This window comes from Schistocerca piceifrons, chromosome 8 (genome assembly GCF_021461385.2).
Source record: "Schistocerca piceifrons isolate TAMUIC-IGC-003096 chromosome 8, iqSchPice1.1, whole genome shotgun sequence".
Taxonomy (NCBI): Eukaryota; Metazoa; Arthropoda; class Insecta; order Orthoptera; family Acrididae; genus Schistocerca; species Schistocerca piceifrons.
In genome coordinates, this window is record NC_060145.1 from 3,495,795 (window position 1) to 3,770,340 (window position 274,546).

A 274,546-nucleotide genomic window follows, 5' to 3' on the forward strand; every position below is an offset into this window, starting at 1 on the left:
GGTAAATCAATCCATTGTTGGAGTAACCACTAACACAATACCACAATTGGGGCAAAGTCAGTCACAAGCATTGAATGGACTGGTAGTATTTTGTTCATCTTCAGCAGCTGTAGTCGTTTATAATGAAATAATAAACAACTAGTTGCATGTAAATTCGGGGGCCACACGCTAGTATGTGCAGCGCCCATTTCACGTGTAATACGACGAGTACTTGTAATGGTGTCCGCTGCAACACGTTCCAGAACCTCCTCTTTAAAATAGGGTGTGCGAGTGGTCCACATGTTGCGAGGTCGCCCGTTTCTTCTTTTCAGTGAACCAGCCTCCCGCATTCGTCGATCGAGAGAAATAAACACTCGTCGTGCCAGGTGATGCCTGTTACGAAATCGTTCCCTGTACAGCCTTTCTGCAGCGCGAGCACTGCAACGTACCTCCCCAGCCACAAGGTGCTTGTCAGAGAGTTCTGCTGAATATCACTGACTAATGAATAAGTCTGTCGTTGATTCATAGCACTTTCTGTCACGGGCAAGTGAATATGACACAACAGAGCAAGAGCAACGTTAGGAACAAGGAAAGTAAACAAAACCTGCATCACACTTCCTAGCAATCAGGGTAGTCGTCCTTGTTTCCTTGCAGAAAATATAGACTGGACATGTAAATAAACAGCACAGTACGTGAAAACTTGTACGCATGTTAATCGTAAATAAGCTGCAACACAGTAACTCTAGACAAATAGGTACACAAGTTTACTTCCATACCTCCTTAAGCCGGCTTCTCCGACCCCAGGTTCCCTAACTCAAACTGTTAAGTGGAGCATTCCCTATGTCCTGTTACATTTTTGCACGCTCTGACGGAAACACCAACCGTAATGAAACAGCAATTCTCCAGACGGCTGCCTACACTAACAACCTAATGACACTAAGAAGATTGACCCCCACGAACGGCGGAAACTGTCGTTGAGATTTGAACGCGGAGCGTGCTCTTTACCTTTCTGCTATATGAAAAATTTATCTTAAAGCCATTCCAACCGCTACAGATGACGTGGAGACATTTAATCGGAACGCGAGACATATTTAATCGGAACGCGGAACAGCTATTTAATCTCATCTGCACACCATTTTCTTTTCTAAAGTATGTAATGCAAAGCATATGCTGGCGAGCTATCAGCCGCCTGAAGGTAGTGGAATGATTGGTTCGTCTTGGCCAGTGAGTTAGGGGTACGGAAGCTGTGTTTTATCAGGATCCGATGGTGTGAGAAGAAGACGGTACGCTTCAGTACTAGCGCGTGGATGAGCGTGCTAGCTCCACAGAGGCTGGCGTTCGCAATGAAACAGAATATGGCTGCTTTAAAATACACTCATCAAAAAAGTTTTTCACCACCCCGGTTCCCAGAACTCCTGAAGTGAGACGTTGACTGTGGATATTGTGCCACAGACACAGTTCAGAGATGTCACTAAACCGGCCCAAAGATGTAAACAACCGTGCACGAGCAGCGCCTATTAAACGGAGGGGGTCCGACAGCCGATCAGTTCGAGTCATTCTACCAGGAAGGAGGTACACGGCTCGTGTTGTCTGTAGACGGTCAGTACCGCGGTTGCATCACGTCCGCACTGTTACTTTGTGCCAGGAAGAGCTCTCAACAACTGAAGTGTCCAGGAGTCTCGGAGTGAACCAAGGTCATGTTGTTCGGACATGGAGGAGATACAGAGAGACAGGAACTGTCGATGACATGTCTCGGTCAGGCCGGCCACGGCCTACTACTGCAGTGGATGACCGCTACATACGGATTATGTCTCCGAGGAAGCCAGCAGCAGCAGGACGTCGTGTTACGACTCAAACTGTGCCCAATAGGCTGCATGATGCGCAACTTCACACCCGACGTCCATGGCGAGGTCTGTCTTTGCAACCACGACACCATGCAGCGCGGTACAGATGGGCCCAACAACATGCGGAATGGACCGCCCAAGATTGGCATCGCGTTCTCTTCACCAATGAGTGTTGCAAATGCCTTCAACCACACAATCGTCGGAGACATGTTCGGAGGCAACCCGGTCAGGCTGACCGCCTTAGACACAGCATCGAGCGAGTGCAGGAAGCTGGAGATTCCCTGCTGTTTTGGGGTGGCATTATGTGGAGCCGACAAACGCCGCTGGTGCTCATGAAAGGCGCCGTAGCGGCTACGCGATACGTGAATGCCATCCTCCGATCGATAGTGCAACCACACCGCAGCATATTGGCGAGACATTCGTCTTCATGGGCGACAATTCGCACCCCCATCGTGCACATATTGTGAATGACTTCCTTCAGGATAACGAAATCGCTCGACTAGAGTGGCTAGCATGTTCTCCAGACATGAACCCTATCGACCATGCCTGGGATAATTGGAAAGGGCTGTTTCTGGAAGATGCGACCCACCAACCACTATGAGGGATCTATGCCGAATTGCCGTTGAGGAGTGGGACAATCTGAACCAACAGTGCCTTGATGAAGTTGTGGATGGTTGCCACGACGAATACAGGAATGTATCAATGCAAGAGGACGTGCTGCTGGGTATTACAGGTACCGGTGTGTACAGCAATCTGAACCACCACCTGTGACGGTCTCGCTGTATGGTTGTACAACAGGCAATGTGTGGTTTTCATGAGCAATAAAAAGGGCGGAAATGATGTTTATGTTGATCTATATTCCAATTTTCTGTACAAGTTCCGGAACTCTCGGAACCGAGATGATACGAAACTTTTTTTGATGCGTGTAGATTATTTTCAATAGTAATTCCATGTTTCATTGCAGCGCAAATCCAATCAGATCAGCATACCTACGGCTCTGATGTGTATTTATTAATTTACAATTATGTTACGAACTACGGAAGTTAGGCGATCACAGTACACAAATGCTCTTAGAAAAATAGTTTGAACATTATTAACTATTGAACGGTTTATACGACCGTGACACACAGCGTGTGGGGTGACAGCCTAGCCACCACGGACGAACTTCACATATTGCAGTGTTACGTGCCAGTTGTGCCCCGCTGTGCTACCCGCGTATGCCACATCAGAAAAGTTGTCTGTTGGAGGTACTGAGGCAGCCCAGCAATTGGGAAAGACCACCCAATCCTGAGATTACGGGAGCAGCCGACAGAACGCATGTCTTTCACAACTCACTCGTTAACTTAAGGAAAAACGTTTTGCGTGACCCAGTAGCGAATTACAAAATGTGCCAGAAAAGGAAGCAAATAAATTCGTGACTGTTCGCGACATGCCTAGCATGGGAAAGATCATAATTGTCTTGGTGTGTGCGGAGAGCCACAAATGTGTTGTAAAGCGTCTCTGAACAACATTCCGAGAATTTTCGTTCTCTACCTGTACATGTGGAGATTTCCGCTCTCGGTACATGTGAGCAGCCCACATAGAGATGTCTGTGAGAAAAAGATGGTGTGCCCAGATGAATACCTGCCACTTTTAATGTTTGTCCTTGACTAACCAAATAATATCACAATCCAGTATACTGCCACCATAAGCTGCGAAATATTTTCATGTGCATACATTACATTATTACGGAGTTTAGTGATGATTTTATCCTACAGGAACCTTTCTGCTGTCCTAGATTTGTGTACATAGTTATTTCATTTGTGAAAACAGTTAAAAAGAATCTCTAGGCTAAACTTAATGAATTAATTTGACAGTTCACTTTGATGGATGACTTTCTAGTCACATTACCCATCCAACAGTAACAGTAGTAGCCATGTTGGCCATCCAACGAGAATAGTTCTTTTAATAAAAGGTGGCATAAGTGTTAAGTGTTAATTCATGGTATAGGATATCCCCATTCAAAAGTTCATCCAGGTCTGTCTAGCTGCTTCAGCGCGAAGAAGTAACGTACACTCTCACACAAACTACTGCATTTATAATCTATATGGGATTTTAAATATTTTAATTGTGCTAATCTGTTAGATCGTCGCCGCAGTCTCCACATAACACAACAAATGAAAGCAGTATTAAATTTCCCATATCTCCCCATACGTAACCACATAATATTTGTCTAGATTATTGTTTTCTGATTTATTAAACTAAAAATTAATTCGGTCGGTGTTGGTGAGTCGCAAGTACGAATATAGTCGCCGTCAGTTGCCTCCTTCAGCCCAGTTGTGGTACCTTCTCCAGCAGTAACCTGACGATGTAGTTTAAGGAGGGAACTTGTTACTGAGAGCTACAATCACAAGGGAGTCTCTTTTCTAACTTCACCTTATCTGCTTCATTGATAAGTTCAGGTTTCCGTTCTATACACCCACTGGGCTCTCTCTTCAGCAATGTGGTCGATATTCTGTCGGCTTCTACAGAGGATGGTGACAAATCGTGGAAGTAATTTGTGATGCTGGGCTCGAACGCCGTTTGCTCACGTCGTATCACTCTGCCTGGATGCGCCGTGAGAAGCTGATCCTGCTGCTTATGCTGTCTGTATAATCCCGTGGCAGTCTGGATGCAGAAAATACCATTACTTCTGTAATGGCCGATTTTGCGGGTTCATTCGTATTTTATGCCTGTGTGAGAGTTCTTCGAGTAACACGGCAACAAGTACTTTTTTAAAACATTTAAACGAAACTAGCATTTAAGATCCTACCAGCACTATAAAAAAGACACGACAGGATTACAAGTGACGGCTTTGTAAAGGAAATATTATAATGAAAGAGTAACCTCTGGGGAAAAAGATTTTTTTAAATTTAAACCGAACGAATCTTATCGTGCAAAGTAGGATAAAGTGAGAGACGAATGCTTTTACGTCACAACTTGTTGCACGCTTCAAGGTAGATGGTTCAAATGGCTCTAAGCACTATGGGACTTAACATCTGAGGTCATCAGTCCGCTAGACTTAGAACTACTTAAACCTAACTAACCTAAGGACATCACACACATCCATGCCCGAGGCAGGATTCGAACCTGCGACCGTACAGCAGAGCAGTTCCAGACTCAAGCGTCTAGGATCGCTCGGTCACAGCGGCTGGCTCAAGGTAGATGAACGATAGCGATTGCATTGTGGCCTTGATACATGGTATTCGAGAAAAGTTGTTCGCAGATCCTGCGTTACCCTCATAACATCATGCCGAGTTTATACTCTTAGATTACGATAGCAGAAGATTTCTATCGATAGTCCATCTAAGGAATATGAGTAATAAAGCCCTCGATTTTATTTTCAATGTAACTTGAACTTTATCTTTCACATTTCACTGTAATAGAAATAGAACTCATGAACATTCTATATTAATGAAATATTTGAAAAAAAAAAAAGAAGAAACACGTGTCATCGGCCCAACGAAGGCGAGTGGTTTGCTTCAGTGGGCCAGGCAGTTTCCGTGAATGGACTATAATGTAAGAGCTCTGAAATACTACACACCTCGAAGTAAGCGTCAATATATTTCATATTTTTTATGTTTTGTTGGCATCTCAAACTGAATAACATGTAATCGAAGCCAAGGAGACTAGAAGTAGAAATGTCGCATTCATAGGTTGGAAAAATTGACTGTTTACAAAAACACTTTAAAAAAAACATACAATGAAAACAATTACTTAAATTTTGCTGATAGTGACCTACTGAAGCCTAAGATTATACAAAATTCGGGAGGCTCATTTGAGGTAAATCGCACTGCCTCGCATAGCAATACCTAGTCTCCGCCCACAGCGGGTTTTATGTATTGTGAATATGACAAAATGATGTGAACTGCTCATACTTTCCAATGACGGTTGCAAAAATTTAATCACTATCACCATATCACTACGACCTTTCAATCATTAATATTAGTCAATTATGGGAACACAATGCGAACCTTATCGTTTTTCCCCTTTTGCTTTGTGTCTTCGTGGAACACCTCACCACTAAGATGGCGAATCTTTGGCAAGACGGTGCATATTTAATGACCGCTAGCGCCTGCCAATTCGCGGAACCACAGAGAAATCGAGCTGGGCCATCGATCGAGCCAGCCCATCAACAGCAGCCTTAGCCTGCTGGTAGATTACCACTCTATTCGTGTCACATTCCGTAGAACCAGCTTATCATTCAAATCACCAGCTGCGTTCTGTACCAATGAGACGTTCCCTTTGTCCTGCCTCGGAGCTTCCATGGCGCCGCGTGAATTTGTTCTCGCGATTACAATGAGAGTGGATACATTCTTCGGCGATGTAGGGCGCGCGTGATAAATTTTACGACGCATTGCTCGGTAGATTTATTCCGAACCAATTAATTTTGGATTCTGATTAATATTCGGCATTGCCGAACTGTCAAAACCAGTCTAAAATACGAGCACCAGCCTCGGTTTGACCCGCACGACTACAGTTTCAACTGGCCATTGTTCCAAAACCGATGGTCAATGCCCAGCTGCTGTCTACTTTCAGGAAGTTTTCGAGTTCCAATTACTGTACTGGAAAACATACACAGCCAATGGTTCTCCAGTTGGCTCCTAACAAGTTTCACCGATAGCATAAGGTGTTACTTTTACTTTTTTCTTAACTGACGTTTAAAAGGATACAATATGCGAAACAGCCTGCTTGTTCTTAAATCTAAATGATGAAATATTTTGCTGGAGTGCTACTTGTCAAGAAACCAGTTTAAACCCGTACGGTCATACTGAACATTCATACATAACGAAATTTCTAGAACTGTCTGGGATGGGAGATTTATGTCTCTGAGAACAAATAATAAATGCAATTGTATGTGTGGTGTCTGTTTTTTCCGGCATGTTCGAAAGAACAGACAGCAACGACTGATTTAATCAGCCTTTCTTTATATTGATGACTAAAGACAAATTTGTATGACTTAGTTGCCCAGGGTGCTCGAATAACTCATCAGTTGCAATTCAAAAGTGAGGCTGCGAGCAGTGGGGAAAATAAACGGGGCACAAAATCAGTGGTGAGCTGGACTTGGGAATCTGACTCGTAGAAGAGAAGCGAAGAATCCCGTTATATATATTTCTGGTTAGGTCTTATGGGACCAAACTGCTGAGGTCAACGGTCCCTAACCCTACACACTACTTAATCTAAAATAAACTAACTTACGCTAAGGACGACACACACACTGATGCCCGAGGGAGGACTCGAACCTCCGACCGGGGGAGCCGCACGGACCGTGACCAGGCGCCCTAGACGGCGCGGCGAAGAATCCGGGTTCGGGTCCTTGTCGGGTCACAAATTTTCAAGTGCAGCTGTTTTTATTTCAACGTCAAAAGCAGCTAAGTCAGACACATTTCCCTTTCGCTACGAATGATAAATGTTACTTTGCTTGTCTTCGGCCAGCGTTCTTACTCTTTCCGCTGTATGTGCTTGTACTGACAACATGTAAGTAAAAACAATATGCATTTTCTGGCTTAATAATTACTTTATGTACTATTTTAGCCATATTAATTATTTAAATTTGACTACCGTCCTATCTCCTTTTCATGCAAATAACCTTAATGGTGTTTTTAACGTCTTTCAGCAAGCAGCTAAGAGAAGTTGGAGGCGAATTGTTGGAAGGTGCACAGCCGATTACTGTTCGTATTCTTTCGTTAAAAGCTTCCCCCACAGATACCTCTTACTGATCATTTTCTTTACCTTACGTAAAATATTTTCGTAATAACTGTAGAGATTCAACGGTCTCTCGCCACTGAACAATGGCGTTAACCATCCTATTCAATGGCTTGATACAGGCCAACTTATACGAAATTAGATGATTTACCAATGCAGATATAAAGTCAGTCTAACTACAGATAAACCAATGTGCTGCATCGCACGGTACCCTTTGAAAGGAAATTGTTCTCCAGCACCTACGTGACCTGTTTTCTTGTCGCGACAGTTGTTGTTATTGTTGTTGTTGCTGCTGTGGTCTTCAGTCCAGAGACTGGTTTCATGCAGCTCTCCATGCTACTCTATTCTGTGCAAGCTTGTTCATCTCCCAGTACCTACTGCAACCTACATCATCCTGAATCTGCTTACTGTATTCATCTCTTGGTCTCCCTCTATGATTTTTACCCTTCACGCTTCCATCCAATACTAAATTGGTGAGCCCTTCATGCCTCAGAACATGTCCTACCAAACGACCCCTTCTCCTCAATCCTATTCAACACCTCCTCATTAGTTATGTGATCTACCCATCTGATCTTCAGCATTCTTCTGTAGCACCACATTTCAAAAACTTCTATTTTCGTCTTGTCTGAACTGTTTGTCATCCATGTTTCACTTCCATACATCGCTACACTCCACGGAAATACTTTGAGAAATGACTTCCTACACTTAAATTCCGTTCAACTGCTCTTCCAAGTGTCTGATAGCATTACAATGTCAACAGCAAACTCATGGTTTTTATTTCTTCTCCCTGGATTTTAATTCCTACTTCAAATTTTTTTTTTGTTTCCTTTACTGCTTGCTCAATATACAGATTAAATAACATGGGGGATAGGCTACAACCCTGTCTCACCCCCTTCCCAACCACTGCTTCCCTTTCATGCCCCTGCGATCTGGTTATTGTACGAATTGTAAATAGTCTTTCGCTCCCTATATTTTACCTCGGCCACCTTCAGAATTTGAAAGAGAATATTCCAGCCAACACTGTCAAGAGCTTTCTCTAAGTCTATAAATGCTAGAAACGTAGGTTTGCCTTTCCTTAGTCTATCTTCTGAGGTATGTCGTAGGGTCAACATTGTCTGGCGTACTCCTACATTTCTCCAGAATCCTTCTTCTAGTTTTTCCATTCGTCTATAAAGAATTCGTCTTAATATTTTGCTGTCGTGACTTATTAAACTGATATTTCGGTAATTTTCACACCTGTCAGCACTTTCTTTCTTTGGAATTGGAATTATCTTATTCTTAGTGACATCTGGGAGTATTTCGTCTGTCGCATACATCTTGCTGGCCAGATCGAAGAGTTTTGTCATGGCTGACTCTCCCAAGGCCATCAATAGTTCTAACGGAATGTTGCCGACTCCCAGGGCCGCGTTTCCACTTAGGTCTTTCAGCACTCCGTAAAATTCTTCACACAATATCGGATCTCCCATCTCATCTTCATCTACATCCTCTTTCATTTTCATAATACTGCCCTGAAGTACGCCGTCCTTTTATAGACTAAATATACTCCTTCCACCTTCTCGCTTTCCCTTCTTTGATTAGGACTGGTTTTCCGTCTAAGCTCTTGATATTCAAACAGGCGGTTCTCTTTTCTTCATAGGTCTCTTTAATTTTCCTGTAGGCAGTATCTATGTTACCCCTAGTGACATGTGCCTCTACATCCTTACATTTGTCCTTTAGCCATCCCTGCTTAGCCAGTTTGCACTTCCTGTCGGTCTCACAAAAATGGTTCAAATGGCTATGAGCACAATGGGACTTAACATATTAGGTCATCAGTCCGATAGAACTAAGAACTACTTAAACCTAACTAACCTAAGGACATCACACACATCCATGCCCAAGTCAGGATTCGAACCTGCGACGGTAGCGGTCGCGTGGTTCCAGACTGAAGCGCCTAGAACCGCTCGGCCACATCGGCCGGATGTTGGTCTCATTTTTAAGACGTTTGTACTGTTTTTCTTCTGCTTTATTTACTGAATTTTTATATCTTCTCCTTTCATCACTTAAATTCAGTATCTCTTGTGTTACCCAAGTATTTCTACCAGCCCTTGTCTTTTTACCAACTTGATTCTCCGCTGCCTTCACTATTTCATTTCTCAGAGCTACCCATTCTTCTTCCACTGTATTCCTTTGCCATCTTCCTTTCAGTCGTTCCCTAATGCTCCCTCTGAATCAACAACCTCTGTTTTTTTTCTGTTTATCCTGGTCCCATCCCCTTAAATCGCCACCATTTTGCAGTTTGTTAAGTTTTAATTTACATTTCATAAATTGTGGCCAGAGTCCAGATCTGCCCCTGGATATATGTTAAAATTTCAAACCTGGTTCCTAAATCTCTGTCTTACCATATAATCAATCCGAAACTTCCGGTGTCTCCAGGTCTCTTCCATGTGTACAGTCTTCTTTCACGATTCTTAAACCAAGCGTTATTTATGATTAAGTTACGCTCTCTGTAAAATTCTACTAGGCAGCTTCCTCTTTCATTCATTATCCCCACACATTCATCCTACGGCTTTTCCTTCTCTTCCTTTTCCTGCTACCGAATTCCAGTTCCACATGATTATTAAATTTTCGTCTCCTTTAACTATGTGAACAATTTCTTTTATCTCATCTTACATGTCTTCAGTCTGTTCATCACGTGTGGGGCTAGTTGGCACATAAACTTGTACCACTGTGGTGGGTGTGGGCTTAATGTCTATCTTGGCTACAATAATGCGTTCACAATGCTGTTCGTACTAGCTTATCTGCGTTCCTACTTTTTATTCATTATTAAACCTACTTATGCATTAACCCTTTTTCATTTTGTATTTGTAACACTGGATTCACCTGACCAGAAGTCTTGTTCCTCCTGCCACCGAACTTCACTAATTTCCACTATATATAACTTTAACCTATCCATTTCCCTTTTTAAATGTGCTAAATTACCTGCCCGATTAAGGGACCCGACATTCCACGCTCCGATCCGTAGAATTTCAGTTTTGTTTCTCCTGATAACGATGTCCTCCTTGAGTAGTCCCCGCCCGACAATTAAATTACGTAATATTTCATTTTGATGTCGGCCTTTGGGAAACTCTTACTTAAATGTCTCACTATGTGACAGAACACAACGCTGAAAGTCTCCACAAATTAACTCGCCCAAAGTCAACTTGTTGAAAGAAACACAAAATCATCAAACCTCAAGTTTCCACGGTAACAAATGTAATTTATTGCCCTGAATTACACCTCGCCCAGTCCGCCGCGTTCACTACTTACCCCCTCCCGTTATCAAGTAGCACCACACTTTGGCTGAATCCATCTTTCTACCGAACAACTGCGCGGTCACTAAGCCGCAATACTCGCCTAGAAAACTGGAAAAGGACTAAACAGAACTGTATATCTGCACATGGCGACGCACATCCAATTCTTGTAGTCTTTCCATGATTAGGAAGTGGTTTTATTTTGTAGCTCACTGAGAGTTACTAACTCCATCTTCAAGAAGTTAAATACTTTAGAACCTCAACTCCGCCCCAAAGGGCTCATTTGATTTCGCGAACTCCAACGAACTAAACGAAACAATCCTCTCGGAGGAGCATCCGAAACTGAGCATTACAGCACAGGTTCAAAATACCGCTTCAGTTGCAAGTTCTTTTTATGTGCATCATCAGGTGTTGTACAGAAAATAAACAAGAGACCGGAACTGACAATAGTTTTTACACGCAGTAGTACATATTAAAAAGCAATACAGAAGTACTATGTAACATTTTAGAAACCAGCGATCGCGCTAGCTGCGGTAAAACCTAAGTCAGTGGCAAAGTGACACCAGGCACTACTGCGGACGACTGCCTGGATCAAGAAATGCGCAGCGAACACCAGGACGGGTACACTCCGTGCCGTGACACCGGCCACACACCGGTGTATCGCCAGCGATCGCAGAGCACGGAGTAGCGTAGTCTGAGGGAGCAAACCAGAGTCGCAAAAGTACTGCCATCGGATATGTTGACCGGAAGAACAACTGGTATACTAGTTTTGAAAGTTTGGACTGTAAGGTTTTGGTACCTTTCTTTTTGTACAGTAGCGAGAAGCTGTTTAATAGGAGTGGCACATGTGTATGTTCTTTTAACTCAGTACTGTGGCGCGTTGTTCCACGTCACCATTTATGTCCCACTACACTAAAAAGTTGCCTGCCACCCATGGAAAGGGAAAAATTTTCGTTGTGTTTTACGGTTTATACATTAATTTTATGCGTCGACTTCCAGTGAGTCTTACTACAGTTCTGTACTGCCCTGTTTAATATGTTCCTTCACCACTCACAATGTACCTTTAACGTTTTTCATGTTTTTCTTTTTCATTTTGAACGTAATTCACTAATTAAAATTGTGAATGCTCGGGCTAGTTGGCCCAGAGTTGTTCTTTCCGTCAACAGATGGCAGTATTTTTGCGATTACGGTGTAACATTTTTATTCTCCCTTCGGGTACGCTCACTCCGTGCTCTGCGATCGCTGGTGGTACAGCGCCTCCTTTACTCGTCCACCGCGGCACTCGGGGTCACAGCTAGGAGTGTCCCGGTGTTCACTGCACATCTCTTTACCCAGGCAGTCATCCGCAGTAGTGTCTGGTGCCACTTTGCCATTGACTTAGTTTTTACCGCAGCTAGCCCGACCGCTGGTTTCTAAAATGTTACATAGTACTTCTGTATTGCTTTTTAATATGTACTACTGCGTGTAAAAACTATTGTCAGTTCCGGTCTCTTGTTTATTTTCACTACAGCACCTGATGATGGGCATATAATAGCCCGAAACCGGTCGTGTTTTAAATAGAAAGAACCTTACAACTGAAGGTGAATTTTCAACCTCTGCGAACTCAACGAAATTATTTTTCATATCTAGTCCTTTCAGCCAACCAGCTTTAGGGATAGAACTTAGGTATATTCATTGAAAGTTTCCTCTTCAGCAAAGAGCTTCTCCTTGCCAGAGCTTTTCAAAGTTCGGTTCCAATAGGTGACAGAAAACACCTGACCATCTTGAGATAGTCATTCGCTGCTGAAATACGCATAGTAGGCCCCATTCACAATCCTTTTAGGAAGATCACGGAAAGACCGATCAAGCGTCTCGCAGCTGGACAAAAAGCCCCTACCCCTGGACACTGGAGACCAGCTCTGACGACCAGAATTAGCCACAGGATAAACAAACGGGCGCGAACATGAACGATGTGTCACCCCAGTTATCACAAATAAACTGTTCCTATATTGTAAAAAAAAATGGCTCTAAGCACTGTGGGACTTAACATCCGAGGTCATCAGTCCCCTAGAATTAGAACTACTTAAACGTAACTAACCTAAGGACATCACAAACATCCATGCCCGAGGCAGTATTCGAACCTGCGACTGTAGCAGCAGCGCGATTCCGGACTGAAGCGCCTAGAACCGCTCGGCCGCAGCAGCCAGCATTCCTGTATTGTAAAAAAAAAGCCGACGTTCTTAACTGCTTGTCTATTATTTTTTCTGTCACAGTTTAGAATGGCTCATACTGAAATCAACAGATCGTAAACGGCACCCAGCGTGTGTACATTTTCGTTTTATGGCACCAAACTCAGGTTTTATTGGGACGATGCAATCCCCTTCTCGGAACAACACTTGCACAGTTTAACGATCACAGTTACTGAAAAACTATTTTATAGACTTGACTGATTAACGCCCCTTTACGTGTTGCCAGAGGACCCACGGGAAACTTAGGAAAATCTAGTATAAAAAACGCTATCGTGCTTCATAATTGTAATAAACCGGAGGAACGTACTGGACTGACTTGATTACCAGAGCGTTACAATTGAAGCGCTGAGAACCATACGGGCCTGAAGCACACTGTCATCGCTTTTGAGATTTTAGCCCGAATGGATACTCTTGTCATATGTTGATCTTATAGTGAACCAGTTTTAGATACATAGCGTTTGGAAATTTCCGTTACAGACTTCTAGGACTTGTAGAGGATAGTGTGCACACTGTATTTCGAATAGCAACCCATGTACGGAAAACTGCCGTTTCCGATCTACCATGGTTTCACTTCAGATGTCTAACGCATCCACGTCTGCTGAGGGAAAGTGAAAAGTCTCTACACAAGATGACGTCTACTACGTCATACTGTCAGCTGACGCCACTTAAAGTATGCATTGCTGTCAGACTTAACCAATGCCAGTGCATCTTCTATACAGTAAACACAGTTCGCCACACATTTTCATAATACACAGACACGTTCCCTGTGTATGGCAAAGCTCGAGGTGACGGAAGAGCTACTGGTTGGCTGTGTCACGAACGTTTTCTGCAACGTAGGACGCCATCGCAGAAACGTTTTGCCCAAGTTGCGCAGATACTTTCACCCTCAGAAGGCGAAACACTGATGCTCCACGGCCATGTGCACGCCAGAATTTGGAGAAGATGGACTACAAAACGTTGAAGTGAACCCGTCAACGAGTACTCGAACAATTGCGCGTGCAATGGTGTCAGTCGCAGTATCGCCTGGGACGTTCTGCGTGACCAACAGTTACATCCGTACCACATTAAAAGGGCACACGCTACGGATCCAGCCGATTTTCCACAAGGCGTTGCCTACTGCACGTGGTTGCTGCGCCGCTGCATCGACACACCCCTGCTTCCACGCCGAGTCCTGTTCACAGATGAATCTAGGTTTACTAGGGACGGCGTTCTGAATTCGCGAAAGAGTCGCGTCTGGGCGGACGAAAACACTGCATGTTGCGGGATTTTAGCACCGGTGCGGTACTAATGCGCAGTCAGGTTTTCTGGAGGGTCATGTGACTGGGTGGTACCTCCTTCCTCTCATGCCAACTGGTCCTGCATATTTGATCTTCCTACAAAACGTACTGCACCTGTTCTTGGAAGCTGTGGAACTGAACGTCCGTCAGGAAAAACGGTTTCATCATAGTGGTGCACCACTTCAAAATCTCACGTGTGTTTCGGAGACATCTCAACAGACGATATGGTGAAAGATGAGCAGGCCGAGGTGGTCCAAGCGCGTGGTCGCCGCCGTCGCCCCGTTTAACTAGTACCGACTACTTCCTGTGGGACCGCATGCAAAGTTTAATTTACGGAACCCCTTGAGATATAGAGTAAGATGCGCTAGCACGGGTTCTGACCGCTTCACTAGAAACTGGAGAGACACAAGATGGGATGGAGAGTGTGTACCAGTAGGTACAATGTCTGTAACAACGCTAGTGGTCGCCACACCGAGCCACTGTTGTAATGCATCATCAGTACTGTTCTGTAAGTACAGTATGCTGGCTTCTATTTTGTTCTGTTTGTTCTGGAATTATGTAAACACTTAGTGTTTAATATTAATATTAACATCTGTGCTTAAGTAAGAAATGGATGTCTGATTATGTTGCCTTTCGAATCGTTACCATTAATTGTACTGCGTCACAGATACTTCAGTTCCTCGGTCAGAACAGGATGGATTAAACATGCGATCTGAAACCACCGTTTCCGGACGTTGGTTCCATTCAAAATATTACGTACTCACTTCCCTCTACAAGTCTTAGAAGTATGTAATGTGAATTTCCTAACATCCTGTATTCCGTAGGCCCACACTGCATACACGCTGAAGCATCACAGAAAAATTCTGTATTCAAATACAGAGATATGAAAACAGGCAGACTATGGCACTGCGCTCGCCAACGCCTGTATAAGACAACAAGCATCTGGCACAGTTGTTCGATCGGTTACTGCTGCGACACTGGCAGGTTATCAAGATTTAAGTGAGTTTGTAGGTGTTGTTACAGTCGGCGCACGAGCGACGTGACACAGCGTCTCCGAGTTAGTGATGAAGTGTATTTCACGAGTGTACCGTGGATATCAGGAATCCGATAAAACATCAAATGTCCGACATAGCTGTGGCTGCAAAAAGGTCCTGGAAGAACGGGACCAACAACGACTGAGGAGAATCGTTCAAAATGACAGAAGTGCAACCCTTCCGTAAATTACTGCAGATTTCAACGCTGGACCAGTATCAAGTGTCAGCGTACGAACCGTTCAACGAAACAACATCGATATGAGCTTTCGAAGCCGAAGGCCGACTCGTGTACCCTTGATGACTGCACGACACAAAGCTTTACGCCTCCCCTGGCCCGTCAACACCGACGTTGGACTGATGATGGCTGTAAACATGTTGCCTGGTCGGACGAGTCTCGTTTCAAAATGTATCGAGTAAATGGACGTGTACATGTATGGAGACAACCTCATGAATCCATGGAACCTGCAGGACGCTGATCAAGCTGGTGGAGACTCTGTAATTGTGTGGGGCGTGTGCAGTTGGAGTGATATGGGACCTGTGATACGTCTAGATACGACTCTGACAGGTGACACGTACGTAAGCATCCTGCCTGATCACCTGCATCCATTCATGTCCATTGTGGGTTCCCACGGACTTGGCAATTCCATCAGGACAATGCGATACTCCACACTTCCAGAATTGCTAAAGAGTGGCTCCAGGTACACTCTTCTGAGTTTAGACAATTCCGCTGGCCACCAGACTCCAGAGGCATGAACATTATTGAGCATATCTGGAATGCCTTGCAAAGTGCTGTTCAGGAAGGTCTCAGCCCTCTCGTACTCCTACGGATTTATGGTTTCAGTTACCTCCAGCACTACTCCAGACATTAGTCGAGTCCATACCATTTCGTTTTGCGACACTTCTGCGCGCTCGCTGGGGCCCTACATGATATTAGACAGATGCACCAGTTTCTTTGGCTCTTCAGTGTATGAACATTCTCGAAAAGCTGTCTCACCGATTTCTCAGATATTCTTTTCCAGTAGTATCTGTTCATTATGTACTTATTTAGTTTCACATTAATCACAAATTTTACACTGTAAAAAGACACTATTGCCACTATCCTATACACGTAAATTTTGTGAATTAAAATGAGTAATCAATATAACTTTAAATATTAATTAATATTTCATGCAATAAAGTGGGTACATTAGTTTTTCATAGGAAGTACAGGGTGTTGAGGCCTAGTTAAAAAAACAATTCAGTCCTATGACACAGGTAGTTTGTCTATAAATTTTATTTTCATAAACATCTGTTTTTCTCAAAACTCTGTTTCTACGCTTTGGGCCCTTACGGTTCTCAGTGCCTCAAGTAAAGGAGGAAACTTAAGAAAGTGGTAAGACGTGAAAAAATAAGTCAGCCAGAAAAAAATCTCCGATATTTCACATTAATTTGTACACCACCTCTAAACGTAATACACGAACTTCTGAAAATATTTTCCTCGTTATGGGACGTTATAACAATGATTCGTCTTAACACCGAAAACTGCGACGGTCAACTTACATGCACAAAACTGAATCTTGGCTTGTCTTCAATAGCACCTTCTACCTGACAGCGGCAGTCATTAGGTGGGTAGAATTCTATCACGATAGTTGATGAAAAACTTTTATGTCGTTCACGAGCTGTGGAACATAACTAAGCAAATAAACAACTAGCTATCATGCAATGTTCTTCCGCAACGGTGGACAGACTGTGCATTCCGACCGAGAATGACCAAGCTCAAGAGACTATCACAGTTTTTTTCAATATGTAACTCGGCGAGTAAGAGAGTTCTCACCAGCAAATGGAGAGTTTTTCTCTGTCGTTTATTTGATCCCACGTAATTAGTAGAGGGCAGCAAGTCAAAGTGTGGAAATTACGCGACGCCATAGCAATGACTGAGGAAACCTGTTCCGTTTGTTGGTGTGATCTCTTTTACCCGCCGAGTTGCATATTGAAAAAACGTGACAACCTCTTGAGCTTGGTCATTCGAAGCGGAATACTGTTTCAATGAAACTCGGCCAATGGAAATACCGTTTCTACACTTATGTATAGCTTTCTAGAACCTTAACCTCAGACCTGATGAATCACAAACTGTCTCAGGAAAGTTACAGTAGTTTTGATATTGCTCCATAGTTTTCATTGGGCTTCCTTGCTTGACCGTACGGTCGTACGTTCAGTTTCCACGACGAGAACAGCAGTCGTGTTGCACCGTCCAGCTGTCGTGGGGGAAACAGTTCGACAGTCTGCACCAACAGAAGGGAAACGAACAGCCAGAGGGTAAACCGACAAAACACGACCAGCGAGCGGCACAACCGGAGTGTGGCCGGAAGAGAACAGCGGGGCTTACACCGCACCACAGCCAACATCGAGGGGTCATGTGACGCCGAGTCACCAGGACGCAGCAGCGCATAACAGGGGCCTAAAAAGAACATTTTTTCCACGTGGCCACAAACACACACAGCCAGGTTGGAGTGCAGACATCTAACACAAATTTGAATGATAGATACTCTGTTCTGAAATTACTTGTCGGGAGTGTAGGTCTACATGGAAGTGAACTGGAGGAGATGAGCAGTACAGACCAGAAGAGGATAGTAACTTCTGAAATGTAGTTTTACGACCGCGTCGCAGAAGCTGAGTCAACGTGTAGTGAGTGGGGCAGCAGACTGGGCGCACGCCAGATAAGGAGGACCGGATTCTACAGGATATTCAGACGAACCCTAGTGTAAGCTCCATCCAGATCTGGTGTACGCACAGTCCCGCTGTTTCCCTGCATGGTCATCTGTCTGAAAGGACCCACAACCACACAAACGCCAAAGAAGCTCTCGAAATGTTGTGTAACGCGGTTGGTGTCTGTGAGGGAACTTGGTTTGGTACAGCGGTGCTGCCTCTCGACCGTTTCCATCTGGTTGGCCGTACACGAACACAATCTCGGCTTGTTCCCGACATGAAGAACGGACCATTCTGTTGCTTACAGAGCGCTGCATCAACCGTGCATCCTGAAACACACAAGAAACGCACGGCACGTGGTCAGAGGAACCGTCATTCGTCAGCGCCATCTATCGTGGCAACGATGCATTTCGGAACCATGTTCATAGGACCTTTTTTCCTCCATTGCCATTCAAGAAACAGTCCCTGCAATTTGTCGGTCTTATTAACGTTCACCCTGCGTAAGGGGCGTACCAGCAATCCACTAGCAGTCATTGCACCTGACAATGGCCATGGAGTGCTTGCCAGAAAGCTCGTTTAATTTTAATCACTTGACGCGGCTGGGAACCCGAGAACTTTTTATTCAATGTTACCCCCGCTAGTCTTTGCATTCGTACATTAGTTTTACGGAAGACTGCTGAAGATTACAATGCAGAGGTACTGAATGAAGTTGGGAAGAAAAAGAGCTTGATTGCAGAACTTAATTAAAAATTGGGTAGCCGTCAGTGAATAGTTAATTTGGTAACGGGTGGAAAGTATGCGTGGGCGGAGGGGGGGGGGGGGATATTGTGGGAGAAGACCACGGTTTGAATACAGTAAGCAGAGTGAAATGAGTTTAGGCTGCAGTGGCTGTACAGAAATGCAGAGACCTACACAAGATAGATTAGTGTAGAGCGCTGCATCAACCAACTCTGCGGCCTGAAGACTACACCATCAACACACACAGCGGAGTAACTGGATTCTTACAGCTTGCACATTTTGTACATCGAACGCTACCATAAGCTGCGTGAAAGCCACGTTTCGTCTGTCAGTTCACTGCAAACCTGAAGCAGTGTCGGTATTAAGAAGAGAGAAGGGATAGCCACAGAGCCCCCCTGATCTGCTGCCAGCCGGTAATTGGTCAGTCCGGTCGCGTCCTGTACCTTGGAACCCTTGACACAGTACTGGCCAGGCCTCACCGTTTGGTGAAGCGACATTGATCATCAATTAGCAGTTGGAGGCTAAGCCTCTTTGATAATGCTGCTCATCTCAAAACATGTAAATGTACGCCTCACTGACAAACACGAGCCAGTGTTCACACACAACATACCGTAATCCGGCCACTGCCAGCAATGAACAGTAGAGATGCAGAAATCAGCATTACGTGTACACAGCTTTTAACGTTATTGTGCTGTTTGAACTAAAAGTGATCCAAAATGACCACAACTTTTTTATTAACTGAAGCAGCTAGTTTCAGCTGCAAGTGTAATCGGAGTGACCCTTCTTCTGCAGAAGCTGCTACGTGAAAGGATATTTCAAATGACTCGTAAAGCTGTATAAATTTGTATTATAAATGCAATTAGCAATATGTAAGTGAATGACCCTTTATACGCATGGTCAGAGAACGCAAACATAATATTTATCAGGAATTCCGTTAAAAATAAAATAAAAAATTATTTCTGAAATTTGTTCTTCAAAAATTCTTTTTTTCTTCTATTTCAAATAGCCTACTCTCTCCTGCCTTGGTCACTGCTTGTGTAAGCATAAGTAATTCTGCTGCTTCATTAACTGGAAATGTTTTTGAGGGTGATGACCATCATTTTCACAGATGAGGAACCACAGCTTCCAGTGACTTTTATTACTTGTAACGCTTTCCGGAACAACGGCTTAGCGACGAACCATTATCAACCATTTTTTACATCTCCTGCAGATCGCCACTAACGGTAGCAGACTTTTTCAGAGCGTCCAGATATTATTTCACTGCGAAGTTCGATGTCCAAGCGCGAAGAAAATTAGTGCGCCTGTTATAATTGACATTCACGCAGTCGTGAATAAGAAATTGCGAGCTTTTTATCCTTGCAGCGGAGAATGGGTCTGCGTATCTTCATTCTGAAAATATTTCCTTTACCAATAACAGGCGTCCGGCCATCCAGATTTAGGTTTTCCGTGATTTCCCTAAATGGCACGGCCGAGTTCCTTCCTAATGACATTAAAGCCAACGTTTCTTCCTTCCTTCCTTCACTAACGTAACTCTTTCTCGGCTAGGGACACAGAGATATATACTGGACACAGAATCCGTTCTTAAACTTCCTTTGAAAATATCACATAAGCTTAGTCTCTTCCACTTTATTTGTGTGAACCAAATTATTGTTACTCAAGACTGTGTTTCGCAGACCCATCAGAGAGAAACAATTGAGCGCCAGGTACAGTACAAGGATGTGGTGTGGTCGACAACTCCAGTTTTCCCATCACCTATCACGATGACCAAATGGGCATTGTCATGGTGGATTTGTATCGCATTCAGACTGTTCTGCGGTCTCTTCTTCCTAATGGATTCTTCAAACTTTTGGTGTGCTAATATGCCAGTCGCTACTGACAGTTCGTCTGCGATCCAGGATCGATGGAGAGTGAAGTCCTCGCAAACCGAAAACCAGCTACCGTGGATTTCTGCGATAATCGCTCGCTCTTACTCTTCTTGAGCATTTGAGAAGCGGTGCGACTCTATTCCCTCGACTGAATTATTGATTCTGCATCTTATAAGTATTTCTGCGTTAAACTACACACTACGTTTTTTTTCAAATCGGGAGTGGACTGTCGGAGTATCACGTTAACACTCTGCCATAGTTCCAGGTTACTGAATTGCATAGTATCCAAATCTCAGCTGTTGCGCAAGCATGTTCATGACTCTCCTGAAACATTCACCATCTGCAACAGAACCCCCGTCCCAGAGGTGACATGACTTCCAACAACTAAGGAGGTTTTCGCCCAGCTTCTACATTATGTGAGCTCCAAATTGCTCCATGAAATTGTTTCAACATTCAAGACTTTCATCCATCAGCCTGCCGGAGCAGAATACAGGCGATTTCATCGCCATTTCATGTTCCCACAAATACCATTCCGCGGCGAAATGCCGTTCCTGTCAAGATTCTTGCATGTTTCCAACAGGTTCAGGAAAGCTTGTGCCTCCATGAGAAACGCACAAACTCTTGTAACGGAACGACCCTCCCCAGTTCGCTGCGGGTCGGCCCGCGCCAGGCCTAAAAGAGAGAGACACTTCTGTAATATGTATGGATTATATGTGATGATACCGTTTGGCAGTCCTACAATTTGTTATACCCACGTATTTGTATGAGTTGACCTATTCCATTTGTGACTGACTAATATTGGAAGCACTGAATACTATATTTCTGCATTTTCTGAAATGCACGATTTTACATTTCTGAACATTTAAAACAAGTTCCCAATGTTTGCACCACCTTGAAATTTAGTCACAATCTGAGCGAATACCTGTGCAGTTTCATTTTCCTTTTCTTTTTTTCTCAGGTGGTGCTTAAATGTAGATAAGTACATCAACTGCAACAATCCACAGGTTACATTGTCTACCTCGCCACAAGTACATTCTGAGACAAAATAAGAATTAACCACGAAGGAAATGAGTAGATGTCATGCACATATATAGACAAACAAATGATTACAATTTCAGAAAAATTGGACGATTTATTCAAGCGGAGGCGCTTCACAAACTCAACAAGTCAGTTACGAGTTGGTCCACCTCTGGCCCTTATGCAAGCAATTATTCGGCGTGGTATCGATTGACAGATCGATGGATGTCATCCTGAAGGACGCTGTGCCAAACTCTGTCCAATTGGCGCCTATGATCGTCAGAATCTCGAGGTGATTGGATGGCCCTGCGCATAATGCTCAAACATTCTCAACTGGCGGGAGGTACGGCGATCTTGTTGGCCAAGGTACGGTCTGGCAAGCAGTAGAAACTCTCGCCATGTGCGGGAGGGCTTTATCTTGCTGAAATAAGAGCCCAGGGTGGCTCGCCACGAAGGGTGACAAAACGGGGCGTAGAACATCGCCGGCGTACCGCTGCACTGTAAGGGTGCCGCGCATGACAACCAAAGGAGTCCTATTTTGAACAGTTCTCGGGTATCCGACCGAGTAGCGTCGTAATTTCTCCACAATATTTCGGCAGACGTACACGCTGCCATTTTCAGGTGGTTTCTGACGAATGCCGTGCTGTTCCTCACGGCACCCTATATATACTAGCCGTTACCCCTCCACCGTTCCTCTCCTGGTCTCTTTGGTGCGGCCGGCGCGGCGGCTACTGGAGGTGGTGGGGGAAGCGGCGCCTGGGTGTGATCTGGGGTCTGTAGTCTCCCTGCCGCCGCCGTCGGGGGCGGTCCTCGATCTCAGGGATCGCATCTTTCTCTCCAGGCTGAGTGCAGGGTTCCAAGCCTGACTAAGTTGAAGGCCACTGTCTTTATTAATTGGATCGTTTTGTAGTCTGATTTCGATGGCCTCTTTAGTAACGCAGTCATAGAAGTAGGAGGATTGACAGAGTATTTTTGTTTTTTATTAGTCCACAGTATGGTCAGTCTTTAAACAATGGTCAGCCACGGCTGATTTAGTGGCCTGGCGTAATTCGGTATGGCGCTTGTGTTCGCGGCACCATATTTCGGAAAAGTGGCTACAACCAGAAGCAAATAAGACACGCATTCAGACAGACTGCGCCAAGAGAACAAGAAGAAGAAACAGAAGAACACAAGTCATTGGCGTGCATTCCGTTTGTCGGAAACACCTCAAGAGAAATCGGTGCCGGCCGCGGTGGCCGTGCGGTTCTAGGCGCTTCAGTCTGGAACCGCGCGATGGCTACGGTCGCAGATTCGAATCCTGCCTCGGGCATGGATGTTTGTGATGTCCTTCGGTTAGTTAGGTTTCAGTAGTTCTAAGTTCTAGGGGACTGACGACCTCAGATGTTGTCCGATAGTGCTCAGAGCGATTTGAACCATTTTTTGAGAAATAGGTAGAATCCTGGGGAAATACAATGTGAAATGTGTATTCAGATCCCCTGCAAAAACCTTGACTCTAGTGGGTTAAGTGAAAGATGACCCAGGCCTTCGAAAACCAGGCGTTTATCAAATTCCCTGTCAGTGCCGAAAATCATACATTGGGGAGACAGTCCGCACTGTAGAAGAGAGGTGCCGCGAACACAAGCGCCATGCCGAATTACGCCAGGCCACTAATCAGCCGTGGCTGACCATTGTATAAAGACTGGCCATACTGTGGACTATGAAAAAACAAAAATACTCTGTCAATCCTCCTACTTCTGGGACTGCGTTACTAAAGAGGCCATCGAAATCCGACTACAGGGCGATCTAATTAATAATAAAGACAGGGGCCTTCAACTCAGTCAGGCTTGGAACCCTGTACTCAGCCTGGAGAGAAAGATGCGATCCCTGAGATCGAGGACCGCCCTCGACGGCGGCGGCAGGGAGACTACAGACCCCAGTTCACACCCAGGCGCCGCTTCCCCCACCACCTCCAGTAGCCGCCGCGCCGGCCGCACCAAAGAGACCAGGAGAGGAACGGTGGAGGGGTAACGGCTAGTATACATAGGGTGCCGTGAGGAACAGCACGGCATTCGTCAGAAACCACCTGAAGATGGCAGCGTGTACGTCTGCCGAAATATTGTGGAGAAATTACGACGCTACTCGGTCGGACACCCGAGAATTGTTCACATTGGAAATAAGCCGGGAGAACTTCAGATCGCATACAAAGGAGTGCTGCTATGAAATAAAATGGCATCCCAGAGCATGAGACCTGGTTGTAGGGCCGCACGGTAGGCGACAATCAGGCTGGTGTTCCACGGCTGTCTGAGGCGTCGCGAGGTGCGTCTTCGCTGTTCACGGGGGCTCAACACGCAGGGGGAACCGTCACTGAAGACACTCTGTTCCAGCCAATGAGGTTCCAGGCCGAACTGGACTGTCGCCAGGCGTACGGCGCCAGAGGCAAGGTTGCATATCTTTTCATAGCAGGATCCCTTTGGTTGTCGTCCGCGGGACGCTTACAGCACAACGGTACGTCGATGATATTCTGCCCCCCCCCCCCCCCCCCCCCCCCCCCGGCTTGTTGCTCTTCATGGGCTTACATTTCAGCGAGACACGCTCGCACATAGCGAAAGTTTTATGCGGCTCGTCTTCTCGCTTGCTAAACTCTACCTTGGCAGCAGGGTCGCAGGATCTCTCACCGTTGGAGAGCATTATAGGCAGGGCCCTCCAAACAGTTCGGGATTTTCACGCTTTAACGCGCCAACTGGACAGAATTTGGCACGATATCCCTCAGTAAGACATCCAACAACTCCGTCAATCAGTATCAAACAGAATAATGCTCCCATGCGGACCAAAGGTGGATCAACGAATTACTGATTCGCTCAGTTTGCGAAGATATTCCTCTTGAATAAATAACGCAATTTTGCTGAAAATGTATCACTTTTTCGTCTGTACATGTACGGCACATCATCACATCTACCGATTTAGGACCCATTCGGACAATTCCATCGTAGTGCGCCTTTTTTAAAACACGAACAGTAAGGGTCCCAAGAACGTTTCTTGGTGTGCGCCTCAAGTTACCCTCACATCAGTCGATAACTATCTATCTATGTTTTGCTTTGTTTGCGGTACAGTCCCCGTCGTGTTGGAGAAGAGAAAAATCCTTCCCCGGCAAGATGCCACGTTCTGCCGCTTCCAGCGTTGACAGCAGTGAAAGAGCCGCAGGTGCGGGCGTCTACCTGCGGTCACCTCGCCGTGCCCTCCACGTGGGCCACCGGAACGGCAGAGGCGCCCACACGTGATGCGTGGCGGCCGGCACGTACCTGCAACACACAGAGAGAGAGAGTCCACCTCCATTCGCCGTTCCGCTTGTAGCTGCGACAAGTGTCTAGGCTATCACGAGAAGCAGGCGTCGTAAAGGCTGTTTCATTACATCACTGTTTCGCATGGCTGAGCAGGTTGTGTGGCAGACTCAGGAGACCGCACCCTTCTTGGCAAACGCCATGTCCCTCTCAATGGAGGAACGTCGCCAGAAAGGTCAGTTGCAGGAATTGGTATGACAAGCACGACAAATACCGCCACGATTCAACAAACGTACAGGGGCCCGGCTCGCGTCGAAGAGAAACTGTTCTTGTACGGCACTGATGTCTACAGGGATGCTCTACCTTTAGAAAAGTGTCTGAAAACATGGAGATATTTGTAACTGATGAGTATTATGTGGAGACAGTGGTGGCTAAACATCAACATGACCCAATGGCAGGGCCTCCAGGCCTAGAGCGACAGTCACACCCAACATCAGAATATAGGAATTACTGCCCTCTCCCACGTGAGAACTGCTGCCTGAAGATGTCGTCACTCGGTAATGACTCTCACTAACGTCACATCCAGTCGTGTCGCTGTTGACCCGTGTTTTTACACTACTGTCAAAAACATGTAATTTAGTACGTGTAAATAGGCGAAAAGACTAGATAGTTTTTAACAGCATCTTCGTTGAATCGTAACTGGAATCGTTCATAACCATAAAATATATACAGATATCGTTGCAATGCAAATGTGACAATATATTAGATCCGAAAGAAGAATCTTAAGAAAGTATAATTCATCTAAGGATGATGATGCTTGCAAAACATTTCAACCGCCTCTCCAGTGTTTTTGATCGTAGTAAGGTCCTTGCCAACTAAGAAAAGGAGAAAAGTCATAAGAGTCGCGATGTTTGTCATGGGATTATGTAACCAATGTCAAATCGATATGGCACTGAAAAAAGAAATCTGTTGGGAGTGGCCTCCAGAAATTAAGTAGCTCAATGGCCATGACAATGATGTCAGCGCATTCTCTGTAAATGTAATATGTATTAGGGTGAGAGCAATTAAACTGCTACATTATTGCCCTCCACCATTCAAAGTTCGGTGACTTACAAGAAATTTACATTAGAAATCCGTTCTTCGATCCCGAAATGTTGCAACAATATTCAACGCACACTGTATTTCAAATACTATGAGCATGTCACATTGTAGAACCACTGAGAAGCTTAAATGAATGCATGAAAGAATACGCCTCTATTCATATAATCTTGTGTTCTTATGAACTCGGTTCCGAGTTACCAAGGCGCTACTTGCAAGAATATAGCGCGAATATGTTACAGTTGATGTAAATTAACTCAAGTTTCTCAAAGGAATACTAATAAAATAATGTCAGCTATATTTCAAATACATACGGCCAGTGTTTCTGCTAAGATACTGCAATAGTTTTCGGATCACTTATTTGACGACTTCCGTCACTGACCTCGACAGGTGTGACCAGCCCACAATGGCTTGTCTTTTATATTTTCTATTTTAAAATTCTGTGACTAAAGCTTTATCGCTTGCTATTTGTTTTATACGTGATGTGTAAGTCCCACGCCTTTCCTTTTTATACTGCTAGTCAGTACTTATAAAAAAAATGTTTCCTAAAACTTTGTACTTATGCTATAGGCCAGTATAAATGTTTTATTTCTTATGAAGGCACTCTTAGTAGTGGCCGAAACCTAGGTCAAAAAGACTTCATTTTGCGACCGAGGGCTGTTTATTGCTTTAATTTTAACAGAAACAGTTTGAGGCCTCAAATGAGTGACAGTGAAATGGGCGAAGATGAGAAGATGGGGGGGGGGGGGGGAGGGAGAGAGAGAGAGAGAGAGAGAGAGAGAGAGAGAGAGAAGAAAGAAAGTACGGAGGGTGGGCATCGGGGCCGAGAATGATAGGGGGCTAGCAGAGTAGAAAGGTGAAAGAATTAGTTAGCAAGGCATGAAGAAAGATTGCTTGTATGGTAAAAAGTGGCTGAGTTATTATTATTATTATTATTATTGCAGGATTAATCAACACAAAGATTAATTAATAACAATATCTTGGCGGCCGCTGTGGCCGAGTGGTTCTAGGCGCTTCAGTCCGGAACCGCGCTGCCGCTACGGTCGCAGGTTCGAATCCTGCCTCAGGCTTGGATGTGTGTGATGTCCTTAGATTAGTTAGGCTTAGGTAGTTCTAAGTCTAGGAGACTGATGACATCAGATGTTGAGTCCCATAGTGCTCGGAGCCATTTTGTTAAGTCCCATAGTGCTTAGAGCCATTTGAACAACATCATCTTGTATTCCTGTTATCCTCCGCCAAGCCTCTTTATGCAGCGCATCTTCCTTGTCGATGCTGCGATGTTCCGTCACTCCGTTTATGTGGACTGTCCAAGAACGTCGTGGTCTTCCGCGCTTACGTCTGCCGGTGGTTTCCATTCATAATCCTTCTCTGGCCACCGATGATCTGGCATTCTCATCATGTGTCCGTACCATTTTAATGATTTTATTTCAATTCTGTGTGTCACTGTATCATTTGCCTTCATTCTAGCTGTTACTTCCATCATAAATTTCTCTTTCGGTTCTTGATATTCTGGCACTCCTTCCACAGCTATTAGTCTTCTTTTGAGATCCGCATTTAACATCCACAAGTCTGATCCATAGCATACCACTGATTCAACCATTATCTTATCTACTCTCTTCTTATTGCTGTTGGAAATATTATCCCACCAAAAAGAATTCATAGACCCTAACATATTTCTGCTTTGCTGTATTCTATACTTTACTTCTGTATGTCCACATCCATTTTTATCAATACGTGCCCCGAGAGTTAAAGAGACAAATAAGCTTGCACCACGAAGCTGGGATATACTCGAGAAAACTTGGCAACATTGACCTGCCATCTCACCAAATTTGTTTTCACGAACACATATTGTTCTCTTCACTGGTGGGCTGTTACCGATGGACAGTCTATTTCTCCGTTAGCGCGGAATGCTCAACTTGATACAGTTTATACGCTACAGTTCATTACCAGAGACTGACTGTAGTTTGCATAGCCAACGAAGCACGAGATGAGATCTTTACGTGCTACTTCTCAACGATAATGTTTGAGGAAGCAGCCCTCAGAACAAACCGAGCCCACTGAACTAAGCATCTCGACTTTTATCTTTGTTAACAATCGACGGAAGTAATCTTTGTTAACAAGCGACGGAAATAGTCGACAGAGGTTCTACTAGACTAATTACGAGGGTGTTCAATAAATGCAACACATATTTTTTTCTGAAAGCCAGATGCTTTTATTCACGATTCCAATACACCACATTAGTGCCCATTTTTTGGCTACAAAACTCTATTTTTCCAAATACCCTTCAATGCGACGCCACCAAACTGGGATACACTGTGTGTCCGCGTGGTATCACCGTATTGGGCGACATTGGAGCCAACGTCTTGCTGCACCGACAACCTCCCCATCACCCACGCGCTGCTTCCCACGGAGAGCAGTCTTCATTGAGCCAAGTAGATGAAGTCGGAAGCTGCAAGACCCGAGTTGTAGGGTGGATGAGGTAGAACAGTTCTGTGAAATTTTCTGAGCTCCTCTCGGGTGCATAGATTTGGGTGAAACCTTGCATTGTCATGGAGAAAGACAAGTTCGTTTGCATTTTTGAGGCGACAAACACGCAGAACTCGTGTCTTCAATTTCCTAAGGGTAGCACAGTACGTTTCGGAGTTGATCGTTCCACCATGAAGGAGGACATCAAACAAAATAACGCAACGATGCCAGCTGGCGCCAGTGCCATAGAGACGCGCCAGTTGCGCGAGTTCCAACAGCGCCACGCGCGGCGGTGACGATGAAGACATCGACTTCGCCCCTGCCAATTGCCGGCCGAGTACAATCCTCGAATGACCGGACGACAACGGACTAAAGCCTACTCGGAAGAGAGAAGAGCAGCTCCCGGCCAGTTGGTTACAGATCATCGTACAGTGCTGTCTTAGTCAGGGAACTTTTAGAAGTGAACACACCATTGTTGTAAAATTGCATTTCCTATATCATGTGAAGTTTACTTACGATTATTTCCTCTTAACCATTGGGGGCATTTTTGTGTTGAATTACAAGTCATGTTTCTCACTTCATTATTCAACAAGTCACAAAGATAAGTGAACCTTTTAACATTTTTGTAACTTTGTTCCTAATTTGTTGGAGTGTAGCAGTAGTTTCGTCCTCCTATCCTGTTACCTGACCCCGAGGCATAGCTGTGTAATAGTGGCAGGGAGAAATTGTCTTAGCGGTGTACTGCACTAGAAATCATTTCACAAACTCACAAACTCGGCGTATCGTAACAACAGTGGCAACTCGGCCTCCACAGCAGTGGCGACGATGCCAGTGGTAGCTTTACAAAACTGGCGAGGAGTGTTCACAAACCGAAGCGTTTGATTGCGACCCGTCGATCACCTGGAATGTAAAAAGTGTCCGTCCGTTCCAGTACTGCGGGAGTCACGGCTGGCTGCAGGCGCGCGGCAGGTCGACGGGTTTCCGCGACCTTGTTGCGATGACGACGAGGAAAAAATGGGGAATTTGTTGTGACACATCGTGGAATATTTCCGCTTCGGCGCCTACAGTTTCATAAAGTTCAGATACGTGGCGGCGCTATACGTAGCTTACAAAATGGCGTCTGTAACGAAAGTGCGTTCCAGGCACAGAGGTGTGCTTGAGTTTGTATTGGCGGAGATTCACAGGAGCTTGCACAATATCTACGGACACCTCGCAGTGAACAAAGGCACCGTGAGTCGTTGGTCGACACGCCTGTTACCATCACAACAAGATCACGCAGACCTGTCCGATCCCTTGTTTGCCGGCCTGCCGCACACAACTGCGACTCCTGCAGTATTGCAACGAAGGGACACTTACATTCGAGGTGATCGACCAATCATAATCGGACAGCCTGTTACATATGGCACCTGTCATTCATCATTCACAGACGTCTCCGACAAGAAAATCACTCGACTACTACAGTACAAACACATATGGAAATAATCAGATTCAGTAACAAAAAATGGCTCTGAGCACTATGGGACTTAACATCTGAGGTCATCAGTCCCCTAGAACTTAGAACTACTTAAACCTAACTAACCTAAGGACATCACACACATCCATGCCCGAGGCAGGATTCGAACCTGCGACCGTAGCGGTCGCGCTGTTCCAGACTGAAGCGCCTAGAACCGCTCGGCCACACCGGCCGGCGATTCAGTAACAAGAACATTTCCTAATACTACATGAAGATTTCCAAATTCGAGGGGCAATCACACAAGTGAAGCACATACTAAACGACCGTACCAACATTCAAAACCAAACGCTATTTAGGCTAGCAACACGTTTGTGCTTGTGCTTGATCAAAGCAAAGTTCCCAGATTACAGAAACTGCATGTGGATGTATAGCGACGTAGTAACTAGAAAACATGGCGTTTGAGTGTGACGAAGTGAGCTAATAACTGAACGCCAATATGTAGAACGGAGTGTGGAAATAATGAAGGAACCAAAAACCATGAGGAATAACAGTAATTTCAAACAAGGGAACTGTAACGAGCAGGTAAATAAGTCTGTGGTGCTTTGTGTTACGCAAGTTGCGTTTCAAACAGGATTGGTCATATTCTACGAAAAAACGGTTTGAAGTGTGTTTTCGACTTTCAATTAAGCTGGACCTACCCAGATATGACGAGACGTGGTAGCACGTAATTTACGCAGTAACATTGCCGAACAGGATCTTTTTGGTGGTGCAGGTGTTATGGTGTGGGCAGGCAGAATGCTGCGTGGATGTACTGGCCTGCAAATCTTTAAACACAGGACTCTCACCAGTCAACGATGTTCTTTCATTGTACTGCTTCCCCTAGTTTGTCTTTTCGCGGGCACATTCGGCCCCGACTTCATTTTTATATAATACCTTTTTGCCCCATGTTTGTCTTTCTCGATCTTCCACTTTCATTATTTCCGCTTGTTGTAACTTCTCTCGCTCATATTTTATCTTTTCCTTAATGTTCTCAGGATGGGAACCACCTTATTCCAATGCGCATTGTCGATTTCCTAACCCTCTACATTATCAGTAAGCGTACTTTACTCTTATTTCATTGTCCTCCTTTCTACTGCTAGGGGCAACGACCTAAATGCTTTTCGACTTCCTTTCGTAATGTTCTACTTCGTACGTCGAGCAGCTCTCTAACTTCTTTTCACCTGCTTTTCAAGTTGCTCACGAATCAACACTGAGAGCGATTTAGAACACACAATTTGCATTTTTAGTTGCGCGAGATATTAGTCGTTTCCTAGATACGCGTTGGTGTGAGTCCATAAACTAAATCGAAATAACGCCTCAGAGTTATCTGTAACATTGTGACAGCCGAAGTAACTCTGTCATCACATAAGATGTTTCAGCAGTGTTCGGTGCCAACGAGAGCTACCAAAGTGCACGAGATGCGCTTCTACTCTTAACGCTCTAATGATCGCCTGGGATCTCTCAGATAGAAAGCTACGTATTCTCGTAATAGGAGGCCCACGCGTTAACGGACCAAGCTCCCCCCTCTTCTATTCTTCTACGTAGTTGCCAGACCAGCGACAGTCGTGCGGTGGCCTTGCCCGCTTCAGGTTGATCGGTGTGAGACCATTTTGTATCTCAGAGATGCCACGCGACCATATTATCACGTACGTCCACTGTGTCTGCTTTCCGATTTTGATGCTTGATGTACGTCGTTCGCATAGTGATGTCTCTCACTTGTAGCTATTTACTCGCCGACAAAATACCGTTGGCAAAAACGTACGCATATCCCACATATAGAACGAGACTATACACGATGAGTTACTAACCACTGCCATCTAGAATAACTCAAAGTATGATAGTAGCATAAAACTTTGTGGGATAAATGTTGCATGGGACAACGGAGGCCATAATATGACGTTGGTTTCTTAGCTGCTAGGTGGCGTCGTATCAGAGATACGAAGGTCATCATTGTTTTTCTACATGGAATCATATAGTATGGCATTTTCTAATAGAGGCTATCGAGACGAATCCAATGATATGTAACAGTAAGGTCTTTGAAGGTCAACGAAGGTCACAAAGGTGGCATGAAAGTCAATTTACAGAAGGTGTTCGAGGTGATGACCATTGGTATCAGTGCAGTGCAGCGATCTTCTTATCATGGATTGAGTGGTATTCCATATGACTGCGGCACTTATCCAAGCGCATGCTCTGACGATTCTCTCTCGTATATCGTGCAAATAGTAAATGTTCGCCGAATACGGCATATCCATCTAACGAGCCATTGACATGTAAACACCATTCGACGGTTTCCCTACACAACACTAATTGGAACGGTAAGACTTGCATCGTAGAATCAAGCGAATGTCAGTGATGTATTCCTTCGAAAAACAAGTCGAAATGCTTCTCATTTATGGAGAATTCCAACAAAATTCAGCGACAGCTAGAGACTTATACGCTGAAAGATATCCTCAACGTACTCACCCTACACATCGTAAATTTAAATATGTGTGTGCGATAAATTGAGAACAACTGGATCTTTAACGCATCGGAAACATATCCGGCAAACGAAAGTTACTAATGACCAAACGGAAGTCGGTACCCTTGCACTGTGGTTCGAGATCCTTCCCGTCAAATCGAAAGGGAATCCGTCATGATCTAGAGTAGTGTTGTTCGTGTTCTGCATCGCCATAAATATCATCCTTACCCTCTCAGTCTCCACCAGGAAGTAACTGCTACGGATTGTATGCGTCGCACTGGAGTTCTGCCGATGGGCCCAACTTCAGATTCAGAGGAAAGACACATTCATTAATTCGACTTTATTTACTGACGAAACTACATTCACGATCCACGGAAATGTTAATTTGCATAACTTGCATTATTGGGCAACTGATAATCCATGCTGGCTGCGGCAAGTTGCACACCAAAAACCGTGGTCAGTGAATGTACCGTGTGGGATTCTGGAGGACAGAATAATAGAGCCCTATTTCATCGAAGGAAATCTCAATGGTAGGATGTACACCACATTCCTGCAAGAAACATTAGGTCTGTTACTGGAAGAAATACCTTTAGGGACAACGAACAGAATGTGGTATCAACACGATGAGTTTCCGGCACATTTTTCGCTGATGGCTTGAAATGAATTGCTGAGACAATTCCCAAATCGTTGAACTAGACGCGGAGGAGATGTGTCGTGGCCTGCTCGTTCGCCAGACTTGACGCCTCTGGATTTTGTCTTGTGGGGATTCGTAAAAGACATTGTTTATGAAGACGTTCCAGCTACACCTGAAGATATGGGAAAGAGAACTGTCAGCGCATGCGCCGATGTGATAAGGAAAACCACTCAATCCATGATGATATGAAGATTGCAGCACTGCATTGATACCAATACTCATCGCTTCGAACACCTTCTGTAAATGGACGTTTATGCCACCTTTGTGACCTTCGTTGACCTTCAAAATACTTACAGTTACACACCATTGGATTCATATCGATAGCCGCGATCAGAAAATAAGTACCACCCATCCCATTTAAAAATAAAAACAAAGTTGACCTTCATATCTCTGAAGCGACCCCACCTAACAACAAAAAAAACCAACGTCATATTATGGCCCCTGTTGTCTCATAAAACTTTTGTCCTACAAACTTTTAAGCTCCTATCATACTGTCGGAGTTATTCTTGGTGGCAATAGTTAGTGACTCACCCAGTATATGTTACACCTGACATGGGTATTGTCTTCACCACTAATATGAATGTGTGTGGAAAATAAAATACTATCATGTTCTTGTTAGGTTCAATACGGACACAAGAAAGAAATATGATTCCAGTGATCCTGCTGACATCGAAAAAATGCACGAGCTCCTGTTTGCTATTCGGTTGGGAAGGGTGTATCCAGACGTTGTACCCTCTCCCGAGGTAAGTTGGGCCACAACTGTTGGAACTGCTCCTGACAGCCTGGGACGAAGTTGACGTTCCAATTGGTCCCTTACAGGGTCTACTGCGGACAGGTCTGGAGTTCTTGCTTGCGCAGTACTTCAGCATCACGCAGGTAGTTCATAGAGATACGTGCCATTTGTGGAGGGGCATTATCATGTTGAAAATTAGTACCACCGTACTCTCGTATGTAAGATAACACCAAGAGAGAGGATGTCTTGACGTATCGTTAGGCCGTCGGAGTTCATTAAACCACTGAAGTCATAACCGATGGCTCCTCACAGCATGAATGCAGGAGTATCACCGCTGTGCCTCTGCAGATTATTGGAACAACGAGACCTCTCTCATGTTCGCCGCCATACTCGCCGAGGATAGTCATTCGGGACAGTGCAGAGTGATTTTGAACGCACTCTACGCATGGGACGGTAACTCCCTATGCGGCTGCTGCGAGATATCACAGAATGTTACAGGGAGTGCATTACTTGTTGGAAGATGGCAGGCGCAGCCGTTGCTGTGAGCTTTGGTGGAGAATACTGCGATACTCCAGTTCGGTGGCCAGATAAAGTCGACCAGAACCTCGACGACGAGCAGGTCTGCCGTCGCGTGTCCCCATGCAGTCCAACATCGGGCAACAATCCCATTTGGATGCACCACAGATGTGGACACTGCACAGTTCAACCAGCCGGTCAAACGGAGGCCCTTAATGAGGCTGTCTTCCAAATGGTTCCAAGGTGCTGATAACGCTGTCTCAGAAGAGTATGCGATATTTCTGGTCATTCACAGTGATCCCTCAACATCTGATGCTGTTCAAGCCCATTATATGCCCTACCAGGCCAGGCTAGACAACTAAACACGACAACCAGTGATGCACTCTGGTGGCCACTGTGTTTGTCACAGACGACTGCAACTCTAATCATTTACATACCGTGTGTACGCGCGGCCTATGATAAATACAGCCCTAAGTGCACATCTGTGTGACGTCATGAATGTTTTGTTACTGTTGGTAGCCGCGGATAGCGAGAAGGGAAGCTGGAAGCGTTCATCAAAATTTCCTTCGTGAGCTACTGTGGGAGGTCATAAAGAACAAGGAAATTTTTTTAAGAATGGGTGAACAAACATTTCAGTTTGCCTTCATGGAACTGAGTTGTCACGTCTGCGTACACGATACTCATTTAAAGAACGCCATTTATTAATCTCATTCGTCATTATCGATGTTCCTGGAAGGCCTGCAGCTGCGTCATCCACGATTGAAATAATGGAAGATTGCATTACTTACCTATTTTGTCTTACTTAATATGACGCGTTTCGACAATTAATACACAGGTATCTTATGTGGTGTTTGTATGTGTCTTGTTCTGCCTCTGTTGCCCTGCAGTTATGTTTTACTGCAACGGACAGATTTATTCTGTCCGATTTTCCGAACCATCACATAAAACACCTGTGTAAATATCTGTACTTGATCATGAGAATAAACTCTCGCAAAACATCGTGCGGCCGGCCTCTGCAGCCGAGCGGTTCTAGGCGCTTCAGTCTGGAACCGTGCGACCGCTACGGTCGCAGGTTCGAATCCTTCCTCTTGCATGGATGTGTGTAATGTCCTTAGGTTAGTTAGGTTTAGGTAGTTCTAAGTTCTAGGGGACTGATGACGTCAGATGTTAAGTCCCATAGTGCTCAGAGCCATTTGAACCAATAGCGCAGCGAAATTTGAGGTTAATGAGATACGGCAACAGACACGGACGCTACTGCCTTTGCTGACAGCACGACATCTCGTGCAGCGGCTCTCCTAGGCTCGTGACCATATCGGTTGGACCCTAGACGGTTGGAAAACGGTGGCCTGGTCAGATGTGTCCCGATTGAAGTTGGTGAGAGCTGATGGTAGGAGTAGTGTGTGGCGCAGACTCTACGAAGCCATGGACCCAAGTTGTCAACAAGGTACTCTGCAAGCTGTTGGTAGTAACATTACGGTGTGGACTGTGTTTGCATGGAATGGACTACGTCCTCTTATCACACTGAACCGATCACTGACTGCTAATTTTTCGGGTACTTGGAGAGCATTTGCAACCGTTCATGGACGTCATGTTCCCACACAACGATGGAATTTTTATGGATGACATTACGCTATGTGACTGGATCACAATTGTTGGCGACTGGGTTGAAGAATGGTCTGGACAATTCGAGCGAATGATTTAGCCGCCGAAACCGGCCGACGCGAATACCATCGAATGTTTATGGTACATAATCTAAAGGTCAGTTTGTGGACAACATCCTGCACCAGCAAGACTTTCGCAGTTATGGACGACCGTAAAGGCAGCATTACTCGGCATTGCTGCAGGGGACTTCCAGCGACTCGTTGAGTCCATGACACGTCGAGATGTTGCACTATGCAGGGCAAAAGGGGGTCCGACACGGCACCAGGAGGTGTCCCATGACTTCTGTTTGTCCAGTGTATGGCACATTCATCTCATCGTACAAGCAACACTTGCTTCTCAATCAGAGTCAAATAATGTCTGCGCCGTGCGTGGCTCGCGCTCGTGCCATTTCTTATTTTACATCCTGTCTGTTTTTTCTTTTTTTTTGCGTGCTGTCACCTCGTTACGTTAGTTACAATTTCCGTTGTCACTGAGTTGCTGCTTTGTCTGCCCGCGACCGGCAGCAACAGCGCCTATCGATATAGCCCTCACGTCCTATCTTTACTGCAGTGCTATTACTTCCCGGTTGTAGTCTCTCATGGAGTCAGTTGTAACGTGCGAGGAGTGCAGTTGGGAGCTGCCAGTCGGGGACTTGCAACGCGGCACTAGTCCAGTCAGTCGGCTGGAGCAGCAGTGCGGCCCGGATGTCCGTTGCTCGCCCGACCACTGCCGCCACACACTGCTCGAGCCGGGGACGGTCTCCGTGGATGGTCGGTCGGTCGTCCTACCGGACGAAGTGAACTGGCTCGCCGATCGCTTATGGGTTGGCTGTGTATGTGTGTGTGAATCGACTCCCGATTTGTCTTCGTGATTGCACAGCTACTGCTTAGTGTCGTTCAAGTCTTCGTGCAAGTGTTTGGCAAACTGTGTGTGTACTGAGTGTCATTTCCACTGGCTACTTGTTTTAAATGTTGGTGGCGTACTGGTAGTGAGTCGGTCGGTCGGTCGGTCGGTCGGTCGGTCGGTCTGGATCAGCCAGGAAATCTCTGCGCCGCGCAGTGGGCCGGGCCCGCTGGCGGTCTCTACGCAGTGTCGGAGTGTGTGTGTGTGTGTGTGGGGGGGGGGGGGCTGTTCTTCCGATTGCTACGGGGTTTGTGGCTCACCGGTCCAGGACATCAGTGTTGAGTGGTGATTTAAGGGCATACGGAATGAGTTTTTCGATGAAGAAATCGATCTTTGGGTAAATGCATTTTCGAAAAATTTAGACTCTCCCGTTTAATACCATGTATAAAATATTTGGATGACATGAATAGAACTATTTTAAATAATTTTTAAAATAATTTCGATACACGATGTTCCGCACCTTGTATATGAGGCGCCTTGCCAGAGATATAATTGAGCACAAGACAGTTAGCTTTTCTGTTGGCTACACTGCTAGACAGCTGACAATAGATTCTGCACCATTTGTATTGTTTTCTTTTCGAGTACATCCATGTCATAGTTGTGAAAGTCGGAGTCGACAGAAGCGTCCGATCCCACGCGTCGGCTTTGACCCGTGACGTAAGGGTGTTGTCGTGTGTGACGTCATGACGGCGCGGAGTTTGGTTTGAGTGTGGCTGTCTCCAGTTCTGTTTTATCTTATTTTATTTACTTTTCTGATCTGTTCGTTCTATCCCGTGAGATTTTTTTTAAAAAAAGACAAAAAACACTAATCAGCTACTGAAACATCTTTATCTTCTAAGGGTTGCAGGGGTTACGACCCCTGGGGAGGTGGGTGGGTATTCATGCATGGCTGTCTTCACGTTGTAGCTACGCAACGCGTCTAAATTTGTTTATATTTAGTTTGACCCCCACCCAAAACACCCCATTTCCAGCGCTTGTCCCGTTAGTGTCATTAGGCTTCTTGTGGAAAGTGTGTGTGTTTGTTTTTTTTTTCGCCATATTTGTGACGTCATGGGTCAAAGCAGACGGGCGGGATCGGACGCTTCCGTATTTCCGAAAGTCGTATGTGGAGAAGTCATTGAGTTTTCTTTCCTTCAACATGCCAAGACCTAGTCTGAAGGTATTTAGAAAGCGTGTACATTGGCGCAAGAAAGTAAAGTGTACTAAAAATTCGTCTGATTCATCTTCATCAGCATCTGATGTCCCAGTAGCGACTAACCTCAACACTGAGTGATGCTGCTGCCACTACACCGGAAAGTGCTTCAAGAAGAAAACTAGCTGGAATTGAAGAAGAATACAAGAAACTAAATGCTGGGACTATTATTTTATTGCAGACGTTTTGGAGAGCAATGTGTGCTGCAAACAATGTGGAAAATGTGGTGTTTCATTGAAAACAAACTTACATGTAGGACTTGCTTGTGAATTAGAGTTGATGTGCAGTTATTGCAAACACAGTGTTACTTTCTTCAATTCCTCACATGTTACTGCAGATACAGGTAAACTATATGATATAAACATTAGACTGGTTTATGGATTACGGTGTACAGGAAAGGGCAGGGCTGCAGGTGCCATGTTGTGTGGTGTGATGAACCTCCCTCCTCCACCTTCAAAATTTAACAAACACATAATTGCAATAGGCTCTGCTGTAGAAGATGTGGCACAGGAAAACATGAAAGATGCTGTTGAGGAAGCAGTTGTTGAAAATAATAATGGCAGAGACTTGTCCATAGCTTTTGATGGAAGCTGGCAGAAGAGAGGCCTCACATCTCTGAATGGTGTAGTAACAGCTACAAGTGTGGACATTGGTAAGGTAGTTGATGTGGCAATACTTTCCAAGCATTGCAGATGCAAGGAGAAAATGAAAAATAAACATGAAGAGGAATGCATGGCAAATTACTATGGGTCAAGTGGTGGTATGGAAGTTGCTGGTGTAAGAAGTATTTATCAGCGCTCAGTAAAATGGTACAACGTTAGATACATAAATTATCTTGGAGATGGTGACTCAAAGGCTTTCAAAGAAGTTGAGTAACTGAGACCCTATGGTAACGATGTGAAAATTTCCAAACTGGAGTGTGTTGGCCATGTTCAGAAAATGATGGGATCAAGACTTCGACGGCTCAAGGCTAGCATGAAAGGCAAGAAATTGAGCGATGGAAAAACTTTAGATGGGAAAAATAGACTGACAGATGCTACAATAGATCATATTCAGAAGTGCTATGGTCTAACAATAAGACAGAATACAGCAGATTCAGAATTAATGAGCAGTCTGGGCTGTGTTTTTTCATACAGCTTCAAACAATGAGAATCCCCAACATGGGCTATGTCCAAAAGGAGACGATAGTTGGTGCAAGTACAACAGGGGCAAGGTAACTAAGAAACAATACAATCACCCTCATCACCTGCCACCTGCCATAATGGATGAAATAAAACCAATATTCCGAGACCTCGCAGATATTAGTCTACTAAAGAAATGTCTTCATGGCCGGACTCAAAATCCAAATGAGTGTGTGAACCATGTGATATGGAATAGACTACCTAAAACTGTGTTTGTAGGTATAAACACTTTTCACTTTGGCGTTTATGATGCTGCTTCATCATTCAATCAGGGCAATATAACAAAGTGCAAAGTTCTGCAGAAGTTGGGGCTCTGTGTAGGACTATGAACTGCCGCAGCTATGCTTTGTTTGGACAAGGAACGGCTCAGGTCTTCAGATAATGCCATAAAAGTATATTCAAAGATGGCTAGACAGCATAGCAGAGCCATCAAGAGGAAGCTGTTGGACGATTCTGATGATGCAAGCTATGGAGCAGGCTTGTACTGAAGTAAAAACTTTGAAGCTAATTTCCCGTAACTTTAGTTTTTTGTGTATAAGGTACATTTTCTCAGGGCCTATTTGTAGTAGAAAGATGAAATTTTCTGTAGTTGTTCCTTAAGACCTTCTAATATATCTGAATTAAAAGATATGTGGAATTATTTTGTATTAATGGATGTAAATTTTAAAATACTTGTTAAAATGTATAACTTTTTTTAACATTTACAAAAAATAAAATATCTGAAAAACTATACATTAATTTTTCAAAATTTATAATTCAGCATAAAAGCAGAACATATCTCTACGTTCTGTGAAAAAATCAAGAATATCGTCCAAATAACAGATGAGAAAATGTTCGTAACTTTTAGCTCAATTTAACATTGTAAGCATAGGGTGTTCCGTATACCCTTAATTACCCAAGCCAGCCTGTTCACATTGTGCTGCTGGTTTTCATGGTTGGCTCTTGGGGGTATTCCCGTGAGCAGCACCGAGTGTTCAGGCAGTGTCCTTTCCTCACCGTGTTGTCGCTGTCCAACACGTGTGTGTAGTTTTGACAGCTTATGTATGCTTGGTTGTGGGCGGCTACGCCTTTTACGTTTTGCCTTTAGAGCTCCTTGTGCACTGGTCGGGTGGAAAGCAAGTCGTCTTGTCGGTGGGTCCGTTGACTGTCTCTTGGTTGGGTTGCCAGCGGATCGGATATAGTTGGGCCCATTACCTGTCTCCCCTAAGCGACCGTTAATATTTCAAATGCAGACCAACCCCAGTAAACTTCTGAGCACCGCTGGCTGTACTGCCTTTTCTTATTGGTGTTTGACTGTGTATTTTAATGCCTCATAGACTACGGTTTGAATTTGTATGCTTTTAGTTGGGTTTTAAATAATGGGCCTTCAGCCGCTTTAAAATTGAAAGTTCCTTACTTGTCAAGTCTTGCATTGTTTGGGCCTTCAGCCTGATTTTAAATATTTTTTGGATAAAGTTTTGGGCCATCAGCCGCTTTAAAATTTAAATTCCTTACTTGTTAAATCTTAGATTGTTTTGGAAATCTTAGATTGTTTTGGCCTTCTACCTGTGTAAAATATTGTTTAAAGATAAAGGTTTTGTCCGCAGCTCGTGGTCGTGCGGTAGCGTTCTCGCTTCCCGCGCCCGGGTTCCCGGGTTCGCTTCCCGGCGGGGTCAGGGATTTTCTCTGCCTCGTGATGACTTGGTGTTGTGTGATGTCCTTAGGTTAGTTAGGTTTAAGTAGTTCTAAGTTGTAGGGGACTGATGAGCGTAGATGTTAAGTCCCATAGTGCTCAGAGCCATTTGAACCACTTGATAAAGGTTTGGGCCTTCTGCCTACTAAAAAATATTTTATTTGTTTTAAGTAATCGGCCTTCAGCTGTTATTAAATTAAAATTCTCGTCTTTCAAGTATCACACTGTGTGAGGCCTTCAGCCTAATTGAAGAGAAGGCCTTCTCCCTTGTGTTATTTTTTTAAATTGATTTTACCTGCAGTCTTAAACTAGCTTGCTTTTCAAGTCTTAGATTTGTTGGGCCTTCAGCCAAGTTATAGGACTTGCTTACGTGAGGCCTTCTGCCTTCTGAATATTCTGTTTTTAGACTGAATTTTAAGTTAATGGCTTTCAGCCGTTTTTAAATTTAAGTGGTTGTGCCCTTAAAGCATAAGACAGTGTGGCCTATTCAGCCGATAACTAAGTTCAAAAATTTTTGCTGTATTGTTTGGACAACTAAATAAAGTTATACGTGTTTGAGTGTAACTGACAGCCCCTTTTGGCCCCTTTCTACAATTCCCACAACCTGTTCTGTCCTGCGGACCTAAGCAGGGCGTCTGAATGTCAGTACGTATAATCAGTGTGCGCTAATCTACGTGTGATACAAAAATCGGCAATTTTCGTTGACTGTCGCCAGTGCCGAAAACTGCGTAAAAATCGTAGCCGTGAAAGACGCGTGGAAACTGGTGAAAACGATGTTACTCTATTCGTACTAATACGTAGTTTTGATGACACATGTTCTCTATCCGGTTTAGAACATTAATTTTCCACCATTGTCCGAACACTGTCAAGTTTTCACTTGTTGCTTATTCCCACGACCCAAAATTATTCATAGAATATGTAGTTTGTATGCAAATTTACATGACGGCGCTGCCGCTGGAGGAGCTGAGTTTAATGAGCAAATTGTCTGCACGTTACGAAACTCAGTTAATGCAACACTCTACTGCTTCCCCAAAGACGTAAAAAAAAAAAAAAAAAAAAAAAAAAAAATACCGTGGGCGCTAACACAAAAGCAATTGCAGACAAAATTCTGTAAATAAGTCCGCGATGATCATGCTATAGCATTTCATTTGTGAAAGTCAGTCTTGATCACACAAACTGTACAATTCATAATTACGGGTTTCGGCCACTGCTATCTTCAGATCATAAAAATAATCTGATATAAGCATTAGCGTCAATCTATGTATCTAGGTACATGTTAAGTGCTCCAATGAATAGTAGATATTTAGACTGATATTGATATTTACATGAAAATATTTTTATGACCTGAAGCGGGAGGTAGGCGAAACCCGTAATTGTGAACTGTACCATTTATGTCATCAAGGTGGACTTTTACAAATAAAGTAACACAAAAAGAAATAACTGAAACTCTGTACGAATCATTTGGTATAACTGGGAAAACATTGGTCCCAAATTCATATTTGATTTCTCATGGTTTCTGTGAGTAGCCTCAGGCAGCGCGACTGTGGAATACCTCAAACGGTGAATTCGCCGTTGGTCTCCCTCCATCCCCTTCCCAGCTAAAAACAATAATTCAGTAGATTTCGTGGTCTGTCTACAATCGCCTCAACGTCTGCAGAACGTTAACTCCTTAAAAATGGACGTTTCTTTAAATCGTAACAGGATCTACCTTTGGAATATTTTTCGTCAATCTCTTTTTCCACCTCTTTTTTCATATTAACGAAGCACTTTCGAAGCTGCACTGGTAGTTTTTTGAGTCACCAATTTTCTGACTGGTTTGATGCGGCCCACCACGAATTCCTCTCGTCTGGTAACTTCTTCATCTCAGAGTAGCACACTTGCAACCCACGTCCTCAATTATTTGTTGGCTGTATTCCAATCTCAGTCTTCCTCCACAGTTTTTACTCTCTACGGTTCCCCCTAGTACCACGGAAGTTATTCCGTGACGCCTTACCAGACATCCTACAATCCCATCCCTTGTTCTTGTCAGTGTTTTCCATTTATTCCTTTCCTCCCGATTCTCCTAAGAACCTCTTTATTCCTTACCTTATCAGTCCAACCAATTTCCAGCATTCTTCTGTATCAACATAGCTGAAATGTATTTCTGTTTCGATTTCCTCACAGTCCATGTTTCACTATCATACAATGCGGTGCTCCAAACGTACATTCTCAGAAACTTCTTCCTCAATTTAAGGCTTATGTTTGACACTAGTAGACTTCCCTTGGCCAGGAATGCCCTTTCTGGCAGTGCTTGTCTACATTTTGTGTCCTTCTTGCTCCGCCCGTCATGGGCTAATTTGCTGCCTAGCTAACAAATTCCTTAACTTCATCTACTTCATGATCACCAAGTGTGACGTTAAGTTTCTCGCAACATTTCTGCAACTTCTCATTAATTTCGTCTTTATTCGATTCGCTCTCAATCCACATTCTGTACTCACTAGACTGCTCATTCTATGATACACATCCCACAGTTCTTCACTTTCACTGAGGATAGCAATGTCATCAGCGAATCTTATCATTTATAGCCTTTCACCTTGAATTTTAATTACATTCTTGAACTTGAACCCTTCTTTTATTAACCTCATTGCTTCCTCAATGTATGGACTGAACAGTAGGAGCGAAACACTACATCCCTGTGCCACACCCTTTTTAATCCGAGCACTTCGTTCTCGGTCTTCCACTCTTATTATTTCCTCTTGGTTCTTGTACGTACTGTGTATTACCTGTCTCCACCTATTCTTCTCAGAATTTCGAACGTATCGCACCATCTGACATTGTCGAACGCTTTTCCACGTCGACACATCCTATGAATGTGTCTTGATTTTTCTTTAGTCTTGCTTCCATTTCAATCAGAACAGCATCTCCGGTACCTTTACTTTTCATAAAACTAAACTCATCGTCATCTAATGCACCCTCAATTTTTTTTTTTTGCACTCTTCTGTACATTACTCTTGTCAGCAACTTAAATCCGCAAGCTGTTAAGCTGATTGTGCTATAATTCTTGCAACTGTCGACTCTTGCAATCTTCGGAATTGTGCGGATGTTGTTTTCCTGAAAGTCAGATGATATATCGCCGAACTTGTATATTTTGCACACCAACTGGAACAGTCATTTTGTTATCACTTCCCCCAATGATTGTAGAAATTCTGGCAGACTGTTATCCATTACTACTGCCTTATTCGATTTCAGCTCTTCCAAACTCTTCAAAATTCTGATTCTAAACCATCAATCTCTATAACATGAGTCAGTCCTTCCGAAAGTCATTTCTTTTTCGATCTCTTCACATTTTTCATGCAGCTATTTCGCCTTAGCTACCCTGCATTTTCCATTTCTTTCATTCCTAAGTGACCTGTATTTCTGCATTCCTGAATTTCCATGAATATTTTTGTACTTCTTTCTTTCATCGATCAGCTGAAGTATTTCTCCTGTTACCAATGATTTTTTCGCAGTTACATTTTTTGTACGTATGTTTTTCGTTGCAACTTCTGTGATTGCCCATTTTAGAGATGTCCATTCCTCTGCAAGTGAATTGCCTGCTGAGGTACTTCTTATCGCACTATCTACTGCCTCAAACAACGTCAAACGTTATCCCTTGATTTCTTAGTAGTTCAGTATCCCACTTCTTTTGGTGTTGATTCTTTCTGACTAATCTCTTGAACTTCAGCGTACTCTTTATCACTACTAAATTGTGATCTAAGTCTATATCCGTTTCTGCGTACGAATAATTACTTACAATCCAGTATCGGTTTCAGAGACTTTCCCGTACCTCCAGGCTGTTTCCAAGTATACCGCCTCCCCTTATGATTCTTGAACAGAGTATTCGCTATAACTAGCTGAAATTAACTGCAGAGCTCAATTAGACTTTCTTCTCTCTCTTGCCTACTACCAAGCCTATATTTTCCCGTAACCTCTTCTTCTACTTCAGCCCCATTCCAGTCCCCCATGACGATTACATTTTCACCTGCCTTTACGTACTGAATTATCCGTTCAGTCTCCTCATATACTTTCTCCGTCTTCGGCTTGCGAGGTCGACATTTATTCTTGAACTATCGTTGTTAGTATTGGTTTGTTGTCGATTCTGATAACAACAACGCTATCACTGAACAGTTCACAAGAACTCTTTCCCTAGCCTACCTTTCTGTTCATAACGGATCCCACATCCGTTATACCATTTTCTGCTTACTCTATAGTCATCTGAACAGAAATCCTTCTCTTATTTCCGATACATTTCACTGACACCAACTGTATTTAGACTGAGCCGTAGCATTTTCCTTTCCAGGTTTTCTAGCTTCCCTAGCCAGTTCAGAATTCTGACGTTCCACAATCCGACGCACAGTATTTTATCCTGTCGTTAGTTATTTAATCTTTCTCTCACGGTCACCTCCACCTTGGCGGACTCCTCTCGTAGATCTGAATGGTGGACAAGTCCGGAATTTTTTGCCAATAGAGAGAGATCATCATGACACTTTTTCAGTTACCACGCCACCCATCCTGTAGATACGTATTATGTGTCTTTAATGGAGTGGTTTCTATTGCCTTCTGCATCCTCATGCCGTTGATCATTGCCGATTCTTCCGCCTTTAGAGGCAGTTTTCCACCCACAGGGCAAGAGAGTGCCCTGAAGCTCCCTCCGCTCCCCCGCCCTCTGACGAGGCCGCTGGCTGAGTGAGGGCGACTTCTTCTGCCGGAAGTCTCCGGCCGCCAGTGCTGATGATTTTTATTCAAAATTACTGATCACAGACGCTATCCCTAGACCACGCGTGCCACTCGTGGTAAGTACCGCGTTAAAGTGTAAGTCTCTCTGGGCAAGTCAGTTCAAAGGCAAGGGAATACTAGTTCACATGGGGCCACGCCTAATGAAACACCAAAGCATTCAAACCAACCTTCGCGTTGTTGACTGTTTCACCTTAACGTAGAAAGATAGCCGCCACTGTGCCCACAGCAGCACAAAAGTCATCACGAAATGTTCACCGGGCACATGGAGTTGCACGTGACAGACGAAAGCCACAGAATGACGCCATTGGCTGTCGGGTCACGTGGTACACTTCCGCTTACTACCGCGCATCCCCGCACCATGAGCCTTCGCATACGCACACCACTACAACGCTGGCTGACGTCATCGACAAGGCGTCTCACGAATCTTTTCCCCCACGTGTACAGTCGGCCGTTAGTAAAAGTGGTACAGACCACCAGCGAGCATTCCGCGCCCGCTTCCAGCCGAGGCAGTCGCGTTGTGAAATATGAAAGCGTTATTGCCTTCGCAGCTACGTGTGTCTTTTTTCCATCTCCGAAGCCGGTTTATAATGGCGAGGTGGGGTCGTTCACCTAATTCTTGACTGCACAGCCCGGAACGTAGTGTCTTGTCTCTCACATCAAACAAAATCGAAGATAACTACCCTTCTTGTCCAGTGAAAAGGTGAAGGTTTAGTAGGATCGTTTCACTCATTTCAACTGAATCTGAGCAAAAATGAGACAAAAGATATTACTCTTGGCAAGTACTCCAGTAACGCAAAAGTAACGTCGAGAAGCCATACGGAGCCATTAGTCATTAAGCTGATATCTGAAACTCTTCGGAGATGCCGCCACAACTACTTCTTCCTGGATAGTTACAACATCCAGTCGTCTAGCGAGCACTGTGCCTGGCATGCTCCCCACTAGAGTCAAGGTTCCGGGTTCGACTCCTGGTCCAACACACAGTTTCGATCCTCGATGGAATTTATAAACAGCGCACACTCCGCTGCGGAGTCAAAAGTTGTGGATATCAATTGGTTGATAAACATTTATTTGAGGCGTCTAAAATCAAAACCTGCCACTCAAAAAATTTACAAAAATGTGTCAAGTTATGAGTTTAAAGTAGATCACTTTCAACTGAAATAACACCAGGCATCAAACTCAGCTTTGTCTTCGTATTACGGAGTTACACAGCACTGAATTCTTCGTCGTGCAACTGAATCGGCCAGAACTTGCAGGCAGGAAATTAATAACCGGCCATGCCAAGCAAAGAGCAACAATCTTAATGTCGCAGCATTTTTCTCTCTAATCTTATGTTGTTACTGTGGTGTCACCGCCAGACACCACACTTGCTAGGTGGTAGCCTTTAAATCGGCCGCGGTCCATTAGTATACGCCGGACCCGCGTGTCGCCACTGTCAGTGATAGCAGACCGAGCGCCACCACACGGCAGGTCTAGAGAGACGTCCTGGCACTCGCCCCAGTTGTACAGCCGACGTTCATAGCAATGGTTCACTGACGAATACGCTCTCATTTGCCGAGACGATAGTTAGCATAGCCTTCAGCTAAGTCATTGGCTACGACCTAGCAAGGCGCCATAGCTTTGATAATTAATATTGTGAAGCATGTATCAACAAGAGCGATGTTCTACAAATGTGGATTAAAGTTAAGTATTACAGCAACTGCGTCCATTTTCTAAGTTCTCATTTCCTTTTAACTGTTCCAGACCTCACGGCAATCTGCGTGAGCTTAACGCGTGCCTTTCGGCTTCCTCTTGTTGTGACTTGGCTGTCGTGCTAAGTCACAACAGTTACATTATGCAACAATGTGACCATGTCAGTACGCAAAGTAATTCCTTATAATGCATATTCTTTGCAGTCATAATATTTGAGATCTAAGTTGACAAAACCAATTTTTTGCACTGATTTACGTATTCGCGGGCTTCTTACCGTAATTGGTACAAAAGCAATACTCTTTCCTGCCTGCAATTTGTCATTATTGTCCGCAGCTCGTGGTCGTGCGGTAGCGTTCTCGTTTCCCACGCCCGGGTTCCCGGGTTCGATTCCCGGCGGGGTCAGGGATTTTCTCTGCCTCGTGATGACTGGGTGTTGTGTGCTGTCCTTAGGTTAGTTAGGTTTAAGTAGTTCTAAGTTCTAGGGGACTGATGGCCATAGATGTTAAGTCCCATAGTGCTCAGAGCCATTTGAACCATTTTTGATTTGTCATTATTGAGCTGCTGCAGAAATACTTTGGGCCAAAGTGAAAAGACCTTTCAGTCATTGTAGTTTTCTAAAACAACAATATTAGCTAGTGAAACAGCTTGCATTGGGGATACGAGTTCTAGGCGCTACAGTCTGGAACCGCGCGACCGCTACGGTCGCAGGTTCGAATCCTGCCTCGGGCATGGATGTGTGTGATGTCCTTAGGTTAGTTAGGTTTCAGTAGTTCTAAGTTCTAGGGGACTTATGACCTCAGCAGTTGAGTCCCATAGTGCTCAGAGCCATTTTTTGATACGAGTTCCAAAATAAATACCAATGTCTGCGTCAATGATTCACGTGAAGGGCTTGCTATTGCAGTTCAAATAAGAGCAAACTGATCACTTGAAATAACAGTATTACTGAGTATGTGTGAACAGTTTCTATCATAAGAACGATTCCGTTACCACACTTTACTATTTGCAGATCATTTTCTTTCTACTGCGTTCAAGATCCAACTGAATGACGAACTTTTAGGGGGAGGAATCCTATTTCGTGTTCTCCTCAGCTTTCTAATGTTGTCCGAGCAGTCTGAGATGCTGCAGTATTGGACTGTGCGGCTGGTCCCGGCGGAGGTTCGAGTCCTCCCTCGGGCATGGGTGTGTGTGTTTGTCCTTAGGATAATTTAGGTTTAGTAGTTTGTAAGCTTAGGGACTGATGACCTTAGCAGTTAAGTCCCATAAGATTTCACACATACATACACTTCTGACGTTCTTGCTACGTTGTTATACACTTGATGTTGAAATGCTTTTTTTTATTGCTGTAAAAAAGTAAGGAGAATGTTACTTTGTCCTCCATTTCATTCATCTTTCACAAGATTTTGGAATTTAAATACACTCCAGGACGACAACGCGACGGCAGCGGCCTCAACGTGAAGAAGAGAACGTAAGCGCCGCGCCCGCGGACGAGAATAGCTTCAAGACTAGTCATTTCGCTTGTGCTACGTAGCATTGTCTATACTGAAGAAACTTACTTGCTTTTACATGTCGCCCTTTGCTTGCTACACATCTACGTATTTCTCAAAGTTCAATATTATTATTATTTACGTTTCGTAATAAAACCTGTTAATACGATTTGCTTGAACTGTTGTCTAGCGAGTAGAGAAAGCAGGTTTCCTAGACACCCCATATTCGACGACTAGGCAGGACTCAACAAAAATCATTTAAAATTGCAATAAAAGCGTCCAATTAAAAACTAAAATTAACACATAAATGGGTTCATTATAAGTCGGATTTCACAAAAGAAAAGAACCTACAGATTAAACCGTTAAGAATGTGACTACCAAAGAGAAGCGTTCGTGATTATCGCTGTTTTGTCTCTAGAGGTTTTTGAGTCACACTGAAAAAAACGTCTTCAGTGACTTGGCCAGTTTTAATACTACACGCCTCATTTATCGATTATTTAATGTGACACGATTAGGGCCATGAGGCTCTCCCTTATATGTAAACAGTCACTCTACATGTATCACAAAGTGCATTCATTACGACAAGCATGTTATATCTAATTATATTAGTATATTAATTACTTACTTGTCATTATATTAATTATTGGGTAGGTGCGTTAGTTCGTAGCGGTTTTTGGTAAGTATAACAAAAACAACAGACACATATAACAGAGACTTTATTCATCAACAATATATTCTCCTAAACTATTTACAACATTCTGCCGACGCTGGGGTAACTTTTCGATTCCGCGAGAAATCACACAGTTTTGAGGAGAACAAATCGTCGAGCCATGTTCGGTGAGTATTTTCATCCGGAAAGGAAGTTCCTTGGAAGTTGTTCGATAGAGAGCTGAAACGCGAAAATATGAGGACACTCGATCAGGCGAATAAGGTGGGTGCGCAATGACATCCCAATCCAATTCCGGTATAGTGTTTTCTGTTCCCAGCAGAATGCGGGTGGGCGTTGTTGTGGAGTGGCATGACTTCACGCAGTCTTCCTGGTCGTTGCTCTTGTACTGCGTCTTCAAGACGTCACAGCTGTTCACAATAACTGCCCGTGCAAGCAATTCGTAGTACACCACACCGTAGCTGTTTCACTAAATACGTAACCTTATCCTTTCTGAATGATTGCAGATCTTTGTATGGGGACTTGTTGCTTTGTCTGGGCTCAATGATTCCTTTCTTTTCCTCATGTTAGCATAAAGAGACCCTTTCACCATTAACGACGCAGAATAGAAGTGGTCGGTGTTGTTCACAGACAGCTGATAACGAGCAATCAGAGACTCACTTATGGCCATCCGCTAATTTTCGTGATATTGGCTTAGAGCGTGTGGTACCCATACACCACATTTTTGAACCTTCCCCATTGATGCGAACGTCACACGATGGTGGAATGATTACAGGTCATCACATTTGGAAGTTCTCGACTACGATATCATGGATTATCGTGGATTAATGCGTTTAACTATCTCCCTCACAACCTAAAGTTCTTCCTGAAAACGTGGAGAGTCAATACTGTTGAAACGATCCTCCATAGACGAGAAACCCATTTTTTGTCAAGCTCTGTCCAGTAGCATTATTCGCATACACGGCCCACATGTTTCTGGCTACCTTGCTGTTGTCACCATCTACTGAACCCAAACAGAAGAATACGTAGAAAATCTTCCGATTTCTCCACTTGGCGCTCCATTTTCCAACGTCCACAGCTCCACTCACTATCTCCAGATGACAATACGTAAACTCAAATCGCAACAATGAACTACAAATAAGAATGACAGTCGATAAATAAACCCATAGCAACCGGAATAGCAACACGCAAAACAAAAAAAAAGGTACGAACTCATGCACCATCATATAATTATGTCCTCCTGCGTAGCTCCGTGGTCACTGTGCATGATTGCTGTGCGGAGGACCTGAGTTCGACTGCCGGTAATTCCATGGACTTTTCCTCGGAGGGGGGACTGGACTGGAGCGGGCTGCTCTCACCGCATCCGATGACGTCATTGGCAGAGGATGACACGGCTGTCGGTCGGTCCCGATTCACCCATTAAGGCCAAAGCGCGGAGCTTTGCTTTTCTTGCTTTGCTTTAAATCAAATTACATTAGATGTAACATTTAAAAACTACTGCGACACAAATAGTGAAGCTGAAATTCGTTCATGACAAGTTCAACAGTACAGACATGTTCCAGGTAGGTAGATTCATACTATGAACGCTGGCAGCAAAGAACACGAGGTAAGGGATCGGGTGAGAAACAACGTGATGTGACGGATCGAGAAATGAAGAGAGAAAAGAAGCCTAAGTAGGGTAAGATGGGAGCATTTCCTTTACCGTTTGACAGAGGTACACAGGTCACATACCATACTTTTTGGGCAAAAGCTATGAGGCAAACAGAAGTAAAACAACAGGGCATTCAATGGTTCAAATGGCTCTGAGCACTATGGGACTTAACATCTACGGTCATCAGTCCCCTAGAACTTACAACTACTTAAACCTAACTAACCTAAGGACATCACACAACACCCAGCCATCACGAGGCAGAGAAAATCCCTGACCCCGCCGGGAATCGAACCCGGGAACCCGGGCGTGGGAAGCGAGAACGCTACCGCACGGGCATTCAACTGGGCGCAGAGTGAAGTGTAACTTGTCCCAGAGGCGGACAATAGCAAGAGAAGGATATTCCGTTACAATTCATTATGGCAGATGTAGCAACAGTAGCTGATTGACAAATCAGTGAAAGTATCTGTCGCAACTATGTAATTGTTTCCTTAATTCCAATTACTCGTTTCATGTGCTTAGCGCATTATCAGACTCTAACAATAAGGAAATAACTACTGGTCAGACCCGTGAACCTAGCGAATAGCGAATCAAATACTGCTAAAAGGTGAGTAAACAAACTTCAAAGACTTAGCTGGTTGATGGCTGAAAGCGGGAAGTGTGGGGCCCCGTTGGAAAACACGTTTTCATGAACTACAAGTTAACGCAGGGGAACTGTAAAAGAAGCGAAGAAAATAAATAGCAAAAACATTTAGGTATAATGGGATGGGTGGTGACGGTGGATAAAGGGTGAAAGTAACAATAAGGTGGTTTGATGGTAATTAAAATTCACTACAGCAGAAGGATGAGCCGGTACAGCGGCAGCTGCACGTTTACAACCACTAAGATGAATGAGGTGGAACTGCGGTGGCCTCGTCGATCGTAAACACAGTAGTGCTGCACCGAGCCTACGGAGTTCAGGACCAGTACAGTGGCGGCACTGGAGCAGCGGGAATGTAAGTACCGCTCACGGGAATGGCGCGGAAGGTGGTGGGGGTGGGGGAGGACGAAGAGGATTACGCTTAGGCGACAGAAGTCATGGGACGCCGATATGTACATACAAAGAGGGCGGTAGTATTCTGTACACAAAGTACAAAAGGGCAGTGCATTGGCGGAGCTGCCATTTCTACTCTGGTGATTCACGTGGAACTGTTTCCGACGTGATTACGGCCGCACGACCCGAATTGACATCCTTTGAACGCGCAGTGTTAGTCGGAGCTGGACGCACGGGACATTTCATATCGGAAATCGTTAAGGAATTCAATATTCTGCATTTGACAGTGTGCCAAGAATAGCACATTTCAGGCATAACCTCTCACCACGGACAACGCAGCGGCCTACGGTCTTGACTAAACGATCGACAGCATCGGCGTTTGCGTAATATTGTTAGTGCTTGACATAACCGCAGAAATCAATGTGGGACATGCGACGAACGTATCTGTCAGAACAGTCCAGCGAAATTTGGCGTTGACGGCCTATGGCAGCATATGAGTAAAGCAAGTGCCTTTGCTAACAACACGACATCGCCTGCAGCGATTCTCTTCGGCTCGTGACCATATGGATTAGACCGTATGCGAATGGAAAACCGTGACCTGGTCAAATGAGTCCAGAATTCAATTGGTAAGACCTCATGGTAGGGTTTGAATGTGGCGCAGACCCACGAATCCTTGGACCCTGGTCCAAGTGAACCGGTCATTGAATGGAAATGGTTATGTTCGGTTATTTGGAGACCATTTGAGGAACGTTCTGTTCGTTTAGAGCGAATGATTTGGCCACTCAGATCGCCCAATACGAATTACATCGAAAATTTATGGGACAAAATCGAGAGGTCTGCCGGTACATAGAATCTTGCACCGGCAACACTTTAGCATTTACGGACGGCTGTAGAGGCAGAATGGCTCAATATTTGTGCAGGGGACCTCAAACGACTTATCGGGTGCATGACGTGTCGAGCTGTTGCACTACGCTGGGCAAAAGGAGGTCCGACGCCGCATTGGGACATATCCCATGTCTCAGTGTATGTATTAATATGATGGAACAGAAAAAAACGGGTGGGGTAAAAGAGGACATGGTATGACATGAAGTTCGTGAAAGATAGATGGTTCAAATGGCTCTGAGCACTATGGGACATAACTTCTGAGGTCATCAGTCCCCCGTGAAAGATACGAGTAGAGTGTAATGTCATAACAAAGGAAAGTGCTACTGGAGGAAACTTTTAACCTGGTAAGAATGGAAAGAAAGGTGCCATAAGTCTTGAAAGAAAAGGGGAGGGGGACGGAGGATTTGGTTTCTATTAGGAAATGGGATAAGAGGGAGGGAAGGGGCGGGGCAGTAGTGGGGGAGGAGGGAGGAAGATATGGGACTTTATTGTTATTGTGATGACATTTAGGAAGGGCGGCGAGTCTGTCACACAGGTCTCCTACTAAAGCCAAGGAAGCATGTATGGACTCACAAGTATTGGCCTCGGAGATCGAGGGAGGTGCTGCTTTTAGGGTTTCTTTTTATTGTATAGTCAGTACACCAAGTGAAGGTAGATTTAAGATAAGGACAAAAATCGTTACTGTCATAACGAACGATTGTTGAAGGACCCGTAATCTCGCTCCAGGATCTAGAAGAGCGTTCGCTCACAGTGCCCCTCATCATATATTGGTCAAACTGGACGAGCCCTTAAGATTAAAGTACACCTCTTCAACAGGAGCAGCACCGTCGAAAACAAATGGGCCTTTTCCGATCATCTCAAAAGAAGCAAGTATTGCAAATCCTCTACTATGACTCCAAGAGAAAAAGGTATCACTTTTGGAAGAATTAGAAATTTAAGAATTAGAAATTTCCAAGTTCGTGAGACGGTCTGAAGAACAGCACCACAACGAGAAGTTGACTACAAAAAAAAAAAAGCTTTCTACGATACTACATTATCTACCATGTTTCCAAAATGAAATCTCCCTGCTCCTGCTCTTCCAACTACCACCCACGCTTACCCCTCCGTCTTATTCTATTTCCTTGCTAAACCCCGTTCCTTCCTCCTTTTCTTTCAACGACTACGCCACCTTTCTTTCCATTCGTACCAAGTCAAAAATTTCCTATAACAGCACAAGTATCCCTGTGCTTTGTTATAACATTACCGTCTGTCTTACACGAACTTCAAGTCGCACCATGGCCTGTTTTACCTCCCCCCCCCCCCCCCCCCCGTTTTCCCATTATTTCTTATTAATACACACACTGAGGTGGCGAGACTCATGAGGTACCTTCTAATGTCGTGTGGGAACTCATTTCGCCTGGCGTACTGCAGTAACTAGACGTGGTATGGACTCAACAAGTCGTCTGCTGTCTCCTGCAGAAATATTGAGCCATGCTACCTTTATAGCTCTCCATAATTGCGAAAGTGTTGCCGGTGCAGTATTTTGTGCACCAACTTTTCTCTCGATTATGTCCGATAAATGTTCGATGGGATTCATGTCGGGCGGTCTGGTTGGCCAAATCATTCGCTCCAGTTGACCGAAACGTTCTTCAGACCAATCGTGAATAACTGTGGACAGTGACAAGGCGCACTGTAATCCACAAAATTCCGTCGTCGTTTTGTAACAGGAATCCAATAACAGCTGCAAATGGTCTCAAAGGAGTCGAACGTAACAGTTTCCAGTCACTGATCGGTTCAGTGCGATTAGAGGACCCGGTCCATGCAAACACAGTCCACATCATCACGTACTCACCACCACCTTCCACAATGTCTTGTTGACAACTTGAGTCCATGGCTTCGTAGGGTCTGCGCCACACACTATTCCTATCATCGGCTCTTACTGAATTCTGGACTCATCTCGTCAGTCGTCCAGGGTCCAACCGACGTGGTCACGAGCCCAGGAGAGGGGCTGCAGGCGGCGTCGTGCCGTCAGCAGAGGCACTCACGTCGATCGCCTGCCGCCACAGCCCAGTAAAGCCAGATTTCGCGGTCATTTCACGCGGTGTTGCTTGCCTGATAGCACTGACAACTGCACGCAAACGCCGCTGTTCTCGGCCGCTAAGTGAAAGCCGCCAGTCTGTGGTGAGATGTTATGCCTGAAATCTGGTATTCCCTTCGCGCTCTTGACTCCGCGGATGTCGGAATATTTAATTCCCTTACGTCTTCCGAAATGGAATGTGCCATGCGTCTAGTTCCAATTACCATTCCGCGTACAAAGTCTGTAATTCCCGTCGTGTAACCGCAGACATATCGGAAACGTTTTCCCATGAAGCAACTGAGCACAAATGACAGATCCGCAAATGTACTTCCCTTTCATACCTTGTGTAAGGAATACTACCGCCGTCTCTAATGAGCATATCGCTATTCGGTGACTGTCCCGTCAGTGTAGCGTTTTCCGTATATTTAACTTCCTCCCTGTTTTTTACTCCCCCCTTTCCTCGACATTTCCCTGCACTGCTGTTACATTCCCGCCGCTCAAGCGCCACGACCTTGCCGACCTCAACTCACGCAGTTGCTGTCCGTAACCTTGCTACACCGCTTTTGTGTTTCAAGGTCGGCGAAGCCACTGCAGTCCACCTCACTACCTCGGTAGTTGTAAAGATGTAGATACCGCTGCACCGGCTCTTTCTTCTGCTACGGCGAATTTTAATTACCATGACACCTCTTTATTATTACCTTCATACAGGGTAACAATAAATGAACTATATGAAATAAAATCTTCATAACTTCTGTACTTCTGTACGGTTTGCATTAGGCCGTTCAAACTCCATGATTGGCCGTGGGGCGTGATGGGAATTAGTAAGCGGTGTATGGTTTGGTTTACCGACGAAGCCCATTTTTATCTGGATGGTTTCGTCAACAAGAAAAATTTGCTCATTTGGTGGACTGAGAATCTGCATTTCACGATCGAGAAGTATCTTCACCCTCAATGGGTGAGTGGTGTGCAATGTCCAGTCACGGAATAATCGGTGCGATACTCCTTGATGGCACGGAAACTACCGAACGGTACGTGAAGGGTTTGGGAGCTAATTTCATCCCCACTGTCCAAAGTAAGCCTGATTTCGATTAGATGTGGTTCTCTACCCCATCGAAGCAGAAGAGTGATGCCCTGAAGGAGCACTCTGGGGACCGCATTCTGGCTCTCAGGCACCCACAGGCCATTGGCATGGGGCTCCATTGGCCGCCATATTCTCCTTTCTACGGGGCTATTTTAAAAATGGTTCAAATGGCTCTGAGCACTATGGGACTTAACATCTGTGGTCATCAGTCCCCTAGAACTTAGAACTACTTAAACCTAACTAACCTGAGGACATCACACACATCCATGCCCGAGGCAGGATTCGAACCTACGACCGCAGCGGTCACGCGGTTCCAGACTGTAGAGTCTAGAACCGCCAGGCTACACCGGCCGGCGGCTATTTTAAAGATAAGGTGTACAGCAATAACAGGTTCTGAGCTAATAACAGGTTCTGAGCTGAAAACAGCCATTCAGGAGTTCATCGACAGCATCGATGTTCCGACACTTCAGCGGGCCGTGTAGAATGACGATATTCGTCTCCGCCACGTCATCGCCAATGATGGCAGGTATATCGAACATGTCATAACCTAAATCCGAATATCTGTACTGACGTTTACATGTTGAATGAAGTAGTTTGTAACTAATTTACTATTTTAGTGTAGTTCAGTAATTATCACCCATTATTTTACCCACCGCACCCTCACCCCCACTCTCAATTCACTGTACAGGCAAATGGCGGGATGGTTCCCTTTAAAAGAACAAGGCCGATTCACTTCCCCAACCTCGCCTAACCAGATGGGACCGATGACCTCGCTGTTTGGTCCCATCTCCCAAATGAACCAACCAACCAAGTAAATGTTTTTGCTATTTATCTTTCTCCCTCCTTTTAGTGGTCCCCTGCGTTAGATTGTAGTTCAAACATGAAAAGCGTGTTTTCCAACATTGTTTTACATGACGGCCTGGTCCCATACTTAACGCTTTCAGCGCTCAACCAAGTAAATTTTTAGCAATAACAGATCCACTATTCGGTATGATCATGTGCCTGACATGTAATTATTCCCTTATTGTTCCAGTCTGAAAACGCGCCTACAGCGTGAATCACCGTGTTGGGTCACATCGCACGAGTGGAGGTTCTTCCGAACGAATGACTGCACAAGTTTACGTTTCACACTGAAGGAAACGTGTTCCGAAACTTTTAGAGACCAAGCGAAACTCTTCCTGTGCCGACAGTATTTTCTACCCAATTAACGAGCTCATCCAGAGTTAAAACCAAGTTCTTTACTGTTGTATCAAGTGGCATTGGAATGTGATCGTCTTGTAGGGCACAGAAAATACGTGAGACCTTTTCTCGTTTATGTAGAACATAAAACCAAACAACAGGTGTATTTCAACCAGTTATTATTTATTTTTCTTTAAGCTACCAGTTTTGCCACTTCACTGGTGCCATCCTCAGGCTAGTATGCACACTGTAAACTGATTTACCACAAATGTTGCTGCAATACAACAGGAGCCATGAAATAAATCTGGATTCCGTGAATATTTTTCTGAAGTCTGACTTCCGAAAAATATTCACGCAATCCAGATTTATTTGATGGTTCCTGTTGTATTGCAGCAAGCTTTGTGGTAAATCCGTTCACAGTGTGCATACGGGCCTGATGATGGAAGCAATGAAGTGCCGGAACTAGTAGCTTACAGAAAGATAAGTAAGACCTGATTGACAGACGGCTGTTGTTTGGTTTTTGTTCTTGATACTATTTGGTCATGCGCTGTACAGAGTCCTCGATGAATCCGAGAAGATTTTTCACATTTAGTTCAAACCCCGGATTTTGCGTCCATTTCAACACTGAAGAAGATCGTTAGTCATCTGGACCGCTGGTTGTATTGACGTCTTCAGTCTTGCGTATAAATAAATCTGGAGGTCGTCGACATGGAAATGATATTTACAGGACGAAAAAATGAAAGAATTGCGTTACAAAAGGAACAGTGGTCGCATAACTGACCTTTGTGGCGTCTTTGAGATAACATGTTCCATGCGACTTTTTCAAGTAGCGTTCATACCACTTCAAAAAATTTTAGGTTTCGCAGTTTTCTGTGCAGTATGTCAAAGCTGATCATGTATTATGATTGGCTGAAGTCTTGTGTCAATCAGTTAGTTTGGTTAATAGAGTGCTTTTGGTACGGAGTTCGAGAGAGCCAGATTCATATTTGTCACATAAATTAATTTTACTTCATTGCGACGATATAATGAAGCGTTTTGTATACCAGCATGTTAGATACTAGAATGAGATTTTCACTCTGCAGCGGAGTGTATATGAAACTTCCTGGCTGATTAAAACTGTGTGCCGGACCGATACTCGAACACGGGACCTTTGCCTTTCGCGGGCAAGTGCTCTACCGACTGAGCTACCCAAGCACGACTCACGCCCCGTCCTCACAGCTTTACTTCTGCCAGTACCTCGTCTCCTACCTTCCAAACTTTACAGAAACTCAGTCGGTAGAGCACTTGCCCGCGAAAGGCAAAGGTCCCGAGTTCGAGTCTCGGTCTGGCACACAGTTTGAATCTGCCAGGAAGTTTCATGTTAGACACCGATTCGTCAGTATTCACAAGCTATTAAGGGTAGGTCAGGAATCGTTTGTTTTCCATCCACGGGAGAACAGGTACTAAGCCTACTTGGAACATGGTTATTCTAATATCTTCGTTGCCTGCAGCTCAAGAAGAGATTCTCACAATTGCTTTTCTTGTGTTTTAGGTGCACCGCGCTCAGAATAGTTATGTAGTCTGGAGATGCTTGAGAGCGACAGTTCTTTGTAGCGCGGATACTGACTAATGCTCAAAATAAGTTAAGTTAGTTCGTCAGCTAATAACTGAAAAACAGTTTCCAACTTTGTGTTTTCGACACCGAAGCTACGAAAATTCTTCCAGCATAACTGCAGGAGTCATACAGCGGTACACAGGAAACGGGCGTGCCTGATTCTAGCGCTGTTGCTGTACCGTGCTTCGTAGCTTTCTATATTCTTCACAGCGCTTCGGTTTCGGATTTGTTTTGAGACATCTGAAGCCAGCATCCGTGTCGTCCGTAATTTGAACGAAGGCGCTTGTCATCCCAGGAAGAGGCGTTTGTCTTACAGGGATAGGAGCGTGTTTACCGTAGAGAACCTTGAAATTATCAGTAAATTCACGTATTTTGCAATCAACTCTGGGTTCTCTGATTAACTGATGCCAATGAGTTTGCGAGGAGTTCGTTGGTGAATTGTTATGATTTATATGTTTGACGTTTCTGCAATCACAGCGATGCAATCTGAGTTTGGGAAGCTGCGAAGAGCAGACCACGAATATTGTGTCACAAGCTGAGAGGCCTAGAGGCGCAATGTGTCCGCTTCCTCTTATGTTGTCAACCTTCTCCGTCGCGATAAACTCTCTAACAGCCTTTTTTATGTGAAACAGCCACAAGCTGCTAAAGTTTTTATTATTTTGCAACTAGTTTAGACATTAATGTCATCGTCTGCCAGACCTGGACAAAATACGTAACAGGAACGTACATTATTATTTAAAAAATGGTTCAAATGGCTCTGAGCACTATGGGACTTAACTTCTGAGGTCATCAGTCCCCTAGAACTTAGAACTACTTAAACCTAACTAACCACTAACCTAATGATATCACACACATCCATGCCCGACGCAGGATTCGAATCTGCGACCGCAGCGGTCACGCGGTCCCAGACTGAAGCGCCAAGAACCGCACGGCCACAACGGCCGGCCATTATTATTAATAACGAGAAATAATGTAATATGACCATCAGCTGTATCAGTAAATACTGATTTTAAAAATGTTTACGTAAATCCAACATCGTGTTGGTGCTGGATTAGCAACTCTATATCTTTGCAATTTGCTAATTAAGTTTCCCGTATAAACTGCGTGTAATATTAGCGACTGGTTTGGAACATTTTTGTTCATTCTCAACCATTTCCTACATTAGAAGGTACAATACTTTTAACAAAACATGAAATACTGCATTTTCAAACATTTGTTGTGTACGTATTACAGTAGTGCAATGAATAATGTATGGCAGAGTTTCATTTGTAATGTTTCACTGTACATAATATTTCTGTTTTGACAACTGTTCAGTATAACGAAGGTTACTTGACTGCACTATGATTGTCTTGCTACATTCAAAATTCGATTGGTGTCTTAAGTTGTATGTATATAAACATTACTGCCAGGCGCTTACAGTTGTTTATGATGTATCCATATGTAACATCACTCAGAGATCATATCGTTACAACTAAATACATAGATGCTGTATTGGTAATGGACTCAGACAGTATCCCGCTATTTTCCAAATTACTGATATGTCATACGCTAACTGCTTTATTGAATCATGAATAATTTTTAAAAAGAGCAAAACATAATTGTATTTAAATTCGGACTATTCGTTCAACAGGCTATCCGGCTCTTTCATCTTCCCTTTGTATATATATTCCCTTCTTCAACAAAGCCTAACTTCATTGCCTTGACTGCCATGTGTAACTCATTACCGGTAATACTGAATGCTCTGTGCCTCGCAAGTGATGGCCGAAAACAGCCTCGTCGTCTGGACTGATATGTGTTCCTTACATCTAGTTATAAAATTCCGACCTTTTTAGCCTGTACAAAAATGACGACGTGTTCTGCAGTGTAATCTGTACTGATCAAATGCAAAATACTTTTTTTCATTTTTAACAATTTTCTATTTTAGTTTAAACCGTAATTGACCTGAAATTTGAAATGGAATTCTGTGCCCTTCAGTGAAAGCGAGCGCTAGCTTTTCCAAAATACGGCCGTAATAATCCAATGCAATAAACTTTTCTTCTTCTTCTTTACGCGGGTTTTTTACGCTTTGGTGTTTTTTGAGAGTTTGTGCAACTACACTTCTTTTAGAACGATTGATTAGTGCTACTTGTTTGAGGATGAATACATCCCGTTGTATTTGCGTCTCATGTAATGGAAGATAACATAGGCAAGTTACCATAGCAAAGAAATACGTCCTTTTATGTTGTGGTGGGTGGTTGTAGTGATCCCTTATTACCGCATGAGCGCTTTTTTACGATAATTGGAATGTTTCAGCTGATGTTATGCACTTGCTACTGTTAAATCTAAGAAGTTAATTCTCCTTTTGGATACTTTGTCTAAGGTGTATGAAATACTGTGATACTGTTGGATGAAAGTCATGCCTATATAAACTATCCACTATTCCAACGAGCTTAACACTCTGGATGTTAGGTGATCTTGTACATATATACACGTGTCGACATCCCCACCGCGGTGTCAGCTCCAAGAAATGTGTGTGTGTGCCGCGCTGGTCGCCGACGACAAATTGCGTCATCCATTAAGATTCGAGACACAATGACGATATATCCCTGAGACGGTGGTGGGTCAAAAGCGCAGTGCCTGGGTGACTTCGTATCTGGAGTGCCTCTCGTCCAGAGTCTGGTGGCGACAGCCGGCGCTGCCTGCGGCCGACTCAGTCGCGGTGACAGCCGGCGCTGCCTGCGGCCGACTCAGTCGCGGTGACAGCCAGTGCAATGTCTGGCGACAACGCCGCCCGCCACGCGGCTCGCCGACAGCAACGCTCTCTGTCCGGAACAACGGCTCTCCCAAAATGTGTTACTCTTCAAAAATGTCTTCTCACTCTCAAAAAATTACACATTCCAACTCGAATAACAATTTTTTTTTAAAGTCTCAAGCAGGCTCAGTTTTCGGTAACAACTACGGTGAAAAACTGTAGTATACACAATTGGTGGTGGTGGTGGTGGTGGTAGTGGTGGTGGTAGTAGTAGTAGTAAGAAAAATAATAGCAACAAATAATTAATTATAAAAAAGTGAGAAACTCGCTGAAAAAATAAAGGTTTCATTGTACATTTTCATCTCATAACAGTATAGCAACGTAAAACAAAAATCTTAAAAAGTCCAAACTACTTGCAGATGATAAACTGTGAAACAATACCATCTGAACACGACAGAGCTACATGAACAACCACGTTTTCTGTTAAGGTAGGTGTGTTGTGGGACTAGTGCTGTGAAGCTGATCACAATAATCCCAAACTTGCGTGCATATTTATCCTGCATTATTTGTGTCATACAGAAAACTAAGACAAAAGCGCTGATGGTTAACAGCACCGAAACAAGCTCGAGAAATATGATATTGCATTGTATGTGTTGTTCAGAATTACGATGCAATGTTTCTTCGGATATGTACAGGCACTGTGATATCGTATTTATCCGGTAACACCGGGCATGCGACTTTCAGTTACAGTGTCTCGCCTGTGCGGAATATAGTTAATGGATGTACGAGTGCAGGATGCAAGCGCACGGTTGGCAGCACTGGATACTTTGGGTGTGGCCGTGACACGTGCTCGAGCAGCCTAATGTCAACGCGACAGGTCCGGCACAAATTTCCATTGTCGTCATTCTGTTATACAGATGACGGTGGTCCACGTGTTATAGGAAATGGTGAACGAAAGAAACTGTTTTGCTTACTGTTCTCAAGACGTAGTTATTACATAAGGGATCACAAGTGAATTGGCGGTTACAACTGGTAAAAGAAAAATTTCTCTGTCCGACCTCGGTTCAGACTGGATGGTTCCTCATTTGGAAACAGGCTGCAGCAAACACGCAAGCTGCCATTGGACAAGGACAGACTGGCCGTGGCTCGTAAGTACGAATGCAAGGCCATGGCGAACCGCTCCACTGACATTTGTGCAGACTGGTTTGTTATATCATGCACTGAGCTCTTGCTGCGAACGCGACGTAATATTTCTTCCTTACTGCTGGTATTAATGGCAAAAGTTAGGATAGCATTTAATTCTTACAACTGGAAATTTCAACTACGACTGGTTCACATGTGAATTTTTCATCAATGCGATGTTGAAAATCAGTTCCGAGATACGACAGTTGATTTTAAACGTCAACGCTACTTAATGAGAAAGTAGAACACATTCCCACGCAGAGACAGTGGGCACGCCTTGGTCAAACTGAAGAGAGCCGAACTTCAAGACAAAACGCCCGTGCACGTCAGTGGTCTTGGAGAGCTGAAACTGCAGCCACTGCAGTTGGCTCCGTTGGAGACGTGCGTTATTGAACAGGTCACATCTGCAGACGGACAAGAACGCAACAGGTATTTCCATAGCAGACAGTTGTCTGGTAGTATCAAAGTAAATCACAAAGTGTGAACAACCTTATATGAGCCAGGAACCAGAGGGGAGTAGATGCCGGGCGAGTGGTGGTGGGAATACGAGCCCCACAAGCCGTTTGCACAGCACGAGGCTGCGCTCGGCGGTCCAACTAGCGACCGGGGTAGCAGGCAACCTTTCCCACTCCACGATACTAGAACGCGCCACCTGTTGCAAGATCGCGCTGCTGCCGTATACCGTAGCTTAACCCGAATAAGAAAACCAGTTCCTTGCGTCGCTAGGAGTTAGACCCCTCAACATTTAGTAGCGAGCGCCTCTATTTATACCCGATGCTTATGGAGTTCTACTCTGCACGTCTCTGTACCAAATAGTTACTTTTAATGAGAACTGATATTCCTTAAAAGATGCGCTACTTATCAAAACTGTCCAGACACCCCAACGTAATTCGGAATTGACTATTAGTTGTTGCGAAACGCGGACTGCCAGGACAAAAGCAGGCGGAGATTAGTGTGGTGTCAGCAGAGCAGCGGTAGCAGTGGAATTCGTCTTGCTGGAGGGCTCAGTGACTTCGAACGTGGACTAGTCATTACAGGTCAGCTGAGTAACAAATCCATGGAGGACATTTCAACCCTTCTGGGGCTGCCCACGTCGATTGTCGGTGATATGACTGGGAAGTGCAAACACGAAGAAACAACAACAGCCAAACCAAGACCACACAGACCTCATGTCCTAACGGAGAGGCACCGTCGAGCGTTGCGGAGGCACCCGACAATCCAGTGCTACGCAACGGAACCTACGTGCCACTGGAAGTAAATCCCGCAACCGTTGATACAGTCGAGACACTGCTGCAAGGTGTTTCCCGGTTCTTGTCGCACATTCCTAGAGGCTGTAGAGGGGACACAGTAGACCAAATTTTACACAGGAACCTGTATTAGGAAACATCATCCAGCGGCGCTACGGAGCGTCAAAGTTATGGGCGCCGGTGTCAATAAATGCATGTATGCACAGCGTGTTTCCGTGATGATGTTCCGAACTTTCTAGGATGATGGACAAAGATAAATGTAAAGAGTCCGTGGTTCGGAAACGTTCTGATACCTCTGACAAGGGATTACACTACTGGCCATTAAAATTGCTGCACCACGAAGACGACGTGCTACAGACGCGAAATTTAACAGACAGGAAGAAGATGCTGTGATATGCAAATGATTAGCTTTTCACAGCATTCGAACAAGGTTGGCACTGGTGGCGACACCTACAACGTGCTGACATGAGGAAACTTTCCAACCGATTTCTCATACACAAACAGCAGTTGACCGGCGTTGCCTGGTGAAACGTTATTGTGATGCCTCATGCAAGGAGGAGAAATGCGTACCATCATGTTTCCAACTTTCATAAAGGTCGGATTGTAGGCTATCGCGATTGCGGTTTATCGTATCGCGACATTGCTGCTCGCGTTGGTCGAGATCCAATGACTGTTAGGAGAATATGGAATCAGTGTGTTCAGGAGGGTAATACGGAACGCCGTGCTGGATCCCAACGGCCTCGTAAAACTAGCAGTCGAGATGACAGGCATCTTACCCGCATGGCTGTAACGGATCGTGCAACCACGTCTAGATCCCTGAGTCAACAGATGGGGACGTTTGCAAGACAACAACCATCTGCATAAACAGTTCGACGACGTTTGCAGCAGCATGGACTATCACCTCGGAGACCATGCTTGCGGTTACCCCTGACGCCTACGATGGTGTTCTCAACGACAAACCTAGGTGCACAAATGGCAAAACGTCATTTTTTCGGATGAATCCAGGTTCTGTTTATAGCTTCATGAGGGTCGCATCCGTGTGTGGCGACATCGCGGTAAACGCACATTGGAAGCGTGCATTCGTCATCGCCATACTGGCGTATCACCCGGCGTGGTGGTATGAGGTGCCATTGGTTACACGTCTCGGTCACCTCTTGTTCGCATGGACGGCACTTTGAACAGTGGACGTTACATTTCACATGTGTTACGACCCGTGGCTCTACCCTTCATTCGATCCCTGCGAAACCCTACATTTCAGCAGGATAATCACGACCGCATGTTGCAGGTCCTGTACGGGCCTTTCTGGATACAGAAAATGTTGGACTGCTGCCCTGGCCATCACATTCTCCAGATCTCTCACCAACTGAAAAGTCTGGTCAATGGTGGCCGAGCAACTGGCTCGTCACAATACGCCAGTCACTACTCTTGATAAGCTGCATGGGCAGCTGTACCTGTACACGCCATCCAAGCTCTGTTTGACTCAATGCCCAGGAGTATCAAGGGCGTTATTACTGCCAGAGGTGGTTGTTCTGGGTACTGATTTCACAGGATCTATGCACCAACATTGCGTGAAAATGTAATCACATGTCAGTTCTAGTATAATATGTTTGTCCAACGAATACCGGTTTATCATCTTTATTTCTTCTTGGTGTAGCAATTTTAATGGCCAGTAGTGTAGATGTACTGGTACTGTTCTTCCTTAGAATGTTGAGTATACAAGTTTCAGAGGCGGTTGTATGGACCAAGACGTGCTCTAGGGAACATACCTAAGAAGCTGTGACCACTTGTTCATCTTCGCTAGTGTGAAACACATCTCATGTACTGAACAAGGTATCATAGCACATAAGGCACGCGTCTTACAGCCGATGTTTACCATACTTTTTTTTTTTTTGGTCCATGGTACCACCTCTGAAAGTTGCCTTCCCTGCAGTCTTATCAACAACAGTACCGGTACTTATATTCCACGGTCAGAGATGTCAGAATGGTTTTCGCTTATAAATTTCTACTCGTGAGTTCGCGATACAGAAACCCTTAGTGAAATTGATACATTTATTCTTTTGCATCATCCTCGAAAGTTGGTAACATCATCACGGGATCACCCTGTACGTACCCTGTTGTGTGTCATCGTGTTGTGTGTCATGTGTGAAACGAAGGGTCGAGAAGGTAAATGTGGTTAATACGAGGGAAGTAGGTGCAATCGCGCTGGTTTTTATAAATGAGCTTTTCTGTTTCCTCCTTAGAAAGTTTTGTTATCCAAGGGCATGTCACACATGGAACTGATTCAACTACCCCCGCTGCCCCCCCCGCCTCCCCCCGCTGTCTCTCTCTCTCTCTCTCTCTCTCTCTCTCTCTCTCTCTCTCGAAGAGTTTCGGAACGGTGCATGAACTGCTACAGCTTAGGTACATCTCAAAATGGTAGGTGCAGTGTCAGGATATACCGTACGTCACGTTGTTCATTGTTTAAGACGTACGAAACAGATTAAATGAAAGTCTCGCTGGTTTGTTTTGTTTAAGAGTTAACGCAACCCTGTCGGTAATGTCGTCCCAGACGTAAGAACGAAAGAGAAATCCTCTCGGCTGTTGGAGCCGTCCCACTTAACTTGTTTGCACGAGAATTTTGTCAGCCTACTCGAAGCGGGGGCTGCCCGTATTGCCGCGGTGTTTGCAACAGCGCTCCTGCCATCGCACGGACCGCGTAACGTTTGCAAACAGTCTGAAAGTGCACGGAAACGGGACCACGACGTAGGAAGCCTTCAAGACTCGCTCTAGAGGTCCGTGCAGCTGAGGCGAGAGCGCCGGCGGGCGCAGCCGCAGCACTTGTGCCCTCAGCCTGCGGCGCTCCCTACGGTGTCGAGAGCCTCCGCTCAAATATTACGGCGTGGCGTAACGAGTCGCAGGCTGTTCCAGTAAGCAGCCGCTTTCAAAGAAAACGCTCCACGCGGGATTGGCGCTGTCGCTTTCAGAGCGTCGCGACAATGTACTGCCGTCGACAGACAATTGGCACCTCACGTCTTAGTCCAGTCAAATAGTAGATATACCTTGGAAAAGGTGGGGTAGAAGAGTTTATTTTTTCAACTCGTCCATATGATTGGAAAGATTAGAAAACAGAGTTTTTCCAACAAAATTTCGCTTGGGAAAACTTTCTGCAGTCAAAAAAACTTCGAAAATTTCGGACTTTTTTCAATTTTTTCAAAATATCTCAGTTTCATTTGCTCCTATCGCTTTAACGTCTATTTTCTTTTTTAAAGAGCACAAAATTCTCTACAAATCTGATTCTTGCCATTTTTTTCTTCTCCCAACATCTAAGGCGCTACAGCGCCTCAAAAAATACCAAGTTTTCAAATTTTGAGCATAGTGGCAAGATACCTTATTCTTGAACACTATTTTTTCAGTTTCTGTTTGTGTAGTATAAATACATCATACATCATGAAGTTCACTATGGGCCACCTCAGCCCTAGTATTTGTAAAACTATAAATATAAAAATACATCATTAAGAGACATGAACACACACACACACACACACACACACACACACACACACACGCACACAAAATAAATTGTCTCAGGAAACTGAACTATTATTAACTGCAATAGGCAACCTAATTAGGTAGGTAATTATTCTTGTGTATAAAAGCCACACAGTTGACATTAAAAATAAGTAGCTTTATTACAATTAGAATGCACTGTCAGTTACTAAAAAATGTTGACAGTTCTGGGTGTGTAATACTTGTAATATTGCACTTAAGCGCACTTGAGACAGATATGAGCATCACTTCCAACGTTTTGATGGGCCAGGTTCCTCAGTGTCACCAGAAACATCTTGAGTTACGGATTCAGGGTCTGTACATAGAGTTGATCCCAGATTGACCTCTTCTTTAAACAGCGAGTCAGCCTCAGCAAGTTCGTTGATTTCGTCAGCGGTTTCCTCAAAATCCTCCGTAACATCTTCTTCACTGTTTTCATATAAAAATTTTGGCACGTTTTCACACTTGACCCCAAAACATTTCTTCCAAATTGAAGAACATTTAAAACTCACTTTTCTGCAGGAGCAAGCTGCGCCACAGTTCAGCTTGCATGAGCATGAAACAATGTGAAAAAGTGCTTCAGGTGCTGGATCTTGGCTCATTATAACGGGTATTAGACCGTTGTCACTGTGACTCCAGCCCCATTTCTCAGGAGGTTCCCAGTTTCCCATCCAACTTTGGACTTGTTGGTAAGTCCGAAACGAATGATGTTGTGCAGAATCTTGTGTAGGTGGCAACCGTGCAAGATTCAGTTTGCTTTTTGTGGCAGACTTGGCAAATAGCTGGTACTGCAAATGGTCTAGTGTGTGGGAACTGCTGACACCTCCACTATAGAATGCGATAGTAACCTGTTCTCCTGCTGTTATTATTTCTTCACGGGTAGCATGTGGTTTATTGAACGTGCAAAGCGCTGAGGTTAGGTGTTCATTTTTCGCAACAATATTGCAGCACTTAATTTTTCCTTGACCGAAAGAAGCAGATGTTGTATCACATCCGCTAAAGGCGTGAGTGAACAGAATATATTCACTGTCAAACTTGTAAGATGCAGCGGAAAACCACTTGTCTTCTGCATTTCCTCTTCCTGGCTTTAACAAAAATAAGTTTTCAACGCCTTGCCCTAAACCGGTCATGAGCACAAGCAGGTCAACATCTTCTCCTACAATGACAACACTTCCAAAATCTTTGGTTCTTGAAATGGCAGATGTTACAATTATAACGTCAGCATCTTCTTGTGCCTGGTGCACTTCAATGCTACACTCCAGAAATTCCATTTTAAGAAGTGTGATCAAACGCATCTTGTTTCGTTCGTTGTACAAGAACTTGTCCTGAGGGACTTGGTTCACCATCTCTGATTCAACCACAACGTCAACCGAAGAATGTTGTTTGGACCTACGAATCCTCTCAGCACTCTTTGTGCTACATTTGTCTCCCTCACATGGATTCCCATCAAATACAATAGCAAATTGAGATCCAAAATGACGTTGCAGGTAAGAAACATAGCTTTTGGCTATTGACTTGAAGCAAACATTTCGAGTCCAAGTCACTTTGTGGATAAGGTAACCTCCATCAATGACAAAAAATTTGCTCGGTCCACATGACTTCACATCTTCCACTGGAACGAAGGCATTGTAGAATGAATATTTAGTTCCTTTTCGCATGCCTTTTTCTGAGAATAGGGACATTGGGTAAGGAGCAAGTTCATATTTCAGAAAGGCTGTTGACTCTTATTCACTTTGTTTCATTAAACAAGTCCTTTGGAGAGTTAAAGGGTCAACAGGAGTAATTTTAGTGCTCCCAGCTTTTACAGAATTGAACGCAGAAAGGAGAGTCACAACTTTATCTTTTCTACGGAACTTTACATCGTGGAAATTGTCACCAACTATTCTTTGCCCGAAATTTGAAAAATTGGTATTTTTTGACGCGCTGTAGCGCCTGAGATACTGGGAGTAGAAAAAAATGGTAAGAATCGAATTTGTAGATATTTTTGTGCTCTTTCAAAAAGAAAATGTCAAAGCGATAGGAGCAAATGAAACTGAGATATTTTGAGAAAAACTGAAAAAAGTCCGAAATTTTCGAAGTTTTTTGACTGCTGAAAGTTTTCCCAAGAGAAATTTTGTTGACAAAACTCGGTTTTCTAACCTTTCCAACCGTATGAACGAGTTAAAAAAATAAACTCTACTACCCCACCTTTTGCAATGTACAGGCTTTTTTTCTGACAGTTTCACTGGACTATCTTTCCCTGGCGAACATCTGCACGGCTAGCAGAACTGAGAGCCAGACACGATCGTGGCCACTGAATTCCTTGTTACGTGAATACTTGGCTGCCGAGCTAGCCAGTCTTTCACCAAAAATTTTGTTTTATTGCGTAGAAAGATTTCGTGTCTGAGTCATCACACCGGATGTCACGGAACGGTATAGAACGTAAAAACAGTATACAACGCAAATATTCACACTAAGGCAAATATTAGATAAGAACTGGGAGCACAGTAATGATACCTTTTGCCTGTTTATAGATTTCAACAAAGCATATGGAAACATAGTAAGAGAGGAAATGTAGAGGGCAATGGCAGAGTATGAGATACCTGACAAGCTGATAAAGGTAACTAAAATGTGTGTGACGGAATCAAAGCGTAGAGTGAAAGTACAGGGGCAGTTCTCAGAAGCATTTGAAGTAAAGACAAGAGTGAGACAGGGAGATGATATATCGCCAACCCTGTACAATTTGGCCCTCAACAACACCCTGAGGTGAGCAACATGTGAAAGTGCAGGAGTCACCATAGGAAGAAAGGTAAATGTCCTGGCTTTTGCGGATGATATTGTGCTGACAGGAAAGAACATGGAAGACCTGGAGAACATGGGGACTGTGCTAATGGAAGAAGCTATGTAAGTACGTCTAAGAACAAATGAAAGTAAAACGAAGTTCATACTAGTAGGAAGAAGAGGTCATTTAGGACCAAACCATCTAAAAATCGGAAATCTAACAACAAAAAAGACAGACACATTCACTTCGTTGTCAACATCAACCACCATAACCTTACAGAATAAGAGATAATAACAAGAATTCAAGCTGGGGGAAGATGTCTAGGTTCTATGCACAACATTATAAGATCGAAGTTACTATCTAGGCAGGCAAAAATAAAAATTTATCAGACCCAAGCAAATAGTGTGTTATGCAAGTGAGACATGGACCCTGACAAAGAAAACAGAGAAAAAACTCATAACTTTTGAAAATAAAGTACTGACAAAAATAGATGGACCAGTGAAAGAAAATGAACAGTGGAGAATAAGGAAAAAGCAGAGAACTCAGACAATTATACACATGGCTGACGTCGTAGCGAGTGTGAAAATTAAGAGACTAAGTTGGTACGGACATGTGACGAGGAGAGGGGAGAACACGGTAGTGAAGGCTGTAATGGATGGAGAAGCTGAAGGAAGGAGACCACTGGAACGGCCGAGCATGTGATGGAACGATAATACCATGGGAGACACGCAGATACTGAAGATGCAGGTGACAGGAAAGTGTAGGAGGCTGGGCTGAGTGAGGCTACGCACCGGCTGCGGTTTGTGTGACCAGTATAAGTAAGTACGTGCAACGCATTTAAAATGGCGGCATTCGCACAAGCGAGCAACGGAACCGAGTGTTAACGTCAAGGATTCTCGGTAAAGAAGTTTTGACGTTGACCATGGTGGCGTCGTCTGCTTGTCACGTTTATTCCACATCGCTGCCCTCGTTTTTTACGTTTTGTTGCTATGTTTTAATGCACAATGTAGGAAGATTTTGTTACAGGAGGTTAGACCGGTATTACACTATCAAATTTCTTTGTCAAAGATTTGATCAAAGATGTGATCCAATATTCCGTCCAATATATTTGACAAAGATCTTTGACGTAGCGCTACAAGGGGTATTACACTGTCATCAAATTTTTCGTCAAAGTTCAAGATGGCTGACAACAACTTGTTATTAACCGCAGCAGTTCTACGTACTCCAATTGCATTGTGTGCACATGCGGAAAAGAAGTGGGGGGAGAAAATGGAACCATACATACGAGGTTGACAGTCTTAAAAGTCCTGGGATTACAACTTGATAATAAATTCAGTTGGGAGGAGCACACCACAGAACTGCAGAAACGCCTTAACAAATCTGTATTTGCAATTCGAGTGTTAGCAGACATAGGCAACATAAAAATGAAAAAGCTTGCATACTTTCATTCCATAATGTCATATGGGATAATATTTTGGGGTAAATCTTGAAGTCAAACAAAAGTTTCAAGGTCCAAAAGCGTGTAATACGTATTATTTGTGGAGTAAATTTACGGACCTCCTGCAGAAACCTCTTCAAAGAACTGGTTACTTCAGATTCTTGCATTGGTACTGGGGGAAAATAAGAAAGAAAATGAAACTGTTGGCGGGCCAGAAGTACAGTGAGACTGTCGTTTGGACGTACGAGATTTGGAGGTTAGGTTTTTTTGTTTTGTATTTCATGCCTAGATACTTCCGTAGAGATATTGTTGCATGTGGATCATTATATGTAATGATTATTACAATACATGCAACGATATGTTTGTACAGTTATCTAGGCATGAGAAACAAACAAAAAAAAAAACTATAACTCTCGTAGGCCCAAATGACAGAGTCTCACTATACTTCCGGCTCGCAGGTTAACTACTGCCTCTCAGTATATTTACTTCTTAATGAAATTTGTCGTAAATAATATATCTCTTTTTCCAACAAACAACTCAGTTCATACATACAATACCAGGAACAAAAATGATCTGCACAAGGACTTAAAAACACTTACTTTAGTTCAAAAAGGGGTCCACTACTCAGGAACACTCATCTTCAATAATTTGCCAGGAAACATAAAAAATTTAGTTAGAAATAAAGATCAGTTTAAAAGGAGCCTGAAAGACTTACTACTGGCCAACTCCTTCTACTCCATTGGCGAAATTTTTAATAGAAACAAGTGATGTATTTATTTATACTATTAGTATTTTTATTTCAGCTTAAAAAAAATCGACATGTTCCACATCCACGAGGATCTCCTCAGCACGAATCTATGGAACGAAAAACTAATCTAATCTGGGTGAAGCCGTGGGTTTTACGACGACACGATAAAAGCATTCAACAAAACTTGTTACGTGAGCTTACAGTGAAAGACGTCAAGTCGTACATCAATTACTTAAGAATGGATGAGCATACATTTCTGTATGTGCTCAATGAAGTGTATCCTCATATCACAAAGCACAATTTTCACTTAAGAACTGCTACATCTTCAGAAGACAGGCTCACTATAACACTCCGATTCCTTGCTACAGGAGAGGGTTATGTTATGTTAGGTTAGGTTAGGTCTCCAATCTTCTTAATCTATTTTTTATTCAGGGTGCCTCACGTTGTAAAGCGCCTCATAAGCTTCAAACATCTCTATTAATTCTGTAGTTGTCGGCACACACCAATTGTATTTACCGGCAATGGTTATAAAAACACTACAGACGACAGAACGCTGCAGCGATGCTAGCGCTCCGCGTGATAACATATCGCATTGCAGTGAACAGAAGACAAGCGATTTCTTTGATCAAATATACGGCCTCGGCCTAGATTTGATCAAATATTGGACGACATTTGTCAAAGATCCCTATTACACTATCAAATATCTTTGACAAAGATATTGGACAAAGATATTGGACAAAGAAATTTGATAGTGTAATACCGGCCTTAGCGAGTAGGCAGGATCACAAGGCAAACACATCGAACGCCGCGCCAGATGGTCATATAGCGTGAGAACGGCCGGGGGATCAGGACGCGTATCGTACTGGAACAGAGAGTGGGTGTGAAGATTCACCTATAACGCTGGGCGCCAAAAAGCAAATCTGTTATTATTCACTGTTTAAATACTAATATACAGCTCCAACCGTGATGATGTGTCTTGCACTGAGAATTTGTTAACAATAATTTCGATATCACTTATTTCATCAGGAAATGCTAATTACACATTTTTCTTACTGTCAGTGACTACTGACGAAAATGATCGACCAATCGCAGGTGCGCCCTGAGAGGGCAGGCGCCAAACTGCGAAGAAAACTCACTCTCAGTCTACGAACAGTTTCCGAAGAGGCAATGCATGAATCTGCATATAAAATCTGACCTCGTGTAAAGACGGAACAGTTTGTTGGAAAATTGCCCCGGATGACGTACTTGTGCGGTGTTGTGTTAATCCAAGGCCGTCCACAGTCGGTTCTAGAGGCGGCGACACGGGAAGTGGTCTGTGAAGTGCAACATCGCAAAAAGACGGAATTAAATGTTCGAGTTGCCCCAGAAAACACATTTATGCGGTCTCGAGTTGATTCTAAGATCGTGACTTTCGCGGTGTTCGGGGACTAATGATTAATGACAGGGAAGATTGTTATGAATATAAACGATAGATTGATTGGGTCTAGAAATCGCTGTACTGATTTTGTGATTAACGAAATAAAACAAAATTAGTTGACATCCTAACATTTTACGACTCTCTTTATGCTTAGCACTTGAACCTATCCACTTGTCACATTATTATGCACTGTCAGATACTGTGCAATGCACAGGCGTTAAGAGCTCGTAACCGATGGAGAAGAAACCAACTGAGGCAATGTCTACGAGACGCGAGGTAAGCAGTTCGCTACAATTCACTTACGACAATTAGACGTCGGACGCACTAGACTTTCATCTGTAAATCACACGTTGCATCACCGTGCGTTCCCGTGCACATACTGTGGCAGACGATATTTCGAACACTAATTCCCCTCTCTGTTGTGATACTTTTACATGCTGACACGGGAAATCAACGAATTCTTGCCACATTCACTTACGTTACAGTTGTTTCTCATTTCTTAAGCTCTATATTATTGTCTGCTTTGTTTTAGTCACGCGATGCAAAGGTTGTATGGGGCCTTTAGTACTTTATTTTATTAATTTTATTACACAAAAGAGTCTAAATGACAGCAAAAAATTAATTACATTTTATAATACCGTGACCAAAAAAGCCTTAAACTGTGCTTAAACGTGAATATAAATAGTCTAAGCAACTCTCACTGAAATACCCTTTTTACACAGCGAAAAATCAGTTCTATTAAAGTAGGAAAACAGTTTTTACGTTTTTTCCACATAGGAGAGGAACAGACACAGGAGTAAAAAGGCGGTATGAGTTGCCTTCAGAATTTGGTTTGACGTCTTACTAAGAATGTACTTCATCTATGAAACAAAATTTGATATTTTAAACTTTTTGGATGCATTCCCGCGTAAATTTAGCTTTGGACATCAATAAATTCAACTATCAGAGGTGGTTTCTTAATTTTGATAGTGTGTGAGCCGGCCGGTGTGGCCGAGCGGTTCTAGGCGCTTCAGGGAGAACCGCGAGTCCACTACGGTCGCAGGTTCGCATCCTGCCTCGGGCATGGATGTGTGTGATGTCCTTAGGTTAGTCAGGTTTAAGTAGTTATAAGTTCTAGGGCACTGATGACCTCCGATGTTAAGTCTCATAGTTCTCAGAGCCATTTGAGCCATTTGATAGTGTGTGACGTCTTTGACCGTTTACTGGGCTTAAGCGAAGAGTTATTGTCGTTCCATCTAGTGTGAACACACGTCTATTTGACGGTGACGTTCCGTTAATTTCACTTCTAGAGTGAATCGATCTTAATACGAAATATACAGATGCACAGCTAATATTATCTACGAAAAAGATTTCCATAAGGTGCCTAGAAAAATTTTTTACTCGATTCCACCCCCTCTACTGAACGTCAGCTCTATACACCTATAGCTGTAAAACTTCCGTAACTTCATACCACTAGGCCCTTAAATGTCTTTAAAGTGTCAGTCTTCTCAATGGTCTCCAGAAAAACCGGTTATTCTTCAGTGAAAATACATAACCCAAATAAAAGACGTTGATACAATTCTGAATCAGGATTTCGTAGTTAACTTTAGGGAGATGATTTCGTCCCGTCACTGTGTATTCACTTGGCTTGCCTTAATCGTAACTTCGAGAGCAACAAATACTTGTTCTGCTATCTTCTGGCCTGTGTTTTCGATATAGATGGCGTTAGCGGTGATGACGGTTGAAACCTTTGTGGGATGACTGAGAAGAACGAATATAATAATTTGAGATAACGGTAACAACAGGGTCAGAAAGTATAAAATAAAAGACAAAAATTTCATACTTGTCGTTGGTCTGCTGATAATGACAAAAATCGAAGTGTTAATTTTGTCTACACTAGTTGAAGAAAATGCTGCATCCTGAACAGTGTTCGAAGTTTCGTCTACTAGCTTCTTTATAAGCAACACACCATAGGACAAAGCTCTGTCGTACTCGTTGCAACAGCCCATGCTGCGAATTTGAGCAAAAATGTTACAGTTGTTTATGTTGAGGGTCAGTCACCAATTCTAAATATTTGTAGTTTCTCGTATTCCACTACTAATATTATCCAATGTTGCGTCTGGCTTCATCACTTTCGACTCACAATCAGCCTTATCCGAAATTGATACATTTGGACTTTCCATTGCTCCTGAAAATTTGTGACATCATTATGGAACACCTTGTCTATTCTATTTGGAGCAGACTACTTTGTTTCTATTTTCATCTGCCTTCACCCAGGATTCCACAACAAATGTCATGCAGGCATTAACTAAGATTAATACAGTAACTTTTACAAAAAAACGCTAACAGTTACCCAAGGTGGAATCAAGAGCTTCTATGTTTCTATCGTATGTACACACATGGAATGCATTTTCTTTCGCTTTGCACAGTCTGGCATGTGACCCTATTCACAGTAATCTGTAAGATGGAAGGGGAAACTGCACTCAGACAAAACCAGGGTCCTATTGGAAAGGGACTAAGAACTGAGTCTGTAGTAGGTGCCATCCTCTGTTTCTCTTATTTCATTCAATACTCATCCACACGAATAACATGGTAACTTGATTCGATCGGTGACATTCATCGCAGTTACACATAGATGCTCAAACCCTATCAGCGAAAGGAAACAGCAAAACCCCTACGTTAACAACTTGTGGTGGACGATAATGTAGAATTCCTGCATTTTTTTTTCCCACATTCATTTACAGATAATGGAATTACGTCATACTATTGTGTCTAATTTAGCTTGTCTATTTGTCTAAGGAAATCTGTACAATTTGGTAAATTCGACGTACAGGCCTGACAGTCTGTTTTATGAAAGATTGTGAGTTTTTAACGTCGCTACTGTTCCACCTGACCAATGGGCGAGCACTAACCAGAAGGATCAGCGTGACTACGGGCAACATTAGAAACTAGGTATACTCTTCATACTGAGCAACGTTTCCGCCTTCGACGTGTTGTCTAACACACGCTTTGGTGGACAGTTACAGGCGCAGTACCTTCCTGCAGCTCTTTGCCATCAAGGGCTCCTGCCCAGCGAGAGGGCCTGAGGAGGGGGGAGGGCGCAGCGAAGGCTGCGGCCCAGCTGGACAGTCGCCTTGTCAGACGCCAAACAATCTCATGACTAACTTGCGTTAAATTGGATTTATATTCTGCAATAGGAGTACTTTGGCGTCTACGTACTTGTCAAAAAAACAAAAAGTGGAGGAGCCACTCGTTCGTTGCCAAATGGAAATTGACAAACTTCTAGTGTTATTTAAACACCAAACAAAGGGCTTAATATACCATCGCACTATTATCAGCTTGAAAGACATTTACTGGAACATTATTACCAACACTAGCCACAAAGAAGATACACACATCAAAAAATTTTTTGCGTCACTTCAGTTCCGAGAGATCCGGAGTATGTACAGAAAATCGGAATAGAGATCAACATAACATCGTTTCCGCCCTTTTTACTGCTCATGAAAACCACACGTTGCATGTTGTACCACCATACAGCTAGGCCTTAAGAGGTGGTGGTCCAAACTGCTGTATACACCGGTACCTCTAATACCCAGTAGCATGTCCTCTTGCTTGATGCATGTCCGTAATCGTCGTGGCGTACTATACACAAGTTGAGCGGTCTGAGCGAGGCATTTCATCAGCAGTTCCTGTCTCTCATTATCTCCTCCACGTCCGAACAACATCGCTTTGTTTCACTCCGAGACGCCTCGACACTTCCATTGTTGAGAGCCCTTCCTGGCACAAAGTAACAACGCGGACGCGATCGAACCGTGGTATTGACCGTCTAGGCATGGGTGAGCTACGGACAACACGAGCCGTGTACCTCCGTCCCGGTGGAATGACTGGAACTGATTGGCTGTCGGACCCCCTCCGTCTAATAGGCGGCGCTCATGCATGGTCGTTTACATCTTTGGGCAGGGTTAGTGACAACTCTGAATAGAAAAAAATGGTTCAAATGGCTCTGAGCACTATGGGACTTAACTTCTGAGGTCATCAGTCCCCTAGAACTTAGAACTAATTAAACCTAACTAACATAAGGACATCACATACATCCATGCCTGAGGCAGGATTCGAAGCTGCGAACGTAGCGGTCGCGTGGTTCCAGACTGTAGCGCCTAGAACCGCTCGGCCACTCCGACCGGCAAACAACTCTGAATAGTCAAAGGGACTGTGTCTGTGATAGAATATCCACAGTCAACGTGTGTCTTCAGGAGTTCTCGGAACTGGGGTGATGCATAACTTTTTTGATGTGTGTATGATGCACTTTTTTTCTTACGAACGACAGTGAATGCTGGCTGAGCTGAAGGCAGCCATTAGAGAATCTTTTACTGTTGATGTCACAAATTATTTGAATCCTTTAAGTGTCTTAAAGCAAAGGGAGAATCATTTGGTGACAGATGTGGCAGACGAGACTGATGCTATCAAACAAAAATTAATCCTCTGGAAAAATCAAAACCAAATTCATGACATGAAACGTTTCCCGTAATCCAAGGCAGTCATCTGTGGACCAGACATAACAGAATACATGTCAGTCTATGTATTATTTCATCACAAGTTCTCGAAGAAATTGGATTTTGAATTATTTGTCAGGCCTTTTTCGCTTTTCGCTGCTAGTGTACATCGACATCTACATCTACTGTACGGTGCGTGGCGGAGGGTGCCCTGTACCACTACTTGTCTTCCCCCCTCCTGTTCCGTACGCAAATAGAGCGAGGGAAAAACGACTATCTATACGCCTCCGTGTGGGCCCCGATTTCTCGTATCTCATGTTCCTGGTCGTTACGTGCAATGCTTGTTGGCGCCAGTAGAATCGTGGGACTGTCAGTTTCAAACACCGCTTCCCTAAATTTTCCGAATGTTGTTTCTCGAAAAGAACGTCGCCTTCCCTCCAAGGATTCCAACTTGACTTCCCCAAGCATTTCCGCAGCACCTGCGTGTTGTTCGAATCTACCAGCAACAAATGCAGCAGCCCGCCTCCGAACCGCTTCGATGTCTTCCTCTAACCCGACCTGGTGCGGATCCCAAACACTCGAACAGTACTCAAGAACCTGTCGCACCAGCGTCGTATATGCGGTCTCCTCCACATGTGAACCACACCTCCCTGTAATTCTCCCAGTAAACCGAAATCGACGATTCACTTTCCCCACCACAGTTCTCACGTGGTCGTTCCATTTGATATCGCCGTGCAACGTTACGCCCAGATATTTAAACGATTTGACTGTGACAAGTAGGAGACTAGTAACACTGTATCCGACCACTAAAGGTTTGTTTTCCTTACTCATCCACATTAACTCACATTTTTCCATATCTAGAGCTAGCCGCCATCCATCACACCAAATAAAAAGTTGGTCTAAATCATCTTATTTCTTCCTACAGTAACTCAAATTCGACACCTTACCGTATTCCATGACATCGTGAGCAAACAACGGCAGACTGCTGCTCACCCTGTCCGCCGAGAACCACAGTGATCCCCACTACGTTCGACTTGAGGTGATGGACGTACAGCGCAGCATCCATCTCAACGACCTGTTTGTCAAATCCAGGAATGTACAAGACTTTTACAAAATGTTACTCCAAGATCAATATCCTCGAAAGCAGAGACAAACCGCTGATGTTGTATCGGCGTTTGTTTCAACAATGTTTGTGAATATGTTCTGTTCCCTTATGAAATTGACGAAGTCTCGTCGACGTTTTGGTTTAATCAGTTATAATCTGCGTGCCTCAATGTGTTTGACTGTTTCACGAACCATAGTTTCAGAATTGTTGTGTATTATAAAAATTGAAATGTATAGAAGTTTACAACATAAACTTGAATGCCTCTATGTAATACTTTCTGTAGTTCTGTTCACAGCACTATACGATTATAATATATTTAATTAACAGAGTAATAAAAATAATTGCTTTGGCAGTAATACAAAAACTTGAAAACAGGCACACGTGATAGCCGGCCGAAGTGGCCGTGCGGTTCAAGGCGCTGGAGTCTGGAACCGCAAGACCGCTACGGTCGCAGGTTCGAATCCTGCCTCGGGCATGGATGTTTGTGATGTCCTTAGGTTAGTTAGGTTTAACTAGTTCTAAGTTCTAGGGGACTAATGACCTCAGCAGTTGAGTCCCGTAGTGCTCAGACACATTTGAACCATTTTTGAACCACACGTGATAAATGCCTGCTTATAAAAGTATGCTGCAATATTCGTCTCTTAGAAGTAACAGCAATGTGTTACATATACGTCTTCGTAAGTTTCCTTGCGTGTGTAGCATTCAGCACATAGCCCTCTCACTCACAGGGGAAGCCGAGGCGCACACCAGACTCTCACCGTCACCTCCTTCCTACACCTTGTAAAAAAGGACGCTCGGCCGAAGGTCAAAGATCAAGTCTCGGCGACAGCAAGCCAATTAGAGACGAGCGACAGTGCTGAAAAATTTCGTGGTCCTCCTGAAGAAACAGCTGCCGCAGTAGTCTGAGAAGGAGTCGATGAAACCTCGGAATACCCAATTCTCGACGCCTCCATGGGGGTCTGAAGTGTCTTCCCGAATGTTAATGGTGTTCTGATTAATGACACTCTTTGCTCGATACATTTCGAAAATCTCAAAGGTTTCCTCTTTATTTATAGCTGAATCTATCTATAGTGGTTCCACAGGCTGCTCAGTATTGGAGCTCCCAGTCAGTAACAAACCCGGCCTCCTCGATCGCTGCTGACGGAGCTTCCTTAGCCGGATAAGGCAATTTAAATGCCACGTGCGGCTCCAGTTGTACTTTCCGCCATCGACAGCAGCAAGCATATTTTCGTAACACTAAGGGGAAAGGCCACATGACCAGCTTCCACATTTGTTCCAAAAGCCTCACCGTGGACCAGAGGCTCCTTTCCGCGTGCTCCAGTAGCGTGAAACACCATCGTACTGCCGATGGCGACGTCACTCATTCCTGAGAAATCGGCACTGCCAACTGCCACCGTTGTTACTTAGCGCCTCCAACGTCAAGGACGCCGCTAACGACTACAAAGTTATGTTCAACCCGAGAAATTACTCCCATTACATTAATTTCTGTCAAAAAAGAAATTGATTAGCTCATTAAAATGTAAGGTAGTGATTATAACTACGGCAATCGGCAGATTTACTGATCGCGTGTCTATGTTCGTCTTTGAAGTTAACTTGTTATCCCTGATAGCGTGACGGGTTGCTACGGTGAAAGGAAATCCACCAGGCTCTAGTTCTTACCAGAATCGGTGAAATGCCTGAGTGATGAAGATGATGGGCATGGCACACAACATGAGTGGCGTGTTGTTAAGTTGGGAATTTAGGTCTGGCGGGAGGCGAGCTACGTTAGTCCTTGCGGTTGTGACGACCACTGTGTGCGGATGGCGCGATAGTCAGTGCATTTCCCCAGTAAGAAGAAGACCTGGGTTCGAATCCATGTCCGGCACAACTTTTCCACTCGCAGCCAATGTCTATACTTCTTTTGTGTCTTAATAAACTGTTTAACGGAATATGAAAAACATAGAAGTTTCGCAAAAAGCTAAAACTACGATTGGTGACTGGAAATGTGGAAACACATGTTGACTGATGTCTTATCGTACAACACAGCAGTTCAAGTTAACAAATGCAGTTCCAGTAGCATAAATTAATTGCCACTACAGTTAAATTACATTACAAAAAAATGGCTCTGAGCACTATGGGACTTAACATCTGAGGTCATCAGTCCACTAGGACTTAGAACTACTTAGACCTAACTAACCGAAGGCCATCACACACATCCATGCCCGAGGCAGGATTCGAACCTGCGACCGTAGAAGTCGTGCGGCTCCGGACTGAAGCTTCTAGCGCTCGGCCACCACGTCCGGCATTACATTGCAGTCAGTCACATAATAATGTAAAAACTGTATCTATCGCCCAAACCTGCGTTAAAATTACATACGTATCTTGGTGAATCGTAAAAAATTAATACTCTCTTAAGCAATAGCGAGATTACTCAAAGACAGCAGAATGGGATAATTCTAGGGCAGCTTCAGCTTCAGAAATGACCGTCCGTGTCATGCCCATCCATGTTTGCTAACACTAGGCGATTGATGTGTCCTTGTGTTCCGACAACAAACGAGGGGCTCGAGAAGTTGACTCACGTCTGGCAATAGCGAGGTTCAGATTCCCACCTAGCTATCGAGATCTGGATTATGAGTGGTGTTTTTAATGGCTTCAAGGGAATGCAATACCAGGATGGTGTCTTTCCAAAGCAACGGGTCATTTTCTCTCCACCCTCCTCGAAACGAATTTGTGCTCCGTCTCCAACGGCGTCATCATTTACGTTCTTGTATTATGTTGCTGTGTCCGACATAAGTAAATTGGTGTCGGACATAAGTAAATAAATATCCACATACCAAAAAAAGTTTTGCATCACCTCGGTTCCGCGAGTTCCAGAACCTGTACACAAAATTGGAACAGAAATCAACATAAACACCATTTTCGCCCTTTTTATTGCCCATAAAAACCACGCATTGCATGTTGTACCACCACGCAGCCAGACCTTCATAGATGGTGATCCAGATTGCTGTACACACCGGTACCTCTAATACCCAGTAGCACGTCGTCTTGCTTGATGCGTGCCTGTATTCGTCGCGGCATACTATACAAGAGTTCATCAAGACACTGTTGGTCCAGATTGTCCCACTCCTCAACGGCGATTCGGCGTAGATCCCTCAGTGTGGTTAGTGGTCACGTCGTCCATGAACGGCCCTTTTCAATCCATCCCAGGCATGTTCGATAGGGTTCACGTCAGGACAACATGCTGGCCAGTCTAGTCGAGCGATGTCGTTATCCTGAAGGAAGCCATTCACAAGATGTGCACGTTGGAAGCGCGATTTGTCGTCCATGAAGACGAATGTCTCGCCAACATGCTGCCGATATGGTTGCACTATCGGTCGTAGGATGGAATTCACGATCGTACATCCGTTACGGCGCTTTCCATGACCACCACCGGCGTACGTCGGCCCCACAAATGCCACCTGAAACATCAGGGAACCTCCACCTTGCTGCACTCACTGGACAGTGTGTCTAAGGCGTTCAGCCTGACTGGGTTGCCTCCAAACACGTCTCCGACGATTGTCTGGTTGAAGGCAAATGCGACACTCATCGGTGAAGAGAACGTGATGCCATTCCTGATAGGTCCATTCGGCATGTTGTTGGGCCCATTTGCATCGCGCTGCATGATGTCTTGGTTGCAAAGACGGACCTCGCCATGGACGTCGGGAGTGAAGTTGCGCATCAAGCAGCCTATTGCGCACAGTTTGAGTCCTAACACGACGTCCTGTGACTGCACCAAAAGCATTATTCAACATGGTGGCGTTGCTATCACGGTCCCTCCGAGCCTTAATCCGTATGTAGAAGTCATTCACTGGAGTAGTAGCCCCTGGGCGGCCTGAACGAGGCATGTCATCGACAGTTCCTGTCTCTCTGTATCTCCTCCACGTCCGAACAACATGGCTTTTGTTCACTCCGATACGCCTGGACACTTCCATTGTTGAGAGACCTTCCTGACAGAGAGTAACAATGCGGACGCGATCGAACCGCGGTATTGACCGTCTAGGCATGGTTGAACTACAGACAACACGAGCCGTGTACCTCCTTCCTGGTGGAATGACTGGAACTGATCGGCTGTCGGGCCTCCTCAGCCGGCCGGGGTGGCCGAGCGGTTCTAGGTGCTTCAGTCTGGAACCGCGCGACCGCTATGGTCGCAGGTTCGAATCCTGCCTCGGGCATGGATATGTGTGATGTCCTTCGGTTAGTTAGGTTTAAGTAGTTCTAAGTTCTAGGGGACTGATGGCCTCAGATGTTAAGTCCCATAGTACTCAGAGCCATTTTTTGGGCCCCCTCTGTCTAATAGGCACTGCTCATGTAGGGTTGTTTACGTCTTTGGGTTGATTTAGTGACATCTCTGAACTGCCAAAGGGACTATGTCTGTGATACAGTATCCACAGTCAACGTCTGTCTTCAGGAGTTCTGGGAACTGGGGTGATGCGAAACTTCTTTTGATGTGTGTACATTCTATATAAAAAGATGTAACGCACCATGAAGGATTTATCCATATGAGACGAAAATCGGTAGATGTGATATAGATGTACAAAAGAAAAAAAGGAAAGAGCACAGTTTCATGGAAACTTGATGGTTTATTTAAGAGAAAGAGCTTCACAAATTGAGCAATCCAGTGACACCTTGGTCCAATTCCTCGGGCTTTTATCCAAGCAGTTATTAGGCTTGGCGTTGGTCGAGAGTTGTTGGATCTCCTGCAGAAGGATATCGTGCCATATTCTGTCCAATCGGCACTTCAGATCGTCAACACGTCGAGCTGGTTGGAGGGCCTTGCCCGTAGTACTCCGAAAGTTTTCAGCTGGGTACGGATACCGCAGCATTGCTGGCCAACGTAAGGTTTGGCAAGCACGAAGACGAGCAATAGCAACTCTTGCTGTATGTGAGCGGGCATTATCTTGTAAGCCCAGGATAGCTCGGCACGAAGGGAAATAAAAGGTGGTGTAGAATCACGTCGACATACCGCTATGTTGTACGGGGTCCTGCTATGAAAACAAACGACAGCCTCGACCGTCACTCCCAGCTGCTGGATCCTGTGGTAGACAGCAGTCGGGCTGGAACCCTATCGCTGTCCCGGGCGACTCCAGTCACGTCTTCGCCGGCCGTCGGCGCTCAGATCGAAGCGGGACATCGCGGAAGACAAGTCGACGGCAGTCAATGAGATTGCAGGCCGATGCCTGCCTGGAGACAGCGGTGGGATAAGAACCCGACAATCAGGAGTGATGGTCTGGGAGGCCTTTCCTTTTCTTAGCAGGGCTCCTTTGGTTTTAATCCGTTGCACCCTAGAAGCACAGCGGTATGTCAACGGTATTCTACACCCCGCTTTGTTGCCCTTCCTGGGCTTACAGTTCACGAAGATGATGCCTGCCCGCAGACGGCGCATAATTACTACAGCTTGTCTGCATGCTTGCCAAACCCTACCTTGGCCCCACCAACGTCGCCGGATCTCTCCCCAATGGAGAACGTTTGGAGCATTGTGGGCAGGGCCCTCCACCCAGCTCGCGATTTTGACGACCTGACGCGCCAGTCGGACAGAATTTGACACGATAGCCCACAGGAGGACATCCAAAAACCCTACCAATCAGCGCCAAGCCGAGTAACATCTTGCATACGGGCCTGAGGTGGAGGAATGCCTCATTGACTTGCTCAATGTGCGAAGCTCTTTCTCTTGAATAAATCATCCAGCTTTTCTGCAATTGTAATCATTTGTTTTTCTGTACATGTACAGCACATCTACCGATTTCCTTCCGATTCGGTTAATTCCTTCGTGACGCGTCTTTTTTCTGTTAGAGTGAATATTCGTGTGGAATATTAACGCATTTGAATTTACTTTTACTAAGCCTCTCGACACGACGTACTGGGCGTCCACCACCTTCATTTACTTGCAGCAGATAAGAAGCAGTTCCTCCAGTCGCAGGTAACTTGTAATGCACAGTACTACGAATGGGCTCAGTACTGATTGTGGTTACTGGGGTTATTGTTCTTTAGTAACACGATTTTCGACGGTCGAGCTGAGTTACAGCTGGGAGGAAATTCTAGCTCCTGGACTGCAAATCTGGGAGTAGGTGCAGACATCAGTCAGTTCTTTACACAACTACGACCGCTACGAAAACTGTTGCCCACTACGGGCATCATTGGAAGCGGCGAGATGTTGAGGTGTGGTGACTACGTTCTGACTGAGTGTCTATGCAATGTGCTATAAGGTCCTTCAAGCAGCATTCCTTCTTGAAGGTGCACATTGATGTACACACCAAACAATGGGCTCTTGGGACATGTAGCTTTGAAAAAAAAAAAAAAATACGAGTTAATGAACAATTCAGTGTCCAGAAAAATGTTGGGAAATATTAGAGAATATTGCTAAATTCGTTTTGCTTACTAGTGGCATGAGTCTTATGTGCAACGGATCACATTGCCTAACCAAATTTCGAAGTCACCACTTCAATTATGTACTAGTCACTGTGGAGATGGCACGATTTCAGTGCAGTTAACGAAGCCTGTCTACGTCAGTATGTGTGTTCTGGACCTCTCCGCTCCTCATGTACTGATTGCACTACAAGTGTCCGAATCCAAACTTCACTGATTCCATGTTACTTCATTTGGATACTGACAGTTTCATCTACTGGATGAAAGGCTGCAATCTATATGAAGCTATCAGGCACGATTATGATGACTTAGTCGTGTCTCAATGTGCAGCTGATAAACCTTTTGCCGGCCGAAGTGGCCGTGCGGTTAAAGGCGCTGCAGTCTGGAACCGCAAGACCGCTACGGTCGCAGGTTCGAATCCTGCCTCGGACATGGATGTGTGTGATGTCCTTAGGTTAGTTAGGTTTAAGCAGTTTTAAGTCTAGGGGACTGATGGCTGAGAAGTTAAGTCCCATAGTGCTTAGAGCCATTTGAACCATTTTTAACTCCTCAAAACAAGAAGGTTATTGGCCTCATGAAAGATGAGACAAATGGTTCGAATATTGTGGGGTTTGTAGGGCTCAGCTCAAAGATATACGAGTATGCATACTGCATAGATGCAGGTGCCACCAGAGGTGGGGTAAGGGTTTGCATCATGCTGCTCTAAAAGCTATCTCGATGGAAGATCACAAGACATGACTGGTCGACGGTGTTGGTACTACTCGACATATAGCGTATCAAGTAGTATTTCTTTCGAGCGGACATGAGGTACATACTGCACTCTAGCTGAAAATAGGGTTGTCCTGTCATAATAACTATCAGTTCATTAATGTGGATGGGGTCAGCACACTTCCATACTCACACTATTGATGTTATTGTAAAGGAAAACACAGTACTTAAGTTCGTCTAGTTTTAATGTATCTAACGGTAATAAGTCGTCATAAAAATTACTTTGCACGTAAAATCAATATATCTACGTAATGAAAAAAATTGTGTAAAAACACCAACAAAAAATTACAAATTACTGTAGACAAGAAAAAATAAGCTTTGCGGAAAAAACGCTGTGTGTGTGTGTGTGTGTGTGTGTGTGTGTGTGTGTGTGTGTGTGTGTGTGTGTGGGTGGGTGGGTGGGTGGGTGGGTGAGTGAGTAACAAGTAAAACTGTAAATAAAAAGTTAATCATTTGTTTAATAAACAAAAAATTGTAAATAAATGTGTGCCAAAAAGGATTTTGTTTCTGTCAATGACGAATCATTAGTAAACTTGTTATATCATTGTTATTATTGCCAAACCCTACCAGTACCAGTATAGAGTTATTGTTCATAACAAACCTGAACCTCTCCCCATCATGCACAAAGCCTGAGTGAAGACGACTATACAGTTGAATTAGTTGTAAAGAATGCTGAGTGAGAGCAGGAGCTTGAATTCTATTGGTCCAAGGGTTTCCTGCAATTTTAATGTGCTTCCATTGATCCAGGGATTTCCAACAATTTCACATCATGTAACCGGTATCGAGTTTCGCCATGACCCGCTCCACTTCCATTATGTGCATAGTTAGCAATGGAGTTCCCTTGAGTTTAGGTTGAATGTAACTAGCACACTTACCTAAGATGAATGGTTCCCGTGGATGATCTTGAGAACTGTCGGTGATTCCTCAGGAAGTGGAGGGGGTGACCTTGAATTTAATTCGCCCAAATGTGTAACCTGACTCTGGAAGTCCCTACTTATCTCTCAAGGTCAAGGTCAGATAGTATGCCTACCTCTGAATCTGTTATGCTGTCATCACATCATCGGAACTGATGATTCGCCCGATGTTAACCTGTCATTGAACTGACCCTGCTATACTATTTGCAGCAACATGGCTGAAGTACAAGAGGCCATGATCAAAATCATGTCTCATCATTTTACAGCCAAAACGATATAAAATCGATAGACAGATGATCCTGAAGCCAAGCAAGGGGGCAGGAATGGTTGAAAACATCACAACTCTACGGAAGTCTGTTTCTGTTATGAGTAAAAAAAACCGGCAGTTGCCATCTTGGGTGTAGCATCGGCACAAAGTTTACTGAAGTGTACCACAGTCAACCGATTTTACAAGCTTCTAATGGCTATAAGGATACTAAAATACTACTATTTTCAGACATTTTCGATGTCACCTACGCCTTAAAAATAAAACGAACGTCCCAGCACTTGTTACGCTCTTATCTGAGAACAGCTATTTACTTGTTATGCTCTTTTCCCTGCATTCACATCTAACGAACACAAATTCCACCTTTGGATTTAGTAAAAGAACTGAAAAATTTGAAATTCAAAGAAATCCTATTCGAACTTTTAATTAATAATCGCTCATAACAAGACATGGCGCAGTTTATCATGAATAAACCCTTCCACATTAATCACGACATGTTCTATGAAAATTGGGTGAATATGGTACCATTAATCGAACAATTAACGAATAACAGAATTTTTAAGTCTTTCGTGGCCACTTGTTGCAAAATGCCTGTTGGCTTCTGTCTCGGGTTCTTCGGCCGACGTTTGATAATTTTTCTCACGTTTCGCCAGCAATGTATTCCAGACAATTATCAAGTGGCTCTTTAGTAAACAAAGGAACAATATGAAAGCTGACTAGGATGTCGGTTGGTCCATCTTTTCGTTTCTTCAGCTTCTCAATGATGATCTAACTTGTCACGAACATGAGGTCACAAATGATAAGATTGTTTAACATGTTTATCAAACTAGTTAACGAAGTTGAGTATTCAACATTGACATTTTAATTACAATGCTTGGGAACATGGAGTTTGTAAAAGGTTTCGTAAAGACTTGGATGGATGTTGGCACAAATAATACCCGTCGTTACATTGATGTTTCGCGTCTATACGAAGCAATCTGATTACCGTAGTATAATCTTAACTTCCTTTTAATGCTACGAACGGCTGCTAATACAATCACGCATTTTATTGCAAGGAAAAAAAGGACCACTGACCACGCTAAAAAATTATACACATTACCAAAACGCTTTCACAAGTTTAGGCAGATATACTCCTGATAGTGGGACTGTACTGAACGTCTTAGAAGATTTCACGGGCAGATTATACAAAGGACATAAAAATCAATTATATCGATTTGTTTAGATTAAACATTTTTAAAGAAACATATAAAAAGTGAACACTCTTCTACAACTCTAAATCTGGATATATCTAATTTTGATGCCAGTGATCTACTGATATACACTACTGGCCATTAAAATTGCTACACCACGAAGATGACGTGCTACAGACGCGAAATTTAACCGACAGGAAGAAGATGCTGTAATATGCAAATAATTAGCTTTTCAGAGCATTTACACAAGGTTGGCGCCGTTGGCGACACCTACAACGTGCTGACATGAGGAAAGTTTCCAACCGATTTCTCATACACAAACAGCAATTGACCGGCGTTGCCTGGTGAAACGTTGTTGTGATGCCTCGTGTAAGAAGGAGAAAGGCATGCCATCACGTTTCACGTTTTCGACTTTGATAAAGGCCGGATTGTAGCCTATCGCGATTGCGGTTTATCGTATCGCGACATTGCTGCTTGCGTTGGTTGAGATCCAATGACTGTTAGCAGAATATGGAATCAGTGGGTTAAGGAGGGTAATACGGAACGCCTTGCTGGATCCCAACGCCCCCGTATCACTAGCAGTCGAGATGACAGGCATCTTATCCGTATGCCTGTAACGGATCGTGCAGCCACGTCTAGATCCCTGAGTCAACAGATGGGGACCGTTGCAAGACAACAACCATCTGCACGAACAGTTCCACGACGGTTGCAGCAGCATGGACAATCAGCTCTGAGAGCATGGCTGCGGTTACCTTTCGTAACGCCGGAAATGCATATCCTCCTATTTCCATCTATTGTACTATAATTTTTTTCCTTGTTTTGTTACCTCAAGATGGTTCAAATGGCTCTGAGCACTATGGGACTCAACTGCTGAGGTCATTAGTCCCCTAGAACTTAGAACTAGTTAAACCTAACTAACCTAAGGACATCACAAACATCCATGCCCGAGGCAGGATTCGAACCTGCGACGGTAGCGGCCTTGAGGTTCCAGACTGCAGCGCCTTTAACCGCACGGCCACTTCGGCCGGCTTACCTCAAGATATGACATTTCGGTGTCTTTATATATTATTGTTTTACTATATATATATATATATATATATATATATATATATATATATATACTTATGCATTTATGTCGATGTATAATTGGTTTGTTTTGTAAATATTATTTGTATTTTACGCTGGGTCTTGCCTAGGGAAAACTACGCTACCGAACGAATATATCGATAGGTCGTGTGAAGAACGAAATTGTTTAGGATCTTTGGTAGTGTTAAATCTGTCGCGTCGAGCGCAGGCAGGGGGGCGTCTGGCTGGAGTAGTGCAGTGGAGCAGGTGTGTTGTGTGACGCTCCCGCGAGTTGCCGCGCCTTCGGGGTTTGGCAGCATGCAATTGCGCTCGACTTGCTATGATAGTTTCTGACACGGTGTCGCGGACGGGAAGCATTAGCTGGCGCACATCAAGAGCCCGTTTCGCCTGGTGACCATGTCGAGAAGAAGGCGCGCCAACATCCAGCTTCTGCAACAGCGACGGCCGACACTGAGTGACTGTCGCCACCTCCTCGATCGACGGCTTCAAACCTTCAATCAACCAACAAGGAAGACTAAAAGCACGTAAAGTTTCAGAACTGTATGGCAGACCTCAGCTTTTCAAACTGTTCCATTTTCATAACTAAATTACAGCAACTTAGCATGAACCTTTGTTGCTCATTGTCCCAATTGCATTGCCAAGCAGGGTCCCTTCCTTTTCCGAAATGAACCCGAGCGTCGTTGAAATTCAAACGCCAGCATTAAAATAATATAATTCGATTTCACTGCTTTAATTTCAAAGTTCAGTTAAAGTATTCATAGCTGGCCACAATATTTAGATTACACAAGCACAAATTAAGCGTGCGAGTTTTGTTAGCATATTTTAGGTTACCTGTGACTGCAGCTCAGCTTGGTACGTACTAAATTTTAGTATTTTTAATTGTTCAGAATCATTTAATTCAAGTTCAAAGTTAAATCTCTTATTTCTAAATTGCGTAGATTCAAGTAGCTTTTGAAATGATTGTTGAGGTAGCCCAAGACTAACCGTATTTTACTGAATTTCGATGTGCTTCAGAAAGAAAGCTCACTATCAACTTCAGTCACTAAATAAACTTTCGATTTTCCGGTTTTATTAATTCTTTTGCTAAAGTAAGTCAGAGTGTAGCGAAATTTATTACTTCTGACAAACTTTCAGTTTTCACACTACACGTGTCAACCTTCAGTTGCCACGCTTCTAGTGCTAATTATATGTGCAATAACCTTTCTTTTTCAGTTACTATAGTAATTGTCCATAGGACTGGCGACCGTAATTTCCCCAAATCTCAAATATCTAATTACCGCTAGTTAATTGTTGATGTAACGGGGGCCCATTTACTTTATTAACTTTACCACTTTTCAAAATTAATTTCCACCAGTTTCATTTGCATTTGTCCTTTCATTTAGATGTAACCCTTTCCTCCCTCTTTACCGACAAATTAACTTCGGTGACGATTGCTTTTCCAAATTTCCATTAGGTACACGCGGTTTAATTTTTCACTGTCATTAAGGTCGTTAAGTGAGGGGGAGGTTACACCTTGACGCTGCATCACAGACAGGAGCGCCTGTGATGGTGTACTCAACGACGAACCTGGGTGCATGAATGGCAAAACGTTATTTTTTCGTATGAATCCAGGTTCTGTTTACGGCATCATGACGGTCGCATCCATGTTTGGCGACATCGCGGTGAACGCATATTGGAAGCGTGTATTATCGCCATACTGGCCTATCACCCGGCGTGATGGTATGGGGTGCCATTGGTTACACGTCTTGGTCACCTCTTATTGGCACTAATGGCAATGTGAACAGTGGAAGTTCCATTACAGGCTGTATTACGACCCGTGGCTCTACCCTTCATTCGATACCTGCGAAACCCTACATTTCAGCAGGATAATGCACTACCGCATGTTGCAGGTCATGTACAGGCCTTTCTGGATACAGAAAATGTTCGACTGCTGCCCTGGCCAGCACATTCTCCAGCTCTCTCACCAATTGAAAACGTCTGGTCAATGGTGGCCGAGCAACTGGCTCGACACAATACGCCAGTCACTACTCTTGATGAACTGTGGTATCGTGTTGAAGCTGCATGGGCAGCTGTACTTGTACACGCCATCCAAGCTCTGTTTGACTCAATGCCCAGGCGTATCAAGGCCATTATTACGAGGTGATTGTTCTGGGTACTGATTTCTCAAGATCTATGCACCCAAATTGCGTGAAAATGTAATCACATGTCAGTTCTAGTATAATATATTTGCCCAATGAATACCCGTTTATCATCTGCATTTCTTCTTGGTGTAGCAATTTTAATGGCCAGTGGAGTATAAAATGGAATTGGGATCGCATTATTGAGAACAAAATGTATTTCGCAAACACGATGCAACCCTCATATGGAAAATATACTATACCTAAATTACACAGATTTCGGATGGCGTGACGAGGGACGTTACTGGTTTTCGTGATTCTCCATTAGCCAACTACCAAAAATAAGCGACGTTTTTTTAGGCAAGGATTCAACGTCCACAGAAGGTATAGCTACCATGATTTTTTCTCTAGGAATTTGTAAAAAAACGATTGACTTCGACTAATTCTCTTTGCTTTCCAGAAGTAGACACTGAAGAAATTGGTAATGGTCTGGAGAGTAATTTCATTGTGAAGATAATGTTGCTCAGCTGGACAGTGATTAAAAATGTTAGCATTTTCTCTTTAAATAAAGTGTATTTTTCGAACTTTATCCAACTTTCTTTTTGTGCGATTTATTTCGAAGTATATATAGTACGATTGTGTCGAGTAAGCACTTTATCAATACCAGAATTTAAGAATTGCAGCTTATTCACTGGCTCGCAACACGTACGTTCATACCATCTTGTTATGATTTTTGAGCATGGAAAAGTTGTTTGATTAATGAGATGCAGCACTAAATTTGTCTGGTAACTATTTCTTTCTGCATTTAGGCAGCCTTTTTTTTATCATGTCTAAGAGCTTTCAGACGTAATGCTTTGTTGCCGATCGGTAATTTTTTCATATATTTTCAAAACGGTCTCAAAATGGAAGGTGCTCAGAGTGTCTTCTGAAAAATGGTTTCTTCTCATTAACTGACCCAAATCTACTGATAAAACAGATTTTTAGAGGGTTGCTACCATTTCATTTTTTTTGTTTCTTTTTTTGTTTTGCAAATAGTTCCTCAGGTTTTCGCTACGCTACAGGCGTCAAACGCTTTTTGGTATTCCAAAAATCAGACATATTGCTGTCACAAAATTCGGTAAAATTTGTTGAGATTTTTGAATGTTCAGTAGGATTAGAAGTGACACAAAATATTTCTGAAAGCAGTCCTTTACTGTTCAGGATAATGGAATCTATCGATTTTATATGGTTTTGGCCGTATGGTTGTAAAGCAAATATTTTGGTCGTGAACGAAGCAGTGTTAACAGTCCTGCCTGCAGCAAACTGATGCCGCTGCCGCTCGGTTTCGACGTTTGATTTTATGCGTTAATACTGCATTTTATCCCCGTTTCACCAAAAAGTAATAACGCGGCGAGTCTGAAGGCCACAATGCGGTCCAACCGGACGGAGCTGCTACTGCGTTTCTAGCAGGACTGCTAGGAGGCCCGGCACCAATAACCAGGTCCGCCGACAGGTTGTACTCCCCCCACATACCATCGCACGACATCCGACCACTCTGCTTCTGTCTGCTGCCTCGTCCTGCCTCCGCTGGTGTTATTCCACCGAGAGAACGCCGCAGCCACCAAGCAGGCCGCCTCTGGGTTGCAAGAGAGGAATAGCGCAGCTCGGAGGAGCAACGCGTCGCAAGGCACCTGCCGCGCAACACCATCTTCCGTAACTTCCAACCTCCTGAACAGTGTGCCGTGGTTCCGGCAACTAGGCACAAACTAACTGGGTACTCTTAAGCCTAGTTTACACGACGTTGCGTGGAATGAGTTGCACGCAAATGGTTTCATGACTGTAGACACGGCGCAACCAGTATACACTTTAGTTTCGTCGTTTTGAGCGTCTATGAGTCGAGTCTGAAATGAAACTTTTGGCAGCTGCACGTCGCTCGAGTTGTGATGGAGTTACAACTAGTTGAGTGGAATCGCTGAATAAGAAAAAATAAGAAACGTGTTTCGATTCGTGACTGGATGAAGAACAGACGTCAGCTGGGTTGCTCAGCATGCTTGCTGAAATAATTTATAGTGGAAGACCCAAGAAGTTCTTTCAGCTATCTTAGAATGTCACCAGAACTGTTCACGTTTCTTCTAAGCAGAGTTAATTATGATAAGGAGTAAAGATACTGTAATGCACGAAGCACTGTTGCCAGAACTGAAATTACATATCATATTGCGTGCATTACAATCGAGAACACTCGGCATGTTGTAAGATGCGGGTTTAGTTGGTGATGACGCTTTTTCATTAACACCAATAATTATTAACATTAACAGTAATAATTATTAACATTCACAGCAACAATTATTCGAATTTTTTTAATGTGCTTTTTTTTAATTTTTTTAATGTGGTGCTACAAAAAAATGCTAAAACTCAAATGAGTGTCGTACGACGTGACGTCCAGTTATTTACATGACAGGTCAGAACACTGTTGCAAAGGCAACCAAAATAAAAAAAACGCTAAATTTAAAAGAACACAAAAAACCCCGAGACTGAGAAAGTTCTATAGAAGCTCGAAATTTAGCGCAAAGTTCAATCCGATATTATTTTAATAGTTTCCTCAAATAAACCCAGTTCGACATCTACCAGGAAACCCAAACACCTTTCCTCACAAGCGACTTCTCATCAAATTCCGTGCCTATGGAGCATCGTCTGAGTGGTGCGAGAGGTCAGGGTTCGCAGTAACTGACGGAAAGTCATCGAGTAGAACAGAAACAATACCTCGCGTTCCCCAAGGAAATGTTATAAGCACTATTCAGTTCCTGATCTTTGTAAATAGTTTAGGAAGAACAATCTGAACAGTCATTTACTGCCTTGTAAAGCGACCATATGATCAAAAGGAACTGCAAAATGGTTTAGACGAGATATCTTTATCGTGGGAAAAGCAGCTACGGACTATAAATATTGAAAAGAATGAAGTCATCCGCATGAGTACTAGAAGGAATCCGCTAAACTTTGGTTACACGATACATCACACAAGTCTAAAGGCTGTAAATTCCACAAAATACTTAGGGATTACAATTACGAATAACTTAAATTGGAAGTATCACTCAGATAATTTTCTGGGGAAAGCAAAACAGGCACTTACAAAATGCAACACGTCTACTAAAGAGGCTCTTTATACTACGCTTGTTCGTCCTTTTCTGGGGTATTGCTGCACGGTGTGGGATGACCATCGGATAGGACTGGCGGAGGACATTGAAAAAGTTCAAAGAATGGCAGTTCGTTTTGTATTATTGCGAAGTAGGGGAGAAACTACCACGGATACGGTAACGAGGCGGTTTCCGTCGTTGCAGAATCTTCTAATAAAATTTCAACCATCAACTTTGTCGTCAGAGTTGCTGGCGCCCACCTACACACGGAGGAATAATCATCATAACAAAATAAGAGAAACCAGAGCTCGTACGGGAATATTTAAGTGTTCATTTTTCCCGTGGACTGTTCGAGAGTGGAACGGTAGAGCAATAGGTTAAAGATGGTTCGATGAACCCTCTACCAGGCACTTGATTTTGGACTGCTGATGTACATTCCCGTATATGATGAAATAAGATTGACACTTGAGAAAATATTTACTTCGAACGCTTTGAAGATGATGAGGAATACCGCCAATTTTTCTCTTTCGTGTCTGTTTTGAAATTAGTTGGTCTTGAGGAAACCTTGAAAACTAGGATCAAAAACTGCTATCTCAAAAATAGTCTAAGGAGTGAAATAGACTGTAAAGTTATACATATTGGAACCGCGTTGCAGTATTTGAACTCTTTGCCCAATTTTGGCGACATAAACGTTTACCGCTCTATGTGTATGTCCACTGAAATCCAGCTAACGAGCATTCGCAGAGCGGATAGTACCGCAGCACTCCGCTGAAGCCTGTGTTCGGACGATCGTTCATTTGGCTGAGCCGGACCTGGACGAGACAGCGAATGATTCGCGCTCGACGGAGCAACATGGGGCTATTCAGTGTACCTTATTCCTGAGGATAGAATAGTGAATTAGAAATAAACGCTTGACAGGGAAGGTTACACGGGACGTCGGTGCAGAAATAAACGTGAGTGGATACTCAATGTCGGCTTATCTGCCATTAAGAGAACATCACAGCTCTTGGAACACACATATACCGGATACTGCGAATACAGAAAATCTCCAATCTTTATGGGTCAGTTTATGGACTGTAGTCGATTAAAAACTGAATACTTTGACAAAAGGTAAAGAATAGGCAGAACTGGATGCACAGCTTTGTTGTTGACTTTAACATATTACATCTTACAACAAAAACTTACACTGAAGTGACAAAAGTCATGCGATAGCTATATTCACATATAAAGATGACTGCAGTATCTCGAACACTGGGTGCAAAAGGGCAATGCATTGGCGGACACGCCGTTTGGACTCACGTGATTCATATCAATAGGTTTCCAACGTGATTATGGCTGCACGACGAGATTGGTGGTTGGAGTTAGACGCATGGTATACAGGATTTTGGAAATCGTTAGCGAATTTCCGTGATCCTCAGTCTCAAGAATGTGCTGAGAGTACACAATTCCAGGCTTTATGTCTGCCCCCGGTAGCTGAGTGGTCAGCGCGACAGACTGTCAATCCAACTGGCCCGGGTTCGATTCCCGGCTGGGTCGGAGGTTTTCTCCGCTCAGGGACTGGGTGTTGTGTTGTCCTAATCATCATCATTTCATCGCCATCGAAGCGCAGGTCGCCGAAGTGACGTCAAATCGAAAGACCTGCACCAGACGAACGGTCTACCCGACGGGAGGCCCTAGCCACACGACATTTCATTTCATTTACAGGCTTTATCTCTCACCACGGACAACGCAGCTGCCAACGACCCTCACTTAACGACCTAGAGCTGCACCTCACATAACGACCTAGAGCTGCAGCGTTTGAATAGACTTACCAGTGCTACCAGACATGCGACAATGCGTGAAATAACCGCAGAAATCAGTGTGGGACGGACGACGAACGAATCCGTTAGAACAGTGCGGCAAAATTTGGCGTTAACGGGCTATCGAAGCAGACAACCGACGTCGCCTGCAGTACGATTCCTGGGCCAGTGACCACATGGATTGGACCACAGACGACTGGAAAACCGTGGTCTGCTGAGATGAGTCCCGATTTCAGTAGGTAAGAACTGATGGTAGCTTTCGAGTGTGGTGCAGACCCGACGAAGCCATGGGCCCCTAGAGTCAACGAGGCACTGGCTCCATAATGGTGTGGCCTGTGTTTACATGTGTCCTCTGGTCCAACTGGATAGATCATTGACTCTAGACCATTTGCAGGAATCCGTGGACTTCGTGTCCCGAAACAACGATGGAATTTTTATGGATCACAATGCGCCCTGTCACCAGGCCACAATTGTTTGCAATTGGTTTCTTAAAGCAACGACTTCACGCAAACCTGCAGAAAATTGTGTGTTTTTGATGGCACCGACACCGATGCAGCAAAACGGTAAGTTTACAAACCCTGTATCAAGGCAGTACTCAATACTCAACTACTGATTTGCGGCCTCTCTCAAAATAGCCAGTTTAGGATCTCCTATCGTTAGTATAATTTTGGTCCCATTAGGTTGAGGTACCACGCACAGTCAAGAGGCCTATCCCTGCCGGACACGACACACAATTGTGAAACACTAGAATCTCTCCCTATGTACTATAGTATAAGACTACGCTCAACGTGGGACCTTCTCAATGAGCAAGGTATGACTACTGTCTCCGAAGCAACAGTTTCCCCCCTCCTGTGTCTAGTCTCTTACTACTTCTGAGTAATTAATCCAGCCATATTATTTCTTTATTTTCTTCAATACTAACAGAATTAACAAGAGTCATGTACACAGGTTAATGCTTTATCAGTCGTCGAACAATTAAGTTTGAAAGAGGAGAGCATATCTGTGGTCATTTATTTATTTTCCAAAACTTGCTGATTTAACTCTTGCTGACGTAAAACCGGTAGAGGCGAAGAGTTATAGAGCCATTCTGATCATTCTGATGAGCTCCCCCCCCCCCCCCCTCCTCCCCAAAAGAGACACACACACACACACACACACACACACACACACACTATGCCCTTGGATAATGGAGTTTTTCGCTGACACCCACAGAATGTCGGACTGCAGGGATAAAGCGCGCTATGAAAAGCTGGGTCTTTTACAGTATTGTTTCTCAACGGAGAAGCTACGACTATAATACAGGGTTATTACAAATGATTGAAGCGATTTCACAGCTCTACAATAACTCTATTTTTTGAGATAAGGCCGGCCGCGGTGGTCTAGCGGTTCTGGCGCTGCAGTCCGGAACCGCGGGACTGCTACGGTCGCAGGTTCGAATCCTGCCTCGGGCATGGATGTGTGTGATGTCCTTAGGTTAGTTAGGTTTAAGTAGTTCTAAGTTCTACGGGACTTATGACCTCAGATGTTGAGTCCCATAGTGCTCAGAGCCATTTTGAGATATTTTCACAATGCTTTGCACACACATACAAAAACTCAAAAAGTTTTTTTAGGCATTCACAAATGTTCGATATGTGCCCCTTTAGTGATTCGGCAGACATCAAGCCGATAATCAAGTTCTTCCCACACTCGGCGCAGCATGTCCCCGTCAATGAGTTCGAAAGCATCTTGATGCGAGCTCGCAGTTCTGGCACGTTTCTTGGTAGAGGAGGTTTAAACACTTCACCATTAAGAAAAAATGTTGCTTCATCACTGAAAACAAGTTTCGCACTGAACGCATCCTCTTCCATGAGCTGCTGCAACCGCGCCGAAAATTCAAAGCGTTTGACTTTGTCATCGGGTGTCAGGGCTTGTAGCAATTGTAAACGGTAAGGCTTCTGCTTTAGCCTTTTCCGTAAGATTTTCCAAACCGTCGGCTGTGGTACGTTTAGCTCCCTGCTTGCTTTATTCGTCGACTTCCGCGGGCTACGCGTGAAACATGCCCGCACGCGTTCAACCGTTTCTTCGCTCACTGCAGGCCGACCCGTTGATTTCCCCTTACAGAGGCATCCAGAAACTTTAAACTGCGCATACCATCGCCGAATGGAGTTATCAGTTGGTGGATCTTTGTTGAACTTCGTCCTGAAGTGCCGTTGCACTGTTATGACTGACTGATGTGAGTGCATTTCAAGCACGACATACGCTTTCTCGGCTCCTGTCGCCATTTTGTCTTACTGCGCTCTCGAGCGCTCTGGCAGCAGAAACCTGAAATGCGGCTTCAGCCGATCAAAACTTTATGAGTTTTTCTACGTATCTGTAGTGTGTCGTGACCATATGTCAATGAATGGAGCTACAGTGAATTTATGAAATCGCTTCAATCATTTGTAATAGCCCTGTATATACGATTTTCCTTCTTAAGCGACACTCACTTTGTATGGACAGTATTACGCAACTAGCTGTACTTGAAACACATGCAATTCGGACACGGAAAAGTTTCATGTCTAATTTTATGACGTAAATTTGCAACTTTTATGAAACAAATGAGGCAATATTTAAGAAAAAAATCAGAGAACGAGACTATTACATTCATAAATCAATAACTGCGAGCATGTACCGAAGGTATTACTAAGTGGAAGATCATTGTTGTATGTCATCCATGTTATTGCTTTTTTATCATGGGAAGCGCCCTATGTTGCTCAGTTTGTTCACTTCTTTTGTTTCAATAAAACCCTATGTCATTTCAAGCATGTGTGTCAATTTTTACCTCTCTACTTTCGTTGTTCCGTGAAGTACTGATATTTCAGATGTTATATTTTGGATCACCCTGTATTAAAAACAGTGGTCCAGGACTAGCTCAGCAGAAGAACATATCCAAAAAAAACCCGCTTTCGTGACAGAACATTTAGGAAAAAATCGTATGCCACATGTACGACATTTATGTCGCAGTTTTTGGTTCCCCGCCAAAATATTTATTTCAGATGTAACGAGAGGACGATGACGTTTTGAACTGTTGTTCAGTGATGTCAAATGGGCGGCATGTAGGATAAAACTATTTTATTAATAATTTTGGAAAAAAAACTATTCCTCAAGTAATCAGCAAGGAATGCCGGAGCCATCACCTAGGAATGCAATGGGCAGGTGACGTGAACGTGCCGGAAGCACCAAACAATGGCCCAAGCAGCACGGTCCCCGCAGTCCCGCTTTACCTCCAAAGGAGCAAGAAAATTATGAAACTGGATGAGAGTCGCTGTACTGTATTCGTTCCTGACTGACTGATTTATAGTTGCTCCAGAACTATTAATAGTCTAGTTATTTTTCGTTGATTTTCGAAGACTAGAAATTTATGATTACGCGCCGCAGTACCTGTGTCACTATTCACAGCATGTACCAAGATCGACAGAGAAGTGCAGCGAACAGTATGTTTAGAGTGAAAGCTGTAAGAATTTTAGACAGAAGCTTCGAAATACTTCGAAAAGCTGCTAACAGGTGGCGTTGTAATCGCAATACGCAGGCCCATAAATAGTGGCCCGCAGCACGGAGCGCGCAGTTCCACCGCTGAAACTGGGAAGGGTGTTGCCGTACCGAGGGAAGAGGTTGAAATCGTACAGTCCACTAAACACAGTTCTACGGCAACAAGGCGCACTTTTCAAACACGATTTAGTGTTCCAAACGGATTCGAAACCGTTGCAAGTTTTTCGCCTAATTCCAACGGACAGGCAGGGTGCTATCGATCTAGCGAGGAGTGTTGGCCCCAGGCAAACTGAAGTTAATCTTGGAAATGTCACCATGATTTCTGAAATTATTCAGAAAAATCGATGGAAATTCGCCCGTCGTACTGCAGCGAAGACTGGTTTGAAGCGTTCCAGCACTCAGAAAATACCGAGACAATCAAAATCCACAGCCACCACCTGTAGGAGCTGTGCGACGGAGGTCTGATTCCGTGAACCAGATTCGAACAATGACTAGTAAAGAAGGGTTTGATGTTGCCTGCATCTGGTTCACAGATGAAGCACACTTCTACCTCAATGGATTCGTCAAAAAACAAAACTGCCTGTTTTGGAAACCCAAAATTCCCCTTTTGTGTGAACCGAAGCCACTGTGGTCACCCAAAGTTACAGTTTGGCCTGCGATATGCAGCAGAGGCATTATTGGCTCTTTTTTAACACCAGAACCGACTACTAACCAACGTTACGTTCCAAGTTTGGAACAATCTGTCGACCAGGCACCGAGTGCTAATGCACCAAGACCGCGTCGCCCCTAATGAGTGTTTCGCTCCCTCGATGAATACTTGGATAATAGAGTCACTGCGTTGAATTATTGCAACTTTACTGGCGCAGGGATGGACTGGCCTCCATATTCACCCGATCTGAGTCCCTGTGACTACTTTTTGTGGGGGCAAATCGAACGATACTGGTTACCGGAACAATCCCATCACAATGGACGAGCTTGAATCGGCGATCTGTGTGGCACCTGAATACATTTCGTAGGAAATTTTGTATTTTGGGTGCCCACAGCTGTAGAACTGTACATTGATGAATAAGATCGCTTCAGCTGTCTAATAAATCTTTTTTTTATGATCCAACTATCTTCGCAGTGTTAAAGCCATATATTCAGGGACAGATATTTATTTCATAATTTATTCCAGACGACAGCCAGTAGATCACCCAAAATTTTTTGTCCAACGGTGACACAAATGTTTACCCATCAGTGGTCGGTAGTTCAATATAAAATAAACCAAGATCCAGTGACCATCATCCCTGCATTCTATTCTATTTTAAATTGTATTACCAACTCTTGACGGGTAAACACTTTTGTCGGAAGTGGACAAACAATGATGGGTAATTTATTGGTTATTGTTTAGAATAAATTATGAAATAAATATGTATTCTTGAAGATGTGGCTCTAACGCAGCGAAACTAGTTGGATCATAAATGCGGATTGATCACACAGATGAAGCGCTTTTTTTTCATCGTGGTGAATCCATTTTCGTTGAGACAGTACAGAATTTGACGGTAAATTCCACTGCTTCTTTGCCCCACCTCCGTACTACGGGTGGTGAACGTTTCTAAAAGATCGTGAAGTGATTGCAAAGAGTGCCTGCAGAAAGCGAATTTAACTACACACGCTCACATTGCACGAGCTGCACAGTGTACAGCACCATTTCTTGTGAAACTTACGGAACTATTTTGGACTTTTCTATAAGGCCTTGATAAAATTCGTATGGATTTCACAATTAACATATATTTTGTTGCAGTCGTCTATCGATATTAGTTTTCAAAATATTTAATTTTGAAATCAGGGACTCCTTCGCCGGCCACCCTATATGAAAGATTGTAAATAACTTTCTGCTACCAGTAACGATTTTCTTTTACTTATGTCAGCCGGCCGGAGTGGCCGTGCGGTTCTGGGCGCTGCAGTCTGGAGCCGAGCGACCGCTACGGTAGCTGGTTCGAATCCTGCCTCGGGCATGGATGTGTGTGATGTCCTTAGGTTAGTTAGGTTTCACTAGTTCTAAGTTCTAAGCGACTGATGTCCACAGAAGTTAAGTCGCATAGTGCTCAGAGCCATTTTGAGCGCGTTTCAGGAAATGATTCCTATTTTCAAGTGATTGATTCTTTGTACTATGCCAATTTTTCGTAATGTTTTGGATGTATGAGGCTCTGGCTTGTTTTGTTGACTTTTACGGCAGTATATATAAACAGGCAATTTTTAGTTCGTTATCGACCTTTATATGCAGTTAGTGGCGAATTTTTGGAACAACTTTTACTTCTAGTTTTCTTATGGTCGATTTGTCGAGAGTCTCTCACATGGATCATAGAAACTGAAAGTACAAGTTCCCCCAAATTTCGCCACTAAACTACACATAAAAATCGATAACTAACTAGTGTCTTTTATATACTGCAATTAAATCAACAAAACAAAGCAGAACCTCACACATCGAAAACATTACGAAAAAAATGACATAGTACAAAGAAATACACACTTGAAAATTGGCATCATTTCGCGAAACGCTTTATGTAAAACATAAATAAAAGAAAGTCGTGACTGGTAGCAGTACACAGTCGCAGGCTTTCAACAATACCAAAGAAGGTACAAAAATTTGACCGTATGAAAGTATTGTCGCCATTTTAGTTTCAGTAATTTTGTGCAGTGTGCAATTTTTTTTTTTTTTTGATTGCCGAGTGAAACTGAGATAAGTATTCAGTCCTTGTTTTAACGTGAGATATTCCTTAGTTTTGCGACAGGCGCTCGTAGCGGCGGATCATTTTAATGAAGCAACATGCGGATTCTACGACCCTAGTTACGACTTTTATACAGGTAACTTAAATTTTACAGGTGACTTTTATTTTAGACCACTTATTGCGGTGGTTCACCCGAGACAAACTATAAGAATTTAAATTTTACTGAACTCCTCTGTCGGATGGAAGGCAGAACTTATGAGGATGTGCTAAAAGGTAAGCAATGTCTCCGAATTTGTTTTTTTAAAATAAAACATATGTTATTAACATTTGACACCTTTATTCTTAATGTCTACATATTTGCAGCTCTCTGCGGCTAGAAGGCACCGAAATGTATCGTGTAATATGGCGATGTGTAACGTAACCATGTCGGCGAGTGAGAACCAGAGTGCTGTAATCGAGTTTCACAGTTTCGAAGTATTCGTCCTCTCTCCTTCAGCACGACAGTTCCAGACCACGCGCGACGTCTGCGACAGTCCGACGTCTTGGGTTCGATGTCATAGGTCGCCCTTCACAAAGTCCCGACCTGGCTCCTTCCGGTTTCCGTCTGTTTCCAAAATTTAAAGATCCCCCATCAGGACTAGCCTTTGATTGTGAGAAGCGGTGCAACCAGAGGGGAGGTTGTGACTCCGTCAACAGAGTCATACATCCCGCAGTGGCGCTATCAGCAACCTCTCATCTCTCGTTGCGGGAAATGTGTTTATCGCCAAGGTGACTAAGTTGATAAATGAATATGTAGACATGAAAAATAAAGATGTAGAATATTAATAATGTCTGTTTTATTTAAAAAGCTTTAGGAGTTAACTGAATCTTCCGTCGGTTCTTGGTGGAACAACATTATAATAAATGAAAAGCAAACTAGAGCTTTAGGTCTTCTTACATAAAAGATTCTGAGGTATTACTTTTCCGTACGCCCTCGTAGATACTTTTAAAGTAATTCAAACCTCATTTCTTTTTTAAGAAACGGAGCCGCTGCAGAACCGTGTGCTACTGCCCCTCGATATGTCGTTCTGCAATTGCCTTTGTGTATCAACGAATTTCTTTTGTAATACTTTTCAAGAATGTGTGATTATTCTTTCGTACTGTACTCTTCACTGTTGGAAGGTTCCTGCTATTATTACGCAAACATCCATCAGGATACAATAGCTGAACAACTTGCCTAATGGTATCACTTATCGACCTTAATGACAGTGAAAAATTAAACCGCGAGTACCTAATGGAAATTTGGGAAAAGCAATCGTCACCGAAGTTAATTTGTCGGTAAAGAGGGAGGAAAGGGTTACATCTAAATGAAAGGAAAAATGCAAATGAAATATGTGGAAATTAATTTAGAAAAGCGGTAAAGTTAATAAAGAAAGTAAATGTGCGGTCGTTACGTTAACAATTAACTGGCGTTAATTAGATATTTGAGATTTGGGGAAAATTCCGGTCGCCAATCCTATGGACAACTACTATAATAACTGAAAAAGAAAAGTTAATGCACATATAATTAGCACTAAAAGCGTGGCAACGGAAGGTTGACACGTGTTGTGTGAAAACTGAATGTTTGCCAGAAGTAATAAATTTCGCTACACTCTGACTTAATTTAGCAAAATAATTAATAAAACCGGAAAATTGAAAGCTAATTTAGTGACTGAAATTAATAGTGAACTTTGTTTCGGAAGCACTACGAAATTCAATAAAATAAGGTTAGTATTGGGCTACCTCAACAATCATTTCAAAAGCTACTTGAATGTACGCAATTTAGGAATAAGAGATTTAACTTTGAATTTGAATTCAATGATTCTGAACAATTAACAATAGCAAAATTTAGTACGTACCAAGCTGAGCTACAGTCACAGGTAAGCTAAAATATGGTAACAAAGCTCACTCTTAATTTGTGCTTGTGTAATCTAAATATTGTAACCAGCTATTAATACCTTAACCGAGCTTTGAAATTAAAGCATTGAAATCGAATTATATTACTTTAATGCTGGCGTTTGAATTTCAACGACACTCGGGTTCATTCCGGAAAAGGAAGGGACCCTGCTTGGTAATGCAATTGGGACAATGAGCAACAAAGGTTCATGCTAAGTTGCTGTAATTTTCTGATGCAACAATTTTAAAAGTTTGAAAAGCTGAGGTCTGCCATACAGTTCTAAAACTTTACGTGCTTCCAGTCTTCCTTGTTGGTTGATTGAAGGTTTGAAGCCGTCGGTCGAGGAAGTGGCGACAGTCACTCATTGTCGGCCGTTGCTGTTGCAGAAGCTGGATGTTGGCGCGCCTTCTTCTCGACACGGTCACCAGACGAAACGGGCTTTTGATGTGCGCCAGCTAATGCTTCCCGTCCGCGACACCGTGTCAGAAACTATCATAGCAAGTCGAGCGCAATTGCATGCTGCCAAACCACGAAGCCGCGGCAACTCGCGGGAGCGTCACACAACACACCTGCTGCACCGCCATACTCCAGCCAGACCCCCTCTGCCCGCGATCCACGCGGCAGAGTTAACACTACCAAAGATCCTAAACACTTTGGTTCTCCACACGACTTATCGATGTAATCGTTCGATAGCATAGTTTTCCCTAGGCAAGACCCAGCGTAAAGATACAGATAGTATTTACAAAACAAACGAATTATACATCGGCATAAATGCATAAATATACAGAGTGTTACAAAAAGGTACGGCCAAACTTTCAGGAAACATTCCTCACACACAAAGAAAGAAAAGATGTTATGTGGACATGTGTCCGGAAACGCTTAATTTCCATGTTAGAGCTCATTTTAGTTTCGTCACCTACGCTTCCACTTACGCTCAATGGAGCACGTTATCATGATTTCATACGGGATACTCTACCTGTGCTGCTAGAACATGTGCCTTTACAAGTACGACACAACATGTGGTTCATGCACGATGGAGCTCCTGCACATTTCAGTCGAAGTGTTCGTACGCTACTCAACAACAGATTCGGTGACCGATGGATTGGTAGAGGCGGACCAATTCCGTGGCCTCCACGCTCTCCTGACCTGAACCCTCTTGACTTTCATTTACGGGGGCATTTGAAAGCTCTTGTCTACGCAACCCCGGTACCAAATGTAGAGACTCTTCGTGCTCGTATTGTGGACGGCTGTGATACAATACGCCATTCTCCGGGGCTGCATCAGCACATCAGGGATTCCATGTGACGGAGGGTGGATGCATGTATCCTCACTACAGGAGGACATTTTCAACGTTTCCTGTAACAAAGTGTTTGAAGTCACGCTGGTACGTTCTGTTGCTCTGTGTTTCCATTCCATGATTAATGTGATTTGAAGAGAAGTAATAAAATGAGCTCTAACATGGAAAGTAAGTGTTTCCGGACACATGTCCACATAACATATTTTCTTTCTTTGTGTGTGAGGAATGTACCTTTTTGTAACACCCTGTATATACACAGAAATGTCATACCTTCAGGTAACAAAATAAGGAAAAAATTTGCAGTACAGTAGATGTAAATAGGAAGATATGCATTTCCGGCGTTACAGTATCATCTTGGTAAATAAGGTACGTCTCCCTTTCGCTGTGGCCTAGCGGTTCTGGGCGCTTCAGTCCGGAACCGCGCGACCGCTACGGTCGCAGGTTCGAATCCTGCCTCGGGCATGGATGTGTGTGATGTCCTTAGGTTAGTTAGGTTTAATTAGTTCTAAGTTCTAGGGGACTGATGACCTCAGAAGTTAAGTTCCATAGTGCTCAGAGCCATTTAAACCATTTTGAAACCTCTCGCTGTTTTCGGCATTCTAGTCTGCCATCGGGGAGTATCAACCTGTGCTGCGTCCATCGATCCAGGTAACATTTTTTCCAGCATCTGCCTGTAACCTGTGGAGTGCTGAGAGAGTGAGTACACTCCGTGGGTGTAGCATTTGACACCCCCAGAGCGGCAAGATTGTTCTTAATGAGAACGATTCTTTCTTTCTTTCTTTCTGACAGATTGAAACTTTGTACCGGGCCGATTATAGGGTAGTGTAAACGCTTCAAGTGTAACAGTGACGGCGGGTGTGAGCCGTACCAGTACAGCTCGGTGGGAAGGAGAACTGGTAGCAGAAAGCAGCGTTCCCGGTTCATGCCGTGGTCCCGCATACGATTCTAATCTACCCGGAAGTTTCAGGAAGTCTACCCTTGCATTGCTGTTGAGTATCTTTGAACTGGGAAGCGGCTGCAGGTAGTGCGACACGTTTATTCGCTGTTTCAGTCGGCAACAGTCTGTGGTGTCCCCTCTCGTTGTCAACAGGTTGTGTGGTCAATGGCGGCTGACTCTGTTGGGGGACTCAGTGTGTGTGCACCCTTGACCCGGTGGCCCGCGGGAAGCGCTGCGCCCGCGCCACTTCGGAGACGGACTGTGCCACGCCACGTGGGCCCGACCGGCCGAGACCAGACCGATGCGCTGGCATCACGCTGAGCCATTGCGACGTTTGACGGTAACCCACTGACATGACACGTTGGTCCGTTCAGGTCACGGGGTGGACGGCGGTGCTCTGTTGCTGTCTCCAGTCCAACTGGTCGTGAGAGCACGGCTCCAATCCAACTGGTCGTGAGAGCAAACTCTCTAATTTTGTTGATGAGGGATGAGGGTGAAAAACATGCAGTGCTGTATTTCAGGGATTATCCCGGCGACTAGTGCAAGACACTGAAAGTTCGCCTCTTTCGTTTTTCTTCCTTGGCATCAGTCTTTCCTATAAACGGCGATGGTCTCCATCAAAAAGACGATCGATTTGTCGTTAGTTTTCTTAGGTAAAATACTCGCAAGTGATATTCCTCTGCCAAGCTCTTGTTTCGGTTTTTTTTCCTTTCATTTTCCGAAACTAGGAATTCTGCTCGCACCGGCAACTGGTCTGTCTAATTGTCTGAGTAGTTCAATAAAGTATTTGTGCCAGTCCAATTTTTCGTTATAATATTAATTCCGTTTGACTCTAAGGCCTAGGTCACCTCTCAATTGGACACCACTTGAGCGAGTTGTTTACCATGACCTACAGCAGTAATCGCACCGCGATTAAGGGAACCAAGGCTTTAACGTCGAATGTGAAACACGTGTCGTTCATAGCGAATCACCACATCATGGACGTACCTGAAATGCATGCGCAGTTGCCAGTATGGACAACCGTCAGCTACACGTAAGACGACAGTGAAGATTTGTGCCGGACCAGGACTCGAAACCGGCTTTCCCGCTGGTCGCAAGCGGTCGCCCTACACTCAGGCTACCTGAACGCGCCTCATGGCCAGCCCCAAACTTGCACATCTCGTCCACCACGTATGTACGGCCTGTGCACGTACACCCACTGGCTATATTCCCGTACAGAGCAGACATTTTTATCCGCCGACACCGTGCAAGAACTCAAAATGACTCCCCCTGTTCGGGAATACACATAACGGATGTACGAGTGCAGGCTGTACACACACGGTTGACGACACATCAAAGTTTGGCTCTGGCCGCGAGGCGTCCTCGGACAGCCTAAAGGTAAGGGGAAATCCGGATCAGAGTCCTGGTCCGCATCCCACTACACGTATAGCTGATGGTTGTCCATACTGGCAACTGCGGATACGTAGCAGGCATTTCACAATGGCCGCAGCCGCTGCAGCGGCTGTTACTTCGGATGCGCTTTGTTGTTGAAGGCACACTGCATACTGCGTCTGAACAACACACCCACTGCTGTATCGTATCGACATCATTGAGAGGTGAATGCTGGGTTAGAAGCAAACTGAAATATTCCATGATCCGACCTTTCGATTTGCAGGCGCACACATTTACCGTTAGACCACCAAACCCGATAGGTTTTCGTTGATAAGTACACCAGAAACTTTGGAGCTTTGTACACTATCCACCGACTCCTGTTTTTGCGCTCCATTAATCGTTGTACACAACTGAACGTGCTGTTGCATGAACTGTTCTCGGTGCCATGTAGCGTTAATTCACTATGAAAATTGGGCATTTCGAGAATGAAAACCACTGACTTAGTTGCTTTTCTGACGCGGGAATGGCGCTTAAAGTTCAGTTTTTCGTGGTGAATTAACGCGGCAAATTCCCAGAGAAAAAGTTTTAGAACAAATCCGTCGCGAAGGACTTTGTTGTTATACTGTACATGCTGTGTTTCCTTTGACACAACGGGTGAACCCATTTGCAAAGAACTACCCAACTCCGCCAAAAACACTGCCGGCTTCAACTGCCACTGTGCATCTAACGACATAACTGTAACATTTGCTTTATCTGCAAAAGTATCAACTTGTTGTGTCTTACGTGGGAGATCATTTGTAATAAATAGGAACTAAGGCAACACACAGTTGGACATATCACTTTCCACTGTCCAACAATATCGCCACACTCGTGGATTCGCTCTCTAATTCTGCAATGTCCGCACACACCCGCGTGACGTGTTTTATCAGGCCGTTTATATGTGTCGCGAGGCACGGCTGTCACTACTTTCCCTCTTGGCGACATCTCCCTGCTGAGGCCGACATCCTGGCCAATGTTTGCCACCTGTCTTCGGTCCAAACGTCTATCTGGTCTGGCATTACGTGACAACGAATTTTATTCAGTCAGCGTGAATGTGGGATTATATGTAAATTTTACCGGAAGTCAAGAACGCGACACCAGTCTGGGAAGTGCAACCTGGTGGTCTCGTCAGAGAGAAGCTTCTGGCGCGATCGTTTATTTGCAGAATCAATGCTGAGTACCAATGAGGACGGTGCTGAGTCTCAAAATTAGTCAGCTTAAGAGAGAGCAGAATGTGCTCCATAAGCCCCAGAACACATCGCCGTTAGTGACACAGGTCCGCTGTTCTACGTGCCAGTCTTCTTTCTTAAAAACTAGAATGATTTGTAGGTTTTTCCAATCGCTGCGATGACATTTACTTTTCTTGATAACATTTGATCTGAGATGAGGACTGTCATTTAAACATCGTAAGTTGTATTTTCACTAATTTCCAGATTTTCCGTGAGTGTAAACGCCCAGCATAACTGTGTAAGACAGGAGATAATCTTTATCATTTTGTGATCCACAGGAGAATAATGAAACTGTCAATAAAACAGGCCGCATTTGTATTTCAGGTACGTTTATTACGCCACATTACGTTCTAAACGAGCAAGTTCAGGTGAATCCGAAAGTTCACCACCAGTCTTCGATACTGATTCTCCAAAGTGGTACAGGTGAGCATAATGCGCCCAGTCCAGTGCAGAGCAGTAGCTTGCTTCGCTGCATGTGCTTGCGCCAGGTGGTACGTTTAAGTCTGTTCCTCCTGTTACACAATGTGCCTTTTACAGTTATATACGGCGGCTAGACATTTTAGAGTCCTGATAATGATAAGTTTGTAATTGTAGTTTGAAACAAGTAGCTAGTTGAGTTAAGCTGTGACGGGGTTGCGGACTACAGAATGCAGACTACGCCAGCCAGCTGTGAAAATACGAGCAAAGGCGATGGAAGCATCGTTTCATTAGAAAGCTATTGCGCTACGTTTTCTGATCATGGAACTCACCTTCCGGAGATTCGTCGAAATATTATGAACTACACAAACATAATTTTAAAACTGATTATCCTGTACTAATTACCAGGTTCGACAGTGAGATTGAAATTCAGGTTGACAGGATATTAATGATAACATTCGCTGATGACATTGCTATCCTCAGTGAAGGTAAAGAATTGTAGGACCTGTTGAAGGAATGAACATTCTAATAAATACAGGATAGGGATTAAGAGGAAACCAAAGAAAGGCGAAAGTAATGAGAAGTAGCTCAAAAGAGAATTGCGCAAAGTCGAAAGTAGCTGAAATGAGAATTGCGCGAATCTTAACATCAAAATTGGTGATCACGAAGTAGATGAAGTTAATGAATCGTGCTATCTTTGAAGCAAGGATGACCTAGTACATGCAAAACGGCGACATGGCCAGCAAAAGTCTACTGATATCAAACATAGCTCTTAACCCGCGAGGAAGAAAGTACTGTGAACGCAAGTTCGGAGTATCACATTGTACGGTAGAGAATCATGGACTGTGGAGAAAACCGAAACAGAACAGAATCGAAGCATTTGAGATTTGACGAAATTGAATTCCGACATAAGCCGCAATCGGAATAAATTCAACGGCGACAAGTGAAAATTTCTGCCGAACCGGAGCTCGAACTTGAATTCCCCGCTGTACGCGAGCGGTCGCCTTAACTGTGAGGCTACCTGAGCGCGCTTCCCGCTCAACCCAATTTCCCAACTTGGGGCACACTACATACTGTACTGTACGTAGCGCACCCTGCCGATGACCAAAATTTCTCGCAGCCTCACAACGATTCCCGCTGGATGTGGGACGAACAGTGCATTTGTTCTGAATGTTCATGAAATGCCATCAAGGGGCATATATTTATATCTATGGTGTCTGAGCACATAGACAAACACTTGAAATTTGTGGAAAATAAGGTGGACTGATAAGGAGTGAGGCGGTTATCCACAGAATCGGCGAGGAACGGAATATATGGAAAACACTGACACGAGGAAGGGACAGGGTGGTATGATATCTGTTAACACATCAGGGAATAACTTCCATGGTGCTAAAGGGAACTGGAGAGGGGAAAAAAACTGTCCGACGAATGTCGATTAACTGAGTTTCGTGCAGCACTGCCCTTTCCAGTCACACAAGGGTGGGTGGTTCTAAGAGAACAACATCTATGCCTGTAATACCATACTGACGGAGAGCGCTGGTACACGCACGCTATGGTTACCAGGGGCTGCGTGCAGCTTGTCGAGTATGCACTGGCGAGGAGGCGTCAGTAACGGTGGCTCGATCACCGCAGGTTGTCAGCTCGCAGTGGGTCTGACAGACAGGTCGTCTGAATGAGACGTGGCTGTAGGCTGGCGCTGAAGGCCGTGAAGCGTGTTGCGAACGCTACGCACATTTTATAATTGTGAGGGGGAGAGAACGCACAGTGCGGGCAATACATCCGGCCAATATCTTACGTGGAGACCTGAAGATTACTGGACTGCGTGAAAAACGGAGACACACGTTTGGAGGATATTATTGGTGCGTAAATGGAAAGTAGTTCTCTATATACCTACAATACTGAAGATCCGCTTCCCATCACGGAATGTTTATTCTGCATTTTGAGGCTGAAAGAGGGCAATTCCAGGTCCGTAGAACACCAAATATCTTCACTTTGCATAAATATTGCAAGTTACACAAGTTTGAAACTGCTTCCTTTATCCTAGGTTTGCTCCCCCTTTTTCACTTTCCTATGATACCAAATGAACTATTCTTAGATTCCTTCATGATGTGTCCTACCAATCGCACAACTGTTTTACTCATATTGTACCATAATGCTCTTCACTCTCCTGTCCGATGCCGTATCTCTTCATTAGTTATCCGATCTAATCACCAGTAGACTTACAACACTGATAACAAAAATGGGCTCTATTCAGTCATACTCTTATTTTTTTACTTTACCCGAACAGTGTTTTAGGTGGACCATCAAATGAAATAATAGGCAAGTTGTAAGAACCAGGTTGTTGAAATTCCAAAGTGGACGCGACCCATGCGGTAATGTACCGTGAGTGGCCCACCCATTCCACACTTGGCCGGCTGCTGTTGAGACGGCGCCGCCTACACGGCCTGCTGTTGCATGCGGCACGGTGTGGCAAGGAAGCTCCGTCCATTTTATTCCTTCCTAGTCTACATAAGAGCAGCAGGAAACAATTGCTCACAAAGACATACTGAAAGCAAATTTTCCGCACTGCATTGCAGCTACTGATGGTTAACCTACTCGAATAGTGAACCCCCCATCAAATTCGGTGAATATCAACTACGTGGTCCACAATAATTTGACCACCGGCTATGTACGACGTCAACGGGCAGTAACCACTCACAGACGCCAGGTGGCAGCCCTAACTATGGAGGGTATATTAAGGGTGTCGGGGATACGCGGAAAACAGTGCAATCGTTGTCGTAATGCGGAAATGGAGTGATTTATCTGACGTACAAAACAGCACGATCATTAGCTTTCGGACCGAGGATGGATGAATTTCCGAAACGGCTAAGTTTGTAAAGTGTTTGGGCGCCGTCGTGGTTGAACCGTACCGTGCGTGGCAAAATGGCGCTATCGAAAATCGGCGCCGAGGCACCTGTGGTGGACCACCGACCATAGATGCCATGGGTGAACGACGGCCACGGGGTGAACAAGTATGCAGCTGTTCAGCAACTGACCACCCAGACGAACCAAGGGGCCATCAACAGCGTCTCCTCAACAACTGTTCAGCAATTGCTCTTGTAGATCTAATGCAATGCTTGCTTTGTTTACCGTTGCCATTGTAGACGTCTGCTGGACAGCTGTGAAGTTGGTGTCAAGCTGAACTGTTACGGACCAGTTCGGCGCCTAGAAGGGCCATCTTACACGTCCTGTCTCTGCACTCTTAATCTCTCCGGTACACATGCCCTCAGTTTGGACTCATTCTTTTGAGTGCTGAAATAGTCACAAATAGTAGCTTGTAAAATCTCTTGCACCTACTCATTCATTCATGTTGAATTCACTACTGTGTGGACGCTATTTGCTTTGGACGAATTGATTTGCTGCATAGATAATTTTGAACCAAAGGCAAGGCAAGGAGATGTAACGGGTTCTTACCACAGCATCGTAAACCAGGATTCCTGCTGGTACGACACACAGTAGAGGTGCTGACGTAAGTTTCATTTTTTGCACTTGCTGAAAATATTGCTGGTCGGCGTTGACCATTACACCTCGTCAATTGTAAACTATTCTCGCTACGTGTAACAGCAATGTAAGTCCGCAAAAAGCCAGCGTGTGCTCCAAATCATTATGCAACGCTAGCCCCTTGTGAGAGGCTGATAATGGGACCACTTCTCGTTTAACACTAAGCATATCGGTACTCTGGTTAATCCAGTTCCGATTTCATGTTTTTTAAATCATTCAACCCACAAATTAGTTATTCCGACAACATAATTACTTGTGGGCTTAATAGTAATATTGTCAATTTTTATACAGAGATGTACATGAAGTGCAACTAAAAATGTTGCGAAACCGGCAGGGTGAGTGTACAATGACTTCAATAAATACACCGACGTGAGGTATCTCCTAACATCGTGTCGGACCTTCATTTGCTTGGCGTATGGCAGCAACTGGACGTGGGAGGGACTAAACAAGTCGCCCGAAATCCCTCGCAAATATATTGGCCATGCTGCCTTTATAGCTCTCCATAATTGCGAAAGTGTTGCCGGAGCAGGATTTTGTACACGAAATGAACTCTCGATTATTTCCCATAAATATTCGATGGGATGGCGATCGCTGTGACCAAATGATTCGCTCGAATTGTCCAGAACGTTCTTCAAACCATTCGCGAACAATTGTGGCCCGGTGGCATGGCACATTGTCATCCGTAAAAACTGCGTCTTTGTCTGGGGACAATGGCTGCAAATGGTCTCCAAATAGACGAACCTAACTATTTCCAGTGAATGAACTGTTATTTGCACTGGAGAACCCTGTCCATCCCATGTAAACACAGCCCACACCGTTATGGAGCCCCCGCCAGCTTGCACAGTGCCTTGTTGACAACCTGAGTCCATGGCTTCGTCGGGTCTGCGCCTCACTTAGGCCCCACAATCAGCTCTTACCAGCTGAGATCGGGACTCATCTGAGCAGTCCATGGTTTTCCAGTGGTCTAGGGTGCAACCGACATGTCACGAGCCCAGTAGAAGATCTGGAGGCGATGTCGCGCTGCCAGAAAAGCCACTCGCGTCCGTCGTCTGCTGGCACAGCCCTTTAACGCCAAATTCCACCGCACTGCCCTAACGGGTGCGTCCGCGACGCATGACCCACAGTGATTTCTGCGATTACTTGACGCAGTGTTGCTCGTCTCTTAGAACTGACCACTCTGAGCAAACGGTGCTGCTCTCCGTCGTCAAATGAAGGCCGTCGGCTACTGCGTTGTCCACGGTGAGAGGTAACGTGCCTGAAATTTGGTATTCTCGGTGCACTCTTGACATTGAATTCCCCAAAGATTTCCGAAATGGAATGGCCCAAGCGTATAGCTCCAACTACCATTCCGCATTCAAAGTCTATTAATTCCTATTTTGCGGCCATACTCATGAAACATTTTCACATGAATCACTCGAGTACAACTGACCACTTTGCAAAGCACCCCACCCCCCTCCCTCCCTCCTTTTATACCTTCTGCACGCGATACTACCGCCATCTATATACGTGCATATTGCTGTCCCATGACTTCTGTCTACTCACTGTACAAATATAGTGATTAAAGAGGTTTCATTCAGCTTTATGTTCTTCACCTTTATTTAACATCTACAGTTTATTGCTTGCAAGTTCCGTAAACCATTTTATTTGCTACAAGTTGAGAGTTTTAATTTCTAATCTGTTTTTTTTTCCGGTTAAGTTAGCATAAACGAAAGCTGCAGTGTTTCCCAGAATGGGAGGACAGAGCGTTTCTTTCCGGAAACTTGTCGAATTAATTAAGTGAAGTATCTGCACTAGGCTAACCCTCGCTGGAACTCAGCACTAGGTTGACTGACTTAAGGGACAGCAGGAAAGGGTGGCAGGTATAGCGAGTGGGAAGATGCGCGTTTCTTCTCTGCGTTCATCGTTCCACGTGACCTCCAGGTTAACAAGGTGGCTGCAATCACGTAAGCTATTGAACAGATGACGCAGTTACGCTTAAGTTTCTGTGAATTTCGTCCTAAATTACAGCAGTAAAAATGAATAATAACCTGTGACTGCACAAGTAATGAACAACCGCCACGATTTTTTAACACACTTAGAAATTCATCATCGCCTTTCGCAGAATTTATTTTTTTCTTTAACCGCACTACTTCAGCATTTTCTATGTTAAGGCTGTTAAATTTTCTCCATTTTCCACGACAGTCACCCACTAAAACTAGTGTGATAGTTTATGAAACATGTACGTGTTAAGTAAAAGGAAATAGTTCAGTTCAGCGTAAAGAGCGCTCTTGTTTATCTCTGGATGAAACTGAAAACGTTAGTCCACTCTTAGAAAAGACTTTTCAGAAATGTTTTATTAATAAAAAGAAATAGACTGGTGTTTAATCACGTACTGCAGGTCAGGAAAGCAGCTACGATTATGGATCGCCTCATTATCTACACACACCCAATTAGTAATCAAAACATTACGTAAGACACAACATTCACCTACGGCAAACGTCTTCTAATCGAGAACTAGTGTTGCGGAACACTTGCTTTTGCAGCGACAAGAATATTTCAACATTTAGAGAGAAAGGGGCAGCGGTGATTATACAACGAAGTTGCTGGACTTCCAGGCTAGCAGCGAAGGCATGTCGCAGTCACACAGCGAAAGTTGCGACTATTGAGTAGACTAACGCACCCGTTCGTGCCTGGCAAGCAATCGGTGAGGAGAGATTTGGAGAAAATTTGCCAGTTGTCCTGCAATCCGCCTCGCTTCTAAGTAGTCGCTAGAAAATTATGTAATTACTGTTTCGCTAACAGAACATGGTTTGTTTGGTGACAGCGGAGGACGGTGACTACAGAACATCGCATTGGGACATCACAAGAGACGAGAAGGAGTTAACTAACATTTCCTGTTTGCCTAGATCTGCGGAGCTACTCTAACTGTTCAATACGATGAACTAGCGCCAAGAGAAATCCTTGCAAACGAGCTGGACAGAAATCAGTAAATCAATGCTGCCACGTTCTCACCCCCGCGACCTGATACAAAAAAAAGCTACTGGAATTGACGCGTGCATTCGCAATTTTTTTTTTTTTTTCAGCTGAATGCAATGGTCTCGCTTCACCTGACTGTTTCCTCAGTTCAGTTCAATTAGTGCTCACAGCTCGAAGAAAAAAAAGGGGTCATCCGAATTACACCATTTCTCCTCACTGAAATATTATAAGGACCTTTCAGAGGGCTACCTCACTGAAGAAAAGTAAATTGCGCACATATGAAGCTGGTTTCCGAAAGGGTAGTTCTTGCGCAGAACAGATCTTTAACCTAAAGAACGTCATCAGGAACAAAAAAACTGGAGGAAATAACTACACGGTCGTATTTGTTGATTTTCAGAAGGCAGATGATTTCATCGACCCACAGGCATTAATATTTTGGAAGAGTTTGGGGTGGATTATACATCAAGAAAGCTGATCAAACAAACTCTCACTAACACAGTGTCAAAAATAAAATTTATGGGTGAGATACCAGAACCCTTTACAATCAGAACGGGCGCAAGACAAGGAGATGAACTATCCCCACTCATTTTCAATTGCGTCTTGGAAAAGGACATTCGACAGTGAAGAAAGTTGTTACCCCAAGAAGAAACAAATGAAGAGCGGTTCAGACTTGGTCCTAAGAACAAATGGGTGTACACTGACTGCTTGGCCTTCGCGGATGACCTGGACATTTTTGCTGACAACATAGAGTCAGCAGTCAACAATTTCATTAGGCTGTCAGAAATTGCTGAAAAAGTTGGACTCCAGGTCTCTATTCAAAAGACAAAATATATGACGCACATCTGTGATGCGCCTGCATGGATGATCACCAATCTGGGGAAAATCGGATGAGTTAAGAATTTCAGGTATCTCGATCGAGTCATCCAGGAGAATGGATTAGAAGAAGAAGAAGAAGAAATAATTAACGTCAGGATGAGAAAGTTATATCAAGCATACCAATTGACAAAGAATACCTATAACAAAAAGTCTATGAGTATAAGGGCCAAGTTCCGACATTATAATACAGTTGTAGAACCTGAGGGCTTATATGCGTCCGAAACTTTGAACATGAATACACAAGGTCAAGCTAAGCGGCTGGAAAAGCGAGGGCGTAGGATATTAAAGAAAAGCCTAGGTAATAGATGGGTTGATGGACAATGCCGAATGAGGACTTGTACAGCAAGACAGAACCTATCTCAGCATCCATTAATCGGATACGATCGTTATTTTACGGGCATCTCACGGACGATGACCGACTAACAAAAGGACTATGGAGTTTCATCCAATCTAAGAAAACAAGGCCAAGATGGCTCGAAGAATGTGAAATGATCTTAAGCAGATTGGCATCTCAGAGAGAGAAATTCCTGACAGGAACAAATTTAGAAGATTGGTGAACAACTACCAAGGTTTTAAAATGGCATCAACGTCCAAAAGACGGAGATGGCCATTATCCAAAGATCAGAAACAGGCACATCTTGGTGGGCTCAGAAGATACTGGCAGGAAGTCAAAACTGGAACAAGAACAAGAACTAGACACTAAAATAAACTTGGTCGTTACCACGCAGTCCATAGAGGCTCAACTCGATAGTAAAAAAAAATGTAAGAGATGATTACTGACCACCTAAAGAGAGAAAGTCCCGATACCGCCACTTTCTTCGTTTAATAACACTGACACGTAACTTTAATAACGAAAAACCTTACATGAAAGCATGATGCCTGTTTGTGTATGTTCAGAGCCATTCATTTGCGGAGACACACTATAGTAACCTTGCGAAGTATTACATCAACTTAGATACTGAACTTCGGGCCACAAACATTGCATTGCAATTCCTTTTATGTTTGGACAAATGAGTTTCAGGAGTGACAGTGCGTGACTGAAGACCAGCATTTCGACCTACATCTTCATACTAATATCAAAAACCTTATCCGCCGCCAAAATTACCTGCTGTAAAAATCATTAAAAGAGATAAAAAAAAGTAATCTTCCAAAAGAACCATCCCATCCAGAATGAGATTTTCACTCTGCAGCGGAGTGTGCGCTGATACGAAACTTCCTGGCAGATTAAAACTGTGTGTCGGACCGAGACTCGAACTCAGGGCCTTTGCCTTTCGCGGGCAAGTGCTCTACCTGCCAGGAAGTTTCATATCAGCGCACATTCCGCTGCACAGTGAAAATCTCATTCTGGATACATCCCCCCAGGCTGTGGCTAAGCCATATCTCTGCAATATCCTTTCTTTCAGGAGTGCTAGTTCTGCAAGTTTCGCAGGAGAGCTGGTGAAAAGTTTGGAAGGTAAGAGACGAGGTACTGTCAGAATTGAAGCTGTGAGGACGGGGCGTGAGTCGTGCTTGGGTAGCTCAGGTGGTAGAGCACTTGCCCGCGAAAGGCAAAGGTCCCGAGTTCGAGTCTCGGTCCGGCACACAGTTTTAATCTGCCAGGAAGTTTCAGTACCATCCCATGTTGGAATTCATGATAACTTATCAGAAGAACACAACACCGGATTTCCCAGAACCTTCGCTCAGTGATAGAGGGGCCGAAATAAGCGAACATGTGTCTCGGCTTGTCGGCACACACTCGACCGTCTCTTAAAAAACGGCGGTCAAAATTTTCAAGGTAGTTTATATGTCTTTTAGCGCGTAATAAATTTAACCGAAGCAGTGGCTCAGTGGGTAGCGTCGCAGGTTTGCACTTCTGCGCCCCGTGTTCGAAACCAGATTATTGTTTCTATCTTTGTTTTTGTTTTTCAATTACTCATATACGTTTGTAGAATATTACTACAAAAATGTTTTCCAATGTATGTTGAAACAACGTTGTCCTTATTCACCAATTAACTGTCTGTGTGGGGAATGAATAAAAAACAATACATAGAAAATTATTCGAAATTGTTTTAGGTGAAATTCGTGTAGTCTATTTTGATTCATAATCGACCGCAGGTGCCAGCTTTCGGAAAAATGGTCTGCTATGCGTGGCTTGCCACGAAATTATTGCCAACGCGTGAAATCTTCAGTCATGCTAACGACGTTTCTTTCCAGAGTAAGATTTATACGAAGGGAAGTCGCTGTGGCAAACTGCCTGCGCGCGGTGCCCGTCGTGTTCTATGATCGGTATTATCCAAGGGACTGCACTAAATCTTCCTGCTGAATACACAGAACTGATGTAAGCATGAAGTATAAGAACACGAGAATTTAAAAATATTGTAACCCCAGAAAATACCACACACACTTGTATTATATAATAAATATACGACACTTATTGCGAAGGCTCAGTTGTAATTCTACTATTAATAGGACGCCGTTGTACCCCGCAAATTGATAAGAAAGATTCGTGTAGCAGTCTTGCACGGAAATGGGAAGCTGAATGTAAATAAATAAAGTCAATAATCGGGTTTCGAAAGTTCTTCGGTTGAATTAAGGTGTGCTAAAAGGCATATACAGGGTGTATCATAATTAATGGCGTAAACACATACAGGCGAAAGTACACGATACCAGAAGCAAAAAAAAAAAAAAAAAGGTGGTTCAAATGGCTCTAAGCACTATGCGACTTAACTTCAGAGGTCATCAGTCGCCTAGAACTTAGAACTAATTAAACCTAACTAACCTAAGGACATCACACACATTCATGCCCGAGGCAGGATTCGAACCTGCGACCGTAGCAGTCGCGCGGTTCCGGACTGCGCGCCTAGAACCGCTAGACCACCGCGGCCGGTCAGAAGCAAAAAAGTCTCAGTAAACATAGGGTCGAAAATGCTTACCTTAAGAGCTACAAGCAATTTTTCATCTTCGATACTGTGGAACAAATCTCTTCTACTGCATATTTTGGGAAGTGGCAGTATGGACCAAAAGAATAAAAATGGTTCAAATGGCTCTAAGCACTATGGGACTTAACATCTGAGGTCATCAGTCCGTAGAACTTAGAACTACTTAAACCTAACTAACCTAAGGACATCACACACATCCATGCCCGAGGCAGGATTCGAACCTGTGACCGCAGCAGCAGTGCGGTTCCGGACTGAAGCGCCTAGAACCGCTCGGCCACAACGGGCGGCTAACAAGAAAAAAGTCCAGTAAACATGTGCTCTAAAATGCATACCTTAAAAGTTATGAGCATTGGTTCATTAGAAGAGTCATGTTTCAAAGTAGCGAAGATGAAAAGTGCTCGTAGTTCGGCCGGCCGATGTGGCCGAGCGGCTTTAGGCGCTTCAGTCTGGAACCGCGCGACCGCTACGGTCGCAGATTCGAATCCTGCCTCGGGCATGTACGTGTGTGATGTTCTTAGGTTAGTTAGGTTTAAGTAGTTCTAAGTTCTAGGCGACTGATGACCTCAGAAGTTAAGTCGCATAGTGCTCAGAGCCATTTGAGCCAATTTGCTCGTAGTTATTATAGTATAAATTTTAGAGCACATGGTTACTGGACATTTTTTTCTTGTTTCGGTCCATACTGCCATTTCCCAAAATATGGAAATCAAGTAGATTGCAGTAGAAGAGATTTGTTCCACAGTATCGAAGATGAAAAATTGCTCGTAGCTCGTTAAGGTATGCATTTTCGACCCTATGTTTACTCAGACTTTTTTTGCTTCTAGTGTCGTGTACTTTCAACTGTATGCGTTTACGCCATTCATTATGATACACACTGTATATTATGCCGCAAACTTTGTCCGCCGTTTTCTCAGAAGCAGTCGATTATCTACGGATAAGTGAATACACATATTGCCCTAATTTGACCCCTCTTCCACCGAGCAAACCTTCCAGGAAAGCGGGTGATGGCACTTACCGAGTTCTCCGTTAGTGGCAGACAGACGACGCAGGAAAGTAGCCTCAATACGATAAATTAAACGTTCAACATCTTCACGCTACTATGTGAATAAAACAAGACTAAATAAACATTTTCGGAAGTAAGGTATAGAAAACCTTACAATGCAAAGTAAAAATAAGAAGCGCAAATACCTACCTATTACATAACACAAAAGTTATCCGTCAATGTCATCGGAAGGGAACAATGGCAACCACGATCGCCTTTCTCTCTTGCATCCATTTTTCTCTCTCTCTCTCTCTCTCTTTCTCTCTCTCTCTCTCTCTCTCTCTCTCTCTCTCTCTCTCTCTCTCTGTGTGTGTGTGTGTGTGTGTGTGTGTGTGTGTGTGTGTGTGTCCACGCGTTATTTCAACTCTGCAATTTGTAGTGAGTGGGACAGTATTATCAACTGGCAAGTAAAATAAATAAATGAATGCATATACGGACAGACAAACTTCAGTGTACCTGAAGTAATCGATGACTTCATCTAAATGTGAAGTTATCTGACGCCTACGGACCCGTGATCGTGATTTTACATTGCGCTGAAGTTAAGGGACAATACGCGGATACACCGGTAGTTTCTCGTAAGAGTCGACAGGCGCATTTTCTGTGGTACGGCGGCTGATAACTGTAATTTAGTCGTTTCTCCATGTTTTGATGCAGTTCCCCTGTAAGCAGAGTTTTCCCCCCGTCTCATAGTGCGTTCAGTATCGACAGAAGCGGCCGGTTCCTTTCTCCTTGAAAGCAACGTGTTCCGTAAAACACTTTTTTGGCGATCATTCGATGAAGCCAACACAGATTAATCTAGTGCGGTACTGGGTTTAAACCCACGTGCTTGATGTCTCGTTCGGCGCGCCTACCTTGCCCCGCTTGGCCCATCCCGAGTGCCAGGCAGCGGCCTGCTGTCAGCCTGCTACACCTCCAAAACGCAGTCACCGGTGGAGTGCTGCAACTGTTCGTGTTTTACTAACCGTCTTAAAACACATCACTAAATCCAAGCGAGACTAATCTAAGACTTATCCAGCCAATAGGCACGGGGGCTTCAAGTTAACAAAAAGTATCTAGTTTGCAACGAGAAATAGGCCTGTGTAATTCGTAGACACTTGAAAAGCAATTTTCCCAAACGCCAATGCATTCGTGTTTTAAAAAGAGGCTATAAGATGAACATCAGTTAAAGTCAAACACTGGTAGTCAAATGAATTTTAATTAAATCAGGCGGTATTGTGGGAATCAAAAAATGATACGTTAATAGTAGTTGATATTTTGCTGTTTGGTCACCAAATTAACTGACGATAACCGAAGCAAGAAAGGATATGCAGACCGGTAATAGCGATGAAAGTATTATTCAAACAGAAAAGTTTGTTAATACATAATATACAAATGTAAGTGACGGGAAGTCTTCTGTGGAGGTATTTGTCTGGAACGTAGCTCTGTACAGGCGTGAAAAGTGGATATTAGGCAGTATATTATTAGGGAATAGGAGCTTGAAATGTGGTGCTACAGAACAATAGTGGCGACTACATGGGTAAATCGAGAAACTGATGGGAGGTAGTAAACCTAATTGGAGAAAAAAAGGAAATTTGGAAATTTGTGGTATGGTCTTATGGGACCAAACTGCTGAGGTCATCGGTCCCTAAGCTTACACACTACTTAATCTAACTTACGCTAAGATCGCTAAGAACACACCCATGCCCGAGGAAGGACTCGAACCTAAGACGGGAGGAGCCGCGCGGACCGTGACAAAGCGCCTCAGGTCGCGCGGCCGAGGCCGAGGAAGGAAAACAAAAAAAGGGAAATGTGTAGTAAAAATTGACTAAAAGGAGGAGACCAAAGCCCGCTGGTTCAAGTGGAAGCAAGCCTCAAGATTTATGCCGAGATGAAGAGGCCTGCACAAGATGAACTACCGTGACGAGCTGCATCAAACCAGTCTTCGGACTGAAGGACGTAACAACAACAAAAACAGAGGTATGATGCCTCTTTTATTCATGAAGCACCTTTAGTGGCTTGTAATACATGTTTGTTTTTATTTGTACAATAAATGCATTACGGACCACATTATTTGAACACTTCACTTGCACTTTGTACTTTGTACAGTGAACAGTGTGTCTACAGTGTGTAATGTTGTCGACTGCTAGTGAGTGTTTGTCTTTCCTCTTCTGTTCTTGTTTTGCGTAGGTGTGGTTCGAGGTCGCTCTCGTTCATTCATCAGTCTTCTGACTGGTCTGATGCGCTCCGCCACGAATTCCTCTCCTGTGTCAACCTCTTCATCTTAGAATAACAGCTGCAACTTACATCTTCAGTTATTTGCTGGATGTATTCCAGTCTTTGTCTCCTTCTACAGTGCCTTCCTCTACAGCTTGCTATCGTACCATGCAAGTTATTCCATTGTGTCTTAACAGATATTCTACCATCCTGTCCCCTGTTCTTGTCAGTGTTGTCCATTCATTTCTTTCCTCGCCATTTCTGCGCAGAACCTCCTCATCCCGTACCTTACCAGTCCAACTAATTTATGTAGAACCACATATCAAATGCTTCGATCCTCTTCTGTTCCGGTTTTCCCACAGTCCATGTTTTGTTTGATACTAGTCGACTTCCCCCGGCCAGGAATGCCCTTTTTGCCACCGCTAGTCCACTTGCTACACCCGTCATGGGTTATTTTGCTGCCCACGTAGCAGAATCCCTTACCCTCGGCTACTTCGCTATTCACAACAGTGATGCAAAGTTTCTCGCTATTCTCGTTTCTGCTACCTCTCATTACTTTCGTCTTTCATCGATTTACTCTCAACCCATTTTCTACACTCATTAGACTGTTGATTCCATTCAGCAGATCGTGCAATTCTTCTTCGCTGTCACTAAGGATGTCAGTATCACTGGCGACTTATCACGGTAGGTGGATCAAAACAAAATGTCCAGACGCTCTGTGACCAAAATGGTACTGAAACAGAGGATGACAGAGTAAAGGCCGAAGTACTAAATGTCTTTTTCCAAAGCTGTTTCACAGAGGAAGACTGCACTGTAGTTCCTTCTTTAGATTGTCGCACAGATGACAAAATGGCAGATATCGAAATAGATGACGGATAGAAAAACAATTAAAATCACTCAAAAGAGGAAAGGCCGCTGGACCTGATGGGATACCAGTTCGATGTTACACAGAGTACGCGAAAGAACTTGCCCCCCCCCCCCCCTTCTTACAGCGGTGTACCGTAGTTCTCTAGAAGAGTGTAACGTTCCAAAGGATTGGAAAAGGGCACAGGTCATCCCCGTTTTCAAGAAGGGACGTCGAACAGATGTGCAGAACTATATGTCTAACGTCCATCACTTATAGAATTCTGGAACACGTATTACGTTCGAGTATAATGACTTTTCTGGAGACTAGAAATCTACTCTGTAGGAATCAGCATGGGTTTCGAAAAACACGGTCGTGTGAAACCCAGCTCGCGCTATTCGTCCACGAGACTCCGAGGGCCATAGACACGGGTTGACAGGTAGATGCCGTGTTTCTTGACTTCGGCAAGGCGTTCGATACAGTGCCCACAGGCGTTTAATGAACAAAGTAAGAGAATATGGACTGTCAGACCAATTGTGTGATTGGATTGAAGAGTTCCTAGATAACAGAACGCAGCATGTCATTCTCAATGGAGAGAAGTTTTCCGAAGTAAGAGTGGTTTCAGGTGTGCCGCAGGGGAGTGTCGTAGGACCGTTGCCGTTCACAATATATATAAATGACCTTGTGGATAACATCGGACGTTCACTGAGGCTTTTTGCGGATGATGCTGTGGTATATCGAGTGGTTGTAACAATGGAAAATTGTACTGAAATGCAGATACATCTGCAACGAATTGACGCATGGTGCCGGGAATGGCAATTGAATCTCAATGTAGACGAGTGTAATGTGCTGCGAATACGTAGAAAGAAAGATCCCATATCATTTAGCTACAAAATAACAGGTCAGCAACTGGAAGCAGTTAATTCCATAAATTATCTGGGAGTAGGCATTAAGAGTGATCTAAAATGGAACGACCATATAAAATTAATCGTCGGTAAAGCAGATGCGAGACTGAGATCCATTGGAAGAATCCTAAGGAAATGCAGTACGGAAACAGAGGAAGTAGGTTACAGTACGCTTGTTCGGCCACTGCTTGAATACTGCTCACCGGTATGGGATCCGTTCCAGATAGGGTTGATAGAAGAGATAGAGAAGATCCAACGGAGAACAGCGCGCTTCGTTACAGGATCATTTAGTAATCGCGAAAGCATTACGGAGATGATAGATAAACTCCGGTGGAAGACTCTGCAGGAGAGACGCTCACTAGCTCGGTACGGGCTTTTGTTGAAGTTTCGAGAACATACCTTCACCGAAGAGTCAAGCAGTATATTGCTCCCTCCTACGTATATCTCGCGAAGAGACCATGAGGATAAAATCAGAGAGATTAGAGCCCACGCAGAGGCATACCGACAATCTTTCTTTCCACGAACAATGCGAGACTGGAATAGAAGGGAGAACCGATAGAGGTACTCAAGGTAACCCCGTCACACACCGTCAGGTGGCTTGCGGAGTATAGATGTAGATGTAGATCCATTCACCTTGAATTTTAATTCCACTCTTGGCTCATTTTATTTCCGTAATTGCTTCTTCCATGCACAGAATGAACTGTATGGTCGGAAGACTACATCCTTGTAACACCGTCTTTAACCCGGGCACTTCCTTGATTCAGAAGCAACTAAGGGACGACGGAAAACGGAAAAAGCGCTTGTGTCATTCAGCTATTTTATTTTTTAAAGTGTCCTCTGTCGTGACGCTGTAATGTCTGGGTTCTCCGAAATACCAACAGGGGTACCATTACGAGTTGTTAAAACAACTCCTGAACCAGCGGAAAGAAGAGGTGGGACAGTGGTACAGTGTGGCCCACCCCCCTCTCTCGTGCGCGGAGCGGCGTCCGGTAGGAGGGTCCTTGTGACGTCAGGCGGTACGGCGCGGTAGAGGCGACCGCCAGCCGGGCACAGTGTGCGGCCTTCGTCTGCGCAGCGCGCCTCGCCAGCACCACCGAGGAGCACGCGGGACATCACCGGACAGGACAGGACAGGACAAGGTGGCGAAGCGGGCGGCCCGGACACCTGCAGCCCACCAACTCTGCCGTGAGTCTCGTGTCGTGTCGTGTCCTCCGTGCCTGGGGCGCTCGCTCACTCTCTCTCGTCACAGACACGTACCAGATATCAACTGTGTGTTTCACTTTATCAGGTCTCCCATTTTGATACATCTTCATTTCTAATTAAGAAACAAATTGATTTAAGAAACAGTAACATCATATTTTATTACCACGAAATTATTTACATCTGTATCTACATGGCTACTTAACTGCATGGCAGAAGGTACATCGAACCGCCTTCACAGTACTTCTCTGTCATTCTGTTATCAAACAGAACGTTCTCCTTATGTACGTCGGCATCAACAAAATATTTTCGCATTCGGAAGAGAAAGTTGGTGATTGATATTCCATGAGGAGGTCCACCGCAACGAGAAAAGCCTTTGTTTTACTGGCGTCCATCCCAAATCCTGTCTCACGTCCCTTACACTCTCTACTATATATCTCGATAATACAAATTGTGCTGTCCTTCTTTGAACTTTCTCGATTTACTCCGTTAATCCTGTCCGGTAAGGTTCCCACACCTCGCAGCAGGACTTCAACCGAGGACGGACAAGCGTAGTGTAGGCAGTCTCTCTAGTATATCTGTTGCATCTTCTAAGTGTTTTGCCGATAAAACACCGTCTTTGGTTCACCTTCCCCAAACACTGTCTCCTTTTCTTTCCAACTTAGTTATTCGTAATTATAAATCCTAGGTATTTAGTTGAATTTACGGCCTTTAGATTTGATAGATCGTGTAACCGAAGTTTAACAGATTTCGTTTAGCACTCATATGGACGACCTCACACTTTTATTTATTTAGGGCTAATCGTTTTGCAGTTTGTTTTGATCTTCTGATAACTTAATAAACGATAAACGATAGCTTCATCTGGAAAAATAGCCTAAAACAGCTGCTCAGATTGCCTCCTAAATCGTTTATATGACGTCAGAAATTTCTTCGGTTTTTCTCGACGACTTCCCACCAGTTACTACGAAGTGTGATCTCTCTGACAGGAAGTCACGAATCCAGTCGCATAACTGAGGCGACATTCCATGCTCACGCAGTTTGATTACAAGCCGCTTGTGAGGTGCGTTGTCAAAAGCTTCAGAAAATCTAGAAATAAGGAATCAATTTAGTGTCAGACACTGGTGTTTCTTCAGCTTTTAGCTTAAGTGTCGAACTACGACTCTAGGCGCTCAGTCCGGAACCGCGCGACTGCTACGTCGCAGGTTCGAATCCTGCCTCGGGCATGGATGTGTGTGATGTCCTTAGGTTAGTTAGGTTTAAGTAGTTCTAAGTTCTAGGGGACTGGTGACCTCAGATGCTAAGTCCCATAGTGCTCAGAGCCCTTTGAACCATTTGAACTACGACTACGTGGAGAATAACAAACCGTGGAAGGATCGGATTTGCGTAAACTTGGGCGTTCGTTCAAGTTGTGCGAAAAGACTAATGAGCCAAATGTCATCCACTTTTTGAAATGAATGTAACACATAAATTTAAGACAACACTTCCAGTCCTCCTTATCAAGTTGCAGCGCTGCTTCAGATGTTGGTTCTAGAGTTGGGTCCCCACACTATTTTGCGATGTTGCATTCTTACATGTATAGTGTTGATCAGGTAACTTCGTAGGTATCAGCACTGAACTGTATGCTGATTTCTTTTTCTTCATTACAGGCTAGCTTTAGCTCATTAGGAAAGTGTGTTAAGAAAAAAAAATTCGATACGTGGGATAGTTTCCGAGTTAATTAGCATTGCATTTAGCCAATCAGGTCGTTGCACACGCACAGTCAAGCACTCGCACGCGCTGAAAATGCGGTAATGTTCAGACATGTGTGGGTCCGAGAGGTGTGACTCTGCTCATTACCAGTTAACATGTGCCTTTTTCGGATCTGATCAGTTTAAGCTACCTGACCAAAAGATACGTTTCGTTGGGTATGAAGAAACCACACGCTTTAAATTACGCGCGCAACGACCTCATGGCCTAACTTCAATGCTAATTAAATCTGTAACGGCGCAACATATCGATTTTTTTTATTAATAGTTATATCGCAGTATCACATATCCTGCAACACACTTACAAGCTTTTCCGACGGTTTCTGACCATCCTGCGTGTCTATCGATACATGCAACATACGGAAGGAAATTAGCAAATAATGTCAACAGTTGCAATTTTCAGGAGGAGCACACTCAAGAACACTTTAACGCAAAACAATGCTTCTATTAAAGCGTTTAAGTTGAACTACACTTCATGCAAACAGAGGAGGACAGTCTTACGCTTAGGAGGGGAAATGCAGGAGAGAGGAAAAGGTATTCCAGTGTACCCGACAAGCAAAGGGATTTCAGACGGCGCCAGCATCCTTACGAAGATGTAAGCGGGTTTATCTTACGAGCATAGCCAGATGAAACGTACAATTTGGTCGTAAACTGTAGCTTCACTCGTAAGATGATGTTCACAGATCGTTAGACAAATTCCAGACGCAATTGCACATTACAGATAAGCAGTTCATCGTTTGATACAATACTAAGGCTCTTCCACTGACACTATTTCCACACACAAAATACGTTTAGAAAATGCTCCACATTACGTTCCTTCATTTTCAGCAGCCGTATCTGCGTCAGTTGAGTCACTTTCGTCTACACTTGCAGAATCAGTATTATTTCTAACACTATGACTGTCACTATTCGAGTCTGTGCTACTTCCCGCATTTATGATCGTCTTCAGCGTTTGGCCTAGTAAACCATCACTTGAAATATACTGCTCTTCAATTTTACTTACGTGCTCACAGCATTTTTCCTAGTCTTCTTTTGTTATAGAAGCAGTTTGTTCATTTATCGGTGTTAATAACGTATCTATTCTGAAGGACACACTACATTCAAAAACGTCATTCTTGACTCTTGCCACATCAGCACTAAAGGATTCGACTCTGGACGATATGGATAAGGCCGGCCGCTGTGGCCGAGCGGTTCTAGGCGCTTCAGTCCAGAACTGCACGACTGCTAAGGTCGCAGGTTCGAATCCTGCCTCGGGCATGGGTGTGTGTGTGATGTCCTTAGGTTAGTTAGGTTTAAGTATTTCTAAGTTCTAGGGGACTGATGACCTCAAAAGTTAAGTCCCATAGTGCTTAGAGCCGTTTGAACCATTTTTGATATGGGGGGAGTCTTAACACAGTATGATCATGTCCTTTTTGTAAGTTATGTGGCCTGGTTTGTTCATTTTCATCAATGAATACGACTATGGCATTAGTGTGTCCTTGCAGAAAGGAATTCCCTTATCTGTTAACCAGAGCATCATTTCTCACGTCGTGACATTTGATATTAGAGCGCGAGTCAGTTGTTTTTGTGGTAATGGGCGTTACCTATAACAAGGACCATATGTATTAGGTAATGATCTGTGCCTGAGCCACTTTAGATAACCTGAGAAGTCCATGTCGTTGTAATAACCCACTTTTTTGTGGACAAATTTAAACCTTACGTAGGCATTCGGTACAAAACTGTCCTCTCCGCCAGCGTCGATGATGATAATTCTGCTTCTTTTCGAAACAGGTTTCAACAGACGCTGTAGTGATTGCAATTCCATCCGTAACGATACTGCGTGCAAGTATGAACATGAATCTCGTCCATATACACAACTGGATGACACCCACGTCACCCTGGTTCTAATTGGTTCCTGGGGAACTTCTCGGTCATTCGCCGTCTCCTTCCAACTAGATCCTAGCGCGAAGAATTTTACAAAGTGTGTTAATACATCGTTCGAAATTTTTTGAACTCTGTAAATTTCTCCGAATTTCTTTTAAAGTAGGTCTTTTTTACCCGTAATGTAGAAATTATTCACCACTTTAGAATTGTCCACTGGGCCTTTCTTAATGAGGTGTTGAATTTGTCTAGAATTCACCTGCCTGGACGCTTTCCAAATGGTTCAAATGGCTCTAAGCAATATGGGATTTAACATCTGAGGTCATAAGTCCCCCCGGGACTTAACATCTGAGGTCGTAACTCCCCTAGACTTAGAACTACTTAAACTTAACTAACCTAAGTACACCACACGCCGGCCGATGTGGCCGAGCGGTTCTAGGCGCTCCAGTCTGGAACCGCGCGACCGCTACGGTCGCAGGTTCGAATTCTGCCTCGGGCGTGGTTGTGTGTGCTGTCCTTAGGTTTAAGTAGTTCTAAGTTCTAGGGGACTGATGACCTCAGCAGTTGAGTCCCCGCCGGCCACGGTGGCCGTGCGGTTCTAGGCGCTGTAGTCCGGAACCGCGGGAACTGCTACGGTCGCAGGTTCGAATCCTGCCTCGAGCATGGATGTGTGTGATGTCTTTAGGTTGGTTAGGTTTAAGTAGTTCTAAGTTCTAGGGGACTGATGACCTACGATGTTAAGTCCCATAGTGCTCAGAGCCATTTGAGTTAAGTCCCATAGTGCTCAGAGCCATTTTAACCATTTTTTGACACCACACACATCCATGCCCGAGGCAGGATTCGAACCTGCGACCGTAGCAACAGCGCGGCTCCGGAGTGAAGCGCCTAGAACCGCTCGGCCACAACGGCCGGCGGGCTCTTTCCAGTTCTCTCTTAATTCACCGAACGAAAGCAAACAATTCACCAGTTGCATCGGCCACTCGTTTCAATGGAGCACCTGGAACAGCATTTTTCTTCATGTACTGGCAAACATGCAACCATTTCGCGCGTTTGACTAGAAGAACTTTGTCCTTTAACTTGCTTTGTACTGATGGCATGTCCAGCTTCGAATGTGTTTTCCCAGAGCGTATGCCGATGGAGCACTCCGCTTGACTCGATGACAACACGTCTTATACTGGCGATCGACTGAAAGGGTTCTACTGTGCATCTCGTTTACCGTGTATATCCTAGCTTAAACTATATTTTCTTATGACGTTTGCCAACAGTTCGATTTGACATTAGTAGCAATACTCCGAAACAACTGCAGTGGAAAGAAATAATCCACTTCACCCTTTGCACATCCTAGCAATGGCTCAACATGGAGTTAAGTACACGTCCATGAAACTCTGATATATACCCCAGGAAATAAAATGTCTGATAGCAAAAATACTTTTTAAGAATCAAGCAAATAGTGACGTACTGTATGTGTAAATGGGCATCATATCACCGTATACAATCCTACTTAATAAATCTGTCCAACTACTGTAAAGGAAACACTTTTGAGTTCATAACCTTGACTGTATGAGCAACGGAACTTCTAACTTATTACGATTATTACGTATTCTTTCGACCCATAGATGTGGCTTTTCTCAACATCTTGTCTCTTTTTTCTGGTTTTTTTTTCCGCTCGAACGAAGAGCCAATTCCATTAACCACTGTTGGATTGGCAGTACATGTACTGACCTCTTAATATGGATGTGAGTGAGAGTGGGGTATCATTTCCTTGCAATTGCGTAGCAGCAGTGGACAAAATATGTTATGTATAACTAAATTCCAGTACTAAGCACTGTAAAAAACTGTTGAATATCCTGCAGTGCACTCTTGGAAAATCCTATTGCGCGCGGCTAACCAAAGCCTTCCACCAGCCAGTAGCCCTACATAGAGCGTAATACACATAACTACATCGCGTGTATTATGTGTAACTGTATCTAGCTGATTGCTTCTGTGTTATTTTCTTGGTAATTATTACCGAGACAACAGGAAGAGAGGGGAAGAAATTAGCTGCAGCTAGCACTTTCGAATAGCGCCAAAGACTCCGCCAACATGGGCTTCTCTCTCGTCCAGGAATCGCAACCAAAAGGGTTACACACTCTCACACCACACACTGCGGAGAAGCCTGAGATTTGCCTTAGGACACTGAGGCATATTCTGGTGGTCCATAACTGTGTGCCGCCATCTCAGCTTCGCTTGCTGACAGCATTCTGGCAATGAAAATTTCTTTTACAAACAGGTTTCGAACTGGGTATCTACGTTATGACATTAACGCGCTACCGCATGTTAGTGATCTCTGCTGGCGAGACGATCAAATCATATCAAGTATTACGACGACGACGACGACGACGACGACACACCGTACGTAGCGTACATGCCTATACGATTGAAGAAGGCACGAAGCTTTTATAGTGCGTGATTTAAGTGAGATGTATTAATGCACGCTCCAACAGCGTCCACTATATCCTCAAGGCAAGGTGGTTTCCATCAATGTCAATGCAGTATTCAGTGACTCGGCACATCAAGCTCTTCCCTCATTTTCACGCTTCAATACATTCCAACCTGCAGCAGTGAGAAAGCAGTATGCGTGAGCTTCGTTGCCAGTTGTTTCATGACAGACCCTGCGTGACACTATTAGCCTTTCCACCAGCGCAAGTGAGGGCAATTTCCAGGAAATGCCGGAAGTCACTTAATTTACCTACAGTGATTATATATAGTTACACATTTTCATACTTCGATAAAACAAATCTTTCATTATTTGCACACATCCCGGGTAAATACTGTGCGTTACGTACATTCCGAAAGGTTGGAGAAGTACTGGCATGGATGATACTTTTCACTAGGGTGTCGGTGCTTTCAATGCTTTAGAGAACGAAGAGTAATGAGTAGACAAGTTATGATTTATGACACAGATTTATGATATAGATTTTATGAATTTTCAACGGATACTTACCAGCCAGTTATAGGTAAGATATATGAGCTTGAAAAAGTCTTCAAAATTCCAGAATGGAAAAACTCAGGTAACTGACAGATATCTTAGGTATTACATTACGTTACAATTTATTACAATATTTCTTCATGCCACAGATATCTCTTATTCTGTTTCTTCTCTCTTCTGAAACCTCCCTATGTGCAACACGTATCTGCTAGGCCTGTTTGCAGAAAGCCTGCACAAGCGAGAAAATAAATCCTGGTCCCTTGAACTCTCGTTTAGCCCCGTTCGAATATATCCCGTATACTGTTATATGGATATTAAGAAATAATTAGCGAGCATCAGCTGCAGAACAAACACTTAGGTTAACATTAAATTTAGGAAAGACGCGCTGCACGGCATCTCAAGTTTTAGTTCTGAAAATTTTTTGTGTGCGCATGGAGACCTAAATCAGTTCCACCGTAGTACGGATATGTTCAGTTGCAGCAGCTGAAACTTTAACGAGGTAGAAAGTTTCGTGTAATCTTCAGATTTACCTGTCGTGCTTTCCTTCATGAGTTCGAATGGTTCAAATGTCTCTGAGCACTATGGGACTTAACATCTGTGGTCATCAGTCCCCTAGAACTTAGAACTACTTAAACCTAACTAACCTAAGGACATCACACACATCCATGCCCGAGGCAGGATTCGAACCTGCGACCGTAGCGGTCGCGCGGTTCCAGACTGAAGCGCCTAGAACCGCTCGGCCACACCGGCCGGCTCCTTCATGAGTGCAATCGTTACACAGTGCTGCCCGTGCAAATACAAAGACAAATTTAAATTGTTAAAATGAAAACTTATTTACCATCACACGTATTTATTGGAAACAACACAAAATATACTCGTCACTGTTATTGTTACACTGTTACAATAGTTCAGAAAGTGGTGCTACATCTTTATACGTACTAATACTACGTCTTTCTGATTGCCTCTGATGTCAAAGTGTCGCAGTATCTTCCTCTGCAGGTCATTAAGAAGCACTGCAGACTGTGCGATGAAAGTAATTGAAGTCTTGTAACTGTTTAAGCTAATGAAAGGTCCCATATTTTAATAAGTGAGAAACGTAGTTAAGTTCCTGGTAACTCTTGACGCTTGTAAAAGATGACATATTTTAAAAATTTGCGTATCTGGCGTATGTTATTTGATATATACATTTGCTACAATAACCTATTCACATCACTTAATATGGAACAGCACTTTAGGAGCTAAACAAATCATTTCAGTAAAATCTTTTCAGAGAAACTCGCACAAATCACTGAAATGACTACGTTACGAGTGAAAACACTGAAATGTCACACACGAGCTGCATACCTACCTGCTGACCCTCGCACTAATCTAATAGTTCCCGGAAATTGTTCTGGGAAGCGTTCAAAGCTATAGAGCTCTTTTAGGAGTCCGTGATGATAATTAACACCATTTTCCGTTTATCACTCGCTTCACTGCCGATAATTGCTGGGGGAAAACACCCTGCATGGTTCGTTGCACATACCTAGGAGCTCTTTGCGCTAAATCCGAAGATCATCAGAGCGAAACAATGTGTAGTGTTATTCGTGCGACTAAGCGACACGTTAACAGTTCTCTGTCAAGGAATGAACCTCGTAACATATTATTAGTATAAGCAGTGGTATAGACATCTAATAATAACGTTACACAGTAAGATTACGAAAATAGGTTTAGCGGGGATATACTACATATGTCACTGAGCGATATGCTACAGTAGCGAAGTACCGGGCTTGCATTCATGAGAATTCAATTTCGCGGCCTGATCATCCAAATACAGGCTTTCCTTAGTTTCCCTGAATCGCTTAAAGACAACTGTCGGGACGGTTCCTCTAAAAGCACGCGACCAGTTTCCTTCTAAAGCCTGATCCTACCCAAGGTTGCACTCCGCCTCTGATGACATCGTAGCCGATGGGCCCCCTCCTTAAAATACACTCCTGGAAATGGAAAAAAGAACACATTGACACCGGTGTGTCAGACCCACCATACTTGCTCCGGACACTGCGAGAGGGCTGTACAAGCAATGATCACACGCACGGCACAGCGGACACACCAGGAACCGCGGTGTTGGCCGTCGAATGGCGCTAGCTGCGCAGCATTTGTGCACCGCCGCCGTCAGTGTCAGCCAGTTTGCCGTGGCATACGGAGCTCCACCGCAGTCTTTAACACTGGTAGCATGCCGCGACAGCGTGGACGTGAACCGTATGTGCAGTTGACGGACTTTGAGCGAGGGCGTATAGTGGGCATGCGGGAGGCCGGGTGGACGTACCGCCGAATTGCTCAACACGTGGGGCGTGAGGTCTCCACAGTACATCGATGTTGTCGCCAGTGGTCGGCGGAAGGTGCACGTGCCCGTCGACCTGGGACCGGACCGCAGCGACGCACGGATGCACGCCAAGACCGTAGGATCCTACACAGTGCCGTAGGGGACCGCACCGCCACCTCCCAGCAAATTAGGGACACTGTTGCTCCTGGGGTATCGGCGAGGACCATTCGCAACCGTCTCCATGAAGCTGGGCTACGGTCCCGCACACCGTTAGGCCGTCTTCCGCTCACGCCCCAACATCGTGCAGCCCGCCTCCAGTGGTGTCGCGACAGGCGTGAACGGAGGGACGAATGGAGACGTGTCGTCTTCAGCGATGAGAGTCGCTTCTGCCTTGGTGCCAATGATGGTCGTATGCGTGTTTGGCGCCGTGCAGGTGAGCGCCACAATCAGGACTGCATACGTCCGAGGCACACAGGGCCAACACCCGGCATCATGGTGTGGGGAGCGATCTCCTACACTGTCCGTACACCACTGGTGATCGTCGAGGGGACACTGAATAGTGCACGGTACATCCAAACCGTCATCGAACCCATCGTTCTACCATTCCTAGACCGGCAAGGGAACTTGCTGTTCCAACAGGACAATGCACGTCCGCATGTATCCCGTGCCACACAACGTGCTCTAGAAGGTGTAAGTCAACTACCCTGGCCAACAAGATCTCCGGATCTGTCCCCCATTGAGCATGTTTGGGACTGGATGAAGCGTCGTCTCACGCGGTCTGCACGTCCACCACGAACGCTGGTCCAACTGAGGCGCCAGGTGGAAATGGCATGGCAAGCCGTTCCACAGGACTACATCCAGCATCTCTACGATCGTCTCCATGGGAGAATAGCAGCCTGCATTGCTGCGAAGGGTGGATATACACTGTACTAGTGCCGACATTGTGCATGCTCTGTTGCCTGTGTCTATGTGCCTGTGGTTCTGTCAGTGTGATCATGTGATGTATCTGACCCCAGGAATGTGTCAATAAAGTTTCCCCTTCCTGGGACAATGAATTCACGGTGTTCTTATTTCAATTTCCAGGAGTGTATTTCTCCTCTGTCAACGGCGAGACGTTGTGGATTCGACCATTTGATCTGATCAACGGTGCGTTTACTTGGTGCAGAGTAAGGCAAGTCAGAGTCATCCTTTTAACACTTTGAGAGAGTTCACGTTATGTGGAAACACCTTGTAAATCAGCTTCACCTCAAGTCAACGCTGTGCAGCCGTTCTGCATCCACACGGTGTCACCTACCACGATAAATTTGGGCTATGTTATCAGTTTCTCTTGTCACGGCACTGTCACGTCTGCAGTTAGCGGATGCCTTTGTTATTTAGTAACGGGCGGCCCCACTTATTGCTCTTCACCGAACACGTTGCTGCAAACCAACTCTCCTCGACCGTTAGCGACAAACAAATAAGCTCTGTTGCAAATTCGTGCTACGTTTGAGCAGCGCCAGGCGTGAGATAGGAGGAAGAAACCCACAGTCAAAGTTGTAAAAGCTCATTTCTAATGCCGAACCCAATCGTCGTCGTCGTCGTCGTTTTCTTGTATTAGAAACACTTTAGGACCACCCGTTTTGAAATAGACAGCGACTACAAATTATTCCACAGTTTCATCAGAACTGAACTTCCATTTATCGTAAAGTCTGAGGGACCAACCTTAGGAGATTTTGCACGGATCTTATGCACACCATGTTACTAATTCAACAGGTATCCAGAGCGCAGCTGTGCACAGGTTGCGAGACAGGTCTCAGTAAAATCAAGGTTTCTGATCCCCGTACGGCCATCAAAATTTAGTTTTCTATGCTTTCTGCCAATCAGCAAACCAACTGCTGGGTTCTTTCCTGTGACTACCGCGCAGTCTATTTCCTTACGTATCCTCCCCCAAGCCTAGCTCGCACCTCGTCTCCCTAAAGACCTGATCGTCGACAAGATGTTGAATCCTAACGTTCCTTCTTTTCTAGGAGTAAAGTCGCATTCTCGTCAACCCCCTGCCTCCCTGACATGGGTTTGGTACGTCTTCTTCATTGCTGTGGTAAGCCACCTACTCAATTCCGGCAACGGCGCTGCATTGAGTCGGGTTAAAGTATGTCCTTTATGAGGCTACACAGACATAAATCACATGCAGATATGCTGCAAGGGGTACAGCCATTTTTAAAAGATGGTGTGTCGGTCGACCTGGCACGTGTCGATATGTGAACACCTGGAAGCTAATGTGACCAAGTGCTATCTTGTTGGAAGGTTAACCCTTGCTGCTCCTCCCTCCGGCGTAAGGTGTGACATTAACGATCGTCCCTTCAGGCTCCGCTACACTGTCACTGTTCGTATGATAGTTTTCTTGGTTAACGAGACAGCGACAGCGCGATCTATCTCGGATGACTGTGTACAGACTTTGTGACAGCTGCTGTTCCTGCATGTTCCTTCACGATACTTACAGGTTCGTTCTGGCGAATCCCCCTCCATTTCCGCAGTGTCCACAAAGTTGCTCGACTGTGAAATATCGTTAAGGTGGTTTCCCTTTTTTTCACACAACGATTCTCAGTGGTTCTCCAACAGTCTTCACATACTGAAGTTGGTACTTGCGAAGAGATGGATGCAGACTCCGAGGAAACCTTAAGTGTACCTTCACTTAACGTTGACTTACCGCCACGCCGGCCGTTGTGACCGAGCGGTTCTAGGCGCTTCAGTCTGGAACCGCGCGAACGCTACGGTCGCAGGTTCGAATCCTGCCTCGGGTATGGATGTGTGTGATGTCCTTAGGTTAGTTACGTTTAAGTAGTTCTAAGTTCTAGGGACTGATGACCTCAGATGTTAAGTCCCATAGTGCTCAGAGCCATTTGAACTTTCTGCCACGTCCTTTTCTTTGACATCGAATTAACGTCGCTCGAGGAACAAGACCACCAAATTCCGGTCCACACGTTCGCCTAACGGAAGAAACACTGTCTCTTTGCCGCTATTCAATCAGGTGCAACATGTGGTGTGTGGATAACGCAGTCATGTTTTCTTGGTTAACGATGACACTGACAGCGCGAAATCGTTGTCGTCGTCGTCGTCGTCGTCGTCGTCGTCTCTGTTTCTGCGATAAGCACTAGTTGAAGTGTCAACGTTTCATAAACATTCCCCATCGAGTTGTATGTGTGTTTTTATTTACAGTGTTATCGAACAGTGGCTCCAAATGGCACACGATTTATTCTAAAGACTAGTTTGAAGTAGGCGTTGCTTACGGCCAGGCTGAATTCATGTGTGTAATTCTGATCCAAGCAGCTATTTAACTGGCGTCACGAGGCTGAGTGCAGTTCCAGTCCTCTCACGAAGGAAAAAAAATCTCTAACAGTAACAGGAAACGAACCCGGGTCCTCCGCATGAGAGACCGACGTGCTGATCACTCGGTTACGGACGTAGACTCGAAGATTCACTCCGGACACAAATTTTTATACTACCCGACAATGACCAGTGATGAGTCGAAAACAGTCGACAGAATATATGAAACTTTCTGGAAATAGAGTTTGATTACATTGTACTGCAACAGTCTTACAATAAGCAACGATACAACAAGTTACATGCTTACATTTTTTTTAATTATTCGGTAATTTAAATGATCCTATCGCATCGCGATGCCTGACAGTATGGCATTCTAAGGAATAGGGTTTGAGCGAAAATTTACGACAAGTTACAACTGTGTGTCAGACCAGAATTGGAACCAGGATTGTTGCTATTCGCACAGAGCGCGCTAACAATTGTACTAGTCGAATAAGCATCGCGGACCGGCTCAAAGTTTTAGCATCTCGGTTATCAAATTCCGTACCTTCCAAGCTCCAACAACATACTCTCAATACGCTGCAAAACTAGTAACGGCGAGAAAGAACTACTGTCTTTGCTGTCTTACTGAGACGACATTTTTTGTTTTTTAGTATAGACTGCGGTATACACTTAACGCAAGTCACAAGAGTGTGCTGGATTAACGACTCGAAATCGTGACTTGAACAATTATGGCGGTGAATAAGTGACAGTCCTAGATTAACTCTCCTCGTCGACAGTTGCACAAATTGTCCACTTTGCGAATGGCAGCTATTCGGATTCACGTTACGGTCTGTCACAAAGTTTTTCCAACTCATCACAAACGTTCATGGCAACCTATACTCTGATAGATAGTAGAAAAACCTAAGGTCAGCCTTACAGCGTCTTCTTAGGAAACTGTCAAGCAGCGAAGGGACTTTCCGGGGAAAAAAAGGCCAGCAAAGAATGCAGTCTATACTGTGTTTGTCCGACATCGAGTGATGTGCGACATATGAAGTCGTTCACTATTGCAAGTTCCGGTTTCATGTTCTCAAGTGCGTGATGACAGCGGCAGGGCACTGTCTGATTTCGCACTGGCTAGTAGTGTAGACAACAGAGGCAGAAGAGAACAAAAGAACCAGAGCTGCGATGCTTGCCTTCTGTTCTTTTTCTGGGCTCACAAGTTATCCACTCCTCCTTCCAAGGCCACAGGGTAAAGTAACCACGATGGACGGCGCTCGTCTGCAGTACGTCACGGAGAGCGCGCAGCGCATTTCCTTTCCGTTCTACGCTTGACGGCATATTCAAAGATTTTATAATCACTCCGCGACTATGTGTTACAAAAGCGCTACGTAAACAACGAGCACTTCATCTCAGATTCAAGAGAAGTAAAAACCTAGCTGACAAACAAAAGCTGAACGAAGCGAAAATGAGAGTAAGGAGAGCTAGGACAGAAGCGTCGAATCATTCTGAAAGTAACACGATGTAAACCGACCTGATTAAAAACGCTACGAGATTTTGGTCATATGTAAAATCAGTAAGTGCGTCAAAAATCGTCTGTTCATTCTCTCAGTGACCACACAGGCATCGAAACGGAAGATAACAGAAGGCCGAAATACTGAATTCGGTCTTTCGAAGTTGTTTCACCGCGAAAGACCGTAACACTGTCCCTCCTTTCAATCGTCGTAGGAACGTCGAAATGGAAGATATTGAGATAATAGATCGCAAAATTGTAAAGCAACTAAAATCACTTAGTAGTGCAAAGGCGTCAGGACCAGATGAAATACCTATAAGATTCTACAAAGATTACGCGAAAGAACTTGCTCCCCTTCTAGCTGTAATTTATCGTAGATCGCTTGAGCAACGAAAGGTACCTAACGACTGGAAAAAGCGTAGGATATTCCCGATTTTAAGAAAGGCCGTAAGACAGATCCACATAATTATAGACCTATACCGTTGACGTCAATCTGTTGTAGAATTATGGAACATGTTTTATGCTCAAGAATTATGACGTTCTTGGAAAATGAACGTCTCCTCTATAAAAATCAACATGGACTCCGCAAACAGAGATCCTGCGAAACTCAGCTCGCTCTGTTCCTCCATGAGATCCACAGAGCAGTGGACAACGGCGCTCAGGTTGATGATGTGTTCCTTGATTTCAGTAAGGCATTCGACACCGTCCTGCATTGCCGTATAATGAAAAAAAAAAAAAAAAAAAAAAAAAAAAAAAAAAAAAAAAAAAAAAAACGAGATTACGGGGTATCGGAGCAAAATTGCGATTGGATTCAAGACTTTCTTGCAGACAGAATTCAACACGTCGCTCGCAACGGAACTAAATCGACAGATGTAAAGGTAATATCCGGAGCAGCATAGGGAAGTGTGATAGGACCGCTGCTGTTCACAATACATATAAATGATCTAGTAGAAGGCGTCAGATGCTCTTTAAGGCTATTCGCACATGATACTGTTGTCTCTACCAAAGTAGTACCCCAAGAAGATAGTAAGAATTTGCAGAACGACCTGCAGAGAATTGATGATTGGTGCAGACTCTGGCAGTTGACCCTGAACGTAAATAAATGTAACATATTGCGCATACACAGGAAAAGAAATCCACTACTGTATGGGTACATTATTGATGACAAACAGCTCGAGACAGCGTCTGCCGTAAAATATCTAGGCGTAACTATCCAGAGCGACCGTAAGTGGAATAACCTTATGAAACAGATAGAGGGAAAAGCAGACACCAGACTCAGAATCTTAAGGAAGTGTAACGTATCCACGAAGGAAGTGGCTTATAAGGCGCTTGGTCGCCCGGTTCTTGAGTATTGGTCATCTATCTGGGATCTGTATCAGGTAGGACTGATAGAGGAGATATAGAAGATACAACGAAGAACGGCGCGTTTCCCCGCGGGATCGTTTAGTAATTTAGTTGGTGAGACAGCGATACGGAAATGCTAGACAAACTCCACTGCCAGACGTTACATGAGAGGCGTTGTGCATCACGGAGAGATTTACTACTGAAATTTCGGAACAGCACTCTTCGGGAGGCGTCTGATAACATATTGCTCCCCCCCCCCCCCCCCCCCCCCCCACACACACACATAGATGTCGCCTATCGACCAGGAGGAGAAAAGTCGAGGAATTACAGCCAATACAGAGGCTTACCGACAATCATTCTTCCCACACATCATTCGGGAGTGGAATAGGGTTGGAGGGATCACATAGTGGTATCGGAAGTATCCTCTGCCACACACCATTAGGTGGCTTGCGGAATATGATGTAGATGAAATGCTATTTTCTCTCTGTTGCTACTCTGAAGGTATTGGCCCCTGCTCCTCAGCGGGATTGTCCACAAACGACATACTGGCGTTTCCTTCGTGTAAGGCCAAAAGTATGCTGCAAGCTTTTGGCGACAGCATCTGTGGATCACCGCTTAGTTTTGAAGTAAAAATGCTATCTTCATAATGAGTTCAGATAAGAGAAGACAAAATGTGGCGTACGTGGAACATTTGTTAGATGATTCGCTGTCTCCGTTGAAGAAACAAGGCACCTCTCTTGACTCCAGCAACCAGACACACGCTTCAAAGTTCACTTAACGACTGCGCACATTTGCAACTCCCTAATGACACACTATTAGAAATGGCAGGAGGGGGAGGGGGCCGAAAAGAATAGACACTTCCTGAATGTACTGCGTGTGTTCCCGTTATCACTACAGTAATCAGCTATGCCGCTCAAGGCTGTCCCTCACAATTACTGTTATTTCGCAGCGAGTACTCGTCTGCAAAGCAGCGGTGTCACTGAAAGATACACAATAGCAGACTACGGGAATGTGCAAGGGCACGGGGCAGAATCAGATTTAATAGGTATGCAGCGGCAACTGAAAGTCTGTGCAAGACCGGGATCAGATTTCGTGCTTATCGCGAGCACGATTTACACACAAGTGTGCATGTGCATAATGCGGCAAGCTACGGCACAGTCCCCCACATATTCCGTTCTCCTAGTGGTACCATTTCCATACACCTTCCAAGACAAATCTCTACCGGTAGTGTTCATTAGTAGAAACGTAACTGTCAATCAAAGTTTGTGTTAGGCCCGGGGACATGCTCCGATACTCTAAACTCTAACGGTGCGAGTCCAGCACATGTGAGTGGTTTGCACTGGTATCATTTCATCTCCCATTCATTCCATTTCAGAGAAGCTGAGTTGTTCTTTTTGTTGCAGGGGCCCTACAGCTGGCGCCACATCCCGCTTCTCCGTCGCCAAACGTTTCGACCTCGACACTCTACCCCATCGCTTCTTGGACACCACTTAGCGACACTTCCCCAGGTCTTCCTGGTCCTCTCCTTGAGCCATCTATCTCCGTCCAATCTTTTGAGGTACCCAAACCCTCCTGGCTGTCAATCTTTTATTCTGTCCGGAACACTATAATGAGTGTGTTCCTACTGTTATTTCCTCATTTATTATGTGATCAAGTCGGGAAATTCTCTACATGCTTTTCTCAAGTGGTCCACTCCTAAAGATCCAAATCTCTTCTTTTTCTTTCTGTGAGTTCCCAGCGCTCACTCCCAATGCTTTTTATTGGTTCAATCATGGATTTGCATAAGTGCACTTTAACCTTAAAACTCATTTTTGAGAACCAAAATACAAGATTTGATTTTTGGATAGCCGCCTTCCCTGCCTGATCCACTGCTGGATATCTCTGTCATATCTTGCATCACGTGACAGGACACTACCTAGGTACTTAAACTCTTTGATAACATGTCCGCCAATATTCAAGTTACTTCCCTCTTCTCCGCCGCAACATACATATTCCACATTCTCAAATTTCATTTTCGAACCTCACTTTTTACACTCTTCCAACAGTTTCCCAATCATGTAAGATATATCCTCTTCATAGTTTGCTGCAACGGTATGAACATCGGCATAGAAAAGTGTGTACGTACACTGGTTACCTAATTCAACCCCCATGCCCATGCACTTTCTGAACCAATGATCCAGTGCCTTCTGCACATACGTTTCAAACAGTGTGGGAGACAGACAGCACCCTTGCTTCAGTCCTTGTATCCTGTGAGCTGCAGTAAGAACTTACTGCGCGGCCCCTCCCGCCGGAGGTTCGAGTCCTCCCTCGGGCATGGGTGTGTGTGTTTGTCTTCAGGATAATTTTGTTTAAGTAGTGTGTAAGACTAGGGATCAATGACCTCAGCAGTTTGGTCCCACAGGACTTCACACACATTTGAACATTTGAATCTGATCTATGTTCACAGGTGAAATGTTACATCGTGACTGAGTCACCATTTTCTTACACTTTTGTTCTATGGCTTGAAAACTGTTCTGAGAAAATGTAGGAGGAGGAGGAGGACAAGTGGGTAATGGTGATGCTCTTCACTTCTTTTCGAAGAGCAGGTCTTCAGAAACGTAAAGCCTTATAGTGGGAAAGACGTCAGCCATGAATTTATTTAGGAAACAATGGCAGCATTCAGCTTGATATGACTTGAGAGGGTATTTGAAACTGAGTAATCCTTCTTTTATCATATTTCATCACCATAGCAGCTGATCAGCTCTGGGAAGTTGGTTAGTTTCTCAGGGTAGGTGTGTATCTGCTTTCACGCAGCTTAGTAAGATTAAGACGTATAATTTATTTCAATTTGACTGCGTCTACATTTGTATCTTTATATTGACAGCACATTTTTCAGCGCAGTAGTTGTGGAAAGACGTTCCGCGACGGGGAATGGCTTGGGATGGCTCAATCACTGAGGACATCGCACAACCTTTGGTAGCGGTCGACCGAGAATGAACTTCTGCGCCAGGGAGGATCCAATGAAACGGCACACGCTCCTGCGGCGAAAGCTCCGCTCGGGAAGTACTGACAAATTCCTGCTTTGGGTGGAACTTGGAGGGTTTTAGGATGACCTACTAGATAAAACGATGCTCTCGAAAAGTGAAGGTCTGCGGTTCGAGTCGCGACTCGTCAAATAGTTTCAATGTGTCAAAGTTTAATTGCGTCTTTCACAGTTTCTGCGTTTAGAATTAGGAACAGAAATTTCTTTCGTGTCAGAGTGAGCATAATCATCTTACAACTAAATACGATAGTGTCGTCCCATACATACTTATCATTCCTTTCATCTCTGGCAGCTATCTGCACATGAGAAATTACACATGTCAAGCGAAGGAAGAACTACCATATCATACGGGGCGAGGCACAGTAAACAACTGTGGTGTCCAAACAAACCTTCAAGTTGATAACAACTTCATTAACTTATTAAGTCATCAGTTCATTCATTCACTTATTTATTCATCGACTGATTCATCCACGCATTTATTTATCGATTCGTTCGTTAAGATACACGACCTCCGTGACTGTGTTGACAATAAGCATGTAAGACAGTAGCAGTAATCCCTGGACACTTTATAAATCTGTCCTTAGAGATATGGATCGAAACTCTACTCGGTGCAAGCGAAAATATAAATTATTGCGAATGCCAACGGTTAATAAATTCCAGCTCGCAATCTTTAACAATAGAATGATGTGACTTGTGACGAGAAAACAGCCCGTTCGACATACACGAACCTTGAAACATATGCGAGGCCAATCTTATGATTTATAAAGAACGTCTTATTATTTTTTCGGTAACTGGAGACTTAATTTCTATTAAATAACTAGTAGAGCTTCCGAAAGAATCCGATCGATGCTAAGGGATACTTTTGTTTACATCTGCAACCGTTACAAATGTTTTATTCATTTCGAAGTAGAAAATGAGGTGGTCTGAGTCTAGCTGTGCTTGCAGCAAAGTGGCTAGGTGTCGGTGACCGCGGGAGCTGTTCCTGCATCAGCGTAACGCGATCATAGTGATACCTGGAAGTGCACGTCTGGCCTTCAGACCAGCGCAGCAGGAAGCTAGAGCAGTCTAGACAACTGGAAGTACAGGTTCTGGCAGCTCATTTAAATGTTGTCCTCCTTACCATAATGTGCGCTCTAGACAAACAAAACTAAAGAGAGCAGCAGAAACCTAGAGCGGCCTAGAAAGGTGAAAGTCCAGGTTCTAGCAGCACATTTAAACGTCCTTCTTGCACGACTCCTGAGTATGTCACTCATTGAGAGGTATTATTACGCGCAGGTAGTATATTTACCGCAACTGTTAGAATTTTTCATTTACTATTTTTATAGAAAAATACATATGTAGTTACTCAGTAAGTATCACATTCGACTGCAGTCTGAAGGTTTCTGAAATCTCCACGTGACTGCCGGATCAGTAACACGCGTTCTATTCAAAATTCTAAAGTAGTCACCAGCTGGACCGTTGACGCTAATAAGTAATAACACAGTGCCCCGTGCGCATAATGCTACTGGAAAAGGAGGAACGTTGTAGATTAACGGTACATCGACGGTGAAGTAATTGGACAAAAATTACAAGCATCATTCCAGAGTTCGTTAGATGGCGTTAGGAAATCACGGAAAGCTTTAAATACGACGCCTGTCCAGGATATGGCTCACTGCTTTGGCCACTGCGTCGCCTTATTTTGTGGTTCTGCTGAGGGGAACCTCGCCCAGCTAGTTACAAGATGACCAACACGGAGACACGAAACAGGAAATACTCAGCTTGATAATTTTCCACGTGTGATGAATGAGAGAAATGAAAGTCACGGTAACTGCCAGAATAACATCATGTAACCAACCTTGGATCGATCATCATCAGATGTTTGGTATGAAGCTTGATACTCGAACGCACGTCCACGAAGACAAACAACATTAGTACAGAAAAACTGAAAAGTGATTTGTCTTTGTGTCCAACAATGAAATATTACTTTCTCCCTAGTCAGCGAAATCGAAAAGTTCAATGAATTAAGGATAGATAGGTGACCAGTGGCTCAATGGCTGTTTACACAGTTGATATCAGGAAAATTTCCTCGGTCGTAAAAGACCAGCACTGCCCTGTTTTGTTACGACACTCAAGAGTAGAGGACAGCACGTGGATAAGTTTACAGCAACATCCTACAAAAGACTATTATCGTAAAAATTAACGAAACTAGACAACTGGATAAATCAACAGCTGAACGTTCTACGTTACGGGTATGTCTAACAGTTAATCAAAAGCTGAGTACTACGGCCCATTTTCATCTGTCTACTTTAAACATAAATACTCGGGTCGTGTCCCTTCCCTTTTGCAGTAGCGTGTCAACCGTGTACGTGTTTGGAATGGATGGCTAGGGAGCGCGCACATGCAGTATACCATGGTGTTTTTGCCCTCATCGGTAAACATGCAATGACAAAAATGGATAAGGAGAAACAAAGAACTAGTTCATAGGTCTAAAAATCTCGAGTAGCACCAAGCGAGACCCAGAACCTAATGTCGTTCGTGTCCGATGAACGAAATACTTTCAACACTCATCATCCCATGAGAAAAAAAGAGGCTGTGTGTTTTAAACTCTAACGGCGGAGGACTGGCGAAAATGAGCTTTTGGGGACCGCCACTCTCCATCCTGGCGGCAAATGCCGACGAAGAACATTTCCACTGCCACTACGTCCTCTGCATATCTTCGCAGGAAAATTTCGATCTTCAACGGAAACCACTCACTCGTGTCCAGGGAACGTGGAGGGGGAGAAGAGCAACTTCAATGAAAGTCCTCCCATTTTCGTGTTCAGTATTTTCGTAACTCGCTTCGAAAGCATGGCTAGAGACGGACCACAAGCTAGGATGGTTCCTTTATTAGAGAATCATTTGTTCACGTTCGATATTGACGAAAACCATAGAAAAAGGCCTAAATCCAATACTTGAACATATGAGTTAGTGTACTGCCCATCGAGTTCGTAGGTGGACGATTAGTGAAAGAAGAAAGTCGTGAAAGAAGAAAGTCGACCTTTGGGCTCCTAGATGAGGGAGAGACTTTGGGTTTCGTTCGAAGGAAGGAAGGAAGGAAGATGCTAGGGGCTTAATGAGCCGACTGCGGCAGGTCATAAGAATAAACCTCATGTAGACACTACACTATGTATTCTTCCTCGTTTGCTGGACCCTCATTGGATTTAGTTTAGCGTGGCGCAGAAGCCAAGCTGTCTCGAGTACGGCCAAGTACGATACTAAAAATACTTTTTATGCTGAACGTTACGCGCACATAGACTCAGCGGTGATACGGGGAAACTGTACTACCCCCGCATTTAACTTGGACCGTACTGGCCAGCCAAATGGTCGAAAAAAACCTATGGAGATGTGAACAACTTCAGTTAAGACGTAAAAAGAGAGGAGTAAAGAAACAACATTGAAAGTCATTTAATTTGTAAACAGAATGAAATAATGCATGGCAAAACTCCTGCAGTACGCTTCTTAAGTGATCACCTGGATAACGAAACATCCTGTCGATCTCAGCTAACATAGTTTGTAATTAAAAACAAGAGTGATAATAATTCCCAACTTAAACAAAGGCTAATTTTTCTGCGTGAGCTGCGTGTGATGTAAAAGCATATTGCAGGCATTTCACCATATAGTTAAATATTGAAGCGACTGTAAGTGTAACAGTCGGTCCTGGTAATGTCTTAACTACTTCCATATCCGACTCTGAGGAATGCATTTCAGTGCCACGTTTACAACGAAGCGATCAACAACAGAATCCGCGTAGCCATCCAAAAAAACAAATTTTCTCGTCTTGGCTCAAATGGCTCTGAGCACTATGCGACTTAACTTCTGAGGTCATTAGTCGCCTAGAACTTAGAACTAATTAAACCTAACTAACCTAAGGGCATCACACACATCCATGCCCGAGGCAGAATTCGAACCTGCGACCGTAGCGGTCGCTCGGTTCCAGACTGTAGCGCCTAGAACCGCACGGCCACTCCAGCCGGCCATTTTCTCGTCTTCTTTCATGATGTGGTGTTCTGCATTTCGCCACTACATGGCAGAGACGTATGACAAAGCTACGTGCATTAGTTCCAATATGCCTGGTAGCTCAATTTTTTTTTTTTTTTTTTGTTATTTCTCTCGCCCAATCCCTTAACTTGGCTCCAGATCAGTTCTATTCGGTTCGGACTGCAGTGGTACTGTAGCATCCGTAAAAATGCATCATTTGTACAGTGTGCTCAATGCCGTGAAAATTATTGTTTTCCATCACTTTGGCTCGTGTGTGGCCACGTCCGTAGTTTAAAAGTATGGACATATCCAAATAAAGTGCATATGATTTTTCATTTTTCTTCAAAAAATTTCACTCTGTAAAGTTTTCTTAACGTAATCAGTCTTCAATAACTTACAATAGAACATGGATAACTAAGAATTTACGGTATATATGAACGGAAAACTTGAAGTTTTCCCATATATTATGGGAAACAAGACGACACGCATTTTTCATAAATAAATGACGATTAAGCTTGTGATAATTAGCGCATATTTGATGAAATTAAATGATGTAGGTATTCAAAGTGCACAAAAAAGCCACAGCGAGAATCGAACCAGCTACCCACATTATATTAGAGTATTAAATTTCGACGCAACCAATCGCGCCACCATTACATACCTAATAATTGCTTGTATTTGGTAAATACTATTCCTCTACAAACTTCAAAGCCTGTTTTGTCTGTAATCTTGTGAAAAACATTAAGAACTTGTTTCTCGCCATTTTCAACGGTGTTCGGCGCGGGAGTTTCACTACTGCACAGCGGGAAGCAGCGTCAGCCATTTCCACAGTACGTATCAACGGCGCGACAGCCGCACAAGAGGTGTTTACAGAGATTGGAACTGCATATGACTTTTTTAAATAAAAACGACATAGCTGAAGTATAATTAAGAAGAACGTTGATGGCTGTTGATGCATTAGAATATCTTCAAGTTCCATTTAGAGTGACTTAGTAATAAGGTATCTAAGTCATGAGTTGGATCTGCTTCCAAGAGCTTAACAACACCAGTGTACGTGAGCTAAGGCCGCTGACCAATAGCCGCGTCTGCGTTTGTTTCCATCAGGTTTTATCGTATGATGAAAGGAGGACACGGTGTTGTCCCCAGGCCGTGTTACAACGACGAACACCACCGCAGTGCACCGTTAACTGCGGGCTGATTGACAAAGATGCTGTCTTTTTCCAGTTCCTTCAGCTGCTCCATGCTGCAGGTCCAGCCCTATTCGCCGCTGTAATCACGCTGATCTTCCGTCACGTGATGTCCAACGTTCTTTGCACGACTGGGAGGCCTCTGTCCAACTGTCTCCTGCACTTTCACTCACTTCCAACGACTAAATAGCATATTACGTTAATTTGTCTAGGTCGTTCTTTAGTTTTGCAGAGCAGTGTGTCAAAATACTCATAGAACCATCTTACAAATTTTATCACTGCAGTTCATGTTCAAACTGTGTTTTCAAATACTAGATGCGCCCCGCGTTGCTACCCGCTGTTAAAATGATATAAAGAAATGTTAATGCTGAAACTCACTGTCCATGTATATTCACCATCACAAAACTCAAGTCTTGGAGGTACCGAGGAGCGAGCCACTTGCTGCCCAGAGAACCGCGCAACATCGAGAAAAACCACTAAATTTCGAGGCGATAGGAGACAGTGACAGAATACTCGTACACACCGTTCACAACTTACTCCCTTACTTCAGAAAAAATTTTTACGCCACCCTGTAGGGAAACACAAAATGTGCCTGAAAAGGGAGTCAATACTTTTCCGATTGTTTGCGACATGCCTAGCACGGGAAAGGAGATCATTGTCTTGGTGTGGACGGAGAGCCAGAAATCTACGGTCATACGTCTCAGTAAACAACGTCCAGAGACTTCTTGTCCGCTGCGTATACGTCGAGATTTCTGGCTCTCGATACACGCTAGCAGTCCATATAAAGCTGTCCTCGAGAAAAACATTGCGTGCGCGGATGAGTACCTGGTACTTTCAACACGTCCTTAACTTTTTATAGCGATCTAGAAGGCCATTTTCAAAGGGAACTGCAAGCGTTTGAAGTGGAAAGGCAAGTTTATTGGAATGACAAAGAAATCGTGGTATCAATAATTTCATTTGTCAAAAAAGTTAACAACTAATCTCTACGCTAAACTTAATGCAGTCATTTGACAGCTAGCTTCAACGGATGACTTTTTAGTCACGTTACCCATCCCAAGGGATCACTAGTCACGCTGACCATCCCACGGGAACAGCAATATTTTTTTCGAATTAAAAGATAGCCTGCGTGTTATTTCAGGGTATACGCTATCTCCATACCAACGTTCATTGAAACCAGTCCAACCGCTTCAGCGTGAACGAGTAGCAAACATACCAGCTCATGGAAGACAGAAAATAAGCACTTTTTAGTTCGATGTAGCGCAAATTTTACAATAGCTGTACGTACAACAGCGTCATCTTCCCTCGCGTGTGTGCCTCCTACCAGCGGATACGCTCGCATATCAGAATCAAATCCAGCCTCACTAAAAGTCCACCACTTTCTACAAGTAAACGCTCAACGTCTCTCTCTTGTACAGCATTTGAAAGACACCACCGTTGCGAGTCTTCAAGTGTCTCAGAAATTGCAGTGAGGTGACTGAACTTACGGTGTACCTTCTAATATCGTGTCGGAGCTCATTTCGCCCAAGTAGTGCAGCAACTCGACGCGGCATGGACCCACCTACACGTTGGAAGTGTACTGCAGAAGTATCGAGCCATGGTGCCTCGGTAGCCGTCCGTAACTGTAGCTGGGTTACCGCTGCAGGATTTTGTGCACGAACTGATCTGTCGACTGTGTTGCATAAATGTTCGATGGGATTAATGTCGGCGATATGGATGGTCAAATCAATTGATCGAACTGTCCAGAATGTTCCTCAAACCAATCGAGAACAACTGTCGTTCATGTTACCCATAAACATTCCGTAGTTGTTTGGGAACATGAAGTCCATAAATGCAAGCAAATGGTGTTCAAGTAGCCGAACAAAACCGAGGACCCGGTTCATTCCATGTAAAAACAGTCCACAGGATTATGGAGCCACCACCAGCTTGCACAGTGGCTTGTTGACAACTTGGGTCCGTGGCTTCGTGGGGGCCGGCTGCGGTGGCCGAGCGGTTCTAGGCGCTTCACTCTGCAACCGCGCGACCGCTACGGTCGCAGGTTCGAATCCTGCCTCGGGCATGGATGTGTGTGATGTCCTAAGGTTAGTTAGGTGTAAGTAGTTCTAAGTTGTAGCGGACTGATGACCTCAGATGGTAAGTCCCATAGTGCTCACAGCCATTTGAGCTTCGCGGGGGCTGCGCCACACTGTAACCCAGGGCCGGCCAAACGCTGCGCAGTGTGCAGACGTGCGGAAGTGCTGCACGTGTGCGACAGCGACATCTGTTATTAGACATGTGTCCTAAATGAACGGCGGCGGCTCCACTTCCCTGTGGTACAAGCAAGAGCGCAACATATCCAGTCTCGTTTACCCCTGGTGACCGTAACCTTAACAGAGAAGTACTGAGAAATGGCAAGTACTGTGAAAAAGTAAAGGACGGGAGATCTACGTTCTCAGTCGTTTGAAAATGACTGGGAACTGCAATTCTTTTTTGTAGCCGTTGGTGAAAACCCACGGTATTTGCTGTGCCGCCGAATAATAGGCGTCCAGCGTAAGTTTTCAATTGAAAGACATTACAATACACATCACAAAGACGAGTGTAATGTACTCAACACTGAAGAACGGCAAGCAAAATTAAATGTCCTTCAGAAAATGGATGAGACACATCAACCCGATTTTACTGTACGTCAAAGTAACTGATACTTCTTGAACTCTTAGTTTCTTGTGTTCCATTTATGTCTGTTTTACTGTACGCTGTACAATGTACTGTTTTCAATTTTCCAGAATGACAACCACACTAAATCTTCACTGCGAGCAAGTTTTAAAATCGCATTAAGAATAGCACAATCTGGGAAACCCTTTTCCGAAGGGGAGTTTGTGAAAGGGTGTCTGATTGATGCTGCAGAACTTGTGTGTCCCACGAACGTTAGCAGGTTTCAAGAAATCAATCGATCCAAACAAACAGTGACAAGACGTATCAGTGCTATGGCCGGAGATCTGCACAGGCAGCTAATAAATAAGGCTAAATACTTTGTTGCTTTCTCTGTTGCGCTCGATGAAGCAACAGATCTTACAGTTACAGCCCAGGTTGTGATATACATACGATAGGTGTCGAGGTGTCGATAACGCACTTTGTGTAACAGAGGAGCGACATATGTGCTTAGAAACATGCACTACATGAACGCTGACGGCTGCGGCTTGCACGCTGTGACCCGGAAGTTGCACATGTGCAAGAGCACCGCACGCGTGCAGAATTTCTGGCCGGCCCTGCTCTAACCCTACCATCAGCTCTTTTTCTTTTTTTTGTCATCAGACTGGTTTGATGCGGCCAGCCATGAATTGCTCTCCTGTGCCAACCTCTTCATATCAGAGTAGCACTTGCAACCTACGTCCTCAATTATTTGCCGGATGTATTCCAACCTCTCTTACAGCTCCCTCTAGTACCATGGAAGTCATTGGGTTGTGTCTAAATAGATGTCCTCCTACATTCCTGTCCCTTCTCCTTATCGGTGTTTCCCAGACGTTCCTTGGAAGTTGGGACTCGTCTAATCAGGCCACGGTTTCCCAGTGGTGTACGGTCCAACTGATACGGTGCGGAGCCCACGAGAGGCGCTGCAGGCGATTTCGTGCTGTTAGCGGAGGCACTCGCTCGGACACCTGCTGCCATAGCCCATTAACGCCAAATTTTGCCGCACTGTCCTATCGTACACGTTCGTCGTGTGTCCCACATTGTTTTCTGCGACAATTTTACCCTCTGTTGCTTGTCTGTCAGCACTGACGACTCTGCACAAACGCCGGTGCTCTAGCTTGCCAAGAGAAGGCCGTCGGCCACTCCATTGTCCGTGGTGAGAGGTAATGCCGCCTGAAGTATGCTACCCTCGACACACTCTTGACACTGTGGATCTCGGAATATTGAACTTCGTAAAGATTTTCGAGATGGAATGTTGCATGTGTCCAGACCCAACTACTATTCCCCGTTCGAAGTCTGCTAATTCCCGTCGTGCAGGCATAACCACGTCGGAAAACTTTTCACACGAATCGCCTGAGTACAAACGAGAGCTCTGCCAATGCACTGCTCTTTTATATCTTATGTCCGCTGTATTACCGCTATCTGTATATGTGCGTATCGGTATTCCACGACTTCCGTTACCTCAGAGTATCAGTCATGCCGAAATGCATCGGGGTTGTAAGGAAGTATGAGAAGCTGGTGTAAGCACTGTGGTCATTACATTGAATGCTATTGTGTAGGACATATTAAGCAATTAAAGCATTTTCACAAATTGCGATACAGTTCGAAAGTGAACGAGTAAATGACTTTTTCTAAGGGTAATTATTGTTCCACATTTCGCATTATTGAAATCAATAATTATCTCGTGTTGTTATTGTTGTTGTTGTTGTTGTGGTCTTCAGTCAGGAAACTGGTTTGATGCAGCTCTCCATGCTACTCTATCCTGTGCAAGCTGCTTCATCTCCCAGTACCTACTGCAACCTACATCCTTCTGAATCTGCTTAGTGTATTCATCTCTTGGTCTCCCTCTACGATTTTTACCCTCCACGCTGCCCTCCAATGTTAAATTGGTGATCCGTTGATGCCTCAGAGCAAGTCCTACCAACCGGTCCCTAGTTCTTGTCGAGATGTGCCACAAACTCCTCCTCAGTTCTATTCAATACCTCCTCATTAGCTATGTGATCTACCCATCCCATCTTCTTCTGTAGCACCACATTTCGAAAGCTCTCTTCTTGTCCCTTGTAGTACACACTTTTAAAAAAGTACCCCAAGTGCTAATTCAGGGTGCAAAATAAAACCAGCTGCAATTTCTTCCAAATCCGTTCAACCGTTTCAGCGTGAAGGAGTAACAAACACGCACACAGATTTTCACTTTTGTAATGTATTTGGTATTCGTCAACACAGAGACAGGTGGCACTCATATTCGCTCCTGTGACACGCGGGTAGTCAACCAGGTGCTACGACGCGCTGGAGCCAGGGAAGCGGACGTGGCAGAGTGACGGAGAAGGACGCCTGGCCTCTGCCAGCTGCTACGGCGGGGTGAGCCACGACCGGCCGCGATGCTGTGCGGTACGTCACCCGGCGGAGCGCCCGGGCAGCGCCACGCAACGGCGCACGGCGCGGAGGCGCGTGTTGTAAGCCCGGGGCTGGCAGCCGCCCAGAGCCGCCAGCGTCTGATGCAACTAGGCAGCTGCCGCGCTGGGGCCTGCCTGCCTGCCTGAATATCAATGGAGGCGGCGACCCGGCGCGTCGGCGAAAGCTGTGTGCCGGCCGATGCCGCGGAAACTCTCCTCGCAGCAGGAAACCGTATTCATCACCACGACGATGAGTTTAGGGGGACGTAGCTATATCTCCGGGTGGCAATCATCGATATGATCATCTCGAGGATAATGTCATGTCCAGATGTACAGCTCCCCATAATAAGGGCAGGGTGCTCCGGCAAAAAAAAAAAAAAAAAAAGGTTCAAATGGCTCTGAGCACCATGGGATTTAACAAAATGGCTCTGAGAACTATGGGACTAAACATCTGTGGTCATCAGTCCCCTAGAACTTAGAACTACTTAAACCTAGGTAACCTAAGGACATCACACACATCCATGCCCGAGGCAGAACTCGAACCTGCGACCGTAGTGGTCGCGCGGTTCCAGACTGAAGCGCCTAGAACCGCTCGGCCACTCCGGTCGGCGTGTTTCAGCAGAAGGTGAATATTTTGCGAGGTGGTAGTATGACCGAGTTGAATAAAACATTACCTACAACATGTGTACAATTTTTATTGGCTACAGAGATGCGTAATGCCTGTTGGCTGCCATTCGCGTTATTCTGCCGACGTTTGTTTGACGACTTTTCTGCCGTTTCGCCAGCACGAGTGGTTGGCACTATCAAACCTTCAACATACGCTGCTGGTGGGGGAAGGCGAAGGGTGGAACTTTGGCAATGCCAGCCACTCATTCTGGCGACACGTTGGCAGGAGAACCAGACACAGAAGCCACCACGCAGTACGTATACAAGTCATCATGAAAGGCTCAACAATTTTGTACAGAAATGGGCTCAGGGATGAGTTTCGATTTCCGGGTATTTCTACTCCAGTTGAAATGAGTTTATCCACTGTTTATCATTTTTCTTTTGAAGTACAAGTTGTGGAGTTGTGTTCGAGTTTCCATAATCGAATTTTTCAGCTGTTATCATTTGTTGGACAGTTCTCTTGTATCGTTTATGCATGCTGCACGTACTTGGAAATACCCAGGAAGTCAATATGATATTTGTGTAGGTTTGCTGTGCAGAGTAATCCCATTAATACTGTTTAAGTCATTTCCATTCGTGATGGTATCAATATCACTCGTCATTCAGACGAAGTTCCGACGAAAACACAAATCCATTTCAGTGCACATATGTTCAGGTACGCTTCCCCGTAAATGTGTGGTGTGTTATGACAAGCAATCAGTTGACTGGTCCTGTTTTGTTCCTCCGCCATTTTGCAGGGTCCCATTGTCTACCTTATAGTATTACTGGAACCTGTTCCTTTAGCTACAAGAATGGGTATTTCCTTCCAGCATGATTCCTTATTGCGCTTTCTAGTCGTCTGGTGACACATCCTCCTGACCCAAAATTTCCCGGATGATAGCTCGGAATTAATGGTCACATTTCTTGGCCACCGAGGTCTCGTATCTCCCCCGTTGATTTTAGCCTATGATGATCGTTGAAAGGCCAAATCCCCAAGAAAAAAGTAAACACGACAAATGAAACGCTCGTTCGTATTACGAAAACTGCTACCGTCCTTAAAAGAAGGCCGAGACGACTTCACAAGAGTTACACGTGGTTTTGTGAAGAGAATTCTAGAGTCCACTCGAGTTGGAGGTGGAATCTTTCAAAACCAGCTTTGAACTTAATCATTTCCCTTTGCTTAACACATTATGTGACCATCTGTCTTGGTTACATTTTAACGGTTGTACCAACACTACACACTGTCTTACCACAGTTAGTTACTGAGAAGCATACGGATGTGCTTAGATAAAAATTATCTCGAAAATAGACGGAAAGTCTGTTTAAAATGCGACAGAAACTAATGGATTTTGGAACGCACCTAAATTGTGTTTCTTCCTGTCTTCTCTGGAGGGTGTGGTGTTATCTGGTGTTATGTCCTCAACCAGAAGTTCGGCCTGAACACTGAAGTGCTTTAGTAGGCACGTTTTGTCGAATACGGTGTGCATTTTGAACTGACATCCTCGGCCAGTTCCAGGGGGCAGCTGCGGTTCAACGTGGGCTCCGGACCACTGCCCGCCCTCACGTCTTTCACATTCGCTAAAAGTGAATGACGTGATGAACTGACAGAAACAAATCACAAGATCGACTGCGGACTGGAACTGGGACCCTTGGCTTGGCAGTCTGGCGCCTTTTTACACTCCCCCCCCTCCCCCAACTCTAACTCTGATCTTGAGCCTTGCTTATTGTTGTTGCCAGCGGGCCAACGGAACCTTGATTTGCGACTGAAGTTCCTAGAAGTGAATTTGGGTAAATCTGTTGGGATCACTGGTATACGGACCATCAGAAACCTGTCTCCTGCTGCCGGATTTGAGAATAGTAGTTCCACTGACACTATTTTGCACAGGTTTAATCTGCGATCACGTACGATTGCGAAGTTTCGGACGATCTAGATTCCATAGTATTATTCTAATCGTTAACCCATAATCCATAAATACAGCTTTACTATGGTCCGTTAAAAGTGGTTGGGAGGAAGAAAACAAAATAGCACATACCTCTGTACACAATTAATTATCTAAATTAAACATAAGGACAATGTACTTCTCTAACAATTTAAAGCCTCGGATTTCGTAGAGGACTGCGAGAAGGAAAACGAAACCGCATATTTTCACAGCAAAGATTTTTTTCCTTTCTAGAAGTTGGTTTTAACAGAAAACATGTACATTGACGTTTAAATAAATATGTCCGTCTGAATGTGTACTGGGGTATCGTGTAAAAATTTTAAGTAAGTCGCCGGCAGCTGTGGCCGAGCGATTCTAGGCGCTTCAGTCGGGAACCGCTCTGCTGCTACGGTCGCAGGTTCGAATCCTGCCAGGGGCATGGATGTATGTGATGTCCTTAGGTTAGTTAGGTTTAAGTAGTTCTAAGTTCTAGGGGACTGATGACCATAGAGCCATTTGAACCCATTTAAGTAAGTCGGTCTTTTCCTGATTTTTGCTAACAACGCTTCCTCTTCAAACATTAATAGTTGAGTACCCAGTGTTGATCGGATGATTTTTTCCAATCTTCTGATAGTCTCCTCTCTCTCTCTCTCTCTCTCTCTCTCTCTCTCTCTCTCTCTCTCTGACCGGCTTCCCCTCCTCCTCCCTGTCCATATCCTCTTATCCTCCTCGGCCCTCTCTTTGTCCATCTCCTCCCCACCCCTCTCCTCGTCACCCTATCTGTGTTCATCTTCTCCTACCCTCTTTTCCCTCCGCTTTATCACCCTTAGCGCACCTCTACGTTACTGATGCTTACCTCCACATCATTTCTTTCCTTATACTAGGGTTGTTCAATAAGTATTGCCCCGGATTTTTTTCGTTAAGGGTCAGAATTTGGTGACAATATACGTCAACAAGTATTGTCCATGTCCTACTTTTCTACGTAGTCTCAATCACGTTCTATGGCCGTATGCCAACTTTGTGGAAGAGTATGTAGTACTGCTGGTAAAAGCTCTTGTCCTGTAGGCGTAGCCATGTTTTCGCTGCATGACTGACACTCTCGTCATCTTCAAAGTGTGTTCCCCGTAGAGAATCTTTAAGCTGGAAGTCCGAGGGTGACAGGTCTGGACTGTAGGGTGGATGAGGCAATGTCTGGAGCAGTGGCTGTGACAGGCCGTCCCGAGAGTCGCTGATCATGGAGCTCTGTTTCTGTATTTCCCGAGGCTGTGACTTTCTTTACCCATCGCCCAACTGTACTCCTATCAACAGCAGCATCGCCATACACTGCACACAAACGTTTATGGTTGTTCACCACGGTTTCTTTTCGAAGCACCAACAGGGCATTTGTCTAGTTAATACATGTAACACGTTTGGTGGAAATCGATCCAGGGGTGTTGTAGGAGATTTCTGCTTTTGGCTTGGTCGTGTACGTACATGCCACATACGTTTAGCACATACTATTTAAGATATTCACACATTTCTACACATAGTCCAGAGTTATCTTTAGCAAATTTCGCCCAGCAGTTTCTTTTTCACGTACTTACATATTTATGACGTCATATCTCCAAACTTTGTGTCGTACAATAACACAACTTTGTAGAAACATTCAGCGGCATATTAGGATACGATCCGCGATGTGTTGTGTATATAGTTAATAGCAAAGAAGTAATAAATTTATGCGTCACACCCAATGTGGCAGTTTTACTGCGTGAAGAGCGAAAATGTTGAAAGCGATAAACTTTTTTCCTTTCATCATTTTTTAAGGACTGTCAGCGAGGAAGAGTTTCGTAAAGGTTTGAAATTAATGTCTAAAGTTTTCTGAAAGTTACCAGGTGCTCTCATTCTCAAACACTGGATGAACGAAGTCTGTGTATTCGCACGTCGTGGGCAACACTTCTTTTTCACCCTCACCACTTTGAGACGTAGGGGGTTCTGACCTAGACAGCGACCCTTCCCAGACACTGCGTGATGTGGGTACCCAGTTTGGATGAAATCGGACCAGTCGTTTAGGAGGAGGTGTGGAACACACGCACATACATGTATTTTTAAACTGTGCTTTGATATACAGGGCGATTCGTACTAATGTTCAACAAACTCAAAAGAGACGTAGATAACGCTGCGACAAATAATTTAATGTAAGACACAGGGTGGATGACAGACGTTGAACATGTGGCGCCACCATCTGAGCACCTCGCCGCACGAACCGTTGTTGGGCTTGTCGATCCTACAAGCCCTACAACGTCACTCCGCCACGTTACTCTGTTTTCGTTCTTGCATTATCCGATGTGATATGGTAGTTTCCTTTAATTTTCGTCCACGGTCACAAACTTTTTGTTAACAGATTAGCGGTTTCGGTCTATAATAACCATCATCAGATCTGTTTTATAAAAACAAAGTCCTAATGTACTGCAGCCATAGTGGCATCGCCAAATGTTAAATGCAGAATCAGCACCAGCATCGTCAAATATAAATAACATCATATGAACGAGTCATGTTGTCAGTAGCACTAATGTTCAAAAGTGATTCTGAATTTAACATTTGACGATGTCACTACGGCTGCAGTACATTAGGACTTTGTTTTTATAAAACAGATCTGATGATGGTGATTATAGACTGAAACCGGTAATCTGTCAACAAAAAGTTTGTGACCATAGACGTGAACTAAAGGATACTTATTCTATATACGGGTCACTGTTTTATTCGCGACAATGTTGCAGCTTGTGATATGGCAGTGTTCGCGGTAGCAGTAATACGAGAGTACGACGAATCGGTTTACATTTACAAAAACATGGCCTAACTAGGATGAAGGTGATGGAGTTTCTGTATCTACATCTACAGCTGTACACCGCAAGCCACGTTACAGTGTGTGGCGGAAGGTAGTTTATGTCCCTGTGTTAGTCCCCATTTTTCCGTTCCAGTCGCGAATGGTTCACGCGTAGAACGATTGCTGGTAAGCCTTTGTGTGGACTCGAATCTCTAACTTTATCTTCACGCTCTTTTCGCGAGTTATAGTAGAAGGAAGCAATATATTTTCTGAATCTTGTAGGAACGTACGTTCTTTGAAATTTAACAGTGGACCACAGTGAGGTACGGAAGGCCCCTCATCCAGCGTCTGGCACTGCAGGTGTCCGAGCAGCTCTGTCACACTCTCGCGCTTACTAAATGAACCTGCAACGGAACGCGAAGCTCTTCTTTGGGTTTGCTCTGTTTCCTTTATTAGTTCTATTTGGTACGGATCTCAGAATGGAGAGCAGTATTCAAGTATTGGTCGATGGAGAGTCTTGGAGGCTGCTTCCTCTGACGAAGGATTACATTCCTTGCCCAAACCAGCGGCGAACATATCGCACAATTGGCAAGACGTGGCGATATAGTGGCGGACACAGCGGGAGTGTATTGTGTGTTCGGTATTCCTGGCGCCAGTCTGTCGAGGCTCTACGAGAACCTGTCTGCCTGATGGCCAAACCTGGGGCCCTTTACTCACCCCCTTGGCATTTGAGGCAGCTCTCCGCCCCTTACTTCCAACATTTTAGTTTATTTAGTTGCGTGCGTTGTCGACATCGATTTCGTGCTGCTTAGTGAGGCGCTCTGACTGTAGCGCCTAGAACCGCTCGGCCACCTCGGCCGGCTAAGTATTACATACAAATGTATTTACAATCTACCAGCTGGCAATATCCTCTTACTTTTTATGTTCAGGCTATGCCTCTTTCTACAGAGAACGGTTGTCGCAGTCTCTCGCACCAGTTTTGGAAGCGAAGTGCTCCACTGCGTCCTCTGAGTCCTTTCTGGAGTTTCTTGTGCTCCCTGTATTTTACTTTAGTATTTCATCAGCGACAACCAAAAAAAAATGGACCGTAAACAGAAAATGAGACAGACGGAAAAAATTAAGTAAACTACACTGGTGTCCAAAATCAAAGCAACAAAGGGAAATTTTGCAAGGTTGCGTTTATTTTTCCACAAAATAGTATAAGCGGGTGACAGCAATGTATAAACAATGTAAAGAATACATCAGGTAAACATCTGCAACATGCATAACGTTAAACAAAAATTTTCTTCGTTTTTTCCAACTTAACGGATTTACATACACATTCCGACAACTTGATGATGTGCTCAGTATGGGGTGTGACCACCACGCAGCAACAAATGCGTGACAACGACGGGACACGCTTTGCCTGTCATCAACCTCATGAAGAGTCAATGAAGCCCATTCATTCTGCAGAGCTGCAAGTCTTGGAGAGTGGTTGGTGTATGCTGACGTGATACAACCCGTGTCCCTACTGCATCCCAGACGTCTCCATGGGAATCAAATAGAGAGAGCGAGCAGGCCACGCCATGCGTGCAACATCTTCAGTTTCAAAGAGAACATCAGCCACCCTTGCTCTAGGAGGTCTAGCATTATCGTCCATCTGTACAAAGTCTGGGCCCACAGCACCTCGCTACAACCGCACATGGGGTCCCACAATCTCGTCACGACACGTAACACCAATTAAACCTTGCCGATCCACCCGTAGAAGAATTTTATGAAAAGGTGTTCGAATGGCAAACATAATCCCTGCCCACACCACTAAGGATCCTCCTCGGTGTCTGTCTCTTTCCACAACGTTCGTGTCTCGAAATCGTGTTCCGCATTCCCTTTAGATGCGAATCCGTCGAGTATCATCTCCAGTCCAAATCGGGACTCATCTGTGAAAAGAACTTTGGTTCAAAATGGCTCTGAGCACAATGGGACTTAACATCTGTGGTCATCAGTCCCCTGGACTTAGAACTACTTAAACCTAACTAACCTAAGGACATCACACACATCCATGCCCGAGGCAGGATTCGAACCTGCGACCGTAGCGGTCATGCGGTTCCAGACTGAAGCGCCAGAACCGCACGGCCACACCGGCGGGCAAAGAACTTTGACTCACTGTTCGACCGTCCCCGGGGCATGTCGACCACTCCACGCTAGACGTTCACTTCTGTAAAGACGTTCTCCGACAGTAAAAGCAACTCTTCCGAAGTCTTCTACACACCGTAGGCCTCGTTACAACACGTCCAGTGGATGCTGCGACGTTAGACGCCAGTTGCCGCGCAGTACTAAGCCGGTACCTTCGCGCCCTCACACCCAAATGACGGTTCTCTCTTTCTGAGGTCACACGTGGTCGGCACTGCCCTGGTCTTCGGAATAGAGTTTCGATCTCTACATACTGTCGCCACATACGAGAAACAACATAACAGTTCACATTAAGCTATCCGGCCACGTCGTTACTGGTTTATTGTGTACAGCCTAACTTCGTATAAGAGCTGCCAAATTAAAACGAGACAGATGGAAAACGTAATTGAACTGTATATTATGCCAACAGTAACCATAAAAGTTAATACATTTATCCCACTGTTAGACAAGACGGTCGGTGCCTTCATGGCAAAATTGTTGCGGTTCCCTGTGAAACTATGATTGTATCCAGGCGTGCACCTCTTCGTCCCCAGTGTCTTTCTTCACGGTTCAAAAAATACGGAAATGGCGTGGGGGAGAGATCGGACTGTGTGGAGGATGTGTGAGGGCTTCCCAGCGAAACTTCCGCAGTGTACGCGAATTAACCGTGGCGACTCTCCTGCTTCCATTCTGCCTCCGGCCCTCCCCAGCTGAGGGTGTCTTCTCTGCGCCATAATGCACCGTCTATGGCCGTGTACACAGCGACTGAGGGTGTGAGACTACCCAGCAAACGCTAACCCATTCGATAGGTGTCCTGCCGTCACTGTTGGTATGTTGCCTGTGGACCTGACTGCCATCTTCCGTGCAGAACACGACAGTACGGATATCCGACGGCAGTTTGTATGATTATATCGTAAATTAGGTGCAGGACGAGGAAATACTGGATTGTTGCTTTAATTTTGGACACCAGTGTACAATCGCCGGAACTGTTAACACATTTATTACTCTATGAGAGTAGGCGGGCAATGCCTTTATGGAAAAATGTTTGCAGTTGCCTAGGGGACCGTGATGGTACCCAAACGTGCATATCTTCGCCCGCAACAAATCTACGACCACGTGTGTCTTTCTTCAGTGGTTCCGAAACAAGGAAATCACGTGGGAGAGATCTGGACTGGTGGGAGCAGCGAAACTTCTGCAACATAGTCGGAACAACACGCACGGCAGCTCCCAGAGGATCCATGATGACGTTTCTCTGACTGCCAGGCCAAATTCTCATAGGCGTTGTGAAACACGGCACCGCAATTGATGCACAGCGATATGTGAACACTGCGCCGAAATCGAACAACACCGTAAAATCCGAACGCACAGATATGTTGATGGACAGCATCATTCTGTTGCAGGATGATGCCCCCCCCCCCCCTTTCACGTGTTGCCACGGTTAATTCGCGTACACTGCAGAAGTTTCGCGGGGAAGCCCTCACACATGCTCCACACAGTCCGATCTCACCCCACGCCATTTCCGTATTTTTTGAACCGTGAAGAAAGACACTGGGGACGAAGAGGTGCACGCCTAGATACAAAAAAATGGTTCAACTGGCTCTGAGCACTATGGGACTTAACATCGATGGTCATCAGTCCCCTAGAACTTAGAACTACTTAAACCTAACTAACCTACGGACAGCACGCAACACCCAGTCATCACGAGGCAGAGAAAATCCCTGACCCCGCCGGGAATCGAACCCGGGAACCCGGGCGTGGGAAGCAAGAACGCTACCGCACGACCACGGGCTGCGGACTCCTGGATACAATCATGGTTTCACAGGGAACCGCAACAATTTTGCCATGAAGGCACCGACCGTCTTGTCTAACAGTGGGATAAATGTATTAACTTTTATGGTTACTGTTGGCATAATATACAGTTCAATTACGTTTTCCATCTGTCTCGTTTTAATTTGGCAGCCCTTATACGAAGTTAGGCTGTACACAATAAACCAGTAACCACAGGAGTTTGAAGCTGTATACTGCCAGTCAGAAAAGGACAAAGTAAGTGTATAGTTTTTGTTTTCCTCAGGGCCTGCTGTGTACTAGATATATTGTAAAGAGATTTTGTATGTATTATTATACCAGAACGCTGCTATTTTAGCTTTATTGAAGTGTTGTACAGTTAGGCGACAAGCTTATTTCGGCTGCACCGCCATTTCCAAGTGATAGTAATATCTCATAGTCGACGTTGTAGCTGTCACGTAGTTCTGCGCAATGAATTTGTAGCGCATATTGAGATCTATAATGCTGTTCAGTAATTTTTGTTGAAATTTTCATATTCTGTAAATTTAATAGCTTTACTTGCCGTATCGTTCTGTCAAGTAAAGCTGTCACATTTACAGAAAACGAAAATTTCAACAAAAAGTACTCGACAAAAACATCTACTCTTGCTAAACAAAAATATTCGACAGGTGCAACGTCAACGATGAGATATGGGAATCGCTTGAAAATGGCAGTGCATGAGAAATAAGCTTATCGCCTAACTGTACAATACTTGAACAAAGCTTCATGAAGTCGCAGTGTCTTGGCATAATAATAAACTGAAGCGCCAAAGGAACTGGTATAGGTGCCCGTATTCAAATACAGAGATATAAAAACAGGCAGAATACGGCGCTACGGTCGGCAACGGCTATATAAGGCAGCAAGTGTCTGGCGCTGTTATTAGACCGGTTACTGCTGTTGCAATGACAGGTTATAAAGATTTAAGTGAGTTTGAACGTGGTATTATAGCCGCTCCACGAGCGATAGGGCAGCATCTGCGAGGTAGTGATGAAGTGGGGATTTTCCTGTACGACCATCTCACGAGTGTACCGCGAATAACAGGACTCAGATAAAACACCAAATCTCTGATATCCCTGTGGCCAGAAAAAGATCCCGCAAGAATGGGACTAACGACGACAGAAGAGAATCGTTCAACGTGACAGAAGTGCAATCCTTCCGCAGATTGCTGCAGATCTGGGCCATCAAAAAGTGTCAGCGTGCGAACCGTTGAACTAAACATCATGGATAAGGGCTTTCGGAGCAAAAGGCCCACTCGTGTACCCTTGATGACTGCACGACACAAAGCTTTACGCCTCGCCTGGACCCGTCAGCACCGACATTGGACTTTTGACGACTGGAAACGTGTTGCCTGGTCGGACGAGTCTCGTTTCAAATTGTATCGAGTGCATGGACGTGTAAGGACATGGAGCCAACCTCATAAATCCATGGACCCTGAATGTCAGCAGGGGTCTGTTGAAGCCGGTGGGTGTGGTGGGTGAGGGGCGTGTGCAGTTGGATTGATATGGGACCCCTGATACGTCTAGATACGACTCTGACAGGTGACACGTACGTGAGCATCCTGTCTGATCACCTGCATCCATTCATGATCGTATCTGGGATGCCTCGCAACGTGCTATTCATAAGAGATCTCGGCCCCCTCGTACTGTTACGGATTTATAGATATCCCTGAAGGATTCATGGTGTCAGTTCCCTCCAGCACTACTTCAGACATTAGTCGAGTCCATGCCACATCGCATTGCGGGTACCTTCTGCGCGCTCGCGCGGGCCGTACACGATGTTAGGCAGGTGCACCAGCTTCTTTGGCTCTTCATGATATATATATATATATATATATATATATATATATATATATTTATTATATGTACAGAAATTACGTAAGAGGGGAGATATAAAGGTAGGAATAAGGGGATCATCAACTGATTGGCTCTATTAGAAGCTGGAGATTTATTTATTGTTAGTGTGGATGTATTTCCTGCCGTTGTGCAGACAGGAGTGACAGCGTCAGCAGTCGACCAATGGTATAAACGCCCAGAAGATGACCCTTACGTCGGGTTGAAACCGGTTGGCGGTATAATGATGATAAATGCGATTAAGACTGTTTTTGAATAATTGACTAGTGAAATATCATCACAGTCACTCTTTGTTGTTTGGGAGTATTTTTGACTGTTCGGCTGCTAAGACCAGGATGTGGCTGGTGAGCGCTGCCGGCAGGAGCGGCCTGGGACATTGGCTCACGAGGAGCTGGCGCCGCGGATCCGAAAGGAAGCGGCTGAAGGGCGCTGCCGTCCGAAGGCTACAGCACCTCGGGCGTTGGCGTCGGCGTCGGCGCCGGGACCTGGCTCATACGGGGAAGTACGCGCGGCTGCGGCCTGCGAAGGCAGTCGGACGGACCTTGGGGGCAGTCGCAAATCACGCCAACAGCACAGGGGTCGTAGTTCAGTCTAGACGACGGAAGGCTGTTAATAAAGGGTGAAAAGTAAACTTACGGTGGCTGAAAGGCTCACGGAAGCCACATCGATCGGGAGTACCTTCAGCGATGGAATGTTTTCACTCGGAGGGGTCACCTTTATAATTTCAATTCAAATCCAGTTATCGTCTGTTTCCGTGGGACCATGTGATTCAGACCTACGCGGTCAAAGAAGTACATATTCCGCATAACGTAGAGCCTAAAAGGTCTAATAATTTAAGAAACGGAGATTAATATATACAATTAATCATAAGTTACAGTAAAAGGCTAAAAATTATTGTGATCTAGAGATGTGAGAAAGTGGTGAAACTCTCATATTGGCGTGAGGTGGTTCAACTAGATGTTAGGCTTTTGTGGTTTCCCTAAATCAAAGGCAGGATGTTTTCTTTCAAAAGGACACGGCCAGCTCCTCTGTCCCCACCTCCACCCCCACCTCCTCCTTCCCTAAGGAGGGGTCTCGTCGATGAGACGTTTAACGTTAACCTTCTTTCCTTCCTTCTACACTACTCCGAGAAATTCTGTACAAAATAAAAAGAATAAACCACAAGCAATCATTTCAACTTAGACTTGAAATTATGGCGGTTAACGTTGATCTTTTTTTTCCATTTCTGCTGGAAACCTAGTGAAAAACGTGCCTGCAGCGAAGGGTGAGACCTTTCTTTACAATGAGTAAGGAATGAGAATTGTTTTTTGAGCTTTTTGTTTTTATGAGTCATAAGTCTTGTGGTTGGTTTGATGCGACCCACCAAGAATACCTCACCTGCACCAGCTCCTTCTACGAGTAGTACCCCATGTCCTCAGTTGGGTGTATTTCAACTGGCGTCTTCCTCAGCAGTTTTTACCCACTGGAGCTCCTTGTGGTACGAGCATAGTTTCCCTGTCAGTGTTTTCCTACGCCCGTTCTGAGGAGGACCTCCTCATTCCTTATCAGTCCACCTGACTTTCCTTGTAGCACAACGTCTCAAACTCTTCTATTCTCTCCTGTCCTACCACATTTTGCAGTGCCGAAGAAGTCAAGAATTCTGAGGACACCCCTCCACAACGTGTCTGACAGTCTTGTCTTGGGAAGCCACAGCAGCACGTTGCAGAGGTAGTCTCTGTAGTTGGTCGCCACACCTGCCGCGGTTGGTCCGGATCCTGCCAAGTGTACTCCACGTCCTCCGGGGCACATCAAGTTCCCGTGGTGTGTTGGTGGCGTGAAGAAAGCTATGGAGCTCTGGTGGAGCATTATTATACCACTCTTGCCTCCGTGCCGCGTGGAGACTGAAGTGGTGGTCCGCCAGGTTGTTAACTGTTCTGAATGCGGAATGTCTGGAGCGGAGGCTGTTGATATGGGCAGCAGGTATGTCTTTATTAACTGGTAGCTGCTGGGTTTAGCGCATTTTCTTATATTCCATGAGAAGATTATTCTTTTTTCTAAGGTTATGTGCCTGGCAGGTAGCCAGAGTACTGCAGTAGTCTTAACTGTGCATGTGACAACCCGCACAGTTCGACGCGATTGTGTATCTGCTGTGTTCGTGTGGAGGCTGTTTATCCAGACAGAGCTGCAATTCAGACACGGTTCAAGGCAGAAGAACAGTTGCGACCGCCACATCACGTAGTTCCCTAGCAGTGTGATCACTGTCGCGTCTTTTGTGTCAAGGCAATACACCACGGGAAGGGCACACTTAAGGACAGCTTTCACGAATGAAATATATGGAAGCCCGATTTAAGCTTCTCTGTCAGGGGCTGTAAAGCGTCTGGAGATGTTAAGGGGACTGATATATTGTCAAAAGCTCAGGTATAGAGCCCACAACTCGAGAAGACAAATGAAACGAAGTCATTGGATGTTAAGTTCACTAGTAAGTGCGAGTAATACGCAGGTGCACTAGCGAATTGTGCCCACATTCGCCTTCTCGCTGCGTCATAACTGTGATTTTGCGATTCAGCGTCTCGGACCGTTGGACGTAAAGGAAAACTTGCTACAGTGTTACGGCGCTACCGCTGTTCTCGGTGAGGTCTGCTGCACTCCGCCCTGGGCGCTCGGTCCTGGTAGCGTTCACCGGTTCGCCTGCTTTCGGCGTGTTTGCCGTTCAGCAGTTTCATCAGCACAGCCCGCAGTCCGCAGCCCGCAGTCCGCAGTCCGCCTTCACGCGTGAACCACCAGCGGCGAGCGGAGCACGTGGGGGCGTCTGCTGACGAGAGGCAAGCGGCGGCCAACTTCACAGAGCAAAACGCTGCCTTACTCGACGACAATGGCGAATTACTGCCTCAGTGAAATGGACAAGAAACACCCCGAAATCTCTTCTGCAGTCTGCGCTACGAAACAGCCAGTATACCGTCGAAAGTGTTTTGATGTGAAACGACCAATACATCCAGCTGTGACTGAAGCAAACGCCACACTCAGGTTTACTCGAAAAATCCGAAGGAAGTGTATCTCTGGCAGTAAAAAGAAGTCGCTTACAGATACCCCATTCGGCCAGTTCTGCGCACTGTTCGTCGTTCTGGAACCCTTTCTGGTTTGGATCAAAGGAGATACTCCACGATTCATTGGAGGTTTCATTTCGTCAGCAAGAGAAACGCTCAACGAACGAAAATGTTAGAAGTTACAAGAAAAATGTGGTGAATTGCGAAGAACCTGTCACTCACGAAATTCCTGGAGACTACGTTCCAAAGAGAGTTATCAGAAATACTACTGCTTTCAACGTGTGTCTCTCGTAGGGTAACCACAGCCATAGGGTGCAGATTTCTGTGGGAGAGGGATATTCTTTACGCACTGCTGTCTTGTCAGAGCGAATTTTTCGAACTGAGAGGGCGTGCGGCTTGACGTCATAGGGTAGGAATCGAGACTCGACTACGGAAGTGTACTGCGAAGTGAGGATACAGAAAATATAGAGTGGAATAAAATAATTATTAAAAGCGAGACAAATGTCGACGCAAGGCAAGAAGTGCAAGTGCGATAAAAGGAAACGTAATTATTAAATAATTCGTGAGACAGCAACGTAACAAGAAGTTACGAAGCAGACTGTCTCGATTTCAAGAAGCTCAAGTGCCTTAAGACTGACAATCATGCGCAAGTGTTAAGAAATGGAGACGGCCCTATCGATGTTTAAGATCTCTTAATTTCCATGGAAAATGCTCCAGATTTGCATTAATCAGAGTAAACATGGTTTCGTGAAGAGTGCTGACTGCGACGACGTCGCAGCTTGTGAAGTACCTTAAGGTTGCAAATTTTATGTAATAATCAGTGGCTTCAGTTACAAGTTCTCTTGGTTATCTATTAAACCCAAGACATTACTTTATATACTTAATTTCGATAAAAGATCATGCGAACTGCATCAAAATGTCGAAATAGTGTCATGGATCTGGTAATATCTTCTCTTCTTACATGCCTGTCACTACTTCACCGACGACTAATTTTTCGATTGCTTTTATTATACAGGGTGTTCCGAAACTATACGTTCAGATTAACACAGGAGGAACAGAACATCAAAACAAATATGTTTACTTGTGATACATTTGGTCCCTGACGGTAATTCCTACCGCTAAACACGATTTACACAGAAGGTAGCTTAGCAGTGGTATTCGCAGAAACTGGTCGAATGCGCACCCATTGGCCTGCATGTACGCAGTACATCGTCCAACCATCAATAGCCGTGTCCGTTCCAAGATTTCTGCCATGTCCACAATGGTACCCGCAGCGATGAAACTTACAGGACGATCCAAGGTGCTGGAAGTATATCCTTTGTCTAACATTCAAAGATATGTTCTCCAGCAGTTGTGGTTGGTTGGTCGATTTGGGGGAGGGGATCAAACAGTGAGGTCATCGGTCCTATCGGATGAGCGAACGATGGGGAAGGAAACTGGCCGTGCCCTTTCAAAGGAACCATCCCGGTACTTGTCTGAAGCGATTTAGGGAAATCACGCAAAACCTAATCAGGTAGGCCGGACGGGGGTTTCAACCGTCGTCCTCCCGAATGCGACGCCAGTGTGCAAACCAGTGTGCACCTCGATCGACCAGCAGTTGTGCCAACACGGGTTCCACAGAGATGCGATTTCTCCGCCCGTTAAGGAGAAACGGAAGAATGTATGCTGCAATCACCGAGAATGCCGGTCCACACATTAACGTTGGATCGCTGTTGATGAGCAAGAGGTCTAGTACGTAGTGGATTATTGTGTGTCGAAACACGCGAACTGTGGACATTTGAGTGTCAGTACACTTTCCCAGTCAGCGACATCGACACAATACCTTACGTCAGCAACACTAACAAAATGTTCCCTAACATTAAAAGCTGAGTTCAGAAACGATACTTTCCTTATCGAAATATAACTGTTTTGTCTCTCTAACTCCTGTATTAATTTGAGAGAATTGTTTCAGAACCCCCTGTATAAACGCTTAATAAACATTGTAAATGTAGCGAGAGTGGAGTAAGTATTACACCGCTTCGCCACGTAAGGTAGCCGCGCGGTCAGGGGCGTTTTCTCACGGCTGCCCTGGTCGGAGGTTCGAGTCCTCCCTCGGGCATGGGTGTGTGTGTGTGTGTGTGTGTGTGTGTGTGTGTGTGTGTACACATGACTTCTGAAATGTCGTATACGTCCCACAGTTCACCTCGTGTTCCGCAGAAGGTGTAAAGGATGGCTGGGCAGGGCAGTTTCGCTCTGCCCAATACGACAAACCGTCGTAACACAGTCAAGGACGCCCGGTGCATTAAGCAGACTCCTTTGCCGCGAGACACGCTTTCTTCTGGTCGCCCGGAGAACGCAATGCGTGCGCCTGCCTGCAGAACGGGACACGCAGACGCAGGCACAGCCGCAGCGCCATTGACCCCGATACGAGTTCTCGGAAACGTGAAACCGCCGGCTAGCACCATCGTAGGCTAGCGCAACCTCAGCGTACTGCGTATTTGATGGGGGAATTACCCCGTGTGGCCCATTTCCGTTAGTTCATTGCGTGAGGTTCAACTTGTGAAAATACTGAAGAAAGAGTACATTACATATTTTATTGTACAGAAATCTGTATACTCCGTTTCATATCTACGAAAATAAAATAAATTGTTTGAAGTGCAGAACTTTTCTTTTAATTGGCTTTGAGTGTGTATTTAATGAGTAAGGTGTAAGTTATTTTTTTCAGGTCACCCTCCATTCAGAGGCAGCGACCGTAATTTTTTTATTTAACACTTACCACTTGTGCTGAAGTATATCTACACAAACTTTTGTTGCTGTAGTTGTCGTTAATTGGGTAAATGATTTAACTGTTTTAAGTACGCCTATAGTTGACACTGTAAGTCATCACGCAAACCACTAGGTACAATAATACCTGCTACTTCAGCAAATAGTGAAAAATCTTAAGTCTTGCACAAGAGGATGTTAACAAGAACCTTATAAACGCATGTGTGTTTCGACAATAAGTTTATAGAGTTGCTCACAAATTTGATAAGCGCTTATTGCAATAAGTACTTTAACAGTAGTAGAGAGTTGTTCTCCATTGTTTTCACTCCTCACAAAATCAGCCAGCAGCTGATCCATTTCATACCGCTCGGTGTTGCACTGGAAGGTCAGATGGTTTGGTTTTTCAGGCCACATTCGCTAATGACTGCCTGCAATAAGTATTTTCATTAAAAAAATTCTCTTTCGCGCGATAATGAAGTCATCTTTAAACTTTTGAACTTACAATACAATTAGTGGAAAGTAGCGTGCTTTAAAGATTGAGCGTGCCGTAGCCCTAATAGCAAAATAAAGCTTGTTGCGCTGACAAATACTCTTAACTTCCATTGTTAAACCTGTCTTGTTATTGAGCTAAATGACCCTTTGCAGCATTTTCCCCCTTTACATCAGTGCTTTATTGGGATACGTGAGTATATCAGAGCCTAATGCCGCATATTGTACGTGACGTTGTTATCCATTTTTTTCTCAGACGTGTATGAAGCTACTCTTATACACTGAAGAGTCAAAGAAAATGGTACACCTGCCTAATATCGTGTAGGGACCCCGCGAGCAAGCAGAAGTGCTGCAACACGACGTGGCATGGACTCGACTAATGTCTGAAGTAGTGCTGGAGGAAAGTGACACCATGAATCCTGCAGGGCTGTCCATAAATCCGTAGGAGTACGAGGGGGTGGAGATCTATTCTAAACAGGCCGTTGCAAGGCATCCCAAATATGCTCAATAGTGTTCATGTCTAGGAAGTTTGGTGGCCAGAGGAAGTGTTTAAACACGGAAGGATGTTCCTGGAGCCACTCTGTAGCAATTCTGGACGTGTGGGATGTCGCACTGTCCTGCTGGAATTGCCCAAGTCCGTCGGAGTGCACAATGGACACGAATGGATGCAGGTGATAAGACAGGATATCACCTGTCAGAGTCGTATCTAGACGTAACAGGGACCCATATCGCTCCAACTGCACACGCTCTACACCATTACAGAGCCTCCACCAGCTTGGAGAGTCCCCTGCTGACATGTAGGGTCTATGGATTCATGAGGTTGTCTCCAAACCCGTACACGTCCATCCGCTTGATGCAATTTCAAACGAGACTCGTTCCAAAAGGCGACAAGTTTCCAGTCATGAACAGTCCAATGTAGGTGCTGACGGGTCCAGGCGAGGCGTAAAGCTTTGTGTCGTGCAGTCATTAAGAGTACATGAGTGGGTCTTCGGCTCCGAAAACCCATATCGATGATGTTTCGTTAAATAGTTCGCTCGCTGTAGCTTGTTGATGACCCAGCATTTAAATCTGCAACAATTTGCTGAAGGTTTGCACTTCTGTCACGCTGAACGGTTCTCTTCAGTCGTCGTTGGTCCCGTTCTTGCAGGATCTTTTGCCAGCCGCAGCGATGTCGGAGGTTTGATGTTTTACTGGATTCCGATATTCACTGTACACACGTGAAATGGTCGTACGGGAAAATCTCCGTTTCATCGCTACCTCGGAGATGCTGTGTCCCATCGCTCGTGCGCCGACTATAACACCACGTACAAACTCACTTGAATCTTGATAACCGGCCATTGTAGCACCAGTGACCGATCGAACAACTGCACCAGACACTTGTCTTATATAGGCGTTGCCGACTGCAGTGCCGTATTCTGTCTATTTGCATATCTCTGTATTTGAATACCGATGCCTATACCAGTTTCTTTGGCGCTTTAGTGTATTTGTGGATGCGGGTTGATCCTGGTCGCTTATAGTAGCCAGTTTCGCTTATACATGTTACCTCTAATGCCGGTTTGAGGATTGGCCCGTATCATTACGTCCGTTCTTTTTATCTTACGTCTTTTGTTAAATAGTTGGGTAGTTTTTTAATTTCTGATCATGATGACTGTTGGCTGCTAGTGTTGACAGGCTGTCGGATAAGGAGGTAACTGTACACACTGGTTTTGCTTTGGCATCCCGTATGACTAAATACCTTCAGACTTTCGTAAAAAGATTATCCACACAATTCCGAAGACTGCAAGGGGCGAAAAGTGTGAGAATTATCGCGCAATCAGCTTAACAGCTCATTCATCCAAGCCAGTGTCAAAAATAATATACAGAAGAATGGAAAAGTGAGGATGTGTTAGATGACGATCAGTTCGGCCTTAGGGAAGATAAAGGCACCACAAAGGTAGTTCTGAGGTTGCGGCTGATAGTGGAATCAGACTGAAGAAAAATCAAGACACGTTCATAGGATCTGTCTACCTGGAAAAGGCGTTCGACAATGTAAAATGGTGCAAGCCGTTTGAAATTCTGAAAAAAACAGGGATAAGCAATAGCGAAAGACGGGTGATATACAATATGTACAAGAACCAAGAAGGAACAATAAGAGTGGAAGACCAAGAACGAAGTACTCGGATTAAAAAGATTTCAAGATGGGAATGTAGTCTTTCGGTCCTTACTGTTCAGTCTGTATGTCGATATTTGGTTTGTGCGGCGCTCAACTGCACGGTCATCAGCGCCCGTACAAGGTCCCAATTTTGACACAGTCCAATTTTTGTGCAATCGAATCGAGCCACTGTCACGAATGATGACAATGATGATGATGATGATGACAATGATGATGATGATGATGAGGATAACACAACCACCCAAGTCCCCCGATTTCCAGAGGCAACAACGCTAGCCAACTAGACCACGAGCTGCTGACAGTCTATATATCGAAGAAGCAATGAGGGAAATAAAAAAGAGTCAAGTGCGAGATTACAATTCAGGGTGAAAGGATATCAATGGTAAGATTCGCTGACGAAATTTCCATCCCCGGTGAAAGTGAAGAATGTTGAATGAAATAAACAAACCAACGAGGATAGAATATAGATTGAGATCAAATCGAAGAAAGACGAAAGTAATGAGAAGTAGCAACAATGAGAACAGTGAGAAGCTTGACATCAGAATTAGGGATCACGAAGTAGACGAAGTCAAGGAATTCTGCTATCTAGGCAGTAAAATAACCCATGACGGACGAACCGAGGAAGATGTCGAAAGCAGACTAGCATTGGCAATAAGGACAATCCTGGCCAAGAGAAGTCTGCTAACATCAAACATAGGCTTTAATTTTAGGAAGAATTTTCTGAGTATGTACGTTAGAAGAGCAACATTGTATGGTAGTAAAACATGGACTGTGAGAAAACTTTAACACACGCGAATCGAAGCGTTTCAGATGTGGTCCTACAGAAGAATGTTGAAAATTAGCTGCATTGGTAAGGTAAGGAATGAGGATATTCTCCGTAGAATCGGCGAGGAAAGGAATATGTGGAAAACACCGACAAGAAGAAGAGACAGCATGACAGGACACCTGTTGAGACATCAGGGAATAACTTGCATGGTACTGGAGGAAGCTGTAGAGGGTAAGAACTCTATAGGGGGGCAGAGACTGGAATGCATTCAGCAGATAACTGAGGACGTAGGTTGCAAGTGCTACACCGAGATGAAGAGGTCGGCACAGGAGAGGAAATCGTGGCGGGTCGCGTCAAATCAGTGAGAAGTCTGATGACGCAGGGGAAAAATGACTGTGCATTCATCTGTCTTAACATTCATGCCGCTGGGTCTCACTCAGGAGAAGATAATGTTTCACAGCCACTGGTATATAGATGGACCTAAAAGACCTGGTGGTGGCGGCTTGTACCAGGCAGGATACACAATCCATAAGTGTCCGTAGTAGTATGGGTGGTGCTAGAAGTAGTATAGTGAGCATCTATGGAAACTGTAAGACTCGACACACATTCCGGGTACAGTCATTAGATTCACGGAGCTTAAGCTAGAAGTGGAATAGTTTTAGGTTTTCTATTATGTTATATTTTCTATCATGTTATGTTTTCCCTTGTTTCTTTTTTTTCTAAATTCATTCTAGTACATGCTACGTTTTACTCCAAGTACATATTTAATTGAATTGTTTTGTAAAGCGTCAAAAAGTTAATGATATCTTGTGTTGTCAGGTTTTCTGCAGATTATCAGCATCGTACTTGCACGATACTTCGTTAAATGGTTCAAATGGCTCTGAGCACTATGGGACTTAACATCTGAGGTCATCAGTCCCCTAGAACTTAGAACTACTTAAACCTAACTAACCTAAGGACATCACACACATCCATGCCCGAGGCAGGACCCGAACCTGCGCGCGTAGCGGTCACGCGGTTCCAGACTGAAGCGCCTAGAACCGCTCGGCCACAGCGGCCGGCTTATTTCGTTAACTTAGCTCGTAACCTTCATCGGGTGAAGGCATGGATACGGAAAAGGATGATCAGACGGAGTGCCAGGCGCAGGGGACCGAAAACGGAACGGCGACGCTCCAGCAGATCGCAGTGAGCGAGGGCGGACCGCAGGGGGGACGCCTGGTGGCTCAGAGGGGGTTCCGAACGCAGCACACCGAAGACGGAACACCCACGAACGAGTCTGGTGGCTGCGGACCACAGAGGGAACACCCAGAATAGCAGCGGACGGCAAAGTTCCAGAAGGTCGCAGCGAGCGGTCGCGGAATGCAGAGGGAACTCCTGCAACCGCCGGTGGAGGGGGGGAAGGCCACAGACCTAAATCCTGGACCAGGTCCAGGGATGGAAAAGAAAAAGCACTGGAGGAGCTGTGTCAGGTCGCACCTGATGAAGGTTACGTGCTACGTTACCGAAATATCGTACAAGTGCGTTACTGGTGGCACTATTTTATTCGTCCAGTATCTTCATGTTAAGGTCTAGGTTGTTAGTTGGAAAGCTCTGCTACTGATTAAATCGTTTCCATCGTACCCCTGTTTCATTAGTAATGTGGCCATCATAAGCTTCCTACTTAAATACAACGGTATTTCTTGTTCTTCTAGGAGGATTTTGTTAATGGATGTTGTGATTAAAGTTGTCGAGGGATTTTGTCGAGATGCTTTAAGATACAGAACACATATATCCATTATGTGTCATCAATACGATGTACGCTAGAATCATTATCAATGTCAATGAAATGAAATAAAGAAATCAGATGAAAATAAAGAAAGATTTTGAAGTACTTACTACCAAACAGGAATACAGCAGAAACTTTGTAAGAAGCACTTTGACAAAACACGGTATATACAGTTCCACACAGTAAATGGAATGACACCATTAATAAATTACTAAATTGCCCGGAACCCAACTCAACCTTCGAACCCCGAGAACCGGCCAACGCACCGGAAGACTCACCATCACCAACAAAAGAAGAAATCCTCCACTGCATAAAGAAACTGAAAAACAACAAGGCAGCCGGTGAAGACGGAATAACGGCAGAACTGCTGAAGAACCTAGGACCAAACTCGCTAAACGAAATCACACAAATCATACAGAACACCTGGACAACCGAAATCATACCTGACGACTGGAAGACCGCACTCATTCACCCGCTACACAAGAAAGGTGACAGGACAGACACAAACAATTATAGAGGAATTTCCCTGCTACCGGTCATCTACAAAATTCTATCAACCTGCCTTCTCACCAGAACGCAAGGACAACTGGAACCCGCCATCTCGGAATACCAAGCGGGTTTCAGACCCAACAGAGCCTGCCCCGAACAAATCTTCAACCTGAAATCAATCATAAAATCCCACATGACAAGCCCCAAAAAAATCATCTGCACTTTCGTCGACTTCAAAAAGGCTTACGACTCGATCGACAGAAAGTCCCTCATCCAAATCCTCAGAGAAAAAGGCCTAGACCAAAAGACCCGAAGACTAATCGAACAGACACTAACCAATACAAAATCCAAAGTCAAATTCATGGGCGAAATCTCGGACCCCTTTGAAATCCACACTGGCCTAAGACAAGGAGATGGACTATCCCCGCTATTGTTCAACATCGTCCTGGACAAAGTAATGAGCGAATGGGAAGCTGAAGTCAGGAGACAAAACACCTGGAGACCAGTCACATTAGGAAGGAAAAGACTGGAAATCCCTTATCTAGCATTCGCAGACGACCTAGCGATACTGACCTATGACCCAACATCAGCAAAAACACAGATCGAAATCCTGAAAGAATGCGCCAAGAAAGTCGGCCTACAAATCTCTTTTGAAAAAACGCAAGTCCTAACAAGAGAAGGCGACGACATCACAACCAAGTACGGCAAAATTAAAGGGGTCACACACTTCAGATACCTAGGCGAAATCATCGAACCGACCGGAACAGAGAAGCTGGCTTACGAAGACAGACAACAGAAGACACGGAAATCACTAGGCATGGTACGAAACGTCTACAACAAACAATGCATTTCCAGAAACACCAAGATCAGACACTATAACACAGTGATCAAACCCGCCGTACTGTATGCCAGCGAAACTCTAGCACTCAACAGGAAAATCAAAATTGAAGAAATCAAAAAAGAAGAACGCAAAATCATGAGGAAAATTTTAGGAGGAAGACCCACACCAGATGGCTACAGACTACAGAAGAACTCAACAGTAGAAGCATATTCGAACATCGAGAACGATATGAGAAAAAGGCGCCTTAAATTCTACGGACATTTAGATAGACTCCCTGAAACAAGACTCACCAAGAAAATTCTAGAACACATCAAGACACTTAAAGTCTCGACACCCTGGATGGAAGGAGTCCGAAAAGACCTACAAGCAATTGGCACCACAAACACCACAGACAGAAGCACCTTCCGAAAACACATAGACAATTGGGAAGTAAAGTCAGAAGCGCTAAAACAGCGGACCAAACAAGAATGGTCTGAGGAGAGAAAAGAGGCCCTCTCCAAGAGAATGAAGGAGTACTGGAAGGACAAGAAGAACAAGCCTTCAAAGTCATAAGCTTAACGATTTCCTTTTAGGGAAAGTCCGCCAACAATAATAATAATAATAAATATAGACTTCGATCAGAAATCGGTAGCTAAAGTAGAATATTCAAAATTTCTAGGTGTATGCATTGATGAGGGGTTGAACTGGAAAAAACACACTGAGGAACTGCTGAAACGTTTGAGTTCAGCTACTTATGCTATTAGGGTCATTTCAATTTTTGGCGATATACATCTGAGTAAATTAGCTTAACATGCCTATTTTCATTCTCTGCTTTCGTATGACATCATATTCTGGGGGTAACTCATCATTGAGTAAAAGAGTGTTCATTGCACAAAAGCGTGTAATCAGAATAATTGCTGGAGCTCATTCAAGATCATCCTGCAGACACTTATTTAAAGAGCTAGGGATCTGCACTGTAGCCTCACAATATATATATATATTCACTTATGAAATTTGTTGTTAACAGTCCGAACGAATTCAAAAGTAATAGCAGTGTACATGGCTACAACACTAGGAGAAAGGAAGATCTTCACTACTCAAGGTTAAATCTAACTATAGCTCAGAATGGGGTAAATTATGTTGCCACAAAAGTCTTTGGTCACTTACCTAATACCATCAAAAGTCTGACAGATAGTCATATAGCATTTAAAAGGAAATTAAAAGAATTTCTTAATGGCAACTCCTTCTACTCATTAGATGAATTTTTGGATATAGTAAGTGGGTAATTTCCCAACCCCCACAAAAATTATTGAGTGTTATGTAATATTTTGTGTAATGTAATATCTTATATAGACACCTTTTATTAACCTGACACGTTCCACATCATTACGAAGTGTCGTATTCAAGATCTATGGAACAAGTACTAATCTAATCTACGAATATGTACAGCAGAAAATTAAGCAGGAAATTATCCAAAAAAGACTGTCGTTCCATGGGCACATTCAAACAATGACATTTGTCAAACACAATCAAAAGTGTACGTTTTGAAAAATGAAAAGGTAAGAAAGTGCATGAAGATATAGAAGGAACTTAAGAGAGGAGAAAATAAAGAAACTGAAGTCTGAGGGGCTCATCCTGCGAACGGGATTCTGTCGCGACTGCAGCTAGAGTGCAGCCTTTGTTTCGCCGCAGCATCAGGAGGGGGAGAGGGTGGCCAGCTCGCGCCCTGTGTCTGCGGGGAGGGGAGGGGATGTCCCGATACTCAGTTTGACAGGACGCTCAGGGGACAAGGGGCCGCCACAGAGCGAATGGAACGAGGATAAATCTCTCTCTCCCCCCCCCCCCCCCCTCCGGGATCGAAACCGGGACCTGCAGGGCCTTACCCGCCACATCACCACAACCACGCCCACCTGGAGAAAATACGGAAACAATATTAAAGTGGTTTCCGAGAAGCAAGGGACCAAAACTGAAAGCAAAAGGAAGGAAAGAGACAGAAAAAGATGAAAGAACATTGGAGACTGCGAAAAGCTAACTTGTTGGCTTAGATGTGGTGCATCGCTGGCCTGTAAACTAAAATAATAATGAAAACCAAAAACAGAAATTCTTTTTGTTGATACGATGTACCTCTTGTCTCCATGCCTTAATTCACTTACTTTCAACTCTCACTGGCTACCAGTTGCTAGAAATCTCTCTATCGCCGGGACACTAATCTTTTCTTCTTAAGGCGAATATGGGAAAATCAAGTATATTTGGAGAAGGTACACCATTAAAACTGTATATTTTGTGAAAATGTTCAGGGACCAAACTTGGTGGTTATGAATTTATTAGAATCATTGTACTGCATTTTGGGTTTTCAGAGAAGTCAACGTATCCGCCGTATCTTAGATTGCGTGTCTTAAACTCGTGATGTAGAAGTGCTGCTGTCTCTGAGGTAATCTAGTCTTTGTTTCTCTACGAAACTCGTAATATCCCAACACCATCACTTGATGAGACTTGAGTTCGTGCCAGCTAACTACTTTTATTTTCAACAAACTTTGTTACTTTCCCAGAGAGCAGCTGTCCCAATTGCCTAACGGAGTAGTAATTACAACTTCCGTGCGAGATCCCTGCAAAGCATTGTTCGAATCGCAGTTAATATTTCCTCCTGTAAATATCATTTCTATGCCGACGACCTCCAGCTCTACATAAGCGTCAGACCTGAAGATGTAAACACTGCAGTCGCTCAGATGAATGATGATCTGTCTTCAGTAGTGACATTGGCGAAAAACCTGGGGCTTAAACTAAATGCAAAAAAGACGCAAGTAATCTTAATAGCCCATCAGAAATTAATAAGTTCAGATTTCCGCGAACGGCTACCCCCTATTCTGCTCGACGGTACTCCAATACCATATCAGAAAACAGTGAAGAACTCGGGTGTAACTTTGGATGAGCATCTCAACTTGGCGGAGAATACAGTCGCAGTGTGCCGAAAGACGTCTGCTTGTCTCTATGCTCTCAAAAAGTTTCGGAACATATTTCCACAGGATTTGAAACGCCAGCTCGTGCAAGCACTCGTTCTACCGAACCTCCATTATTGTGATGTGATTCAACAAGGCATGAGTAGTGAAAACAAAAGACGGCTAGAGCTAACCATGAATGCCTGTGTGCGTTACACCTGCAACATTCGCCGATACGATCATGTTAGTGCTTCATACTCCGAGCTAGGGTGGCTGCGGCCGGACAAATTGCGTGACTACCACACTCTGTGTCTACTTCACCGACTCCTCGTCGCGCAAGCACCCCTGTACCTTGCTTCAGAGATTAAAAACCTGTCATGCCATCATAATCGAAACACGAGGTCACTCTTATTTGGTATCCTAACTGTGCCCACTCACAAAACAAAAACTTTTGCAAACTCCTCAGTTGCCGCTGTCCGCCTCTGGAACAAACTGCCCCCTACCTTGCGCAAAATTCAATCTCCTGCTGCTTTTAAGAAGAAGTTGAAGCATTTCCTGCTATCATCCTCATAAAGTTATCCACAAAATTAATGTACAAGGCCAATCCTCTCATCTGTCAAATAGCAAAGCCAGCGCCTCCTATCTTGCTCCTGAGATGCCTTCCTCTTCATCTATCTCTCTTAGCCACGCAATCTTCTTTTCCTTTATATTTCCTTAATTTTCATCATGTCTCTCTATTCTTCTCCTCCCTTCACCATGTCTCCCTCATACTCCCTGCTGCCAGCACTCCTATCTAAAATCTGTCTCTTAAATAATGTCTAATTATAACAGTACTTATGATCTACAAATATAAACTCTATATGTATGTATTTTTCCAGGTGTACCTTTCTAATTGTTTATTTCACTTTTTGTACTAAATGTAGTTTAACATGCCTACTAAAACAAATGAATGTAAAATAAGTAGAATGCCTGGTTAGATGTAAGAGAGGGCCTGATGGCCTTAATCTTGCCAGGTTAAATAAATCAATAAATAAATAAATTTCCTACAGGAAAATTTGTCAAGAAAAATGCATTATAGTTGCATCAACCAGAAGAGAACCATTTCGATATAATCTATATTATAAAGAATTTCGTATGTTCGAAAGGAACACATCAGTGAAGAACAATAGAATTACATGTGTATTGTTTTCCACAAAGCCTGGTTTCTGTGGCTATGAGTAACACATCGTGCCATCGCTGTTTGGTGACGTAATTCTTTATTTGACTGTGGATTACTTTTAAATCATGTTCCTAGGTACACGAGGGACGTTCAATGAGTAATGCAACACATTTTTTTTTCTGACACCATCTTAGTTTTATTCAGGATTAGAATGACCCAATTTATTCCCCATTCTTTTGGCCAGAGAAACCTTACCTTTATACGTGTTCTCCGTCCAGTGCGACGGTCTCACCCCACCTTATTGCTGGGGTGGCGCCTCTCTGCTGGTCCACGTCGGAGCCAACATCCGGCTCAGCCACGTTCTGCCTCCCGCGGAGTCCATCATCCATTGGGCCACAAAGACGGAAGTCGGAAGGTGCGAGATCCTGGCTGTAAGGTTGATGAGGAACAACAGTCCAATGAAGTTTTGTCAGCTCCTTTGGGTTGCGTACACTTGTGTAAGGCCTTGCGTCGTCACGGACTGGTGAGGTTCGTTTCCGTTTTTGTGCTGACGAACACGTTGAAGTTGGCCTTCAGTTTCCTCAGGGTACCTCAATACACTTGAGCGGTGATCGCCGAATCGTGAGGGAGGACATCAAACAGAATATCCTCTTCAGAGCCCCGGAAGGCCGTCGGCCTGACTTTATCGGCTGAGGGCGCGGCTTCCAACTTTTTCTTAGGAGGAGAGGTGGTGCAGCGTCACTCCATGGAGTACCGTCTGTTTCCGGTTCGAAGTGGTGAACAAGTATTTCATCGCCTGTGAAGAAGTTCGACAAAAAACTGTCACGGTCAGCTTCGTAACGTGCAAACAATTCCGCACAGATGATCCTTTGTCGTTCTTTATGGACTTTTGTTAGGCGCTGAGGAATCCAGCGGGCAAAGACCTTCGAGTATGCCAATTAGGGGACGAGTGTGTCAGCACTACCAACAGAGACGCCGAGAGACGCAGCCAAGTGTTTGACTGCGATCCGCCCGCCGATCACTTCCAGCGTGACCGCCCGCTAGTTCCGACGCCGCAGGAGCCGCAGCCGCAGCCGCGTGCACCCACTGCGCGGCACATCGGACAGGTTTGCGCGACTTTGTCGCGTGATGACAGACGCTTCGGCAAACGACTCACCGTGCTTTTGTTCACTGCCAGGTCTCCGTAAACATTCTGCTGGCGCCTATGAACATCTGCGACGCTTTGGTTTTCCGCCGAAAGAAACGCAGTGACAGCTTTCTGTTTGGAACGCACCTCCGTCACTGACGCCATTTTGAAGGCCACGTTCGGCGCCCCCACCCTCGTGAAACTATAGAGGCTCAAGGGGGACCATTCCACGATTACCCGTAAATAGTTCCGCATTTTTCAACCGAAATTTGCCGAGAACAAATGTATTACTGAAGACCCTAGTATTCTGTTATCTGCTATCGAAAACCACTCAATGATGATGATTACGACGTTAGCTTTCTGGGGCGCCAAACTGCGCGGTCATCAGCGCCCGTACAAAGCCCCCATTTTTACACAATCCAGTCTAGACATTGTCACGAATGATGATGATGATGGAAGGATGAGGGCTACATAAACACCCAGTCCCCGGGCAGAAAATCCCCAACCCGGGCGGCAATCGTACCCGGGACTCCGTGATCTAGAGGCAGCAATGCTAACCACTAAACCACGAGCTGCGGACGAAAATCATTCAACTACACAGGGATTTTTGTACAATGTATACCACAGACGACCGCATAAATTTTCCCGTGGAGGAACTGGGGGGCTACACTTTCAAACTGCCATTTTTTATATAAATAAATACCCCATATTCGATATGTGTCATGCCCTAAGACCTAAATGTTATAGGTGACCTTCAATCTTACAGAAGTGAAGTTTATGCACTCAGTATATGAGCAAAAACCCTGTACTCAAGATTCCACGAATGCTGCCCTCTCCACTCCCCCTCCCAGCCCTTGCTGACGTGAATGATGTAGACACTGACAGTTTTAATATCCACAGGTGGAATACGCCGGGGAGGATAGTGGTGTAGGAAGAGACCAACGTCCATTTCGCCACGCATAGTTAGGCTGTCTTACCAAGTGCAAGTGCAAGTGAGACGTAAATGTTCTTAAAATAGCCGGCCGGGGTGGCCGAGCGGTTCTAGGTGATACAGTCTGGAACTGCGCTACCGCTACGGTCGCAGGTTCGAATCCTGCCTTGGGCATGTATGTGTGTGATGTCCTTAGGTTAGGTTTAAGTAGTTCTAGGGGACTGATGACCTTAGAAGTTAAGTCCCATAGTGCTCAGAGCCATTTTGTTCTTAAAATAAGCTCTTCGCGGATCATAAAGAAGTTCGTTGGTATTAGTTTCGGTAAAATCTTCTGCAGCTGGACTGGGTACATATTCTGGCTATAAGTCCGTGAATTATAGTAATGAAAGTTCTGACTTTCGTCTTGTTGGTAAGGCGTATTTCGTAATATCGAACATTCTTCGATTATCTGTGTATTCTTGTCTCTTACGGAAGGAGCCTAGTGCTGTCTAGTCAGGATGTGGAGGGACCTAGTAAGTGCACCCCTCGCTCTGCGTACGCACATCTGGCTGGATGCGCTGCGACACGGGCCTCTGTCCAGTGTGAGTCGCCTGTTCCTCTTATTGTCGCTCATAGCTTTACTGTGAGAAAGTAGACCCTATTATCTACATGAGCAGTACACGCTGGTCTCGTACTTCAGCTAATCGGTACACGATTACCATTTAAATTACACGTGCAGGGAACTGTAACAAAGATTTGCACCCCTTCCTCCAACTACAATGACCCTAATAAAATGATGCACGCAAAAGCAACAAAATGACCCTCCACGAGTTCCGATGGTATGTGAAGTTATTTCAGTGCTTGCAATATCGAGTAAATTTACAAAGAGCTGTGCAGTATGAGCCTGCTGATCGCATGACATTGCTCTCACCTCTGGCCTGGACACAGGCACTAATTCGGCTGCGAAGGGTGCCAAAGCCATCGTATCCCCTCTCGAGGGAACTTGGCCCACAACAGTTGACACTGATCTTTGATATCTCGGGTACTGCACTGAGACCTCTCGTCAGAGAGGGTCCCACACACAGGAGTACTGTACGAGCACCACAACGGGGGAATCTTTCTGGCTACGGGAGTACTTCACCAGCACGCAAACCGCTCATTCAGACATACGACGTGTGGACGAGCATTACCCTGTTGAAAAATGGCACGATGATACTGTCGCATAAGAGCTAACAGGCGTGGACACAGGAGTCCGTTACGTACCGCTGTGCCGTCATTCCCCCAATCACTACCAGCCCTTACCTGATGTAGCGATGGCTCCGGTCACCGTCACGCCATGAGTAACACCGCTGTGCCTCTCCTAACATTGCAAGAGTGGTATCTCTCCCCAGACCCCGCCACGCGCATCGACGATGGTCACCCGCAATAGTTAAGAATCATGGTTCAGCGCTACACCGTTCAACAGCAGTCCGTGCTTCACTGCCACGGCACCGCTCCAAAAGCAGCCTAGGCATGGCTTAACTCCCTGGTCCAGCTGCTGCTGGTCTCCAACCATTGACGCGGGAGCACACAGGATGTTGTAAGGAATCCACCACTTGTTCTCGGGTGGCAGGCACAGTGTGTTTGGTCCACAACACGGCGACCCTCCCCTGATGCGGTCAGGCGTAGTCAGCAATGGATCACCATCACATCCGAAACGCCACATATCTGGATACTGCACCACTCGACCAGCCGGCCAAATGGGCAACCACAATGAGGCCCCTTTCAGACTCTGTCAAGTGCTGACAATGCTGTCTCACACGCATACGCGGCATCTCCTTCACAATCATCATTCAAAATCTCTCTTTGTTCACGCCCCTTATCCTACACAACACTAATGCAGTCTGGTGGCCGTGCTCCCTGTCACAAAGAACTGCAACTCTTAATCAGTCACATAACCTCGCCCCCCACCCCCTCCAGTCGAGTGCGCGTGTTCGAAGTCACACTGACTTCCTACCACGTCTCCTCGTTTTCTGGGTGCTTCATTTTTTTCGTCACTCAGCGTGTAATTGCTGCTACGGTGACCTGGTTTGATATCCAGTGCTAAAGTCTTAACCTACAATGTTTCCAGGAGTCCTATACCGCTCAGAAGTGAGCAACATACACTATGTGATCAAAAGTATCCGGACGCCTGGCTGAAAATGACTTATTCGTGGCGCCCTCCATCGGTAATGCTGGAATTCAATATGGTGTTGGCCCACTCTTAGCCTTGATGACAGCTTACACTCTCGCAGGCATACGTTCAATCAGGTGCTGGAAGGTTTCTTGGGGAATGGCAGTCCATACTTCACGGAGTGCTGCAATCAGGAAAGGTATCGATGTCGGTTGGTGAGGTCTGGCACGAAGTCGGCATTCCAAAACATCCCAAAGGTGTTCTATAGTATTCGGGTCAGGACTCAGTGCAGGCAAGTCAATTACAGGGATGTTACTGTCGTGTAACCATTATGATCGGGTGCTCGATCGTGTTGAAAGATGCATTATCCATATCCGAATTCCTCTTCAACACTGGGAAGCAAGAAGGAGCTTAAAACATCAATGTAGGCCTGTGCTGTGATAGTGTCACGCAAGTGGAGGTGCTGGCCGCCTCCATGAAAGAAACGACCACACCATAACATCACCGACTCCGAATTTTACTGTTGGCACTACACACGCTGGCAGATGACGTTCACCGGGCATTCGCCATACCCACACCCTGGCATTGGATGGCCTAATTGTGTGCCGTGATTCGTCACTCCACACAACATTTTTACACTGTTCAATCGTCCAATGTTACGATCCTTACACTAAGCGAGGCGTCGTTTGTCATTTACCGGCGTGATGTGTGACTTATGAGCAGCCGCTTGACCATGAAATCAAAGTTTTCTCAGCTCCCGCCATACTGTCATAGTACTTGTAGTGGATGCTGATACAGTTTGGAATTCCTGTGTGATGGTCTGGATAGATGTCTGCCTATTACACATTACGAACCTCTTTAACAGACGGTGGTCTCTCTCAGTCAACAGACGAGGTCGGCCTATACGTTTCTGTGCTGTACCTGTCCGTTCACATTTCCACTTCACCGTCACATCAGAAGCAGTAGGCCTAGGGATGTTTAGGAGTGTGGAAATCTCGCGTACAGGCGTGTCACACAAGTGACACCCAATCACCTGACCACGTTCGAAGTCCGTGAGTTCCGCGGAGCGCCCCATACTGCTCACTCTCGATGTCTAATGGCGTCGCTCACCTAATATGAAAAACGTGTGTTATTTTGGTGTCCGGATACTTTTGATTACATAATGTAGCTTCAGACAAGACACTTATACAGGGTGGTCCATTGATCGTGACCGGGTCAGATAGCTCACGAAATAAGAGCAAAGGAAAAAACTACAAAGAACGAAACTCTTCTAGCTTGAAGGGGGAAACCAGATGGCGCTATGGTTGGCCCGCTAGAAGGCGCTGCCATAGGTCAAACGGATATCAACTGCGTTTTTTAAAAGTAGGAACCCCCGTTTTTATTACATATTCGTGTAGTACGTAAAGAAATATGAATGTTTTAGTTGGACCACTTTCTTCGCTTTTGTGATAGATGGCGCTGTAATACTCACAAACATATGGCTCACAATTTTAGACGAACACTTCGTAACGGGTAGGTTTTTTAAATTAAAATACAGAACGTAGGTACGTTTGAACATTTTATTTCGGTTGTTCCAATGTGATACATGTACCTTCGTGAACTTATCATTTCTGAGAACGCATGCTGTTACAGCGTGATTACCTGTAAATACCACATTAATGCAGTAAATGCTCAAAATTATGTCCGTCAACCTCAATGCATTTGGCAATACGTGTAACGACATTCCTCTCAACAGCGAGTAGATCGCCTTCCGTAATGTTCGCACATGCATTGACAATGCGCTGACGCATGTTCTCAGGCGTTGTTGGTGGATCACGATAGCAAATCAACTTTCCCCACAGAAAGAAATCCGGGGACATCAGATCTGGTGAACGTGCGGGCCACGGTATGGTGCTTAGACGACCAACCCACCTCTCATGAAATATGCTATACAATACCGCTTCAACCGCACGCGAGTTATGTGCCGGACATCCATCATGTTGGAAGAACATCGCCATTCTGTCATGCAGTGAAACATCTTGTAGTAACATCGGTAGAACAATACGTAGGAAATCAGCATACATTGTATCATTTAAATTGCCATCGATAAAATGGGGGCCAATTATCCTTCCTCCCATAATGCCAGACCATACATTAACCCACCAAGATCGCTGATGTTCCACTTATCGCAGGCATCGTGGATTTTCCATTGCCCAATAGTACATATTATGCCGGTTTTTGATGAACGGTCGATTTTAACACGGATAATGTATCACCAAGCGAATACCGTCCGCACTGACGGAATGTTACGTGACCACGTACTTATACGTTTGTGATTATTACAGCACCATCTGTCACAAAGCGAAAAAAGTGGTCCGACTAAAGCATTCATATTTCTTTACGTACTACACGAATATGTAATAAAAAATGGGGTTTCCTATTTAAAAAAACGCAGTTGATATCCGTCTGACAAATGGCCGCGCCATCTAGCGGGTCAACCATAGCGCCATCTGGTTTCCCCCGTCAAGCTAGAAGAGTTTCGTTCTTTGTAGTTTTTTCGTTTGATGCTTATTACGTGAGATATTTGGCCCGGTCACTATCAATGGACCACCCTGTATGTACGGAGATATTTCCAAACAAAACCTTAGATCACCCACATGATTCGTCACCATCAATCAGTAACATTGTCTTAAATGCGTGAATAAGCCATCTCCATATATAAAATCAAACGATTTCTGTGCTACTGCAATAACTAACTCGCTGAAGTCCTCCGTTAAGACTACCACCCACTTTCGTCCAGGACTTTAAAAACACAAAGCACAAAATCTCTTTCACCCACCTATCTAGAAAGTCGTAATTTATCATTATGATTACAAACTATAAATCACAATGTGGAATGCGGGTGCCACATTCCTCCCCACTCTCGTTCAAGAACAAATGCCAATTACACTGCCAGACGACTCGGTATTGGTGGAAACCTAGAGAAGGCGTTATCCTGTTTTACACTAATAGTTCCTACTGACCACACTAAATACTTTTAAAAATGATGACACCAAGTCTAACTCTCTTCCGGTAGATGCATGTGGACTATGTTTTCTTTGGGCAAAGCTCCCTCCCTGTAAAAATGTTATCTGCCATGCGAACAACTCTGTTCACGTAATTCACAAGGAACTTTTAATTACGAAATCTGCGAACTAAATGGAAGTGCAAGTCTCTCGAAAACAAACTAATTATACTTTATAAAAAGAAATCGTCTAAGATAAATTCAGTTCTCATCAAGTAATGCCCTAGTGATATTAACTGTTACGTAAAAACCAAGGCTCAAATTACCTTAAGGACAGCCGCGCTTTCAAGATACTAGTTTATGACACGCAACCCAGCAGATGCTCAGTTCTCTAAGGACACTTGTTCTGCGAAGTTTATCACCACGCAAGTTTGGCCTGATAACAAGGCTAACTAAACTACAGATTTTCTCACATTTGCAATGAGAGAAAACAATAATATGCCAACGAGACACAGGGTTTCTGGTAAATGAATCAATTAAATTAGGATCCAAGGAAAGTAAGTCACCAAATGTAATTGCACTCTGCTGCGGAATGTGCCCTTATTTGAAATTCCCGGAGCTTGAAAGGAGGCGGGAGTGAGGCCGCGGAGGAAGTGAGGCTTTGAGGCCGGTCGTGAAGCGTGCTCGGTCAGCAGAGCATTTGTGCAAAGATTTAAGTCTCACTCCGCCATACAGTTTTAATCTACCAGGAAGTTGGAAAGTGAATTACATTGGTGAAGAGACTGAACGCGAGTCGTATCGACAAAAGGGATTGCTATTTTTATTTTTTGTTATTATTTTGTTACATGCGAGCGGTTGACAGTGTTTGAGCCACTAGGTTGGCTTTACGCTTTGCCCAGTACACTTCCAACTATTCACTCTCTTTTGTCCTTCCTCCTGCTGTCGAATTTCTGCCCTGGCTTCTTGGAAACCTTCTCAGTTTTTCATTTTGTTTCTACATTTTCTCCTGTCTTCAATTTCTTGATTAATTATGGTAACTTCTCCTCCTGCCTTTTAAGGTTTCGAAATGAACAGTTCTTCTTGTCAGTCTATTAGGACTCTTTCTTTGAATGTGCCACTGGAACGTTACACTTATTCTTCTAACCTCATGTCTATTTTGTTTTTCTTCATTCACCTTTGTATTCTCTGTTACTCCTCAATTCAAATGTATCTACTGCGGTCGTATTTCCTAATAAATTCCTCAAACCTCTCCCTTTCTTTTTCCTGATCTATCCGTTACCTTTATTGAAAGTAAATTGGTACTTCTGATGCATGTATGAAGTCAGACAGTATTTTTAGTCAATATTTTCATTTCTAGAGAGTAGTTTCGATAGTGTGGTCAGTTGCTTTTACTTTTATTTACTTTTTTATAGCTGACGCGCTGTCGTGGGCTTTCCCGTGGGTCAGAGGAGGGAGGTCACAGCAGTATATTATACTTCTAGGAATTGTCCGCAGCAGCGGCGAAGGCTTTCCCCATTCAGGAAAGGGTGGCGCAAGAACAGCGTCGCATCCGCCACAAGGCAGCGTGCGGCAATTACCGCCCGGCAGAGGGAAGTCCACACGGACGGCTCTGTTACGTGAGCACCAAAACACAAACTACTCAGGAGAGGGGAGTTTAGAGGCGCCGCTGTCTGGCCATAGCGAAAATGCAGACTCTGTAGGAGGTGGAATGCGTTTTCACGACCCACTGGCGTCAGAGACCGAGCCAGACCTCGGAGTGGGCAAAGACAGCACGGGAAGTCGCTCGTAGATAATCTGAAGCTATGTCCCAGATTTTGCATGAAGTGATTTAGCTAAACCAAGTAAAACCTCTGTCTCGATTACAAACGATGATTTTTAGTCACACTGATCGTTTTTCTTACATTTAACTACTGATGTCTGCTGAAATCCTACATTTTCTTTCTTTCTCTTTCCTGAGTCGTCACTGTTCTAACTGGTTTGATTCGTCTCGCGAAGAATTCCTCCGCTGCGCCGTCCTCTTCATTTCACAGTAGCACATGTCACCTGCGCCCTCAGTTATTCGCTGCATACATTCCAGTCTAGATCTTCCTCTACTCTGTAAGTAGGCTGTTTAGGTTTTCTTATTAGTAACGCCACGTAGCGCTCTGTATGAAAATCACTGGCTGTGCTGTGTGCAGTCTGTTGCTGGTTAGCATTGTTGTTTGCTATTGCAGTGTTGGGCAGCTGGATGTTAACAGCGCGTAGCGTTGCGCAGTTGGAGGTGAGCCGCCAGCAGTGGTGGATGTGGGGAGAGAGATGGCGAAGTTTTGAGAGCGGATGATCTGGACGTGTGTCCATCAGAGACAGTAAATTTGTAAGACTGGATGCCATGAACTGCTATATATTATGAGTTTTGAACACTATTAAGGTAAATACATTGTTTGTTCTCTATCAAAATCTTTCATTTGCCAACTATGCCTGTCAGTAGTTAGTGCCTTCAGTAGTTTGAATCTTTTATTTAGCTGGCAGTAGTGGTGCTCGCTGTATCGCAGTAGTTCGAGTAGTGAAGATTTTTGTGAGGTAAGTGATTGATGAAAGGTATAGATTATTGTTAGTCAGGGCCATTCTTTTGCAGGGATTTTTGAAAGTCAGACTGCGTTGCGCTAAAAATATTGGGTGTCAGTTTAGTGTTGATCAGAATAGGTAAAGAGCGAAATGTCTGAGTACGTTCAGTTCTGCTCTGCTGTTTAAAGATCAAATAATGTAAGAGGTATATCGGCACAGTAATTCATTAATTTTTCAAAGTGGACGTTTCACCTCTACAGTTCCCTCTAGTACCATTGACGTTACACGTATTACCTGATGACTGTTTTCGTTATGTTCCTTTCTTCGACGATTCGCAGAGAATCTCCTCATTCCTTGTTAGTCAACTCGATTTGCAACATTCTTGTACACTTCGATTCTCTAGTATTCCATTTTTCACACTGGCCGTGACTCACTACCATAGGATTCTGTTTTCCAACAGTACATTCTCAGAAATTTCTTTCTCAAATCAAGGCATTTGTTTGATACTAGTCTTTGCCGGTACTATGTCCTCCTTGCTTCGCCCGTCATAGGTTACTTTGCGTCCCGGGCAGCAGAATACCTTAACTTCGTCACCACCAACTTTGATGTTAAGTTTCTTATTTCTGCTACTCCCCAAGGTGAATGTGACCACGAGAGAAAGAAGCTCTACAGCACTATCACAAAATAATTAAAGCTCCTCGCATTAAACTGTTCGTCGTGGGGTATTATAGCGCGACTGTTTCCAATATCGAACTGTGCCCTTATGCATTCTGAAGGCTCATGAAACTGTATCTTCTAATTCGAATAATTTACAGTCAGGTGTAAACGGCAAGTGGATTACAACGGAAATGCCACTGTCACAATACACAAAGAAGCTAATTTAACGAACGAACGCCTTGTATTTAAAATTATTCAAGATAGCAAAAGAAAGGGTGCAAAAGTATACTTTTGAATGAAGCAAAAACACTATTTTTTATAATATAATTATATGTTATCCCCATCGTTATTTTATATCTCCTTAAAAGATGAATACAACGATATATTCCTTGTGAATTTCTGCAGTGAAACTTCCGGCGAAATACGTGGAAACGCTCCAAGTGTTGAAGTGAATGCATCGATACTTTCTAAAATGAGACGGTAGGTGTTTCACATATTTTGTCACTTCACTATGATCGTTTAACTTGCTACTACTGTTAACTTATTACTATTGCTCCCAAAGTGCTACAATAATAATTACGTTTCTCGTTTGTTCAGAGATTTTTGTGATAAATGTGTTACTTGTTAGTCCAGAAAAGTATTAGTTGAGCTGAAATTTGTAAATTTGCGAATGCGACAGAGTATTTTAAGCTGTTTGCTTCAACTTTCGTTGTCGGCGGTAATGCGTTTGACGTCATGAAAACTCCGTAAAGCATATTTACAACATTCCCTGATGCACAGTTTACACTAGACACATTGTACATGTATCTAGTTTCTGGATGGGGGCAGATACCTCGTAGTCAGTAGCCTATGAGGTAGGTGTGTGTGTGTGTGTGTGTGTGTGTGTGTGTGTGGAGAGAGGGAGAGAGAGAGAGAGAGAGAGAGAGAGAGAGACGGGGAGAGGGGGGGGGGGTATGGGGAGGCACGAAACAGAGAGCCTCCTAATAGTTATAACACTGTCGAAACATATATTGATTAACAGAAAAAGGAAATTGTTTTGTCCAATGCAGAATCCTTACTTTTTTTCGAAACAAGGCGAACTCCAGTAGTGAGCTTTCTGAACGAATCTCCTCAAGATGAACGAATGTCTGTTCTTTACAATTTATGTGACGATTTAACAGCTATTTCAAAGCCCACTGAGCAGCCAGCGTGGCCCATGGCAGTACGCTTGTCGCTGGAGGAGTACTGGTTATCCATCATGTTTCAGTGTTTCTGGCAATACATATCGACAGAACGAATGTCGCAGTGGACTAATTAAAGAGCGCTCTACTGAATGAGCACGTCAAATTCCTTTTTAAAAATAGCTTCCTTGTAATGAGAAACGAACCGACTCACAATCGACAGTGGGCGCCGCGACACAGATGTGTCTGGGATGACTCGCGCTACACGATGCAAGCACAAAATTTCACACATCTGCCGAAACACTGGAGAAAACTCTCCTCAAGGTGCAGAAAATAATAACCATTAATGCCGGAAAAGGTGTAGCTGATAGATGTTGATAAATGTCGAGAACGTCTCCGCACTGTCTCCTGAAGTAATTGCATGTTAGATGCTTACTACTGATTCTTCTTTCATACTGGGAGGTTGACCTCGGCGGCTCCCTGATGCATGCTAGCGGAACGGGCTGTAAGAGCCGCCTCAGTTGGCTACAAACATACCACCATGAGTTATGTCGGGTTGTAGAATGGCATAATATAACATTTGCTACAGTCAGATTTCCTGTAGCTTCGAGGAGAATGCGATACTGTTCGACAGCCTGATTTTGGACGCACTTTTACAAATGCCTCCATCCATCCATCCATCCATCCATCCCTTTCTTACAATACATTTGTCTCCGCCATTTTTGAAGAATTCCTTGAGACGATGTTGGCAGCATCCTTCCAGCACAACTAAATAATGACTGCATTATATTATGCGTAGATTGTGTGACGGCCGCATTATTCACAGTGATCAAAGCTTCTTGGATATAAAGAAGCGATATCACGAACTTGTAGGTGCTGTTTTCCCCGTTTTTCATTTGGTAGTGTTAGGACATCAATTCAGCACTTCACTACTAGAGCACGGATCAAAGCAGTACAAAATCTTTTCCACAGTTTTTTTAGTGAAAATTAGATGCAACAACACGAATCTGGCGGCTATTAACTTCACTCCTTCCAAATGAATTTCGCCGACCTTTGTTGGACTTCTTGCAAAACGAGATCGCAAAAGCAGGAAGGTAATGTGTTCAGTACAGAACTTCATCTCTTGGAAAAGCTTTATCATATTTTCGTACCAAATTCAAGTGATGAGTAGACAAGCACTCATATCAAAAGTTTGTGAGGCTAAATAAAGACAATAGTGTATTCAGCGAAACGATTTCGTGAACTTGTCATCTTCAGGAAGTCCTTTGCACCCGAACGCCTGTGTTACATTGACTTCTAATCTAGTAAATCCTGCCTGCCGTATCCGGGTATGGTGCTTGAAAAGGTTCACGTTAATTTATTTTTGCCGCTTTATCTGTAATACCGAACAATGTCTCTCTCAATGCAGGGGTAAGTCAAATATATTTTATGGACCTACCCATTCACATTTTGTTACATGTGTAATACGGAATAGAGTACATTCTCACACAGAGTGTCTCCCACGACTCTATTCACGTTTGTACATTTGGAGTGCAAACACATAAAATTCATTGTATGAATTACAACTCCGCTACGCTCGCAAATTTACGTTCAGCCCTTCGTTACATTGTCATGTTGATTTATGGCGTCTTAAGTCGCAACACAGAGTTCTCGGTTTATTAACGAGCCGAGTATTCATCCTTCATGTTACGAGGAAAGAGAGCGCAGGGCACAGGACACGTGGGAGTTTATTGCTCATTGATAGTAAACAGCAACTCGGCAACGACCGGCAGTAGGTACTCACTGAATACGATGCCATAAATCACAGCTGTTGCTCAACCAGACGTCGAAATGAACAAAGGTCTGGCAACGTTGTCTAAGCAAGTTCAACTGCAAACTCAGCAATTTGTCGTTTACGTCGTGCGAGGTGTGCCCAAAACATCCTGGAACTTTGTCTACAAACTTTTTCTGCGCTTACCTTTTAATTATTGTACCTGGTCTCCCTCGAAATACTCTCCTCCCCAATTGATACACAGCTCTCAACGCCGTTTCCACTCCCGGAAGCAGTCTTGGTACGCCTTTTGCTGGAGCGCGCGAAGCGCCGTCTGCGAATTTTCTTTAAACTCGTCTACCGTTGCAAATCTTCGTCGTTTCAACGGGGTTTTCAACTTTGGAAATGAAAGAAGACCCAGGCACCAGGTCAGGAGAATACGGAGGATGAGGCAGCACAGTGATTTCGTTTTTCGTGTAAGAGTCACGCACCGACAGGGATGAATGTACGGGTGCGTTATCTCTGTGAAAGAACCGTGAGTTGTCTCGCCACATTTCAGACCGTTTCCTTCTCACGTTTTTTCGCAGGCGTCGCAACCCGGTTCTATACTACCGTCGATTAACAGATTGTCCCTGTGGCACGAACTCTTGATGAACTTATCTTTCAAAGTCAAATAAAACTATCAGCGTGGCTTTGACACTTGACCTGACCCAACGAGCTTTGTTTGGTCTTAGAGAACCTTTCCCGAACCATTATGAAGATTGAACCTCGGTCTCAACATCATAACCGTAGACCCACGTCTCGTCACCAGTTGTGATTCTCTTAAGGAACATCTCGTTCTCACTTGCGCGATCCAGAAGCTCTTCACAGACTGCAAGGCGAAGGACTTTCTGGTCTTGACTCGTGAGCCGCGCGACGAACGTGGCGGCAACGCAGTGCGTTCCAAGGTGCTCTGCCAGGATTTCATGACACGTTCCAGTTGAAACCCGACAATGTCTCCGACAGTCGGTCTTCGATTGGGTTAAGCACACATTACCATATGTTTTGTTGTGACTTGGCAAGACAGCCAAGCCACTAGGAGGTGAAGCCGAAAGGCACGCGTTTAAGCTCACGCAGGCTGGCGTGAGGTCTGGAACAGTTAAAGGATTTGAGTATAGCAAATAAAGTACGTAGCTGTTGGAATACTTAACTTTAATCCAGAATTGGTGAACATCGGTCTGACGGTACATGCATCACAAGATAAATAGCAATTGATAATGGCGCCTTGCTAGGTCGTAGCAAATGACGTAGCTGAAGGCTATGCTAACTATCGTCTCGGCAAATGAGAGCGTAATTTGTCAGTGAACCAGCGCTAGCAAAGTGGGCTGTACAACTGGAGCGAGTGCTAGGAAGTCTCTCTAGACCTGCCGTGTGGCGGCGCTCGGTCTGCAATCACTGATAGTGGCGACACGCGGGTCCGACGTACACTACCGGACCGCGGCCGATTTAAAGGCTACCACCTAGCAAGTGTGATGTCTGGCGGTGACACCACAGGTTTTATGCATTACTTGGTGTGTCTCTATAAAGTTTTTGAGTTTCTCGCAAAATTTAATATACACGCGTTGCTCCTCTAACTCCGCCATCTGGAAATTCGCTAACTATGCGACACAACGTTCTACTCAATACAGTACCGCAGAATAACTAACAACAGACATACAACAATGAAACTTCCAGCAGTTACTCATTAAACGCAGGCGTGTGCAGGGATGCCAACCGCACTTCGCTGCAACACACCATTCGCGCGAATTAACGAATGTTCAGAAATCTTTTGAACAGACCTCATAAATGGTTCTACCGCATTTCATTGCCACTCGTGTCAGTTCGCGTAAAAGTAACAACAAATTGCTTCCGTTCGTCTGATTTACGCTAAGACATTTCGTCGTCAGTATGATATGTTTTTCCCCCCGCTGAGGTAAAATATTCATCCTACACTCTCGTTAAGAGAGTCACAAGACGAACTCAGCGTCCTTTTCCTTTTCTTTTTTTTCCCTTCCTACCGCGCATAAAAAAAGGTTGGTATTACGAGGGAAACTTACATCACGGGCGGAAATACTCAAGCGACTTGCGCTGAAAGCAGAAGCTCACTGGGAGTTCGTGTTTCTTCCTCTGCCTGTGGGTGACAACCTAACATTCGTTCCAGCCAGTCTGTCAGTTACAATCATGCTACATCTCTGTTTTTAGATAACGAGGAAGAACTTTTATAGCTATCAGAAATATATAAAGTATACTCTATACTCCGTAAGAACAGGACTCGTAAGGTCCAACGGTACAGACCGACCGCCATGTCATCCTCTGACGATGGGCGTCACTGGACACGGATATGGAGGGGCGTGTGGCCAGCATACTGCTCTCCCGGCAGTTGTCAGTTTCCGTGACCGGAGCCGCTACCTGTCAGACAAGCAGCTCCTCGACTGGCCTCACAAAGGCTCTGTGTGCTCCCTGCTTGCCGACAGCACTCGGCAGCGGTGATCTGAAGAGAACCGGTGTTTCCATTGCGGCAAGGGCGTTGGAAAATACATAACCTATGATCGTACAGCAGTACAATGTATGATTATGCATTTTCATAACAATGAACACAAAATATGTGATGCTATTAGAGAGATGACGCGATTGGACATACCATCTAGCTGGAAACTTCTATGATGTTGTTGCTGAATTACATAGAAGCGATGCCTGTGGACTGAAGCTGGATCGTGAATGAGCTTGCAAATTACAGCCTTCGTCAGCAACGAACACCACTCAGCATGGGAGCATGAACTGGGCACCTGTTGTGCAGGTCTAAACGCAGAAACGCTCGCTGAACAGTCACTGAGGAGACGCCGTTCGCAGCGTCTTGGTTCACATGGACGGTTAGTTTTTCAAAACTTGCACGTCTGTTTGCCTGGACACATCTCCGCAGCCATCGTTCACTGCTGTCGTCTATGATGCTATGGTTGTGGATAGCGCCGTTTTTCGATGTACGGTATACTTCAACCACACCGGTGCGGAACAGATAACTTAGCCCTTTCGGAAATGCTTCTACCCTTTGTCCGAAAGCCAATGATTATGCCCTTTTGGACGTCAGGCATATCGCTCCGTTTCCCCATTAGGACAACGACTGCACTGTTTTCCACGTCCCCTGGATGCGCTTTTTATACCCTCCACCGCTAGTGCTGCCACCTGTCGCGTACCAGTGATTATTGCTCGTTGACGTCGAACATAGGCTGCGGTCACATCAACGTGACTGGGGCTTGTATCCACCATCCACTCGCCTGTCTACATGACGCACCAACCCATGTCAACTTCACTTCCATTTTGTGCACAACTACGCCTTCCAGTCCAGTGTACTCTATTCCCTGGTCCCTGTATTTGTTTTCTTGCCTTTTCTTGTAGTTCTCATGATTCTTGTCTCCGCAGCCCTCTAAGGAACCACAGTTTCGGAATGGTTACCACTTTAAAAGCCCATGTGTCACTCCTGTAAGCTGACCTTATTTTTCCTTTTCGGACACATCAGAGATTAGTTTTGAAAACCGTGTTTACTTTGCGAATGCCAATTTTACACTTCTGTTCATTTCTTTTGATGCCCACCTAGGTGTTCACTTCAACGACCCCGAATACAAACAGCAAACTGTTTCCTGACTTCAGTGTTGTAAATGTGTGTGAAATCTTATAGGAGTTGACTGCTAAAGTCATCAGTCCCTAAGCTTACACACTACTTATCCTAAATTATCCTAAGGACAAATACACACACCCATGCCCGAGGGACGACTCGAACCTCCGCCGGTATCAGCCGCATAGTCCACGAATGCAACGCCTGAGACCGCTTGGCTAATCCCGCGCGGCTTCAGTGTTCATTTTGTTCTTTTTATATTTTATTTGGATGTCTGCCACGCTCTGCGGCAGAACGCTGGCCGTACCACCTAAAAATGTCGTGAGCTTGTGGCGCTACGCCCCTTTTTAAACACCAGGATGTGCTATGGCGCTGAACACTTTCAGTCATAAGTGGAAAGAACTAAATCTTGACCTTAACAGACTTCTTTTTCAGCAGCGCGCCACAACGAAAATTGAATTAACGCAGAGCATTGTTTTGTTTAACTTTCTGCAAGTTCGCAAGCTGAGACAGACGAAGATTCAGTTTTGTGCGTATCAAACAATACCCGCTGGCAATTCTTAATATACCGGTCGGTGCCCCTCTTCAATATTCAGTGACCTTCCAAACACAGATCGTTCGCTCGCTTTAATATTCAGTGACCTTCCAAATTCATCAATGAAATTTGGTTCTCAAATCAATCACCACATGATGATGACAGACTAAAATAATCACATATTTTTCTTTATCATATTCCATCATATCAACACGCTTGACTGAGAAACACGTCAACTTTCGTAGTTATCGATGTATATTTTCAAATTAGACACACATGCTCTTAGCATCTAGTTTAAACAAGATCTCATCGTAAAAATGGCATTTTTCCATTTCCAAGATAGCTCTCCATTGTTACAAAACATTTCAACAGTTATTTTCATTCATTAATTTGATTTAAGTCAAAGCCGATAACACGCGCCCCACAGACATACATTACTAGACTGAGAATATCAAATACAAAATCATTGGTACAAATGAATCGTAGCATGGCGGCGAGGGCAAAGGACATGTAAGCAGCTGTTTATTTACTGATAGTCGTAAGAAATGGGTATAAACGGACATAACTACGCTACCTTTAGAGTTTCGACATAATGCTCAGTATATGCGTCGTGTTCGGCTATAAAATTTCGTGAAGAAGAAGTTACAACGAAAGGAACATGTCTCAATGCAACCATAACTAGAAACATTTTACGTATTTTTGCATTTGTACTGTATCGAAGCCTAAATAATGACATTACAGTTTGTCATATCAAAAATACCGGCAATGTTTAAATAGTTTACTTTTATTTAAGGGGTTTAATAAATCTAGTATTAACAGACGTAGCTTAAAGATGTGCTTTCAACCAGTTTTGATCAACTTCGGATTTTCTTCGAATCGTAGTATGCTCATTATCAAACTGCTACTATAAGTTGAACGCTTTATTTGTCGTTATTAACAATCGTGAGTGTTTTTACAAAAGCTAGAGTCTACTTTAAACGTGTGTATACATAACTTGATATTCTTTTCGTAACTGTAGTCTAGAATGTATATGTTAAACTCAACTAGTACGCAAATACTTGCTCAGCTGCAGCATTTATTTAGACCACCTCGTAAAGCTTGCAACGTCATTTCGTTTCAGGAATCATAGTAGTACCATACACAAACTTGCCTCACCAAATGACAGGCTTCAGTAAAAGACGCGCCTTTGCCAGCCTAGTAATGTATGTCTGTGACGCGCCGGCACTGTCTTCTCCCGCCCGACGGTCTTCCCGCGGAGGGCAACAGCGGCCGGCTCACGGAGAGTGGTGGCGTCTGGGAAGATGTCGCCGACTGCAAGTTGTGGGGCCTCTGCCCGATATGCAACAGAATACAAACAGAACATTGAGTACACAACTGAAACGTATTTACTTACAGCCACAATGATTAACACTAATGCTATTCAACGTAGGTCATCATACCGGTGTGATATTGACTCACCTGTCAACTGAGCAGTAGGACGTGTTGTAAATGTCTGGACCTTCCTGTCACGGACGCGGTGAGAGCACGTGGACTGTGTTCGCAGCGATGCCGCAGCCGGCGAGGTTCCGAGCGCGGCCGCTGCTGCTGGCGCTGACGCTGGTGGTGTGGAGTGGCGGTCGGTCGGCTGCCGCGGCGGACAGGCCTTCCATCCTGGAGTCGGCGTTTCACATCCTGGGGGACCTGGTGCAGCAGGCGCAGACCGAGCCGCGGGACATGGCGGACGCGGGCATGCTGGCCGAGTACGACTTCGTGGTGGTGGGGGCGGGCACCGGCGGCTGCACGCTGGCCAGCCGCCTCAGCGAGGTGCCCGACTGGAACGTGCTGCTGCTGGAGGCCGGCCGCGAGGAGAACTTCGTCATGGACGTCCCCATCCTGGCCAGCTTCCTGCAGGTCCGTAGCTCGCCCGCAGTGGCCGCACTGTGTGTCAAACACTGTCACCTGTGGTGATCAGCCGCGACATCACCTACTAGACGCTGCGTCTCAGCAACCCGAGTCGTGACTCACTTCACGGACTGTGCCGAAGCAAAGCGACTGGCAACCCGTCATACAGCCCACTGCTGCCATGGCCAAAGGAAACGATCTGTCCCAGTCTCGAAAAGGTGCTTAGGATGGACAGCATTCAAATACATTTTGTTTATAACAACGGTGATCGAGCTAAGTGACTGCGGATTAAATTACTAGAAGAAATACAGCAATCAGCCACTTTCGGAGTCTGTCTCTTCAAAGTGTAATATTCGTAGCAACAGAGTGTTTCACAATTCATGTTACAGAGGCTGTAGTGGGAACTTAGTAAATGAAGTTTTACATGGGAACTCGCGTTCAAGAAACGTCATTGAATCACCAGTCTTATGACTGGTTCGATGCAGCCCGCCACGAGTTCCTCTCCTGTGCTAACCTCTTCATTTCAGAGTAGCACTTGCAACGTACGTCCTCAGTTATCTGCCAGATGTATTCCCATCTCTGTCTTCCTCTAAAGTTTTGCCCTCTGCAGCTTCCTCTAGTACCTTGGAAGTCCTATCATCCTGTCCCTTCCCCTTCTCTGTGTTTTTCAAAGATTCCTTTGCCCTCCGTTTCTGTGCAGAACCTCCTCATTCCTTACCTTATCAGCCCAACATTTTCAACATTCGTCTGTAGCACCACACCCCAGGTGTTTCTTTTCGCTTGTGTCCTAGTTTCCCTATATTCCATGTTCCACTACCAAATAATGCTGTGCTCCAAACGCACATTCTCAGTAAGTTCTCCCTCAAATTAAGACCTATGTTTGATACCAGCAGACATCTCTTGGCCAGGAATGCGCTTTTCGCCAGTGCTGGTCTGCTTTTGATGTCCTCCTTGTCCGGTCCGTCACTGGTTATATTGCTGTGTAGGTAGAAGAATCCCTTAACTTCTTCGTGACTATCAATCCTGATGTTAAGTTTCTCGTTTTTCTCATTTCTGCTACTCCTCATTACTATCGTCTTTCTTCTATCTGCTCTTAAACAATATTCTGTACCCATTATACTGTTCATTCCAGTCAGCACATCATGTAATTCGTCTTCACTTTCGCTCAGGATAGCAATGTCAGCAGCGAATCGTATCATTGGTATCCTTTCACCTTGAATTTTAATACCACTCCTGAACGTTTGTTTTATTTCCATCATTGCTTCCTCGATGTAGAGATCGAACAGTAGGGCGAAAGACTGCACCCCTCTGTCTTACACACTTTTTAATCCGAGCACTTCGTTTTTGGTCGTCAACTCTTATTCGTTTTTGGTCGTCAACTCTTATTATTCCCTCTTGAGTCTTGTACATGTTGTACATTACCCGCCTCTCTACACAGCCTACCCATTTTTTTCCCAGAATATCGAACATTTTGCACTATTTTACATTGTCGAACCCTTTTCCCAGGTCGACAAATCCCATGAACGTGTCTTGACTGTTCTTTAATCTTGCTTCCATTATCAACCGCTACGTCAGAGTTGCCTCTCTGATGCTTCTACCTTTCCTAAAGATAAACTAATCGTCATGTAACACATCCTCAGTTTTCTTTTCCTCTATTTTATGTTTTTTTCTTGTCAGCAACTTGGATGCATGAGCTGTTAAGCTGATTGAACGATAATTCTCGCATTTGTCAGATCCTGCAGTCTTCGGAATTGTGTGGATGCCATTTTTCCAAAAGTCAGACGCTATGTCGCCACACTCATTCATTCTACACGCCAACGTCAGCTGTCGTTTTGTTGCGACTTTCCCCAACGATTTTAGAAATTATGATGGAATATTACCTATCTATCCTGCCTTATTTGAGCTTAAGGCCTCCAAATCTCTCCTAAATTTTGATTCTACTACTGAATCACACGTCTCTTCTAAATCGACTCCTGTTTCTTCTTCTGTCGCATGAGACGAATCTTCTCCCTCACACAGGCCTTAAATATATTCTCTACATCTATCCGACCTCTACTTTGTATAATTCCCTTTTAATTTCACCGAAGGTTATTTTGATTTTCCTGTATGCTAAGTCAGTCCTTCCGGCAATCATTTCGTTTTCGATTTTCTCACATTTTTCATGCAGTCATTTCGTCTTAGGTTCCTTGAACTTTCTATTTATTTCATTCCTCAGTGAGACTTTTATTTATGTATTCCTGAATTTCCCTGAACGTTATTGCATTTCCTTCTGCCATCGATCAACTAAACTATTTCTCCTGTTACCCACGGTTTCTTCGCACTTACCTTCTTTGTACCTATGTTTTTCTTATAGCTGCTGTGATTTCCCTGTTTAGAGATGTCCATTCCTCTTCAACTGGACCGCCTACTGAGTTATTCGTTATTACTTTATCTATAGCCTTAGAGAACTTCAAGCGTATCTCGTCATTCCCTAATACTTCCGTATCCCACTTCTTTGCGTATAGATTCTTCCTGTCTAATCTCTTAAACTTCAACCTGTTCCTCAATCCTTCTAAATTGTGATCTCGGTCTATATCTACTCCTGGGTGCGCCTTACAATTCAGAATCTGATGTCAGAATCTCTGTGTCACCGTGATGTTATCTAACTGAAATATCCGCATATTTCCCGGCCTTTTCCAAGTATACCTCGTCATTTTGTGATTCTTGAACAGAGTATTCGGTATTCCTAGCTGAAACTTGCTACAGAACTCAATTAGTCTTTCTCCCCTCTCATTCCTCGTCGCAAGTCCATTTTCTCCAGTAACCATTTCTTCCACTCCTTCCCCTACAACTGCTTTACAGCTCCTCATGACTATTTGATTTTCATCTCCCTTTACGTACGTTATTACCCTTTCAATATCCTCATACACTTCCTCTGCCTCTTCATATTCAGTTTGCGACGTCGGCATGTATACCTGAACTATCGATATCGATGATGGTTTCCTATGTATTCTGATAAGAACGACCCTATCACTGAACATAGCAACTCACTCCCAACCATACCTTCCTACTCATAACAAATCCTCCTCCCGTTGTACCACTTTCTGCTGCTGTTGATATCACCCTACACTCATCTGACCAGAAATCCTTGTCTTCTTTTCATTTCACTTCACTGACCCCTACTATATCTAGATTGAGCCTTTGCCTTTCCCTTTTCAGATTTTCTAGTTTCCCTATATCATGTTCAAGCTTCTGAAATTCTCCGCCCCGAATCATAGAACGTTATCCTTTCGTTGGTTATTCAATCTTTTTATCGCGGTCACCTCCCCTTTGTCAGTCGTCCCCCCCCTCCCCCTCGGAATTCCGAATGGGATCTACTCCGGAATCTTTTGGCAATGGCGAGTGTTTTTTTTTTTTTTTTTTTTTTTTTTTTTTAATACAGGCCTCATGTCCGGTGGATGCACGCTAGAGAGCGTCAAAGTTATAGGCCCCTGCCTCTGTAGATGTATGTATACACAGCGTGATTCCGTGATGATGTTACAAAATTTCAAAAATGATGGACAAGGATAAATGTATCAATGTGAGGTAAGTGTCCCTGTACCGCAAACGAACGAGTCTAAAGTTAGAAGGGAAAACCGTTGTGATACCTATGACATATACCGGTACCCTTTTTGCTACGATTAAATAGCATGTAAGTTTCAGAGTTGGTAGTATGGAGCAAAACAAGACAATATGTCCAGTAAACGTACGCTCTAAAACGCATACCTGAGGAGCTAGGAGCACTTGTTCATCTTCGCTAGTGTGGAACCCATCTCCTCCACTGACCAAGTAGTCTTCGCTCTTAAGGTATGCATTTTAGAACCCATGTTCACAGGACATTTTTATCTGTTTTGCTCCACACTACATTACCACCTCTGAAAGTTGCCTGCCCTACAATCACAGCAACAACCGGACAGGTACATGTATTCAACTGTCAGAAGTATCAGAACGGTTTTCGCTTACAACTTTCGAAATGGTTCAAATGGCTCTGAGCACGATGGGACTTAACAGCTGAGGTCGTCAGTCCCCTAGAACTTAGAACTACTTAAACCTAACTAACCTAAGGACATCACACACATCCATGCCCGAAGCAGGATTCGAACCTGCGACCGTAGCGGTCGCGTGGTTCCAGACTGAAGCGCCTAGAACCGCTCGACCACATCGGCCGGCTCCTTACCTCAGACGATACATTTATCTGTCTCCATCATCGTAGAAAGTTTGTGGCATCACGCTGTATATACATACATTTACAGGCCCCGGCGTCCATAACTTTGACGCTCTCTTGCGTCGTTGCATGACGTTACCCGACATGGGTTTCTATGTAAAACTTGATCTACTAAGTCCTCTCTACGACCTATAGAAATGTGTAACATGAATTGTGAAACTTCCTGTATGTATGATTAAGCATAACTCTGGAACGCCTCAAGCAAGAACAAGCAAACTTTGTACACACATGATTTACTAACTGGAAAAAAAAGTGTAAGGTTATGGCTTGCGCAGGCGCTGTTGGAATGAAGACAAGAAACCATGCGATAGAAAAATGGTCGATAAGACCGATTAATAACATCAACCCTTTAATTTATGAAGCGATTAAATGCTCACACTTGAGATGTGTGTGTCCAAGTTGAGTACTGAATTTCACAGAACCTTCCAGAAGGAAGTAATCATTCGCGGAATCGTTAACCCACGACCTTTTGTTCTGAGAAAGAGGAATAAACCTGTAACCGGGTAAACGCTTACGGCAGCTGCAAATAAAAAGAAATCCTTTAGTTGTGACTTGTAGTCGCCATGATCCTTCCGCGAGAGATACAAAGGAGCCAGCAATATACTGCTTGACTCTTCTGGGAACGCACGCTCTCGGAATTTTAACAGTAAACCACACCGTAACGAACGGCGCCTGTCTCGCAATATCTGCAACTGGAGATGGATGAACATCTCAATGCTTTCGCAATTACTAAATGAATCTATGACGAAACATGCTTCCGGTTTCCTCTATCAACGAGGAGGACATTTGTGTTTGACGTCCCGTCGACAACGAGGTCAGCCGCGTGGGATTAGCCGAGCGGTCTGAGGCGCTGCAGTCACGGACTGTGCGGCTGGTCCCGGCGGAGGTTCGAGCCCTCCCTCGGGCATGGGTGTGTCTGTTTGTCCTTAGGATAATTTAGGTTAAGTAGTGTGTAAGCTTAGGGACTGATGACCTTAGCAGTTAAGTCCCATAAGATTTCACACACATTTGAACATTTTTTGACAACGAGGTCATTACAGACGGAGCACAAGCTCGGATTAGGACAGGATGGGGAAGGAAATCGGCCGTGCCCTTTCAAAGGAACCATCCCGGCATTTGCCTGTAGCGATTTACGGAAATCACGGAAAACCTAAATCTGGATGGCCGGACACAGGTTTGAACCATCGTACGTCAGTCCAATTTGCTAGCTACTGCACCATCTCGCTCGGTTTACTTCTTCCCTCCTCTATCAGTCCTGTCTGGGACGGGTCCCAGACTGACGAGGAATGCTCAGGTATCTGTCGAACTATCAATGTGTGGGCGACGTGACAAATCCTACAGGTACCTGCGTTTGGGACATTACGTTGGTGCCGGCCGCTGTGGCCGAGCGGTTCTAGGCGTTTCAATCCGGAACCGCGCTGCTGCTACGGTCGCAGCTTCGAATCCCGCCTCGGGCATGGATGTGTGTGATGTCCTTAGGTTAGTTAGGTTTAAGTAGTTCTAAGTTCTAGGGGACTGATGACCTCAGATGTTAAGTCCCATAGTGCTCAGAGCCATAACGTTGGTAGTCGCTATTAATAACGGCGGTGAATATTTGTCCGGTTCTAGCCATTTGTCCTGTTACACAGTTTTCAATCCTACTGGCGTGTTCGGAATGACGATCGCGTGTCGTTGAGAGATTTATCTTTTGTCGGATGGGTGAGACACAACGCGTCTTTGGTCTTAACGTGATATTCGAGATGATGTGTGTTCTAGCTGTGTCTTACTGGAATTGTTGCGTGTCTGTCAAACTGTCTTTGATTTACTGCCGCGCAGTTCTCAGGCACTGTGCCGGTGTGGTTGCAGTTCACGGAAGCGAACTGGAAGTACAAGACGGAGCCGTCGGACCAGGCGTGCCTGGGGCTGCGCAACCGCCAGTGCAACTTCCCGCGCGGCAAGGTGATGGGCGGCTCCAGCGTGCTCAACTACATGATCTACACCAGGGGCAACCGGCGCGACTACGACAACTGGGAGCGGCTCGGCAACACCGGCTGGGGCTGGGACGACGTCTTCAGGTCAGGCTGACTGCCCCTCTGCCACTCTGGCCTCACCTCTGTCCGGCTGACGTCAGGGCTAATCATAGACGTGGCGTGGACGAGTGCTGCACCGCTCCTCAAGCTCTCACTTACTTCCCCCTAAGTATATATGTTTCAAGCCACCACATGGTTTGTGGTGGAGACTACGTTTTGCACCCTTCTCTGTTCCAGCTGAGAAACATGCGCGGAAAAAACGACTGTTGGTGATCTGCGTAGGTTTGAATATCCCTAACGTTGTCTTCATGGTCAGACCGCGAGATCCACGTATGTAGATGCAATATATACTTGTTCTAGGAACAGACGCTCTAGGAGTTACAGCAGTAAACCACTCCGTTATGGCGCCCAACGCTTGTTTTTGAGCGTCTGCGACTCATTTTCGCGACGCTTTCGTGTTTACGAGCCTGCGAGGAAACGCGCTGTCATTCTTCGGATCATCTCCATGTCCCCTGCCAATCCCTTCTAGCGCACGTGCCACGCTGATGAACAATACTATGGTATCGGTCGACCCAGTGTTTCGCAGGTTACTTCCTTCGCTTATTCACTATACTACCTAAGCATTCTACCAATGAATTTCAGTCTGCCTTTTCTACAATTAGTTTTATGTGGTCTATCGACTTCTGGTCCACGTACAAGAGCAACGGTGACCCAGCCGTTACCGTGTTCATTCGTATCCTTGTTAGCGAGAGTGAAGTTCAAAACTCCACCGCAAAACACCGATGTCCCACGCAAGATGACTTGGGCGCCTACGAAATCCTTGGTAGTAATAGAAATGTCTTCTAGTGCTTTAAAAACTGTAAGACGCGAACACCTACTCCTCCTAAAATAACGCGGCATAACTAATCTGCAGAACAGCTGGAGAACAAAAGTCATTCCGTATGCATACTCATAGATCATTAATGTATGTGATTGCTTCCAGTTATTGTTCGGCAATAGTGCAATCACGCAACGACGGGCCTCGCCGCCTAATTTTACACGCAGTAGGTTACATTTCTTTATGTTGACTATCAACTCGAAAATCCGTGCACCAAGCATCAATCCTCTGCCCGTCTTCGTGCATTTCGCTAGAATTTTCTAGCCATGTGACTACTCTGTACCTGTAACAGCATCAGCACCATTCCTTCACAAATTAATGCATTTAACGTGACACGCAAATGTTTACAATATATTCTACTGTGGTAAATATTTTTGCCAATTAGTTTCTTACATTCAAAGACGACTGACATATGAATATTCGTAGGATGAGTCAGCAATACATTTATATCATTATTGAGTGAATTACGCTCTACAGCTCAGAAGTGTGCGACATTAATGAACACCAATACGAGATATTACTGTCTGGAAATCTGTATAGTGAGTAGGATGTGCCGGGTACTGCGGTTGGAGCCTGTGCAAAATGCAAACACAGAAAAGTAGCCTGTAAAATACGGGATTGGGTCCCTTCTGTAGGACGAAGAAGACAGAGGAGAGCGTGGAGGAGTAAAGGCAGTCCTTAAAAGTACCGTCTTCACTCACCGAAAGTCCAGTCCTGAGTGCCGAACTTCCCGCAGCGAACTTCCCCCAAGTAGACGGTAGAGACCAGAGGGATTCTTACCGTCACCAACTTAACAACTGTCCAATGACCACCGAATAGCTACAAATCTCTTTGCCTTGACTGAGAAAGCTACGTTGGCTTCCCTGTTTCTACCCTAACAGACAGCCAGATGTTGCACTGCTATCATATAAAAGACAAATTCAACGTACACATTCACTCACTCATTCATACAGATGATAAAAGGAAATTTGGGAGCACAAACTGCAGGTGATGTACATAAGATTAGATGCTTACTGGAAAAATTGATACTTTAAAGTTATTGTGTACAACTGAATGGGGACAAACACGAAGTACAAAACTAAATTACAAATAATTATGCGTGGCAGTACGAAATACAATTTAAATATTATGAAACGAATCTAACAGAGACGTTTCACTTGGAACACAGTTTCGCTTCGGAAGCATGCCTTCAGAAAGGTATAGCGGTGCGTAAACACCGCCTTACGTAAAGCCTCGTGGGGAACCCCCGTACGACTACGGCGGTAAGGGGAATGAACGGGAGAGGAAGTGCAGGGCGCCAATGATTTCCGCCACGGAGTCCCCGGCGTCTCCCAGCGTGAACGCCACTGCCGCTCCTCTGTCTGCTCAACACGCCGCAGGCCCACTGGATTTCCCGTGTCAGTCTGCAATGCGTCGCAGCCCGCTATCCTATTACCCGGCAAGGCGAACTGGTTACCTGAGATGTGCAAATTCTCCTTCCAACCTGCTGGCCCCTGTCTCCGCCGGAACCATTAAAGTAGCTCAACCTGACACAACGGAGAGACGGGAGCGCAAGTGTTCTGAAGCACAGTGTCTAAAGCAGGCCGACTTGGGTTTCAGCAAGCCTGTCAAGCTTCGTAGGACCCATTTATCCTGCTACATCTGACCGTAGGTTGCACCATCAATCCAGCGTGACTACAGAATAGCCAGGTATATCCTTGCGTAGATAGTCCCACTGCAACTCATTTATCATAACGGTGCCAGCAGTAAAATTAACAAACCAAACTTATAAGAGATCGACGAGAAACTAACAGTTGGGGATTATGTACCAAGTCCAGCAGGGGAAAAGCTTCCGTGGTTTATAAGGGTGCAACAAATAAATGTGAAGGTGTCTTACAGTACAAATTGTATAAAAAGTTACTAAACACTCATTCGGGAACCTCTAGCACGTTACTTGTTTGTAAATTTGACAATCAGTTTCCTCACTCTACAAATATTTTGAAAGAGGACAAAGACATAGTGGCTGTCAAACGTGTGGAACTGTGTGCGAAGGACTTGAGGCCATTTAGTGGGACATAGGCTTTCTCAATTTAGGGCAAACATTGATTGAAATAGGACAAAAAACATGGCTCCGAGGATATTAAAAAACACACTCTGGTGATATGTAACATAGTTCGAAGAAAACTTAGCATAAAAGAAAAGCTTTTTTTTTCTAGATTAAAATAGTACGAAAAATTAATTTCGCCGGCCGAAGTGGCCGTGCGGTTCTAGGCGCTATAGTCTGGAGCCGAGCAACCATTACGGTCGCAGGTTCGCATCCTGCCTCGGGCATGGATGTGTGTGACGTCCTTAGGTTAGTTAGGTTTAATTAGTTCTATGTTCTAGGCGACTGATGACCTCAGAAGTTAAGTCGCATTGTGCTCAGAGCCATTTGAACCAATTAATTTCGTGTTTCCTGCAATCCATTTGGGAAATTTAGAATGAACTATTTTGTTAACTTAGAATGATTTCAGTGAAACTGCAGAGCACATCCTGGAAAAAGTAATCAAAATTTATATAATTGGGGTCGTATTTGACTGACAAACCGCAGTTTACTTGGTATTGCAGTATAACAGGTATCTTCAAGTTCTTAAATGCAAGAGATCTCTACTTTCAGAGACGGTTCTGATTACTACAGAAAACGTGTATTAGAGGTGAACTGATGATGGTTCGAACTGACCATAGTCAGTACTAGTCTAGACAGGGTGAACTTGCACAAAGAACCGTTCTTATCGAAATAAAGAAATAAATAATCCCAAAAATACGGCCAAAGGCAAACAGGAACAAATAAAAATGAACCATTTTCTCGCCAACTGTGACCCAAAATGAATATATGTTTCACTGAGCCTCGTCTTCTGATACTCAGGTAAAAAAGAAAAAAAAATCAATTGGAATCCTCCTCATAACAATACAGTGGAAGCGTACAGAAATAACAGCTACGTAGCGTATTATAGAGGGATGACGGACAGGCAAGCACAATTCATTCAGCCTGCTTGTGTTGGGCACAGCATGGCTTGGATGGGAGTAAAAGGGCCTCTCCGTTCTGCTGATAAAGTGCGGTGATTTGCCTGTCTGGCTAACAGGCGAGCATTGGCAGGCTAAAAGCAGATTTTGTACTTCTCTGCTGGTTACCCAGTCAGAGGGACTACACAGTCCCGCTTACGCCTGAATAACAGGCAGGGCAAGTGGTACTAGTGTACACTCCAGTACTCTGACAATCGGAGCGCTGCCACGCGCTACACCACGTCTGTACGCGTCTATTACTGTAGTCTGGTCCAAATCACTTTGTAGTTGACGCCTGTCACTCGCCGCGACAGCGCTGACACACCGGCTGTCAGCTGCCGCTCCGTTATAGGTGACTCACAAACGGGGCGGATTACTTCACAAATGATAAGGCGTAACGCGGAGCAGTGTTGGAGCGGCCAGCACGAGGTATGATGAAAATGCGAGAGTCTCTGTCGGCAGCTGACTTTAAGTGGCAAATGATTGAACTGTAGCAGACGGCGCGCCTTTCAGCCCTGAATTCAGACTGATGCCCTAACCCAACCACAACCACAACTTTGTTATGTGCAAACTTATCCGAGGAAACCGCGGTCAACAATCAGCGGCATAATAAAAAGCACGATGGCTTTGTTCACAGCAGCCAAAGCAAACTTAAGATAGAAAAATTTCATTTTCAGAGTTTTTTTTTATAATATATTAAAGGGAACTGTCATCGATTGGTTGCCTGAAACTATCTTCACAGTGGTCTCACGAACTGCCGCTTTGCCAGCCGATGATCAGATCTTGTTGATACTTGGTCGAATATTATAGACGATACTGGCAAATTCCATACGAAAAAAAAGAATAGTAGGAAGAAAAATAAAGCCAAATAAAAAAGGTTAACGCGATAATGAAAATGACGCGGGAAAGCGTTACAAATTAAAGAAATAACATTTACATCAATTAATTGAATAAAAATAATAACGAAAGTCTACTGACTAGATTTAGAAATAAAAACAAAAAATTGTGGTTCACGAGTTTCGAACTAAAAACGTCGTACACGACAGGCAAATGCGCTGACCACTACGCCAGAACACTATGACACGATACCTACAGCTGTTACATTTCGGACTGTCATAGTCCAGTAGCAACGATGAACTGCAGCCTTCAAAAATTTGGCTTCGCGTAATGCCGTGCGAATCTTTTCTAGTGTAAGTCCATCTCTGTGATTACAACTACTGCATTTGTGACGTTGGACTGCGTGTAGTGCAGAAGGACCAGTAGTGTTTCATTAGCGCTGTGTACGAAACGCAATGTATATCGTCTGCATCGTTTGTCTGTATGTTGGTATGTCTAAGTGGGAGGGGGGGGGGGGGGGAGGACTGCTTGGTCATCGGTCGCTGCCTGTGCGTGTGTTTTGTTCTGTGGTTATCATATGTGATGAAATACGAAATTAAGCGGTCAGATTCAGGAGTCGGTATCGAAAGAAAACAAGAAAGAAAGCCGGACAAGGCGAACTGACCAACTTTTCTGGCAGTTTGACAATGGTCCATGGTTCGGGCGTGACCATGACCGCTCTGACTGGAAGAAACCTGTGAAGTATCATCTATCAACTAATTTTAATCGGACTACAAAAATGGAAAAAGTAAGTGCAGCGTATCTCATGTTGGCTGCTCACCACGCCTTGCTGGCAGTATTTGTAAAACTATCATCCCTGTTGATGCTGCAAATCTGTGGTTGCTGATTCACCTGCTGTTTCAATCGCGGATGATAATACCGACGCTTCGTTCGAATCTTCGCTCACTGATTATGCAACATTTTCAGTTTCATCGTCCACCGCAGTATCTCACCTCTAGTAATCACAAACACACTTTTTTGCGTAACACAAATTCTACAGTCGCAGTAAAAACAAACTGGTCGTGTGGTCTAGTTCCCGCCGGCACGGTAGCTCAGCGTGTTCGGTCAGACAGCCGGTTGGCCTCTGTAATAAAAAAACTGAGTGGAAGGATTAACAAACGAACTTGAAAAGATGTCATCGTGACGTCCGCAACGACCAAACACAACGATCAACAACGAACAAAACGCACAAAAAAGTGGTCATCGTTTCCGACTGGTAGAGCCGAGGTCCCGGGTCTGATTCCCGGTAACCGTCTCAAATTTTTACTCTGATGGAAAGATCTGGGAGGAGGACACCTGAAAAGCTGTTGAATATGAAACCTTCTGGCAAGGGAAACCCCTTGATGTTACCGGGGATCGACCCCATGTTGTTCCTGTAGATTTATGCAATTTGATTCCTCAGACACTGCGTACCTGCTGTGCACTTTTGGGCTTAAATCAATCGCCTTTCGACTTGAAGTCCTAAACTTCTTCGTAAGGTTTGCCAAAATATTCTTCTCTGCATAGCTATAACATTCAGTGATTTTATAAGTTCTGTTCTTTGTCTGCCCCGTCTCGAGCGGATTCCAGTAACAACCTCACTTCTAGGCGGAGTAGTGGATGTCCTTGGAAGTAGCGGATGCCCTTGGTCTCGCTCTTTTTGTAGTATTTTCCAAGGACTTCTGTCCTCTCTGTTTCAGGTGATTCACCATTATTTTGTTTGCTCTATCCATTTACTTTTTAACATCTGTGTGACGACATTTCTAACTCTTCCATTTTTCTCACAGTCCATGTTTTTAGTTCTTTCTTTGTAGAGCATGAACTGACGAGTGTTATAATCTGTTGTGGGTACGAAAAACAGATTGAGATCCATAAGTAGCCATCTATAGCCATCTCCCAGAGTTCAGTAATACTTTATTACCTGATTTGGGGTAATGCCATCATCAGATACGTCACTTAAGAATTAAAGTAAGTGTATTGGTATCCGTCTGACATATTACTCGATTCTTATGACAGGATGCATCTTTTTCCACCGTTAGACGCGACCGTGCACACGATAAACTCACTTCCGGCTTCCGTTCCCACAATACTTTCGAACGAAGATTACATTACTGGTCATAAGCTTTTTGAGAATCATTCGGAAGTGAAATTATTGTAATGTAACTCAAGATGTGGACGATAAGCAATTCAGCAACGTGAACGATACGCAGCCCAGCCAACTAGAGAATAGAAACTTCGGAAGTGTCGTGTTACAGAAGAATGCTGAAGATTGAATGGGTAGATCGCGCAACTAATCAAGACGTCCTGAATGGAATCGGGAAGGAAAAGATGTGTGGCGCAACCTGACTGAAAGAAAGGGTCAGTTGACGGGACACATCAAAGAATTGTTGGTTTGGTAATGGAGGGAAGTGTACGAGCAAAACTATTAAGGGAGGACCTAGGCACGAGTACAAATGGAAGCAGTTTGTAGTAGTGACACAGAGATGGAGGGGCTTGCACAGAATAGACCTGCGTGCAGAGCCGCATAGAGCCAGTCTTCAGACTGAAGACCACCACCACCATAACAACAACTCACATACACACCAATACAGATGGTGTGAATCGTACGTACATGATAGTGATAGTTTCATTCCCAAAAGTCGAAGTACAGTGTCAGTGAAATAGTTCGGTGCTTGTTACCCGAGTTCATATGTTTCCCGTACCTTACAGTCGCCGTAGACCTAAAGTAACAGTGAATTTGGAATCGCAACAAACAATGTTTATTTTTGTGGACGGTATCAGATGACTTAACCGCGAACATGAAATGTATTCGAAGATACGAATACAAACAACAATCAGCTGTCTAGGGTAATGGCGACAATGAAAGTTTTTTGCCGGACCTGGACTCGAACACTAACCTCCTGCTTCGCGTTCGCCTCAGCCGCTTGAGCTGTCCGTGCGCGACTCACGGCCAGACACAGACTTCCGTACCTCGTCTTTCGTGCGTCACAACTTGTACTCATACACACACGTTACGTACTTTCCGTGCAGGGGAGGGCATTATGACTGAAAGTCGTTGCTTGGTAACTGCGGATAAATACGATATTCCAATGGCTGCGTTGTTAAGACGAACGATGCAATGCAGTATCGAAAACTATGAACAGTATTTTCACCTTCCGTTTTTTTCCCCTTAGGTAGTAGACTTTGCCTGTTACGACATATCCTTACAAACTTCTGTTCCACAAGGTTAAACGATTTTCTGATTATCCATTCGGTTATAAAATCTTCTCGGGCTGACAACTGAGTCAACCATCTTCCCCTGAAGATAGCAAATAAGAAACTTGCTGAAACGTTGCCAGAGAACAACGCATTGACTCGACTGTCAACCCGAAAAGATTTTATCATCAAGATTCGCCGAGAAAGCCTGCACTTTCAAATATCCATGTGGTTCTTTAAGTAATTAATGATTTTTTTAGACTGGTAGTTAAATCCAATTTTGAGTATTCGTTCTCGTTTAGTTTTGACACTTGGTTTCTCCATTTATTTCTATATATAGTGTCTCCACTTTCATATGCTGTCGTAGACTGAGGTGACAAAAATCAAGGGATACCTCCAAATTGTATGCCGGACCTCCTTTTACGGGCTAGTGCAGCATGTCGACATTGCATGGATTCAGAAAGTCGTTCGAAGTCCCGTGCCGAAATACTGAGCCATGGTACCTCTAGAGCTGTCCGTAATTCCGAAAGTGTTGCCGGTGCAGGATTTTGTGCACGAATTTACCTCTCGATTATGTCCCATAAATACTCGATGGAATTGATGTTGGGCGATAGGGGTGGTCAGATCATTTGCTCCAATTGTCCAGGATGTTCTGACATGGCGCATTGCCATCCACAAAAATTCCATCCTTTCTTGAGAACATGAAGTCCACGAATGGCTGCAGAAGTTCTCCAGGCAAAAGAATATAACTATTTCCTGACTATGATCGGTTTCGTTGGACCAGAAGATCCAGTCCATTCCACGTACACACAGCTGAAACCATTAAGGGACCACCACCACATTGTAGAGTACCTTGTTGACAACTTGAGTCCACGGGATCTGCGCCATACTCTAACACTACCATCAACTCTTACCAACTGAAATCGGGACTCATATGAGCAGGCCATGGTTTTCCGGTAGTGTAGGGAAACCAGAAGCCGGCCGGGGTGGCCGAGCGGTTCTAGGCGCTACAGTCTGGAACGGTCGCAGGTTCGAATCCTGCCTGGGGGCACGGATGTGTGTGGTGTCCTTAGGTTAGTTAGGTTTAAGTAGCTCTAAGTTCTAGGCGACTGATGACCTCAGAAGTTAAGTCCCATAGTACTCAGAGCCATTTGAACCATTTTGAACTGTGGGTCTATGAATACTGAATTCACTAACGATTTCCGAAATGGAATGTGCCACGTGCCTAGCTGTAACTACCGTTTAGTGCTCAAATTGTGTTAATTTGCGTCGTGCGGCCATAATCACGTCGGAAACCTTTCCACACGAATCACCTGACAAGGGAACCTCCCCTTCGCACCCCCCTCAGATTTATTTATAAGTTAGCACAGTGGATAGGCCTTGAAAAACTGAACACAGATCAATCGAGAAAACAGGAAGAAGTTGTGTGGAACTATGAAAAAAAAATAAGCAAAATATACAAACTGAGTAGTCCATGCACAAGATATGCAACATCAAGGGGTATTTGAGCTTAGGAGCGCCGTCGTCCCGTGGTTAGCGTAAGCAGAGGCGGAACGAGAGGTCCTTGGATCAAGTCTATACTCGAGTGAAAAGTTTTAATTTCTTTATTTTCCCAAAGTTATCATCCGTCCGTTCGTTCATTGACGTCTCTGTTCACTGTAATAAGTTTAGTATCTGTGTTTTGCGACCGCACCGCAAAACCGTGCGATTAGTAGACGCAAGGACGTGCCTCTCCAATGGGAACCGAAAACATTTGTTAGCAAGGTCATAGCTGAACCGATTCCTCCACACGAAAACACGTCTGATATATTCTATAGGACACTGGTAACGGCATGTGCGTCACATGACAGGAATATGTTGTCGACCAACCTAACTTGTACACTTGGCGGATGGGTAAAAAGATTCTTCTACCTTGCCCTATTTAGGTTTTCTTGTGGATGTGATAACAACTCCCAAAAAAGTGATGAAAACATAAGAGTTTGTCACATTAAATGCAACAAATGAATGCAACAGTTTCACAGTCGCAGTTTTCCCTGTGCTCTGTCAAAACATATATTTGTAACGTTTTCAAATTTTTCCGTATGTAGACCGTCAAATCGTGCATATGTCCAAGCAAATCTGAACATGTCCTGGAATTTTGGAGAGCGAAGTTGATTGTGTGTGAGTGCCTGAACTTTGATAATTCTGAAAATAAAAAATTAAACTTTTCACTTGAGGGAAGACTTGAACCAAGGACCTCTTGCTCCGCAGCTGCTCACGCTAACCACAGGACCACGGCGCATCTGAGCTCACTTTATCCTAAATGTTGCCTATCTTGCACATAGACTACTCAGTCTGTATATTTTACTAATTTTTTTCATAGTTCCACACAACTTCTTCCTGTTTTCTCGATTGATCTGTGTTCAGTTTTTCAAGGCCTATCCACTGTGCCAACTTATGACTAAATCTGAGGGGCGTGCGATGTGGAGGTTCCCTTGTAAGTAAAATGACAGCTCCGTCTATGCACTGCCCTTTTATACGTTGTGTACGCCACCTGTGTATGTGCATGCCGGTGCCCCACGACTTTTGTCACGCCAGTGCACGTATTATGCTCCTTCATAGTGAGGATGATTTACGGTATTTTCTCTGAGAGAGAAATTACAATCGGTGTGAAATTGACTTGGCTGAGGGTCCACTTTCGGAGCACAAAGTGAAAGCAACTTGCAGACGATGGCACGGCGCGTTGCAGGTACTTCCTGAAGTCGGAGGACATGTCGATCCCGGAGCTGGCGCGCGACACCAAGTACCACCGCACGGGCGGCCCGCTCACCGTCAGCTACGCGCCCTACCGCTCCCCGCTGGCGCAGGCCTTCGTCGAGGCGGCCCACGAGATGGGCATGCCCATCGTCGACTACAACGGCGCCACGCAGACCGGCTTCTCCTACCTGCAGAGTGAGTGCCGCCGCCCGCACGCCGCCTTCCTCAGCGCTACGAGGCCGCTCGCTCCAGCAGTTCGTGCTGAAATCTCATTTTCACTAACAAACAACTCCCAGTTGTACTTCCGTGTGTATCGACATATGTATCCCGAAAGTCACGTGATCGCTCGTAGCGGTTGCTACGAGGGCTATCCACAAAGTACATTACGTTTTGGAATTAAAAATAAATAAAGTATTTGAAATTTTTTTTATTATATACAGATGAAAGCCACACTTAAATACTACTTTACTACATGGTTGCCATTTAAATTAAGGCACTTATCGTAGCGATGGACGAGCTTGGAAATTCGTTCGTCGTAAAATTCAGCCGCCTCCGCCTTCAACCACGTGGTTACCTCTTCTTGAAGCTGTGCGTCGTCATCAAAACGCTGCACAGCCAACCACTTCTTCATTGCTGGGAATAAGTGGAAGTCGCTCGGTGCCAGGTCGGGACTGTACGGCGGATGAGGAAACAACTCCCACTTAAAAGATTCGAGAACTTCACGAGTGGCATTTGCCGTGTGGGTCCGGGCGTTGTCGTGAATCGGCAAGATCTTTGAGCCCAACTTTCCCCTGCGCTTGTTTTGTATTGCTCTTCTGACGTTGTGCAGAGTTTGGCAATACCTTTGAGAGTTTATTCTAGTGCCTCTTTCCAGGAAATCCACAAAAATCACACCTTTTCTGTCCCAAAAGAAGAGGTAACCACGTGGTTGAAGGCGCAGGCGGCCGAATTTTACGACGAACGAATTTCCAAGCTCGTCCATCGCTACGATAAGTGCCTTAATTTAAATGGCAACTATGTAGAAAAGTAGTATTTAAGTGTGGCTTTCATCTGTATATAATAAAAAAAATTTGAAATACTTTATTTATTTTTAATTCCAAAACGTAATGTACTTTGTGGATAGCCTTCGTACTTTGAGAACCCTATAGCTCTATTTTTTATAGAACAAATTACCTTCAAATCTCTCACTAGGAGATGGTCACCACCAACATTCCGCTCCGCAAGATCAGACATTAAACATAATTTAATCCCGAATGGATGTTTCGCTGTCCCCTGGAGTGTGTGCTGTTTTGAGTCTTCCTCATATTAATATTATATGGTGAACCGGAAGTGGAACACAGACGCCTGCCTGTCTTTCACAGACAGTCGTCTTAAAGACTGGGCTAACGCCCTTACTGCCTCAGCTACTCAGTTACAGCTCACTACTCTCCCTCAAAGCTTCAACGCTGCCATCTTGCCTCTTTCCCAAGAAACGGCTTCACTGTACAGAAGCCGTTGTTTCCAGAAATAATCTTTCACAGTGCGTTGCAGTTCTGTCCGTGAGGGCGAGTGGCGAGTCGTGATTGGATAGCTCAGCCGATTAGCGCATTGTCCGTGAAAGAGGGGCCAGTCACGGTCCGACACCAAATTTTGATGCACTCCAAAGTTCAATAGTAAGCTGTTAGACAGAGTAGGAGCACCTACTGCCTGCGGTACCAGGTGGACATAGAAAAGACACGAAACGACAGAGAGAAAACAGATCACAAACACTTTCTGCAACATCAAATATGACGTCCACAACGAAAATGGATTTACTATTCGTAACTTAAAGAGCAACACGTACAACCACCGTCTTAATAACAACACAAAGTCACACATATCTAGTATTTTAGCAGTGCTCATCCATAAAACAAAAGCATTCGAAAACTATTGCTCTGATACTTCTGTCAGCGGCAATGAAAACTCCACTCTGAACACCGTTCTGTGCGCTGTTTGCATTTAAGAAAACTTTCGAAGCACTTTCTTTTGCCAACCTCAAAGCGTTTCCCTACAAAAATAGCACATAAAGCCAGTTTCCTGCCTGTCAAAAAGTAAACAAAATTCGTTGCTCAATCAGCCACGCCATTTTCTTGCTCTCACCGTTACTTGTGTCTCCATCACCCATCACGTTGGTCTCTCTCTCTCTCTCTCTCTCTCTCTCTCTCTCTCCCCGTCCCGTCTCCCAACCCTTTCATCCATTCTCTCACATCCATTGCTGCCTATGGCCTGCTTCCACTTTTTCTACTTTTCATGAGATAATATAAACTTATATTGATAATTATATATCCATCTAGTAAAAACTGAATAAAACCAATATTTCGTGACATACGCGTTTCACCTTCATTACTTGCAAGCCATCTTCATTGACCTGAAATACGTACATACTTATTTTTATAATATTTGTTTGTATATTGGACATTAAACATTCAGTTTCTGACAGTTCATTTTTGTTTTTTACGACGTAGTAATACTTTCTGCTTACACATTTCGTAGATCCTGCTCTGCATGTGGTTTTTTTTTTCGATTTTACTGCTGTTCTTCTGTCTACTGCCATTCGAAATTTCGTATTGCCAACTCTCTATCGTAAGTTTGTGACAACTCAAATCACTGTGTGTGTGTGTGTGTGTGTGTGTGTGTGTGTGTGTGTGTGTAGTCGTTTTACTATGACTACGTGTATAAATTGGTTCTTTTATGTTATATTTATTTTTTGCCTTATTATAGAGACATATCTTCAACAATTGAGAGTTGCAAATAAAATTCAACAGTGGGCAATAGCATCCGAAACGTAACGTCAAGCAAATGTGCCTCAAATTTCTAGTGCTGTGGAAACGAAATTTCGCATGGCAGTAAGCAGAGGAACAACAGCTGTGAAACTGGAAGAAGAACACATTTCTAGCGCGAGCTACACAATTTGTAAGCAGAAATTTCAGGTGTATTATTACGTCATAGAAAACAGAAAGTGCCAAAACTGTTTATATCCGCAATGTATAATGTCCAGTACGTGGAGCGAATTGTATAGACATAGATATGTGTATACAAGGTGGTTCAATGAAACATCACATATTCCCACAGGTGTCAGTATTGGTCAAACATACAACAAAAGTTCCTGTAATATGTCCAGAAGCCAATAACTGTTGAGATATGGATCAATGTGTTCTCTTATTCCCGTCTGTCCGTTACGTAGAAGTAGACACTATGGGCAGGGCAAGATGTGGTTGCAAGCGCATCCCCCCTCATTCCTCAGCCCTTATTCGCAGTGAATCGCGCACATTTTCAAATATAAGTGGCTTCAATCTAACTGATTCACATGCGTTGGTCACATGTTCCTGCTTCGTCTGCGCATTCTCGATGGGTGGGGCATGCACTGATACCTTTAAATGTCCCATATGCAGAAAACAAACGGATTCAAGCCCGGTGAACGGAGAAGTCGAGTTACTGAACCTCCTCGACCAGTCCACCGCCCAAGACACATGCTGGTGAGCTACTGTCGCACGATCCGTAGAACACGGGGTGATGACCGGTCAGGCTTAAACCAAGTAGTCGTCTTTCTGCGTGTGTAACATTTTCGTAACTCATCGCGCAGAAATCTGTGATATACAGCGACTAGTGATCTGCTTGGTAACGCGAATTACCCACCCTAAGAATGCGTCACCGACGATTCCTGCCCTAACATTAATACCGTTATGACCTTACCAAACTACAATCATACGGTCATAACTGTGGCTCCTTTGATTGCTGTGGCAGATGGCTGATCGAAACTACAACATATCAGAGATTAGTTGACTTCATTGCGAGTATCATAAAAAGATTTACATAATTTTATAGAATCCATTGCCACAGGAGAGTGTTGAATTTACAGCTGTCTTTCAACAGTGAAGCATCACTTGATACACACAATTACAAACTCTTCTCTTGAAGTGCGAAGTTCAACAGTTACAAAAGTACAGTGGCATCTGAGACTTGATTAGTTTTGGCGTCCGAACTGGATTATGATGACTGCTTCATTGGAAGTCACGAATCGGATGGCGCGACTCCATGCTCGGCTCTATATAGACCTCCGTGCGATGCCGCTGTGGTCGTGAAAGAATGTTGTGTCTTCAGAAGTGTCTCCCATTCGTCGTTGCAGACTGCACCGATACGTTGCTAATGTCTGTGATATCGATGTACGTCGCCGTCTTTGGTGTGGCCGTCCGGTTTTTGGGCCGTAACACAGATACTGACGCGATCATGGTGATGATCTCCACGATTTCTCGAGCACTCTCATCTACCGACACATGTGGTTGTCGGAATTACTTACGATATCTCTCTTGAATTCTGCATCAACCATACATAAAATGCATGCTGTGAACTGTGGATCTTCAACGGCAAATGTATCCACAGCTATTGGTTTCCAGGCATAAAATTTCAGGAACCTTTCGTCTAGTTTTCACCAATACTACCTTCTGTAGAAATACGTGACAAGTGTTTTTAAAATATCCAATATTTAAGGCTATTGTAGATGCCTTGTAAAAAATAAAGACGGAGCGCATATGGCACGAAAACTTGGTTTTATTCCGTTATAATAAGACGGATCCACAGTAATAATTACTAACATAATATTACACGCAGCTGAGGACGGCAGGGGAACGGAAGTTAAAGATGTTAACATAATTTTCTTCCACTTTTCACGTTGTAGCTACTTACAAGTATTGTGCCGCATATTAAATTTAAGTCTTTTTATATCTGTGTCATCACGTGACTACGACGTTAAATACTGGGTTGGTGCGTAAGTTCGTAGCGTTTTTCCATACGTTTAATAGAGACAACAGATACATACAGCAGGGACTTTAGTCTTCAATAATATATTCTCCTTCACTATAAACGAAAGTCTGCCAACTCTGGGGTAACTTTTCCATTCCGCGACTGTATTTTCTTCGGGAAAGGAAGAACTTCTTTGAAGGCAGTTCGATAGGGTGTGGAAAAGGTGAACATCTGAGGGCGTAAGATCAGGTGAAAAAAGTGGGTGCGGAATGACTTCCCACTTCCCAAAAGAACTGGTGCACAGTGTTTTTGTCAGTTTTCCGGTCGTTGTCTTGGGCTGTCTCTGCAAGACGTCTCAGCTGTTGACAGTAAATGTCAGCTGTGTTGGTTACACCCCCGGGAGGCAATTAGTCAATTAGTACTACACCATCGACTCTTACCAACTGAAATCGGGACTCACCTGAGCAGGCCACGGTTTTCCAGTAGTCTAGGGAAACCAGGAATGGTGACGAACCCAGGAGAGTCGCTGTCGGAGATGTCTACCTGTTAGTAGAGGCACTCGCGTCGGTCGCCTGCTGCCATCGCACATTAACACCAAATGTTGCCGCACTGCCCAAACGGATACGTTAGTCGTACGTCCCGCATTGATTTCTGCGGTTATTTCACGCCGTCGCTGTTTCATCAGATGGTAATCATTATCTTTGGTGTATCCGCGCAGTTCTTTGTACGGGAAGTTGCTGCTTTGCCTGGGCTCAATCATTCCCTTCGTTTCCTTACGTTACGATGAAGAGAGAATTTCTCGTGACCCATATCAATGCACGGTAGGAATGGCCGGCGTTGCTCACCAGCTAACTGATGCGAGCAAGCAGTGATGCAGATATGGCCAACCGCCGATTTTTGCGATTTTGGCTGAAGGCATGCGGTATCCATACCCCTCCGATTTTTGAACGTTCCCCTTGCACGCAAATGTGACACGATGGTAGAATGATGACAGTTCAACACATTCGCCAGTTTCTGAGTACTGACGTGGATCACTGTGGATTAATGCGTCTCAACCGTCTGCATCGAACGCTGAAGATCTTCCTGAATGTGGAGAGTCAGTAACGTCGAAACGATCCTCCTTAAAACGTGAAAACCATTTTCTTACCGTACTCTGTCGAACTCCATGATCCCCATAAGGGCGCAAATGTTTCGGGCTGCCTCTGATGCTGTCACCATTCTACTGAACCCAAAGAGAAGAACATGTCGAAAATGTTCAGATTTCTCCACTTGAGACTCCATTTTCTGTTCTCCACAACTCAACTCACCATCTCCAAATGACAAATTGACAATAAGTAAACTCGGGGTGCAACAGCGCAATACAAATAAAAACGACAACCGGTAGTAAACCCCTAGCGACAGGAGTACCAACATGGAAAACAAAAAACGCTACGAACTTGCGGACCGACCGAATATGCGGAATCCTCGTCGGAGATGGGAGAGGGCCCGACGGTCCTTACCTAGCCGACGCGAGACTAAGGCGGCGCGCTTCGCTTCGGCCGGCAGACACGATGCGCAACGGCACTCGGTGGTCGGCGTCGCGCGCCTTCCTGCACCCGGCGCGCCAGCGGCCCAACCTGCACGTGCGCAAGCGCTCGCTGGTCACCAGGGTGGACGTCGACCCGCGGACGATGCGCGCGCGCGGCGTCGAGTACGTGCGCGACGGCCGGCGGCACTACGTGCGGGCCACGCGCGAGGTGGTCCTGTCCGCCGGCGCCATCAACAGCCCGCAGCTGCTGATGCTGTCCGGCGTGGGGCCGCGCGACCACCTCCAGGAGATGGCCATCCCCGTGCTGCAGGACCTCAAGGTGAGCGGCGCGGGCGGCGGGCGCGTCGAGAACCCGAAAGGCGCCACGGCCCAGGTCCCCAGGGGCACCAGTCTGTCTTCTCTCTTTTAATCGTCACTTTCACCTACATAATGGCTGCCGATCTCGGGTCAGATAACTCCTTACCGCGCACGAGGGCAGTCACTACACTGCAACACTCTTCTAGTTAACTAGAACACGAGTGAACAGAATTACATTAAACTTTCCGTAATGGAAAAATAACTGTGTCGATCATAAATGACTGTAACAATCGATTTAAGAAATGCTATATAAAACGTCACCGCTGCCCCGGACGACACACCAGAACTACGATCTGCTAAGCTCCATGAAAGAATTTCGACATTCAGCCCTTTCAGGGAATCAGCTTCTGAAGCACAATGCAGCCATTTTCATTGACTACTCCCCGCTGGCACTGAAAGCTCTCCTACGAAAGTGCTGCTTTCTACCGGAATATGTCGGAAGTGTATTTACAACATGCGCTGGAAAACAGCTGTCCTTCTGGGAAAGTTACTACCCCTGTGCCAGACTAGAGGGTACTGACTACGACCAGGCCCAGATTGGACAAATCTGCACCCATTCAAACCATTACATGCCACGAGCTGGTCCTCGTGAACATAACGGCCAAGATGAAGATGCTATGGCCTGGCCAGCAGTGAAACGATACATGGTATATCTAATTTATTGGTTGTTCTCTACTGTCAAATCAAGACGAATTGAAAAACTGGTAGAAGCCGACCTCGGGGAAGATCAGTTTGGATTCCGTAGAAATGTTGGAACACGTGAGGCAATTCTGACCCTACGACTTATCTTAGAATAAAGATTAAGGAAAGGCAAACCTACGTTTCTAGCATTTGTAGACTTAGAGAAAGCTTTTGACAATGTTCACTGGAATACTCTCTTTCAAATTCTGAAGATGGCAGGGGTAAAATACCGGGAGCGAAAGCCTATTTACAATTTGCACAGAAAGCAGATGGCAGTTATAAGAGTCGATGGACAGGAAAGGGAAGCAGTGGTTGGGAAGGGAGTGAGACAGGGTTGTAGCCTATCCCTGATGTTTTTCAATCCGTATATTGAGCAAACAGTAAAGGATACAAAAGAAAAATTCGGAGTAGGAATTAAAATCCATGGAGAAGAAATAAAAACTTTGAGGTTAGCCGATGACATTGTAATTCTGTCAGAGACAGCAAAGGACTTGGAAGAGCAGTTGAATGGAATGGACAGTGTATTGAAAGGAGGGTATGACATGAACATCAACAAAACCAAAACGAGGATAATGCAATGTAGTCGAACTAAGTGGGATGATGCTGAGGTCATTAGATTAGGAAATGAGACACTTAAAGTAGTAAAGGAGTTTTGCTATTTGGGGAGCAAAATAACTGATGATGGTCGAAGTAGAGAGGATATAAAATGTAGACTGGCAATGGCAAGGAAAGCCTTTCTGAAGAAGAAAAATTTGTTAACATCGAGTATAGATTTAAATGTCAGGAAGTCGTTTCTGAAAGTATTTGTATGGAGTGTAGCCATGTATGGAAGTGAAACATGGACGGTAAATTGTTTGGACAAGAAGAGAATAGAAGCTATCCAAATGCGGTGCTACAGAAGAATGCTGAAGATTAGATGCGTAGATCACATAACTAATGAGGAGGTATTGAACAGAATTGGGTAGAAGAGGAGTTTGTGGCACAACTTGACCAGAAGAAGGGATCGGTTGGTAGGAAATGTTCTGAGGCATCAAGGGATAGGTACTGGGAGATGAAGAAGCTTGCACAGGATAGAGCTGAATCAAACCAGTCTCAGGACTGAAGACCACAACAGCAACAACAACAACATTTTGTGGAAGATGAGGTTCATGTCAGCGGAGTCGCAACTGGTGTCAGGAGGCTACATGTAACACAACAGCAATTTTAAAGTGGCCAGGGTGGTTATGGCGTCAGGTACCAGCGTCGGTGGTGTTGTGCGTAGTGGTGGAAGGAGTGCGGTAAAGGAAGGGACAATTTATTATTATATTTACAAAATAATCCAAGTGGAAAGAGTTGCAGAAACTACTACTTGTCCTTATTCACACGAAGTATCGAACTCGTCTCGGAGATGTATGAAATTTCCCAGTCGTAAGCATTACAACAATCACAGTACAGCAGAATGAATTTCCAGCCTGCAGCGGAGTGTGCACGGTTTCGAAACTTCCTGGCAGATTTAAACTGTGTGCCAGTCGAGGACTCGAACCTGGGACCTTTGCCTTTCGTGTGCAAACGCTCACCCAAGTGAGCTGTCCCAGCACCACTCACGACCCGTCCTGACAGTTTCACTTCCGCCATTTCCAAACTGTTCTAATCTGCCAGGAAGCTTCAATCTGCCGCCCTAAATGTAAAAGGAAATGTCCTGACTGACTAACCTATCATTGCCCACCCAAAAGCTAAGGAGAGAAGCATGAAGTTTGGAGAGGATGTTGATATTACACTGTAGGCATCGTTCAAAGAGGGATTCTTCCAAATTACACCCCTAAACGCGTGAAATAGGGGATGAGATGTGTTTTCAACATAAGTCGCTATTAAGGCAAATCTGAAGCTAGAACTACAAAAAAATTGGTATCTCGTTTGTTCATTAGAAATGAAGAAACAGATGTTTCGTCATTTTTAGAATTTTAGCACCTATGCGTTGTTAAAATCGCTCTCAGCACTGTGACACTTAACTTCTGAGGTCATCAGTCGCCTAGAACTTAGAACTACTTAAAACTAACTAACCTAAGGACATCACACACATCCGTGCCCGAGGCAGGATTCGAACCTGCGACCGCGGTTCCACACTGTAACGCCTAGAAGCGCTCGGTCACCCTGGCCGGCCACTTACGCATGATTTTTTTAAATAAATTATTATTAATATAGTACTAAACCATTTTAATAGCTTCAACCACGAAAACTGGCAATTAACTTCTCAGTTAGAAATTAAGAAAAAGACTTTTCATTGTTTTTGGAAATTAAACCCCCGAAAAGGTTAAAATAGGAGATGAAAGTTTTTCATGCAAATATGTTATTATGAAAGCATTTTTGAAACTGAATTTCAGCAAACTGGTACTTGGCTTCTCGGTTGGATGTAAAAAAAATAGTGTGTCGGTGTTTGACCTCTAAGGGGGTGAAAAAGAGGATGAAAATTTTTATGTAAATGTTTAGATTTACTATTATTAAAATGAAGTACATCCAAATCTGTGAAGATTCGTTCTTTACTCCTAAAGATATGTGTCCTAGAGGATGAAAGTTTCTATGGAAAAATCATCACAAAAACTCAAAAGGCAGGATTAACAAACACCTACAGCTACCGGAATCACTTTTTAGTCAGAAATCGGGAAAGACCATTGCTCTACGGTCTTAATTAGGGTGAAACGTTTACGAGATGTTGCAATTTGTGAACAAAATAAAAATTCTGTTAAATGAAAAAAAGACGAACAGACTGTGCAAACCACACATTCTACGCGAGTGAAGCAGCAGGCGCTAACGCAGTCACACTAGAAACTGTGGCCGCTGCTTCACATCGCGAGCAGCCCAGAAGTTTGTACAAGTCATGACAGATTAATTATTGAACAAAAGACAGGTTATAATTAGGCATTAGACTTACCGACTGAAGGTGTTTCTCCAGTCGTAGTTTACTACGTCCAATGACATTCTAGTAGCTGAGGCGTAAATCCAGTATTCGAGAGCGAGCTTCCAGAGTAGTCCTGACCCGTGTGCCGGCCGTTTCAGGTGGGCTACAACCTGATGGACCACATCGCGCTGGGCGGGCTGACGTTCGTGGTGAACGAGAGCGTCTCGCTGCGCACGGACACGATCCTGGAGAACCGCGACTACTATGTCGACTACCTGGCCTACCACCGGGGGCCCATGGCAGTGCCCGGCGGCTGCGAGGCGCTCGCCTTCTACGACCTCGCCAACGAGAAGGACCCTGACGGCTACGCCGACATGGAGCTGCTCTTCCAGGTGGCGACTCGCTAGCACTCTATCTTCTACAGCGCTCTCTCTCTCTCTCTCTCTCTCTCTCTCTCTCTCTCTTTCTTTCTTTCTTTCTTTCTTTCCTTCCTTCCTTTCTTCCTTCCTTCCTCCTAAACACCTCAACAAGAACATCTGCCCTTTCTTTTAATTTACACGAGGGGCGTTCCGTATTGATTTACACTTTGCTTTTCCCATCGTTCATGATTCGGCGTCTGAAGCATCATTACATCTGTAAGTATGTAGTACTTTGTTCTACCCCTAGGTGGCAGAATGATCACTAAAAGCGTATTCCCTGCACAGTATAGCCCATTTTCCCGATCGCTGTCATTTCGTGATGGGGCAACATACACTGTGATCATCAAGGACAATGCTGGAGGTCGTGGTTTCTGTGGAAAGAGGTTGTAAACACTGTGGCAGCATGTCACCAGAAACCGTGTACACCTGTGCGGCTGACTGGTAAAATAGCCGCACCCAACGGTCAGTGGAGTAATAACAGTCAAGATTTCAAGAGTGGAAAGACATATTCAGGAGAACCGTTGCATCATCTTCAATGAACTGGAGCCGGCCTGAGAACTTGTCAGAAGCACTCTGCAGAGCCAGGATCCAGAAGGTTTTATGTCCAAACACGTGACTGGCGACGAGACTTGGCTCTACTACCGTGAGAAGGAGACCAGGGCCAAATAAGTGGGGTGGAAACATACAGGCAGGCTGCTGCCGAAAAAATTCCGTGCAGCGTCTTCAGTGGAAAAAAGCATGGCCACAATCTCTTGGGACGAGGACGGAAACCTCCCCATGGACTGGCTAGAACCAGTGACCACCACTAACAGCGCCTCCTAAGTGAAGGCACTTTGGAGGTTGCGCCATGCAGTTCTGGTACGAAAATGGACGAAAGGAGTGTTTAAGATAATTCTCTGATGTGTTGTTCTCAGTAGTCCAGACGGGTTGCTGACGCAACTACTTGGGTCCGAAGGTGATCGGCAGTGATAAAAACATGTCATCTAACTAAAAATGCGGAATCGAGACGGAACAATAAAAGAGAATTATCTTAAATATTTATACAGTTGCTGAATCTCTCAAGACGATTATGTCGACTATAGTGAAAGGAGTGTTCTTGCAATACAACAGTCGCCACCATACGAGTCGGACAAGGACAGCTGCAGTTGCCGTCTAAGGGTTCCAGGTACTGCCACACACACACCATATTCTCTTGACTTGTCCCTTGTGATTACCACCTATTCTGGTCTATGAAGAAATCTCTGTGCAGCCATCATTTCGCAGACCTCCAGGAGCTCCGAACTGCTCTCCTGAGATGGGTGCGTCACACTCCAAAAAAGTGGTTCGAAGAGGGGCGCACAGAAGTTACCATATCGGGGGCACAAGTTTGTGTAGCTTAACGAAGACTACGCTCAGAAAGTTGCATGTATCTGCCGAGGCATAGAGGTTCTTAACGACTGCTACAATAAGTGCAGTGTAAATGATTATGGAACGCCACTTGTAGAAGGCATTATGCATGAAATGATCTACTGGTTTGCCAGGAATATGAAGGAAAATATCTAGTTCCGTAACATGTTCATTAGCACACAAAGTCCAACGGAGAGCTGGGTTAGAGTGCAGCCGGACAGGACTGCTGCACAGCGCGGAGACCAGAAGGCAGCAGCGGCAGAAACACTGTTAAGCGCCGCAACAGATGAAACCAGTTTTAGCCCTAGAGAGAACGACGTAGCATCACCTTTCTTACCCCCTGAACTATTGGTCAATCACAGAGTTCAGTTTCCCACATCCTCATTTCTAAATAACTTGTCAACATAGCCGTTGTAAACTCGAAGATTTCACCATTCCGGTTGTTTCGTTCCTCTGCTCCTCTCTGTTCATCCTTCATGTCAAGGTTGGCATTCTTCACTTTTCCCGCGCCTCTTGATACATTGGTTGTCTTTAAAGTTTCTGACATTGTCATAACTGTGCCTTACGAAATTCGCAATTATAATATCTGGTCTTCAAACAATGAGTAGTTAGCCGTTTCCCTACTTTGTTTTGCATCACATTGCCTGAAGCGTAAACATAGATTAGTAACTTCGTTATGAAACACCTACTGCATAAATTATTTCCCACATTTGACCTCTTTTCGCTCTTCATCACTCGCCTTATTACGCGACCAACTTAGATGAATACTTTGAAATCGTAAAATTGACATCTGTGTATATTTTACCTAACAATTTTGTGAATTTTAACAGCATAAAATAAACAATTACATCGTTCTATTCGTCAACCCCCCCCCCCCCCCCCCCATGAACCATGGACCTTGCCGTTGGTGGGGAGGCTTGCGTGCCTCAGCGATACAGATAGCCGTACCGTAGGTGCAACCACAACGGAGGGGTATCTGTTGAGAGGCCAGACAAACGTGTGGTTCCTGAAGAGGGGCAGCAGCCTTTTCAGTAGTTGCAAGGACAACAGTCTGGATAATTGACTGATCTGGCCTTGTAACAATAACCAAAACGGCCTTGCTGTGCTGGTACTGCGAACGGCTGAAAGCAAGGGGAAACTACAGCCGTAATTTTTCCCGAGGGCATGCAGCTTTACTGTATGATTACATGATGATGGCGTCCTCTTGGGTAAAATATTCCGGAGGTAAAATAGACCCCCATTCGGATCTCCGGGCGGGGACTACTCAAGAGGAGGTCGTTATCAGGAGAAAGAAAACTGGCATTCTACGGATCGGAGCGTGGAATGTCAGATCCCTTAATCGGGCAGGTCGGTTAGAAAATTTAAAAAGGGAAATGGATAGGTTAAAGTTAGATATAGTGGGAATTAGTGAAGTTTGGTGGCAGGAGGAACAAGACTTCTGGTCAGGTGACTACAGGATTATAAACACAAAATCAAATAGGGGTAATGCAGGAGTAGGTTTAATAATGAATAGGAAAATAGGAATGCGGGTAAGCTACTACAAACAGCATAGTGAACGCATTATTGTGGCCAAGATAGATACGAAGCCCACGCCTACTACAGTAGTACAAGTTTATATGCCAACTAGCTCTGCAGATGACGAAGAAATTGAAGAAATGTATGATGAAATACAAGAAATTATTCAGATTGTGAAGGGAGACGAAAATTTAATAGTCATGGGTGACTGGAATTCGAGTGTAGGAAAAGGGAGAGAAGGAAACATAGTAGGTGAATATGGACTGGGGGACAGAAATGAAAGAGGAAGCCGCCTGGTCGAATTTTGCACAGAGCACAACATAATCATAACTAACACTTGGTTTAAGAATCATGAAAGAAGGTTGTATACATGGAAGAACCCTGGAGATACTAAAAGGTATCAGATAGATTATATAATGGTAAGACAGAGATTTAGGAACCAGGTTTTAAATTGTAAGACATTTCCAGGGGCTGATGTGGACTCTGACCACAATCTATTGGTTATGACCTGTAGATTAAAACTGAAGAAACTGCAAAAAGGTGGGAATTTAAGGAGATGGGACCTGGATAAACTAAAAGAACCAGAGGTTGTACAGAGATTCAGGGAGAGCATAAGGGAGCAATTGACAGGAATGGGGGAAATAAATACAGTAGAAGAAGAATGGGTAGCTTTGAGGGATGAAGTAGTGAAGGCAGCAGAGGATCAAGTAGTTAAAAGACGAGGGCTAGTAGAAATCCTTGGGTAACAGAAGAAATATTGAATTTAATTGATGAAAGGAGAAAATATAAAAATGCAGTAAGTGAAACAGGCAAAAAGGAATACAAACGTCTCAAAAATGAGATCGACAGGAAGTGCACAATGGCTAAGCAGGGATGGCTAGAGGACAAATGTAAGGATGTAGAGGCCTATCTCACTAGGGGTAAGATAGATACCGCCTACAGGAAAATTAAAAAGACCTTTGGAGAGAATATCAAGAGCTCAGATGGAAACCCAGTTCTAAGCAAAGAAGGGAAAGCAGAAAGGTGGAAGGAGTATATAGAGGGCCTATACAAGGGCGATGTACTTGAGGACAATATTATGGAAATGGAAGAGGATGTAGAAGAAGATGAAATGGGAGATATGATACTGCGTGAAGAGTTTGACAGAGCTCTGAAAGACCTGAGTCGAAACAAGGCCCCCGGAGTAGACAATATTCCATTGGAACTACTGACGGCCGTGGGAGAGTCAGTCCTGACAAAACTCTACCATCTGGTGAGCAAAATGTATGAAACAGGCGAAATACCCTCAGACTTCAAGAAGAATATAATAATTCCAATCCCAAAGAAAGCAGGTGTTGACAGATGTGAAAATTACCGAACTATCAGCTTAATAAGTCACAGCTGCAAAATACTAACACGAATTCTTTACAGACGAATGGAAAAAGTAGTAGAAGCCAACCTCGGGGAAGATCAGTTTGGATTCCGTAGAAACACTGGAACACGTGAGGCAATACTGACCTTATGACTTATTTTAGAAGAAAGATTAAGGAAAGGCAAACCTACGTTTCTAGCATTTGTAGACTTAGAGAAAGCTTTTGACAATGTTGGCTGGAATACTCTCTTTCAAATTCTAAAGGTGGCAGGGGTAAAATACAGGGAGCGAAAGGCTATTTACAATTTGTACAGAAACCAGATGGCAGTTATAAGAGTCGAGGGACATGAAAGGGAAGCAGTGGTTGGGAAGGGAGTAAGACAGGGTTGTAGCCTCTCCCCGATGTTGTTCAATCTGTATATTGAGCAAGCAGTAAAGGAAACAAAAGAAAAATTCGGTGTAGGTATTAAAATTCATGGAGAAGAAATAAAAATTTTGAGGTTCGCCGATGACATTGTAATTCTGTCAGAGACAGCAAAGGACTTGGAAGAGCAGTTGAATGGAATGGACAGTGTCTTGAAAGGAGGATATAAGATGAACATCAACAAAAGCAAAACAAGGATAATGGAATGTAGTCGAATTAAGTCAGGTGATACTGAGGGAATTAGATTAGGAAATGAGGCACTTAAAGTAGTAAAGGAGTTTTGCTATTTGGGGAGCAAAATAACTGATGATGGTCGAAGTAGAGAGGATATAAAATGTAGGCTGGCAATGGCAAGGAAAGCGTTTCTGAAGAAGAGAAATTTGTTAACATCCAGTATTGATTTAAGTGTCAGGAAGTCATTTCTGAAAGTATTCGTATGGAGTGTAGCCATGTATGGAAGTGAAACATGGACGATAAATAGTTTGGACAAGAAGAGAATAGAAGCTTTCGAAATGTGGTGCTACAGAAGAATGCTGAAGATTAGATGGGTAGATCACATAACTAATGAGGAAGTACTGAATAGGATTGGGGAGAAGAGAAGTTTGTGGCACAACTTGACCAGAAGAAGGGATCGGTTGGTAGGACATGTTCTGAGGCATCAAGGGATCACCAATTTAGTATTGGAGGGCAGTGTGGAGGGTAAAAATCGTAGAGGGAGGCCAAGAGATGAATACACTAAGCAGATTCAGAAGGATGTAGACTGCAGTAGGTACTGGGAGATGAAAAAGCTTGCACAAGATAGAGTAGCATGGAGAGCTGCATCTAACCAGTCTCAGGACTGAAGACCACAACAACAACAACAACATTCGTCAAACCTTCTGACGACGAAACTTTTGTGGTAGGAAGGCTTAAGTTTGTATCGAATTGTCAACGCAATTAGTTTTAGCTTATCGTTTACAAAAGTCGGTTGTCTTTCATTACCAAGGCGCGTTTAAATTAATATTAACAAAGTAGCCGACCATCTGGCGGCGTAGTAGCTTAATCAATATAAACGAAAAAAGTTGAATATCGGGAATACTTCGTCTGAAATTTTTGTAGAATGGTAGGAGGGAGAGCCACGAATAACGTACCAGAAATCCTCATTGGTGGGGCATGAGCGAGGAGTGGATGCGCTTCTGGAGGTGACTTTTGTACGTTTTTCTTGAATGTATAACCGCGGTCTCCAGCGAAGACGTATCTAATCTGCATTACATTTCCTACAAAAAGGTTCTGCTGATTTTTTTTTTCTGCAGGACTAGTAGTTTGCGCGCAGCGAGCGACGGTATATGAAAATTTCACGCGTGGTTTATGAAGGCCAGATACAACGCAGCGGGTTGCATAAAGGGACCGCGGTAGGGGCAACTGATTTACGCTGTATGTGTCAGCGGGTTGTGTGGAATCAGTGCACTAATAGAGGTCGATGTGGAGACGTGACACAATGGCACAAAGCAGATATCGCATTTGGATATGACGATGACCACACGTGAATCAATTTGCCCGACTTGCTGCCGTATTAGGAAAAGCGGTGAAACATTACACACAACAGTCTGGTAGCTCTATTTTTGGGATGTAGCCATCAATGGTCCCACCGGCTGGATACGCACACACGTAGAAATTGGTGGACACTGTTTCTCTGCCCGAAATGAAGCCTCTGTGAAGGCGGGTGGACGTGCTAAACAGTATTAGCGTGATATCTCCTTGGGGTGTTTTTTTTTTTTTTTCCTTGTGTGGTTATACCACAGCTACACATAGGGCAGGAGCAGGATGATGGTGCTGGTGATGGTGGTTGTTATGGCTTATTACCGTAGCTACAGAGTACAGTTTTGGCCTCAGATGCTGTTTCGGCTTGGTTTCTGTTGCTACCTGACGCAAGGCCGGGTAGGCAGCTGGCTTTGGCGCACTTGAAGACGCTCGCCTTGCAGGGCGGCTCGATCGTGTCGGAGCCGACGCTGCGGCGCGGCTTCGGCGTGCAGGACGAGCTGTTCGAGGCGGTGTACGGGCCCATCGAGCAGGCGCACACGTGGATGGTGCTGCCCATGCTGATGCGTCCGCTGAGCCGCGGGCGCGTCATGCTGCGCAGCAGGGACCCGCAGGCCAAGCCGCGCATCTTCCACAACTACTTCGCGCACCGCCAGGACGTCGACACCATGGTGGCCGGCATCCGCAAGACCATCGAGATCGCCCAGACGCGGCCGATGCAGCGCTTCGCCTCCAAGCTGCACGACATCCCCATACCCGCCTGCGCCTCTCTGGGATTCAACACCGACAAGTAAGTGACGGAGGGCAGGCGAGCGCAGTGACGGGCCATCTGTTCATCCAGATTATGACAGCCAGCAAGGACAATCAAGTCGCGAGCACGTTGCCACAGAACTTCAGCAGGATTTGGTTAATTCTGTAAATGTCATTATTGAGCACTAGCGTCCTCCAGGGAATAAGTGTTTCCATCCAGGATTATAATCCACTCCACAAGGACTAAACCGTCTTCAGATCCTGCTAGACAGTGAGCGGTTAGGCTGCGTGGTCATAGCCCACAACTGGCCGAGGTCTCACACGTTACACCGTGGCACCGTCCCTGTCAAACAGGAGGCGTGTGCGCGCGCGCTAGATCACTCTCGATTGAGGAAGGCAGCAACTAGAGTGAGAGAAATGAACAGAAAACCGAATAATTAATCGAGTCGTTGCTTACAAATCTACGTTTGTACAATAACACACGCCACACCGAAATAACAAAAATTTGCCACGTTCCAGTAGCACACGCGCACTGACGGTTCCGTGCAGACTTTATACAGCTCACCCATCCTGGGACTCGAGAATCTCAACAATTCTGCTTGTCTTATAGATACTGGCGGCAAGACATCGGTCCAGGGAATTTCAAGAGCGCATCAAAATATCTACACTAGCTCCTCCGACTAGCGCAGACACACAAAAAGAAGCGAACACGGGACTTCAGTTTATGTATTTAGATATAGGCGAGTCAATAAAATAGTTTTTATTTACTTCCTAAAACATGACTACAACTTACATTTTAGGCTCTCGTGCAGTATTGTTCGTTTATTATGCTTTCGACAAGTGATGAATGCAACATATGTTCTAACGGAAAGAGATTTTTTTATGTGATACAATTTAACAATTTTCAAGCTTTTTACTTTACTTGTTCTACGAAACCTTCTTGCTTCTTGCCAAATTTCACGGTTCTAAGACAACGAGAAATACCATATGAGTTTTGATGGGCGAGTTTTCAAGTATCAAAATATGTTACCTAAACGGCCGGACCTTTTGATTGCATCGACTTAGAATCTTAAATTTTTTCACTGCCAAGGGACCATAGACCTTGATAACTGACATATATTTGAATTTGATACGCCGACCTGTTCACGAGAAAAATGAGCCTGACGGAGACAGACAGACACACAGAGAGATAAAAAATGACAAAAAAATAGTTTTTCGTATGATGTAATTACAAACTGACAATTTTCAGTTCTTTCCTCTCTCGTCCTTTGAAACCTTGGGTCTTCCCAAATTTCAACGGGAAGTTCCCTGTAAGATTTAATCTGTGAGTTTTCGAGTATCATAATACGTGACATTAATGGCCGTATCCATTGACTCAACTGACTTAGAAACCCAAATTTTTTTTTGAATATCCAAGCGACCATAGAACTTGATATGTGACACAAATTTCAACTTGACACGTCCACCTGTCCCTGAGAAGAAGTGTTTGGTCTTTACTATCAGGCAGACAACAAAGCGATCCTACAAGGGTTCCGTTTGTACATGTCGAGTTACAAAAATCTAAAAAAGTGGTAAGAAAGACAGAAATGTGGATGAAAATTACAAATAATTGGAAATTTGTGGTAAGCACTATGGGACCCAACTGCTGATGTCACCGGTCCCTAGGCTTACACGCTACTTAAACTAACACGCTAAGTACAACACACACACCAATGCCCGAGCGAGGACTCGAACCTCCGACGGGAGGAGCCGCGCGGACCGTGACAACACGGCTAAGACGGCGCGGCTACCCCGCGTGGCAAATAAATGCACCTTCGACTTCTAGTCGCGAGTGGATCGCGGGAAGAACGATTGTTGGTAAGCGTCTGTCTGAGCTCGAATCTCTCCGATTTGACCTTCAAGGTCTCTTCGCCAGATGCACCTGCGAAGGTGACTCTGCTAGGAACGTACGCTCTCGGAACTTCAACAAGAAACCACAGGGCGATGCAGAACGTCTGTCTTGCAGCACCTTCCCCTTGAGTTGGTTGATGATTTACGTGACACTTTCGAGCTTACTGAATAAACCTTCAAAGAAACTTCCTGTTCTGCTGTAGATCTTCTCTATTTCCTTTATCAATTCTAGTTTGTGCGCACCCCAGGCTGACGTCCAGTACTCAAGTATTGGTCGAGCGAAGGTTTTGTACGCCACCTCCTTTGTTCACGGCACTACATTTTCTGAGGATTCCCACAATGAATTTCAGTCTGGCATCTGCCCTGTCTCCGACTAGTTTTATGTTGTCGTTCCCCCTTAAACCGCCCCGGACGCATATTCCTAGATACTTAATGGAGGTGGCTGTTTTCATTGATCGTTCTGCAATCGTCTAATCCTACAGTAATGGGTCTTTCTGTCTATTTATGCGCAGTACGTTACATTGAATTATATCGAAATGCAACAACCAATTCCTGCACTAAGTGTCGATCCTACGCATGTATTCCTGCATTTCGCTCCAGTTTCCTAGTGTTGCGACATCTACACATGCGACAGCATCATCCACGAAGAGTCCCATGGACCTTCCGCTAGGTCATCCAAGTAGGCCTGCACTCAGGAAATTACGAGTAATGGCACTGTAACAGTCCGCTGGTGTACGCCTGAAGTTATTTTCACGTCTGAAAATTTCTGTCCATTGAGAAAGACATGCTGTGTTTTGTTTGCCAGAAACTCTACAGTCCAATCACACAGACCTTTTGATATTCCGCACGCTTGTACTTCGTTCATTAGGAGGCAGTGCGGAAGTGTATCGAACGCCTTATGGAAGTCAAGGAACAGGGTATCTACCTGAACGTCTGTATCTATCGCCTGGGTCTCGTGGACAAGCAGAGCCAACTGGGTTTCACAAGATCGTTACTTTACGAACCCACACTGCTTCCCACATATAATATTTTAAATCTCCAGTAATGTAGTTACATGCTAGGGTAGAACGTTCTGCAGACAGACAGACGTCAGAGAGATAGGCCTGCAGTTTCGACAACACTTTTTGAAAACTGGCACAACGAGAGGTTTTTTTTCTTATTACTAGGATGTAGCGATCTGCCGTACACTGCTGCTGCAAGAGGAACAAGTTCCTTAGCATACTTCATGTAGGGTGGTCGCACTACCATCCGGTCAGATGCAGTGGCCTGCCCTCGGTTGAGCGATTTCATTTGCTTTTCGTCTTTCGATATCTGTCGTTTTGAATTTCGTGTGACTTTTTAATGGAAGAATCACAATACTATCTTCCTCAGTGAAATAGTTGGATCATATGTGCTACCACATTAATATTGTTGTGTGAAACATACCTCAATTGCTACAATTATATCCTACAACAACTTTGAGTCAAGAATTCTATCTTTATTATCCCTGTACAGAGACTAGAGCACAGAGAAATGTTACTGTATCAGTCTAGAGAATCATTTAATAAAATTCTTGGATCTTTTAATATTTTCCATTTATATCTTCTGAACGGAGGATTAGCGATCCTCAACTGGAATTAGTCACGACTTTTTTCCATTGAGCTCGTGTAACGTTTCGAGCTGTTCACGAGACATGAAAATAACTGAAGATGATGTCTTCACTACAAAGCAGTCCCTTAGAAACACAGTGGAATTCGTCGTATCTTCCCGTTTACTGTTAATATTATATAACGACATTCGTCGCTTCCTTGAAGAGAGTTGAAATAAGAATCACAGTTGGCAGTCATCGCAACTATTAGTCGTGTTTACTGCACAGCGGCCTTCCTTTGCGGGCAGCTCGCTCTCTGGTTGGCCGAGCCTTTAGGGTAGGGGAACACGACAGTAGACCGATACAGGCCCACCTAGCTGGGGTGTCACTGACCGACAGCTGAGAGGTAACATGTCATTTCCTCGTAATCTTCGCCAACTGACTGATTTCTGCATTAGCAACTACTGTCTGACCCCACTCTTGGTACTTGCAGGACCTATGATATGAGGGGTTGTAACTGATAACGGTACAGAAGATACAGACTAACACGTAGAGGTATGGACTCGAGGCCAGTTCTCAGCCAGCCATTAAGGATCACTCCTGAGGCTTGTGAAAAGCGAGGCAGGACTCAGAACCCCAAACATATACAGGACACCATGTGAACGGGATCATTATAACGTTGAGCAGATACAGTCTACCATATAAGAGCACCAAAAGGACCAGTATTTTTAATAATTTACAAGGAAAAATGTTATAGATACTAAGAAAGCAAGCAAGTCTTTAATAAAAGCGGTGGCGTGCAGCCCCTTACGGAATAGAACCCACGAACTCCGAGGTTGAAGTGGACACGTCGGTCGGGAAGCGAAAACTGCACGCTGTATGGCAATGGAATAAACACCTGTGACCTCATGACTAGCGGTCACAACACAAGGGTCGGTTGTTACTCGGCCTCAATGTCGTGGCGGTTGAAATACCTGACTGGACCGGAATGTAAATCCGATAATATTTTGCCACTATTTGCTTGAAAATGGTCATGTCTGTATGAACTTAAACATCCTCGTAGTCATTTCATAGTTAAATACTTAATTCCCCAAACTCCATGTGTTGCATTAACACTGGAAAACATAGACGATAATTTTGAAGCTTTTTGTCAATGAAGGAATGTTATTTCACTTACTACAGTGCGATCAGGTTTGTACTCTTTTTTCAAATTTCTGTTCTAGGTCCTACATTTAGTTTCTTTAACTCAACTTACATACTTCGGAATAAAGGCTTTCTCAGACGACTCACATCGCTCGTCATTCACATGGACAACAGCTTTTTATCTTGAGATTATATACTGAGCAACGCAATCTAATTGTATCTGAGGCTGATGGCATTAAAAACATATATAGAGAGATATAAGTACGTTATTAGGTGCGATGTAGAAGGAAATTAGAATAAAGAATTTTTAGGCTGTTATGATTCAAATGGCTCTGAGCACTATGGGACTTAACATTTGAGGTCATCAATCCCAAAAAACTACTTAAAGCTAACTAACCGAAGGACATCACACACATCCATGCCCGAGGCAGGATTCGAACCTGCGACCGTAGGGGTCGCGCGGTTCCAGACTGAAGCGCCTAGAACCGCTCGGCCACAGCAGCTGGCTCAGGCTGTTATGGAAGAAAGATAGTTATTTCAGATAAATATTCGGTCTGGAATCGCGTGACCGCTACGGTCACAGGCTCGAATTCTGCCTCGGGCATCGATGTGTGTGATGTCCTTAGGTTAGTTAGGTTTAAGTAGTTCTAAGTTGTAGGGGACTGATGACCTCAAGTTAAGTCCCATAGTGCTCAGAGCAATTTGGACAGATAAATAGAATGATTTAGTGGATATCAATGTCTTGCTAAGTGAACGTCGTCTGGAGCAGTAACAGACTAAAAAGGGAGGAACGTAAGAGCAAGAACGTGCACACAGTTTTGCGTTTGGCTCCGAGTTAGTTTCAGCACAAACGAAATTCTACCGCAACATGTTGGTGCCCCAGTGTCTCGAGAATGTCCTCATTCTTTAGCAGTTCATTCCCTACAACGGGCAAGTGAGGAATAACTCGAGTCACAGCCCTACGTAAGAGAGCAGGTAGCTGTGGTACAGATCCGCCCTCTGGCCCTGCAGGTACTGGGAGTGCGCGGCGCGGCACCTGACCTTCACCATCTACCACCAGTCGGGCACCTGCAAGATGGGGCCCAGCTCGGACCCGGACGCCGTCGTGGACCCGCGGCTGCGCGTGCGCGGCGTCGCGGCGCTGCGCGTCGTCGACGCCTCCGTCATGCCGGTGATCCCCGCCGCGCACACCAACGCGCCCACCTACATGATCGCCGAGAAGGCGGCCGACATGATCAAGGAGGACTGGGGCCGCCTCGGCGCCGGCGACGACTCCGCCAACCAGGTGCGCCGGCGCATGGCGGGGCGCCGCGGCCGGTGACGTCACCGCCGGCGCTCTGGCGACCCACCTGCCGCCCAGCCTCCACCCCTGCAGCACGCGGGCAGCCTCGTCGGGACGTCGCGCGAGCACACTTGACTGCGTTCCTACCTCACAGGCGCTCCACGGCGAACGGAGCCAACCCAATCCGTCCTTTCTGCAATTTCCTGTCCTATACACTACTACAAAGTGGGACCAGAAGCTGTATCTCGTCCCAGTTCCAGGACGTATGTAAGACAGATAGTAGTAGGTAATGCACCAAAGTCACATACGAGTAGAGCTTCCGATTCCTCAATGTTGTCGCTACTTCGCGATGCTTATCGTAGACTTCCTTAGTATTGCAGATATAACAACAGTGTCATTATTTGTAATATACTATCCCCTGCTCATCCGCAATGACGACGCTTACTACAAAGCAAATGACTTACACATTTTACTGGCAACTATCTGTTGCTCACCAACCTTATTATTTATAATGTTTGCTTTAAATAGGACTGTATTATAATATTTATAAATAAATTGTATTTACTGGCTCAAATAAAAATCAACTGCAGAATTGTACACAACATGACGACGTTCCCATCCCGCCCAAGAAACTAATTTGAATAATGTACTTTCGCATTCAGCAGCTGTCGAAATGTATCATTAACTGCAATAAACAGAATGTAGCAGCAAGAGCAGGTAGGAATAGAACTTTTGGTACCAACACAGACTTTTCAATGCAAACACGGAAGGCATATGGGAATTTTACCGCCTAACACAGGGATGGCCAAGAAGACGGCACACTAGCCGTGGTCTGGCGGGAGTGGATAACTCTATGGCGTGGCTGCACACAACGACCACGACGACGACGCCGTGCTGTCCGAGTGTGAGCAGGGGCAAGACGAGGAAAACTCCGAACGCGCCTGATTTAAATGGCGACGCAATCACAATGCGTACGTCTTTGTTTTACATATCATATTTCGTCTTTGTTTTACATATCATATTCCGTCTTTGTTTTACATATCATATTTCTCAATAACACAGATTACAAACCCGAGCGAGCTGGCGCAGTGGTTCGCACACTGGACTCGCATTTGGAAGGACGACAGATCAAACCCGCGTCCGGCCATCCTGATTTAGGTTTCCCGTGATTTCCCTAAATCGCTTCGGGCAAATGCCGGGATGGTTCCTTTGACAGCAAACGGCCGATTTCCTTCCCCATCCTTCCGTAATTCGAGCTTGCGCTCAGTCTCTAATGACCTCGTTGTCGACGGGACGTTAAACACTAATTTTTAAGTATTATTTAATTATTTTTTGGCGGGCTGAAAATAAATTTTTATCTGGTACAGATTGCCGGCATACCGACAGATACAGACAATGTCACTGATTTTCATATTCAGGTTGCCACGGAATGGTGTTGTATTTAGTTTCATAATCGAAAAAATTGGTCATATGCGCGCTGATGCCTTCTTACAAATATAATTATACACATACATAGTTCATCCAAACCCGTAATCTAGAATATCAGTGATTTTTGCCTTTTATGGACAGTGTTTCCAAGACTTTCGAGAATGTTTTAATTTCAAGACTGAAGGCGAATAATACATAGCAAAGGAAATATTGTTGTGTCATATTATTACGGATTAACAATATTCTGACTTTTTTCGTATACATATGCTGTGAAACCTTACTCCTTGCCACATTTCATTACTCTATGTCAACAGTAATTATCTTACAGGTTTTAATGAGACAGTTTGATAGTACGAAAATATGTGACATAAATGGCAGTACTTTATGGCTGCATTGACTCAGAAGCCTCCATTTTTTACGCAGCCAAGGCACTGTAGACCTTAGTACGGACAAATTACAACTTGATACATTTTCCCGTTCCATAGAAAAGAGGTTTTTTTAACAGTCGGACACACAAACGGACAACAAATTGATCCCGTAAGTGTTCCGCTTTCACCGAGTGCCACAACGCCAAACAGCCATTCACGCACATAAGTTGATCGATATATTTTATCACGTTTGCAGCCTGATTATAGAGACTCTGAAATTCTTCCCAAGGAAAACTACGCAGGTATCCTGGACCGGATTAGCGAACAGGGTTTGTCTTTTAAACAAGAGTTACGTTGCAGATCAGTCTCTTCAATCGGCACAAGCATAGGACCTCTTTCAACTGAAATAGCAAATCTACTGGAAAACAGTTCGGATAGAGATGTAAGATTGGCAGGATCCACACAACGTTTAGAAAACTATCCTTCTAATGGTTTCAAGGCCACAATGAATTCTTCAAACTTCACGTTTTCCTTGGCGCCAATGAGATCGGGAAAGTGGACTGAGTTTTTTGTCAGAATTTCTCCCTTCCACAATACGATTTCCTTTATAAATGCATCCTCATCACTATGGGCAGTGTGCAGTCAAGTCCATTTAAAATTCAAGGCCTGCAGTCCGTTCCGCATATTCTAATTTTCGTTCCAGGCCTCCTTTTTCCTTCATAAATTCATCAATAGCGGGTCTTAAAATGGGAAAGTCGTTGCAGGCATGTACTTTGATTTAACCAAATTACTTTTCAGTAATGTATAACGTCTCCATACTCTTCGTTCAGTTCCATCGAAAACTGTTGCAACTAACGGTTTAATAATGCTTCCGACTTGAGAAAACTTACTGTTCGTAGTACCAATTTCATCACGTCCGGCCGGCCGCGGTGACCGAGCGGTTCTAGGCGCTTCAGCCCGGAACCGTGCGACTGCTACGGTCGCAGGTTCGAATCCTGCCTCGGGCATCGATGTGTGTGATGTCCTTAGGTTAGTTAGCTTTAAGTAGTTCTAAGTTCTAGGGGACTGATGACCTCAGATGTTAAGTCCCATAGTGCTCAGAGCCATTTGAACCATCATCACGTCCTCCATGTCTGCGAATCCAGCACAAAGTGCTTCTTGATGTAGAGAACAATGAATCCCGTGTGTCGGTAATTGTAACTTCTGCTCTTTCATCGCCATCTAAATCTTTAAACTCTTTCTGCAGGGTGCTGTAATGCTGTTCCATAGCAAATCTGCAGTACCCGTGGATTATGTGACTCCATAATAGATACTGAGAGCTCTCATTCCTCTCTTTTGTCACTCCTACTCGTTTCTAGACGCTTGTGACGACAGCTTGCTAGGTTGTGTCTTTTGTAGCACTGCACCTGTGAACTTCCTTTGTACTAACAACCAACAGCAAAGGGTAAACTGCACTTACGCCACAATATTCTGCCGAACTGGAGAATGTTGTGTCGACCGGAACATGCTGCAGCGTAAATGTAAATGAAAAAACGTGGAGCTGCACGGAGTACTTCCGAGGAGGGCCGACAGGTCGAGCCTCGAGCCGCAGCTTGGCTTATTGTGGGCCGAGCCTCACCCAATAAATTAGAATTTTAACGGAAACAAAATGTCTCCGAATTATACTCTGTTCGTGTTGTAATTGCAATGAATTGTCAGGCTATCATCGACTCGCTTCCGATCGAGTCTGCTCCGACTGTGCGAGATAAGAATGAATGATCGTGCGGCATTGTTAGCCGAGCGCCCCCATTCGGGGGAGTTCGGCCGCCGAGTGCAAATCTTATTTCAGTCGACGCCACATTGGGCGACTTGTATGCCGGTGATGAGGATCAAATGATGACGAGGGCAACACAACACCCAGTCCACGAGCGAAGAAAATCTCGAACCCGGACCCGCTGCATGCGAGGCAGGCACATTACCTCTCATCCAAGGAGGAGGACAAGGTTCCCTGCCAACTGCAATTTCTTTCGCTGGCTACATTTGAGGCTGGAACACGAAACATTCTTCTCGTTAAACCAGATAGCTTGCGAGAGCTAGCAGTGTTGCTCTTTCACATCTCAAGAGGATACTCGTCATAACCACTATCCAGACAGCTTAAATACAAGTTAATCTCATTGGCAGATTGAGTATGAGATGCCCCACAGTCTAATCACACCAACAACATACATGTTGGTGAGCAGCACTGGTCGTAAGTAAACACTTAAAGATATCACAAACACAGAAGCGTTATAATTTCGTTCCAGCTCACCTGGAACTGGTATTTCATCACAAATCTGAAGCACAGTATTTCATGTCCCATCTCTATCAGTAACGGACATTGTTTTTCACAATTGGCAGAGCGACCATGGAAATGCTGCTGTTCTGTGGAACTTCCGAATTTCGACTTAAACGAGAGAACTGGGTCTACAGCAATTTAAACGTACCTCTGTATCTTTGGGCCCTGTGTTGCAATGAGTTTTCAGTTTTTACACCCAAAGCAAAAACGAACTGAGTTTCAGGATGCTTCTCGCCTTCCAACACTTCTATTACGTCTCTGAAGGGCTGCAAAAATGACACGAGTTTTTGCAATGTCGTTGTCGTAACCATTAAGTTTTTCTGAGACATCCTCCTCCGGCAGCACTTCCACGTTGTTATCGTACTGCGTAACTGTAGACTCTAGCCTTCTAAACAAGCTGTTTCACCCGGTCTGCGTTTCTTGCGTGAAGGTTTTATATATCGAATTTAGGTCACCAGTTTTCTTCGTCAAATGGACTGTATCTTTCGCAGCATAAATGATCAAATAAACCACTGCAGTCTCATTTTCCGTATAATCGTCATCATAAATGTGTTTCAGAAATGTGCTCAAAATATATGTACTGTATGCATAATGCTAATACGGTTTCAATGCTTTGCATGTATTAGTAACTTGGTCAGTGACAAACTAAATCTTATTAAGAGGCTTGTTATTTACTCCTAAGTAAAGTAATGTTTCTCACTGTAGTTTTTAATAAACTCTCCAAATTTTTTCTTCTCAAAAACTAAGTTGTCATCAATACCGTATTTCGTACTGGCTAATCCTGATAATACCGAATTAGATTAGGAAATCAGACACTTAAAGTGGTAACGGAGTTTTGCTATTTGGGGAGCAAAATAACTGATGATGATCGAAGTAGAAAGGATATAAAATGTAGACTGGCAATGGCAAGGAAAGCATTTCTGAAGAAGAGAAATTTGTTAACATCGAGTATAGATTTAAGTGTCAGCAAGTCGTTTCTGAAAGTATTTGTATAGAGTGTAGCCATGTATGGAAGTGAAACATGAACGATAAATAGTTTGGACAAGAAGAGAATAGAAGCTTTCGAAATGTGGTGTTGCACAAGAATGCTGAAGATTAGATGGAGATCACATAACTAATGTGGAGGTATTGAATGGAATTGGGGAGAAGGGGAGTTCGTGGCACAACTTGACAAGAAGAAGTGACCGGTTGGTGGGACATGTTCTGAGACGTCAAGGGATCACGAATTTAGTATTGGGGGGGGGGGGGCAGTGTGGAGGGTAAAAATCGTAGAGGGAGACCAAGAGATGAATACACTATGCAGATGCAGAAGGATGTAGGTTGCAGTAAGTACTGGGAGATGGAAAAGCCTGCACAGGATAGAGTAGCATGGAGAGCTGCATCAAACCAGTCTCAGGACTGAAGACCACAACAACAATCCCGATAAACAAAATGCGCAGTAATAGACAGGTAACACGTTTTCTGATATGTATCGGTCTACATATCCGCGCATGCATTCACTCCGACTGCTTGGACAATGCTGGCTGGCCAGCATACTCGCCGCTATTTCATCAGCTTGTCTTTCAGTGTTTCTTGCTGCGTTCGTGGAACGAGAAAAAAATGTTCGAGATATCCACATGTCCGACTTCTGAATCGATGTTTACAATATTCTGACATAAAGCGCGACATCCTTAAGTTGATATTAATGTAAAGAGAAGATCTCCGGCACACATTTGTATGCACGTTTTAGCTAATGTATCATTCACTGAAACAAGTAATGCTTAACAAATTATTTTTTCGAACGAAATTTCGCTTTCACACTATCCTTGGCCTCGCGTTCACGTGCCATTATTCCGTATTGGACGACTGAGCGGCGATTGGATAAACAGACTAGACGGTCCGGCCATTCATTCATGGAACGCCCGAACTGGGATGAAGGAAGTCGAGTGCAGTTGCTCCCCATGTTGAAAGCAGCTGTACTGAGATCTGCCGGACTTCTACGGAGCTATATGTACCGGGGAATTCGAACGACCACAAACACCAGATGAAAACCTTTAGCATGGAGTCTATTAAGGTACCATGAGCGTTGGGAAGCCATCCTAATCAACAAGCGCCCAACCACAGCCCACTGCTCATGGAGACTAATCGGAACTGACTTCAGTACTACTTGCTCGGAAGCGCCCCACACATAACAAATGGGGCCGAGACTTTCGTGGCGGTGATTCTGAAGCGTATGGCTACTCAGTGGTCGATTTTGTCCAACACTGAATCAGCGAAGGGGTTGCTGCTCTGAGACTCCTGTGTCGGATGACGCAATCTGTCTCTGTCGTCATTGGCACCTGTCGTTTTCTACCACCTCAGTGGATTATGACGGCGTAATTTTCTCCTGGACACAGTATAACAGTACCCTTGGTATAATTAGCATTAGTGCGAAATTACTCCTCTTGATCACGAATTATCCAAGTATATTAATCAGTTACTAGCTTTGTAGGAAGTGGACCTTGAAGGATTCAACTAATAAGGTTTAACAGCGAATCACAGACTCTGTGATTCGTCACTGAAATTATTATTCCATCCAAATCAGTAGAATTCGCTGTAGTAACATTCGTATGCTTCAAAATTGCTCTGAGCACTATGGGACTTAACATTTGAGGTCATCAGTCCCCTAGACTTAGAACTACTTAAACCTAACTAACCTAAGGACATCACACACATCCATGCCCGAGGCAGGATTCGAACCTGCAGCAGCAGCGCGGTTCTGGACTGAAGCGCCTAGAACCGCTCTACGACAACGACTGGCTATCCCGTATGCTTCACACCGAAACTTTTTATACCATGAAAACACGACGCGAATAATTAGGAGTTGTTGATTACATCCTTACACACACGGCTCAGTCACCTGCATCTAGCGAACGCGGCTGACCAACTGCAACTCCCAAACCCGCCTGCTAAGTGCTAGCTGACCTATTATCGTCTCTTGAGTCCGCACGAAACTACACGACAATAAAAACTGCAAATGCACTGTCAGCGGGTAAAGATTAATTTTAACGGCTCGAGGCAGCTCAATCAGCTGTAGCTGCAGTAATGTAACAGTGAATCTGCACTAATCTTACAAAAAGAATAAAAAATAGCAAGTATTCCAACGTGTGAGGATATGGGATCCTCACAACAGATACTCGTGTTACGCCCTTGACACCGTCTCACGTCATAAGCTCAGTGTCTACACGGCCTCGGAAACAGTGTAACCCGCATGTTAGCGCATTTCATCACAGCCTAGTAGTGGATAGGTGATATCGTTCGCCTTGCCCTCTGCGCTAGTCTGTTCGCCTAACACCAGTTACTACGTTCCCAGCTGCGTCGTAATGCCCATGCCGCTGCACGGAATTTGGGCCAGGCAGCGGAAATTTCTTTTTTTTTGTCTGGTACTGTGGAGGAGGCCCAGTTTCGTTGTATAATACGGAATTAGTGATTGTGGTTTAAGCTCGTCCAAGAGTTGGTTTAAAGGAAGGTAATACTTTTCCTTGAGTGACTGCAAATTACAAGATGCAAAGTTTCAAAGTATGGAAATTTGAAATTCTTGTTATAACAGTCGAGAACTGGTTAGGAAAGTCGTAAATTTCATTAAAATCTAAAGCAGAGTGGAAATATCGGCCAATGGCGTGACCATTTGTGCAACTGTATTCTCAGTGTTGGGACGGATGGGTTTGAGTGTTGTAGTGAAGTGATTGTGCGTCGATTCTGAACAGTGTACTAGAGATTAAATATGTTCACAAGACAATGAACTCTCCAATGCGAACGTGAGTCATTTGTGTATGATCACCTTTATTCCCTAGGCAGGCGACAGCAGACTAGTTGTCGTTTATTACGAGAAGAAATCCGATCGAACCTCGTGCTACATCTATTACGTTACAGTTCTAGTCACTAAATAAAGAAATGAAAGCAGATGTTTGGTAGACGTGTTGGTCTCCGTGATAGAAAGCGAAAAAATGCATGTAAGTACACTGTGGATACGACTTGTTGGTCTGCAGGGAAGCTTCCCCCCTGTCCCACGAGATGCCATTTTTGGTTATGAAACCTTGCCATTCCCGACTTTGCCTCACAGCATCAGAGCTTCAGAATGTACGAGTAGCTGCCTTAAATGCTGCACGGTCCCAGATCTCTGCGGGTAATGCGGAAACTTCAAACAGCTCTTACGGTTGTCTTGATGACGGGAAGGAACTGCAAGCGAAGAGGAGGCGTATAAACGGTATTTCCAGTGTTGCGAGAAAAACAAAACATCCTTCAAAACAGATAGAGATTTGTGATTTCTATGTCAACTGAGTGCCATGGGATATCTGCCATTTATTTTCTTTCCTAGTTCTATACGCGCTCAGAACAATTTTAATTTAAAAACAAATTGTTTGCTTGTCAAACAGTGTCTATTAGCGTCATAAAATATAAACTTTCAAAAAAATACAGCAGTTTTTTCAGGCAGGCAGCGAGTAAGTTTCATTGAGTCAAAGTCCTCTGTGACTTAGGACACGTCTCTTCAGCTTTGCGGTTGTGGTGTAGAAACGACGTGCAAACCACCACTTTCACGAGCAAACTGGCTCCAACAGGTGTTTTCTTAACTTGATGCAGAGTTACCAATAGGATTATTATCTTGTTTTTATAGTGGCCGTAGAAGCACTTTTAAGGAATTTTGAAGGCAGTATTTCCCCCATTGACGTGCCCATTCTACGATAATTTTTTGAAGTGAAATGGCGGCAACCAGTAGCAGTAAGGGAATTGATAAACAACAAGGCGTTCTTGACGTAGAAAGGGTCTTAAAGGGGAGCCGGCCGGTCCGAACAGCGAAACACGGCCCATCCACTGTGAAACAGCGGAAGGTACGCTAGGCATAGATGAATTTCTACAGGTAAAAAAATGCTCATTCCTACACTTTGTATCAAGAGTTCTTTGTGTCCTTTAACCATCAGAGTCGTGGGACTCACACTAAATATGGCACATGAACACACATTCGATAAGGAAAACATTTACACCAAACAGTCGAAACAGACGGCAATGCAACAATAAAACGCTACCACTACAAAATACTTTCTTATCGGTACTCACAAACCCTGTCTAAATAAGAACGCGTCACGGTGAAACACGAGTATTCCACAGGCCTTGGCATTTTTCTCCAAAAAAGCAGAGACTCTCACTGCAATCACTTGTCATTGTGTATTGCTACAGGCAACCTGCATTCCTAAACCAAGCTGTTAAACAGTGGTGACAAAATGGTAATCGACCTTGAAGTCCCTGCAGCGAATGCCAGTAGTAAAAGAAACGTTGTCAAGGGTAGTAAGAATATAGTTGTTCACCCAAAATTATGCGCTAGTGATGCGTCGTATCACAGTGACGGGGTCAGTAACTGTTGTTGGTCTACCTACTGAGAGACCAAGTTGTTGCTGGATCGCTCCTTAGGGCTACAAGACCAATCTGCTGCACCAGATTTCTCTCTCTTCTTTGTCCCACAAGTTCCACGAACAACACAGAAGATCAAAAAACTAATTGAACTCAGCAGAGTAACATACAGTTTTGGTATGGCGTCTACTCCAAGGCATCGACCACACGAAGGTAATATTTCACAATAAATTAGTTTTATCGCATATGCAGTAAACAAATTCATAAGAACGTAGCTTTCCGTAGTTATTCGGAGATGAAGAAGCTTGCACAGGATGGAGTAGCATGGAGAGGTGCATCAAACCAGTCTTCAGAGTGAAGACCACAACAACACATGATTTAATGGGAACTGCATGTGCGAAGGAGAAGAGGATTATAAACTTACAAGCAGCAGAAGAACCAGCACCAATAAATATCTGTGTTACAGCCGTCTTTCCATGTAGCAAACGACCTTATTTTTGGGTCCAACTGGCGAAACAACGTTCCAGAGCCGCGTACAACCGTCGCCTTTAAATGGCGCCTTACAGTAAATTTTGATGAATGTGGTTCACCTCACTTCCATCTGAATGATGTGACAATTAAGTTCTTAATGACAACTAGACATTTCACACGGTGATGTCGTTACCACCTTCTGACGCAAATGCAACAATTCGAGAACTACGCCGAGCAGCCATCCAAGTAATCTTTTCACATAATTAGGTAAGTAGTTTTAACTCCCTACCCCCATGAACAATGGACCTTGCCATTGGTGGGGAGGCTTGTGTGCCTCAGCGATACAGATGACCGGAGGTAAAATTGTCCCCCATTCGGATCTCCGGGCGGGGACTGCTCAGGAGGACGTCGTTATCAGGAGAAAGAAAACTGGCATTCTACGGATCGGAGCGTGGAATGCAGATCCCTTAATCGGGCAGGTAGGTTAGAAAATTTAAAAAGGGAAATGGATAGGTTAAAGTTAGATATAGTGGGAATTAGTGAAGTTCGGTAGCAGGAGGAACAAGACTTTTGGTCAGGCGAATACAGGGTTATAAATACAAAATCAAATAGGGGTAATGCTGGAGTAGGTTTAATAATAAATAAAAAAATTGGAGTGTGGGTAAACTACTTCAAACAGCGTAGTGAACGCATTATTGTGGCCAAGATAGACACGAAACCCATGCCTACTACAGTAGTACAAGCCTATATGCCAATTAGCTCTGCAGATGATGAAGAAATTGATGAAATGTATGACGAGATTAAAGAAATTATTCAGGTAGTGAAGGGAGACGAAAATTTAATAGTCATGGGTGACTGGAATTCGAGAGTAGAAAAAGGGAGAGAAGGAAACATAGTGGTTGGAATATGGATTGGAGGAGAGAGATGAAAGAGGAAGCCGTCTGGTAGAATTTTGCACAGAGTATAACTTAATCATAGCTAACACTTGCTTTGTGGGGCGGCGGATGGAATTATTTGTATCACTAAATATGTTGTTTATACACTCCTGGAAATGGAAAAAAGAACACATTGACACCGGTGTGTCAGACCCACCATACTCGCTCCGGACACTGCGAGAGGGCTGTACAAGCAATGATCACACGCACGGCACAGCGGACACACCAGGAACCGCGGTGTTGGCCGTCGAATGGCGCTAGCTGCGCAGCATTTGTGCACCGCCGCCGTCAGTGTCAGCCAGTTTGCCGTGGCATACGGAGCTCCATCGCAGTCTTTAACACTGGTAGCATGCCGCGACAGCGTGGACGTGAACCGTATGTGCAGTTGACGGACTTTGAGCGAGGGCGTATAGTGGGCATGCGGGAGGCCGGGTGGACGTACCGCCGAATTGCTCAACACGTGGGGCGTGAGGTCTCCACAGTGCATCGATGTTGTCGCCAGTGGTCGGCGGAAGGTGCACGTGCCCGTCGACCTGGGACCGGACCGCAGCGACGCACGGATGCACGCCAAGACCGTAGGATCCTACGCAGTGCCGTAGGGGACCGCACCGCCACTTCCCAGCAAATTAGGGTCACTGTTGCTCCTGGGGTATCGGCGAGGACCATTCGCAACCGTCTCCATGAAGCTGGGCTACGATCCCGCACACCGTTAGGCCGTCTTCCGCTCACGCCCCAACATCGTGCAGCCCGCCTCCAGTGGTGTCGCGACAGGCGTGAATGGAGGGACGAATGGAGACGTGTCGTCTTCAGCGATGAGAGTCGCTTCTGCCTTGGTGCCAATGATGGTCGTATGCGTGTTTGGCGCCGTGCAGGTGAGCGCCACAATCAGGACTGCATACGACCGAGGCACACAGGGCCAACACCCGGCATCATGGTGTGGGGAGCGATCTCCTACACTGGCCGTACACCACTGGTGATCGTCGAGGGGACACTGAATAGTGCACGGTACATCCAAACCGTCATCGAACCCATCGTTCTACCATTCCTAGACCGGCAAGGGAACTTGCTGTTCCAACAGGACAATGCACGTCCGCATGTATCCCGTGCCACCCAACGTGCTCTAGAAGGTGTAAGTCAACTACCCTGGCCAGCAAGATCTCCGTATCTGTCCCCCATTGAGCATGTTTGGGACTGGATGAAGCGTCGTCTCACGCGGTCTGCGCGTCCAGCACGAACGCTGGTCCAACTGAGGCGCCAGGTGGAAATGGCATGGCAAGCCGTTCCACAGGACTACATCCAGCATCTCTACGATCGTCTCCATGGGAGAATAGCAGCCTGCATTGCTGCGAAAGGTGTATATACACTGTACTAGTGCCGACATTGTGCATGCTCTGTTGCCTGTGTCTATGTGCCTGTGGTTCTGTCAGTGTGATCATGTGATGTATCTGACCCCAGGAATGTGTCAATAAAGTTTCCCCTTCCTGGGACAATGAATTCACGGTGTTCTTATTTCAATTTCCAGGAGTGTATAAATGTTAGGTTTGTAGAATGTTAAACCAGTTCCTATTATTTAGAATGTTATTTATGCTGTCTTTCGCCGTTCTCAACACTGGCTCTCTAACTACAATATTGGCAACCAGAAAGTGATTAGCAAAACGTGAAGCCTGTAATTAGAATTCCTAGTGCCCACTTCATCTGAGAATACACTTATAGTTACAGCTTATAGCTCTGATGAATTAGGAGATTGTCTGGGATTTATAATCAAAAACGGTCGTGAAAAAACGTTTTGTATTCTGAAACTCACAGATGAAAACAAAAGAATCCACACAATCTAACTAACAGAGCAGTTTAGAGTCTAATGCGCTGATTCAACTATAAATGTCCAAATTAAATGTTTAAATGAATGCTCGCCATAATTTGATGATTAGGTTCATCAAACGCCACACTAAATAATGGTAGAATGTTTGTCCCGTGGCGGCACGTGAAAATACGACAATACGCAAACTGAAGATTGATAGTTATAGTCATCCCAGAATTAACACTTCACTCGACAATGATTTCATGGTTACGCGTATCTCGAGTAACTTAATACGGCATCCGAGGCTGTTTGTAGCAATGATACCGACGCGACGCGACTCCCGACCCAGATTGTGTGCTATTCAGCGTCTGGAGAGAACTGGGGCCTTGCTTTCTCGTGCAGCGTTCTTATATATAAAGCCGCGGTGCGGACGGCTAAGGGAACGCCTGATCAAATCGGCTCTCCCGACTAGCCGCTGGGCTAGTAATGCACCACATTAAGTTATAGAATAAATCATAGCTTCTTTTGCTGATGGCCGATGAAGCTCTCAATTTACATGTGCATTCAGCACACAGGTAAGTAATCATAATAAAAGTTTGACGTGGCTAAGTTAAATATTTTGGGCGAGAGAATTAATTTAATTACACTGCACGCAGTAGACGAGCTCTGAACTGGCCCTTTGGAGATATGCTATCGCTATAGTTTTATAGGTATTCAAATGAAACTTCTCACATCCTTATGGTTATAGCGGATCTCCATTCTACTTAAATATAAACATCCTAGCCTTATTTATTAGCCTACTTAATCTATCTTGCTTCCTTAAGTTTTAAGACAAAACCCAGAAAATTATGAATTTCAACTAAAATCTTAATTTGTGAGATCCAAAGTACTGTTTCTATTAAATTATTATTGAAAAGGAATCTAAATATAAATTTTTAAATCTCTAGCTCTTTTCAGTTGCGCCAATGACTTTTACAGAAAAACGCCCAAATTTCGAAATTGGTTAAAGTTATTGAACTGATATTCAACACATATTAATTTAGTATTACTCCTGACATGCTAGAAACATTTTAGATTATTTACTTGATTTTTAAAGTATTGCGCAACATTTAAGACGTCAGAGCTAGCTAGTTACAGCGGACTGGCTGGCACACAATGGAAAGACCGATGTGAATTTACTATGGCGTGAGTAGGCTGCTTCCCTACAGGTTCAAGAATCAAAAAAGAAGGTTTTATACATGGAAGAATGCTGGCGATACTAGAAGGTAACAGATTATATAATGGTAAGACAGAGATTTAGGAACCAGGTTTTAAATTGTAAGACATTTCCAGGGGCAGATGTGGACTCTGACCACAATCTATTGGTTATGAACTGTAGATTAAAACTGAAGAAAATGCAAAAAAATGGGAATTTAAGTGATGGGACCTGGATAAACTGACTAAACCAGAGGTTGTACAGAGTTTCAGGGAGAGCATAAGGGAACAATTGACAGGAATGGGGGAAAGAAATACAGTAGAAGAAAAATGGGTAGCTCTGAGGGATAAAGTAGTGAACGCAGCAGAGGATCAAGTAGGTAAAAAGATGAGGGCTAGTAGAAATCCTTGGGTAACAGAAGAAATATTGAATTTTATTGATGAAAGGAGAAAATATAAAAACTCAGTAAATGAAGCAGGCAAAAAGGAATACCAACGTCTCAAAAATGAGAACCTCAGGAAGTGACAATTGGCTAAGCAGGGATGGCTAAGGGACAAATGTAAGGATGTAGAGGCACATGTCACTAGGGGTAAGATATATACTACCTACAGGAAAATTAAAGAGACCTTTGAAGAAAAGAGAACCACTTGGATGAATATCAAGAGCTCAGATGGAAACCCAGTTCTAAGCAAAGAAGGAAAAGCAGAATGGTGGAAGGAGTATACAGAGGGTCTATACAAGGGCGATGTACTTGAGGACAATATTATGGAAATGGAAGAGGATGTAGATGAAGATGAAATGGGAGATACGATACTGCGTGAAGAGTTTAACACAGCTCTGAAAGACATGAGTCGAAACAAGGCCCCGGGAGTAGACAACATTCCATTAGAACTACTGACGGCCTTGGGAGAGCCAGTCCTGACAAAACTCTACCATCTGGTGAGCAAGATGTATGAGACAGGCGAAATACCCTCAGACTTCAAGAAGAATATAATAATTCCAATCCCAAAGAAAGCAGGTGTTGACAGATGCAAAAATTACCGAACAATCAGTTTAATAAGTCAGTGCTGCAAAATACTACCGCGAATTCTTTACAGACGAATGGAAACGGTAGAAGCCGACCTCGGGGAAGATCAGTTTGGATTCCGCAGAAATGTTCGAACACGTGAGACAATACTGACCCTACGACTTATCTTAGAAAACAGATTAAGGAAAGGCAAACCTACGTTTCTAGCATTTGTAGACTTAGAGAAAGCCTTTGACAATGCTGACTGGAATACTCTCTTTCAAATTCTAAATATGGCAGGGGTAAAATACAGGGAGCGAGTGACTATTTACAATTTGTACGGAAACCAAATGGCAGTTATAAGAGTCGAGGGACATGAAAGGGAAGCAGCAGTTGGGAAGGGAGTGAGACAGGGTTGTAGCCTCTCCCCGATGTTATTCAGTCTGTATATTGAGCAAGCAGTAAAGGAAACAAAAGAAAAATTCGGAGTAGGTATTAAAATCCATGGATAAGAAATAAAAACTTTGAGGTTCGCCGATGACATTGTAATTCTGTCAGAGACAGTAAAGCACTTGGAAGTATAGTTGAACGGAATGGACAGTGTCTTGAAAGGAGGGTATAAGACGAACATCAACAAAAGCAAAACGAAGATAATGGAATGTAGTCGAATTAAGTCGGGTGATGCTAAGGGAATTAGATTAGGAAATGAGACACTTGAAGTAGTAAACGAGTTTTGCTATTTGGGCGGCAAAATAACTAATGACGGTCGAAGTAGAAAGGATATAAAATGTAGACTGGCAATGGCAAGGAAAGCGTTTCTGAAGAAGAGAAATTTGTTAACATCGAGTATAGATTTAAATGTCAGGAAGTCGTTTCTGAAAGTATTTGTATGGAGTGTAGCCATGTATGGAAGTGAAACATGGACGATAACCAGTTTGGACAAGAAGAGAACAGAAGCTTTTGAAATGTGGTGTTACCGAAGAATGCTGAAGATTAGATGGGTAGATCACGTAACTAATGAGGAAGTATTGAATAGAATTGGGGAGAAGAGGAGTTTTGGCACAACTTGACTAGAAGAAGGGACCGGTTGGTAGGACATGTTCTGAGGCATCAAGGGATCACAAATTTAGCATTGGAGGGCGGCGTGGTGTGTAAGAATCGTAGAGGGAGACCAAGAGATGAATACACTAAGCAGATTCAGAAGGATGTTGGTTGCAGTAAGTACTGGGAGATGGAAAAGCCTGCACAGGATAGAGTAGCATGGAGAGCTGCATCAAACCAATCTCAGGACTGAAGACAGCAACAACAACAACAACAACAACAACAACAACAACAGTTTTAAGTCACGCTAAAACAAAACAACTAAGTTTTATTAAAAAAGAGATGAAATTAAAAACCATCTACCAAACCACTTCAATATGTAAAAAGATTAAAATGAGTGATCAGGTTAATCGCCGTGACACTTAACCTACAAATCTACTTGTTTCGTCTCGGCGCACAATCCGCTTAGACTTCAGGCATTGTTTATCTTATATTTGAGGAAAACCGAAACCGTACAAAGCTGTTAGTGCGTATTTTATGCTCAAAGAAACTACCCGAGTGAAGTGATCCAGTACTGAAAGATTACGTGACAAAGAGAGACCGCAACAAGGAACACATCTTACCGCTAAACCATTCCTGGATCAATAACTGTAGGTATTCTTCGTAGACCTCAACAATAAAATCAGGTGTATAATGAAACTGTCACGTCAACGTAATCAATACTACGAAGAAAATTTTTGGCAGTACCTCACCAAAAAGGTTAAGCATCTAGAAAACATGGTTAGATGACAATGTAACATCGTACACGTGCACATCATCAGCAGATACGCAAATGATTACAGCTCCAGTTCTCTCTGAGGACAGCCTCATTGTGGGTCTCTATTTGGCCGAATGGTTGGATCGCGCACTATCGAAATTTGCGGGCACTTACCCGGTATGCTGTCCTATGGCACGGGGAGGTGAGGGCAAATAGACTCGTCATCGAGATATCGGTCGACCACGTCTGACTGAGACAAAAGAGCATCGCAGTATTGTGCACCGAGGACACTTTCACTTCCGTGCCTGCCATCCGAGAACGAGTAATGAATTCCGTACAACGTTCGGCGTCATACCCTATTATTGGTCTGAGATAAGCAGCAACCTGACAAGCGAATTACCGGACCACGCGTAGGCTGCCGTCAATAACACGACACATACGGCTGCGTTTGGAGTGGTGGAGCGACCAGGAAGCATGGATTGCCGGTTGATGGCGTCGCATTGCATTCAGCGATGAATCGCGCCTCTGCACTATCCTAGACGACCACCGTCGGTGCGCATGGCGGCCACCTACGAAGAGGTTCCATTCTCCCCATGCTTTGGAGGTTCCCAGCTGTGTTAGTCCTGGCGTCATGGTGTCAGGAGCCATCGGGTATGAATCCAGGTAAGGATGGTGATGGCAATGGGGACTCTTAACGGCACAACGGTACGTCACGCCCTCCAGCGTCCTCGCGTGGTAGCTCTCATCCCGATCTAATCTACGGCGTATCTGCGTGATGTTGAGGTGCTCCCGTGACAAACAGGATCCCCCTGTCTGTCTGCGACGGAACATTTGTCCGAGCAGCTCTAACGTCACCTCCGCTCCAGTGAGAATTTCCAGGACGTCAACGACCAATTGCAACAGTTGAGGGTCAGCTTGCCTCACGGCGCGATACAAACCGCCACCGATCGAATCACGGCACGTAGCCAGGACAGCGAGCAGGTAATACCAGAGATCATACCGTCTAGTTCTTAGGAAATCTGACTCGGTGTGTCAGTCACTGTAATGACAACAGATACCCTCTCAACCCGTGGAGTTCCATTTCGTTCCTTCTGCCCTTCTAAATGCTTCACTTTTTTGTGAAGCAGTGTAGATACCAGTTTGAATAATACAAAACCGAGAAAAATTTTGTTTCCCACTTCTGCAGTCCGCAACGATCCTGACTTGCCGTCCCTTGTTTCGGTTTGAAACGTACTGCAGAAAATTTATTAAGCTATTTTGTGTAACAAACGTCATGAGCAAATTGAATAAAACGTCTTATCGTCCGCCTTCAAAAGAATTTCCATACAAAGTGTTTGCATACAAAGAGTTTGGCACGATTCGAATATGAATGTATAAGTTACTAGACCATATCATAAAATGTGTACAGCAGCGAACGACGTGGTAGCTTTTACGCGAGGGCCTGTTTTAAGTACACATAAAGCGTCCCTGTACTTTAAGATGCGTCACGTTTTTTTCCGTATGCACTAATAAAAAGGAAGGCTATATGCGTCACTCCTTTTGCTGGGAACGCCCGCTCGGACACTCTAAATTCCTTACTCCAAATTGTTAAGTGATTCACACAGACAATTATAAATAAAATTACACTATACTATAGCATCGGAAACACGAATCAGTTTAAGCACACATAGATGAGTGTTAGACGTCAGATTCATTTTAAGTACTAGGCAGTAAGAAAGGAGAAATCAGGGTTCGTATCCCAATCGTTTCCACCGGGCTCTTAAATTTCAGCATTCTGTTTAAAATAATAACTAGCATAAAATACAAATCATCTCGATTTACCCACCAGGGCAGCCAAGAGCGCTAATGCGCTGCTTCCTGGATTCTGGTAGGCGCGCCGGCACCGGATCGAATTCGCCCGGCGGATTAACAACGAGGACCGGTGTCCTGGCCTGCCTGGATGTGGTTTTTAGGCGGTTTTCCACATCCCACTAGGTGAATAGCGGGTTGGTCCCCACGTTTCACCTCAGTTACACGACTCGCAGACATTTGAAAACGTTCGCACAATTCCATGGCTTCCACCATATGCAGAGTGCTGGGGTACACTAATTACAACCGTCGGAGGGGGGGGGGGGGGAGGGGGGAGGGTATGTTCGGGGTGGCGGCAGGAAGAGCATCTGGCCACCCTCTGAAAGTAACACTGCCATATCAATAGTAACATGGCAGTCCCCACATTGAAGTGGGACAAGGCCCCAAGAAAAAAAGAATAAAAAAAGAAAAAAAAAGCAAGTCTTCTAGATATCTTGGTATCCGAACGCTTTTTGTTAACATGAAATTGCTTTTATGAAGTGCAATAAAATAATTGTATGTTTGAGTATCCACTAAATATTTAGGCTCTGTTACATGGCACTGTTACTATTCTCTAGATTCCTAAGTTACACTGAGACAGATAGCCAGTGGCATAATAGATATCAAGTAAGTCTGTGCTTATCTCTTTACTTACAAGTATCGATTTCTGCTTGCAGGTGCAATCAGATGATGTAGCATACCTGAAACAGAAAAAAGCCTTTCGTTATACACTAGTAAATCGAATGAGCAGTACAATTTAAAAAAAAAAAAAGCTATTGATGTGCAGTCTCAGTATCTATTCTGCAAGGATTAAAAATACACTGAATGACAAAAAAGTGAAGCACGCAGAAGGGGAGGAAGAAACGAAGTGAAACTTCACGGATAGAGAAGGTACATCATGGTCTTTCAGTGATTAGAGATGGAGTCAAATTTAAAAACAAGTACGCAATGTGGGGCCACTTGTCTGTATGACGTTGCACCCCCTCCAACTTAGACCCATATACTGATTCGAATGGGAAGGGTGTCATACAGCTATAGTATCCTCTCCTGTTGCAGTCTGGCCCACAGATGTTTTAAGCGATCCTTGATATCCTGGATAATGGCTCTGGGACGTAGTTAACATCCGGTCTGGTCCTACACACGTTCACGACCACTGAAGTACCTCAGCATCGTGCCGACTTGTGTACACGATCATTGTCCAGTTGAAAAATGACACCAGCGATAGTATCGCATGAAAAGTAACACAGCATGTCCCGTGACGTACGGTTCTGTAGTTAGAATTCCGCCAACCATTACCAATCGTTACCTGGAATCATAGCCGACGGCATCCCGCACCGTGATACCAAGATTAACACCGCTGTGCCACTCCCAAACATTGAAAAAAATATGGCATGTCCTGTCCCCCCCCCCCCCCCCCCCAATCTCGCCGATGATGGTCGTTAGTAGTAGTGCCGAACCGAGATTCACAGTGATCACTCGACATCTGATGCTGTTCGCGCCCGTAGTACGAGGTGTGGCTGTAATATAACGGGAGTGATGCTGTCACAGAGTAAGTACGTGAGCGCCAAAGATGAATAATCAACAGCTGTGAAGCGCGAAGCCTTCTCATTCGAACGCAGAGTCTCTGGAGTCTGTGGCCGTAGCCGTAACTGTAAGAGATGTTATTTTGTTTTGCCGAAAAAAAATGCCAGATGTAATAACAGAGCAACGAATTGTAGTGAAGTTTCGCTTGAAACCTGGAAAAACTGCTACTGAAATTCTCTCTCTTACTAGAAGAAGTGAATGGCGGAGACGTTTATGACGTAGCGAATTTCTGAGTGAGCCAAGAGTTTCCAAGCTGGCCGAGAAGACACTGAAAAAGACTTACGCCCGTGATCCCTTCAACATCAAAAATGGATGAAAATATCGAAAAAGCAGGTAATCTGAATCGATCTGACTGTCGATTGAGTATTCGATCAATTGCTGAAATTGTGGGAATTGACAAAGAATCCGTAAGGCATGTTTTACGTAAATCAGTTTAAGATGAGAAAAATGTGTGCGAAACTGGTGCCCAAAATTCTCACAATCGAATAATAAGAAGCTCGTGAAAATGTTTGTACTGACACTTTAAATAGCACTGAAAATAATTGTAACTTCTTAGAAAGAAATGCGACGAAACTTGGTTTTGCACATAGATCAATCCATGCTCTGGAAGACACCAACTTAATCGAGACTGAAAAAAATAGTGTTCAAAGCGATGGTGACTGTTTCTCGCGATATTAATGGAATTTTATATGTTCACTGGGTTCCTGAAGATATGACTATTAATTAACATTACTACCTTGAGGATCTTGCTCAACTTTGTGAGAAAATAGGGAAAAAAACGACTAGAATTGTAGAGGAACAAATCATGAGTTCTGCATAAAGACAACGCACCGGCTAAACCGCATCGTCTGTTACGAGGTTCTAGCGAAGTACAGCGTCCTAGTGCTGGGCCACGCACATTATTCACACGACCTAGCATCACGTGACTTTTCCCTATTCTCCTACGTCAAATCTGCATTAAAAGGAGCAACATTTGAGTGTGTTGAAGCAGTGAGAGCAAAAGCAGCACAATTCGTAAAGGAGTTCACGGAGGAAGACTTCCAGTACTGTTTCGATCAATGGAAAACTCGCCTAGAGTGCTGTAGCAAGAGCGAGAGAGAGAGAGAGAGAGAGAGAGAGAGAGAGAGAGAGAGAGGGAGGGAGAGAGAGAGAGGGGGGGGGAGATATTTAATGTGACAATAATTATATATGTATATTTTGAAATACAATGTTTTACAGCAATAGTCCTGTTATTTTATAGTCTTCTGGTAAGAAGAATAAACAAGAACGACCGTTATGTAGTCTGGTGGCCTTTGTACCTGTCACAGAGAATTTTGACTAATGGTTTGCATAGCCGCCGCCGGTGTTTACGAGTACGAAATTCCATTGACGTCCGACCCTGTCTTTTGGATACCTCTCTTTCTCCATCAGTCTGTGCATAAGAGGTGAAAAATTCTGAATATGAAGAGTTCAGCAAACACAGGCAGCAATCAGCCAGCAACGGGCATCGACAAGCCATTTGCCGCAGACAAGACGTACTTATTGCCGGACGTGTTATGTAATGGCTGCTAGGTTGGACGAAGGTCGGGAGGAGAAATGAGAGAAACTTCCACTTTGGCAGCAGATGCTAATTTAACTACACTACGTGCAACGGACACTGGAAGCGGCGTTACAGTGCCAAACATCAAGAAAGTGATGTTAGAATTTAACATTCCGTTAACGCCAAGATTACTGCAGATAGAGAATTGTATCGTTTGGACACAGTGCTGACAAGAGCGTCTCGAAGGAAGGAAGAGTAGCGACTGACGTCGAGCAAACGACACGCTCACCAGAGATGGAGCACAAGCTCGGACAGAAAAAAGACGGGAAAGCAAATCAGGCATGCACTATTCAAAGGAACCATTCAGGTAGTCGTCTTAACATAATTCGAGAAACTACGGAAAATACATGTCTGGACGTGCGGCCGTGCATTTAGAACGGCACTACACAGAACACGTTACTGCTGCGTAATGTCGACGATGGATGGCAATACTAAGAAAACTTAGTTTTACTTTAGATGATGCGGTCATCGTCCTCCGCAATAAAACTGTTCCCGGGCCACTTTTGAAACACAATATGTACAGTTACAGTTTTTTTTCCAATCCTTAAATTTGATCCTTAGGCATATTCCATGAAGCTAGCATCAAAAACTCATATTCGAAACCAACGTATGCTCCGAATCAGAATATACGAGTAATTTATCTAAGGGATACCGCACTTGTAGTATCTAACTTTTTGATAGAGTGACGTTATGATGTGGGGAGAGACAGTAAGACCAAACGCGGAACCCACCAAAAGACCAGCGGCAGACATTTAACCCGTCACCTCTGCTTCACGGGGCACGGAGGCTGCGCCTGGGGACAGGGAAGAGCCCCAAGAGAAGCACGAGCGAGGCTTGGCGCCTCCGTCACTCTGCCTGCACACCTTCCGAGCGCCAGCAGCCGCTTCCGGCGGGGAGCGGCTGACCACGCCGAAGCGCCAAAGAAACTGGTACAGGCATGCGTATTCATATACACAGATACGTAAACAGGCAGAATACGGCACTGCTGTCGGCAACGCCTATGTAAGACAATAAGTGTGTGGCGCAGTTGTCGGATCGGTTACTGCTGCCACAATGGGAGGTTATCAAGATTTAAGTGAGTTTGAACGTGGTGTTACAGTCGGCGCACGAGCGATGGGACTCAGCATCTCCGAGGTAGCGATGGAGTGGGGATTGTCCCCTACGACCACTTCCGGTAAAACATCAAATCACTGACGTCGATGCGGCTAGAAAAAGATCCTGCAAGAACGGGACCAATGACAACTGAAGAGAATCGTGCAACGTGACAGACGTGCAACCCTTCCGCAAATTGCTGCAGATTTCAGTGCTGGGCCACCAACAAGTTTCAGAGTGCGAACCATTCAACGAAACGTCATCGATAAGGGCTTTCGGAGCAGAAGGCCGGCTCTTGTACCCCTGATGACTGCACGACACAAAGCTTTACGCCTCGCCTGGGCGCGTCAACACCGACAGTGGACTGTTGATGACTGGAAACATGTTGCCTGCTAGGACGAGTCTCGTTTGAAATTGTGTCGAGCGGATGGAAGTGTACGAGCCTGAAGACAACCTCGTGGATCCATGGTCCCTTCATGTCAGCAGGGGGCTGTTCAAGTTAGTGGAAACTCTGTAATGGTATGGCGGGTGTGCAGTTGGAGTGATATAGAACCCCTGATACGTGTAGATAAAACTCTAACAGGTGACATGTACATAAGCTTCCTGTCTGATCACCTGCGTAAGTCCGACGGACTTGGGCAATACCAGCAAGACAATACGACACCTTACACGTCCAGAATTGCTACAGAGCGGCTCCAGGAACACTCTTCCGAGTTTAAAAACTTCCGCTGGCCACTAAACTTCCCAGACATGAACATTATTGACCGTATCTGGGATGCCTTGCAATGTGTTGTTCAGATAAGAGCTCCACCCCCCTCGTAGTCTTACCGATTTATGGACAGTCCTGCAGCTTTCGTGGTGTCAATTCCCTCCAGCACTACTCGTACTTCAGACGTTGGGTCGAGTCCATGCCACCTCGCGTTACGGCACTTCTGATCGCTCGCGGGGGCGCTACTCGATATTAGGCAGGTGTACAAGTTACATTAGTCCTCAGTGTATTTCAGACGAGTTTAATAATTCTTGACTGTCAGTTTAAATGCATGTAAGTTCTCGATAACACACGACGAAATTGAGATTTTTTGTTACTGCTTTTTCAATTAAATATTTATTTCCCGTGGTTCCAGCACGGTGCTGAGCGCTCCGGCAGTATGACGGAGAAGCCGGTTAGTGTGACGTCAGAAGTTTTTTGCAGGGCCCGTATATCTCGTTGCCCCCGAGCCGACTAGTGTGACGTCACAAGCCCGTCGCGCGGCCCGTGTTTCTCGTGGGCCCCGCGGGAAACCCGTGAGACGACACAGTTTCGGGGCAGCGCACAGGCCGATTCCTGTAGCCTACTATCGCAGGCTCCACGCTCTGCAAAGGCTTGTGCATCCGAGCAAGAATCATCGGCAGAGTTCGAGCTTTGTTTGGGTTGAATTTCTTTCGAGATGTCTGTGACTGGATATCAGGATACTCGCCAAAATCTAACAGAGATACTACTAGGTACGTAAACACGTCGCTTTCTCCTACAAAGGCAGTCTCTGTTTCACCTCGTCCATGTTTTTCGTGCTGTCGAAAACAATATATCGTTCTGTTACGTGCTGTGCGTGTGTGAAATGCGGCGTACCTGTTGTGTAACTTTACGTTACAGAATTAACAAGGAAAGGAATATTTCAGCATGCTCATTTGCGTCTGCAAATTTCACACCTGAAGACGTCGCTGTAGTTCGTGTTAAACATTTCACCGAGAAGCACGTAGCAATTAAAAATAAAATGGAGAGATCAGACGGTTTTTTTTATTATTAGCAGCCCGGACGATAGATCCTTGCACGTATTTTCAACATATGTAGATACTGTTTGCAAAATGTTTCATGGACACACTTAGTAGGTAAAGAAGTAATAACTTAAAAAAAAAAGTTTTGCTTCATGTGACAGTTCTGCTTCATGTGACAGTTTTGCTACATGAACGGCGAAAATATAGTAAGTGTTATTGTACTTTCATCATTTTGTCGGGATTGTCAGCGAGTAAAGGATTCGTAAAAATTCGATATTCTGAATGAAGATTGTTCCAAACCATGAAGTGCTCTCATTCCCAGATGCTGGATGAATAAAATTATTCGTGCGCCGTCCGATAAACTACCCTCTCCCCTCCATCCCCACCACTTTGACATGCAGCTACATATAACGTAGCCTATGTGCTAAATCAGGGTATAAGTAATCTCCGTTCCAGATTTCGTCCTAATCCGTGCCGTATTTTCAGCGAGAAGGAACAAAGCGCAAGCTGCCCCCCCCCCCCACGCCCCCCCCCCCCCACACACACATACAAACTTCTGTATTCGTAATATACATAATGAACAATCGCCCTGGCGTTATTTGTTGTTGTTGTTGCTCTTGTTGTTGTTGTCTTCAGTCCTGAGACTGGTTTGATGCAGCTCTCCATGCTACTCTATCCTGTGCAAGCTTCTTCATCTCTCAGTACTTACTGCAACCTACATCCTTCTGAATCTGCTAAGTGTATTCATCTCTTGGTCTCCCTCTGCGATTTTTACCCTCCACGCTGCCCTACCAACCGGTCCCTTCTTCTTGACAAGTTGTGCCACAAACTCCTCCCAAATTCTATTCAATGCCCCCTCATTAGTTACGTGATCTCCCCATCTAATTCTCAGCATTCTTCTGTAGCACCACATTTCGAAAGCTTCTATTCTTTTCTTGTCCAAACTATTTATCGTCCATGTTCCACTTCCATACATGGCTACACTCCATATAAATACGTTCAGAAACGACTTCCTGACACATAAATCTATACTCGACATTAATAAATTTCTCTTCCTCAGAAACGCTTTCCTTGCCATTCCCAGTCTACATTTTATATCCTCTCTACTTCGACCATCATCAGTTATTTTGCTCCCCAAATAGCAAAACTCCTTTACTACTTTAAGTGCCTCATTTCCTAATCTAATTCCCTCAGCATCACCCGACTTAAGTAGACTACATTCCATTATCCTTGTTTTGCTTTTGTTGATGTTCATCTTATACCCTCCTTTCAAGATACTGTCCATTCCGTTCAACTGCTCTTCCAAGTCCTTTCTTGTCTCTGACAGAATTACAATGTCATCGGCGAACCTCAAAGTTTTTATTTCTTCTCCATGGATTTTAATACCTACTCCGAATTTTTCTTTTGTTTCCTTTACTGCTTGATTAATATACAGATTGAATAACATCAGGGAGAGGCTACAACCCTGTCTCACTCCCTTCCGTTTCATGCCCCTCGACTCTTATAACTGCCATCTGGTTTCTGAACAAATTATAAATAGCACTTCGCTCCCTGTATTTTACCCCGTGCCACCTTTAGAATTTGAATGAGAGTATTCCAGTCAACATTGTCAAAAGCTTTCTCCAAGTCTACAAATGCTAGAAACGTAGGTTTGCCTTTCCTTAATCTTTATTCTAAGATAAGTCGTACGGTCAGTATTGCCTCACGTGTTCCAACATTTCTACGGAATCCAAACTGATCTTCCCCGAGGTCGACTTCTACCAGTTTTTCCATTCGTCTGTAAAGAATTCGCGTTAGTGTTTTGCAGCTGTGATTTATTAAACTGATAGTTCGGTAATTTTCACATCCCTCAACACCTTCTCTCTTTGGGATTGTAATTATTATATTATTCTTGAAGTCTGAGGGTATTCCGCCTGTCTCATACATCTTGCTCACCAGATGGTAGTGTTTTGTCAGGGCTGGCTCTCCCAAGGCTATCAGTAGTTCTAATGGAATGTTGTCTACTCCCGCGGCCTTGTTTCGCCTCAGGTCTTTTAGTGCTCTATCAAACTCTTCACGCAGTATCGTATCTCCCATTTCAACTTCATCTACCTCCTCTTCTATTTCCATAATATTGTCCTCAAGTACATCGCCCTTGTATAGGCCCTCTATATACTCCTTCCACCTTTCTGCTTTCCCTTCTTTGCTTTCAACTGGGTTTCCATCTGAGCTCTTGATATTCATACAAGTGGTCCTCTTTTCTCTAAAGGTCACTTTAATTTCCCTGTAGTCAGTATCTATCTTACGCCTAGTAATATATGCCTCTGCATATTTACATTTGTGCTCTAGCCATCTCTGCTTAGCCATTTTGCACTTCCTTTCGATTTCATTTTTGAGACGTTTGTATTCCTTTTTGCCTGCTTCATTTACCTTGTTTTTATATTTTCTCCTTTCATCAATTAAATTTAATATTTCTTCTGTTACCCAAGGATTTCTACTAGGCCTCGTCTTTTTACCTACTTGATCCTCTGCTGCCTTCACCATTTCATCGCCGGCCGGAGTGGCCGAGCAGTTCTAGGCGCGACAGTCTGGAACCGCGCGACCGCTGCGGTCTCAGGTTCGAATCCTGCCTCGGGCATGGATGTGTGTGATGTCCTTAGGTTAGTTAGGTTTAAGTAGTTCTAAGTTCTAGGGGACTGATGACCTCAGAAGTTAAGTCCCATAGTGCTCAGAGCCATTTGAACCATTTGAGCCACTACTTCATCCCTCAGAGCTACCCATTCTTCTACTGTATTTCTTTCCCCCATTCCTGTCAATTGTTCCCTTATACTCTCCTTGAAACTATGTACATCCTCTGGTTTTAGTCAGTTTATCCAGGTCTCATCTCCTTAAATTCCCACCTTTTTGCAGTTTCTTCAGTTTTAATCTACAGCTCATAACCAACAGATTGTGGTCAGAGTCCACATCTGCCCCTGGAAATGTCTTACAATTTAAGACCTGGTTCCTAAAGCTCTGTCTTATCATTATACAGGGTGTTACTAAAAGGTACGGCCAAACTTTCAGGAAACATTCCTCTCACACAAATAAATGTTATGTGGACATGTGTCCGGAAACGCTTAATTTCAATGTTACAGTACGTACTGTACAACTTTCCATCTACGCGCAATGGAGCACGTTATCATGATTTCATACGGGACACTCTACCTGTGCTGCTAGAACATGTGCCTTTACAAGTACGATACAACATGTGGTTCATGAACGATGGAGCTCCTGCACATTTCAGTCGAAGAGTTCGTACGCTTCTCAACAACAGATTCGGTGACCGATGGATTGGTAGAGGCGGACCAATTCCGTGGCCTCCACGCTCTCCTGACCTCAACCCTCTTGACTTTCATTTATGGGGGCATTTGAAAGCTCTTGTCTACCCAACCCCGGTACCAAATGTAGAGACTCTTTGTGCTCGTATTGTGGACGGCTGTGATACAATACGCCATTCTCCAGGGATGCTTCAGCGCATCAGGGATTCCATGCGACGGAGGGTGGATGCATGTATCCTCGCTAACGGAGGACATTTTGAACATTTCCTGTAACAAAGTGTTTGAAGTGACGCTGGTACGTTTTGTTGCTGTGTGTTTCCATTCCATGATTAATGTGATTTGAAGAGAAGTAATAAAATGAGCTCTAACATGGAAAGTAAGCGTTTCCGGACACATGTCCACATAACATATTTCCTTTCTTTGTGTGTGAGGAATGTTTTCTGAAAGTTTGGTCGTACCTTTTTGTAACACCCTGTATAATCTATCTGAATCCTGTCAGTATCTCCAGGCTAATTCCATGTATACAACCTTCTTTTATGATTCTTGAACCAAGTGTTAGCTATGATTAAGTTATGTTCTGTGCAAAATTCTACCAGACGGCTTCCACTTTCATTTCTTACCCCAAATCCATATTCACCCACTATGTTTTCTTCTCTCCCTTTTCCTACTCTCGAATTCCAGTCACCCATGACTATTAAATTTTCGTCTCCCTTCACTACCTGAATAATTTCTTTTATCTCGTCATACATTTCATCAATTTCTTCATCACCTGCAGAGCTAGTTGGCATATAAACTTGTACTACTGTAGTAGGCGTGGGCTTCGTGTCTATCTTGGCCACAATAATGCGTTCACTATGCTGTTTGTAGTAGCTTACCCGCACTCCTATTTTTTTTATTCATTATTAAACCTACTCCTGCATTACCCCTATTTGATTTTGTATTTATAACCCAGTATACACCTGGCCAAAAGTCTTGTTCCTCCTGCCACCGAACTTCACTAATTCCAACTATATCTAACTTTAACCTATCCATTTCCCTTTTTAAATTTTTTAACCTACCTGCCCGATTAAGGGATCTGACATTCCACGCTTCGATCCGTAGAACGCCACTTTTCTTCCTCATGATAACGACATCCTCTTGAGTAGTCCCCGCCCGGAGATCCGATTGGGGGACTGTTTTCACCTCCGGAATGTTTTACCCAAGAGGATGCCATCATCATTTAACCGTACAGTAAAGCTGCATGCCCTCGAGAAAAATTACGGCTGTAGTTTCCCCTTGCTTTCAGCCGTTCGCAATACCAGCACAGCAAGGCCGTTTTGGTTAGTGTTACAAGGCCAGATCACTCAATCATCCAGACTGTTGCCCCTGCAGCTACTGAAAAGGCTGCTGCCCCTCTTCAGGAACCACACGTTTGTCTGGCATCTCAACAGATACCCCTCCGTTGTGGTTGCACCTACGGTACGTTGAAAAATATGTAGATATCTGTGTAGTGGTGTCTTTTTTTAGGTTTTGATCCGAAGGTGTCTCTATGTCATGTGATACAAAAGTTGTGTTTTTATATCAATCATGTCCCAAGGCTGCACATTTCACAAAAGCTCTAAATTAAGCAAACGAATTGATGGTAAGTTGCGTTTATGGTAATACTGCTAAAGAGACTGTGCTATTTTTATTGTCCTCTTCAGTTCTTTTACAGCTTTAATATAATCTGCATAAAACGCACACTATATGACGGGTTAGACGTTGCCACCAAAATTTAACACCGAAAATCGCACCATGAATCGCAAGCGCTTTCGCGTCTGTGTTTGTACGCGACTTTACCAGAGGCAGCCCCAAGTCTCATTTGACACACACCTCGTTCGGGCATTCCACTGCCTGTAGTGCTGATAGGAAATAACAAAACTGTTTATTATGTATATGCCTACTGTAAGCGAAAGTCTTACGTTTAGGATTCTATCAGAAATCGCGAGAAAGTTCAATACGGGATCAACGTTTGGATGTCTGTCGTTACACATCCAGAAGCGTAACTAGAAATCTCATAAAAATGTTTGTCACTACGGAAGGCTCATAGAAGACATCAGACAGTAAGAATCTGCGGCGAAATTTTCAGGAGATTGGCAGCGTTGGGTCTTACAAATCGATAACGATGATTTGCTAAGGATAATTTCAGTCGGTTCTTAGTAAACATACTTACTATAAAGCTGACGAAGTACAGATAGTGGTGGATAGTATTACACGTACGTACGGTTATGCAGAAATTGGGAGACAGTGTAGAGATTTAATTGAAAGATCATATACGTGAGCGACAGCACGGAAGACTCAGTGGTTGCGTAGCACCAGACTGACAACGACTGGACTGGAAGGAGAGCAAAAAGCGACTGGAGCCCGTGGCGCTGCCTGCTGGTACGACGACCTCTCGGTGTGACGTCTAACCGAAGGCTCGAAATTTTCCACTCGTCCTATGAGACCACAACGTGCTCCAGGGATTTCCAGGAGAGCAATAGACCTTTTCCCTCGTACACACACACACACACACACACACACACACACACACACACACACACCACTACCAGAGACTCTCCCACAGATTTTCAACTATCACTGCATATTCATTGCACTGCAGTTTTTCTGACGGGTTTACAGTGCCATCATTTTATATCTTAGTATTTTCATTGATTTCATACTGACCGATCCATCGAGAATGGATCGATGGGCATGAAATCAATAAACATACAATGATACCGAACGACGTCACTGCAAACCGGTGAGATACACTCTGTACCTGCAACGTAACGAACACGCAGTCGCAGTTTAAAGTCTGTGGAACATTCTCTGGTAGTGGTGTCACCTCTTACGTTCCTATTGTCAAACCAGAAGTTACCTACTGAAGAGTAATTTTTCAACTTAGTCCCCATTTTTGGATTAAAGTTGCCCTTTAAAAACATCTTTTAATGTTAACCACTTTTGTATAACACTTCCTGTAACTGTTCATAAAGATCTTCAACCATGTTCTTCAATAGCGTGCGTGGTTGTCGAGGTATACATTTGCAAAATTTTCAACGAGTATCTTTTATTTATTTTAATATAGAGCTTCCTTTAGCATCGACAGTTCTATGTTTAGTTTTCTTGTTAATGATGAGACCTACTCCTTAGTACCTGCCTCGTTCTGTAACCCTAAAACAAAATACATTTCTTAAGTGCAGCTATACATGACGCTTTTCCTTTCACCCAGTACCTCTGATACCTTCAGTCCTAAGCGTACTGCAGTTCATGGTTCCTGTATGGAGTGTGGCAGAAGTTGTCAAGCCTTTGTGACTCAAGACATGTTTTTAAGCACTCTTAGCGTATCAGGTGAATAAGAATTACAGGATCTGCTGAAAGAAGTAAACATCCTAATGAGTATAGAATCTGGACTAAGAGTAAATCGAGGAAAGACGAAAGTAATGAGAAATAGCAGAAATGAGAACAGCGAGAAACTTAACATCAGAATCGGCGATCACGAAATAGATGAAATTATGGAATTTTGCTACCTAGGCAGTAAAATAACAGATGACGGTCGGAGCAAGGAAGACATAAAAAGCAGACTAGCACTGGCAAAAAGGGCGTTTCTGTCCAAGAGAAGTCTACTAGTATCAAACATAGGTCTTAATTTGGGAAGAAATTTCAAAGAATTTGCAGCACGGCTTTGTGTAGTAGTGAAACATCGACTCCGGAAAAACCAGAGAAGAAGAGAATCGAAGCATCTGAGATGTGTTGTTACAAAAGAATGCAGAAAATTAGGTGGACTGATAAGGAATGAGGAGGTTCTCCGGAGAATAGGCGAGGAAAGGAATATATGGAAAATGGAAAACAGTAACAAGAAGAAGGGACACGATGGTACGACATCTTTTAAGATATCAGGGCATAACTTCCATTATACTGGAGGAAACTGTAGAAGGTAAAATCTGTAGAAGGAAACAGAGCCCGGAATACACCCAGCAAATAACTGATGAAGTAGGTTGCAACCGCTAATGGCGCAGATGTAGCTGCGTGTGCCTCTTATTCTCTTGCTAC

At 44.4% G+C, this 274,546-nt stretch overlaps 1 protein-coding gene across 1 annotated transcript; it reads left to right on the forward strand.

Annotated features, from left to right (window-relative positions):
- The first annotated feature begins 127,047 nt into the window (after positions 1 to 127,047).
- On the forward strand, positions 127,048 to 243,273 carry LOC124711867 (glucose dehydrogenase [FAD, quinone]). The gene is made up of 8 exons (XM_047242106.1): positions 127,048 to 127,168; positions 201,972 to 202,318; positions 208,398 to 208,606; positions 219,238 to 219,440; positions 225,549 to 225,850; positions 229,603 to 229,836; positions 236,501 to 236,847; positions 242,419 to 243,273. Exons 2-8 carry the CDS (start codon positions 201,974 to 201,976, stop codon positions 242,726 to 242,728), a joined length of 1,950 nt encoding a protein of 649 aa, XP_047098062.1. The 5' UTR covers positions 127,048 to 127,168; positions 201,972 to 201,973; the 3' UTR covers positions 242,729 to 243,273.
- Positions 243,274 to 274,546: the final 31,273 nt, after the last annotated feature.

Bases quoted from the DNA above. Each gene is read 5' to 3' on its own strand.
- LOC124711867 (XM_047242106.1), top strand. From the start codon at position 201,974: ATGCCGCAGCCGGCGAGGTTCCGAGCGCGGCCGCTGCTGCTGGCGCTG. The intron at 202,319-208,397 runs GTCCGTAGCTCG...GTGTGGTTGCAG, and splicing joins TCCTGGCCAGCTTCCTGCAG to TTCACGGAAGCGAACTGGAA. The intron at 208,607-219,237 runs GTCAGGCTGACT...GGCGCGTTGCAG, and splicing joins GGCTGGGACGACGTCTTCAG to GTACTTCCTGAAGTCGGAGG.